The sequence below is a fragment of the Pseudophryne corroboree genome, chromosome 1, assembly GCF_028390025.1.
Source record: "Pseudophryne corroboree isolate aPseCor3 chromosome 1, aPseCor3.hap2, whole genome shotgun sequence".
NCBI classification, from domain to species: Eukaryota; Metazoa; Chordata; class Amphibia; order Anura; family Myobatrachidae; genus Pseudophryne; species Pseudophryne corroboree.
Window position 1 is genome coordinate 499,629,110 of NC_086444.1, and position 288,358 is coordinate 499,917,467.

The 288,358-nt window shown below is 46.4% G+C and overlaps 1 protein-coding gene and 1 pseudogene across 2 annotated transcripts; both read right to left on the minus strand.

Moving 5' to 3' along the window:
• Positions 1 to 46,261: 46,261 nt before the first annotated feature.
• LOC134937685 (5S ribosomal RNA) lies at positions 46,262 to 46,381 on the minus strand (annotated as a pseudogene).
• Positions 46,382 to 88,963: 42,582 nt separating this feature from the next.
• Positions 88,964 to 215,080, minus strand: OSTF1 (osteoclast stimulating factor 1). 2 transcript variants are annotated; one of them, XM_063913858.1, is made up of 10 exons: positions 214,885 to 215,077; positions 135,475 to 135,521; positions 134,910 to 134,960; positions 133,895 to 133,958; positions 125,616 to 125,669; positions 123,147 to 123,254; positions 107,899 to 107,948; positions 104,422 to 104,500; positions 92,283 to 92,381; positions 88,964 to 90,740 (listed from the first exon to the last, which is right to left on the minus strand). In XM_063913858.1, exons 1-10 carry the CDS (start codon positions 214,916 to 214,918, stop codon positions 90,682 to 90,684), a joined length of 645 nt encoding a protein of 214 aa, XP_063769928.1. In that variant the 5' UTR covers positions 214,919 to 215,077; the 3' UTR covers positions 88,964 to 90,681. The 2 variants fall into 2 exon arrangements, with proteins under 2 accessions (XP_063769928.1, XP_063769929.1); XM_063913859.1 differs by lacking the exon at positions 125,616 to 125,669 and having other exon boundaries at positions 214,885 to 215,080.
• Positions 215,081 to 288,358: the final 73,278 nt, after the last annotated feature.

Below are 288,358 nucleotides of genomic sequence, written 5' to 3' on the forward strand. Positions count from 1 at the left end.
GTTTTTTTAAGTGCCATCCTGTGTGTAACTGCAGTGCCACTCCTAGATGGGCCAGGTGTTTGTGCCGCACACTTGTGTCGCTTAGCTTGGCCATCCAGCTACCTCATTGCACCTCTTTTTCTTCTTTGCATCATGTGCTGTTTGGGGCCTATTTTTTTAAATCTGCCATCCTGTCTGCTACTGCAGTGCCACTCCTAGATGGACCAGGTGTTTGTGCCGCACACTTGTGTCGCTTAGCTTAGTCATACAGCAACCTCTGTACAACTTTTAGGCCTAAAACCAATATTGTGAGGTGTGAGGTGTTCAGAATAGACTGGAAATGAGTGGAAATGAATGTTATTGAGGTTAATAATACCGTAGGAGCAACATTACTCCCAAATTCTGTGATTTTAGCTGTTTTTGTGTTTTGTTTTCAAAAATCATCCAGATCCAAAACCAAACCCAAAACCAAAACACGAAAGGATGGTTTTGGCAATACCAAGTCAAAACCAAAACACGAAAATGGAATTAGAACCAAAACCAAAACACAAAACACGAAAGTGCCAGCCGCACATCTCTACCTTAAACTGGATTAGCTCATAGAGAAAATTAAACAATATGGTGCCTTCTTTGTGTGTTTTTAGAAGAGCTAACCACTACTTTCATTAGTTAATGTTACCTCTTGAATATACTACAGTATGTGCCTGTACTACATGACTAATAAAGAAAGTGGTTATAACGTTAGTATAAAATGGACAGAATTTTGTCTACCAAACAATGAGGGTCATTCCGAGTTGATCGCTAGCTGCATTTGCTCGCACGCAGCGATCAGGCTAAAAAACGGCAGTTCTGCGCATGCGTATGTGGCGCAATGCACATGCGCGACGTACGGGCACTACTAATTATTTAGTTTTGCACAAGGTCTAGCGATGCATTTCAGTCGCACTGGTTGCCGCAGAGTGATTGACATGAAGTGGGCGTTTCTGGGTGGCAACTGACCATTTTAAGGGAGTATTTGGGAAAACGCTGGCGTGCCAGAGAAAAATGCAGGCGTGGCTGGGCGAACGCTGGGCGGGTGTGTGACGTCAAATACGGAACTGAATAGGCTGAAGTGATCGCAAGCGCTGAGTGGGTTTTGAGCTACTCTGAAACTAGTACTACACATAAAATGTTTGCATGCGCACTGCGATACATTTGTTCGCACTTCTGCTAAGCTAAAATACACTCCCAGTGGGCGGCAGCATAGCGTTTACACAGCTCCTAAAAACTGCTAGCGAGCGATCAACTCCGAATGACCTCCAATGTACTAAGCCTTGCAACTGCCATGCCACAGGCTGTGATTGAAAAGTGACAGGAGCTGATTGGCTGGTACTTTATCTCCATTCACTTTATCTCCATCCAAGGCTTAGTACATAGACCCCAATGTGCCCCAAGTGCTGTTTAAATACCATAGTTTAGGAATAGCCGCACAGTATAAAACAGTAGTTCTTGGGTGTCCATGCTGCTCAATTAATTACATATGGCACATACTGCTATTGTTACATTATTCTGTTTGAAAGTGCTTTTAAAATGATGAATAGCCATGCTATATATTTACTGCATAAACCTCACACCTTTATCATGTTACACTCACATGAAGTGCTCTTCTTGCATGTGCAGTCAGGTTGAAAATAATTGGTTCAGGCTATTAATTAAATGTTTGCTGTAGGTGTAACATCCCTGACAGATTTGTTGTGATAGTAACCTTAATGACGCTTTATGATTAATGATCTCTATTTAGACTATAGATCTTTCCTACTTAAAGTGGTTTCTATCAGTGTTTAATTTATCGCACTATAACCTATCAGCTTCTTAACTACCCCAGACTGACTAGCATGAGTCAGACGTGTTCTGCACATTCTGAGTTTATTTAAGTAAACAAAAGAATCCCATGGGTTTTACATTCTGTATTTACTTTCTGCAATATAAATAACAGACCCTGCTAACGTTACCTTGCTCTATCTATCTATCTATCTATCTATCTATCTATCTATATATATATACACAGTGTTCTCCTTATATTCCTCCCTGTGAAATTTCCATACCGTCCAGCAGTGATATGGCTTATTGACTGTATCACAGTGCAACCAGAGCCGTATTAACAGCAGTGTGGGCCCCTGGAAACAGCAATGCACTGGGGCCCCTACCCATCCTCCAGGGAAGGGGTGCTATCAGCGGCAGCTTTGATGTCCCGCGGGCGGTAGGGGGTGTACTATCTTCCGCCCAATCCTTTACTGCACAGATGGGGTGGGAGGGAGAACACTAAACTGTAGAAGGGGGCATTGGGCTGAATGAAGGGGCCCCGGTACATGACTTCCAGGATAGTATGGGGTGTTTAATATGTAACGGAGGGGTCGATAGTGGAGTGGGCTTAATATTCATCATTTTCTGTTGAGAGAGCAGATTGCATGACTGCAGATATCTCAAGTTCCTGGAAAAAGATTTCTTAGCTTTGAATGGGATAAAAAATTAGAGCATCTCACCTGTAAGGAGGTTCTGAGGACTTGGGGATCAGAGTTCAGGAGCCAGAGCAATCCACCAACGAAAATATAAAACTACATATTAGGCTTGTGGAGCTTGAGCAGGGCCCAGCTGCTTGAAGGCTGATATCTCTGGTTCTGGGCATAATAGAGACAAGCTGCCAGTGTCCACCAAAAGTTGAGAACCCCAGCTTTTGAAATGTACCCACAGAAAAACTCTAAATCATACAGAGCCTAAGATATCTGGCTGGGAAGAGCAATTAACAGGCTTGGATGGGGACCACTGCTTTGAAGTCGGATATCTCTGGTTCCCTATGGCCGATTTTCAAAAATCTGTAACCTCTGGAAAGAGGGGACCCTCAGCTATCACCCTAGGGCCCTTATACTGCTGGGTCCTTGGGCAAGAGCCCATTGAGCCCATACAAAAAGAAGGCCCTGAATGCAACCCACTGTTCAGAGCTACCCCTGCCAGAAGGAGGATAACGGCTACCCTCAACACTTCAACCCTGCCCTATTCTGTCAGAACAGTCTCCGCCAAAAGGAGGATGCCTGCCATCCCCTCCACCTGGACCCCCAGCCCATCCTACCACTGGAGAGCAAGCCTCCCTGTTTACTGTTCCCACCAAACAGTATGGTGCCGGATGAGAGGGCGAAGGGTGCACGATAGACTGCTGCTTACCTGCTGCTGTAGGGTTTGGTCTACACCCCTCCACCAGTTCGCATGCAGCCCCACACCTCTCCCCACTGCCGCATAATGCTGCCCAGCAAGATTAAATTTCTGGGGAGAACACTCGCAGTTATAGTGTGAGTGAATTTGTGTGTGCCTCACAAGCAAGCCATTTTTTGGATGTTGCCTTCTGTATCTTACAGGTGTGTGTATTTATTATCTGCATTTTCATGGTATGTTATAGAGTATATGGGGTTGGGTACGAGATGCTGGCAGTCAGAAGACTGATAATGGCATCCCTGCATGCAGAATCCTAACACCTGCTAGGTAAGTATTCTAACCATCTTCCCTGCCCCCTACCTCCCCCCCAGCCTAACTTTAATCACACCTCCTTAGTCCCTAACACTAAGCCTCCCACAGCCTAACCCTAACCGTACTCCCTTAGAGCCTAACTCTATACATCTCCACTCCGCATAGGGACTGGTACTGAGAGTAGAGCTCCTCCTTCAACATCCTACTATTATGTTGGTCAGCCAGGATCCACACAAAATTGGTTCCTGTAGATGTTGTGCTCCCCCAGATCCCCAAGCTTTTATTGTGATTTGCAACAACAGTGATAGTCCAGATAAAAAAACTGTCTTTCTGCTTTTATGAACAGCCTACATAGCCATTGTCAGGTCTGTAGCTTTGTCTGTACCCGGTGTGGGCACTAGTGGGTCAGTGTTGGTACAGTAGAGGAAACGAGGAGGCTGGAGAAACGTCCTGCACATGTGCGCTTGATGTTTATTAACACACAGGAGTATATACAGTTACTGGAACACAAAGTTAAGCTGATGGTTTGAAAGTCAATGAGCAAAACAAAACAATGATTTGACTTGAAGTTGATAACAGTAGAAATTATATATGGATGATAAATGCAGTTGATGATAAGAATGGATGGCAATAAATGAATCCGAAGAAATTAGTTTAAAAGTCACTGATAATGAAATGATAACGATGGTAATGATAAACAGCAGAATACGGATGAAACAGATGACACAGATATGCAGCAAAACGGGACTCCAGTGGATATTTGAGAATCCAGTAATTGAGAGCACACAGTCTGTATATGAGCACACGTTCACTAAGCCAAGCAAGGCCCAAGCAGGAGCATACTTGCCTACCTGACCCTCTCCATGAGGGAGAAAATGCTCTGTTCCTGGACTTTCCCGGTAATGTATGATTGCCATCACCTGTGGTGAAACACCTTTCTTATCAATTAACTAGCTCACCACAGGTGATGGCAATCATACATTACCAGGAAAGTCCAGGAACAGAGCATTTTCTCCCTCATGGAGAGGGTCAGGTAGGCAAGTATGAGCAGGAGACAGTTCATAACACAGCAAGTTGGTTAAGTGCTGAATGCAATTGCACAATGCTGAATGCTGGTAATTTACTGCACAGGTTGAATGGATAGAGAATCACCTGGAGAAAGTCTCTTGCTGCAAGTTGTATTGTGGCTGACTGTGGAAGGAGTTCGTTACAAGCTGGATGACTGGAGACTGGAGATCAACGAAGGAATGGAAGCAGCAAAGTCACTGGAAACAGGAACCAGGAGAACTTGTTCACAGAATGTGACTCGTTGTCCAAGGCAATGAGACTTAGCCACGGACCTGAATTTATACCCCTTGCTGTGCAGTGATTGGTTACCGGGATCATGTGTGCAAACACACTGCTGGATTGGATGTTCAGGTCAGCTGAGCGCAGGTGTCATGGCAGTGTCATGCTGTACAAACGCCGGCACACAGCAGGGTACACTCTGGATGAGGTTCAGGGGAATATAGCGACAATGGACATCACGCTCGCGGACAGTGGATTCACGCAGCCGCGTCTGGAGCCGTGACCTCTGTAGGCCTGCACACCAGCGCGCTGGTAAGTGAGCTGCTGCTGAACGCCGATTCCTGACAGCCAGCTTTTGGAGATCTTCCTTTGGTACATGCAGGGCAGGCAACAGATATCTTTGGGACCAGTACAGTATGTACAGTATGCTCCGGTGCCCTCTGACTAAAATAGGCAAGGTACTGACAAGAAGAAATGCAGCGGCACTCAGAGGTTTCCAATGTCAAAAATGTGTAATTAGAAAATCACTCCATGATAGTCCAACGTTTCAGGGCTAACATGCCCCTTTGTCAAGGTGATATGTAAAGTTACTCACCTTGACAAAGGGGCATGTTAGACCCGAAACGTTGGACTATTATGGAGTGATTTTCTAATTACACATTTTGTACATTGGAAGCCTCCGAGTGCTGCTGCATTTCTTCTTGTCAGTACCTATATATATATATATATATATATATATATATATATGCGCAATGGAATTTACTGCACTATATAAGAAACTGTTGAGTAAATAAATATATATATAGATTTATTAAATGATAATAGAATTCCTTAATGTGCTCTTATTGTAAGTCTACTGTTCTATTGCTTATTTTATATCAGTTAGTTTGTTCTATATCAGTTAATTTAACACTATTTCTTTTATAGGCAGGCTTCAACACAGAGAAAGGATCCCTTGTCGACAGAGATCAACATAGAAACAGATACACAAATGATATCTCTGTGGAGCGCACTTCTCTAACGTATTAGGCAATTATTTGTCTAATGATAATACTTTTTCTGAATATATATATATATATATATATATAAAAAGAAAGGATGACTTTACACATTTAGACACCCATATTTAAAAAAACACGTTTTTATTGTTAAGACAATGTAGTTCAAAATCTCATTTGCAATAAAAATGATAATTGTTTCCTTACAAAAATAATGTTATCCCAATTTTACTTCTGCCACTAGTTACCTGCTATTGTGTGGTTTGTTTGTTTTTTTCCTTCAATAGCTCGCTTCCACCCCACCATGTGTTTTTCCTGTAATGTTAACCTCCACTGATTGCACACCTTTCCATTGTGCCCTACATGCAGGGTACATACTACGACATAAGCATCAGTTTTCCCATATATGAACTTGGCCCTTGTATGGCTCACCTCCCACAGTGTAATCTTCAAAGTGCGTCCAACATGGCTGCCCCATATGGTACACTTGTGGATGGGATGAAAAATACATGGACCTTGTGGTTTTGTTGGAACCCTACTCTAAACTGTAAGACTCTGAAATCACCCCCATTTTGTGTCATCTCTTCTAGGGGTAGACTATTCCACCCTGGGTAATCCTACGCTGAGCGCCCAAGATGGCTGCCGCACTTGGTACCTGTGAGGGTGGTATACACAACCCTTGGAAGTTATTACCCAAAATGCCTACACCAATCCTGCAGTATGCTTTCTGTGTGCTTAAGGTTTTCTTTTATGTCTGTGTGGCTTATCTATTGCTGTATTACTTAAATCCTCTGTATCATGTGTATTGTTTTTGATGTCTGTAAAGCGCCTTGAGTCCTGTTGGAGAAAGAGCGCTATATAAATAAAATTATTATTATTATTATTATTACAAAGTAATATTGATCATTAGGAATACAATTGTTTGTTCAGTTTATATATTTAAAATTAATATTAAAGATGCTTTCACCCAATGCATTTCATCTTATAGTGACTTCTTCAGGGGTGTTTCTAAACAACATTTTTTTCTCTTATTGAAAATGCTCTCAAAATTTGAGATGTTTCCTTCTTAAGAGGTTAAAGAAAGTGATCTTTTGATCAAACCAATTATTACACTAGATATAAATCTGGATTAAATTTGAAAGATTTGGGATTTAGATAAGGTAATTTCCACAGTATGACAAAATTTAGTCGGATTCCCTAATTAGGACCATCTGATTGCTAGTATCAGTGTTAGTATCTGAAAAGAGGGCTTTTAGCTGTTACCAAGCTCCTTTCAATTCTCCAGCAGCAATCCTATTTCCACAGTATGACAAAATTTAATCGGATTCACCCTAATTAAGAGCATCTAATTACTAGTATCAGTATTAGTGTCCAAAAAGAGAGCTTTTAGCTGTTATCAAGCTCCTTTCAATTCTCCAGCAGCAATCCTATATGTCTGCATACATGGGAATCCAAATGTAGAATCCGAAGCCACTCTTACCCCGGGCAGAGACTCACCTGTGCTGCACTCCCCAGTATCTAAAGTCGAACACCGCACAGCAGGAACCATGCAGCCTTCACACCCCACCAGAAGAGGCCAGTGCGCGCATGGGAATCCTGGCCAGCAGAGCTGCTGCCATGTCCCGTAACCACCTGCAAAACAGCTGGACCCGGAAGAGCGGGCGCACACTCGCACTGCACAGTCACTGTGTGTGAGATGCTCCTTTCACTCTGTGCTTTGCCCACACCACCTACAGCTCGCTGCCCTTTTTGGACAACATGGCTCACATCTCAGCCGCACCTCGGGGCCCGGTACAGGTGTCCCCTTTGACACCCCCTGTCGCCGGCCCTGGGTACATGATATGTAAAATAAGTGTGGTGCGACTGTGACAGCACTAAATGAATGACAATGTCTTGCACTGTGGCCCTTCCATCTAGTGCATGCTTGTACGATGGGTCAAGTATGGAGGAAGATGACTAATAGTGAAATAATATATCATCAGGTGACTAATGTGAAAAGTTTAATGTTGTAGAATTTCTAGGAAATAGCATTTCTTAATCTCAACAAATCCTTACATTTTGCTTTAGTTTATTTCTGAAATGAAATATATAGTGATTCACAACATGGTGCCGAAATATTCAAGTTTAATTCCAGCTATTAAATAAAATTAATGAAGCTAAAATAAAAAATTACTAGTTTTTTAATGTACCTATTTCATATGATATTCAATGGGAATTTTTTAAGATATCATATAATTTCAGTTAACAAAGTGTTTGAATCAAATAAATATGCACAGTGAAATGTATAATTAGAATAGCACTTTAATAGTGGTTGTAATTCATTTTGCCTGCCTTAAAAATAAATGTGCCAGATGAAAAGAAATCCTATTTAACCCTATCATATCTGTGGGTGATATACAAATTAGTGTCCCAAGCAAGTTTTACATTTTTGCATGTCATTTTTTTATTCCTTATTATAGCCAAGTGAATTTTAGATTGTATGTAGAGTTATTTGGGCTTACTATTTGTAACATACAGAAGCGTATATAATATACAGTATATTTATATATAATGTATGTTTGGTGTTTTTAATGGTTAAAATGTATCATTCTCCTATTTATAAGGATACCAATGTGTAGTTTACCAATTGTCATAGGATAAAGGGATGATTAGAGTTGTTATAATTATGTACTAACCAACCATGTATGGTGAAAAACCCTAGAATAGGAGTTATTATTGGGTTGGTGGTGCTCCCCAGAGTCAGTGGATATCACATGAAAAAGAAGAAGACTTTTTTTTTTTTTTTTTTTTTTTTGGGGGGGGGGGCACTCTTATGTAATATATTGTGTAATTGATATATAACTTTTAGACAAAAAAAATTACAACAACACAACGCAACATACAGTACAGGTTGAGTATCCCATATCCAGATATTCCGAAATACGGAATATTCCAATACTGAATTTTTTGAGTGAGACTGAGACAGTGAAACCTTTATTTTCTGATGTCTCAATGTACACAAACTTTGTTTAATACACAAAGTTATTAAAAATATTGTATTAAATGACCTTCAGGCTGTGTGTATAAGATGTATATGAAACATAAATGAATTGTGTGAATGTACCCAAATTTGTTTAATGAATAAAGTTATTAAAAATATTGTATAAAATGACCTTCAGGCTGTGTGTATAAGGTGTATATGTAACATAAATGCATTCTGTGCTTAGACTTGGGTCCCATCGCCATGATATATCATTATGGTATGCAATTATTCCAAAATATGGAAAAATCCGATAGCCAAAGAAATACTTCTGGTCCCAAGCATTTTAGATATGGGATACTCAACCTGTATATCACGACAAAGGTTTAAAAAAAATAGGATATCATCACCCTGATAAGAATTATGAGTAAACTGGAAACTACCAGCCAATATTCCAGATTTACAGTATGTCTCTTAGAATTCAGACTTCCGATGGGGTTAAGCAGTGTCTTGTGTACATGTATGTGTTAGAGTGCAGGCCAAATATATTTCACCTGTCACCAGTACACAAGAACTATGCAAATATGAAGTGCCCACTGCAGTTAATACAGTAACAGGTATAGTAGAGTACCTGGAGATAATACTCACTATTACTAATTTTTATATATATATATATATATATATATATATATATATAAACGTGAAAGCCCTCACTCACTCACTCACTCACTCACTGACTCATCACATAATTCTCTTACTTCCCGATATGTTAGGAAGTTGAAATTTAACAGGTATTCTTCAAGTGGGAAATAGGAAAAGTACGTAATTAGAATCTAATACACCTCCCCTAAGGGGATGAAAAGGAGGTTGACATAATGATGTCATTACAGATGCGTGGCTTGTGTTGCGGGAACGATAACGCCCAAACTTACAATCGGATCAAAATTTGGATTGCACCTCCAGTGTGTAGAATTTAATAAAGTACAAAAATGGTCCTGTCACTTTTTACTGTATCTGCTATGGGTCCTCTTCGGGTAACACCAAGAACCATGGATTAATATTTACTTACATTAAGTCGTCTCAAATTTAGCGCACTATAGATTTTCAGTGTGCTGAGGGTTACCAGGGGGAGAAAAGCACCCCCCTCTGTCTGCTGTTTGTGACCCCGCCCCTACTTTAGCACCTGACGTATAATTATCTCCAGGAACGATTGAGCAGCTACCACTGTTTGTCTGCATGTGTGAGAAGGCATTGAATGGAAGCAGCATTTGGAAGGCATGCTGGCCCTTCTAGTGCTAATGGGAGATACTAGAAGTTGCTCCCAGCTAAGCTAGCCCTCTGTCTGCATGCGTTTTTTTATGAGCCTTTATCATGAGGCCTTACTGTAGACAAATCACATGGCACTATGTGGGCACTGCTATTATGTAGCGTTAGGACTGCTGATATCGGAGAGGCCTTGGCGCGGTTCAGCAGCTAAACATGTCTTTACAAAAGCATGTGACCAATTTCTCTGAAATTCTATGATCAGATAGGATCAGGTATTGTTACAGGTGGTTTTCAGTGTGCTGGAGGGATACCAGGGGGTGAAGAAGCACCCCCCCCCCCCCTCTGTCCGCTGTTTGTTTGTGACCCCTCCCCTTTATTAGCATCTGATATATAACTATCTCCAGGAATAACTGAACAGCACTGTTTGTCAGCTCTATAGATTTACCAAATTTTTAACACTTGTTTATATTTTCATCCGTGAAAATCAGAAACTCCCATGCGACGAATGGGTAGAACAGCTAGTGATGAAATAAAAGGTAGTTTTGAAATAAACTTTCTTCTACTCGTGCGTCAGAACCAGACTCTTTCCCCTCCATTTTTTTGCTTGTAAATAGAATGTCAGTCTGAGGCAGTACCCCCATGTGATTACAAGTACTGATAGAAATAAAATAAAATATTGGGGTCCAAACAAATTGACTACAATAAGTCCTTTGTAATCGAAATCCTCCAGTCCACAGTCTCTGTATACACAGATGTCTCGCACTATGGGGTCTATTCTTGAAGCAGTGAAAACAGTGGAGAAGTTGCCCATGGCAACCAATCAGGATCTCTTTTACATTTTAGAGAATGTACTTGATAAAGACTTCCTTTAAAGCTGGTTGGTTGCTATGGGCAATTTCTCCAGTGGTCCTTTTCTCCACTCTTTTCACTGCTTCACGAATAGACCCCTTTGTACTTTAAGTTTAACACTTCCTAGCAGTGTCTGTTTTGTCAGCTCCTGAAAGTTCCAGTATGAAACACATCTTCACAGACCGTCCAGCAATGCTGCATATTATAGTGCTTTGCTTGGATTACTTTTACTTGCAATCTTTCCAAACAGAAAAAAACAGCAATGAGTGTAGTAGAAATGATGAATTAGGCCATAAAACTATCAGGCTTATGATATAAAGCTAGAAGTACTCAGCTGCAAGGAAATATATTTCCTGAAATTCCCTAAACATTGTAATGTGTAATTTAACTTTAATAACATATTGCTTTGATTTAAAAAATAAATAAATAAAAAAGACAGAAAAACCTTAAACTGCTGCACTTCGTAATGACATCCCAATTCTTTCTTTATTCAAGGAGTAGCAACTAGCAAACAGAATGTTAGGAGATAATACAGTATGCATTTAGATGCCATAGGTTAATTATCAGCAGTTTTTTCAAACTCAGAAATTCAGTACTACTGTAGGTATCAAACTAAGGGGTATATTTATTAAGCCTTGGATGGAGATACAGTAAAGTCACTGGAGATAAAGGGGGTCATTCCGAGTTGTTCGCTAGCTGCTTTCGTTCGCTGCGCAGCGATCCGGCAAAAAAAGTCACTTCTGCGCATGCGTATGCGGTGCAATGCGCATGCGCGCCGTACTATTACGACGAACTATGTAGTTTCACACAAGGTCTAGCAAAGCTTTTCAGTCGCACTGCTGGCCACAGAGTGATTGACAAGAAGTGGGCGTTTCTGGGTGTCAACTGACCGTTTTCAGGGAGGGCGAACGCAGGCGTGGCCGGGCGAACGCAGAGCGGCGTTCGTGACGCCAAAACAGGAACTGAACAGTCTGAAGTGATCGCAAGCACTGAGTTGGTCTGAAGCTACTCTGAAACTGCACAAAATTATTTTGTAGCCGCTCTGCGATCCTTTCGTTCGCACTTCTGCTAAGCTAAAATACACTCCCAGTGGGAGGCGGCATAGCGTTTGCACGGCTGCTAAAAACTGCTAGCGAGCGTACAACTCGGAATGACCACCAAAGTACCAGCCAATCGGCTCCTAACTGCCATGCCACAGGCTGTGTTTGAAAAATGACAGAAGCCGGTTGGCTGGTACTTTGGGGGTCATTCCAACCTGACCGCACGCTGCAGTTTTTCGCAGCGATCAGGTCACTACTGCGCATGCGAATGTACCGCAATGCGCAGGCGTGTCGTACGGGTACAAAGCGGATCGTTGCTGGCCAATGGATTTAACGAAGAATCCATTCGCACAGCCGATCGCAAGTAGATTGACAGGAAAAAGGCGTTTCTGGGTGTCAACTGACTGTTTTCAGGGAGTGGTTGGAAAAACGCAGGCGTGTCCAAGCGTTTGCAGGGCGGGTGCCTGACGTCAATTCTGGGACCAGACAGGCTGAAGTAATCGCAAGGGCTGAGTAAGTTCAGACCTATTCAGAAACTGCACAAAATGTTTTTGCAGAGCTTGGCTGCACAGGCGTTCGCACACTTGCAAATCGAAAATACACTCCCCTGTGGGCGGCGACTACGCATTCGTACGGCTGCACAAAAACAGCTAGCGAGCGATCAACTTGGAATGACCCCCTTTATCTCCAGTGACTTTATCTCCATCCAAGGCTTAGTAAATAGACCCCTAAGGAGGGTAGTCAACATTATAAAACTTTGCAAAGACTGAATGATAAAGCTAGGGGTGTATCTTCAAATATTCCTGCAGCGTTACTGTACATCACACATTCAGCAGAATGAGGAACTCATTAAGAGGCTACTACAGTGGTTCTTGAGCCTACATAAATTGTGAATCATATATTGATTTAAACCAATGTGTGAAGAATGCAATAAATAATGTTTAGCATCACTATGGGGTACATTTACTAAGCAGTGATAAGAACAGAGAAGTGAGCCAGTGGAGAAATTTCTCCATCAACCAATCAGCAGCTCTGTATCATTTATAATATGCAAATTATAGATGTTACTTCAGTGCTGATTGGTTGCCATGGGCAACTTCTCCACTGGCTCACTTCTCCGCTCTTATCACTGCTTAGTAAATGTACCCCTAAATCTGTACACGTTAACCCCTTTAATACCGGTCAACTTACGTAAGTATTAAATATCAACTTTCTTAAATGTTAACTATTTGCAAAATTTCTCAATGGCAATGTTTTATGTATTTATTTATTTTTTGACAGTTTATTATATAGCACAGCATATTCCGTTACGTTTTACAATTGGGGTAACAGTAATAGAACAAAACCGGGTAATAACAGACAGACCTACCGCAACTTATCTTGAGTTGATGTTGCATGTGATTTCCCTTGAACTCTCTGGCAGCTTCCCAGGAGTCCTGTACTTTACGATATTTTATTTTCACATACGATATATCGCATGCAAGCTATCAAGTGGTGACATAGATGGCATAAGATATATCTACAGCACACACATTACTCACTATTTATCCTAAGATTCTTTATCATTTAAATGCCAGTCAAGTAAGAATAAAGAAGGTTTATTCCCAGGTTATTACCGGGTCAGGTGCAGTGTGAACGGGTTACCCAGGCGATGCGACCCAGGACCCGTTCACAGCATAGGGAGAGGCGGAGCAGAGATGATCTTGTCTCGCAGGTCTCATCTCACAGGTTCACGCCCTCGATGGCATATTGCCGGGTCAGGAAGCCAGTTGAAAACAGTTGAATGCCGGGTCACACCCGGGAAGGAACTGTTTCCAATTCCCGGGTGCGACCCAGCATTTGCGATGTGAAAGCGGTATAAACATGGGTTTTAAGGGGTATATTTATTAAGCAGTGGTAACCCCATTTTTGTGGAGAAAAGCTTGCCACTGCTTCTAAGGAACCTGTTACAAAATTACTGAGATCTCCTACGGTTCCTATGATATTACCGCAGTCAGTTTAAGCTATCATTGCCTGTCATAATAGTAAACAAAAATAAAGTTTGCCTTAAGAAAACACCCAACACTCACTTTGCATTAACTTAAGGCTCAATGTTGTTTGCAATCGGGAAGTCTTCTAGATTTGTGTGTGAAGGGCAACAAACGCATGGGCTCTAGAACCAAGATAGATCCATCCCAATACTGAATAGCACTGGACTCTTACTTGGTACTGTTGGAAATATATGTGTATAGGTGTGATCGTACATTATGTACATACAAACCGAATGTCTAATCACTACAGACAGCTCAGTTGTTTGACTAGTGGAATGATTTAATGAAGATAAGCGTTGTACAGCTGTACTCATTGTGATAGACTGGTGGCCATCTTGGTAAGGGAATGAAGCCTGCCCTCTGGAACCAACACGGAGTCTGCACAGTATCGCACTCCACTATCAACAGGTACTCATAGGCAATGGGGGCTAGTGTTAAACAGCTTAACAACTGTAACTTCTGTGGGGGCACTAGAAGTGTCAACATGCATTGGTGTCCCCAAATTATAATATGCCACACAGTAGTGACCTGAATTCATAATGTACTTTATAGAAATGCCCCAACTAATATGACACACACACACTGCCAGCACACTCATTAACACATAAACACACTCTGCCAGCACACATTAACAGACACACACACATTGCCAGCACTCATTAACCCATACACACACTCTCCTTGCCAGCACTCCTTAACCCCCCCAACACACACACTAACCCTGTCAGCACTCATTAACACATACATACACACACACACACACACACATACACACACACACACAAGCCCCCCCCCCCATCCCCGACACACACAGTCACCCACTCAGTTATCATTTCTCCTCATCAGAAAGTTATAGCAGACATACCTTACCAGACTCCATACACATACCTCCCAACATTTGCTGGCTGAAGATGTGCCCAAATTTAGGCCCGTTTTTCACCACTGTGGGGACATGTCCATCGCTCTGTGAGCTGCTGGCATGCCCCCTGTCTCCCTTTCCTGGTGAAAAGATGCTGTGCCCATGCAAGTGAGAGAGGGTCTCCCAGCTGCCTTGCCCCTACCACGGGACACTGCAACCCGCTGTCACGTGGACTGCAGTCAGCTTTGTGCTACCTGGTGGTTCTTGGTGATGCTCACGCAATTACCCTTGCCTAGCAGTCTTCTAGCCTGCAATGCTAGGCTTCTCCTATAGCAGCCTCCTTTCCAGGGATAATTAGGTCCATCCTGTACTCAGATGTACCCAGGTTTTATGTATGGACAAGGTGACTATTGGAGGCTGGGCAAGAGTAAATTGCAGTACGGTGATACGTTCACTGGACACCACCTAGATACCGCTGCACTGCACACAGGTAGAGAGAAATAACCGAATGCACATCAGTCCAACAATGCACAGGGTGTTATTAGCAACAAGACTGTATACACATGCAACAATGCACAGGATGGTATTAATACTGAATAAATACAAAGACAAAAATTTGTGTGGAGTTCCACACAAAACCTGAACTCTGGGAGAGCTGGTTCCAACAAGGAAAGTGAACAAGGAAAGTGTCAAAGTCGAAAAATATTGTAATGCATATACCCTGTACTCACCCCATGCACATGCCCGCTGCGCGTGCACTCAGTCCGCCGTGCGTGCACATATCCGCAATTTGCGTAGGATCGCTCCTGCGATCATGCGCGTGGTATGGGTATTTACGGCGGAGTTTGTGAGCGCATAGAGGGTTATTAGAACATTACATATTTAACCCAAATAGTGCATTTTTGTACACATAGTTCCCCTACACCACATCAGCGAGTATCAACAGTTTAAACAGTTCCAGGACTAAGGGATTCGCCTTTGCATGATAGGAAGGGTCAGATAAAGGTTGGAAGGTGATGTCTAGTATCCAGCTGTAGGGTATTTTAAGGGTAACATTCCGGTGTTGGTTAAAGAAAGATTGCATGTTCCAGCGTATAGTTATGTGCAAAAGTAGAATATAGATATTAACTGTATTTACTGTATATTATGTATGCGGCAGGAATCCAGTGGATACCACCCACCAGAGCAGTTGGGGAAAGACATCGCCCACCTTTTCAAATCAACCTATGACCTCTCCTGTAATGAAAAAACACATCTCTGTGTCCAATGGACAATGAGATTACAGTGACCATTGTATTATGTATGTAAGTTGTGTATAAAAAGACCGTTGTTGCCTGGCCGGTCAGAAGATTCTGAACGCTTTCAACCTGACAAGCGGAGGACCGGCCGGGTTGCGCTTGCGAACATTCTCACGTATGTACATTCTCTGTAGCCATTACTCTGTTTTAGATTTATCTTGTTAGCCTGTAGTGTATGATTTGTACTGTTTTACCTTTTGAAATAATCCACGGTGGCCTTAGAACCCTGTGGTTTCAACTACAAATCGGTGTTGTGTCTTCACTTTCCTGCAAGGGTTTAAAAGCATATTTAACTGTATAAGGTTTATAAGCATTGATAAGGTGTACGCACTGCGGGTACTTTATACCGTCAGCGCTACTTAAAGGTTTAAGGTACAACATCGTTGCAGTACATTGCTGCTAAGGGTTTAAGGTGTAATCATATCATTGCATTGTAACACTAACAAGGTTTAAAGGTTATCAATTGTGTGTGCGTGCGCTGTGCGTACTCTGTACACTCAGCGCGGCGTGTGTACGCCAAGTACGTACCACGTACGGGACTCTGTACGCAAATAGCGTACAAAGTGCGTAGCACGTGTATTCAGTCTAGCGGACATAGCGGCTCCACGGTAAAAGTGTATCTAGAGGTATAGCTTTATGGTTTAAGATAATATCGACATTATCACAAGGTATCTGATTTCAGGAGTTCTCAGAGCTAACAGGTTCACCATTTAGCAGGTAACAAGAACTATCGCCAGCGTCTGAGTCCTGCACAGGAAGAGTATTTATCAGAATCCTACACCAATCCCTGCTGAGAACCTTAATTAACCATACGGTGCAGCTGCCCTGCTGCACATTCCTAAACAGACAGCTGAGTACTTTAATTACCCAACAACGGGGAATGCCATCTGCCTCTGGTATCCCCATTGCTAGGAGTCCAGTGGCTCCCAGAGCCCAGCATCAGCCTGTTGCTATGCGCTGGGCGTGGACCATGAGACCTTGTGCCCAGCGTCCACCTGTTGCTAAGCCCCGGGCGGGGGTCAGTGGGAGGCGCGGCATCCCACTCCTCCCAGCGCTAACAGTACCCCCCCTTGAAGAGGGGTTAAGAAACCCCTAGATCCAGGTTTCTGGGGATATTTCTTGAAGAATCCTTTCTTTAATTCAGGAGCATGGAGGAACTTCCCAAGTACCCAGGCTCTCTCCTTAGGACCGTAGCCTTTCCAATTAACTAAATAATGTACTTGACCCCACACAAACTTGGAGTCCAGGATTTTTTCAATAACAAACTCTTGACGTCTGTGAATCATGACTGAAGAAGGTCTCCTGAAACCTCTTACTTTAATTTTTTTAGAAACAAATGCTGGTTTGAACAAAGAACAATGGAAGGTATTATTGATTCTCAAAGATCTGGGTAATTGAAGATGGAAGTCAACAGAATTGATTTTCTGGATGATTTGAAATGGCCCAATGTAATGGGGACCCAATTTATGAGATGTCTGGCAGAGCTTGATGTTCCGGGCAGATAACCATACCATGTCTCCTACTTTGAAAGAGCAAGGTTTCCGAAATCTGTCACCAAATCTCTTAGATTGGGCTGCCGCATCCTCCAAGGCTTGATGTACTTCCCTCCAAATCCTTCTGAGGCGTAACATGGGAGTAAAAGAAGAACTAGACTGTTGTGATGGAGTAAAAGTATTACATTTAGGATGAAACCCAGAAACAGAAAAGAAAGGAGACATGGAAGTTGAAGAATGTTCAGAATTATTATATGCAAATTCTGCAAAGGGTAGGTGGTCAACCCAATCATCCTGGTATTTAGTGATGTAACATCATAGATATTGCTCCAATGATTGATTAATCTGCTCTGTCTGTCCATTGGACTGTGGATGATACCATGACGGGAGACCGATATTGATCCCCAGTTTCGCACGAAAAGACCTCCAGAAATGGGCTACAAATTGAGAGCCTCTTTCCGAGACAATGTCTTGCGGTAAGCCATGAATACAAAATATGTGTTGAATGAACAATGAAGAAAGATCCTTAGCATTAGGCAGTTTAGACAGGGAAATGAAATGAGCCATTTTACTGAAACGGTCAACTGCTACCCAGATGACCGAGCATTTGGAAGATCTTGGCAGGTCCACAATAAAATCCATAGATATATGGGTCTATGTGGCTTGGAGGGTACAGGCAGAGGAAGTAAGTACCAGAAGGAAGAACACGAGGAGACATGTTTTTGGCACAGACATGACAGGCTCTAACAAACTCCTGAATGTCTGTCTTGATAGTTGGCAAACATACTGAGCGAGAGAGAAGATGTAAAGTCTTATTAACCCCTGGATGTCCTGAGGTCTTGTTGAAATGGAACTCAGATAACACGGCTGATCTGAGTTTCTCTGGAATGAACAGGAGTCCTGAAGGAGTCTCAGATGGGGCCTGCGTCTGTGCTGACTGGACTAGAGAGGCAAGATTCATGGTGAGACCAGCAAGAATGCATCCTGGGGTTAGAATCGGCTTCAGAAACTTAGAGACTTCATGGTTAGCCAAAAAACTCTGGGATAAAGCGTCAGATTTAATGTTTTTGGAGCCAGGCCTACAGATAATAACAAAATTTAACCTAGCAGAGAATAACACCCATCTGGCTTGCCAAGAGTTCAATCTTTTAGCAGATTCAAGACAAACTAATTTTTTGTGGTCGGTGAATACGGTCACTGTATGCTTTGCCGCCTCTAACCAGTGCCTCCATTCCTCCAGAGCACATTTGACTGCTAAGAGCTCACGATTTCCTATGTCATAGTTGACTTCAGCAGGGGAAAATTTCTGAGAGAAGAAGGCACAGGGGTGGAGTTTATGACTGACTGGATCCTCTTGTGAAAGAATAGCTCCAACACCAACTTCGGAGGTATCCACTTCTACAATGAAAGGCAGATCTGGATCGGGATGCGGAGAACAGGAGCAGAGATAAATGCTTTTTTAAGGTCCACAAATACCTTAGTCGCTTGTGGTGACCAATGAGCAGGATTCACACCTTTCTTGGGGCAACAATTGAAGAAAATTAATCGATAGATCTTCTGTAATAATTCACAAAACCGAGGAAACGTTGAGTAGCTTTTAGATTAGAAGGATGACCCCGTTCCACAATTGCCTGAAGTTTCTTAGGATCCATAGAGAAACCTTTGGAGGTGATAATGTACAGTGTCCTAGGAAGGCCACTTTCTCTACCTCAAATTCACATTTCTCAAGTTTTGCATTAAGATGATTTTCCCTGAGCTTGGTGAGGACTGCTTTAATATGAGCTCGGTGTTCTTTGAGTGAAGTAGAGTAGATCAATATATCATCTAAATAGATGACCACAAATCTTCCTAGAAATTCCCGGAGTACGTTATTTATGAGATCTTGGAAGACGGCATGGGCGTTGGAGAGTCCAAAAGGCATTACTAAGTACTCGAAGAGTCCTGAGTGGGTATTAAATGCCGTTTTCCACTCGTACCCCTGCCGGATCAGGATAAGATTGCATGCTCCTCGTAAATCAATCTTGGAGAAGACTGTATCATTTCTGAGCTGATCAAACAGGACGGAGATCAGAGGCAATGGGTATGGATTCTTTATTGTTATTTTATTCAATCCCCTGTAATCTATGCATGGCTGGAATGAGCCATCCTTTTTTCCAACAAAGAAAAATCTGTCTCCCACTGGTGACTTAGAAGGCCTGATAAAGCCTTTTTCTAAACTCTCCCTGATGTATTCTTCCATAGCTTTCGACTCGGTCAAAGACAGAGCGTAGAGGCCGACCTTTATGGAGTTTAGCTCCAGTAATTAGATTGATTGCGCAATCATAAGGACGGTGAGGAGGCAAAGATTCAGCTTGCTGTTTGGAAAAAACATCCATGAAAGACATGTACTGAGTTGGCAACCCTTCAGGGACCGTAAGTGTCCGAGCGGACCGGCATAGTCAGACATTTGGCTGCACATTCCGTGCCACAGGAAACAAGATCTCCTGTACTCCAGTTGAATACTGGGATATGAGCTTTTAGCTCATATCCCAGCCCAGTAAATTGGAGTGAGTGGATAGTGTACTAAATAAAAAGACAGCTCTTAAAATTCCAACAAAAAACTGGAGGGCTGGAGTCCGGGCGCTCACCCGCCCATTTTGAAGAGGATTGCCATCTAAAGTGCAGACGGAAATTGGTGGACAAAGAGTCTCCATAAGAATTCCTCGGGCAAGAGCAAATTCCAAGTCCATAAAATTTCTGGCAGCACCAGAATCTACTAAAGCAATTACTTCAATTGGACCAGAAGGGATAGTTACCCTAATGGGTAACAATAATGAATTATTCAGGGAGATGGAACAGAAACCTGAGGAAACTCTCCCAGAATTTCTCGGGTCCACTTGTTTTCTGCCTTTTGTGGACAGGCGTTCGCCAGATGTCCCTTGGTCCTGTAATAAAGGCATAATCCCAGACTGTGACGTCTAGCCTTTTCTTGAGGTGTCAAGCGGAAAGTCCCGATTTGCATGTGTTACTCAGCATCCTCTGCAACCTCTGACACAGACCAACGAGATGAAGGTGTGAGAACCTCTTTCTCCATCATCTGATCCCGGATCCGCCTATCTACTTTGATGGCTAATTCCATAAATGTATCCAAAGTGGCCGGGATAGGATATTGGACAAGAAAATCCTTGATTTGCTCTGTTAGTCCCAACTGGAACTGACTCCGAAGTGCCGGGTCATTCCACCCACAGTCATTGGCCCATCTGCGAAATTCGGTACAATATACCTCAGCAGAATTTCTCCCTTGCTTAAGGGAACGAAAATGAGCCTCCACGGATGCTGCCCAATCTGGGTCATCATAAAGTATTCCCAGGGCTTTTAAGAAGGAATCCACAGAACGCAGACTGTGGTGATCTGCTGAAAGGCCAAAAGCCCAAGATTGTGGGTCACCTTGTAACAGGGAAATTATGATTCCTACTCGCTGGGTCTTTGAACCTGAAGAGTAAGGCCTGAGCTTGAAATACAGTTTACAACTTTCCCGGAAGTTCACAAACTGTTTACGGTCCCCAGAAAACCTAACTGGGAGGTTTAGTTTAGGCTCCCTCGGAGCAGATGATGAGACGGTTTGGGTCCTATGAGTTTCCTCCTGCATGTCCACACAAAGAGTAAGGTTCTGTAGCTGCTGGGTCAAATCCTGGATCTGGCCTGCCAGAATCTGGCCCGGATTTTGTGCTTGATCCATCCAAAAACAAACAACCCACGGAGCTACAGTTTGTGGCTGGTGATACTGTCACGTGGACTAGAGTGAGCTATGGGCTACCTGGCAGTTCTTAGTGATGCTCACTCAATTACCCTTGCCCTGCAGTCTTCTAGTCTCCTGCAATGCTAGGATTTTTCTATAGCAGCCACCTTTCCAGGGTGAGTTAGGCCTACCCCGTACTCAGATGCACCCAGGTTTTATGTATGGACAAGGTAACTATTGGAGGCTGGGCAAGAGTAAATTGCAGTTCCCGTGAGTCATTCACTGGACATCACCTAGATACCGCTGCACTACACACAGGCAAAGATAAATAACCGAATGCACGTGAGTGCAAAAATGCGCAGGTTGGATTATATATAATCTTAACACAATCAATACTGTATGTACATGCAACAATGGACAGGGTGTTATTAGTAACAAGACTGTATATACATGCAACAATGCATAGGATGGTATTAATACTGAATAAATACAAAGACAAGAATCTGTGTGGCATTCCTCACAAAACTTGAACTCTAGGAGAGCTGGTTCCAACAAGGAAAGTGAACAAGGCAAGGTATCTGATTTCAGGAGTTCTCAGAGCTGACAGGTTCTCCATGTAGCAGGAAACAAGAACTATCGCCAGCGTCTGAGTCTTGCACAGGAAGAGTATTTAACAGAATCCTACACCAATCCCTGCTGAGAACCTTAATTAACCATATGGTGCAGCTGCCGGTTGCAATAGCCGGGATGCACGCCTCCCGGTGCTTACACCCACGAGTGGGACAGCGGGTCAGTCCCAGAAAAACAGGACTGTCCCGACAAAATTGGGTCAGTTGGGAGGTATGCATTCAGCAGCAGCAAGCCAGTAGCTCCTTGTGTCGTCTGGAGGGGGGGGGGGGGGGGGGCTTCTTATGTGAATGACACAGTAGCATCTGGAGGAAAGAAGAAGACTGAAGGAGAGGGAAGGGGCGTCCACCATTATTGCTGACTCTGTCGGGGGCTGAAAGAGTTCCGGAGGCTTGCCACCTTGGTATCATAGGCCCTGGTCTATGGAAGTAGACCCTGGCGGGACTGAAAGCATACCTCCCAACATGACCCATTCCAGGAGGGACAAAATAATCTGTTCCCAGTCTTCCTATTTAATTTATTACCTCCATCACCTATGTTAAACTAGTTAATTGATAAGAAGGGAGTTTCCCTATAGATGATGGCAATCATACATTATAAAGGAAGTCAAGGAACAGAACATTTTGTCTCTCCTGGAATGGGTCATGTTTGGAGGTATGATTGAAAGAGACAACCTTCATTTTTATTTTATTTTTTTTGTTTTGAACTCAGCGTTGCCCCCCTCAGTGACTAGATCCCTTAGGCAGCTGCCTAATGGTAGAGACAGCCCTGCACCCTGGTGCGGTCCGCACCCCCTAGTGATGATTCTGGTTATGTGTGTAAATCCTTGGTGTGTGAGAGCCCCAGGGAAACCTCCCCAGCTGCCCTGTTTTTAATCTGGCTCTGCATTTTAGCTATGGTAAAAAGCATGTATTTAGTTTGACAATACTGTAATGGTGAACCATTTCATTGTTCTGTTTGAAATGTCAGAGTGACTTCTAAAAAGAAAAGAAAAATTAGATTGTAAGCTCCAGGGAGAGATATGAATGAATAAACTATAGCTATAGAGCACTGCATGACATGATGTTAATACATGAATAAAGTGTAAACATAAATGTTCCTTAACTATTTTTACCATTTGTATGTTTTAATTAGTATAGTTGCATAATGGTTATGACTATGCAGGTTCTCATTCTTCTCTTGCTAAGTAATACCACTTTCAGACAGAAAAATCTCAAAAACCCTGATTTTTCACAGGTTTGTGTTCCCGGGAAAAACCCGGGTTACAGTCCCTTACCCCCTTTCACACAGCACAAAAAACCCGGTAAATTCCCAGGTCGACTCCTTTCAGACAGAACCCGTGTCAGCCCTGCAATAGACTTGTGTGTCATAAAAAATGGACTGTTTTTATGGCCCACAGAGATGAGGTTATGAAAGTGGGTGGTGACTGATCACAGCATTGCATTAGCCATGGCTGACGAGTTACTGCTGAGTAGCCCGGAGTTCCTGGCTTATTGCTGTTTTTTGCTGTTTCACACTGCAAATGAGAGCCTGATGCAGCTGCTAGCACTGTGCTACCTGGCACAGTCTTATGCCAAGAGGAGAAGGGAGCAATTTCTGGTGGAGAGGGCTAATACTCGACGCCGGTATTTGCGCAGGAGGAGAGCCCTGATTTTGGGCAGCATTACGTCTACCCTGAGATTTACCAGCTCAACTAATCGATCGTTGTGGGCCAGGGACCGCAGGCATGGACAAGCTTTCTGGGCGACCGTGGAAGCTTATCAGCCAGAGGAGTAGATGGCACACTTTTGGATGTCGCGTGGTACCTTTTACTACCTGCTGGAACTTCTCACTCCAGCACTCCCCAGGGGAAGCACCAACTACCGCAAGACCATCGAGCCGTGCAGGAGACTGTCGATTGTGTTGTGGTGGTATGCAACCCTGGGGAAATACCGCACCATCACCTGCTTGTTCGGTGTTGGCATATTGACAGTGTGTGTGCTGGTACGGGAAGTGACCCAGGCATTGCTGGATACCCTTTACCACTGCTTCATCTCCTTACCGCAAGGTGCCCAGCTGGATGATACCATCAAAGGTTTCCAGAAACGTAAATATCCCCAGTGTGCTGGAGCCATAGATGGGACCCACATACCCATTATTGTCCCTAGAGACAACCCAGCCAATTACTACAACTGAAAAGGCTGGCACTCCATCATCCTGCAGGCTGTAGTGGACCATAAGTATTGGTAAGTAGTATGATGTTTTAATGTGATTTATATGCTGGGCCCATGATGTGTATTATTAAACACAGCTAATACATATACTATTCATCAGTTTCACAGATGTCTTCATTGGCTTGCCGAGTCGTGCTCACGACTCTCGGGTATTTGGCAACTCGGAATTGTTCCAGATTGCAGAGGAGAACCAACATGGCTGGTTGTTCCCTAGAGAGGTAAATATTTATCTTGTGATGGGTAATATTTTTGGGATATGGGTATATATGGGTAATATTACTGCAACAGTGGCAGACAGGGCATGCTGGCATGCCTAGTTCCACAATAGCTGGAGGATCACAAGTTTCGGCTAGGGCAGGCATGTCCAAACTGCGGCCCTCCAGCTGTTGAGAAACTACACATCCCAGCATGCCCTGACACAGTTTTAGCATTCTCAGACAGCAAAACTGTGTCAGGGCATGCTGGGATATATAGTGTCACAACAGCTGGAGGGCCGCAGTTTGGACATGCCTGGGCTATGGTTAGGCTGCGGAAAGGGAGGGTTAGTCGTTAGGGGAGGGGTGGGAGAGTTTAGGATACTTAGCTCCCCCATGTCAGGATTAGATTGTTGGTATTCATAATTATTCCCTGTACTTTCATGAACATTATATATGCCACCTATACTATATATTAATTTTTATTTCCCATTACAGAAATCAACATTTGTGGATGGTGTGGAGATCCCGGTGCACCTTATTGGAGATGCGGCATACCCTTTGAGGCGATGGCTCATCAAGGGCTTCACACAGCATCTCCCACTCTCTCCGGAAAACAAGTGCATTTCACCCACACTCTCAGCTCGGCCAGGATGGTGGTGGAGAACGCCTTTGGGAGACTGAAGGGGCGCTGTCGGTGTCTACTAAAGCGCAATGACATTGCCATCACCCTGGTGCCGGATGTGGTTGCTGCTTGCTGTATCTTGCACAACTTTTGCGAGATACAGAAGGAACACTTTTTACCTGAGTGGAATGTTGTGGACGCAGAACTGTGCGATACTCCTGTAGAAGCAGCAGAAGCAGCCTACGAGGGGGAGATAAGTAGTGGCAGTGCAGAGGAGATACGCAACACCATCACTGCTAACTTAAGTTATATGACACAGGACACAAGGGATATGTTGTAAAAAAAAATTGGTTTTATTTTTTGTTCTTTGAATTATTTTATTTCAGTAAAGTTCTGTACTTGTTACCTCACATGTATGAGTTTCATTATTACTTTGCAGTTTAAACTGCTAAAAAGTGCTGAATACACATAAACATCATTTTTAAAAACATTAAAGAAGAAGAAAAAAAGATTATTTGCCACTATAGGCACATAAATAGAGGGCATAATGCTTGTACATTTGGCTACACGTACACCCCTATCTGTAGAAGTGGCTGAGGTAATGGCCAGCTATGGGCCGGACACTTGACAGGCCTGTAAAGTGCTGAATACACAGGAACATTTTCAAAAAGAGTACATGAATATTTTCAAAAAGAGTAAAGACAAAGAATAAAGATTATTTGCCACTGTAGGCACATAAATAGAGGGCATAATGCTTGTACATTTGGCTAAACGTACACCCCCATCTAAATAAGTGGCTGAGGTAATGGCCAGCTATGGGCCGGACACTTGACAGGCCTGTAAAGTGCTGAATACACATGAACATTTTCAAAAAGACTAAAGACAAATAATAAAGATTATTTGCCACTGTAGGCACATAAATAGAGGGCATAATGCTTGTACATTTGGCTACACGTACACCCCTATCTGTAGAAGTGGCTGAGGTAATGGCCAGCTATGGGCTGGACACTTGGCATTATTTACAACTGTCTGTACGAAGTGCTGCCCAGTGGATGGGTGAGAGCTGTGACATCTCGATAATTATTCTCAGTGCCATGTGGAGTATTATTCACTGTGGCATCTGGATAGGTATACACAGTGCCATGGGGGTAATTCTAAGTTGATCGCAGCAGCAAGTTTGTTAGTTGTTGGGCAAAACCATGTGCACTGCAGGGGGGGCAGATAAAACGTGCAGACAGAGTTAGATTTGAGTTGGTTATATTGTTTCTATAACAAGAAACAGAAAAAAATCTGCACTTTCAAAATGCCATACAGAAATATCTAGACAAAAACCCCAATTGTAATATCTGGAAAAGTCCTATAATCTGTTGTCAGGGGTGCCACCTAAGACAACCTTGAGTAACACTTTATAAACAAAAAGAAAAATGGGGTTGTACTGCTAGGTGCACAAAAACTGAGATAAAATTTTATCTCAGTTTTTGTGCACCTAGCAGTACAACCCCATTTTTCTTTTTGTTTATAAAATATATTGTTTCTATGCAGGGTAAATACTGGCTGCTTTATTTTTACACTGCAATTTAGATTTCAGTTTGAATACACCCCAGCCAAATCTAACTCTCTTTGCACATGTTACATCTGCCCCCCCCCCCCCCCCCCCCTGCAGTGCACATGGTTTTGCCCAACTGCTAACAAATTTGCTGCTGCGATCAACTCAGAATTAGGCCCCATGTGTAGTATTATGCCCTGTGCCATCTGGACTATTATGCACTCTTTCATGTGGACTGCTATGCATTGTAACTTCAGGACTGGTCTGCTTATTGACATGTGGACTGCTACGCGCTGGGTCGTGTGATAAATCATTTGCTGTGCCATCTAGATAACTATGCACTGCGCCATAATTAGTAGTATTCACTGGGCCCTCTGGAATATTATGTGGAGTAGCAGTATGTTGATTTGATTGGTTTGTTGCCATAAACTGCATGCCTCTGCTATTATGCTGGTAGTTTGCAAAATTGCCCTCAGAATATTGAGGAGAAGTATACAATACTATATAAGGGTGTGAAGGGTGCGGATTGTATAATCTAGACACCAGACCGTTAGGAAAGGAAATTTGTGCCTCTCTGTTCTCCCTAGAAATGCGTTTATGCATACCCACAAGTTGTGTGAGAAATGTATTTTGTAACTCTTTCTCGTTGTCAAAAAAGCGTTGTAGTCGGGCATCCTCCTGTGCCTGCATTTCTGCATCGGATTCTCGCAGGTGATTGTCTAGGATTCGCGTCATAGCGCGCGTAGCTTGCTCCATCTTTGAAGATTTTTTGTTCCGTTCTGGGATGTCAAAGACTAGAAATGAAAGGAAAACAACATATTTAGAAGAGCAAATAGCAGTGATGTCAGCATATATGTGCTTGAGGCCTTCTTCCTCATGCACACTAGCATCACACTGCAACATTAAATTTTTTTCGTATTGGTCATGACAAAGATATCATGGAAGTGCGCAATTGTACAAACATGCATGCTATGCACGATGTCTCCTTTCTTCAACAACAAACAGCAACAACAACAACAACAACAACAGCAAACAACATCATTGTGGAATACGGCCCATACTATATACTGGATTTTAAATATAAGAAAAATATTAAGTGTGTGTAAAATAAAAGCAAAAAAACTAACTGTTCCTCCGCAACTTTGGCGCCTCAGTCTGCGCAGAAGTCGGTGTCCCAGCCGGAGTCACCACGCTGCTTCCACTGGTATCAACCTCGATAGTATCGGTGACTGGGTCCCCCACGGCAGCCGGCGGATCGGTGTCACTGATATCAGTGATGTCATCAAACAGCATTGGTGGCGTCAGTGGGATGGATTGGCTGCTCTCTGGGGTAGCGCTTCGTGAGGACGCACAACTGGACGATGAAATGGCAATGGGATTAACCAGTGCAGAATTGCCAAATACTTCATTGCACTGATCGTAGTAAAGCCACTCCATTCTAGCAGCACCACTTTTCCTCCTGTTGTGGTCGTGAACTTTGTTGTAGTATTTGCGCAGAGCTTTCAATTTGTTCACTACCTGCTGCTGTGTGCGCTCAATGCCCTTTGAGGTAAGTATCTTGGCAATGTTGGTGTACACTGTGGCGTCCTTCACTGTCCCAGTGATCTGCTTCCGGATCTCCTCCTCCCCTCCCAGAGAAAGCAGCTCCCTGATTTCTTCCTCCTTCCAATGCACCATGCTGTCTCCCTCCGTCTCCCCTGCAGCATAAAGATGACCTCAGACGCCAGCGCCAGTGCCACACCCGCTCAGCCAATCAGAGAGACCCTGCTGCTCAGCCAATCGCCAGTGCCCCGCCAGCTCAGCCAATTAGCACCGTCAGCCGCGACCCGTTTCTAAAATACCGGGTCGGACCCTTTCAGACAGCCGACAACCCGTGTAAGAGCCGGGAAAAACCCAGGCAAATTCCTGGGTTGAATTTCCAGGAACTCAGTCCCGTGTTGACCCTTTCAGACAGAAAAAAATCCCGGGTCGACCCTTCAGGAGCCGGGAAATTACCGGGTTCTTTTCTCTGTCTGAAAGGGGTATAAATGTGTGCAATTGCTGGTCATCAAAAAGCTTGCATTCATTCATTCATTTAATGGACCAAGGAATTAGAAAATAAGGGGACTGAACTATAGTAAAAGATTAATTTAACATTCACGACTCTGTAAGGTATTTCTATATAATGAGATCAGTGATCGGGGTCACACAAATGTTAAAAGATCTTTTTTCCTAGGTATGTGCGAGACCACATCATTATCTAATTACGTTTATACAAAGGCTACAGCAATGCAAAAGGTACTATACTCCCAAATTGAATATTGTAACTGTTGTAAGTGAATAATTAAGTAATTAAATAGATTTATCATTTCTGTTAATTAGGGAATATTACAAAGAATGTCAGGAATGTCTCCCCATGCGGAGTCTCGAAGGTCCAGCTATAGATAAGAAAACATGCAGACCTCATTAATTTCTAAAGCACTCCTGAGGTGATGTAGGACAGAATAATGCTTCTATAAATAGGGCTGCTACTTTCCCATATCCCTTTGTTTTTCTCTCTAGGTTACCTATGGCCCTATGTATTAGTGGTAATAACAAAGATTTTCTAGGAAATCCGTTATTGTCGCAACTTACTGAAATACACATTTGTACCTCCCTTTAATAAATAGGCCAGCTTGTCCTCCCAGCATATGAGAAAGGAAACCAGATCACAGCCACCTTGTGAAAATAGCAATTAATATCTGTTCAGGATCAGACTGAAAACTTAAAGTAGCCCTGAAAAATATTCTGCAAGTGGCAACTTGCTGCAATCATGGCCAGATTTTCCATAATTGGGTTTTTAAATCACCAGGAGGCTTGGTAATGTATGTGAGGCTGCACGGCAACAGTGTGGGTGTCATAGTTCAGTCTGTCACATGTCGGATTGCAGCTAAGACTTGCCAGGTCCAGTGTTCTAGGTGTTCCATTGCTGGCTCTGGTCAATCCTTCAGCTCTTCACAGAATGAAAGGCATGCAGGCTGACATCCCATATAGGCTGTGCTGGCTTCCTTCCAGTAAACTCTATTCATGTGGTCGGCTGGCTTTCCCTCTATTTTAACATCCTATTGTAAACCTTAAATTACTGTTCAGTGCCAGCCCTTCATTCAGTCTTCCAGGTGCCTGATGTCTTGGCTCCTTATGATTCCTAGTTTCCTCATCCAGACTCCATGTCCACCTCTCAGTGTTGTCCCATATTTCCATTGTACCTATGGCTCCATATTCATCTTCTGGATGGTGAGTGCCTCGATGTGTCTCATAGTGCAACCACTACACCAGACCACATGGTGCCTCGTGGTGGTACTCCCATTGTACTTGTTGCTCCATCTTCACAAGTGCCAGCTGAACCCCTAAACACAGAGTGAGTGGGACCACCAGCACCAGAAAGTACATAACTGCCCCAGGACCTACAGTATATATGCATATATTTATTTCTGTTTGTCCAAATCTCCATGGATTTGAATATCTTAAGCTTCAAAGAAAACATGTCATGCTGAAACTGATGATGATGATGCACTATATATGACTTCTATCTATGTAGAAGCCCTTTAATCCCATTTAGTAGTCAACCTGAAGAAGTCTATCCAGCATCCCCCACAAGTGTGTAACTGTTCTGCAGTTATATCATCTATTTCAAAACATGGACACAGAGAAAGTTTGTGTTATGGTAATAATGTCCATAAGAGGTTTTCAGTTCATGATTTCATGACGGATAAAAAAATAATAATATTATTTATTTATTTATTTATTAACAGTTTCTTATATAGCGCAGCAAATTCCGTTACGCTTTACAATTTAAAATAACAATAACAAACTGGGTGATAACAGTCATACATCTCTGACCTATTTATTTTGTAAATATTTATATCTCATGTATTCACAATACTGTGAAGACAGCACTTTCTAATACCAACAATTTATGTAGCCAGAAACAGTATCTACAACCCTGTTAGGAGTTCTTGGTAATGTATTCATTATTTCACATAAAGCCTGTTGTTTACAAACATTACAAGCAGTATTATCAGTTCACTAGGAACCAATAAAATAGTAATAGTGAAAGCAAAACTTTTCATGTGCTTATGAGCTGGTTGTATGTACAATGGGCAGCACGGATAGTGATGTGGTTAGCATTACTGCCTCACAGCACCAGCGGCAGAACTTGCAAGTGGTGGGCCCACATTCAAAAATATTATTTGGGCCACCCTCTTCCACCCCACCCTAAGTTCACAATATGCCACACGTTAATGGGTGACGGGGAGAGGCAGAGGGTAACAGCATAGGGCAGGAGAGTAAAAGGGTGACAACGGAAGGTAAGGAGAAGCAGAGGGTGACAGTGGAAGACGGGGAGGCAATGGGTAAAAGGGATACAAGCACAATTGTCTGAATGGTGCAGAAAACAGAGGGCATGTATCGTGGAGGGGGTATGAACACAGTGGCCTCTGCTCTGTCTGTGACAGGAGACCCCATCTCTTGTGCTTTCCTCAGTTTGGCACTTGGTCAGCAGACCAGTTACACCGGGTGTGAGCTGCCTATAATTCAAAGACAGTAGTGAATCAGAATTTTCATTTTTTTACAGCTGTCTGTTAATTAGAGGCAGTATGTGACTGTGATCATCAGCCTTGATAGGTAGCAGGACTCCTCTATCAGTCCGGCACACAATATTAGCCCTGCTTCCATGAGGTAAGGGACAGGTCCCTCCGGCACTGGGCCATTTATCCAACATTGCTCAAAACAGACTGCAGAGGAGCCAGGGGATAATGTATTGCTGGTCTGGGCAGCAGTGGGCCTCTTAGTCCTTAGGGGCCCCGGTGCAATGCATCTGCTGCACCAATGGTAGTTCTGCCCCTGACTGAGACCATGGGGCAAATTTACGAAGGTGGGAGATTTTTAGAACTGGTGATGTTGCCCATAGCAACCAATCAGATTATATCTATTATCTGCTAGAAGCAGCTAGATTAATGGTAAGTAGAATCTGATTGGTTGCCATGGGCAACATCACCAGTTCTAAAAATCTCCCATCTTAGTAAATTTACCCCCATGAGCTCAATTCCTGGCCATGGCCCATCAGTGTGTAGATTGATGTTCTTCTTGTGTTTGTGTGCATTTCCCCATGATGCTCCAGTTTTCTCCCACACTCCAAAACATATTGCTACTCTAGGTTAATAAACTTAACAAAATTAACACTTTTGTGTATGTGTCACAATGATATGAGTCATACTCAAATTCAGACACCAGACTCCTATTGCAGAGGCACTCAACAGTGCAGTAATAATGGTGAGTGAACAGTTCACATAATTGTAAGAGGAGCCAGACACTCAGGGGCTGGCTGGCAACTTTCAGCCTGGGTGACAGAGGCAAGCAAGTGACTAGGTGTTCTACAGTAGGAGTGGTTTGTTTACTGTGGGTACTGATAGCCAATGAAATACATGAAAAATTGTTATGACAAAAAGCTTAAAGCAAATACATCATCTACCATCCCCATCTAGGGATAGAGTATTCTAGTGATTGAGGTCAATGGTGCACACAGGGAGAGGTTTCCGACTACCCAGAAACCCCCTCATGGCTCAAAAATATTTTTCTCTGAAAAAAGAGACAACTTTTTTCTGCAAATCGAAGCTACCACCCATGCACAGCAGTTCCTCAGAGAGCTCTGGTCATCAGACAGTGCTCTCTATGCACAGGATAAAGGAAGATGGGCAAGGGGAAATTGCTGTGCATGTCCAGTTGCAACAGCCCCTCCCATGCCATTGCGAAGCATCCTGACGGCGGCAGGTTAAGACAGTGCTGACAGTCGCACTGTAATTGAAGTCCGAGAGGGTGGGGGCAGTCTGCAGTCGGAGTGTTTCTGTGTCTCTCTGTGTGTATGTGTATGCAAGGGGCCTAATTCAGACCTGATCGTGGGTGTCTTCAAACTGAAATCTAAATTGCAGTGTAAAGGGGGGTACACACAAAGAGATCAGTGCTTAAATTCTAAGCAATCTGACTAAATTGCTTAGAAGTTAAGCGCACGGATCTCTCCGTGTGTATTCCCTACCGCGTTGCTATCGCCCATGCTAGATTGGTATCCGTTCAGATGGTCGACAATGTTATGGTCGACATTCATTAGGTAGACCACTATTGGTCGACATTGACATGGTCGACATGGACACATGGTCGACACGTGAAAATGGTTGACACATAAAAGGTCGACACATGAAAAGGTCGACATGAGTTTTTTAACTTTTTTTTTCTTTAGGGGAACGTTTCCATACTTAATGATCCACGTGGACTACGATTGGAACGGTAATCTGTGCCGAGCGAAGCGAAGGCACCATGCCAGAAGCATGGCAAGCGAAGCGAGCCATGCGAGGGGACGCGGTGCACTAATTGGGGTTCCCGGTCACTTTACGCAAAAAACGACACCAAAAAAAGTAAAAAAACTCATGTCGACCTTTTCATGTGTCGACCTTTCATGTGTTGACCATTTTCATGTGTCGTCCATGTGTCCATGTCGACCATGTCAATGTCGACCAATAGTGGTCGACCTAATGACTGTCGACCATAACATGGTCGACCATTCATACCGGAACCGCTAGATTGGCCTGCATGCAGGCACAATCTAGCAAATCGCTCATTTCACCCACTGGTGAGTACTGGTGAGTACTCATGGGTCAAATGCAACTGTCGATGGTGCTCAATTTGTGCGTATGCATCGCAGTTATGCGACTGCATATGCAAATTTGTGAATGCAGTGGTGGCTGTCTTTTTAATTTCTGGGCGGCTCTTCACATGCAATTTTTTAACAGTAGCAGTTTTCAGACAATCGTTATTTCAGTCACAATAGCAATCCTTACTGAATTAGGCCCTGAGTCAGGAACACTACCATTTATAGCTCTCCATGCATTTCTGCCTTCTCTGTTTCATATGCGGAAAATGGCTGCAAATGCCACCATGACTAACATACTGCCACTTGTGAGTGTGTGTGTGTGTGTGTGTGTGTGTGTGTGTGTGCGCGTGTGTGTGCGCGTGCACATGCATGTTGCATACTGTATGCTCCAATGAGGCAGGTGTATGAGAGCTGTGGGCTTATGTCAAGTAATGGGGTATTTATCTCACTCAGGGCATAATTCAGCATGAGTTGTAGTTTTGTGAAAATTCTCAACACTACAAATCCTTTCTCTAACATGAGGGGGGGCTGCCCAGCACTGGGCAAGGCCGCCCTGCATGCCAGGTCCTCCCCCCGCTACAATGCTAGCGCTTCCCTAAACAGCAAAGTGCTCACATGTTTAGGGTAGCCCCTTGCCTCCGCAGCCTAGTTGCGAAGGCAGTCACCGGGCTGCCATCTTTTGGGTCGCAGCGGCTGCGTGTGACTTCACGCAGCCGCCATGGCCCGCCCCGCAAACAGTCTGGACACACTTCTGTTGTCCGGACTGTGCCCCTCAACTCCACCACGATGCCCCCAAAATGCACAGAATTGCGGAAATTGACAAATAGCGATTTCCGCACTTCAGCAATTGAAACTGAATTAGGCCCTCAATACGTTCTCACCTTCAAGCCACTAAGATGTTGCAGACGGTCCTGGAACATAGACTGGATGGCTCATTGTAAAGAGAAAGATCATTATCTTCGGCATTAGTGCCTCCGACTCCCAACAATCAGTGGTGCCGAGAGAGGGGGGGGAGGGTACAAATAACTCGGGCCCAGGTTTGATGGAGGGGCCTAGTGAAGGCCCAGTGGGGCCCCTCCTCTTTACCTGATAGCAGCAGCTGCAGCTCTTCTCCTCAGCCCAACACACACTCCTGTGTGCAGGCTCAGAGGGCGGGATGTACTAACCTCCACCGCTATGGTATCTTGCTTTTCTCTGTGCTCCCTGTGTTATCTCCGCGGCTATTGCTCTCCTCCCCGCTGCCCGGTGCTCCCCATTGCTCCCCCACCTTTGAGAAAGTCACGTGGAGCGTGACGAAACGCGTTAGGACACCTCATTGGCTTACAATTTTGACCGGTTACCCCGTCTAACAAGCACTAAGATCCACGCTATTACGAGCGGCACCGGCATTACAGTTCCTTACAGCGGCACATCTCCTCCAGCGCTGTTTCCTGCCACAGGGGTCAATCCAGTGCACTGCCGCACATATCCTCTCTGCACAGCTACGTGGTGGGCACCGCAGGACAGTTTAACCGAGGACGTTTGGTTATCACCAGCCCACAGGAGAGGTAACATTTCCTTACCACCTATATTGGACCACAGAAAACAACACGGGGTTTAAACATCTCCACTTGCGGGACTGAACTTTAATATAATACCACTAATGTGTGGATCGTTCTCTGCATATTCAAAAGTATCCACACTCAGGATACATTGTTTCTCTTCATAACCACTCTCTATGCGTGTTGCAACTGTTGCCGCTTTTTAATCACATTTGCTTGTATACTTAACCATTTAGTCATTCCAGCAGTGGATAACTGGACATTAGCCACATAGGTCTGGTTGATTGAGACCAGCTCTTTTTTATTCAGTGTCTTTCTTTTATTCATATACTGTACATGTTTATATATATTTTGTATAATAAAACATTATAAATCAATCTTTACATATACGTCAGCTCTCCTTGGGCAGGATGTACTAAGCGGAAAATGCGGTAAACTCCCTGTTTACCGCATTTTCCTGATGTACTAACCCCCGGCCGGCAGGACAGCGCCGCGGCAGGGTACGCCAGCTTTAGCTGGCCTTAGTCCATAGAAGCCTATGGGCTTCTCTCCGCGGTGCTGTGTGAGGGATCAGATCGTATCCCTTCCAGCATGCCCTGCGGCCGCCCCCGTCACCCCGCACATGCGTAGACTGACTCCTGGGGCTGAATCCCGGAAGTCAGGCTGCCGCTGCGCATCGCGGAGGACAGCTCTTATCGGAAGAGCTTTCCTCCGCAATGCTGATCGCATATGTTAGTACATATGCTATCAGCATCGTGGCGCAGGGCGGCGATGTACATTAGTACATCCCGCCCCTTATATTATAATATATTTTGTTCCCATCTCCATTGTGCAGGCGTTTTCCTTCCTTTTTTTCCATTACTCCCCCACACTGCCCGTTTATTTTTCTCCTCTTATCGTGATCCTCCTCATCACCGCAGGCAGGATCCAGGATCCGGCATCCCACAAGCCATAAACACAAAAGTCAGTGTGCACCTGCCAGGAAGATGACACAGGGGAAGCGCAGTGCTGACCAAGCGCTACGGAGAGTGCAGGACTCAGTGGCCGCAGCGGTGATGAGGTGACTTGCGGTGAGAGGAGAGAAAAAATGGGCAGCGTGGGGGAGCAACGGGTAGCGCCAGGCAGCTGGGAGGAGACCAGTAACAGCGGATATAACACAGGGAGTGCAGAGAAAAGCAAGATACTGCAGCGGGGAGGTTAGTACATCCTGCCCAGATTCAGCCTCTGATGAAATGTACATCATCAGTAGCCTTTCCAGGTCAGTAGAACACTCCAGTGACCTGTTGGCAGAGAAACACCGATGTAACTCCCCACCAGCAGTGACTGCAGAATAAGGGAATGTATTCCCCTTTAGATACACCTGCAGTGTGAACTCACAACAGGGATACCGACAGGCTAAATACAAACAGCAGAAGCGTTTCTGTTTCTTACATCTTCTTATATAGGCCCTCATTCCGAGTTGTTCGCTCGCTAGCTGCTTTTAGCAGCCGTGCAAACGCTAAGCCGCCGCCCTCTGGGAGTGTATCTAAGCATAGCAGAAGTGCGATCGAAAGGATCGCAGCGCTGCTACAAAAAAAGATTGTGCCGTTTCTGAGTAGCTCGAGACTTACTCCTAGCTAGCGATCACTTCAGACTGTTTAGTTCCTGTTTTGACGTCACAAACACGCCCTGCGTTCGGCCAGCCACGACTGCGTTTTGACTGGCACGCCCGCGTTTGTATCTGACACGCCTGCGTTTTTACACACACTACCCGAAGACGGTCAGTTACCACCCAGAAACACCCACTTCCTGTAAATCATTCTGCGGCCAACAGTGCGACTGAAAAGCGTCGCTAGACCTTGTGTAAAACTGCATCGGCTTTTGTGAAAGTACATTGCGTGTGCGCATTGAGCCGCATACGCATGCGCAGAAGTGCCGATTTTTAGCCTGATCGCTGCACTGCAAACAACAGCAGCTAGTGATCAACTCGGAATGAGGGCCACAGAGTGACACTGCTATTAGCAAATGATCTGACAGCAGAAATTGTGAACCTCTCCAGCTATGAGATCTTTTTCTTTGTCCACTATCTCTTGGTACTTACATGTTTATTATGTGTCTATTTATGGTGGTAAATGGTGTTATGAACTTATGAGTTATGACATGCCTCCACTTCATTTCTGAAGTGTGGAGAATTGTCTTACTTCTAACTTAGGACATGGTGGTACCCAGTGTGGGATCTCAGCGCTGAAGAAGCAGCAACACTCACTGGGGACACATCTCTGATCAGTGCTAGGACCGACCATCGAGACCTGGTGCCAGGGCAGATGTAGCAGCAGGTTAAGCATAGCACTGTCCGCGAGGCAATTAAATTGAAAAGGCTGTCGCCACTTCTTTTGATTGGTCACCAGTCCACAAGCTAATCTGTCGCTGCATCTGCCATGGCACTGGGACCCGATGCTCCTTCCCAGCGCCAATCAGAAATGTGTCCCCGCTTGGACAGAGGGAAGCAAAGAGTGAGAGGTGCAGTGGGTGCAATAGAGAATAGGGGAGAGAGGCGCAGAGGGTGAGAGAGGGTAATAGGCAGTGAGGAGTGCTGGGTTGAAGGAAGAAAGCAAGCAATGAGAGTAGCAGGGGGTGGATGAAGGAAGCAAACAATGGCCCTCATTCCGAGTTGTTCGCTCACTAGCTGCTTTTAGCAGCATTGCACACGCTAAGCCGCCGCCCTCTGGGAGTGTATTTTAGCATAGCAGAATTGCGAACGAAAGATTAGCAGATTTGCGAATAGAAAATTCTTAGCAGTTTCTGAGTAGCTCAGGACTTACTCTGCCACTGCGATCAGTTCAGTCAGTTTCGGTCCTGGTTTGATGTCACAAACACACCCAGCGTTCGCCCAGACACTCCCCCGTTTCTTCAGACACTCCCGCGTTTTTCCCAGAAACGTCAGCGTTTTTTCGCACACTCCCATAAAACGGCCAGTTTCCGCCCAGAAACACCCACTTCCTGTCAATCACACTACGATCATCAGAACGATGAAAAATCCTTGTTATGCCGTGAGTAAAATACCTAACTTTTGAGTAAAATCACTAAGCGCATGCGCTCTGCGAACCTTGCGCATGCGCAGTAAGCGACTAATCGCAATATAGCGAAACTCGGCAACGAGCGAACAACTCGGAATGACCCCCCAATGAGAGTTGCAGAAGGTGAAAGAAGGAAGCAGGCAGTGAGAGGTGCAGAGGGTTAGAGAGGGAAGAAGTTAGTGGGAGGTGCAGGGGGGGTGAGAGAGAAGCAGGCAGTGGGAAGTGCAGTGGGTGAAAGAGGGGATAGGGGTTAAGATGGAAGCAGGGGATAAAACGGTAGCAGGGACCGAGAGCAGTGGCGTAAGTTCGTCCCAGTTGCCCTGAGGCAAGATAAGTATTGGTTCCCCCGACCCTCATAGATAGATAAATATATGTATGTATGTATATATACAGTGTATATATATATATATATATATATATATATATACTGTGTATATATATATATATATATATATATATATATATAAAAACACATTTTTTTTGAGGCTATGAATGAGGCATGAAAACCTCCTAGTAAGAAATTTATGGTCCCAAAAAGGCTGAGCTCCTTTTACCCGTTACAGTGCCAGATTAAGGTCCACATGGGCCTGGAGCTGAAAATTATAAAAGGCCTATTTTATGCCGCCGCAGGGGATGCGAAAACGCTTAGGGAGTGTGACTAGTAATGTGGGGGGTGTGGTTGATGTGAGGGTGTGGTCTGCACAGGGGATGTGTGACTAGCGCCTACCTTGAAGAACCTCAATATCCTTCCCTTTTTCGCTTATATCAATAGTTTCTCTGACGTCCTAGTGGATGCTGGGAACTCCGAAAGGACCATGGGGAATAGCGGCTCCGCAGGATACTGGGCACAACTAAAAGAAAGCTTTTAGACTACCTGGTGTGCACTGGCTCCTCCCACTATGACCCTCCTCCAAGCCTCAGTTAGATTTCTGTGCCCGGCCGAGCTGGATGCACACTAGGGGCTCTCCTGAGCTCCTAGAAAGAAAGTTTATTTTAGGTTTTTTATTTTACAGTGAGACCTGCTGGCAACAGGCTCACTGCATCGAGGGACTAAGGGGAGAAGAAGCGAACCTACCTGCTTGCAGCTAGCTTGGGCTTCTTAGGCTACTGGACACCATTAGCTCCAGAGGGATCGACCGCATGGAACTGGCCTTGGTGTTCGTTCCCGGAGACGCGCCGCCATCCCCCTTACAGAGCCAGAAGCAAGAAGAGGTCCGGAAAATCGGCGGCAGAAGACATCAGTCTTCACCAAGGTAGCGCACAGCACTGCAGCTGTGCGCCATTGCTCCTCATACACACTTCACACTCCGGTCACTGAGGGTGCAGGGCGCTGGGGGGGGGCGCCCTGAGCAGCAATAAAAACACCTTGGCTGGCAAATATATCACAATATATAGCCCCAGAGGCTATATATGTGATAAATACCCCTGCCAGAATCCATAAAAAAGCGGGAGAAAAGTCAGCGAAAAAGGGGCGGAGCTATCTCCCTCAGCACACTGGCGCCATTTTCTCTTCACAGTGCAGCTGGAAGACAGCTCCCCAGGCTCTCCCCTGTAGTTTGCAGGCTCAAAGGGTTAAAAAGAGAGGGGGGGCACTAAATTTAGGCGCAATATTGTATATACAAGCAGCTTTTGGGAAAAATTCACTCAATATAGTGTTAATCCCTAAATTATATAGCGCTCTGGTGTGTGCTGGCATACTCTCTCTCTGTCTCCCCAAAGGGCTGTGTGGGGTCCTGTCCTCAGTCAGAGCATTCCCTGTGTGTGTGCGGTGTGTCGGTACGGCTGTGTCGACACGTTTGATGAGGAGGCTTATGTGGTGGCAGAGCAGATGCCGATAAATGTGATGTCGCCCCCTGTGGGGCCGACACCAGAGTGGATGGATAGGTGGAAGGTATAAACCGACAGTGTCAACTCCTTACATAAAAGGCTGGATGACGTAACAGCTGTGGGACAGCCGGCTTCTCAGCCCGCGCCTGCCCAGGCGTCTCAAAGGCCATCAGGGGCTCAAAAACGTCCGCTCCCTCAGATGGCAGACACAAATGTCGACACGGAGTCTGTCTCCAGTGTCGACGAGGTTGAGACATATACACAATCCACTCGGAACATCCGTTACATGATCCCGGCAATAAAAAATGTGTTACACATTTCTGACATTAACCCAAGTACCACTAAAAAAGGGTTTTATGTTTGGGGAGAAAAAGCAGGCAGTGTTTGGTTCCCCCATCAAATGAGTGAATGAAGTGTGAAAAAGCGTGGGTTCCCCCGATAAGAAACTGGTAATTTCTAAAAAGTTACTGATGGCGTACCCTTTCCCGCCAGAGGATAAGTTACGCTGAGACATATCCCCTAGGGTGGATAAGGCGCTCACACGTTTGTCAAAAAAGGTGGCACTGCCGTCTTAGGATACGGCCACTTTGAAGGTACCTGCTGATAAAAAGCAGGAGGCTATCCTGAAGTCTGTATTTACACACTCAGGTACTAGACTGAGACCTGCAGATAGTGCTGCTGCAGCGTGGTCTGTGACCCTGTCAAACAGGGATACTATTTTGCGAACATAAGAGCATATTAAAGATGTCATCTTATATATGAGGGATGCACAGAGGGATATTTTGCCGGCTGGCATCCAGAATTAATGCAATGTCCATTCTGTCAGGAGGGTATTAGAGACCCGACACTGGACAGGTGATGCTGACTTTAAAAGGCACATAGAGCCTTATAAGGGTGAGGAATTGTTTGGGGATGGTCTCTGGGACCTCGTATCCACAGCAACAGCTGGGAAGAAAATTTTTTACCTCAGGTTTCCTCACAGCCTAAGAAAGCACTGTATTATCAGGTACAGTCCTTTCGGCTTCAGAAAAGCAAGCGGGTCAAAGGCGCTTCCTTTCTGCACAGAGACGAGGGAAGAGGGAAAAAGCTGCACCAGTCAGCCAGTTCCCAGAATCAAAATTCTTCCCCCGCTTCCTCTGAGTCCACCGCATGACGCGGGGGCTCCACAGGCGTAGCCAGGTACGGTGGGGGGCCGCCTCAAAAATTTCAGCAATCAGTGGGCTCGCTCACAGGTGGATCCCTGGATCCTTCAAGTAGTATCTCAGGGGTACAAGCTGGAATTCGAGGCGTCTCCCCCCCATCGTTTCCTCAAATCTGCCTTGCCGACAACTCCCTCAGGCAGGGAGGCTGTGCTAGAGGCAATTCACAAGCTGTATTCCCAGCAGGTGATAGTCAATGTGCCCCTACTTCAACAAGGACGGGGATACTATTCCACACTGTTTGTGGTACCGAAACCGGACGGTTCGGTGAGACCCATTTTAAAATTGAAATCCTTGAACACATACATATAAAAAAATTCAAGTTCAAGATGGAATCGCTCAGGGCGGTTATTGCAAGCCTGGAGGAGGGGGATTACATGGTATCCCTGGACATCAAGGATGCTTACCTACATGTCCCCATTTACCATCCTCACCAGGAGTACCTCAGATTTGTGGTACAGGATTGCCATTACCAATTCCAAACACTGCCGTTTGGACTGTCCACGACACCGAGGGTCTTTACCAAGGTAATGGCAGAAATGATGATACTCCTTCGAAAAAAGGGAGTTTTAATTATCCCGTACTTGGACGATCTCCTTATAAAGGCGAGGTCCAAGGAACAGTTGTTGGTCGGAGTAGCACTATCTCGGGAAGTGCTACAACAGCACGGATGGATTCTATACATTCCAAAGTCTCAGCTGGTTCCTACCACACGCCTACTGTTCCTGGGGATGATTCTGGACACAGAACAGAAAAAAGTGTTTCTCCCGCAGGAGAAAGCCAAGGAGCTGTCATCTCTAGTCAGAGACCTCCTGAAACCAAAACAAGTATCGGTGCACCACTGCACACGAGTCCTGGGAAAAATGGTAGCTTCTTACGAAGCAAAATTCCATTCGGCAGGTTCCATGCAAGAACCTTTCAGTGGGACCTCTTGGACAAGTGGTCGGGATCGCATCTTCAGATGCATCGGCTGATAACCCTGTCTCCAAGGACCAGGGTATCTCTACTGTGGTGGCTGCAGAGTGCTCATCTTCAAGAGGGCCGCAGATTCGGCATACAGGACTGGGTCCTGGTAACCACGGATGCCGTCCCTACACATAAATATTCTGGAACTGAGGGCCATTTACAATGCCCTAAGTCTGGCAAGGCCTCTGCTTCAAAACCAGCCGGTACTGATCCAATCAGACAACATCACGGCAGTCGCCCATGTAAACCGACAGGGCGGCACAAGAAGCAGGATGGCGATGGCAGAAGCCACAAGGATTCTCCGATGGGCGGAAAATCACGTCTTAGCACTGTCAGCAGTGTTCATTCCGGGAGTGGACAACTGGGAAGCAGACTTCCTCAGCAGACACGACCTACACCCGGGAGAGTGGGGACTTCATCCAGAAGTCTTCCAACTGTTGGTAAACCGTTGGGAAAGGCCACAGGTGGACATGATGGCGTCCCGCCTAAACAAAAAACTAGATATTGCGCCAGGTCAAGGGACCCTCGGGCAATAGCTGTGGACGCTTTAGTGACACCGTGGGTGTACCAGTCGGTTTATGTATTCCCTCCTCTGCCTCTCCTACCAAAGGTACTGAGAATAATAAGAAAACGAGGAGTAAGAACGATACTCGTGGTTCCGGATGGGCCAAGGAGAGCTTGGTACCCAGAACTTCAAGAAATGATATCAGAGGACCCATGGCCTCTACCGCTCAGACAGGATCTGCTACAGCAGGGGCCCTGTCTGTTCCAAGACTTACCGCGGCTGCGTTTGACGGCATGGCGGTTGAATTCCGGATCCTAAAGGAAAACGGCATTCCGGAGGAAGTCATTCCTACGCTGATAAAAGCCAGGAAAGAAGTAACCGCAAACCATTATCACCGTATTTGGCGAAAATATGTTGCGTGGTGTGAGGCCAGGAAGGCCCCAACAGAGGAATTTCAGCTGGGTCGTTTTCTGCACTTCCTACAGTCAGGAGTGACTATGGGCCTAAACTTGGGTTCCATTAAGGTCCAGATTTCCGCTCTGTCGATTTTCTTCCAGAAAGAACTGGCTTCACTGCCTGGAGTTCAGACATTTGTAAAGGGAGTGCTACATATTCAGCCCCTTTTTGTGCCTCCTGTGGCACCTTGGGATCTCAACGTGGTGTTGAGTTTCCTAAAATCACATTGGTTTGAGCCACTTAAAACTGTGGATTTGAAATATCTCACGTGGAAAGCGGTCATGTTATTGGCCTTGGCTTCGGCCAGGCGTGTGTCAGAATGGGCGGCTTTGTCATGTAAAAGCCCTTATCTGATTTTCCATATGGATAGGGCAGAATTGAGGACTCGTCCCCAGTTTCTCCCTAAGGTGGTATCAGCTTTTCACTTGAACCAACCTATTGTAGTGCCTGCGGCTACTAGGGACTTGGAAGATTCCAAGTTACTGGACGTAGTCAGGGCCTTAAAAATTTATATTTCCAGGACGGCTGGAGTCAGGAAAACTGACTCGCCTTTTATCCTGTAGGCACCCAACAAAATAGGTGCTCCTGCTTCTAAGCAGACTATTGCTCGCTGAATTTGTAGCACAATTCAGCTGGGGCATTCTGCGGCTGGATTGCCGCATCCTAAATCAGTAAAAGCCCATTCCACGAGGAAAGTGGGCTCATCTTGGGCGGCTGCCCGAGGGGTCTCGGCTTTACAACTTTGCCGAGCTGCAACTTGGTCAGGGGCAAACACGTTTGCTAAATTCTACAAATTTGATACCCTGGCTGAGGAGGACCTTGAGTTCTCTCATTCCAGTGGCGCACGCAGGGGGGGTTTCCGAGCACCCAGAAACCCGCCTCACTAAAAAAAAAAAATTTTTTTTTTTTTTTTTTAGTTTTTTCGTTTTTTGTCCTGCATGACTATTATTATGCCTGCTGTCTTCCTGGTGGTACTTATAAGTACTTACAAAAAGTTTACTTTACTTTAATTATAGTACATATATATCCATGTGCATACATATATACACATGTATATACATACATATAAACACACACACATATGATATATATACATGTGTGTATATATTGGAGAAGAGTTCGGCACTCTAAGTTTGTAATGAATAACAATCTGCTCCGGTGCCGTGCCCTCTGAAGTCAGTATGTAGCGAGGAAAATGAGCTGGCACTCACTGAGACTTATAATAAAACATGCAAACTATGTAGTTTGCATGTTTTATTATAAGTCTCAGTGAGTGCCAGCTCATTTTCCTCGCTACATACATGTGTGTATATATATGTGTACTGTATATATATATGCATGTTTAATATGCTATGTATATATATATATATATATATATATATATAGAGAGAGAGAGAGAGAGAGAGAGAGAGAGAGAGAGAGAGAGAGAGAGAGAGAGAGGTGTATATACGGTATATATATGTGTGTAGATATATATATATATACATACATACATACACACAGACACTAGTTTTACGGACCCATCATATACTGGGTCACCTCAGTCCCCACCCCCGTGCTTGGCTCCTCCCAGTTCTGGAAACCCCCCCATGCAAATCCTGCGTTTGCCATTGCATTCGGTGCTGCAGAGTCATCCGCACTCTCCCGCCCGTTTGGGAGCTTTGGTATAATCCCCATGGTCCTTTCGGAGTTCCCAGCATCCACTAGGACGTCAGAGAAAATAAGATTTTACTCACCGGTAAATCTATTTCTCGTAGTCCGTAGTGGATGCTGGGCGCCCATCCCAAGTGCGGATTGTCTGCAATACTTGTGTATAGTTATTGTTAACTAAAGGGTTATTGTTATGAGCCATCTGTTGAGAGGCTCAGTTATGTTTCATACTGTTAACTGGATATGGTATCACGAGTTATACGGTGTGATTGGTGTGGCTGGTATGAGTCTTACCCGGGATTCAAAATCCTTCCTTATTGTGTCAGCTCTTCCGGGCACAGTATCCTAACTGAGGCTTGGAGGAGGGTCATAGTGGGAGGAGCCAGTGCACACCAGGTAGTCTAAAAGCTTTCTTTTAGTTGTGCCCAGTCTCCTGCGGAGCCGCTATTCCCCATGGTCCTTTCGGAGTTCCCAGCATCCACTACGGACTACGAGAAATAGATTTACCGGTGAGTAAAATCTTATTTTAATGTGAGATTCTACAAATGAACAAAGGGAAACATCTCTTGTTAACGAGACCATAATATGAATAATGGTGCTTAGTGATGACGTAAATATGAAGTCTCTCAACGAAAGAGATTACAGGTCGCTTAGTGATGTCATGAATGTGAAATCTTTCTATATGTAAAAAAAAAAAGACTACATTTTTCATAATAGCTATACTGAAAAGGTATATCAGGAATGGTGGATAGAGGGGGTGGGGTTGAAGAGAGAGTGGGGGTTCCTGGGCAGTGACTGGGGGATGGAATCAGACGCATGGAGATGCACCCTCTTATGGAGATGTTGTAGGATATGGAGATGTTATAGGAATGTCACTGAAGTGGTAGCGGAATCAGATGATTAATCGCTAATATTGGAGGCCGAAGTCTGATAGAGGTCTGCACCTGGCATGGGGCAGGTGCAGGTTTTGAAAGATGCACCAAGAGGAATTACAATGTCTAAAGAAGCTGAAAGTGAACATGTCACTGCTTCGTATTTACACGCATGGCTTTACACCAGGGAACGGCTTGTACCAATATTAGCATAAAGTCGTACACGCTACAGCAGCAAAAGATGCACACACGGACGTGCCTGAGTCCAATTTGGAAGCGCTTTGGTTTTTATTGAGGGGGGTTGGCAATACACAAAAAAGGGCCCACAAACAGTAAATAAAATACGGCAGGCAGCACACTCGGTTTGCTTCCCCCTCCCCAAACAAACAGTATTTACTATACACAAGTATTTTCTATATCCAGCCCTTACATGTACTGTGGGGTAGTAAGATCCTGAGAAAGAAATAATGGGAACTGCACAAGTCCAAATTCAAGCAGATAGTAGCCTCTGAAAAACTGAATTATTACTGAATTGCTTCTAGATATAGCAACCATATGTGTGTGGATAATCAATCCTAGTACCTATGCTTGTTGCTTTCAGTGGTGCTCCCAAGAGTCAAAATTTATCGACCAAGAAAAAAACAAAACAAAGAAGTATTGGAAAGGAGGCTCTTTTTTGGGAGCACTCTAATTCAGAGGGTGAGATTGTAACATGTTAATACTGGTAAAAGCATTTTTAATAGGTAAATCTTAAAATTAGATTTGAGGAGTATCTGAGTATGAATGAAGTAGCTTAGCGAAAATATGAAAATAGATTATAAATCGTACGTGATATCCATATCACAATCTACCAGTTGCCGGAAATTGATAACTGTGGTACTAAGAATAGATCATCATTCCACATTGCTTCTCATGTAGTATATGACCATCATTTATTCTGCAAATATCCATTATGGATCATTATAGATGCAGAGAATTAAATCATTGGTCATGTGAAAACCGAGTACCCAATGATATATGTATAAGTGACACTGTGTTGGGGAGTCAATTTGTTGCAGTACCTGGGTGTTCAGAGGTGGTCTCCCATCCTAGTACTAACCCGGCCTTTCACTGCTTAGCTTCCAAGGTCAGAAGAGATTGGGCATCTCCAGTGAGGTATGACCGCAAATATTGTGCTCACCCCTTTGAGTCACCTAGATATATATAGTGTAACCACTATATATCTACGATATTAAGGTTTGTAAATGTATATAGCACAATGGCCAACAATACATGAGATTATGTGCAACCACCTGGCTTAGTCACCATGTGACACGTCAGCCACAAGAAAAGTACACCACTGAGTAAAGGCCTATTATGTGGGAAAAATTCTTTGAAACCACACAACATCCACAATTAGGACTTGCCTTTTACTCCTAGAAAAGTCCTAGGGACGCCAGAACAGCCATATCAGTTTATACTATGTATAAGTGCCAAGTATAATTACTCTGCACAGACTGCAGATGTAGCAGTAAATTTTCAAAATAGTATATAGGCTACAATTATTCACCCCTCTGCACTATACTGGACAGATGCTAAAAAAGTGTAGCACTAGTACCTGGAACCTGTAGCAAATCCCTGCGTTGTTATGGGAGATCAGGCTTTTACTTAGTGCTTGTCAGCAGGTCACTGCTAGTATTGTAAGGAACTTACACAGTTATTTTCAAAAAATAGAACCTACTGAGCATTAAGTTCAGAGCATTTACTGGAATATTCAGTTTTTGACTGAGAATTAGATCAATTTCAGAAATGAGACTGACAAATATCCCTGTGATGTTGTAATGGCTTGCTATTGTTGGTTATAGCAAGTGTAAATTATCCCGGCATTGTATACCTCAATTGTAGCCTATATACTATTTTGAAAATTTAACACCCTGGTACTGAACACCCAGGTACTGCAACAAATTGACTCCCCAACACAGTGTCACTTATACATATATCATTGGGTACTCGGTTTTCACATGACCAATGATTTAATTCTCTGCATCTATAATGATCCATAAAGGATATTTGCAGAATAAATGATGGTCATATACTACATGAGAAGCAATGTGCAATGATGATCTATTCTTAGTACCACAGTTATCAATTTCCGGCAACTGGTAGATTGTGATATGGATATCACGTACGATTTATAATCTATTTTCATATTTTCGCTAAGCTACTTCATTCATACTCAGATACTCCTCAAATCTAATTTTAAGATTTACCTATTAAAAATGCTTTTACCAGTATTAACATGTTACAATCTCACCCTCTGAATTAGAGTGCTCCCAAAAAAGAGCCTCCTTTCCAATACTTCTTTGTTTTGGTTTTTTTCTGGGTAGTAAGATCCTGGCAGCCATCCGCTGCCATTGGCTAGAGGTGGATGCCTTTTCTCCTACTCCTTGCGCTGGTGATGCCATGGCTGTGCCGATCTCTCGCACAGATGACACCTGACGCTTCTGCAGCTGCTGACTTACCGCCAGCTACTGTGGGTGGGGGGGTGGAGACGTGGCAGAAACCTATTAGCCGTAGCGCAGAGCAGCATGCTAGTATAAGCTGAAGTGCGTCATGGGGTGATAGAGGTTGGCCGCAGTCACAGGCAGGCAGTGATTACCTGTACGTAGAGCGCAACTCCCGAGACCCACTTGTTTTATAAAATCGAGTTCTCAATCCTAATTTCAGGGTAAAATACATGCTTATACATTTCTATATGTACAGTATGAAAAGTTATTTAAAGCAATATGCACTCCTCACACAGTCTCATCAGTGGGGTGCTACCTGTAATGTCACCATATCCAATGGTGACCACATGCAGTCCGTTTTCCAAAAACAGGACACTCACCGATACACAAACGGGGGTGGTATTCATGACCGATGGTCACATGACCTCCCCCAAAATCCCGCCCCCTCACTATCCTGACGGTCGGCATGCCGACCAACAGCGTCTATTTCCACTCGTGGGTGTCCACGACACCCATAGAGTGGGAATTGAACCCGTGGCAACCGCAGGTCGCCACCGAGCCTGCAGTGTGGCGAGCGCAGCGTGGCGAGCGCAGCGAGCCCACAAGGGGCTTGCTGCACTCACCCCTCCCTGCCGGGATCCCGGCGTTGGTATACTGCCGGGATCCCGGCGTCGGTATGCTGACCTGCGGGCAGGAGACCATTGGTCAGCCATACCACACCCCACAAACGGTATAACCACTTTTTAACACCATGAAAAATCTCCAGTTATGAGAAAACAGCGGACTTTCATATTCATAACACTGAGCTGGTTGTCATTCTCAAGACACATTGGCATCCAACAGGAATATACAAGCAAAAAACACTGGTCCCAAAAAGGTGAAATAAAACACACTGGACCCCAAAGGAGGGGGGAAGGGGGGACTTAATGGCCTCAATAGGAAAACACATTGGCCCCGCACTCACTCCCACCACGGCCTGCGCTCTATCACACTGACGCACTCCCTGCCCCCCCCCCCCCCCCCGCAGCCTGCACTCTATCACACGGATACACTCCCTCCAAATGCGGCATGCGCACTATCACACTGACACACTCCCTCCCCCCTGCGCTCTATCACACTGACACACTCCCTGCCCCTGCGTTCTATCACACTGACACACTCCCTCCCAACGCGGCCCGCTCTCTATCACACTGACACACTCCCTCCCACCGCGGGCCACTCTCTATCACACTGACACACTCCCTCCCACTGCGGGCCGCTCTCTATCACACTGACACACTCCCTCCCACTGCGGGCCGCTCTCTATCACACTGACACACTCCCTCCCACCGCGGGCCGCTCTCTATCACACTGACACACTCCCTCCCACCGTGGCCTGCACGCTATCACACTGACACACTCCCTCCCACCGCGGGCCGCTCTCTATCACACTGACACACTCCCTCCCACCGCGGCCCACTCTCTGTCACACTGACACACTCCCTCCCACTGCGGGCCGCTCTCTATCACACTGACACACTCCCTCCCACCGCGGGCCGCTCTCTAATACACTGACACACTCCCTCCCACGCGGCCTGCGCGTTATCACACTGACACACTCCCTCCCACCACGGGCCGCTCTCTATCACACTGACACACTCCCTCCCACTGTGGGCCGCTCTCTATCACACTGACACACTCCCTCCCACCGCGGCCTGCTCTCTATCACACTGACACACTCCCTCCCACCGCTGGCCGCTCTCTATCACACTGACACACTCCCTCCCACCGCGGGCCGCTCTCTATCACACTGACACACTCCCTCCCACCGTGGCCCACTCTCTGTCACACTGACACACTCCCTCCCACCGCGGCCCGCTCTCTATCACACTGACACACTCCCTGCCCCTGCATTCTATCACACTGACACACTCCCTCCCACCGCGGGCCGCTCTCTATCACACTGACACACTCCCTCCCAACGCGGCCTGCGCGCTATCACACTGACACACTCCCTCCCACCGCGGGCCGCTCTCTATCACACTGACACACTCCCTCCCACCGCGGCCCACTCTCTGTCACACTGACACACTCCCTCACACCGCGGCCTGTGCGCTACCACACTGACACACTCCCTCCCACCGCGGGCCGCTCTCCATCACACTGACACACTCCCTCCCACCGCGGCCTGCGTGCTACCACACTAACACACTCCCTCCCCCCACAGACTGCGCTCTATCACACTTTCACGCTCCCTCCCCCCTGCGGCCTGTGCTCTATCACACTGACACACTCCCTGCCCCTGTGCACTATCACACTGACACACTCCCCCCCTACCGCGGCCTGCGCGCTATCACACTGACACACTCCCTCCCCCCTGCGGCCTGCGCTCTATCACACTGACACACTCACTGCCCCTGTGCACTATCACACTGACACACTCCCCCCCTACCACGGCCTGCGCGCTATCACACTGACACACTCCCTCCCCCCTGCGGCCCGCTCTCTATCACACTGACACACTCCCTCCCCCCTGCGGCCTGCACTCTATCACACTGACACACTCCCTGCCCCTGCACACTATCTCACACACTTCCCCCCTACAGTGGCCAGCACTCTATCACACTCACACACTCCCTGCCACCATGCAGTGTCACACTCACATACTTTCTCATCCTTGCTCTATATTAAACTCTACCCCCTGCAGAAGCTCACACACACTCACTCACAATCCCCTCTACTCACTCGGTCTGCAATGCAGTTACTGTCTCACTGGCTGGGCTGGGCATGGATGTACAGCAGCTTCTCTCCCTCTCAACAGCAGCAGCAACAGCCATGTTAGCTGCAGGAAGCCTGGGTCCCGTGTAGCTCCGCCCCCTGCTGAGTTCCTGTATCAGTGTATCCCCTGCCCAAGCGGCTTCCTACTGGTATGTTGAGCCGCTCGGTGAGAAATGGACCAATAGAGGTCCATCTGTACTATCTTTACATCTACACTGCGGGCAAGAGGGAGCTGTGCTTCAGACTGTCACTGGCATGCTGCTGTAGCAGGAGAAAAAAAATTCCTGGCTGCAGCAGCAAATCAGATGCTGTGGGCCTAGTTTGATCAGAGGGCCTGGAGCTGCAGCTCCACCCGCCCCATTGTTAATCCGGCCCTGCCGTTACCCACGGCTGATTGTACAACATGGGAAAATCCACTACTGTGCATGCTTATGTGACACGTTTTATTAAAAGTTCCTTTCTTCTGATCCCAATAGCGTCCTCCCTTAAGGACCTTCCGGATAGACAATTGGACTAATGTCTTAAATCTTTATATTCACTTATAGGTGCCACAGCTAGACTTGCAACGGCTATGGCCTGGGAGGCTAAAGCCATTGAAAACTGGGCAGATGCCCTTGAAAACAGTTTTTCTTCAGAAGCAACCAAAAATCAACTGTCTTTAATTGCCAACATCAGAGAAGCCGCCTATTACATTGAAGAGGCTGCTCTGGATACTGCTCTGCTGTCCTCTAAGGCTTCAGCTGCTTCTGTATCGGCACGCCGTATTGTTTGGCTTCGTTCCTGGAAGGCAGACTCTGATGCTAAGAAAGCCCTGGAAGCACTTCCATACACAGGCAAATTTCTTTTTGAGCCATAATTGGACAAGCTTGTAAATAACCTGGAAACTTCTAAAACAGCTTGCCTGCCCTCAGCCTTGTCTACATGACCTCAGACTTCTTCCTTTCAGTACTTTTGCCTACAGAGCAAGGCCAGAGGTCAGACCTTCCCTAAACAGTCTCTCCCCCTAAATTCCAAACCCATACAGGCCTGGGCTCCTAGACGCCCAACTACCAAACTAGAGGATAAACCCTCTAAAGGGTCTGACCTTCCCCTGGGGACTTCTTCAGTTCACCCATGCGTGGTGTCAAATCACAACGGACGCCCGAGTACAAGGAGTGGTCTCTAATTCATGAAATGTCCTCCCAGACAATATTTTCCTACTAGTCCACCAGCAGATCTCAGCAAGATCAAGGTGCTGAAGACGGTCATTCACTCCTTACTACAGTAAGGCATGATTATTCCTGTCCCAGCGTCCCAGCAGGGCCAATGTTTCTATTCAAAGCTCGTTTTGGTTCAGGAACCCAATGGGTCTCATAGTCTCAACCTCAATCTAAAATTACTGAATAAATACCTCAAGGTGCCCAGGTTTCGAATGGAAACTCTTCATCCATACTTTTCCACAGTCCCCATGGTGTTTGCTCAAGGCAATGATTGCTGCTCATCTTCACAGACAGAGAATAAGGATACTCCCTTACCTGGACAACCTCCTCCTTCTTGCACATTCTCCAGAGGGCCTCTGCCAGCTTCTCCAGGTGATGGCATTAGAGTCACGGTTGGCTGATCAACTGTGCCAAGTCCTCTTTCATCCTATTTCAGAGGATGCTCTATCGCGGAGCCCTGCTGGATGCTCAAGTGCACCACATCTTTCTTCCTCTGGACAAGATTGCAGCACTGCAATTGCACATCCACAACTTACTCCACAGTTGCAGAGTCTCTATCCACTCGGCAATGCCTACCCCGGGCTACATGGTATCCGCCTTCGACATGGTGGAAAACACACAATTCCACTCCAGGCCTCCCCAACACCTGATACTAGCCATGGAATGGACAACCAAATCAAGTCGAATCTCAAACAATGGTTCTACCTCAGGAGGTCCGGACATCCCTCTCCTGATGGTTGCAAACACCCAACTTGGACAAGGGTCGCCTGTTCTGGATTCCACATTGGGTTCTTCTCACCATGGATGCCAGCCTCTGCAGGTGGGAAGCTGTCATGGGCAGGGATCTTCTGATCAATGCCCTGGAACTTCGGGCAGTTTACCGGGCCCTTCAGGTGGCTCAGGACCTTCTTCACAGCTCTCCAATGCAAGTACAGTCAGACAATGCCACAGCAGTGGCTTATATAAATCATCAGGGGGGCACTCACTGTGCCACCGCAATGCAGGAAGTAGCTCAGATTCTTCCCTGGGCAGAACTCACCTTCCAGCCATCTCCGCGACCTTCATCCCGGGGACCTTTAACTGGGAAGCTGACTTCCTCAGTCGACAGGAAGTACACGCTGGAGAGTGGTCTCTACACCCAGATGTCTTTCAGTTGCTGGTGAACAAATAGGGTCTTCCTGACATGGACCTCATGGCCTCCAGACACAACCACAAGGTATCAGTGTACGGGTCCAGTAAAAGGGATCCGGACGCAACCTTCATGGACGCTCTCACAGTCCCATGGTCCTTTCGTCTGGCTTATCTCTTCTCTCCAGTATCTCTCCTTCCCAGAGTGCTACGCAAATTCAAAGAGGAGGGCAGCACAATCATCCTGGTGGCACTGGCATGGCCCAGACTCTATTGGTTCATGGATCTTCAGTGTCTTATCCATAGACACGCCTCTTCTGCTTCCTCTTCACCCGGACCTAGCTCACTTGTCTTTGACGGCGTGGCTCTTGAGTCATCCATCCTAAGCAATAAAGGGTTTTTCAGCACGGTTATTGAAACCATGGTCATTTTTAATATACAGTATTACCATATCTGGCATTCTTAACTTGATTGGTGTGGTGTGGGGGATTCAAATGTATGCCCACTTTGAGCACTGAGCTTCATAAGTTATTTGATCCTTTTTTCTTCTTGAAATTATATTACATGTACAGTATGTCTATATTTCTGTGTTTATTTTCTTATGTGTCTGACTTTTTTTACTGTAATTATGCAAAGTTATCTTCGATAGAAAATTAATCTAGATATAAGAGTGAACCTTAAAGAAATATCTTTTGCGATCCAGTCTCTGAATCAACCCCCTAGAACAGTGGTTCCCAAACTCGGTCCTCGAGGAGCACTAACAATTCACGTATTTCCAGTATCATCAAATGTCACATTTTAAAAATCAACAGGTGCCCTGGAAAACATGATCTTTAAGTGCTCCTTGAGGATCAAGTTTGGGATCCACTGTTCTAGAATTTAGTTGTATTCAATTCCAAGGTGCACCACTAAAACTGTCCTTTTTTACTGAGATACACCCAGATATTGTTGTTTAAACTTACTTTATATAAAAAAAAACTTTTCTTCTGCGTAATCAAAGTCTTCTGTTGCTGACAGTGCAAGGAAAGGTGTGGAGTCCGGTAAACCCCTGCATACAATATACGGAGGGCACAGGCTTACTGCCTGAATACTAATAGGGGCCACAGGCCTAGTACCCAATCTATTCAATTGCACAGGTGAAATGTCCACCTAACTAATGGCTATTGCTATATGTAGGGCCTAGTGCCCAATGTGCCATGGGTCTACTGCCCAGAAATCAAATGGGGGAACCACAACCCTGATGCTCGACCTAACACTGGTGCCATGCACCTAATTCCCAAGCTGATGCTGGTGCCACGGGCTTAGTGCACAGTGAACTCAATCCCAAACAACCTGGTGGCCGAGAATCTATCAAATACAGGTGGCGACCCACTGGGACCTTATCTGTTCTGGCAAACATGTTTTTCCCCTCAAAAAAATGCTTCAATCTACCCGAACTCTTCTCTTTACTTGTACAGACTGCTGTTCCATCACAAGAAATGTGTACAATTTTGTCTATAACCAATAAGGAAAGATGCAAGGCTGAACAGCAGCCTGGCTGAATAGGGTTGTCTCAGAAGGTTTTTTTTTAAAAGGGTTATGAAAATATTACAATATAGACTTACCCAGAACTTGCTTGGTGGCTGTATCTTTGCCATATATTGAAGGGCTGTGCTGGACCAATGTGACGATTGCTCTCCTTTTCTCTGCAGGTAATCTACACTCATCATTTGGAGTTTGGGTCTGCTTAGAATATACATGCTGCAGTGATATTTTTATTCTATTAGGTAATCTACACTCATCATTTGGAGTTTGGGTCTGCTTAGAATATACATGCTGCAGTGATATTTTTTATTATATTAGGTACTCTACACTCATCATTTGGAGTTTGGGTCTGCTTAGAATATACATGCTGCAGTGATATTTTTTATTATATTAGGTAATCGAACACTCATTTTTTATATCATAAGCTATATTGTATTCTAGGATGATACTTTATTTAAACTTTGAAATAGTTGGTAAACTCCTATCTCAGTGTTTGTTTTAGTTGAGTTTTATGGCATGATCTGTAACTGGGGGTGGGGTGTTAGGCCTTGATTTCAATTATCAGACACACATGGATACTTACCATTCATAAGGAAAGATGCTTATGAACAGCAGCCTAGCTGAACAGGGTTGTCTTAGAAGGGTTGTTTTAAAAGGGTTAAGAAAATATTACAATATAGACTTACCCAGGACTTAAACTGACAGAAACACCCAACCAACTTTGCAACAAAACAACCACCCTTCCGTTCATCCTCAAACAAAATCATCTGTACATTTAAGCTTATGTATATGTCTTTCCAACTATAATCCTCATGACCTCTAAGAACAAAATGCAACCAATTTTGTATAAAACCAGTTACATTGTGATTTGCATGTGACTGTACATACCTGTTTGTCATTTTGCCCTGTCATGCTCAGTTAACATCACCAGTAAATAGGCACCTGAAATTTTAACTGTAACAAGTGAAACCTTACACTCTCAGCCTAGATAACTCTGGTTTAATCTCCAACTAACTATGTACCACAAATTGATTTTCGCCATTGCTCTTCATGGAATATTCATAAAGGCCATTGCATCATTCAGACTCCCAGCAACTCACCCCTCTGTACATGTTGCCCCCTTAATTATTCACTCCCCTCTTATTAATACTCATGAGCTTTTTACTTCCCTATACTCATTGACAATAATATCTACAACCTCTCACCATAAAAAAAACTTTCACAAACCTATGATACTCACATTTATCTCTCTCTTCTGCTTCTGATAGCTGGTGACATTTCATCAAATCCAGGACCCAACCACTTGCATCACTCACATTCATCTGATTCACAGCAACATAGAAATCCAGCTAACCTCATAAACATCACATTTCTTCCATCACCCTCCAGATCACTAAAATGTGCCTTATGGAATGCACGCTCTGTTTGTAACAAATTAACATCCATCCATGACCTCTTCATATCTAACAACTTCAATCTGCTGACTATAACAGAAACCTGGCTCACACAATCAGACACAGCCTCCCCTGCAGCACTGTCACATAGTGGTCTCCACTTTACACACACGTCCAGGCCTGGTCACCATAAAGGAGGAGGATTTGGACTATTACTTTCCCAATCTTTCGCATACACTGTTCTACCACAGGTTCCATCACTCACATTTACATAATTTGAACTACGTTCCATCAGGGTTTACTCTCCTTTTTCTCTGTGTGTTGCAGCTATCTATCGCCCACCTGGGCATCCCAAACAATTTCTGGAAGATTTTTCTGACTGGCTCCCTCACTTCCTATCCTCTGACACCTCCACCATCATCATGGGCGATTTCAATATTGCTATTGATTGTCCAAAATCTGCTTCTCACGCCTCCAAACTACTCTCTCTAACCTCCTCTCTCTGCCTCTCCTAATGGACAGACTCCTCTACTCATCGGGAGGGCCAATATTCTAGTATTCACCAGACTATGCTCTGTTTCTGAACTCACTAACACTCCTTTCCCCCTCTCAGATCACAACCTTATCACCTGCATGCTCTCCTCCGTTAATTTAAACTCTGTGTTGCTGAAGTCCTCCAATCTTCCTCACACCCGCAGAAATATTAACACAATCTTCAAGAGCTTTCCACCTCACTCCAAAAACTGCTTTCACCTATTTCTGCATTCACTCTCCTGAGATGGCTGTATCACACCTGAACGAGACTCTAGAACTAGCCATAGATGAAGTGGCTCCAGCTACCCATCACACTCCACATAGGCCTAGATGCCAACCATGGCACATTAAATTAACAAGACAACTACAAAAACTCACACGTAAACTTGAACGTCAGTGGCGTAAATCTCGTATTTCAAGTGACTTCCTCACATATAAGACTGTCTACCACTCTTATAGAAATGGCCTGGACACTGCCAAACAAACAAATTTCAAAACTCTATCTCTGCTCAAGCCTCTAACCCCAAACGACTCTTTAGTACATTTAAATCACTTCTGAATCCTCCCTCACCTACCCCACCAGCCACTATCAAGGCACAACATCTTGCCTCCTACTTCAAGGAGAAGATTGATAAGATCCGAGATGAAATGGTATGCTCTTCGGCAGCCAGTGACCTGCTCAGTTCTTTACCTGAACCCTCTGGCACTCTCTCTTCATTTGATCCCTCAAATGAAGATGAAGTATCATCACTCTTCTCATCCTGCTTCTCTACTACCTCTCCTCTTGATCCTTTACCCTCACAAATAAGTAAAGCTCTGTCTCTGGTGCTCATCCCTACCTTAACTAACATCTGTAATCTCTCTCTCTCTACTGGTATTTTTCCTTCACTCTTCAAGCATGCAGTAATTACTCCCATTTTGAAAAAAAAAATTCTGATCCTAACTCTCTTTCAAACTACCGCCCTATCTCTCAGCTCCCTTGTCTCTCTAAGCTATTTGAGAGACTTGCCTACACTCGACTCACACATTTTCTTAACTCACACAATTTATTGGACCCACTTCAGTCAGGTTTCCGTTCCCAACACTCCACAGAGACAGCACTGACTAAAGTGGTTAATGATTTGGTCACCGCGAAGTCTAAAGGCCATTACTCACTACTTATTATTCCAAATCTATCTGCTGTCTGACACTGTTGACCACTCTCTTCTCATACAGACACTACAATCCCTAGGTCTTAAAGACACAGGCCTTTCTTGGTTCCTAGCCTACTTCTCTAATTGCTCCTTCAGTGTTCGCTTCTCTGAATCTACCTCCTCTTCGCTACCTCTTTCAGTTGGAGTATCACAAGGCTCAGTCTTGGGTCCTCTGCTTTTGTCTTTCTATACCTCATCTCTTGGTAAACTAATCAGCTCTTTTGGATTTCAGTATTATCTGTACACAGATGATACTCAAATCAACCTATCCTCCCCTGATTTGTCCCTATCTGTACTGGGCCGTGTCACTGAACGCCTTTCTGCCATTTCATCCTGGATGACATCTCGCCACCTCAAACTTAATATTTCAAAGACAGAGTTAATTATTTTTCCACCGGCCAATAGTAGGTACCAACCTGGTATCTATAGCGCTGTTGAAAACTCGACAATCACCCTACCCCACAAGCTCGCTGCCTAGGTGTCATCCTCGACTCTGATCTGTCCTTTGTTCCCCACATTCTATCTGTCTCAAAATCATGTTACATGCATCTAAAAGACATATCCAAAATACGACCATACCTTACACAAGACACTGCTAAAACTCTAATCCATGCTCTCATTATCTCCCGCATTGATTATTGCAATAGTCTCTTAACTGGTCTTCCCAAAATGAGACTCTCACCACTACAATCCATTCTGAATGCAGCTGCGAGGCTAATCTTCCTCGCTAGATGTTCATCGTCTGCAAATCCACTCTGTCACTCCCTCTATTGGTTACCTGTATTCTACCGTATTCAATATAAAATACTTTTACTCATACACAAGGCCATTAACCAAACTACTCCAACGTACATCACTTCGCTTATCTCAAAATATCTCCCAACCCGACCTCTTCACTCTTCACAAGATCTGCGTCTCTAATCCACACTCATTACTCGCTCCCACTCACGATTGCAGGACTTTCATCGGGCTGTACCAACTCTGTGGAATGCCCTACCACATACAATAAGACTCTCCTCTAGTCTCCAAACCTTCAAGCATTCCCTGAAAACTCATCTCTTCAGGCAAGCATATCAAATTCCAGAACCGCCAACGTAAACCTTCCTATCAAATTGCATTCACTCTGCACAGTCCACACATAGCCTCACATGTCTTCTCATCCTTCCCCTCGACCCCGGTTCATCATTGCTGTATGACCATATCATACAGCCCACCAAGAACCTTTGCAATCTGTTGGACAACTATGCAATAGATAGCACCTATTCTTGTGTATCCATGCCTATTTCCCTATAGATTGTAAACTTGTGAGCAGGGCCCTCCTACCTCTATGATTGTTTGTTATTACCCAGTTTTGTTATATCATTGTTTTTTTATATCATTGTTATTTCCAATTGTAAAGCACAACAGAATTTGCTGCGCTATATAAGAAACTGTTAATAAATAAATATGTATGATGGAAATCTGGGAGCACGTCAGCTCCCAGATGTCAGGTGCACTTTGTGCGTACAGAGCTTTCCCACTGTAGACGGATTTGTAAATGACAGAGTGTATGTTTACTTAGACTTCTGAAAGTGGAAGAGCTGCCCAAAGCAACAAATTTGATTAACGCTATCACCTATTTGGTACATTATAGAATATTATAGCTAGAATCTAATTTGTTGCTATGCACATTACCTCCTCTTGTTTTACCAGTAAATCTTCCCTTAACCTGTTTGTAGAAGACGGATGCTTTTTAAATAAAATAAAAGTAAAACACTAAAAAAAATATTGGGAAATAAGCAGTAATCATACCTATAGATCTCAGCCAGCTGCACGGCCGCGTGGGCACACCTGCCGCAATTGCGACTTAGTACGCCGGACTTCGACAAGTTGTGGTGTGTGACTGCATCACGCCAAATGAGTCACAACCAACAGAGCTACATGTGTTCTTTTTGCTGCTCCCCTCTAGTAGAACTCGGATTTGAAGGAAATCCAGGTTGCTAGTGCAGTGGGGAGGGGTGATGCAGTTTGCATCATCACAACCAGAATACAGGGATTTGTGAGATAGTAGAGCATGGGGCTTAATGAGACAATTCATCACAAACTGTGTTATCACATACCCGTCCCTTCCACTTTAATGGGGAAGTGAGCAGGATCTTATATGGTCGTCTACTCTCCTAGGAGTCAGGAAGAAATTCAGGAGTCTCATGAAGTATGGCAGTAATATGTTCCAATGGAAGGCAATCACGAGACTGCTTGTCGAAATACCGACAGACGGTGAAATGCCGTCGACGGAATACCAGTGCCAGAGGCTTTTCCTCCTCTATGGGTGTCCACGACACCCAGAGGGAGAATAGAACCTGTGGTGATAGCAGCAAGCCACTGTGCCTGCAGTGTGGCGAGCAAAGCCAGCCTGCAAAGGGCTTTCTAGCGTTTGCCCCGCTGACGGCATACTGGTGGCCTGCCCCGCTGACGGCATACTGGTGGCCGGGATCATGACAGCCGGGATCCCGGCCACCGGTAAAAATAAGAATTTACTTACCGATAATTCTATTTCTCGGAGTCCGTAGTGGATGCTGGGGTTCCTGAAAGGACCATGGGGAATAGCGGCTCCGCAGGAGACAGGGCACAAAAAAGTAAAGCTTTACTAGGTCAGGTGGTGTGCACTGGCTCCTCCCCCTATGACCCTCCTCCAGACTCCAGTTAGGTACTGTGCCCGGACGAGCATACACAATAAGGGAGGCATTTTGAATCCCGGGTAAGACTCATACCAGCCACACCAATCACACCGTACAACTTGTGATCTAAACCCAGTTAACAGTATGACAACAGAAAGGGCCTCTTAAAGATGGCTCCTTAACAATAACCCGAATTAGTTAACAATAACTATGTACAAGTATTGCAGATAATCCGCACTTGGGATGGGCGCCCAGCATCCACTACGGACTCCGAGAAATAGAATTATCGGTAAGTAAATTCTTATTTTCTCTATCGTCCTAAGTGGATGCTGGGGTTCCTGAAAGGACCATGGGGATTATACCAAAGCTCCCAAACGGGCGGGAGAGTGCGGATGACTCTGCAGCACCGAATGAGAGAACTCCAGGTCCTCCTTTGCCAGGGTATCAAATTTGTAAAATTTTACAAACGTGTTCTCCCCCGACCACGTAGCTGCTCGGCAGAGTTGTAATGCCGAGACCCCTCGGGCAGCCGCCCAAGATGAGCCCACCTTCCTTGTGGAGTGGGCTTTTACAGTTTTAGGCTGTGGCAGGCCTGCCACAGAATGTGCAAGTTGAATTGTGTTACAAATCCAACGAGCAATCGACTGCTTAGAAGCAGGTGCGCCCAACTTGTTGGGTGCATACAATATAAACAGCGAGTCAGATTTTCTGACTCCAGCCGTCCTTGCAATGTATATTTTTAAGGCTCTGACAACGTCCAACAACTTGGAGTCCTCCAAGTCGCTAGTGGCCGCAGGCACCACAATAGGTTGGTTCAGATGAAATGCTGATACCACTTTAGGGAGAAAATGCGGACGAGTCCGCAGTTCTGCCCTATCCGAATGGAAGATTAGATAAGGACTTTTATAAGATAAAGCCGCCAATTCAGATACTCTCCTGGCAGAGGCCAGGGCTAGTAACATAGTCACTTTCAATGTGAGATATTTCAAATCCACCTTTTTCAATGGTTCAAACCAATGGGATTTGAGGAAATCTAAAACTACATTTAGATCCCACGGTGCCACCGGAGGCACCACAGGAGGCTGTATATGCAGTACTCCCTTGACAAAAGTCTGGACCTCAGGGACAGAGGCCAATTCTTTTTGGAAGAATATTGACAGGGCCGAAATTTGAACCTTAATGGATCCCAATTTGAGACCCATAGATAATCCTGATTGCAGGAAATGTAGGAAACGACCCAGTTGGAATTCCTCCGTCGGAACCTTCCGATCCTCGCACCACGCTACATATTTTCGCCAAATGCGGTGATAATGTTTCACGGTGACTTCCTTCCGTGCCTTAATCAAGGTAGGAATGACTTCTTCTGGAATGCCTTTCCCTTTTAGGATCTGGCGTTCAACCGCCATGCCGTCAAACGCAGCCGCGGTAAGTCTTGAAAAAGACAGGGACCCTGCTGTAGCAGGTCCCTTCTCAGAGGTAGAGGCCACGGTTCGTCCGTGAGCATCTCTTGAAGTTCCGGATACCAAGTCCTTCTCGGCCAATCCGGAACCACTAGTATTGTTCTTACTCTTCTTTGCCGTATGATCTTCAATACCTTTGGTATGAGCGGCAGAGGAGGAAACACATACACTGACTGGTACACCCAAGGAGTTACCAGTGCGTCCACAGCTATTGCCTGTGGATCTCTTGACCTGGCGCAATATTTGTCCAGTTTCTTGTTGAGGCGAGACGCCATCATGTCTACAATTGGTCTTTCCCAACGGTCTATTAACATGTTGAAGACTTCTGGATGTAGACCCCACTCTCCCGGATGAAGATCGTGTCTGCTGAGGAAGTCTGCTTCCCAGTTGTCCACGCCCGGGATGAACACTGCTGACAGTGCTATCACGTGATTCTCCGCCCAGCGAAGAATCTTGGCAGCTTCTGCCATTGCACTCCTGCTTCTTGTGCCGCCCTGCCTGTTTACATGGGCGACCGCCGTGATGTTGTCCGACTGAATCAACACCGGCTTTCCTTGCAGGAGAAGTTCCGCCTGGCTTAGAGCATTGTAGATTGCTCTTAGTTCCAGAATGTTTATGTGAAGAGACTTTTCCAGACTCGTCCATACTCCCTGGAAGTTTCTTCCTTGTGTGACTGCTCCCCAGCCTCTCAGGCTGGCGTCCGTGGTCACCAGGATCCAATCCTGAATGCCGAATCTGCGGCCTTCTAATAGGTGAGCCTTCTGCAACCACCACAGAAGTGACACCCTTGTCTTTGGTGACAGGGTTATTCGCAGGTGCATCTGCAGATGCGACCCTGACCATTTGTCCAACAGATCCCTTTGGAATATTCTTGCATGGAATCTGCCGAATGGAATTGCTTCGTAAGAAGCCACCATTTTTCCCAGGACTCTTGTGCATTGATGTACTGACACTTTTCCTGGTTTTAGGAGGTTCCTGACCAGATCGGATAACTCCTTGGCTTTTTCCTCTGGAAGGAAAACCTTTTTCTGAACCGTGTCCAGAATCATTCCTAGGAACAGCAGACGAGTTGTCGGGATTAAATGGGATTTTGGAATATTCAGAATCCACCCGTGTTGTCTTAGCACCTCTTGAGATAGTGCTAAAGCTGTCTCCAGCTGTTCTCTGGACCTTGCCCTTATTAGGAGATCGTCCAAGTATGGGATAACTAATACGCCTTTTCTTCGAAGAAGAATCATCATCTCGGCCATTACCTTGGTAAAGACCCGAGGCGCCGTGGACAATCCGAACGGCAGCGTCTGAAACTGATAGTGACAGTTTTGAACAATGAACCTGAGGTACCCCTGGTGTGCGGGGTAAATCGGAACGTGTAGATACGCATCCTTGATGTCCAAGGATACCATAAAGTCCCCTTCTTCCAGGTTCGCTATCACTGCTCTGAGTGACTCCATCTTGAACTTGAACTTTTTTATGTAGAGGTTCAAGGACTTCAGATTTAGAATAGGCCTTACCGAGCCATCCGGCTTCGGTACCACAATAGAGTGGAATAATACCCCTTTCCTTGTTGTAATAGGGGTACTTTGACTATCACCTGCTGAGCGTACAGCTTGTGAATGGCTTCCAACACCCTCTCCCTTTCGGAAGAGACGGTTGGTAAGGCAGACTTCAGGAAACGATGAGGAGGATCCGTCTCTAATTCCAACCTGTACCCCTGAGATATTATCTGCAGGATCCAGGGGTCTACCTGCGAGTGAGCCCACTGCGCGCTGTAATTTTTGAGACGGCCCCCCACTGTCCCCGAGTCCGCTTGAGAGGCCCCAGCGTCATGCTGAGGTTTTTGCAGGAGCCGGGGAGGGCTTCTGTTCCTGGGAAGGAGCTGCCTGTTGGTGTCTCTTCCCTCTTCCTCTGCCTCGTGGCAGGTACGACAAGCCCTTTGCTCTCTTATTTTTGTAGGAGCGAAAAGGCTGCGGTTGAAAAGTCGGTGCCTTTCTCTGTTGGGGAGTGACTTGAGGTAAAAAAGTGGATTTCCCGGCAGTAGCCGTGGCCACCAAGTCTGATAGACCAACTCCAAATAACTCCTCCCCTTTATACGGCAAAACCTCCATGTGACGTTTTGAATCCGCATCGCCTGTCCACTGTCGTGTCCATAAGGCTCTTCTGGCTGAAATGGACATAGCACTCACCCGAGATGCCAGTGTGCAAATATCCCTCTGTGCATCACGCATATAGATAAATGCATCCTTTATTTGTTCTAACGACAGTAAAACATTGTCCCTATCTAGGGTATCAATATTTTCAATCAGGGATTCTGACCAAACTACTCCAGCACTGCACATCCAGGCAGTTGCTATAGCTGGTCGTAGTATAACACCTGCATGTGTGTATATATTCTTTTGAATAACTTCCATCTTTCTATCTGATGGATCCTTAAGTGCGGCCGTCTCAGGAGAGGGTAACGCCACTTGTTTGGATAAGCGTGTGAGCGCCTTGTCCACCTTAGGGGGTGTTTCCCAGCGCGCCCTAACCTCTGGCGGGAAAGGGTATAATGCCAATAACTTTTTTGAAATTATCAACTTTTTATCAGGAGCAACCCACGCTTCATCACACACGTCATTTAATTCTTCTGATTCAGGAAAAACTGTTTGTAGTTTTTTCACACCATACATAATACCCTGTTTTACGGTATCTGTAGTATCAGCTAAATGTAACGTCTCCTTCATTGCCAAAATCATATAACGTGTGGCCCTACTGGAAAATACGTTTGAATTTCTACCGTCGTCACTGGAATCAGTGCCCGTGTCTGGGTCTGTGTCGACCGACTGAGGCAAAGGGCGTTTTACAGCCCCTGACGGTGTTTGAGGCGCCTGGACAGGCATTAATTGATTGTCCGGCCGCCTCATGTCCTCAACTGACTGTTTAAGGGAAGATAAACCATCACGTAATTCCACAAATAAAGGCATCCATTCTGGTGTCGACCCCCTGGGGGGTGACATCTGCATATTTGGCAATTGCTCCGCCTCCACACCAATATCGTCCTCATACATGTCGACACCACGTACCGACACACACCGCAAACTCACAGGGAATGCTCTAATGAAGACAGGACCCACTAGCCCTTTTGGGGAGACAGAGGGAGAGTCTGCCAGCACACACCACAAAGCGCTATATATACAAGGGATATCCTTATATTAAGTGCTCCCTTATAGCTGCTTTAATATATATATATATAGCCATTAATGTGCCCCCCCTCTCTGTTTTACCCTGTTTCTGTAGTGCAGTGCAGGGGAGAGACCTGGGAGCCGTTCTGACCAGCGGAGCTGTGACAGAAAATGGCGCCGTGTGCTGAGGAGATAGGCCCCGCCCCTTTTTCGGCGGGTTCTTCTCCCGCTATTTTTCCAGTCAGGCAGGGGTTAAATATCTCCATATAGCCCCTATGGGCTATATGTGAGGTATTTTTAGCCTTGTATAAGGTTTATATTTGCCTCTCAGAGCGCCCCCCCCCAGCGCTCTGCACCCTCAGTGACTGCCCAGTGAAGTGTGCTGAGAGGAAAATGGCGCACAGCTGCAGTGCTGTGCGCTACCTTATGAAGACTGAGGAGTCTTCAGCCGCCGGTTTCCGGACCTCTTCACGCTTCAGCATCTGCAAGGGGGTCGGCGGCGCGGCTCCGGGACCGGACTCCACGGCTGGGCCTGTGTTCGATCCCTCTGGAGCTAATGGTGTCCAGTAGCCAAGCAGCAAATCCACTCTGCATGCAGGTGAGTTTACTACTTTCCCCCTAAGTCCCACGTTGCAGTGATCCTGTTGCCAGCAGGACTCACTGTAAAGAAAAAAACCTAAACTAAACTTTCTCTAAGCAGCTCTTTAGGAGAGCCACCTAGATTGCACCCTTCTCGTTCGGGCACAAAATCTAACTGGAGTCTGGAGGAGGGTCATAGGGGGAGGAGCCAGTGCACACCACCTGACCTAGTAAAGCTTTACTTTTTTGTGCCCTGTCTCCTGCGGAGCCGCTATTCCCCATGGTCCTTTCAGGAACCCCAGCATCCACTTAGGACGATAGAGAAACATATGTATTTCGTTCCAATGTATTACAACTGTATACTACTTATTTTTTTGGGAGGGTTTATACAAGATATATTGTGCAAAAATAAAATTTCAACAGTCTACCAAGTCATCAGTTTTACGAATACCCATTTCTCTCTCAAGCACTGGCCAGTATTATTATGTAAAGTTCACATGCAATTTCGTCTTGTTTGAACATCTATCAAAGCAGCAACACATAGAGGGAATGAATAACCCGGGTAACCTCTCTGTGCATGCAGCTTCTCTGATTGCTGATAACAGCCAAATGTGTTTTATTTGAGCTGCAGAGGTTGGGGACCTTTTCACCTTAACACGTACTGGCCTGAAAGGATGGAACAACTAGTCTGAGCAACTTAAGAAACTTACTTTTAGTTGAAGGAAAGTTTGCTTCGCTATTATATTCTGAAATCTGTAGGTCAGACAGGAATGTTGCAGCTGAGGTTGTATGATGTAAAACGAGATATTATATGCAGAGAAATGTAAAATCTGCAAAAATTCAATATCATTAAAAGGAAAGTATGCACACAGCGAACATCATGTAAGTAATTATTTGATCTGCAAGTGATTGTTATTTTTGTAGACCCAGGTAGGGAGGTATAGGTGCTTCTCACATGTGCACTTACCTTATTCTAAAAGCTCTCTATGTGGTATTAAAGGCAAAATTGCCCCTTTTACACTTTAAACCCAGTACTTACCAGTTATATGTATTTGTGACATGTGTAGTAGTGCAGTACAAATCACAGACGTTATATGAATGAATGCCAGACTATCTCTGGAAGAAGTGTACTATGAGATACCGGCGCTCGGGATCCCGGTGCCCAGCATACCAGCGCCGGAATGCTGGCAGCGGGGTGAACGAAAAAGAGCTCCTTGCGGAATCGCTGTGCTTGCCTCACTGCAGGCACGGTGGCACGATATGCGCACCATGCTATTTATTCTACCTCCAAGGGTGTTGTGGACACCCCAAGAGGGAGAATAGTTGTTGTATCCCGGCAGTCGGGATACCGGCGCCGGTATGCAGAGTGCCGGAATCCCGACAGCTGGGATATCGAGTGCCTCCCCTCTGGGAGACATTCTACTCCTTTATATACTTCTGTTCAACTAGATGTAAGTTATATGTATATACAGTATATATATATATATATATATATATATATATAACCCGGTTTATTGCCAGGTCGACACGGGTGGCTGTGCAGTGTGAAAGGGGCCATGGACGAATACCCGGGTCGCCTGATCCGGAAATTCAACCCGGGTTATACCTGGGTAATTACCGGGTCAGGTGCAGTGTGAACGGGTTACCTGGGTCGATGCGACCCGGTACCCATTCACTGCATAGGGAGAAGCGGTACGGAGATGATGTCATCCTCGCCCCCAGATTGCCAGGTCAGGATTGCGGTGTGTAGGGTCCAAAGCCAGGTCCCACCTGGGAAGGACCTGTTTCCAATTCCCTGGTGGGACCCAGCATTGCGATCTGAAAGCGGTACTAGAGAGGTGGTGGAACTCACCCCACCTAGCTGCACTCCCTTGTGGGTGCCATTCCATAGCACCCCCTCCCCTTCCTGACCACCTGACCAATGCCACACCCCTGGCCCCTCTCCATCTTGCCAACCTTGAAAAACATTCACAGGCACATTGCGGCCACTGCAAGAGTGAAAGAGCGCTTACTGAAGGAGTGCTATAGTTCCTCCGCTCGCTGTGTGATTTGTGGCAGGCACTGCCAGTGAAGTTTCCCACGCTGTTGCAACAATGAGCACAGGGCAGTGGTAAGCATGGACCAGTGGAACGCTTCCTCCAGGGGGCAGGGCTAATTCATTTCAAAGGAACAGAGGAAGTCATTTTATGCTATAGGAATAACTTCTGCAGTCAGAACTTGAGTCAGCAGCACACACCTTCTGTCTCCTCCCCTCACCACTAATTGGACAGTCCCACGCAGTACAGGTAAGTTGTGAAAAAAGAGGTAACCCTGATTGCTGTTGTGACATCCAGCCTGTAGCTCTGTTCCCTGGCCGCAGGTGGCACTGGTGGGAGGGTTGAGCTTATTGTAGGTCCCAATGCCACCTGCCAACCGTAAAGCATGCATCAAATTAGTATTACTCTCAGCCAGCCTGAGAGCCACTAGGTCCTGGCTGCATCCAGTTGTGAGGTTCTGCTGCCACCTGCCAGCCATACAGCCTGGATGTCCTTGTCAGGTCCGGGTGTTTTTGTGAATCCGTTAACCTGGAACCAACCTCAGGTGTAGGTGCTGGGGTATGAAGAAAACAGGGAGGACGAAGGAAGTTCCGTTTCATATATTTATTAAAGTAACAATTCGGTAAGGAGTTAAATGACTAGTTGTTAATCATCATTATACTGAAGTATTGCAGGAATGACAGAAATAATATGCAAGAGAAAACTCAGAAATAAATAAAAGAAATGTTCATGGAAACATATGCAAAAACAAGCTGAAGAATAAATGTTGAATTGTCCAAATATAAACAGGCTTTGATGCTGAACTGCAGATTGTGTTTAACTGGTTAATGCAGACATGGAGAATTAACTGTAAGAATTTGCAATGGAGTTTTAAGAGTTAACTGAGAGACTGTGAAGAATTATCCTTGTAATGACAACATAGAAAAAGTACTGAATTGGGTTACTTGCGGGTTCCGGAGATCACTGTGAAACTGTAGTAGATGGCAAGGTGATGAATGGGTTAAATGCAGAGTTGAACAAACGAACAGCTGAGGGAATTGGAATCCTCCAGACTTTGTATGATAGGCAGACAGACAGGGTAACCTCATGCAGGACACTGGGAATCCAAGTATTTCCAATAGGTGTGCAATTGACTGATAGCACAATGGAGAGCCGGTAGATCTTTGGCAGTGAAGGCTGCAAAACGGACCTCTGGGAACGGAGGCGATATCTGGACCACGGGAATCACACAGGAATGCACGGAGAGAGTTCAGAGCTAGAGCACAGCTTTGATACAACAAAGCACTGGCCCAGAGTGACATAATCCCAGCCTACTTAAAGGCAGCACAAGCACGGGATTGGCTTACACCTGCCCACAGGTGTTTTCACAAGTGCTCAGTATTAGCTATTTGGTCTCCAACATGGCCACCTCCTATACAGCAGACACACCGCAGTGCCTTAGGCCATTTGGTCCCCGCACTCACAGCTCCCAGACCCCGCATCACCTGTGCCACTGATCACGCCGTGTCCCCACACAGGCGCACAGCACCGCGAGCAACCGCACTGGCAACGGATGAACCCCAGAACCCGCAAAGGTGAGAGACCGGTTCGTGACAGTACCCCCTCTTCTACGGGTGGTCTCCGAACACCTTTGAACCTTGTCAGGATTTTTGGAGAAGTATTTCTGTACCAGTCTTGGAGCATGAACATCTTCAGAGAAAACCCAGGATCTCTCCTCCGGGCCGTAACCCTTCCAGTCGACCAGAAACTGTAAACGTCCATATCGGGAACGTGAGTCCACAATCTCTTTAACTTCAAATTCCTCATTCTGCAAAGAGTGAACTTTAGGAGATTTGGACTGGGTAGTACGGAACTTATTGAGAATCAAAGGCTTCAGTAAAGATGTATGAAAGGCGTTAGGAATTCTCAAAGACGGTGGCAGCTTGACTTTGTATGACATAGGGTTGAGTACCTTTACAATGGGAAATGGACCAATAAACCTGGGAGCAAATTTCTTAGAAGGAACTTTGAACTTGAGATTGCGCGTAGAAATCCAAACTTGGTCTCCCACTTTGTAATTCGGTACAGCTTTACGTTTTCTATCTGCAAAAGATTTATAACGAGCGGAAGTTTTGACCAAGGACTTACGTACACAACTCCAGATGCTAGATAGACGTTGAAGCTCTTGATCTGCCGCTGGGACCTCTAGGGCTGGCAATGGATGAAACTCTGGCACACGAGGATGAAAGCCGAAGTTAATATAAAAGGGCGTAGATTCTGAAGATGAATGGAAGAGATTATTATGAGCAAATTCTGCCAATGGAAGGTAGTCAACCCAGTCATCCTGTGAGGACGATATATATAGCCGGAGAAATGTTTCAAGGTCTTGGTTGACTCTCTCAGTTTGTCCATCTGTCTGAGGATGATATGCAGAAGAAAAGTTCAACTTGACATTTAAAGATGAACAAAGCGACCTCCAAAACTTGGCCACAAACTGTGTTCCCCGATCAGAAACAATTTCTCGAGGAAGGCCATGCAACTTGAAGATTTCAGAGATGAACAATCTGGCTAGTAAAGGGGCTGATGGTAACCCAGTTAATGGAATGAAATGTGCCATTTTCGAAAATCGATCCACTATCACCCAAATGGTATTTCGCCCTTTTGATGGAGGTAGATCGGTCACGAAATCCATTGAGATATGAGTCCATGGTTGTTTGGGTATGGATAGTGGATGTAACAAACCTGGTGGAGAACTTCTTGGACTCTTATGTTGGGCACATTTAGGACATGCTGCTATAAACTCTTGGACATCGGCTTTGAGACGTGGCCACCAATAAGACTGTTGAATAAACTTGAGAGTCTTTAGAACCCCAGGATGACCCATGAAGGAAGAGGAGTGAGCCCAGGTAAGCAGCTGTTTTCGAAGACTTGTGGCGACAAAGGTCTTGCCAGGCGGAGGAACTGGAGAGGTTCGAGTCATTAAAAAGGACCTAGGATTCACAATGGCTTGATTCGTGGTAGCATCATTTAATTCAGAAGAAGCAAAGGACCGGGAAAGGGCATCTGCCTTTTTGTTCTGAGACCCTGGACGATAGGTGAGTTTGAAATCAAATCGTGAGAAGAAAAGCGCCCATCGAGCTTGTCGTGGATTCAAACACTGAGCTGACTGCAGATACAGAAGATTCTTATGATCAGTATAAACTGTAATGCGATGTTGAGCTCCTTCTAGAAGGTATCTCCACTCCTCAAATGCCAACTTGATGGCAAGTAACTCTTGCTCACCGATTGCATAATTACGTTCTGCCGGGAGGAACTTACGGGAGAAATATCCGCAGGGATGGACCTTTTTATCTTCAAAGACTTGTGACAACACAGCTCCTACTGCTTCTGTAGATGCATCCACCTCTAGTAGAAAGGGACGATTCAGATCAGGCTGTCGAAGAATGGGGGCTGACACAAAGGCTTGCTTTAAATCAGAGAAGGCTTTGATTGCTTCTGAAGACCAGTTCGTAGGATTTGCTCCCTTACGAGTTAGGGCTGTGATGGGAGCAGCTAACGTAGAATAATTCTTAATGAATCTCCTATAAAAATTAGCAAAGCCGAGAAATCGCTGAATCCCCTTGAGAGTTGTAGGAGTGGACCAATCTCGGATAGCTTGTACCTTACCGGGATCCATACATAGCTCTGATCCAGAAATGATGTAACCAAGGAACGGTATGGAAGATACTTCAAAAGTGCACTTCTCTAACTTACAATAAAGTTGATTTTTCCTCAGACGTGTCAGTACCTCTTTAACTTGGTGACGGTGAGACTTTATATCCCTAGAGAATATTAGGATATCATCCAGGTACACTACTAGACACTTGTAGAGAAGATCACGAAAAAGTTCATTCACATAGCTTTGAAAAACTGCAGGTGCATTACAAAGACCGAAAGGCATTACAAGGTATTCGTAATGCCCATCCCGGGTATTAAAAGCAGTTTTCCACTCGTCCCCTTCTCGGATGCGGATTAAATTGTAGGCCCCTCGGAGATCCAGTTTTGTAAACACAGTAGCTCCTTTTACCCGGTCAAATAATTCTGGAATTAAGGGTAATGGATACTTGTTTTTCACAGTGATCTCATTGAGTCCACGGTAATCTATGCATGGTCGTAACCCACCGTCCTTCTTCTTAACGAAAAAGAATCCGGCTCCTGCAGGTGAAGAAGATGGTCTGATAAATCCTTTGGTTAGATTTTCTTGTATATAATCAGACATAGCTTGCGTCTCTGGGATGGATAGCGGATAAATTCGTCCCCTAGGAGGTGTTTTACCCGGAACCAGGACAATTGGGCAGTCCCATTCGCGATGAGGAGGTAGAGAGTCTGCTGCTTGTTTACTGAAAACATCCGCAAAGGATTGATACACCGGAGGTAGGTCGGGAAGGCTGATTGACCGGAGAGGTACAATTGAGGCTAAACAGTCCTTGGTACAAGATTTACCCCATGAAAGGACTTCCATGGTTTGCCAATTAAGTTGAGGGTTATGTTTCTGCAGCCAAGGTAAACCAAGTATCACATCTTGAGAGGCTTTGGGAATCACGTAGAAGGAGAGGTATTCGGAATGGAGCACACCAACTTTCATCTTGAGACATACGGTTCGATGAGTAATTATACCATCTGGAATTCGACTTCCATCCACTGCTGTAACGGCAACTGCTGCTTCCAGAGGCATGGTTTGAACTTTAGACCGCATGACAAAGGCTGAGGAGATGAAGTTCTCGGCTGCCCCAGAATCTAGGAGAGCTGAAACTTTCACTGTAGAACTTGGAACTTCTAATTGAATAGACAAAGTCGGCTCTTCCCCAGAACGTGATTCTAGAGTAACTCCTAGCTTAACCTCTCTTGAATAAGCTAGGAGCGAGAGTTTCCCGGTCGGAGTTTGCAGAATTTAACTAAGTGTTCAGAGGACCCACAGTACATGCAGAGGTTACCCTGTCGACGACGAAGTCGTTCCTCTTCTGTGAGGCGAGAGCGCCCAATCTGCATAGGTTCGTCTGTCGTTACCGGAGACTGTGATGAAGAATCTTGTCGAGGCCTAGGATGATAACGTGGACTGGATCGCTCTGCCCTGGATTTCTCTAAACATCGCTCCCTGTAGCGTAGGTCAAGTTTGTTACAGAGAGAAATCAATTCATCCAGTTTAGTTGGCACATCCCGGATAGTTAAATCGTCCTTGATTCTCTCAGAAAGTCCATTCCAAAACGCGGCGATCAGGGCCTCCTCATTCCAGTTTAACTCTGAAGACAACGTGCGAAACTGAACAATATATTGATTGACAGGACGTAAACCTTGACGTAGACGGAGAATCTCCAAAGATGCTGAGGTGGTCCTGCCGGGTTCGTCAAAGATTCTCCGGAAAGAAGATACAAACTCTTTGTAATTAGAGAGGATAGGATCACCTCTCTCCCATAATGGTGATGCCCACTCCAGAGCCTGACCGGAGAGGAGGGCAATAATATATGCGACCTTAGAACGAGCTGATGGGAAACTGGCGGACATCAGTTCGAACTGGATCTCGCATTGATTCAGGAATCCCCTGCAAAGTTTTGGAGTTCCGTCAAACTTACTCGGAGAGGGTAACTGCAAGCGGGACGTAGGCAGCATCACAGGAGAAGCTGTAGTGGTAACTGGGACAACCGGAGTTGGAATCTGGACTTGAGACGTTTTAATTGCTGTATGAAGAGTCTCTAAACGGTCTGCCATAGTTTGCATAAACTGCACTATTTGTGTCTGTATAGACTCCTGGTTTTCCAGACGGGAAAGGATATTTGACGTAGCACCGCCTCCTGCGAATTGGTCACTTGACGGATCCATGTGGCCAGTGCTTACTGTCAGGTCCGGGTGTTTTTGTGAATCCGTTAACCTGGAACCAACCTCAGGTGTAGGTGCTGGGGTATGAAGAAAACAGGGAGGACGAAGGAAGTTCCGTTTCATATATTTATTAAAGTAACAATTCGGTAAGTAGTTAAATGACTAGTTGTTAATCATCATTATACTGAAGTATTGCAGGAATGACAGAAATAATATGCAAGAGAAAACTCAGAAATAAATAAAAGAAATGTTCATGGAAACATATGCAAAAACAAGCTGAAGAATAAATGTTGAATTGTCCAAATATAAACAGGCTTTGATGCTGAACTGCAGATTGTGTTTAACTGGTTAATGCAGACATGGAGAATTAACTGTAAGAATTTGCAATGGAGTTTTAAGAGTTAACTGAGAGACTGTGAAGAATTATCCTTGTAATGACAACATAGAAAAAGTACTGAATTGGGTTACTTGCGGGTTCCGGAGATCACTGTGAAACTGTAGTAGATGGCAAGGTGATGAATGGGTTAAATGCAGAGTTGAACAAACGAACAGCTGAGGGAATTGGAATCCTCCAGACTTTGTATGATAGGCAGACAGACAGGGTAACCTCATGCAGGACACTGGGAATCCAAGTATTTCCAATAGGTGTGCAATTGACTGATAGCACAATGGAGAGCCGGTAGATCTTTGGCAGTGAAGGCTGCAAAACGGACCTCTGGGAACGGAGGCGATATCTGGACCACGGGACTCACACAGGAATGCACGGAGAGAGTTCAGAGCTAGAGCACAGCTTTGATACAACAAAGCACTGGCCCAGAGTGACATAATCCCAGCCTACTTAAAGGCAGCACAAGCACGGGATTGGCTTACACCTGCCCACAGGTGTTTTCACAAGTGCTCAGTATTAGCTATTTGGTCTCCAACATGGCCACCTCCTATACAGCAGACACACCGCAGTGCCTTAGGCCATTTGGTCCCCGCACTCACAGCTCCCAGACCCCGCATCACCTGTGCCACTGATCACGCCGTGTCCCCACACGGGCGCACAGCACCGCGAGCAACCGCACTGGCAACGGATGAACCCCAGAACCCGCAAAGGTGAGAGACCGGTTCGTGACAGTCCTTTAGTCACAGTACCATAGGCACCTTGTCTTTTTCAGTCAGCAGTGACTACTGCAATGCAAGTGTATTCAGATTTCCCACATCCACACGCTTCATTTGGCTTGGCCCCCTACTCCGTCTAGTGCCTGATGTCATCTAGGTCCTTCCGGGAGAGAATGGGGATCTAGTCGCTACAGTGATGGGAGGCACTCACTGTGTCACTGCCCACTTGCCACATCTATTGATGGGGAGACATGACGGTGACCATTTCTGTGCATAATCGGTGTCTATCATTGTCTCCTTTCATTCAGGCAGCATGGTACGGTGGGCTGGCAGAGGCGGAACACGTTCCATCTCCAAATACAACTGATGGAACCCACTTACACATTTGTATCAACTGGACCCATCAAATTTTATCAAATTTTTAGCATATGCACACATTCTGCATTCAAGCTCCGGAATGTGCGCATATGCTGTAAGCAGCCAAACCTCAGAAAACGCATTTTCAAAATTATGACCACAAAATCTGCTTTGCTGAATCCTGCCCATAGACTGATATGTGAAATGGTGATAAAAATCCAGTATAGGTAAAATGTGTTCTGATCCGATATTTGACAGTACTGTTAGTATATAGATATTTCAAATGCCCAGGTCACAGCCACTGCTTACACACAACTGCTCCCATCTTGAGTTCTAGTTCTCCTGTCCACACATAAAAGCACCTTATCTTGTTTTGGCTCTGGCCCAGTTGCACTGTGATGTGACTCTGCTCTTAAGTCATAGTAGCGGACAGATGATACATCACACCTGCAACCCACCAAAGCACCAGGTCATGGAGTCAACAAGTCTGCAGTGGTGGATTTAGTGGTGAGGCTGCCCCTAGGCACAACAGTAATGGCCGCCCCCTTCTAATTTTATTATTTTTATTGATTGGTTATAAGGCCTCATCTGATAATAGCCAATTTAATAGAATAATAAAAAAGAAACCACTGACTTTTTTATTTTGTATACATATTTACTATGTAGGACAGCTTACACGGGCAGTATGTACATGTCCTGCTCATTTGCACTACATTCAAAATAACATGGTACAGTACAGTGGAAATATTTGCAGTTACTGGTATGTTTTAGGCTGATAGTACCAACACAAGCATACTAGTGCCGCTCCCCAAACAAGTGCCACCCTTAGGCACGTGCCTAATGGGGAATTCGCTGCTGCAAGTCTGGGTCATGGAACGGGAGCGCCACTGATGCTGATTGGCACTCCACTTGGCTCCTCTATTACAGCCACAAGTACAGGTCAGGACATGCCAGAGCAGGAGACAACGGAGGAGACGTGCCCCCTTCAGGGCAGGTGCCTGTAGGAAACCGACTCCATTGTCTCTGCGAGTTCCGCCTCTGGTGCCAGGTCCTGCTGGATTTATTCTGTGGTGTCTTCACTTTTAAATGGAGCACGCAGGCTCTACTGTTTAAAAAATCAAAGACTATGGGGTATATTCAATATCTGTCGGATCCTTTACAACGGAAAGGATCCGATAGGTCAGTATTCAGTGCCGCGGCCGAACCCGACAGGCTTGGCCCGTTCCCGACACTGCCAATATGACTTTTTTTTAAAGTCGGATTGACATTGTCGGAAATGGGGCTAAAACCTGTTGGGTTTGGCCGCGCTTTCCGACAATACACGCGGCTCGGTGGCTGAAGCAGCCAACCCGCGTATATTCCGACAGGCTTCAGACAAGTTGGATTTCCCTACTTGCCGGAAAAAACGGGGCACTAATGAATAGGTCGGAATCCCTTCTGACCTAAATCTGTCGGAAGCTGCCATCTTTCCGACAAGACGGCAGCTTCCGATACTTATTGAATACACCCCAAGTATGGTTACATAGTCTACACTACAACATCTACCAAAGAGCATTGCAGAGGCCGCCATTCAATACAGAGAGCATCGCTGTGAATTCTATATAGTGCAGAGACCATCAGTGACCACCATATAATGTAGAGAAGAGTATTAATACACTCCACCTTAACAACAAAAAACACCCTTCTCCATAATATAAATATGCCACCTCCCCTAGATAAAATGAAAACATCCCCATACTACCTCCACTAATGCTTACCTAGAAGGATGATCTCCCTTGTCTCTGTGGAGTATGGGAACAGTGAGACAGGCTATAGATGAGAGGAAGGGGCACAGACTTGGGCAGGGATGGGTTAAAGCAGGCATGTCCAAATTGCGGCCCTCCAGCTGTTGTGAAACTACATATCCCAGCATGCCCTGACACAGTTTTGCTCAGAGAATGCTAAAGCTGTGTCAGGGCATACTGGGATGTGTAGTTTCTCAACAGCTGGAGGGCCGCAGTTTGGACATGCCTGGGTTAGAGGAATACACAGGGTAGAGGAGAGGAGGGGGACTTCAGCCATACTCACAGCAGCACAGGCACTGGTAGCTGTAACCAGAGTAGCCACCTGTAATCAAATCATCAGCAGAACCAGTGTCCCACCTGCCTTTCCCCATAGCTGTACCCCTGAGCTCATTAATCTGCCATTGAGACTTAGAGGAGCAGCTACACTAACACCGTTCAGAGATTTGCGTGGTGACTTGTGTCTTTCACTCTATCACTGAGGACCTGTGGGAGGCTCATTATATTCGCCAAGAGTTCCAAAAGCTCAATCTTTGACCTTGTCATCTTGTTTACCCATGTGTGTTCATTACCAATAACTTTGCTGCTGATTTATCCTCACAAGTTTGCTACTGCTTAATTGCATATCTTTATAATTGCTTACAGCGCCAGTTTACATTTTTAACGTCATTTGGGAATTATTTCCATTTCCTGCAGCTTACTGCTAAATATATAGTATACAGTATATTACTAAACACCATTCACACTGTGTCCTATATTTTTTTATTCAGCCTTTCCACCTCTACGCCGTCACTCTATTTAGGTGGGAAATACAATGCACACAGGTATCTGGGCTCTACTAACTTGAGTAACCTATTTCAGCATTCTTTTGGAGCGTTAAATTCATAGTTTTACCTTTCACTATCAGTCCCAGTATGCCTGCTAGTACTCTTCAAAGAAACTGTAGTGGGCTGTGATTTGCCCACATTTAATGTTCATAGTTTTTTTGCGGGCGAGTTGTAAATCCTCAGATGTATTTAATGTAAAATCAGTGGAAAATCAGCAGCATACTGTGATGTTGAAACATAAATCGCTGCAACTTGCCCTTCCAAAGGTGGGAGGAAGCAGGGGAAGGCGGTGGGTGGCTGCAGAGGCGGGGGGGGGGGGGCAAGGGAGGTAGTGGTGGCTGTAGAGGCATGTGGTGACTGGGGATGCAGTTGGTGGTTGGGGAGGCAATGGTTGGCTGAAAAGACAGAGGGTGTCAGGGGGAGGCAGTGTGTGACTGGAGAGGCAGAGGGTGGCAGTAGATTGCCATAAATAGCGGTAGCTGTAATCTATATGGTTCCATTATATTAAGCTACCATCAATATGTTCCCAGTCCCAGTAGTATAGGTTGCATTAATTAAAATAGGATTCATTGTCCAGGGGAAGGGGAGATGATGGAGTTACTAGGGTGACAAAAATTTTGGTAACTGCTCAATCCAATTGGTAATGTCATCCAGGTGCATGGAAGCGAGGGGTTATTCTGAACAAGAAACAACTGGTATCCCAAGAATGATACTGTATAAGCATTTCAAATCCTGTTGCTGATGTCATCCCGAGTGCTGGGGGATACCTGTTTTTTGTTTCTTATTCTGAGTTACTTGGGTGGCCTGGGCACTCAGTTACACATTGTAACTAAAGATAGGTTTATTTACTGCTGGAGGCCGGTATCTGGGCCCATGCCTAAACAGTGTGGCTGGTCCAGCTCAGGCTAGGAGATTTAGCACGGCAGGCAGGGTGGCTCCTCCTATTTTCTCTGCCCAGATTGTGATGTTATTCCCTGGTCTTAAGGGCAGGACCACATTGCCCTCAGCATCCAGTCTCAGTGACTCAGGAGTCAGAGAGGAAAAGCAGGGAAAGATGAGGGGACATCCCCCATGCCACTCCTCCTCCAGCCAGACCATGTCTACTTATAGCCCATGGAGCGACATATTGGCGGAGTCTGACTCATTATTAAGGAGTCAGCTGTGGGCACCTTCATAGCGTCAGGTCCCAGGGCAATGTGTTGATATGTGTATACTATTCTGTGGTGTACATAAGATGATAAATAGTCCTTTGCTGGGTGGCTTTCTTATACAGGAAGTTGAGCAGGACACAGCATACAGTGACGACCCAATCACTCTCTTCCATCTTTAAATTAATTGCAGAATGAAAGATTTGGAATCAGTTGCTCAAGATCCCAAAGGCATTCTCGACAATACACCTTGCCCGAGACAGGCGGTAATTGAAGACCTGCTTTTACTTTACGGGGGGCCCTTTGCAGGAATGGCTTCATGACAGTCTCATGAAGGGCAAAGGCCTTGTAAGCAATAAACACAAAGTTTAGGCCATTTTTCATTGCCTCTCTAGATGGCAAATGCAGGATCTTGGTGGTGAGCCATTCGTAGAACGCCGTGTATGTTAAATGAGCCATCGTCAGAAGCACGGCCATTATTCCCTACATCTACAAACAGAAACTTGTAGTTGCCATTCTACAAGTTGGAATGTGACACTTTTGCCTCCTATGTGAGCACTCCGCATAGAGGCTTGGATGCGGACCAAAAAATGTAATTTGAACGATTGACATCTGAACTTACCTTCAAAGCGCACAGCCGTCTCCTTACCTCTGAGACAAGCATAACATTTGACCCCGCTGTTCCTCACCCACATCAACTCCCCGCCAACCACCTATTATTCCACCCAGACATATTTTGCAACAACGCCCGACTACACCCCCTCCTAACAACCAGCTCCCACACACCCCTCGTACCAACCAGCTCCCCCCACCCACCTACCAACCTGCTTCACAACCAGCATCCTCCTCCTACCAACATACTCCCCCACCAACCACCTCAGACACCCCCCTCCTACCAATCTGCTCCAACACCCATTTCCTCCTACTAACCACATACGTTTTTTGCATACTATACTTTCCTGTCATGTTAGCATAGTTTTACATATTTTATATGTTTTACATTTTATACATTCATATATACATGTTCTATTTTATAAAACTTTTTATTTAAGCAGCCGTGCTGGCAGCAAAGAAACACAAAAACAACTTTTTCATTGAAGTTTAATATTAAACATAAAAAAATCAAAAATAAAACACTTTTACTATTTCACTATAAAAAAAAAAGTGTAGTGCGTGTTTTCTTACCTATAATAACGCAACTGCAGCACCTTGACAATAGTGTTGCAGGTCTCAGGGATAATCCGCCTCAAAGCTTGAGCCAAGATGCGGTCCCAAACTTTAGGACTTCAAACAACCGTCTTAGTGTCCTGCCTCCGGATATAGGGGGGTCACCAAAAACAGCATCTCCTGGAAGGTGGCGTCGTCCATTCGCAGGAAGATGTGATAATCTTCTGGATTATTCTTCCTTATCTCCTTCAGCAGGGGCATGTAGGAATGACTCAGCCTCTCCAGCAGCCAATCATTGGTTCAGCAGGACCTCGCCCTCCTCCTAAACTGGGCCCCTCCCTCTCCTCACTCCGCTTGACTACAGCATTGGATAGCAGAACTCTATAGCGACAGGGATCCATCACCACAGAATACAGGATACAACTCATGATAGTAAGCAGTATAAAGCACTTTGTAATGCCAGGCAGAACAAAGCAATGCACAGTAGCTAGCAATGTGGTGCATTCAGCAAGGGAAAAACAAAGCCTCACTAGTCATAGAGTACAGAGCTAAAATGGCACCTGCTTTATATACCTCCAAGTGAAGGCCAGCCCACTATGTAAATTTAGCTGTATTCTGTAAAAATAAGATTTTACTTACCGGTAAATCTATTTCTCGTAGTCCGTAGAGGATGCTGGGACTCCGTAAGGACCATGGGGAATAGACGGGCTCCGCAGGAGATAGGGCACTTTAAGAAAGCTTTGGACTCTGGGTGTGCACTGGCTCCTCCCTCTATGCCCCTCCTCCAGACCTCAGTTAGGGAAACTGTGCCCAGAGGAGATGGACAGTACGAGGAAGGAATTTTGTAAATCTAAGGGCGAGATCCATACCAGCCACACCAATCACACCGTATAACTTGTGATAACCTTACCCAGTTAACAGTATGAACAACAACATAGCCACAGTTCCACCGAAAAACTATAACATAACCCTTATGTAAGCAATAACTATATACAAGTCTTGCAGAAGAAGTCCGCACATGGGACGGGCGCCCAGCATCCTCTACGGACTACGAAAAATAGATTTACCGGTAAGTAAAATCTTATTTTCTCTAACGTCCTTGAGGATGCTGGGACTCCGTAAGGACCATGGGGATTATACCAAAGCTCCCAAACGGGCGGGAGAGTGCAGATGACTCTGCAGCACCGATTGAGCAAACAGGAGGTCCTCCTCAGCCAGGGTATCAAACTTATAGAACTTTACAAAGGTGTTTGTCCCCGACCAAGTAGCTGCTCGGCACAACTGTAATGCCGAGACCCCTCGGGCAGCCGCCCAAGAAGAGCCCACTTTCCTAGTGGAGTGGGCCTTAACCGATTTCGGTAACGGCAATCCTGCCGTAGAATGCGCCTGCTGAATCGTGTTACAGATCCAGCGAGCAATAGTCTGCTTTGAAGCAGGAGCGCCAACCTTGTTGGCCGCATACAGAACGAACAAAGCTTCAGTCTTCCTGATTCTAGCCGTTCTGGTCACATAAATCTTCAAAGCCCTGACTACATCCAGGGACTCGGAATCCTCCAAGTCCCGTGTAGCCACAGGCACCACAATAGGTTGGTTCACATGAAAAGATGAGACCACTTTTGGCAGAAAGTGAGGGCGAGTCCTCAACTCTGCCCTATCCACGTGAAAAACCAAGTATGGGCTTTTATGTGATAAAGCCGCCAATTCGGAAACATGTCTTGCCGAAGCTAACGCCAACAACATGACCACTTTCCACGTGAGGTATTTCAACTCCACAGTTTTGAGTGGTTCAAACCAAGGTGATTTGAGGAAACGTAACACCACGTTAAGATCCCAAGGCGCCACCGGAGGCACAAAGGGAGGCTGAATATGCAGCACTCCCTTCACAAAGGTCTGTACTTCAGGAATAGAGGCCAATTCTCTTTGAAAGAAAATGGATAAGGCCGAAATCTGGACCTTTATGGACCCTAATTTTAGGCCCAAAGTCACTCCTGTTTGAAGGAAGTGAAGTAGACGGCCCAAATGGAACTCCTCCGTAGGAGCAGCTCTGGCCTCACACCAAGAAACATTTTTCCGCCATATACGGTGATAATGTTTTAACGTCACATCTTTCCTAGCCTTGATCAGGGCAGGAATGACTTCCTCCGGAATCCCTTTTCCCGCTAGGATCCGGCGTTCAACCACAATGCCGTCAAACGCAGCCGCGGTAAGTCTTGGAACAGACAGGGCCCCTGCCGCAGCAGGTCCTGCCTTAGAGGAAGAGGCCACGGATCCCCTGCGAGCAACTCTTGCAGCTCCGGATACCAAGTCCTCCGTGGCCAATCCGGAACAATGAGTATTGTTCTGACCCTGCTTCTTCGTATTATTCTCAACACCTTGAGTATGAGAGGAAGAGGAGGAAACACATAGACCGATCTGAACACCCAAGGTGTCACCAGAGCGTCTACCGCTACCGTCCCTTGACCTGGCGCAATACTGCTTTAGCTTTTTGTTGAGACGGGATGCCATCATGTCGATTTGAGGCAGTCCCCAACGATCCGTGATCTGTGCGAAGACTTCTTGATGAAGTCCCCACTCTCCCGGATGCAGGTCGTGCCTGCTGAGGAAGTCCGCCTCCCAGTTGTCCACCCCCGGGATAAACACCGCTGACAGCGCGCTTACATGGCCTTCCGCCCAGCGAAGAATCCTGGTCGCTTCTGCCATGGCCATTCTGCTCCTTTTTCCGCCTTGGCGGTTTATATGAGCCACTGCAGTGACATTGTCTGACTGAATCAGAACCGGTTTTCTCCAAAGCAATTCTTCCGCTTGACGCAGGGTGTTGTATATGGCCCTCAACTCCAGGACGTTGATGTGGAGACAAGACTCTAGGCTTGACCAGAGACTTGGAAATTTCTTCCCAGTGTCACTGCTCCCCAGCCTCAGAGGCTTGCGTCCGTGGTCACCAGGACCCAGTCCTGAATGCCGAACCTGCGACACACTGTCCAGCAACTTCTCCCGAGATCTCGCCTTTATGAGGAGATTGTCCAAGTATGGGATAATTGTGACCCCCTGCCTGCGCAGGAGCACCATCATTTCCGCCATTACCTTGGTGAAAATTCTCGGGGCCGTGGAAAGCCCAAACGGCAACGTCTGAAATTGGTAGTGACAGTCCTGCACTGCAAATCTCAGGAATGCCTGATGCGGGGGGAATATCGGAACATGAAGGTAAGCATCCTTTATGTCCAGGGACACCATCCAATCCCCCCTCCAGGCTGGCGATGACCGCCCTGAGTGATTCCATTTTGAACTTGAACCTCTTCAAGTACAGGTTCAGAGATTTCAGGTTTAAAATGGGTCTGACCGAACCGTCCGGTTTCGGGACCACAAACAGGGTTGAGTAATATCCCTCTCCTTGCTGGAGATGAGGAACTGTGACAATCACCTGTTGAATATACAATTTTTGGATTGCTGCCAACACTAGCTCCCTCTCTGACGGGGGAAGCCGGCAGAGCCGATTTGAAAAATCGGCGAGGAGGCAAGTCTTCGAATTCCAGCCTGTATCCCTGAGAAACAATCTCTAATGCCCAGGGATCCACCTGCGAGTGAACCCAGACATGGCTGAAAAACCGAAGACGAGCCCCCACCAGATCTGCCTCCCCTCGGAAAGCCCCAGCGTCATGCGGTGGACTTTGCAGACGCAGGGGAGGACTTCTGCTCTTGGGAACTAGCTGTGTGCAGCTTTTTTCCCCTACCTTTCCCTCTGGCAACAAAGGATGATCCACGTACCTTCTTGTTTTTATTGGAACAAAAAGACTGCATTTGATAATGAGGTGCCTTTTTTGTATGCTGCGGGGGGACATAAGGTAAGAAATTTGACTTACCAGCCTTAGCCGTAGAGACAAGATCCGAGAGGCCGTCTCCAAACAACTCCACCCCTTTGTAAGGCAAGGACTCCATATGCCGCTTTGAATCGGCATCTCCCGTCCACTGTCGGGTCCACAAGAGCCGCCTAGCAGAAATAGACATAGCATTTATTCTGGAGCTTAATAAACAAATGTCTCTCTGAGCATCCCTCATATACAAGGCAGCATCTCTGATATGCTCTATGGTCATTTGAATGGCGTCCCTATCTAAAGGTGTCAATTTCCGTAGATAAGGAATCTGCCCATGCCACAACCGCACTACAAACCCAGGCCGACGCCATAGCCGGTCGAGCAATAGTACCGGAATGATTGTAAATGTGCTTTAAGGTAATTTCCTGCCTGCGATCAGCAGGTTCCTTGAGGGAAGCCGTATCCTGAGAAGGCAGGGCCACCTTTTTGGACAAACGTGTCAGCGCCTTGTCAACTTTTGGTGAAGATTCCCAGCGTATCCTATCAGTTTGTGGAAAAGGATACGCCATGAGAATCCTTTTGGGAACTTGTGGTATCCTATCCGGAGATTCCCAAGCCTTTTCGTACAAGTCACTTAATTCAAATGAGGATGGAAAAGTGACTTCAGGCTTTTTCCCTTTATACATGTGTACCCTCGTGTCAGGGACAGGGGGTTCCTCAGTAATATGCAAAACCTCTTTAATGGCAATAAACATGTACCGTATACCCTTAGCCACCTTCGGCTGTAATTTTGCATCTTCATAGTCGACACGAGTCAGTATCTGTGTCATCGATCTGGGATATGGTGCGCTTCTGAGACCCCGAAGGACCTGGCGCCCCAGGGACAGGCATGGACTGGCTACCTGACTGATCCCTAGCTTCTGCCTTGTCTAATATTTTATGCAATAGATTGACATTTGCATTCAAGACATTCAGCATATCCACCCATTCCGGTGTCGGTGTTGTCGACGGCGACCTGACATTCAAGCACTCCCCCTCCACATTAAGCGAGCCTTCCTCGTCAAACATGTCGACACACGCGTACCGACACACTTCACACACACACACACACAGGGAACCCCTTTCCTGAAGACAGTATCCCTGTCAAGGCCCTCTGGAGAGACAGAGAGAGAGTATGCCAGCACACACCCCAGCGCAATAACCCTGGAGACCAACACAAAATGTTTTTCCGCAGCAGCGCTGTATAATATGTAAACCGCCAATTATGTGCCCCCCCCCCCCTCTCTTTTAAGCACCCATTCACCGTGTGTAAGCAGGGGAGAATCCGGGGAGCTTCCTCTCAGCAGTGCTGTGGAGAGAAAATGGCGCTGGTGAGTGCTGAGGGAGAAGCCCCGCCCCCTCGGCGGGCTTCTGTCCCGCTCAAACTTAGTAAAATATGGCGGTGGCTCTTTTATATACATGTACAGAGCCCACCTGTACATGTATATAGTCTTTTTGCCATGCAGAGGTTTATATTGCTGCCCAGGGCGCCCCCCCCCCCCGCCCCCTGCACCCTTACAGTGACCGGAGTATGTGAGGTGTATGGGAGCAATGACGCACAGCTGCAGTGCTGTGCGTTACCTCAGTGAAGCTGAAAGCTTCTGCCGCCTGACGACTTCTGTCTTCTGTACTTCTAGCTCTGTGAGAACGGCGGCGCGGCTCCGGGGGAGGACGCCCAGTAAGAACCTGCGTTTACCCCCTCTGGAGCTAATGGTGTCCAGTAGCCGAGGAAGCAGAGCCTATCTTTGACAAGAAGGTCTGCTCCTCTCTCCTCAGTCCCTCGATGCAGGGAGCCTGTTGCCAGCGGTGCTCCCTGTGAAAAAGTAGTAAAAGGTAGGGGGAAAAAATAATCCAAACAAAAATGCTTCTAGGCAGAGAACTCTGGAGAGCTCTCTGCAGTGCACCCATCTTGCTCTGGGCACAGTGTAAAACTGAGGTCTGGAGGAGGGGCATAGGAGGGAGGAGCCAGTGCACACCCAGAGTCCAAAGCTTTCTTAAAGTGCCCTATCTCCTGCGGAGCCCGTCTATTCCCCATGGTCCTTACGGAGTCCCAGCATCCTCAAGGACGTTAGAGAAATATTTGTATGCTTTTTGTGAGGCATACGATGGATTATGAGACGATCCATCGTACTGGGGAGCACTATGGGTCGTAAAATCATATGCATATCGTATGTCAAAAAAAATAAACAAATCGTGTGTCTAGGAGGACTGCCAAGAAGCTCAAGGGAAATTGTGAGATAACTGACATTGAATGCTGGCCGTCCTAATGTATGGCCAGCATAAAAGATTGCCTTTTTGAAATTTTGGTCTCTAAGCATGCATCGGTAATAAGCAAAACAAGATTAGAAAATGTTATTTTCTGTAGTAAACACTCCTGTGTTACACATCAGAAGTTACATTTTTCAATTTAAAACTGCAAATAAAAAAAGGTTGAGATGACAATTGGCCTTTGTGTGGAATAGTTAATGATATCTGGGATGCATGATCAAGTAAATTGAACAAATACAGTGTTAATAGTGAAAATAGTGAATTTGGCGAAGCGCCTTAAAAGAAATAATCCTATGCAAACCAGTTTATTATATAACATTAATCACTTCTAAATTTAAAAAAAATTGCTACATTTAAAAATTTAAACCTTGAACTAACCCTAAATATTATTTAAATGATCTAAAGAACAAAAATCTTGCTTGTAATGTTTGCATTTAAAAAAAAAGTTTTGAAACTGTTAAAAACAGTTTTACAAAATTGTAGATATGGCATTTAGTAATAAAAAACTAAATATGTGGATATTTCATTTCTTTTTTCTTTTTATAGAGACATACAAGATAAAAGTAGACAAAGAACGTAACTAGTGCCATCTAGTGACAACTTCCACAATTAAATAATCTAGTTTCTGCGTTCAAAAGTAGAGTAATATCATATTTTGGTTTGATTACTTCATATTAATGTATAAGTATGATTTCTAATGTTTTATGCATAATTATAGTAATAAGAGACAACTGTATAAATTACTGGATTTTCTCATTCTAAAATGCATACAAATTGGTTACATTATAACAGAGAAAATGTAGTAATGAACTATTAAAAAGGGAAATTTGTAATGAATTAAACATGTCTTAAGATACCAAGTTACAATTTCCATTACAGACCAGAGAGAAACAGACAGCGGAGGGCACCTGACAAGGAATTATTTGTGGGAAGAGAACTCTGGAAGGCAGGAATCGGGATAGATCCAATTTTGTATAGTGTAAAATACAGAGCAAAATATACCAATATATGACTGTCTATAATGGCACAACTGTTCAAAAAATTATAAATTACTACTACATCAAGTTAAAGGGACAATGAAAAACAATTTTATTTGGGGGATGTGACAAAAAAAAAAGACAGAAAATCTTTTGCACCCCCTAAGTGTCCTGAGATTTCTGTAATTTTTTTCCCCAAAAGGCTAGTACCAAGTTCTTGTTGACTGTACAGGTTTTGTTACATTGTAGGAAAAAGGAGCATTGCCGGGAAGCTAACAAAGGCATAAAGCAATGTTGATACAGCATGAAATACCGTCTGCCAGGATGCCGGATGTCAGTTTAGCGACAGCAGCATCTCATCTGCTGGACCCTGAAAGCAAGGCTGCGAGTGCACTCGCAATGCATCGGGCTCGGTAGCAAGCTTCACTTGCCATAGGTTCTACTCACACTTGGTTTGGGTGCGTGGACCCACAAACCGAGTGGGAACACCGAGCGCTGGTATAATGGCGGCTTTCAGAACTCCGGCATTGGTATCTTAAACGCTGGGATCCTGACAGCCGGCATTTTAGCAGCATCCCGGTAATGTGGACTAATGGTTCCGTGGGGTATGGCCAAATTTGTCACAGTACACAGTATTCTTCTTAGTATATTGGACAGCTCAGTCTGTCCCCTCTCTCCTGTTCTGGGACAGGACAGTCCTTACACGGGATGCAGTCAGTTTACCTCCAATCAAAATCCCGACGTTCAAAATCCCGACACCAATTGACCGATGGTCAAAATCCCGACATGGACAAAATACCGACATTTAAAATACCGACAAGGTCAAAATACCGACATGTAAAATGCCGACAGGTCAAAATACCGACATGAGTTTTTCATGATTTTTTTTCATTGAAACCGACTTGTTCATACTTTACCATCCCAGTGGACCAGGAGGGGGAATATAATAGTGTACCGAGCGCAGCGAGGCACCGTGCCGAAGCATGGCGAGACCAGCGAGCCATGCGAGGGGACGCGGTACACTTTATATGGTGTCCATGTTGACTTATGTCGACATACACACAAAAAAAACAACAAAAACCGCATGTCGGCATTTTACATGTCGGTATTTTGACCTTGTCGGTATTTTAAATGTCGGTATTTTGTCCATGTCGGGATTTTGACCATCGGTCAATTGGTGTCGGAATTTTGAACGTCGGGATTTTGATTGGAGGTATTTCATACCGATCCCCCTTACACAATTATGTCGATTTTAAAAAGGCACCAAAAAATGTCAGCTGTGCAATAAAAGGAACATACAGAGGTGTCCATGCTGCACAAGATACACTGTTATTCAGATGAAGGCTGTGGACACGTAAAGATCTGGCACTTGATAGTGAAACACATCCCTGAGGAAGTCATTCTAGACGAAATACATTTTGTGCATGTGCAGGAGTGATCATAATTGGGATTAATTGCTTTCAAGAGCTTGCACCCTGCAAGAGGTGATATAGCAGGTGGACATCCTCTTCTAAAGTGGCATGGACTGCATGCATTGTGTGTTGAAACAAGGGTCTCGTTGTAGGTTCCTACACATAAAGGCTACATCCTTTCAGTCTTCTATCCGTTCGGAATGAGAGAAGATACTGGGAAACACAGAGGGGTCTAAACTGCTAACAGAGTTTCTATCGTGCTTATACTGTATAACATTGACAGTGTATTGACGTTGAACATATTCCGTTGCTGAAATATGGGCGCTCTTTCATAATCACATACAGGAATTCGGAACATGACATTTTGCCATGTACAAAGGTCCATACAAAGCTGAACCAGTACAACCTGGACCCACTAAATTTGATTGTCAGATTTACGCTAATCCATACTGCTAATAACTAAGTATAATAGCAGTTTCATCCAAATATTAACGTCTTGTTTAAGTGAAACAGATTGTGTCAAAATTCACAGTTTGCATGCAAGATGGCATGGAAGAGTAGCTTATGGGCCAAGGTTTTCTTCCCTGACAGGAAAAGCACGTGAAGCAGAGGACATCATTTGCATGGAAGGAAGATGGAATCAATCTCTACAACACATGATAGCAGCTAACTTTCACTCTGGCATGAGTCCAGATAGTGTTCCTCCACATACCTCAGAACTCTGTGCTCTAGTCCATTTTTGTGTTGTTAATAATAATAAAAACACACGCAAATGGCTGACACACGGGTATATGAATGTCTGTGTGTCAGCCATTTGTCAGAAACCAGAACACATTGTAATGTGGACTTTTCCCGGGAAATTATCAAACACCATGAAGGTGTTGCTCACAAACTGTGGCCCACAAAAACTAGAAGTCTGTCTCTGTACATTTAACTTTTCTTTATTTTGTCTCTGGAGACCATTGATTAAATATGTTTGGTAAAAGTACACAGTCAAGAGCCAGCTCCTGTAATCTAAAACTAATTAAATGTGGATTAAAGGGTATAATCAGAGCTACTGCTTGTGTGATAATTACATTTATATAGCAGTGGCAGGTTCATTTCAAACCATCGGACAGACACACATTCCATTAGAAACCTATCACCTTAAAACTTATCTACTCATGTCTATTTACACTGGCTGTCAGATGGAGTGAATGCAACAGCAAATTATATTGGGCTAGTCCCCTGTGAATTGCTGCTTGTCTTATCAGTACTTTTGTTCAACAGAGCTGCAAAAATCTGCCTTAATTTTATTTTTGCATCATGTTATTTGTCTTTAGACAGTAAATAGCCCCATGCATCTGCGACTGTTTCCCCCAATCCAATCCAATTTCCTGATCAAAAACGCAGGCAGCCATCGATGATAGGTGATCAGTTGGGGATTTGGGGAAATTCTGCATGTTGAAATTTTCCAATTTGCTGATCCCAATATTTTTTGGGTCGGAATTGGACACATCAGTTTACTGGCATCTGCAAAATTGACACAATCCATTGCAGATGTATGGGGGACATAACTTGTTAATATGAATCTCTCCTGCATCTGTCAGAAGTATACATGTTCTATAAAATAATTTTTAAAAACATTTATTTTATGCAAACAAAAAAAAAGTTTAAATATAACTAAGGTTTGATTATCTAACAAATAAAACATTTTAAGTAATGTTAACTTTTTTTTACCCATTTTCAAATTATTTTGATCAAATTGACAAAATTAGGTACAGTAGATATTTCCAGACAATAAAAAGAACTAAACAAAAACAAGAAAATTCAAACATAACAAAAGTTGTAAAAAATATGAAGAGAAAAAACAACAAAAAACAAAAACAAAACAAAAAGGCAAGTAGGCAGTATACATACATGACAGCAAAATAAGGCGTTTATCTGTTATTCAGTGGAGGTAAGTAACAAAAACATGGCTTCAGTTTATGTTAAACCTAATACAGAATTAAAAGGCAGATTGTGAATAATGGCCCTCATTCCGAGTTGTTCGCTCGGTATTTTTCATCGCATCGCAGTGAGAATTCTCTTAGTGCGCATGCGTAATGTTCGCACTGCGCATGCGTCAAGTAACTTTACTAAGAAGAAAGTATTTTTACTCACGGCTTTTTCATCGCTCCGGCGATCGCATTGTGATTGACAGGAAATGGGTGTTACTGGGCGGATGTACGGCGTTTTAGGGGCGTGTGGCTGGAAACGCTACCGTTTCCGGAAAAAACGCAGGCGTGTCCGGAGAAACGGTGGGAGTGCTTGGGCGAACGCTGGGTGTGTTTATGACGTCAGCCGGGACCGAAAAGCACTGAACTGATCGCACAGGCAGAGTAAGTCTGGAGCTACTCTAAAACTGCTAACTCGTTTTTGATCGCAATATTGCGCATACATCGGTCGCACATTTAAGAAGTTTAGATTCACTCCCAGTAGGCGGCGGCTTAGCGTGTGTAACTCTGCTGAAATCGCCTTGCGAACGAACAACTCGGAATGAGGGCCAATGTTTTGGAAGGTTTCTGGAACACAATCTCGTTGCAGTTAGGTCCTTTACAAATGAAGGTGCACACCGGAATGTCAAGTAGCTAAACCGTTCACATTCATTGCTACAGTGGAAAACTAATCTGAGTCTTCATCATCAAGATATTCTTCTGCATTGCTAGATGTCCGTACGATGCCTATGAAAGGAATGGAGTGAATTTACCACAGAAAAACAGAATAATTTTTTTTTCTTATGCTGAATCTATGTATTTATGGTTGAGTAATGATGTACTGACAACTTTAGTTGTATTAGCATTTAGCATTTTACAGAGTGCTCCTCCTTTAGGTTCATTATCCTCAGCAGATTAATGTAGTTATCACACACATCCCTTCATACTACATGTAACATGTGTTCTACCAGGGCAGACGCAGTGTACAGTGTACAGAATTTCTTATACACATATGCTTAAACAAATTCAGAGGCTAGGCCGTTTGCGTGACATCACTACAGCTGGGGGAATATGGGCCGGGGAAGGTCTGTACAGCTTGGGTTTTGTGAAACAAAGTAAATTGTCCAGATACAATTACTAATTTTCAGATGTTACTAGCTGTGAGTATTATCTACTGAGGAACGTTCATCATGCAAGGTATTCAAATAAACAATGGTAAAATGCATGCAGAAAGACAGACCATCGTGTAGGGGTCTTTAGTTTAGTCTAATTTTTAGTGATCACAAGTAACACCTGTTCCCTGGCAAGATTTGTGGCACCGAAAGTGTAACCTGCACAGGGAGCTATTTGATTATGTGACTAATAATAACTAACAAATAATTGCACAGGAAACTACTTTCCATGCATGGTTATTTATGAAGATTGCTGAAAAGGTGCAAATCTGCAGTAACAGCATAGAAACAAATCAGACATTGGCATTCACTGTCTAACTTCCATCAGACAGGTTACATATAATCACTTGCTTGGTTTTTCTGAGCTTTATTTATGGACTACTACTTATTAACACTGTTCAATGGGTACAAATCTTTATTGCCTGGAAACAATAGTCAAAGTCTTATTAAACAGTCCAGATATGGCTTTCTCCAGTGAGAAACCTGCAAGTGCCAATCAGGAAGCTCTGATTGATACATCTTGATACATCCTTTATTTGTTATAGCGTGCCCCAATTGGCTGGAGGGGTTCCGTATGATATCCCGGCGTTCGGGATGCCAGCAGTCACAAGACCGACCCCAGCATCCCAGAACAGAGAATCCAGACATCTGTGGGGGGTAAGTACACTAACCCCACCACCACCCTAACCCTCCTGGGATGGGGTCTAGGGCTAAATCTCAGGGGGTAAAGACTACGGCTATCCCCCCCCTCAGTGCCTAACCCTAGCCGCCAATCCCCCCCCCCCCCTTCCAGCCCTAATACCCACCCTGATACTTACCTTTAGGTTGTTGGCCGTCGGTGTCCCGGCATCGGTCTCCTACTCCTGGTGGCATTCCGGCGTCAGTGACATGACCACCGGCATCCCGACTGCCAGGATGTGGAGCTTTCAAAGAGTGTAATTGTCTTTAAAAGGACAAGTTTAAGTATAACTAAACACCCTAAAAAGGTAAGATGTAAGGAGCGATTGTCTGACTAGTGAAGTGTGCACATTTATTTTAATTAAAGACATTTCAAAGTAGACCTCCCCTTCAAATTAAACAAAAGGTATAGCAAAGACAATCAAATAAAACAAATTACCTTGTGCCTGTCTCTTCTTAAGCAGGGTTGCACACTGTGCATTTGTAGCCATATCCAAAGCTAACTTTTTCTCATTATTTCTTAAATCTGTTCTTGATCCTGGATAGTAAAACATTCAAACATTATTAAGGGCACTATGTGTTTCTATTGAACACCAGTCCAATACAATTTCAGCTACTTGAACTAAGTAACAATGTAATGAGGGCAACATGTAGTATGAAGTATTATGCCACTTTCATTTTAATTGTTGGTATAAATAAAATTACTAAACTCAAATTGTGGGATTGATCAATATACAATCAGGGGCCCAACTACTTAAACATTTTCATGTCAATTCTTGTTTTTGTTAAGCCATTTAAAATATATATATATATATATATATATATATATATATATATACACATACACACACACACACACATATACACAGTATATTTTGATCAAGAAGAATTATAACAGTAAAGGGCCCTACACACTGGTAGATCTCACTGCACGATATGTACGTTCTCATTCATTAATGAACGAGAACTCGTTCATATCGTGCAGTGTGTAGGCACCAACGATTAACGATGCGCGGCCCCGAGCTCGTAAATCGTTGGTGCCCCGTCGCTTATGCATGTAGGCCAATATGGACGAGATTGTCCATATTAGCATGCACTGCTATGGCGCCGGGGGGAGTGAAGAAACTTCACCCGTCTGCCGTTTGCAGGGCCCTTAAGAAATTGCTAAAAGATAATATTTTTGCAAAAACACCACAAAATACGCAAAAAGAGGTAAAACAAAAACTAGGTGGAGGTAAAATTAATATGGAAGGAATAAAACAATATTGCAAACAAGATTCAATGACTATAATAGATTGGAAAAGTCGGACCGAAAAACTTGGATTGCATTTAAATTACATGTGATTCAAAACATGAGAACTAAGCTTCTGGAGTAATTATGGTTTATCTTGTTTTCAGATCCCAACTTGGGGGTATATTTACTAAAATTCGTATTTTTCTGAATGACGAATGACATCGAATGTGTGAATTTGCAACTTTTTGAATTTTGTACGCCTCATTTGCTATGCTGTCGTATTCTGCATTTTCGTTTTTTCCGATGTCGATGTCATTCGTAATTTCGGCCTGTGTTTACGGGAGTGATTAGTAAAACACTGCCGAACTTAACACAATGAATCCCGGCCGGATCTGTGAGACCCGTGCAGGGCTTCATTGTGTACCTTAAAAAAGTGTTTAAAGCGTTAAAATTCACACAAAAAAATGCGTGGGGTCCCCCCTCCTAAGCATAACCAGCCTCGGGCTCTTTGAGCCGGTCCTGGTTGAAAAAATATGGGGGGGAAATTGACTGGGGATCCCCCATATTTAAACAACCAGCATCGGGCTCTGCGCCTGGTCCTGTTGCCAAAAATACAGGGGACAAAAAGCGTAGGGGTCCCCCATATTTTTAACACCAGTACCGGGCTCCACTAGTCAGAGAGATAATGCCACAGCCGGGGGACACTTTTATATAGGTCCCTGCGGCCCTGGCATTAAATCACTAACTAGTCACCCCTGGCCGGGGTATCCTGGAGTAGTGGGGACCCCTTAAATCAAGGGGTCCCCCCCTCCAGCCCCCCAATGGCCAGGGGTGAAGCCCGAGGCGGTCCCCCCAATCCAAGGGCGGCGGATGGGGGGCTGATAGCCAAGTGTAAAAATAAGAATTTACTCACCGGTAATTCTATTTCTCGTAGTCCGTAGTGGATGCTGGGACTCCGTAAGGACCATGGGGAATAGCGGCTCCGCAGGAGACTGGGCACAACTATAAAGAAAGCTTTAGACTACTGGTGTGCACTGGCTCCTCCCACTAAGACCCTCCTCCAGACTTCAGTTAGGATACTGTGCCCGGAAGAGCTGACACAATAAGGAAGGATTTTGAATCCCGGGTAAGACTCATACCAGCCACACCAATCACACCGTATAACTCGTGATACAATACCCAGTTAACAGTATGATAACAACTGAGCCTCTCAACAGATGGCTCAACAATAACCCTTTAGTTAAACAATAACTATATACAAGTATTGCAGACAATCCGCACTTGGGATGGGCGCCCAGCATCCACTACGGACTACGAGAAATAGAATTACCGGTGAGTAAATTCTTATTTTCTCTGACGTCCTAAGTGGATGCTGGGACTCCGTAAGGACCATGGGGATTATACCAAAGCTCCCAAACGGGCGGGAGAGTGCGGATGACTCTGCAGCACCGAATGGGCAAACTCTAGGTCCTCCTCAGCCAGGGTGTCAAACTTGTAGAATTTTGCAAATATGTTTGACCCGACCAAGTAGCTGCTCGGCAAAGTTGTAGAGCCGAGACCCCTCGGGCAGCCGCCCAAGAAGAGCCCACCTTCCTCGTGGAATGGGCTTTCACTGATTTAGGATGCGGCAGTCCAGCCGCCGAATGTGCAAGCTGAATCGTACTACAGATCCAGCGAGCAATAGTATGCTTTGAAGCAGGTGCACCCAACTTGTTGGGCGCATACAGGATAAATAGCGAGTCAGTCTTTCTGACTCCAGCTGTCCTGGAAACATAGACTTTCAGGGCCCTGACTACGTCCAACAACTTGGAAGCCTCCAAGTCTTTAGTAGCCGCAGGCACCACGATAAGTTGGTTCAGATGAAAAGCTGATACCACTTTAGGGAGAAACTGGGGACGAGTCCTCAAATCTGCCCTATCCATATGGAAAATCAGATAAGGGCTTTTAGTCTAGAGATGAGCGGGTTCGGTTTTACTCTGATTTACTCGGTTCTCAAAACGGCATCTTATTGGCTCACGGATGTCACGTGTTTTGGATATCCAATAAGAAAAATCCGGATAAAACCGAACTGGCGTTAATTCTGGTGTTATATCCGAACCCGCTCATCTCTAGCTTTTACATGACAAAGCCGCCAATTCTGATAAACGTCTGGCCGAAGCCAAGGCCAACAACATGACCACTTTCCACGTGAGATATTTCAAATCCACGGTTTTTAGTGGCTCAAACCAATGTGACTTTAGGAAATCCAACACCACGTTGAGATCCCAAGGTGCCACTGGAGGCACAAAAGGGGGCTGAATATGCAGCACTCCCTTAACAAAAGTCTGAACTTCAGGTAGTGAAGCCAGTTCTCTCTGGAAGAAAATCGATAGGGCCGAAATCTAAACCTTAATGGAACCCAATTTTAGGCCCATAGTCACCCCTGACTGCAGGAAGTGCAGAAATCGACCCAGCTGAAATTCCTCCGTTGGGGCCTTCCTGGCCTCACACCACGCAACATATTTTCGCCAAATGCGGTGATAATGGTTTGCGGTAACTTCTTTCCTAGCTTTAATCAGCGTAGGAATGACTTCCTCCGGAATGCCCTTTTCCTTCAGGATCCGGTGTTCAACCCCATGCCGTCAAACGCAGCCGCGGTAAGTCTTGGAACAGACAGGGCCCCTGCTGTAGCAGGTCCTGTCTGAGCGGCAGAGGCCATGGGTCCTCTGAGATCATTTCTTGAAGTTCCGGGTACCAAGCTCTTCTAGGCCAATCCGGAACAATGAGTATAGTTCTTACTCCTCTTCTCCTTATTATCCTCAGTACCTTTGGTATGAGAGGAAGAGGAGGGAACACATAAACCGACCGGTACACCCACGGTGTCACTAGAGCGTCCACAGCTATCGCCTGAGGGTCTCTCGACCTGGCACTTTTCAACGGTTTACAATCATTTGGAAGACTTCTGGATGAAGTCCCCACTCTCCCGGGTGGAGGTCGTGCCTGCTGAGGAAGTCTGCTTCCCAGTTGTCCACTCCCGGAATGAACACTGCTGACAGTGCTAACACGTGATTTTCCGCCCATCGGAGAATCCTTGTGGCTTCTGCCATCGCCGTCCTGCTTCTCGTGCCGCCCTGTCGGTTTACATGGGCGACCGCCGTGATGTTGTCTGACTGGATCAGTACCGGCTGGTTTTGAAGCAGGGGTTTTGCCTGACTTAGGGCATTGTAAATGGCCCTCAGTTCCAGAATATTTATGTGCAGGGAAGTCTCCTGACTTGACCATAGTCCTTGGAAGTTTCTTCCCTGTGTGACTGCCCCCCAGCCTCGAAGGCTGGCATCCGTGGTCACCAGGACCCAATCCTGAATGCCGAATCTGCGGCCCTCTTGAAGATGAGCACTCTGCAACCACCACAGCAGAGACACCCTGGTCCTTGGAGACAGGGTTATCAGCCGATGCATCTGAAGATGCGATCCGGACCACTTGTCCAATAGGTCCCACTGAAAAGTTCTTGCATGGAACCTGCCGAATGGAATTGCTTCGTAGGAAGCTACCATCTTTCCCAGGATCCGAGTGCAGTGATGCACCGACACCTGTTTTGGTTTTAGGAGGCCTCTGACTAGAGATGACAGCTCCTTGGCCTTCTCCTCCGGGAGAAACACTTTTTTCTGTTCTGTGTCCAGAACCATCCCCAGGAACAGTAGACGTGTCGTAGGGATCAGCTGTGACTTTGGAATATTTAGAACCCAGCCGTGCTGTTGTAGCACCTCCCAAGATAGTGCTACCCCGACCAACAACTGCTCCCTGGACCTCGCCTTTATCAGGAGATCGTCCAAGTACGGGATAATTAAAACTCCCTTCTTTCGAAGGAGTATCATCATTTCGGCCATTACCTTGGTAAAGACCCTCGGAGCCGTGGATATACCGAACGGCAACGTCTGGAATTGGTAATGACAATCCTGTACCACAAATCTGAGGTACTCCTGGTGAGGATGGTAAATGGGGACATGCAGGTAAGCATCCTTGATGTCCAGTGATACCATGTAATCCCCCTCGTCCAGGCTTGCAATAATCGCCCTCAGCGATTCCATCTTGAACTTTTTTTTATATATGTGTTCAAGGATTTCAAATTTAAAATGGGTCTCACCGAACCGTCCGGTTTCGGTACCACAAACATTGTGGAATAGTAACCCCGTCCTTGTTGAAGTAGGGGCACCTTTACTATCACCTGTTGTGAATACAGCTTGTGAATTGCCCGTAACACTGCCTCCCTGCCTGAGGGAGTGGTCGGTAAGGCAGATTTGAGGAAACGGCGGGGGGGAGACGTCTCGAATTCCAGCTTGTACCCCTGAGATACTATTTGAAAGATCCAGGGATCCACCCGTGAGCGAGCCCACTGATTGCTGAAATATTTGAGACGGGCCCCCACCATACCTGGCTCCGCCTGTGGAGCCCCAGCGTCATGCTATGGACTTAGAGGAAGCGGGGGAGGACTTTTGCTCCTGGGAACTGGCTGTATGCTGCAGCTTTTTCCCCCTACCTCTGCCTCTGGGCAGAAAGGACGCGCCCTTAACCCGCTTGCCCCTATTGGGCGGAAAGGACTGTACCTGATAATACGGTGATTTCTTTGGCTGTGAGGGAACATGGGGTAAAAATGTAGACTTCCCAGCTGTCGCTGTGGAAACGAGGTCCGAGAGACCATCCCCGAACAACTCCTCACCCTTATAAGGCAGAACTTCCATGTGCCTTTTGGAATCTGCATCTCCTGTCCACTGCCGAGTCCATAACCCTCTCCTGGCAGAAATGGACATTGCACTAATTTTGGATGCCAGCCGGCAAATATCCCTCTGTGCATCCCTCATGTATAAAAGTGCGTCTTTAATATGCTCTACGGTTAGCAATATAGTGTCCCTGTCTAGGGTATCAATATTTTCCGACAGGGAATCTGACCACGCAGCTGCAGCACTGCACATCCATGCTGACGCAATAGCTGGTCTCAGTATAACACCTGTGTGTGTATATATAGACTTCAGGATAGCCTCCTGCTTTCTATCAGCAGATTTCTTCAGGGCGGCCGTATCCGGAGACGGTAGTGCCACCTTCTTTGACAAGCGTGTGAGCGCTTTATCCACCCTAGGGGATGTTTCCCAGCGTGACCTATCCTCTGGTGGGAAAGGGTACGCCATTAGTAACCTCTTAGAAATTACCAGTTTCTTATCAGGAGAAGCCCACGCTTCTTCACACACGTCATTTAACTCCTCAGATGGAGGAAAAGCTACTGGTAGTTTTTTCTCTCCAAACATAATACCCTTTTTTGTGGTACCGGGGGTAACATCAGAAATGTGCAACACATTTTTCATTGCCTTAATCATGTAACGTGTGGCCCTATTGGAAGTTACATTAGTCTCATCGTCGTCGACACTGGAGTCAGTATCCGTGTCGACATCTGTGTCTGCCATCTGAGGTAGCGGGCGTTTTAGAGCCCCTGATGGCTTTTGAGACGCCTGGGCAGGCACAGGCTGAGAAGCCGGCTGTCCCATAGTAGGTATGTCGTCAAACCTTTTATGCAAGGAGTCGACACTGTCGCGTAATTCCTTCCACAGAACCATCCACTCAGGTGTCGACCCCGCAGGGGGTGACATCACATTTACAGGCATTTGCTCCGCCTCCACATAAGCCTCCTCATCAAACATGTCGACACAGCCGTACCGACACACCGCATACACACAGGGAATGCTCTGACAGAGGACAGGACCCCACAAAGCCCTTTGGGGAGACAGAGAGAGAGTATGCCAGCACACACCAGAGCGCTATATAATACAGGGACTAACTGAATTATATCCCCTTATAGCTGCTATATATATATATATATATATATATACTGCGCCTAAATTTAGTGCCCCCCCTCTTTTTTACCCTTCTGTAGTTGTAGACTGCAGGGGAGAGCCAGGGAGCTTCCTTCCAGCGGAGCTGTGAGGGAAAAATGGCGCCAGTGTGCTGAGGGAGTTAGCCCCGCCCCTTTTTCGGCGGACTTCTCCCGCGTTTTTGAAACTCTGGCAGGGGTATTAATTTACACCTATATAGCCTCTGGGACTATATATGGTGTATATTTGCCAGCCAAGGTGTGTAATATTGCCCTCAGGGCGCCCCCCCCCCCCAGCGCCCTGCACCCATCAGTGACCGGAGTGTGAGGTGTACATGAGGAGCAATGGCGCACAGCTGCAGTGCTGTGCGCTACCTTGGTGAAGACCGAAGTCTTCTGCCGCCGATTTTCCGGACCTCTTCATGCTTCTGGCTCTGTAAGGGGGACAGCGGCGCGTTTCCGGGAACGAACATCAAGGTCGGGTCCTGCGGTCGATCCCTCTGGAGCTAATGGTGTCCAGTAGCCTAAGAAGCTTAAACTACCACCTGTTAGGTAGGTTCGCTTCTTCTCCCCTTAGTCCCTCGCTGCAGTGAGTCTGTTGCCAGCAGATCTCACTGTAAAGTAAAAAACCTAAATATACTTTCTTTCTAGGAGCTCAGGAGAGCCCCTAGTGTGCATCCAGCTCAGCCGGGCACAAGATACTAACTGAAGTCTGGAGGAGGGTCATAGTGGGAGGAGCCAGTGCACACCAGTAGTCTAAAGCTTTCTTTATAGTTGTGCCCAGTCTCCTGCGGAGCCGCTATTCCCCATGGTCCTTACGGAGTCCCAGCATCCACTTAGGACGTCAGAGAAAAGAATAATATTGTTTTTTTCTAGCAGTACTACAAGTCCCAGCAAGCCTCCCCTGTAAGCTGGTACTTGGAGAACCACAAGTACCAGCATGCGGTGGAAAAATGGGCCCGCTGGTACCTGTAGTACTACTACAAAAAAAATACCCAACAAAAAACAGAACACACACACCGTGATAGTAAAACTTTATTACATACATGCATACCGACACACACTTACTTACCTATGTTGACACGAAGCAGTCGGTCCACTTCTCCATGTAGAATCCACGGGGTACCTGTGAATAAAATTATACTCACACAGTCCAGTGTAGCTTGTGTCCTCTTTGTAATCCACGTACTTGGCAAAAAAAACAAACCGGAAAACCTGAACCACGCACTGAAAGGGGTCCCATGTTTACACATGGGACCCCTTTCCCCGACTGCCGGGACCCCCCCTGACTCCTGTCAAAGAGGGTCCCTTCAGCCAATCAGGGAGCGTGCCACGTCTTGGCACTCTCCTGATTGGCTGTGCGCTCCTGAGCTGACAGTCAGGCAGCGCACGGCAGAGATACAATGTAGCGCATAAGCGCTCCATTGTATCCAATGGTGGGAACTTTACGGTCAGCGGTTGACCGCGAGTAACCTCAACCGCTGACCACAAAGTTCCCACCATTGGATACAATGGAGCGCCTATGCGCTACATTGTATCTCTGCTGTGCGCTGCCTGTCAGCTCAGGAGCGCACAGCCAATCAGGAGAGTGCCAAGACGTGGCGCTCCCTGATTTGCTGAAGGGACCCTCTTTGACAGGAGTCACGGGGGGTCCCGGCAGTCAGGGAAAGGGGTCCCATGTGTAAACATGGGACCCCTTTCAGTGCGTGGTTCGGGTTTTCCGGTTTGTTTTTTTGCCAAGTACGTGGATTACAAAGAGGACACAAGCTACACTGGACTGTGTGAGTATAATTTTATTCACAGGTACCCCATGGATTCTACATGGAGAAGTGGACCGACTGCTTCGTGTCAACATAGGTAAGTATGTGTGTGTCGGTATGCATGTATGTAATAAAGTTTTACTATCACGGTGTGTGTGTTCTGTTTTTTGTTGGGTATTTTTTTTGTAGTAGTACTACAGGCTACAGGTACCAGCGGGCCCATTTTTCCACCGTATGCTGGTACTTGTGGTTCTCCAAGTACCAGCTTGCAGGGGAGGCTTGCTGGGACTTGTAGTACTGCTACAAAAAACAATATTCTTCTTTTTACACTTGGCTATCAGCCCCTCATCCTCCGCCCTTGGATGGTGGGGGCGACAGCCTCGGGCTTCACCCCTGGCCATTAGGTGGCTGGAGGCGGGGGGGACCCCTTGATTTAAGGGGTCCCCACTCCTCCAGGGTACCCCGGCCAGGGGTGACTAGTTAGTGATTTAATGCCAGGGCCGCAGGGACCTATATAAAAGTGTCCCCCGGCTGTGGCATTAACTCTCTGACTAGTGGAGCCCGGTGCTGGTGTTAAAAATACGGGGGACCCCTACGCTTTTTGACCCCTGTATTTTTGGCACCAGGACCAGGCGCAGAGCCCGTTGCTGGTTGTTTAAATATGGGGAATCCTCAGTCAATTTTCCCCCCATATTTTTTCAACCAGGACCAGCTCAAAGAGCCCGAGGCTGGTTATGCTTAGGAGGGGGGACCCCACGCAAATTTGTTTTCCTGATTTTTAACCCTTTCACACCCCTTCCCACTGATAAACATGCTCGGATCTCACGGATCCGTGCATGCCTATCAGAACACGGTAAAAAAAAGCAGGTCTATTTTAAAACTGCTTTTTTTTACGATTTGTATTTTTTCACGGCAGTGTTTGTGAATTACAATTTTTAGTAAATTACAGAGTTGTATAAAATAACAGGCGCATTTGACCGATGGTGTATTCATTCGTATTTTTTTTCTTTGACTTCCAAAAAATACGAATGCCCTCATCACTGCCGAGATTTTGGTTTAGTAAATTCTTGAGATGACACTTTGAAGAAAAAACACCAAATCGGTCAAAATCGGGAGCTTAGTAAATATACCCCTTGGTGTGAAGAACAACATCAAATCCAAGCAAATAATTTCTAATTATTTTAGCATGGATCAATGTACTAACATAATGCAGGTAACATAAGGTACAGTGGGGCACATGTATTAAGCCTGAAGAGGCGATAAAGCAGTGATAAGTGGAAGGTGATAACACATCAGCCAATCAGCTCCTAACTGTTCATTTACATACTGGAGCTGATTGGCTGGTGCATTATCACCTTGCTCTTATCACTGTTTTATCACTTCTCCAGGCTTAATACATCTGCCCCACAAATCCATAGCAAGTGTCACAGACATACATATTTGCTTTTACAACAGTGACTTGCACATGACTAACAGCGAGCACGTGTTAAAAACACGGTGTAGTTAGATTGTTGATGGTCATGATGTTGATAATCTGTATGGAGACACTGAAATGCCATCGGTGTTATAGCGACACATTTCTAATGCTGCAAACCGCATTTTAAAGGAGACTGCATCATAAAGTTTAAACATGATGCTTTACCACAGGGTGTTAAAACTTATAATGCTGTCCCCTTTAAAATGTGGTTAGCAGCATTACAAGTGTGTTGCAATACCTGTGCTAGCATTTCACTGGCCCCTTTACGGTTGTCAACATCATGACTGTCAAACAAACATATGAATCCCAATTACAAACTTCCTACTACAGATTTGTTATCAACTAAAAGGCCACCAAAGAGCTGAAATTGCAAAGCACAACGTTTCAGTTTTCCCCTTCAGACAGAGTGGCATAAATGAATATGCCCCTTTGACGGAATCCACCAATCTGCACCACCTGAGAGTCCTAAGGAGGATTTACAGAAAAAAAACACATCCGTATTTTATTAAAACCCTTTTTTTCTTTCCATAAAAAGCTTTTGCACGATCACTTCTCTTCTGTGTATTTACTGCACCTTAATGCCATTGAACTAAAAAGGTAGAGTGGGCAGAGATTTGTTTTTGATCAGGTCCTGTGATTGGAGGAATCAAGATAAATAGAGCTGCCTTGTGGATTGCCTTTAACAAGTGGACTATGGGAGTAATACCCCTTTTCCACTAGCTTTAAAAACAAGGATAAATGCGCGGGGGCGCGCATTTAACCGTGTTTTTTCCTAGTGGAAAAGGGTCCCCCTGCAAATTCCCGGATCAAGTGATCCGGGAATCCTACCCGGGTAGCTTGCAGCGTTGAACACGTGTTCAATCCGGTAAGCTGTGTAGTGTGAATAGGAGCCGTGTCGATGCGACATGGCTCCCGTTCAGTGAACGGAAGGGTGGCGCTGAGAGATCATGTGATCTCCCAGCGCCGCCCCTGAAGCGTCAGCAGCAGCGTCACCAACCCGGAAATATGCCGAGTGAGTTGGTGAGCGCTGTGGGAAAGGGGGCTGTAGCACGGGTCACAGCCGTGTCAGGCTCCTGGCTGCAGATGGAAAAGGGGTATAATTCAGAGTTGATCGCAGCAGGAATTTTGTTAGCAGTTGGGTAAAACCATGTGCACTGCAGGGGGGAAGATATAACGTGTGCAGAGAAAGTTCGATTTGGGGGGTTATTTTGTTTCTGTGCAGGGTAAATATTGGCTGCTTTATTTTTATACTGCAATTTAGATTGCAGATTGAACACACCACACCCAAATCTAACTCTCTCTGCACATGTTATATCTGCCCACCCTGCAGTGCACATGGTTTTGCCCAACTGCTAACAAAGTTCCAGCTGCGATCAACTCAGAATTACCCCCTATGCTCCATGGCCTACACCAATACTTATCATGCCTGTGACCATAAAGAGAAGAATTGAGGCGTGGCCCATCATATCACTTTTGATTTGATTGATTCCTGCTAGGATAGGGAAGGGCGCTTCCACATTCTTGTGGACACCCTTAACAACAACCTATGTACTATTGTTACTGTCTACGTTCTCAACCAGAGTCAATCTAGCTTCTTCACCAGACTGGATGCTCTCCTATCTCACATAAGACAGGGCCCTGTCATTCTCTCTGGTGATTATAATGTGGTCTTGAATCCTTAGTTTCTTTTTCACTGTCCTTGTCTGACCCATATGCGATGGGAAGATATGCTTTACTTGCTTTTAGTCGCTCGTCTAACTTCTTTTTCCTGCTACTTTTCTTCACCTTTCTTCCTCCTCCCATTCTTCTACTATGCATGGCATCACTTTCTCTCTTTGGTGTTTTTTGTCCGCCATCTATTAGTCTTAGAACCTTTCCTTTCTCTGTAGTCCTGCTACCTTTGTATCCCTGTTCCTCCCCTTATCCCCTTTACCTATGTGCTTTCCCTTTTTTGGTTTCTATATAGCGTTTATAGTTGTACTTATTCTACCTATGAAAATGTTTCACCTGTGGTGCTCACCGTATTTGTTCTTTTTTTTATTTTATTATTATCTGCTTGCTCATTAAATAAAGAATTTTTTTTTTTTTAATAACAAACATGAGGGGTGGGGGTGGGGGGGAATCTAAAGCCCAAATCTCCTATTTTTCATGTCAAAATAAAAAAGGGGTCCCCATATTTAATGTGGCAAGTTTCCTAGTTTAAGAACATGGGTACTGTGTTCATTACTTTGTTGAAGAAACAAAACTGTGAGAGAAGAGGTATCTAACCTTTCAAGAGCAACAACTCGACAATGTCGGCATACCCTTTCCATGCAGCAGCATGCAGAGCAGTGTCACCAAGCTTGTTCTGAAGATGATAGGATAAAAACAGATCATTGTTTAAATACAAACAATATACATGTGTTTTAATGTCATCTGGAGAGACCCTGTAACTGGTCATCTCAGTGCTTATGTGAAGATAACATTTCATAATAACAGACCTAATTATCATGTTAAGATGTACTCTCTGATAAATGGGTCAACATTACTTTATTACGCTTATAGATAATAGTGAACACACAGGGGTATATTCAATTGAAGTCGAAAGCTGCCGTCTGTCGAAAAGACAGCAGTTTTCGACTTTTTTAGGTCGGACGGGGTTCCGACCTATTCAATATAGCCCCAAATTATTCGACAAGTCGAGGAATTCAACTTGTCGAAAAGCACGTGGATCGGCGGAATAGCTGCCGATCCACGTGCTTGCCCCCTTTTTGACCATCTCAATTAGACTTGAAAAAAAAGTTGAAGTGAGATGAGTGACCTGAGACAGGGAGAGCCGCGGGCAGACAGAGAGCAGCGTTGGAGGATGTCACAGCCGCCGCTCCCAGCAGCTCCACCCGGCTCCAGCAAGCGAGACATCGCTTGCTGGAGCCGGGTGGACACTGCCGTGAGCGGCGGCTGTTATGCGGGTACGGGGAGAGGCAGAGAGACGGGGGGGGGGGGGGGAGAACAGCGATACTGCAGTGGCTATATAGTTTTAATATATTTAAATATTTTTAAAATACTTTTTAAACTATATTAAACAAAATGTAAAGAAAAAACAATGTTACAAACAGTTTTGAAGGGAAAACCCATCAGTTAAGTGGTTTTAAAAGGTTCAATGCGGGTAATTCCAAGTTGATCGCAGCAGGATTTTTGATAGCAACTGGGCAAAACCATGGCCCTCATTCCGAGTTGTTCGCTCGCAAGGCGAATGTAGCAGAGTTACACACGCTAAGCCGCCGCCTACTGGGAGTGAATCTTAGCTTCTTAAAATTGCGACCGACGTAGGCGCAATATTGCGATTACAAACGAGTTAGCAGTTTCAGAGTAGCTCCAGACTTACTCTGCCTGTGCGATCAGTTCAGTGCTTGTCGTTCCTGGTTGACGTCATAAACACACCCAGCGTTCGCCCAGGCACTCCCACCGTTTCTCCGGCCACTCCTGCGTTTTTTCCGGAAACGGTAGCGTTTTCAGCCACACGCCCCTGAAACGCCGTGTTTCCGCCCAGTAACACCCATTTCCTGTCAATCACATTACGATCGCCGGAGCGAAGAAAAAGCCGTGAGTAAAAATACTTTCTTCATAGTAAAGTTACTTGGCGCAGTCGCAGTGCGAATATTGCGCATGCGTACTAAGCGGATTTTCACTGCGATGCGATGAAAAATACCGAGCGAACAACTCGGAATGAGGGCCCATGTGCACTGCAGGGGAGGCAGATATAACATGTGCAGAAAGAGTTAGATTTGGGTGGGTTATATTGTTTCTGTGCAGGGTAAATACTAGTGATGAGCGGATTCGGTTTTACTCGGTTCTCAAAACAGAATCTTATTGACTCACTGATGTCACGTGTTTTGGATAGCCAATAAGATTCTGTTTTGAGAACCGAGTAAAACCGAGTAAAACCGAATCCGCTCATCACTAGTAAATACTGGCTGCTTTATTTTTACACTGCAAATTAGATTGCAGATTGAACACATCCCACCCAAATCTAACTCTCTCTGCACATGTTATATCTGCCTCCCCTGCAGTGCACATGGTTTTGCCCAGTTGCTATCAAAAATCCTGCTGCGATCAACTTGGAATTACCCCCAATGTCCAAGAGAACACCTATCCTCAAATCATGCCAAATAGCCCCATTTGGCGCACCATGGACTTTGCAACATAGCCAAGCCATGTGACTTAGGGCCTGTTTCATTATGGATCGCTATTGAGGCTGATATAGCGATGTTTACAAATCTGCTATTGCTAAGATTAGCATGTGAAGAGCCGCCCTGAAAGGAAAAAGGCGACCACTGATACATTAGCAAATCTGCGGAGCTAGCGCAAAAAAAGGACACCATCGACATTTGCAGCTGACCCCAGCATACGCAAATCAATTAGAATGCAGTCACACCGGGCGCCATGTTTTTGAACGCAGCGTTCGCAGATGACGGCACATACATTCCCTGAAAACGGCCATGACACGCCTACATTTTCCCAACCACTCCCCACAAACGCCATGTTACCACCCACGAACAGTCACTTTCTGTCATTCTAAATGCTCACTCGTTACAATTAGGCTGCATACACAAGGCAATCGCATTTTGGCCTTCGCCTATGCGCAATGCGTTCGCACCTCTTGCACAATCTGCAGATAATCACTCAGTGTGTGTAATCTCCCATTTGCAAATGGTAATGAATCAGGCCCATAGCACACTAGTAGCAAATTAAATCGCTCATGCACAGGCACTGCTACCCATGGCAAAGTGTTTTAGTTGCGCCATATGGCGCAAAAGGAATGTGTATGAGGACACATTAGGAGAGTTTATTATGGTGCACAAAACAGTCATCTTCTTGGGCAAACCCAATAGTGATCCAGATTTCAGAATATATTCAGGGCACCATGCTAGTTTTGAGGCTAGTGAGCGATATTACCACATGCCAGTGTTCCCCCCAGGAATTCCCCAAAGCTGGGGGGTGGGGGGGCACTATTAGACAGCCGGACAGAGGGGGGTGCACATCAGACTAAGCTAAGCCCCATCACAGGAGGCAAGCAGCAGCCTCCCTCATGCCAATGTGTGGCTGTGGAGGGTTAGTATAGGTAAGCTGCATGCTGCTGCTGCTACTTGCAGGTGGCTGGCTGGGGCCTGCATTGCTACTGGGTGCCTCTGTGCTGCTGCTTTCTTCCTTGTCAGAACAGGCATTGAGCAACACATTGACTGAGCCAGTCTCCGCAGCATCCCCTCATGCACCAGCCAGCACCCTCACCTCGTCCTGCAGCCTCCGGGCCCTGAAGAACTAGTCCAAGTCCAGGATCACTGAGGCAGCCTGCCTCCAGTGCAGAATGGGCCAAGCCGATGGTAGAGAGAGTGGCTGGGATCCTCCCTCTATCAGAGGGAGCCCATGAAGTGAGCACCTTCACTGTCCACGGCAAGCTGGGCCGGCCCCAGGTGCTGTAAGGAATATGCCAGGTAGAGTGCCCAGCAAAAAGTCCCTAGGGAGAACACTGCATGCATAGCATTATCTACAATGCATTCGTGTTTTATCAGGATAAAATCTGAACAAGAGTAGAAAAGATTTCCCTATCGTAAAAAATGCATCAATCAATAAGTGACGGCGTTACAATTATCTGTTCCATGTGCCAATTTAACACAGTCTCATATTGCTTACAACCGCTTACCTTGGAATAACCAATTATTATAGCTACTAAATTGTTATAGCTACTGAACATATGGAAAAACTTACCTGCTGGTTGAGTTCAATATTTGGCTGTGTAAGTAAGACCTCCACAACATCTAGGAGATGAAAAGAAAAGAAAAAAAAAAAGCACTATATAAATGATAGATGTATTACTTATTTTCTTAAGTATACATACAGTATGTCCATCAGAAGACTGCAAAGATCCCTCTTTGGGAGGAAGGGGGGGGGGGGGGGGGGGGGGGGGGTGAGTGCAACGAAGCCCCTTGCCACAGGTTCTATTCCCACTCATGGACACCCACAAATGGGAATAGTCCCTGTTAGTGGGCATGCCGACTCTAGGGATTGTGAGGGGGCGGGATGTCCCGAATTTACTGTAAGAGCTGTTTTTATGTAGGCATACTAAAAAAGTTTTTTCAATGATTAGTAGGGAGAGATTATTTTATATATTTGTGGTTTAGATATTAAACATATATCATTTTAATACTGTCTTGACTATTGACTTTGCCATAATGGTGGGCATTTAAAATAAGAATTTACTTACCGATAATTCTATTTCTCATAGTCCGAGGTGGATGCTGGGGACTCCGAAAGGACCATGGGGAATAGCGGCTCCGCAGGAGACTGGGCACAAAAGTAAAAAGCTTTAGGACTACCTGGTGTGCACTGGCTCCTCCCCCTATGACCCTCCTCCAAGCCTCAGTTAGGATACTGTGCCCGGACGAGCGTACACAATAAGGAAGGATTTTGAATCCCGGGTAAGACTCATACCAGCCACACCAATCACACCGTACAACTTGTGATCTGAACCCAGTTAACAGCATGATAACAGAAGGAGCCTCTGAAAAGATGGCTCACAACAACAATAACCCGATTTTTGTAACAATAACTATGTACAAGTAATGCAGACAATCCGCACTTGGGATAGGCGCCCAGCATCCACTACGGACTATGAGAAATAGAATTATCGGTAAGTAAATTCTTATTTTCTCTAACGTCCTAGTGGATGCTGGGGACTCCGAAAGGACCATGGGGATTATACCAAAGCTCCCAAACGGGCGGGAGAGTGCGGATGACTCTGCAGCACCGAATGAGAGAACTCCAGGTCCTCCTCAGCCAGGGTATCAAATTTGTAGAATTTAGCAAACGTGTTTGCCCCTGACCAAGTAGCTGCTCGGCAAAGTTGTAAAGCCGAGACCCCTCGGGCAGCCGCCCAAGATGAGCCCACTTTCCGTGTGGAATGGGCTTTTACAGATTTTGGCTGTGGCAGGCCTGCCACAGAATGTGCAAGCTGAATTGTACTACAAATCCAACGAGCAATCGTCTGCTTAGAAGCAGGAGCACCCAGCTTGTTGGGTGCATACAGGATAAACAGGGAGTCAGATTTTCTGACTCCAGCCGTCCTGGAAACATATATTTTCAGGGCCCTGACTACGTCCAGCAACTTGGAATCCTCCAAGTCCCTAGTAGCCGCAGGCACCACAATAGGCTGGTTTAAGTGAAAAGCTGAAACCACCTTAGGGAGAAATTGAGGACGAGTCCTCAATTCTGCCCTGTCCGTATGAAAAATTAGGTAAGGGCTTTTATAGGATAAAGCCGCCCATTCTGAGACACGCCTGGCTGAAGCCAGGGCTAACAGCATTACCACTTTCCATGTGAGATATTTTAAGTCCACAGTGGTGAGTGGTTCAAACCAATGTGATTTTAGGAATCCCAAAACTACATTGAGATCCCAAGGTGCCACTGGAGGCACAAAAGGAGGCTGTATATGCAGTACTCCCTTGACAAACGTCTGAACTTCAGGAACAGAAGCCAGTTCTTTTTGGAAGAATATTGACAGGGCCGAAATTTGAACCTTAATGGACCCTAATTTGAGGCCCATAGACAGTCCTGTTTGCAGGAAATGCAGGAAACGACCCAGTTGAAATTCCTCTGTAGGGGCCTTCCTGGCCTCGCACCACGCAACATATTTACGCCAAATACGGTGATAATGTTGTATGGTTACATCCTTCCTGTCTTTGATCAGGGTAGGGATGACTTCATCCGGAATGCCTTTTTCCTTCAGGATCCGGCGTTCAACCGCCATGCCGTCAAACGCAGCCGCGGTAAGTCTTGGAACAGACATGGTCCCTGCTGGAGCAGGTCCTTTCTTAGAGGTAGAGACCACGGGTCTTCCGTGAGCATCTCTTGAATTTCCGGGTACCAAGTCCTTCTTGGCCAATCCGGAGCCACGAGTATAGTCTTTACTCCTCTCCTTCTTATGATTCTCAGTACTTTTGGTATGAGAGGAAGGGGAGGGAACACATACACTGACTGGTACACCCACGGTGTTACCAGAGCGTCCACAGCTATTGCCTGAGGGTCCCTTGACCTGGCGCAATATCTGTCCAGTTTTTTGTTGAGGCGGGACGCCATCATGTCCACCTTTGGTTTTTCCCAACGGTTCACAATCATGTGGAAGACTTCTGGGTGAAGTCCCCACTCCCCCGGGTGAAGATCGTGTCTGCTGAGGAAGTCTGCTTCCCAGTTGTCCACTCCCGGAATGAACACTGCTGACAGTGCTATCACATGATTCTCCACCCAGCGAAGAATCCTTGCCACTTCCATCATTGCCCTCCTGCTTCTTGTGCCGCCCTGTCTGTTTACGTGGGCGACTGCCGTGATGTTGTCCGACTGGATCAACACCGGCTGACCCTGAAGCAGAGGTCTTGCCTGACTTAGGGCATTGTAAATGGCCCTTAGTTCCAGGATATTTATGTGAAGTGACGTTTCCATGCTTGACCACAAGCCCTGGAAATTTCTTCCCTGTGTGACTGCTCCCCAGCCTCTCAGGCTGGCATCCGTGGTCACCAGGACCCAATCCTGAATGCCGAATCTGCGGCCCTCTAGGAGATGAGCACTCTGTAACCACCACAGGAGAGACACCCTTGTCCTTGGAGACAGGGTTATCCGCTGATGCATTTGAAGATGCGATCCGGACCATTTGTCCAGCAGATCCCACTGAAAAGTTCTTGCGTGGAATCTGCCGAATGGAATCGCTTCGTAAGAAGCCACCATCTTTCCCAGGACCCTTGTGCATTGATGTACTGACACTTGGCCTGGTCTTAGGAGGTTCCTGACTAGGTCGGATAACTCCTTGGCTTTCTCCTCCGGGAGAAACACCTTTTTCTGTACTGTGTCCAGAATCATCCCTAGGAACAGCAGACGTGTCGTCGGAATCAGCTGCGATTTTGGAATATTTAGAATCCATCCGTGCTGTCGTAGTACTACTTGAGATAGTGCTACTCCGACCTCTAACTGTTCTCTGGACCTTGCCCTTATCAGGAGATCGTCCAAGTAAGGGATAATTAAGACGCCTTTTCTTCGAAGAAGAATCATCATTTCGGCCATTACCTTGGTAAAGACCCGGGGTGCCGTGGACAATCCAAACGGCAGCGTCTGAAACTGATAGTGACAGTTCTGTACCACAAACCTGAGGTACCCTTGGTGAGAAGGGCAAATTGGGACATGGAGGTAAGCATCCTTGATGTCCAGAGACACCATATAGTCCCCTTCTTCCAGGTTCGCTATCACTGCTCTGAGTGACTCCATCTTGAACTTGAACCTTTTTATGTAAGTGTTCAAGGATTTCAGATTTAAAATGGGTCTCACCGAGCCGTCAGGCTTCGGTACCACAAACAGCGTGGAATAATACCCCTATCCCTGTTGTAGGAGGGGTACCTTGATTATCACCTGCTGGGAATACAGCTTGTGAATGGCTTCCAATACCGCCTCCCTGTCGGGGGGAGACGTTGGTAAAGCAGACTTCAGGAACCGGCGAGGGGGAGACGTCTCGAATTCCAATTTGTACCCCTGAGATACTACCTGCAGGATCCAGGGGTCCACTTGCGAGTGAGCCCACTGCGCGCTGAAATTCTTGAGACGGGCCCCCACCGTGCCTGACTCCGCTTGTAAGGCCCCAGCGTCATGCTGAGGACTTGGCAGAAGCGGGGGAGGGCTTCTGTTCGTGGGAAGAGGCTGTCTGCTGCAGTCTTTTTCCCCTTCCTCTGCCCCGGGGCAGATATGAGTGGCCTTTGCCCGCTTGCCCTTATGGGGACGAAAGGACTGAGCCTGAAAAGACGGTATCTTTTTCTGCTGCGAGGTGACTTGGGGTAAAAAGGTGGATTTTCCAGCCGTTGCCGTGGCCACCAGGTCCGATAGACCGACCCCAAATAACTCCTCCCCTTTATACGGCAATACTTCCATATGCCGTTTGGAATCCGCATCCCCTGACCACTGTCGCGTCCATAATCCTCTTCTGGCAGAAATGGACATCGCACTTACTCTTGATGCCAGAGTGCAAATATCCCTCTGTGCATCTCGCATATATAGAAATGCATCCTTTAAATGCTCTATAGTCAATAATATATTGTCCCTGTCCAGGGTATCAATATTTTCAGTCAGGGAATCCGACCAAGCCACCCCAGCACTGCACATCCAGGCTGAGGCGATTGCTGGTCGCAGTATAATACCAGTATGTGTGTATATACTTTTAAGGATATTTTCCAGCTTCCTATCAGCTGGTTCCTTAAGGGCGGCCGTATCAGGGGACGGTAACGCCACTTGTTTTGATAAGCGTGTGAGCGCCTTATCTACGCTAGGGGGTGTTTCCCAACGCGCCCTAACCTCTGGCGGGAAAGGGTATAATGCCAATAACTTTTTAGAAATTAGCAGTTTTTTATCGGGGGAAACCCACGCTTCATCACACACCTCATTTAATTCATCTGATTCGGGAAAAACTACGGGTAGTTTTTTCACACCGCACATAATACCCTTTTTTGTGGTACTTGTAGTATCAGAAATGTTCAAAACCTCCTTCATTGCCGTGATCATGTAACGTGTGGCCCTACTGGAAAATACGTTTGTTTCCTCACCGTCGACACTGGAGTCAGTGTCCGTGTCTGTGTCTGTATCGACCTGAGGTAACGGGCACTTTAGAGCCCCTGACGGTGTTTGAGACGCCTGTACAGGTATTAACTGATTTGCCGGCTGTCTCATGTCGTCAACAGTCTTTTGTAAAGTGCTGACACTATCACGTAATTCTTTCCATAAGACCATCCAGTCAGGTGTCGACTCCCTAGGGGGTGACATCACTAACACAGGCAATTGCTCCGCCTCCACACCATTTTCCTCCTCATACATGTCGACACAACGTACCGACACACAGCACACACACAGGGAATGCTCTGATAGAGGACAGGACCCCACTAGCCCTTTGGGGAGACAGAGGGAGAGTTTGCCAGCACACACCAGAGCGCTATATATATACAGGGATAACCTTATATAAGTGTTTTTCCCTAATATAGCTGCTGTATATATTTATATGCCAATTTAGTGCCCCCCCTCTCTTGTTTTACCCTGTTTCTGTAGTGCAGGACTGCAGGGGAGAGTCAGGGAGCCTTCCTCCAACGGAGCTGTGAGGAAAAAATGGCGCCAGTGTGCTGAGGAGATAGGCCCCGCCCCTTTTTCGGCGGCCTTTTTCCCGCTTTTTTATGTAAAAATAGGCAGGGGTTAAATACATCCATATAGCCCAGGAGCTATATGTGATGTTTTTTTTGCCAAAAAAGGTGTTTTTATTGCGTCTCAGGGCGCCCCCCCCCCCAGCGCCCTGCACCCTCAGTGACCGGAGTGTGAAGTGTGCTGAGAGCAATGGCGCACAGCTGCGGTGCTGTGCGCTACCTTAGTGAAGACAGGACGTCTTCTGCCGCCGATTTTCCGGACCTCTTCAGTCTTCTGGCTCTGTAAGGGGGACGGCGGCGCGGCTCCGGGACCCATCCATGGCTGGGCCTGTGATCGTCCCTCTGGAGCTAATGTCCAGTAGCCTAAGAAGCCCAATCCACTCTGCACGCAGGTGAGTTCGCTTCTTCTCCCCTTAGTCCCTCGATGCAGTGAGCCTGTTGCCAGCAGGTCTCACTGAAAATAAAAAAACCTATTTAAACTTTTACTCTAAGCAGCTCAGGAGAGCCACCTAGATTGCACCCTTCTCGTTCGGGCACAAAATCTTAACTGAGGCTTGGAGGAGGGTCATAGGGGGAGGAGCCAGTGCACACCAGGTAGTCCTAAAGCTTTTTACTTTTGTGCCCAGTCTCCTGCGGAGCCGCTATTCCCCATGGTCCTTTCGGAGTCCCCAGCATCCACTAGGACGTTAAGAGAAAATATATCATTTATTTTATTAGCGCTGGTCCGTTCTTTGTTTTGCAAAGGAGCACTTCACACACACACACACTGAATTAATCAGTGAACATCCTCATACCGCAAGAAGCAGAACTGTGGGGTCACAATTCCGGCTCCTTCGCAGTTAGGGAAATGCTCAAAGCTCTCCTAGCCCTCACATACCTGGTGCAATATGATTAAAGCTCAACTACAACTGATTTTCAGCAATGTCCAGATTCAATTGCAATTCAGCCACATTGCGGGCTTATAAATAAATGCGGATCTCTGCCTGCAATCAAAAGGTGGTTGGATGTACAGTATGCAGCTACTCTAGTCATCATTACGATCAGCGCGCATTTGCGCCAGCTCTGTCCTTGGTACAAGAGATCCATCTGAAATCAGACTGATCTCTGCGTATGCTCACCTATAAATAGCCCACAGTTACTTCTACAAACCCACAACACCTCCATGGCACACTCATCCTATGTGTGAACACCCAGTTTCTGCCAGTTCAACCACTAACACACTTCATTCAACTATAGTACAGCAACAGTTTCTAATATTAGTTAAGAGAAGAGTCTTCAGGGACAATCAGTCCGGTTGTCTTGTAAAAACAAGTATGGGCAATATTATATTCAATATGTTAAACCAGTGATCCCCAAACTGGTATCTGTGGCACCCTAGGGTGCCTCAGGGTATTTGCAGACATACCCTGGGTTGGTGGTCCAGGGCCAATTCAAATTATTTTTGGCAAACCCGGTGCTGGTGTCTGCCAATCATAAAATATGCTGACAAATAGCAAACAGAAGTAAATCTTGCCCCTCACCACCACATAACTGAACCAAAGGATGACATACTGTATAAACACAATTTACTTAATTTAAAATTTATTCTGAATTTCTCAAGAAGAAACGTTTGGCTCAGGGGTGCGGTGAAAAACTTTCTGATCCTCTAGATCAGTGGTTCTCAAACTCGGTCCTCGGGACCCCAAACGGTTGACGTTTTCCATCTCACCCAGCAGCTGCACTGTGTATCACCAACTGTCACATTTTAAAAATCTACAGGTGACCTGCAAAACATGGACCGAGTTTGAGAACCTGTGCTCTAGGATGCTGTGATTCAAAAAAGTTTAAGAACCAGTGTTAAATTAAATTAAAATGGTGGTACTAATCTATAGTTAAACTGGGTTGGTATCGGGAGACTGGCGTTGGGACCCTGGAGGTCACCATACCGGTCCTGGGAACCCAGCAGCCAGAATGCCGGCGTGGGGGGAGGGGGAAGGGAGCGCAACGGAGCCTCTTGCGCACTGGCTGCGCTCGCCATTCAGTGGGCTCTGTGGCTTGCTGCGCTCGCCACAGGTTCTATTCCCACTCTATGGGTGTCGTGGACTCCCACGAGTGGGATTAGTCCCTGTTATTCAGCATGCCAGCTGTCGGGCTGGCCAGAGATTGGGATTCTGGCGTCTGTACAGGTTGAGTATCCCATATCCAAATATTCTGAAATACGAAATATTCCGAAATACGGAATTTTTGGAGTAGGACTGAGATAGTGAAACCTTTATTTTCTGATGGCTCGCTGTACACAAAAAATAAGAATTTACTCACCGGTAATTCTATTTCTCTTAGTCCGTAGTAGATGCTGGGTACTCCGTAAGGACCATGGGGAATAGACGGGCTCCGCAGGAGACTGGGCACTCTTTAAAGAAAGATTAGGTACTATATCTGGTGTGCACTGGCTCCTCCCTCTATGCCCCTCCTCCAGACCTCAGTTAGGGAAACTGTGCCCGGAAGAGCTGACACTACAAGGAAAGGATTTGGAATCCAGGGTAAGACTCATACCAGCCACACCAATCACACCGTACAACTCGTGATAACTATACCCAGTTAACAGTATGAATAACAACTGAGCCTCCCTGAACAGATGGCTCATAACAATAACCCTTTAGTTAAGCAATAACTATATACAAGTATTGCAGACAATCCGCACTTGGGACGGGCTCCCAGCATCCACTACGGACTACGAGAAATAGAATTACCGGTGAGTAAATTCTTATTTTCTCTGACGTCCTAGTGGATGCTGGGTACTCCGTAAGGACCATGGGGATTATACCAAAGCTCCCAAACGGGCGGGAGAGTGCGGATGACTCTGCAGCACCGAATGAGCAAACTCAAGGTCCTCCTCAGCCAAGGTATCAAACTTGTAGAATTTTGCAAACGTGTTTGATCCCGACCAGGTAGCAGCTCGGCAAAGTTGTAAAGCCGAGACCCCTCGGGCAGCCGCCCAAGAAGAGCCCACCTTCCTCGTGGAATGGGCTTTTACTGATTTAGGATGCGGCAGTCCAGCCGCAGAATGTGCAAGTTGAATCGTGGAACAGATCCAGCGAGCAATAGTCTGCTTAGAAGCAGGAGCACCCAGCTTGTTGGGTGCATGCAGGATAAACAGCGAGTCAGTCTTTCTGACTCTAGCCGTCCTGGAAACATAGATTTTCAGGGCCCGGACTACGTCCAGCAACTTGGAAGCCTCCAAGTCCCGAGTGGCCGCAGGCACCACAATAGGTTGGTTCAAATGAAACGCTGATACCACCTTAGGGAGAAATTGGGGACGAGTCCTCAATTCTGCCCTGTCCATATGGAAGATCAGATAGGGGCTTTTACAGGACAAAGCCGCCAATTCTGACACCCGCCTAGCTGAAGCCAAGGCCAAAAGCATGACCACTTTCCACGTGAGATATTTCAACTCCACGGTCTGAAGTGGCTCAAACCAATGTGATTTTAGGAAATCCAACACAACGTTGAGATCCCAAGGTGCCACTGGGGGCACAAAAGGGGGCTGAATATGCAGCACTCCCTTAACAAACGTCTGAACTTCAGGCAGTGAAGCCAGTTCTTTTTGAAAGAAAATAGACAGGGCCGAAATCTGGACTTTAATGGATCCCAATTTTAGGCCCATAGTCACTCCTGACTGTAGGAAGTGCAGAAATCGACCCAGCTGAAATTCTTCTGTGGGGGCCTTCATAGCCTCACACCAAGCAACATATTTTCGCCATATGCGGTGATAATGTTTTGCTGTCACATCCTTCCTAGCTTTTATCAGCGTAGGAATGACTTCAACCGGAATGCCCTTTTCCATCAGGATCTGGCGTTCAACCGCCATGCCGTCAAACGCAGCCGCGGTAAGTCTTGGAACAGACAGGGCCCCTGCTGTAGCGGTCCTGTCTGAGAGGCAGAGGCCAAGGGTCCTCTGAGATCATTTCTTGTAGTTCCGGGTACCAAGACCTTCTTGGCCAATCCGGAACGATGAGTATAGTTCTTACTCCTCTCTTTCTTATTATCCTCAGCACCTTTGGTATGAGAGGAAGAGGAGGGAACACATAAACCGACTGGTACACCCACGGTGTCACTAGAGCGTCCACAGCTATCGCCTGAGGGTCCCTTGACCTGGCGCAATATCTTTTTAGCTTTTTGTTGAGGCGGGACGCCATCATGTCCACCTGTGGCCTTTCCCAACGATTTACAATTAGCTGGAAGACTTCTGATGAAGTCCCCACTCTCCCGGGTGGAGGTCGTGCCTGCTGAGGAAGTCTGCTTCCCAGTTGTCCACTCCCGGAATGAACACTGCTGACAGTGCTATCACGTGATTTTCCGCCCATCGGAGAATCCTTGTGGCTTCTGCCATCGCCATCCTGCTTCTTGTGCCGCCCTGTCGGTTTACATGGGCGACCGCCGTGATGTTGTCTGACTGAATCAGCATCGGCTGGTTTTGAAGCAGGGGTTTTGCCTGACTTAGGGCATTGTAAATGGCCCTTAGTTCCAGAATATTTATGTGTAGGGAAGCCTCCTGACTCGACCATTGTCCTTGGAAGTTTCTTCCCTGAGTGACTGCCCCCCAACCTCGGAGGCTTGCATCCGTGGTCACCAGGACCCAGTCCTGTATGCCGAATCTGCGGCCCTCGAGAAGATGAGCACTCTGCAGCCACCACAGCAGAGACACCCTGGCCCTCGGGGACAGGGTGATCAGCCGATGCATCTGAAGATGCGATCCGGACCACTTGTCTAACAGATCCCACTGAAAGATCCTTGCATGGAACCTGCCGAATGGAATTGCCTCGTAAGAAGCTACCATTTTTCCCAGGCCTCGCGTGCAGTGATGCACCGACACCTGTTTTGTTTTCAGGAGGTCTCTGACCAGAGATGACAACTCCTTGGCCTTCTCCTCCGGGAGAAACACCTTCTTCTGTTCTGTGTCCAGAATCATACCCAGGAACAGCAGACGCATCGTAGGAACCAGCTGCGACTTTGGAATATTCAGAATCCAGCCGTGCTGTTGTAGCACTTCCTGAGATAGTGCTACTCCGACCAACAACTGCTCCCTGGACCTCGCCTTTATAAGGAGATCGTCCAAGTACGGGATAATTATAACTCCCTTCTTTCGAAGGAGTATCATCATTTCGGCCATTACTTTGGTAAATACCCTCTGTGCCGTGGACAGACCAAACGGCAACGTCTGGAATTGGTAATGGCAGTCCTGTACCACAAAACGGAGGTACACCTGGTGAGGTGGGTAAATGGGGACATGTAGGTAAGCATCCTTGATGTCCAGTGATACCATGTAATCCCCCTCTTCCAGGCTTGCAATAACCGCCCTGAGCGATTCCATTTTGAACTTGAACTTCCTTATATAAGTGTTCAAGGATTTCAAATTTAGGATGGGTCTCACCGAACCGTCTGGTTTCGGTACCACAAACATTGTGGAATAGTAACCCCGTCCCTGTTGAAGGAGGGGAACTTTTATTATCACCTGCTGGAGGTACAGCTTGTGAATTGCCGCCAGCACTACCTCCCTGTCCTGGGGAGTAGCTGGCAAGGCTGATTTGAGGTAACGGCGAGGGGGAGACGTCTCGAATTCCAGCTTGTATCCCTGAGATACCACTTGTAGAACCCAGGGATCCACCTGTGAGCGAACCCACCGGTCGCTGAAGTTCCGGAGACGGGCCCCCACCGCACCTGGCTCCACCAGTGGAGCCCCAGCGTCATGCGGTGGATTTAGTGGAAGCAGGGGAGGATTTTTGTTCTTGGGAACTGGCTGTATGGTGCAGCTTTTTCCCTCTACCCCTGCCTCTGGGCAGAAAGGACGCGCCTTTAACCCGCTTGCCTTTCTGGGGCCGAAAGGACAGTACCTGATAATACGGTGCTTTCTTAGGCTGTGAGGGAACCTGAGGTAAAAATGTCGACTTCCCAGCTGTTGCTGTGGAAACGAGGTCCGAGAGACCATCCCCAAACAATTCCTCACCCTTGTAAGGCAAAACCTCCATGTGCCTTTTAGAATCCGCATCACCTGTCCACTGCCGAGTCCATAATACTCTCCTGGCAGAAATGGACATTGCATTAATTCTAGATGCCAGCCGGCAAATATCCCTCTGTGCATCTCTCATATGTAAGACTACGTCTTTAATATGCTCTATGGTTAGCAAAATCGTTTCCCTGTCGAGGGTATCAATATTTTCAGACAGGGTGTCGGACCAAGCTGCTGCAGCACTACACATCCAAGCTGAAGCACTTGCAGGTCTCAGTATAGTACCTGAGTGTGTATATACAGACTTCAGGATAGCCTCCTGCTTTCTATCCGCAGGCTCCTTTAAGGCGGCCGTATCCTGAGACGGCAGTGCCACCTTTTTTGACAAGCGTGTGAGCGCTTTATCCACCCTCGGGGATGTCTCCCAACGTAACCTGTCCTCTGGCGGGAAAGGGTACGCCATCAGTAACTTTTTAGAAATCACTAGTTTCTTATCGGGGGAAGCCCACGCTTCTTCACACACTTCATTCAACTCATCTGATGGGGGAAAAACCACTGGTTGCTTTTTCTCCCCAAACATAATACCCTTTTTAGTGGTACCTGGGTTAATGTCAGAAATGTGCAACACATTTTTCATTGCCGTAATCATGCAACGGATGGCCCTAGTGGAATGTACATTAGTCTCGTCCTCGTCGGCACTGGAGTCAGACTCTGTGTCGACATCTGTGTCTGCCATCTGAGGTAGCGGGCGTTTTTGAGCCCCTGATGGCCTTTGAGACGCCTGGGCAGGCACTGGCTGAGAAGCCGGCTGTCCCACAGCTGTTATGTCATCGAACCTTTTATGCAAGGAGTTGACACTGTCGTGTAAAACCTTCCACATATCCATCCACTCTGGTGTCGACCCCGCAGGGGGTGACATCACATTTATCGGCACCTGCTCCGCCTCCACATAAGCCTCCTCATCAAACATGTCGACACAGCCGTACCGACACACCACACACACACAGGGAATGCTCTGACTGAGGACAGGACCCCACAAAGTCCTTTGGGGAGACAGAGAGAGAGTATGCCAGCACACACCACAGCGCTATATAATCAGGGATTTACACTAACACAAAGTGATTTTCCCTATAGCAGCTATACAATACAGTTTTGCGCCTAAATTTAGTGCCCCCCCTCTCTTTTTTAGCCTTTGAGCCTGGAAACTGCAGGGGAGAGCCTGGGGAGCTGTCTTCCAGCGGAGCTGTGAAGAGGAAATGGCGCCAGTGTGCTGAGGGAGATAGCCCCGCCCCCTTACGGCAGACTTCTCCCGCTCTTTTTATTTATATTATGGTGGGGGATTCTTGCACATATATAGTTTATTAGACTATATTATGTGCTGTTCGCCATGTAAGGTACTCTAATTGCAGCCCAGGGCGCCCCCCCCCCCCAGCGCCCTGCACCCATCAGTGACCGGAGTATGTGGTGTGCATAGGGAGCAATGGCGCACAGCTGCAGTGCTGTGCGCTACCTTAATGAAGACCGGAGTCTTCAGCCGCCGATTTCCAGGACGTTCTTCTTGCTTCTGGCTCTGCAAGGGGGACGGCGGCGCGGCTCCGGGACTGGACGACCGAGGCTGGGCCTGTGTTCGATCCCTCTGGAGCTAATGGTGTCCAGTAGCCTAGAAGCACAAGCTAGCTGCAAGCAGGTAGGTTCGCTTCTCTCCCCTAAGTCCCTCGTAGCAGTGAGTCTGTTGCCAGCAGATCTCACTGAAAATAAAAAACCTAATAAATACTTTCTTTACTAGAAGCTCAGGAGAGCCCCTAGTGTGCAACCAGCTCGAGCCGGGCACAGATTCTAACTGAGGTCTGGAGGAGGGGCATAGAGGGAGGAGCCAGTGCACACCAGATATAGTACCTAATCTTTCTTTAAAGAGTGCCCAGTCTCCTGCGGAGCCCGTCTATTCCCCATGGTCCTTACGGAGTACCCAGCATCCACTAGGACGTCAGAGAAACTTTGTTTAATACACAAAGTTATTAAAACATATTGTATTTTATGACCTTCATGCTGTGTGTATAAGGTGTATGTGAAACATAAATGCATTCTGTGCTTAGACTTGGGTCCCATCGCCATGATATCTCATTATGGTATGCAATTATTCCAAAATACGGAAAAATTTGAGATCCAAAATACTTCTGGTCTCAAGCATTTTGGATATGGGATACTCAACCTGTATAGTGACCGGCGGGATCCTGACCGCCAATCACATGACTAAATCCCGTTAAAGTAAAGGGACTGCTTTACTTGAAGACGTTATGTGTGAAATTATGCCAACATGGCACCTTCTGAAAAAGTTCAAAACTTACATTTAGTCCACTACATAACTTATGTTAATATTCTGTAGGTGAATGTTATTTTAACATTAAACTACAAAGAGAAAGGAGGACACTGGTCTCATAAGTCTCACCCAGCTCGGCAGTGAGACACTGAGCCTATGTGACAATTTAGATCACAACACACATATACTGTGTTTTTCTCCTGCCTCCAGAATTTACCATCTTTTATACTATTTGAGACCTATACTTATACTTTTCCATCTAGATTTTCTATTGAACCCTCATTGCAAGAGTGTCTCCAGTTACACCTGTGCTGGTAATGCCAACAGGGGTCACTGGGGGTATACTCAAGCAAAAGCAGATCCAACTGCCTCATCTATTTTCTTTTCAGAAATCCACTCCATTCTCAGAGCGCTCACCCATTTGTTCAAAGATTTCTGGTATACTTTATTTTCCCTTGGTCCCATATCATTGATGCATACATGTAGGACACTTCCTCTACCATGTGTCAGCATACCGTAGGATCTTTGTTGACCTTACCAGGATTGGTGTATCTAGGGAGGGGATGCAGTCAATATACAAGTTGTCGGGATCCCGACGTTCAGGAGACCGACGCCGAAATTCCAACAGCCGGCATTTTACAGACGTCCGGATTCCAGACACCTGTCCATGCCACCAACCGAGTTGGAATAGAACCTGTGGTGATTGGAGATGGGATGCTGCTGTCGGTATAGTGACATCTGCCGGGATATCATATGTATCCCCTAGAGAGACCAACTCTATTGGTTAATTTAACCTTCCACACAAAATTATTACAAGGACTCTCAATTTGCTGGATTGTGATATCCTCCACTTACTTCACATTTTTCTGTATTATCAATACAGCCAACAACAGTGATTTGCAGCACAGTTCCCAATGCAAAACTATTGTAACCACTAAAACACTGGCTGTTACATATAAACCATTTTTAATTTGATAATTTTTCACTGTATTACAAGTGTTTATGTATTGTTACCAACTGGCCTAACAAAGTGGTGGATACTTTATTTAACACCTACCAATAAATGTTTTATTTTAATAATCTTTAATTACATGTAAGAGTGCCCAAACACCAGAGTTCTCCTTCATCTATGTAGTTTGACAATACTGCCCCTTTTGGCTCTTGGGAGCACCACCATTGTACGGCATTAACCGCAGAATAGGGTCCCATTGATTTAGGTTGGTTGTATAAATTCCAAACACTAGGACAGTGATGGGGAACCTTCAGCCCTCCAGCTGTTGTTGAACTACACATCTCAGCATGCCCTGCAACAGTTTTAGCATGGCCAAATAGCAAAACTGTAGAAAGGCATGCTGGTATGTGTAGTGCAACAACAGCTGGAGGGCCGAAGGTTCCCTATCCCTGCACTAGGATATGTATGTGATCTTATTCAATAGGTTCTGTGTGGAATCTAACCTGCTCTTTCAATATTAAAATAACTCCAATTAGAAAGTACCTTTATGTCCTCCATGGCATGCCCAGTATAAAGCAGTGCTTCCAGCTTTATCCAAACCATTGACTCCAACTCTGTTTTCTAGGCACTCTCTTAGCCAGCTTAAGTTACCTGATATGTTTAAGGAAGGAGGAGAAATGTATCCAGATATTAGGTCATTTTACAGTACGATTGTCAATAAAGTACACACAGCATGAAGATAAATATGCTCACCTTATCCTGAAATAAAATAATAATCAGAAATTGTTGACATGAAGTGCTGACAGTAAGGAAACTGGTAAGGGAACCTACAGTATAACCTTTTAACTATATTACATATTGCTTATAATACTGTACCCTTCCTCTCTCATCATCGCCTACTTTTGACTACTGCAATAGCCTGTTATCTCGCATCTCCTTCACCCAACTATTGCCACTTCGCAAAACCAAATATTGGCTTCCCGGGTCCTTCAGAAGCCAATTCGAAAGTACTCATCCTTACAGACAAAGCCCTTAACAATGTCACCACTTTACACACCTCAAATGTAATATGAAAATACACAACAACCCCACCCCCTTAGATCGTCCTCTGACCTGCACCTCACCTAGTCTCTTGTAGCCAACTTTCACTCCCACCTTCTCCTATGCCACTATTTATGGAATTTTCTATCGTGCTCCAAAATCCTCCCTCTGTCCCAATCTTCAATATGAGCCACATATGTGTTCTTGGGTCTGGTTTGTGCTCTCTTCTAATTAGATCTCTTTTTTTATGAGCCACATACGTGTTCTTAGGTCTAGTCTGTGCTCTCTTTCTAATTAGATCTTTTAATAAATGCCTATTTACCCCCATTGTCTGGTGATGTTGAGCACTGCGGAGCCTTACAAGTCTACAATAATGATTATAATAATGCAAATAAATATTTCCTATTGGTAAGCAAAGTCCACATAACATCAGGTGCGGGGGCCCGCACCCAGGGTGTGACACCTTGAGGAGGACGACACCAAATGTCAGCTCCTCCACAGTGACAGAAGCCAGGTGCTGCTGTGTGAAAGTATCCTACAGCACCCGGCTCCTGTCACAGAAGAGGAGCTGACAGTGCACGATGACTGTCTCCGGGATACTCGCGAGGCCACTCCACTATATATAAGGCCCCACCCCCTTTTGCAGCGAGCACGCTGGGAGATCAGGGGTGCGCACCGGGTGTCACCGCACTCGATGACGCTTCTGCATAACATGCAGCACAGAGGAGGAATACACAGCAGGCTTGCATGTCTGAGCTTGAGGGGGTGGGGGTGGGGGGTTAGTATATAGAACAATTGTCCAGCAGTGCTTGGTACCGGCACTCCCGGCGTTCAGCATACCGACTCGCTACACTCGTCACAGGTTCTATTTCCACACTATGGGTGTCGTGGACACCCACAAGTGGGAATAAACCCTGTGTGTCGGCATTCTGCCGGCCAGCATTGTGATCGCTTGGGATTTCGGCGTCGGCATGGTGAACTCAGGGATCCCGAGCGCCTGTCACATAACCGCATCCCCTAGGATCCACTGTTCTGGCCCTATCTATGCTACTTTGCAGGTGGGAGAATGGGACTAGGAAGATGAATAACTTTGAATAAAACCATCACTCCAGGGCTTAATTTCCTGTTGGTGATTTGGAATTTAATTACTGGTAGTTTATCTAATTAACAAGAAAGCCATTTCATAACCAGAATGCATTAAGTAATAAATATACGTTTAAGAAAACACATGAGAATGATGAGCAAAAGGTGCTCCCAGGAACGCATGTAGACCACAACGACTTCACCAGCTTCTTCCTCCTTTATTGACAGATTTGTTTGTTATAGCACATAACACTTGTTTAAAATGTTTGCTGATAGGTTATTACAGTGGGTGTCTTTTTCTTTGATTACATATATGGTTTTAACTTATTACTGAGATCAAGGGTAATAGACGGCCCTCTTAAGGGTTAGAGGGCTGTCCATGTGTCCACAAATGTGTATCAGGGTGGACAGTACTGTGTTATACCGCTTTTAGACTAAATATTGCAGGTCGCAGCCGGGAGCCTGACACGGGTGCTACCCGGCTGCGACCCGTGTCAGCCCCCTTTCCCACTGCTGTCACCAACCCGGCATATTGCTGGGTTGGTGACGTTGCCCGTGACACGACGGGGGCAGCACTTGGAGATCACATGATCTCCAAGCACTGCCTGCCAATTCACTGTGAACGGGAAGCCGGATCGATGCGACCCGGCTCCCATTTACACAGCACAGTTTGCCATGTTGAACCCGTGTTCAACCCGGCAAATAATACTCCTTTTACACCAACCAGCAACACGGGTTATGCATGCTCATGTGCAATAACCAGTGTTATATGCTGGCGGTGTAAAAGGTGTATTAGAAAGTCTGTATTACTTGAAGAGTTAATGAAATTCTAAAGTCATAGCGGAACTAAAGAAGATTGCATAGAGCATAATCCCTGATAACACTTACCCCTTTTAGCTGCCTCATGCAATGGATTGTCAATAGATTCCGCTTGCTCAGCAACTGTGAAGGAAATGTTTAAACACTGTGTTTACGGCTTATGTTAATGCCTGGTTGAATGAGCACAACATATTTACATTGAGTCACTAAATTAATATATCCACTAGGATATTTTATGCAAAGTAGCTATTCCTCGGACAATGCAGACGTTGGATGTCCGAACCTGTACAGGTACGGAAAGGTGAAGGTATGCAGAGAATAATGAACTTCATCACTCATGAAATAATGTGTAAACAACGCAATATGATGGACTTTGAACATGCAGTGATTGTTGGCGCTGGCAGAAGCAGTGCGAGCATTAGTAAAATGGCTGCACTGGTGAATTGTTTGAGGGAGGCAGTTGTTAAAGTGTCCAGCAGACAAAGAACTGTGGGCCGAATTCAGACCTGATTGCAGCAGCAAAATTGTTCTCTAATGGGCAAAACCATGTACAGTGCAGGTGGGGCAGATATAACATTTGCAGAGGGTTAGAATTAGGTGGGGTTTGTTTAAACTGAAATCTAAATTGCAGTGTAAAAATAAAGCAGCCAGTATTTACACTGCACAGAAACAAAATAACCCACCCAAATCGTAATTTCTCTGCGCATCGGCGCTGCGTCTTTTTTTTTTGCGGTGCGCGCCGTTGCCCGGCGACGGATGAGAGTGCGCTACACGCACGCCGCGCATGTGCAGTTCGAACCACAGCGAAGAACCGCTGTGTGCGAACGGGTCGGAATGACCCCCAACGTCTCCAGCAACTGCTAAATCAGCAGCTTTCACAAAACCCCCGCCTCCCCCCAAGGTTGCAACATCGTCTACTCTGACAGACGGTGACGCTGCTCCACTGCAAATAGGAGAAAATGATGCCTTAACACTTGGCACTTTGAAACTCCTTTTGACTTAATTCAAAGAAGAGGTTGCGGCAGATATCCGCACTACGCTACAAGCCTGCCAACAATCCATAGATGATCTTGGTGAACGCACTGACCACCTAGAATCAAAGATGGAAGTAGTGGTGAGTTCCCACAAGGACCGAATTGTATCACATGACACTTTGGAGGGTGAGGTAGCTCTTCTACACGAAAAACATCACTGATTTGGAGGAGAGATCGCGCAGGAACAATCTCAAACTAAGGGGTGTTCCTGAAACTGTATCTAATAGCAGTTTACATGATGTGGCTCTCGAATTATTTAGAAAATTGCTTCCATCAGCTTCTACCGCAGACTTATTAATAGATCACATACACAGATTGCCGAAAGCCCGGAATGCCCCAACTGAAGCCCCATGTGACGTTTTAATGAGGATTCACTATTTTCATATCACAGAATCCTTGCTTAAAGCTGCCAGGCCTTCGGCTCACTTGGCTGATGTCTTGGGTCCATTACAACTCTTTGGAGACTTTTCTCAGGCTACTATGATTAAAAGACGCTAATTTCAACCTGTTACAGCCATCCTCCGCAAGGAAAATAATCATCTATCGTTGGGGTTTTCAGACTAGATTACTTGTTTCTCGTGAGGGATCCACAATATCCATTGCTACAGTGGAGGACGGTTTGAGGCTCCTCGCTTGTCAGAAGGTTCGGGTGCCTCTTCCCCAAACTGCAGCCTTCAGCAGGACTGGGCGACGGTGGGGAAGTGATAATTTGCTTTTCCTATGCCTGATGTTCAGCATTCATACTGATATTTGAGTTCACTGCTCTTTACGGTGTTTACTACAGTTACATTTTTGTTTTTTGTGACCGCTATGCATACATTAACTTTTACATTGCATAACGAGGCAGTCGGTATGTTTGTTGTCTATAGTCTTAGGCGTTTACTACTGTTCTCTTGAGTTAGCTGTATGTGACTCTTAGTAGTCTCTAGAGTGAGACCGGGTTAGTTGTCTATTAGACGGGTGTGGGGAGGTTGGGTACTACCCCCTTATACCTACTAGGTGAGGCGTTTACATTTTGGCGCCTTACTATGACTCCTCATAGTCTGTTCATTTACTGTTTTTGTATGTGTTACCCCTAATGTGTCTTGTGTTTCCCTTTCCCCACGCACATCAGACATGTATCTTTTAGGTTTACTTTCTGTTCAATGTTTTGCTACAGAATCACTCTTACTCATTCAGTATGGTTAACATTGTCTCAAGTAATGCCAAGGGTTTAAACTCTCCACAAAAGCGGAAATTAGCTTTGTCCTCCTTTCATAAGTGGAAGGCACAAATTCCCCCCCCCCCCCCCCCCCCCTCCCGTGTTTTTGATGACCGTTACCCTCACTGTTATATGGCTAATGGCCTTACAAAAAAAGCAGGTGTAGCCATTCTCATATCTCTACACTGCCCCTTCATTTTGAGCTCTCAATATGTAGATCCCGAGGGGAGATTTCTGATTCTGGTCGGAAAACTTGGGGACACTGATGTTACTTTAGTTTCAGACGACGCACCTAACTCCCGACAACTATCTTTTTGCAGGAAATTCTGTACAGTTCTCCAGAAACACGCTAGGGGGTGCTGTTATGATACTGGGAGATTTCAACATGGTCTTAGACCTGCAGGTTGATGGATCCCGCTCGACTGTTTTGAAAACTGCTGTACCCCCAGAATCTGCCACTGGTTTTCGTTTGTTGCTAGGTGAATGATGCTTGGCGTGCCAAACACCCGAAAGTTAGTTATTATTTTCCATGTTCATCGCTCCTACTCCAGGATCGATTTAGTATTTACGGATAGATGGACCTTGCCGTCCATCCGTCAGATTGATATTTTGCCCATGACATGGTCTGATCATTCCCCTATATTTGTTGACTGGGACTTGAATGACCATAGAGCCACTCCAGGTCCGTGGCAGCTGTGTAACTATATTCTGTCTCAGCCAGAGTCTCAACAGGCCATTCAGCAATCCATATCCTTATATTTAAGTACTAATCTCCTTGAGGAGACAAATACTTTTACACACTGCTGTTCCCTTAAGGCAGTAGTACGTGGGTCATCCATCCAAACTGCAGCTAGACTAAAGAAAGCCTGGAAACTTAATTTTAAATTAAGCGAAAAAGAGGCAGCTCGGTTAGAAATGGTGCATAAAGCGAATCCCTCTAATAAGTCCCTTCATAAACTCCTTCTTCTGGCAAGAGAAAAGGTTAATGCTTTCTCTCTTCAAGAAGTTCAACAAAATTTATCTAGCCTTAATCAGCTTTATTATGTGTTTGGCAATAAAGCTGGTCGTCTTCTGGCCCAGAAGTTGCGAGGGCGCGTACGCACAGATCCATCAGGTATATAACTCCAAGGGTACTAAGGTATCAGACTCGTAAGATATATCAAATACATTTGCGGAGTATTATTCTCAGCTGTACAATCTCTGTGATTACCCTAATACTGCCCAAACATTAAAATCTGACATTAATGCATTTTTGAGTGGTTTGACCCTGCCTGCCCTGGATTCTGAGGCTTGCCTGTTCTCCATGGTCTCTGTCTGAAGTAGAGGCAGCAATTGATTCTATGCCAGCTGATAAAGCCCCTTGTCCAGATGACTACCCAACAAATTTTTATAAATGCTATAACTCTTGCGCCAACGCTTTTAACTCGGCGTCTGAATCCAAGGGATTCCATAAAGTAATGCGGAAGCCTAAACTGTAGTGATTCCAAAACCAGAAAAGTCCCCCACTTCGGTACAAAATTACAGACCAATAGCCCTGATAAATACAGATATTAAACTGTTCGCTAAACTAATTGCCACTCGTTTAAGTCCACTTCTTCCCTCCTTGCTGCGGACCAGGTTGGATTTATTCCGTGCAGGCAGGCCCCAGACAATACTCGTAGAGCATTTAATATCATAGAATATAGTGACTTTATAAAAGAGCTTCTTTTGGTTCTGTCATTGGATGCTGAAAAAGCATTCAACAGATTACATTGGGGTTCTCTACAATCTGAACTGACGCAGTTCAGCTTTAAAGGTCGGATTCTAGACTTTATTTTGGCTTTATATTCTGCCCCCTCCGCAAGGGCGTTTGTAAACGGGTGTCTCTCCTCGGGGTTTAATATAACCAATGGTACTAGACAGGGATGTCCCTTATGCCCCCTTATTTTTGCTTTGGCCATTGAGCCTCTGGCTGAGAGGATTAGATCTATGGATGACATTAGTGGACCCATCATAGGAAAAATTTCCCATAAAATCAGTCTTTTCACTGATGACATTCTCTTATGTTTAGTACGCCCTGAAACTTCTCTCCCCCGGCTACATAAGGTTCTTGAGATGTACACGAATGTGTCCTATTATAAACGGAACACATCCAAAACCGAGGCCCTCCCTTTAAATATTTCGGAAGCGGTTGTTAAATTACTCAAAGACAAATATAGATATACGGCTGGCAAACTAGGTATATTAAATATCGGGGGATTCATTTATATAGAGATGGTGATTTGTATGACTGTAATTATAATTTGTTGCTGGGCGCCTTTCAGAAGCTGATCAAGGAATGGATTACACATGAGATATCCTGGTTGGGGCGTGTTGCAGCTGCTAAAATGATTCTACTCCCAAAACTTATGTACCTCTTCCGTGCTATCCCTAGGTCTCTTCCCGGGTCCCTGAGCAGTAAATTTAACAGGATCTTATCTCAGTATGTCTGGAAAGGTGCAAGACCCTGGGTGGCCAGAAAGATCTTTGTACTTCCCAGAACTGTTGGAGGAGTGGCTTACCCCGATCTCGATAGTTATCATTCAGCTTGCATTCTTAATCAAGCTCGAAACTGGTTCACATTGCAGGTACCAAAATCGATACCCAAAAGTGGGTATCGATTGAGCGCTACGTTTTGAGTCCATTCAATCTTGGGGATATACTTTGGCTTCCTCCACAAGCTGTCCCTGCTTGGCCTGGTCCAGGTGCTACAATTAGAACCACTCTCTGAATCTGGCATAAGTTTGTCTCTGCAAATGAGTTTATACATTTGCCCTCATACCTGACTTAAGGCTTGACTCATGGAATACAGCAGATCTTTCGAAATTACATAGTCTTTTTCCAGGAGGTAGTCAGACTAGTTTTTCCCAAATCCAGGCGCAATCCAACGTTTCTAAAAAGGATTTTTATAAATACCTTCAACTGAGTCATTGGTTAAATACCTTGGTAGTGCGCATGTTATCTACCCTTTCTCAAAACTACTGGTTACTAGGCTGACTTCTCTCCAACATAGAGGAGGTATAACGAAGTGGTATCGACAAGGGAAGCTTTCGGCCTATGTTAAATGGGAAAAAGATTTAGCTAGAACATTTCAAGAGGATGAATGGGACTCTATATCTTACTCATGTTTTAAAATGTCCAAATGTCTGACCCATTCTGAGATGTTTTACAAATTGTGTCAAAGGGCGTACTTCACACCAGAGCTGCAACACAGTATATGGCCCTCCACTTCCCGGTATTGTTGGAGGACATGCGGTTCTGTCGGAGCTATTTATCATCTTTTTTGGGAGTGTCCAGTGCTCAGGCCGCTCTGGGCGGAGGCGTTTTCCCTTATTGAAGATGTGCTTAGAGTGACTGTACCTGCTGATCCCGTTGTAGCATTATTTCACTATTCTCCACAGCAGATCTTTAACGCTGATGACTATCTTTTAGGTCATATTTTAATATCTACTAATGCTGCAATTGCGCAATTGTGGAAATCCACTTCCGTGCCATGTATACGTCTCATTGTCAGTAAGATTCATAAACATTATTTATTTGAAACAGCCAATTTTTACATATTCTTCATCGGCCTCTTCAATACACTCTAAGTGGTACAAATGGAGTGAATATTGGGAGAGAGTGGGACAGTCCAATATACAAAGTGACCCTGTAGACTTAACTGTTTTACATTCTCCTGGAGATTGTTCGGACCCTTGATCTAATATGTCTTTGTACTAATTAATGTTATTCAGTTGTCATGCCTGATGTGCTGCCTATGCTCAGGAAAACGGCTCCGGAAACCAGGATCCAACACAGTCCCTCAGCGTCCAGTGCAGATGGTAAAACTCAAACGGGCTCACAAGTAAAGCGGGAGAGTACACGCTTAACGCGTTTCAAACTTTCATAGTCCTTCTTCAGAAGCTCCTGAATTACCAGTGTACGTGACCAATCGTTTTTATGTATCCACTGGGTGTGTGTTTGTAAACTTGGCTTTTATGGGAGCGCTTTTAGTTTGTATCTCTCCTTTTTCCTCTCAATCTATTTGTTAAGTGTAAAGGGATATACACTCTGAGATATATAATTTTTAGCTGCACCCGTGAATTAATCTGCGCATGTTTTTAAACTATTTCCTAATCTTAAATTAGTGACATTGTGAAATGGGATATAATGTGATTTATATGTTATATTTTGTTATTGTCTAAATCGATATAACTCAATGAAAATGTATTACTTTAAAAAATAAATAAATAAATAATACACGGTCGAGTCACATTAATATGACCACAAGCTAGTAAGACAGAGTAACTGCCCTACGTAGCAAGGACAGCAGCTAGACGGGCTAGGAGTGACTCAATAAGGTGCTGGTAAGTTGGCACAGGTACATTTTGATGGTGAGCTGCTTCACTGTAGCGTGCCGCTCGGCCCTCACGCACCTTTGGAGCCGACTTTCACCACTTACATCAATAGCACGTGGTGCTCTGCAGTTTCCACGTCAGTTATTCACAATGGTGCCGTTTGTCCAGTCACAATACACCTTCACCACAGCAGCACGCGAACAGTTCACAAACTGCGCTGTTTCAGAAATACTGTAACCCCTGGACTGAAAGCCCATAATCATCTCTTTTTCAACTCTGATAAATCGCCCCTTTTACCCATGACAGCAATGAGTGACATGTGTGCAGACGGCCTACTGCACACCTTATATACCCACCAAGCCAGCGCATGACACGCAATGTACTTCATGGGTTACAAGCTGCCGATGTCAAACGTAGGCGGTGGTCATAATAATGAGACTCGACCTTGTATGTGAAAACTCGCACAAAGTCCCGCACATCCAGCTTCTTGCACTCCATTATTTCCCCCCATGAACTAACTTGGGTATGTTTGGTAGTGTCACGACCATGTCACTGTAGTGGCTGCGAATTCAAACACACAATCATTCACTCTGACGGACAATCTGCACCTAGCAAAGGACTGGTGCGAACGATGGTTGCATCTAAAAGATGCACCAAGCTGCATTTAAGCATCTCAAAATGCTCAAAGTGGGCGTCACATTCAGAAGCACGCTTGTACACCAGGGAAGGGCTAGTAGCAATTTACTTAAAGTCACAGTCACAGACATGCGACAGGCTAAGGTGCAGACACAGACGCTGCTGCGTCCTGCAAGTGGCCAGCCTTAAAATTAAGATCAACTTAAAAGGTCAAAATTCTGTAGTAATCTATTAGGAATGTATTTACTTTTGCAGATGTTAAAGCATTTGTTTTACTGAAATTGGGACTATAACTTAATGTAGCATAGTTAGCTTATGTAAGCCTTACATGTAGCTGAATAAAAGAGTTTAGCTCAGATACTGCGTTTTGCCCACGAGGCAACCTATAAAACTCCGGAACATACTGACAATAATAAAACTTCTGAAATACACAGTATGTCTGCTTGAAAATAAGGGTGGATTACATTTGGATTTTCGATTTGCAAATATTTTTTAACAAAGTTATAATGACCTCTTATTTTTCTTTTTCAGTGGTTACTGGGATCACTCCAACTGTGGGGTCAATCCAATTCCCCATAAAATTTTAACTTTTTTGACTTTTTCATACTTTACTATCCACGTGGACTACAATTGGGAACTGTAACCTGTGCCGAGCGCATGCGAGGGGACACAGTGCACTAATTGGGGTTCCCCATCACTTTACGAAGAAAACGACACCGAAAAAAGTCCAAAAACTCATGTCGACCTTTTCACCTGTCGACTTAGTACATGTTGACCTAATGCCCATGTCGACCATCAGTGGTCGACCCAACGACCCATACCCGTCCCATAGGACTGCGAACAAAAGTCCAGCAGTCTGTGGTACCATAAGTTGCGGCACAGCAAACATTGCGGGAAATGGGATTGAACCCTATCTGCCTAAACTACATACTGAATAATGTCCAGTTATCAGTTGTTACAAATGACCATCACACTTCAGCATGCAAATAACTGTTACCAGCAAAATCATAACAAAAATAAATACTTACTATTCAAGTATCTTGGGCAATTATGTGTTTTAACAAACAAAGGAGTCACAGATCATTATCAGTGTGTAATATTTGTAAGATAAGAAAGCCTTACCATAATTACTTGGTACAAGTCCCGTTTTTCCTTTACAAGTACCTTTCCACCAATTGGTATCACTCTGAGAAAAGAAAAACGTTAGATTTGTTAAACAAATGGAAATCCAGTACAACTTAACCCCATACAAGGTGTCTATTGTGCCGAATACTTTTAAAACAATATATCACTTTAGGTTTGAGCATTTGATGACATGAGTAGATGTCCAAGGACAATCCCTTACAATAACATTAGCCTATCTCATATCAGGTATCCACTGGCATTCCATTTCAATTTTTCGCATTGGAATTAAAATGCATATGTTTGATATGTGTTACTAGTGTTTGGAACTCATTCATTGGGAGGGAATTCAACTGTGGGCGAAAGAGAGGAATTGTCGTTACCGCTGTGTTTAGGCACAGGACCCATTATACGAATTTTACAAAAAGTTCAAACTCTAATTAACTCTGTTTAGCAAAACAGATATTTCCTGGGGTCTAAATCAATCAATCACACAGGTCAAAAACCTGAGACAAACATATCTCCTGTTTACATACATACATATACAAGAATAAGGAATTCATAATTTGTAAAAGGGGAACTAAACTTACAGACATACATAGCGCTTCATAGAATTGTGAATGTGAAATATGTGAGGGCTATAAAAGCTAAGGATATTTCATAACGCGGCTAGCTATGATCGTGAGTTAATATTATTTTCTACAATGTACACCACAATTTTTTTTTCTGGTATCTGCAAAATACTTACATGTAAACATAGTGGTGGACAGTTGCGTGCCTAGCCATGGTAAGTGGTCTTACACTGAGAATTCACATTATGTGTTTTGTTTGTTGTTGTTTTTTTTCTTGGGGGGAGTAGCGGGTGTTCTAGCTTTTATATTAAAAAAGAAAAAACCTACTACACCGGTTTTGTGACGCTTTCACTTTTGTGACCAACGGCATTAGGGGCTATCATACAACTGGTGCTGTATTGGTACACTTACATATAGAAACTGAATACTTCAATAATACTCACCATGTCTGAAATGTAAAGAATATCCCCTTCATCAAAGTACAGTTCATCAGGCTGAAAATATTAAAGCAAAAACAGAAATATAGATTAAAAGATAATGAAAGTGACTTGAGAATCTATACAACAATTTATTTATACAGTATCTGCAAGCATGACTGATTGTTAGCAGAACAAGTAGTGTGCAATACAGAAAAGGAGACTTGTAAACCTGTTTGCTCTATGCACTCTGCTTTGTTGGTCTGTGGTCCAAAGAAGTAGCAGGCCTGTTCTTACTTTACATTGGCAAAAATACACTATTTCTATTGTTACATTGTACACTGTTCTATTGTTACATCATTATGTATGGGGCACGTGAAACTTAGGATAAATGGCAATATTCTAATATAAAATAATAAAAATGCAAACAAAAGATTGAAAAATAGATGTATAATTTTACAGTCAACTTGTTTTGCTAAGGATGTGGTATATTGCAAGGTTTGCTATATGAGTTAAGACAAAACAGTTTCCATGAAGCCTAAAGTTAAGCAAGTAATGAGAATCACTGCAAATTGGTAAAGAGGTGGGTTACCGTTCTAGGTTCAAACGTATACAGGGCCCGGAATACCTTCACTTGTCCTGAAAAAGAAAGGGGAGTGTAACATATCAAAAAAATGAATGAAATAATGCCAATAATTATGAATCTTTTTATGGTACAGGTTGAGTCTCCCTTATCCAAAATGCTTGGGACCAGAGGTATTTTGGATATGGGATTTTTCCGTATTTTGGAATAATTGCATACCATAGTGAGATATCATGGTGATGGGACCTAAATCTAAGCACAGAATGCATTTATGTTACATTTACACCTTATACAGACAGCCTGAAGGTCATTTTAGCCAATATTTTTTATAACTTTGTGCATTAAACAAAGTGTGTCTACATTCACACAATTCATTTATGTTTCATATACACCTTATACACACAGCCTGAAGGTCATTTAATACAATATTTTTAATAACTTTGTGTATTAAACAAAGTTTGTGTACATTGAGACATCAAAAAACAAAGGTTTCACTATCTCACTCTCACTCAAAAAAGTCCGTATTTCGGAATATTCCGTATTTCGGAATATATGGATATGGGATACTCAACCTGTATTCTAAAAATACAAATTCCAAGAAATAAAAAAAAAAAAATGTAGAAAGTGGATAACAAAAGGAAGTACTTATTACAAAGAGTGCACTCTCAGAAACAAATCATACAATGCAAATTTGTATTTTTACTGTAAGCTTATTTTTAGATTTAAAAGAACCTAACTAGATGCTTACATATAAACATTTAAACAGTAATATATTTAAGACTAAAAGATGTGTCAATACTACTTTTGTTTAATTGGTCTTACTCTTTTATTTCACCTTAAAATTTCAACACTGAATACTGTAGTTGCTGAGTGTTCTTCCATCAACTTTATTATGTAGTTTTAGGATTTAGCAATGTAAGGACATTCTACCAACGGTTCAGCATTTCCATTGTGCAACCATTTCCTCAAATGACCCAGCTGCAATAAAACACCACAGCTTTTGCTTGCATAATGTATTATCATCTAACAGATTGCATTTGTTTTTTCTTCAACACTCTACACGTGCAGTACTGGGCTATTACAGCAAAGTATGGGACAACTTGCAAAGGCGCAGAACCTACAACAATGCTTACAAAGATTTCTAGCAAAATAATATTACATTTACAAGGACTGTGGATTATTAGAGCTACACTAAAAAAGGTCTACAGTCAATAGGTCTATCACTAATGGTAGACATGCATTAGGTTGACAGGGTCAAAAGGTCGACAGTAGGAAAGGTTGATGGGACCAAAATGTTGACATGTAAATGGTCGACACAAAAAAGGTAGACAACTTTTTTTCTCTTTTTTTGGGGGGTGTTTTGTCACTTTTCTGCCACAAACAAGCCCGAATAGTGTACCACGTCCCCTCGCATGGCTTTGCGAGCCATGCTGCGCTCAGCACAAGTTACTATTCCCAGTCGTAGTCCACGTAGATGGTAAAGTATGAAAAAGTACAAAAAAAAAAAAAAATCAGGATTTTGGTACCTACCGATAAATCCCTTTCTCTGATTCCACAGGGGCCACTGGAGTACAGTTACAATGGGGAAATAGTAGGCAGTAATTGGGAGCTGGCACTTTAAAAATTCTAACACTGTGGCTAGCTCCTCCCCTACCATGTCCCCTCCAAGCCAGTCTACGTAAAACTGTGCCCGAGGAGAGCTGTAACAAACAAACTTGAATGTAGAGGAGATTAATACCGCCATGTAAACCAGGATAACACAAAAAACCAACTCTGGAACTTAACCTAACCAAAAAAAGGTTAAACTGTACCAAACAAACAGTCACATAGTGATCTGCAAACCGTTAAACCAGAAAGGAGGAACAGCGCTGGGTGGGCGTCCAGTGGCCCCTGTGGAATCGGAGTAAGGGATTTATCGGTAAGTACCAAAATCCTGATTTCTCCTTCATCCACTAGGGGCCACTGGAGTACAGTTACAATGGGGACGTCCCAGAGCTCCCAAAACGGGTGGGAGAGCGCTGAGAGTCCTGTAAGACCGCTCGGCCAAACTGCGATGCAGAGGCCGCAAACGTGTCAAACTTGTAGAATTTGACAAAGGTATGTCGGCCCGACCAAGTAGCCGCCCGACATAAAGTAGTGATGGAGACCCCACGGGCAGCCGCCCACGAAGGTCCCACCGAGCGCGTAGAGTGCGCCGAAATTGAAGATGGAGGTTCCCGAGAAGCCGCCAAATAAGCTTGTCTGATGGTTAGTCGAATCCATCGAGACAAAGTCTGTTTAGAAGCCGGCCAACCCCGGCGAGCAGCATCGTAGAGAACAAATAAGGAATCTGACTTCCGAATAGCTGAAGTCCTATCCACATAGATCTTGAGCGCCCTGACAACGTCCAATGATCTCGAATCCGGAGAGTCCCCCGAGAGTGCCGGAACCACAATAGGCTGATTGATGTGAAAATCAGACACCACCTTAGGTAGAAAAGACATACGAGTACGAAGCTCGGCCCTATCCGTATGAAACACCAGGTAAGGCGACCTACAAGAGAGAGCCCCGAGTTCCGACACACATCTAGCTGAAGCCAGCGCCAGGAGAAGAACCACCTTCCAAGTGAGATATTTGATCTCCACTGATTCCAGGGGCTCAAACAAAGAGGACTGCAGAAAGGAGAGGACCAGAGTGAGGTCCCATGGTGCTGTCGGAGGGCGGAAAGGAGGCTGTATTCGAAGCACCCCCTGAAAGAAAGTCTGAACTTCCGGCAGCAGGGCTAACTTTTTCTGAAAGAAAACCGAAAGAGCAGAGACCTGCACCTTTAGTGAACCCAGTCGTAAGCCTGCTGAAAAACCCGCCTGCAAAAACCGGAGAAGGCGGGCTAAGCAAAACACAGAAGGAGAACATTCTCGATGTTCACACCAGGCTACATAAGCCTTCCAATTCGGTAGTAGTGCGAAGATGTGACTGACTTTCTAGCCTGAAGCATAGTAGGTATAACCGTACGAGGAATCCCCTTCCTTTTCAAGATGGCTTTCTCAACAGCCACGCCGTCAAACATAGCCTGCGTAAGTCTGGATAAAGAAAAGGACCCTGCTGTAGAAGATCGTCTCGTAGTGGCAGGGGCCAAGGCTCGGCTACCGACAACAGGTGTAGGGTGGAGTACCAAACCCTGCGTGGCCAATCCGGAGCCACCAGGAGGACCAGAGCATCTTCTCTCTTGATGCGCTGCAGAACCCGCGGTAACAGTGGGAACGGAGGAAAAAGGTAAACGAACTGGAAATTCCAAGGAGCCGTGAGAGCATCCACGCCCGCCGCCGCCGGGTCCCTCGTCCGAGAGTAGTAAAGAGGCAACTGATGGTTCAGGCGGGACGCCATGAGGTCGATCTGTGGTTTTCCCCACCGGCGGACCAGTTGCCAAAACACCTGGGGATGTAGTGACCATTCTCCCGGGTGCATGTCCTGCCGGCTTAGATAGTCGGCTTCCCAATTGTCCACTCCCGGAATGAATATTGCTGAGAAGGACAGAGCATATCTCTCTGCCCAGAGGAGGATGTTGGTGACCTCCCTCATTGCTGCGCGGCTGCGAGTGCCACCCTGACGGTTGATGTACGCCACCGTCGTGGCGTTGTCGGACTGAACTCTGACCGCTCGACCGCGGAGTAGGTGATGTGCCTGAAGCAGAGCATTGTACACCGCCCTTAGTTCGAGAATGTTTATGGGGAGAGCGGATTCGTCTATTGACCAGCGCCCCTGAAACTGATGTTCCAGGGTCACTGCCCCCCAGCCTCTCAGACTGGCGTCCGTGGTGAGGAGAGTCCAATCCCATACCCCGAACCGCCTTCCTTCCAACAGATGCGTCGACTGGAGCCACCAGAGAAGCGACGACCGGGCCTTTGGTGATAGTGTCACCCTTTGATGAAGGAACAGATGAGATCCTGACCACTGATGTAGAAGACACAGCTGAAACAGTCGAGAATGGAAGCGACCGTACGGGAGAGCTTCGAATGCTGCTACCATTTTTCCCAGAAGGCGAATGCACAGATACACTGACACCCGACGGTGTCGAAGAACCGACCTTACCAGAGTCTGCAGAGACAGGATCTTGTCCTGAGGCAGGAAAACCTTCTGAAGGACCGTGTAGAGAATCATCCACAGAAACAAAAGCCGTTGTGAGGGGTATAAGTGAGACTTCGGGAAATTCAGGATCCACCCGTGACGAATCAGAAGGTCCTGTGTCATCCGGATATTCTGAAGCAACAGTTCTGCCGAGCTCGCTTTTATCAGTAGATCGTCCAGATAGGGAACAATCGTCACACCCTGCTTCCGAAGTAGGGCCATCATGACCGCCATGACCTTTGTGAACACTCTGGGAGCAGAAGAGAGACCGAAAGGAAGGGCCTGGAACTGGAAATGAGCGTCCCGTATTGCGAACCGGAGAAACGCCTGATGAGGAGGCCAAATGGGAACATGTAAGTATGCATCCTTGATGTCTAGGGATGCCAGAAACTCGTTTCTTTCCAACCCCGCAATAACAGACTGAAGGGACTCCATCTTGAACTTGAATACCCTCAAATACGGATTGAGATCCTTCAAGTTCAGGATTGGCCTGACTGAGCCGTCCGGCTTCGGTACAAGAAACAGGCTTGAGTAATAGCCCTGCTTCTGAAGATGAGAGGGAACAGGGATCACCACCCTTGCGGATAGAAGCTTCTGGACTGCTGCCTGTAAGGCAACTCCTCGGTTGTCAGAAACTGGCAAACCCGTGGTAAAAAAACGCTGGGGCAGTTGTTCCTGAAACACGAGCTTGTAACCGCAAGAGATTAGATCCCGGACCCAAGCGTCTGGGCAGGACTGTATCCAGACCTCCTTGAAATACCACAGATGAGCTCCCACCCTGTGATCCCCCAGGTGGGAGGGAAGCCCGTCATGCGGTGGTAGTGGCAGAGGACTTAACCTCTGACTGGGCTGAGGTTGCGGAGCCTCTACCCCTGCCGCCGCCTCTACCTCTATGGCCACGGAAGGCAGAAGCTCCACCCCTGGCCTGGCCTCGAAACCTGGAAGGGGCACGAAAGGATCGAAAAGAGGGACCCCTATATGGCCTGCGAGTAGTTGGAGCAGCAGAAGGAAGATAAGTTGACTTACCTCCGGTGGCCTGAGAGATCCAGGCATCCAGATCCTTACCAAACAGAAACTCACCCGCAAAGGGCAACGCTTCTGCCGCCCTTTTGGATTCCGTATCTGCCTGCCACTGCCGGAGCCAGAGAGCTCTGCGGGCCGCAATTGCTAAAGCGGAAATTCTAGCTCCTAGAATACCTATGTCCTTGGACGCCTCGCAAAGGTAAAGGGCTGATTCGCGGATGTGTTCCGCCAACTCTATCAATTGATCCGCTGGTAACTCGTCACGAATTCCAGAGGACAAATGCTCCGCCCAAGCTTCGATCGCCTTGTTGACCCAACAACCTACCTGCGCCGGGCGATGCAATACCCCTGCTGCAGAGTAAATATTCTTTAAGGTAGATTCCAACTTCCTATCTGACGCCTCCTTAAGCGAAGTTGCCCCCGGAACCGGTAGGACCGTCTTTTTGGACAGATGAGACACCGAAGGATCCACAATCGGAGAGGTCTCATAACGTGTCCTGCTACCTGCGGGAAAAGGGTAGGAAGACAACAGCTTTCTTGATACCTGAAATTTTGCGTCTGGATGTTTCCAGGCAGCCATTATGAGCGCATCCAGCTCCTCCGAAACTGGAAAGGTCACCGGCAGGCCTTGGTTGGTGCCAAACCTTGAAGGGCGTAAGGTGTCTTGCTCCGTCTCCTCCACCTGTAATACTGAGCGAATAGCAGTAATAAGAGCCTCTATACCCTGAGCTACTGGTTCAGAGTCTCCGTACACCTGATCCTCATCAGTATCCTGTATATCAGCATCCTGAACATCCCGCCTCATCTAATTGAGGCATATCATCGTCAAAGTCCTGCAACACAGAGGCTAGCAATCTCTTTTTAGAAGCCTGTTGAGGGGGGCTAAAGGACGGGGCTTGGGAAGGGATCACAGCCCTAGAAAGCCCTTCTACGGACTTTGCTAATGAGACTGCCCATGCAGGTTCTGGCTCCGGTACCTGGACAAGCTGTCGGAACCGGGCCGCCTCCCTGTCTTCCCGAGAGGCTTTAAGTTCCCCAGTCAGCAGGGACATCACCTCTGTGAGTTGTGTCGTCCATGTTGGGACGCTTTGGGGTTCTGAGGAGGGCTGAGCCGATGACTCCTCACCTAAAACCAGAATTTGCTTTTGTGTTGCCTTGGAGCCTTTATTGGCCATGGCAGCACCTACCCTTGAGACCCTTCCCCCACAGGGGAACAGCAATAGTAGAATGGGTGGGAGGGGGGGGAAGCCGGGAAAAAAAAGCAGCCACAGCAGCCCAATCTGTCCTGCACGATACTCTGTGCAGTGACAGGCTAACTGAAAGTTACACTAGTGCCTGCAGTGCCCCCGAGTGCCCCCCTTCCCCACTGTAACAGCTCACTGTGTCCGTGGCCGCCATCCGTCCCGCGCTGTAGACAGGAAATGCTCCGGAGCGCGCGCTACATCCGGGCGCGCAGAGCGGGATTAAGCCCCGCCCCCCTGCTCAAAGGCGCCAAGTTTAAACATGCTGTTCGCCGCTTTGCCGGATCCCCGTAGCGGCTGTGAGCCGCGCTGGCGGGGATCCGAGCAGGGAGGGAGGAGGGAGGAGGGGAGGGAGGAGGGAGGAGGGGAGGGGGGGGGTGGCGGGGGGGGGGGGGCAGCGGATTAAATAAATAAATAAAATAATAATAAAATTAATAAAAGTCTGTGAGAGGTGGGGGTGCGCTGTGTCAGACAGTTACCCCCTTACAATCCCATTCAAACCCCCCTTTGAGTAGATGGTCACCATCACTGGGGGGAAGAGGTACACACTCACCTTTCAGTGGTGGAGGGTGGCCCCGACACGCGCCGCACGCAGCGGTGTCCGGCCGCTGATACTCACCGCTGCCTTGCTGACGGAAATCTTCTGCTGGATGGAGTGGCCCCGACACGCGCCGCACGCAGCGGTGTCCGGCCATCTCAGGAGAGCTCAGCGTCTCCCTCAGCCGGGGCCCATCCCGAGCCGCACGCAGCTGCGATGGGACCCCGCCGGCAGCTCCCGCAGTGCAGACTGGCAGTGGCAGAGCTGCCAGTCTGTGAGTGTGTGAAAGAAAAAGAAAAATAATAAAGAAAAAATAAAAAATTCTTTCAGCTAAACCCAAGTGAACCAGCTCCCTTGGGCACAAATTAAAGACTGGCTTGGAGGGGACATAGTAGGGGAGGAGCTAGCCACAGTGTTAGAATTTTTAAAGTGCCAGCTCCCAATTACTGCCTACTATTTCCCCATTGTAACTGTACTCCAGTGGCCCCTAGTGGATGAAGGAGAAAAGAAAGAACTTGTGTCTACCATATGTGTGTCGACCTTTTGACCCTGTCGAATTTTTGAACTGTCTACATTTTACATGTCAACCTTTTGACCTAATGCATGTCTACGATTAGTGGTAGACCTTTTTAGTGTAGATCTATAGTCCGGACATCCTGTAAAAATAAGAATTTACTTACCGATAATTCTATTTCTCGGAGTCCGTAGTGGATGCTGGGGTTCCTGAAAGGACCACAGGGAAAAGCGGCTCCGCAGGAGACAGGGCACAAAAAGTAAAGCTTTAGGATCAGGTGGTGTGCACTGGCTCCTCCCCCTATGACCCTCCTCCAAGCCTCAGTTAGGTACTGTGCCCGGACGAGCGTACACAATAAGGAAGGATTTATGAATCCCGGGTAAGACTCATACCAGCCACACCAATCACACTGTACAACCTGTGATCTGAACCCAGTTAACAGTATGATAACAGCGGAGCCTCTGAAAAGATGGCTCACAACAATAATAACCCGATTTTTGTAACTATGTACAAGTAATGCAGATAATCCGCACTTGGGATGGGCGCCCAGCATCCACTACGGACTCCGAGAAATAGAATTATCGGTAAGTAAATTCTTATTTTCTCTATCGTCCTAGTGGATGCTGGGGTTCCTGAAAGGACCATGGGGATTATACCAAAGCTCCCAAACGGGCGGGAGAGTGCGGATGACTCTGCAGCACCGAATGAGAGAACTCCAGGTCCTCCTTAGCCAGGGTATCAAATTTGTAGGATTTTACAAACGTGTTTGCCCCTGATTAAATAGCCGCTCGGCAAAGTTGTAAAGCCGAGACCCCTCGGGCAGCCGCCCAAGATGAGCCCACCTTCCTTGTGGAATGGGCATTTACATATTTTGGCTGTGGCAGGCCTGCCACAGAATGTGCAAGCTGAATTGTATTACACATCCAACTAGCAAAAGTCTGCTTAAAAGCAAGAGCACCCAGTTTATTGGGTGCATACAGGATAACAGCAAGTCATTTCTCCTGACTTCAGCCGTCCTGGAACCTATATTTTCAGGGCCCTGACCACATCTAGCAACTTGGAGTCCTCCAAGTCCCTAGTAGGCGCAAGACACCACAATAAGCTGGTTCAGGTTAAACACTGACACCACCTTAGGGAGAGAACTGGGGACGAGTCCGCAGCTCTGCCCTGTCCGAATGGACAAACAGATATGGGCTTTTTTGAGAAAAAAACCACCAATTTGACACTCGCCTGGTCCAGGCCAGGTCCAAGAGCATGTTCACTTTTCATGTGAGATGCTTCAAATCCACAGATTTGACTGGTTTTAAACCAATGTGTTTTGAGGAATCCCAGAACTACGTTGAGATCCCACAGTGCCACTGGAGGCACAAAATGGGGTTGTATATGCAATACTCCCTTGACAAACTTCTGGACTTCAGGAACTGAAGCCAATTCTTTCTGGAAGAAAAAACGACAGGGCCGAAATTTGAACCTTAATGGACCCCAATTTGAGGCCCATAGACACTCCTGTTTGCAAGAAATGCAGGAATCGACCGAGTTGAGATTTCTTCGTGGAGCCTTCCTGGCCTCACACCACGCAACATATTTTCGCCACATGTGGTGATAATGTTGTGCGGTCACCTCCTTTCTGGCTTTGACCAGGGTAGGAATGACCTCTTCCTGAATGCCTTTTCCCTTAGGATCCGGCGTTCCACCGCCATGCCGTCAAACGCAGCTGCGGTAAGTCTTGGAACAGACAAGGTACTTGCTGAAACAAGTCCCTTCTTAGCGGCAGAGGCCATAAGTCCTCTGTGAGCATCTCTTGAAGTTCCGGGTACCAAGTCCTTCTTGGCCAATCCGGAGCCATGAGTATAGTTCTTACTCCTCTACGTCTTATAATTCTCAGTACCTTAGGTATGAAAAGCAGAGGATGGAACACATACACCGACTGGTACACCCACGGTGTTACCAGAAAAGTCCACAGCTATTGCCTGAGGGTCTCTTAACCTGGCGCAATACCTGTCCCGTTTTTTGTTCAGACGGGACGCCATCATGTCCACCTTTGGTAATTCCCAACGGTTTACAATTATGTGGAAAACTTCCCCATGAAGTTCCCACTCTGCCGGGTGGAGGACGTGCCTACTGAGGAAGTCTGCTTCCCAGTTTCCATTCCCGGAATGAAAAACTGCTGACAGTGCTATCACATGATTTTCCGCCCAGCGAAAAGTCCTTGCAGTTTTTGCCACTGCCCTCCTGCTTCTTGTGCCGCCCTGTCTATTTACGTGGGCGACTGCCGTGATGTTCTATCCCACTGGATCAATACCGGCTGACCTTGAAGCAGAGGTCTTGCTAAGCTTAGAGCATTATAAATTTACCCTTAGCTATATTTATGTGGAGAAAAATCTCCAGACTTGATCACACTCCCTGGAAATTTTTTCCTTGTGTGACTGCTCCCCAGCCTCTCGGGCTGGCCTCCGTGGTCACCAACATCCAAAACTGAATGCCGAATCTGCGGCCCTCTAGAAGATGAGCACTCTGTAACCACCACAGGAGAGACACCCTTGTCCTTGGATATAGGGTTATCCGCTGATGCATCTGAAGATGCGATCCGGACCATTTGTCCAGCAGATCCCACTGAAAAGTTCTTGCATGAAATCTGCCGACTGGAATTGCTTCGAAGGAAGTCACCATTTTTTTTACCATGGCCCTTGTGCAATGATGCACTGATTTTAGGAGGTTCCTGACTAGCTCGGATAACTCCCTGGCTTTCTCTTCCGGGAGAAACACCTTTTTCTGGACTGTGTCCAGAATCATCCCTAAGCACAGGAGACTTGTTGTCGGGATCAGCTGCGATTTTGGAATCTTTAGAATCCACCCCTGCTGTTGTAACAGTATCCGAGATAGTGCTACTCCGACCTCCAACTGTTCCCTGGACTTTGCCCTTATCAGGAGATCGTCCAAGTAAGGGATAATTAAGACGCCTTTTCTTCGAAGAAGAACCATCATTTCGGCCATTACCTTGATAAAGACCCGGGGTGCCGTAGACAATCCAAACGGCAGCGTCTGAAACTGATAGTGACAGTTTTATACCACGAACCTGAGGTACCCTTAGTGATAAGGGCAAATTTGGGACATGGAGGTAAGCATCCCTGATGTCTCGGGACACCAGATAGTCCCCTTCTTCCCGGTTCGTTATCACTGCTCTGAGTGACTCCATCTTGAGTTGAACCTTTGTAAGTGTTCAAATTTTTTTAGATTTAGAATAGGTCTCACCTAGCCTTCTGGCTTCAGTACCACAATATAGTGTGGAATAATACCCCTTTTCTTGTTGTAGGAGGGGTAATTTTAATTATCACCTGCTGGGAATACAGCTCGTGAATTTTTTCCCATACTGCCTCCTTGTCGGAGGGAGACCTTGGTAAAGCAGCCTTCAGGAGCCTGCGCAGGGGAAACGTCTCGACATTCCAAACTGTACCCCTGGAATACTACTTGTAGGATCCAGGGGTCCTATACGGTCTCAGCGTCATGCTGAGAGCTTGTCAGAAGCGGTGGAACGCTTCTGTTCCTGGGAATGGGCTGCCTGCTGCAGTCTTCTTCCCTTTCCTCTATCCCTGGGCAGATATGACTCTTATAGGGACGAAAGGACTGAAGCTGAAAAGACGGTGTCTTTTTCTGCAGAGATGTGACTTAGGGTAAAAACGGTGGATTTTCCAGCAGTTGCCGTGGCCACCAGGTCCGATGGACCGACCCCAAATAACTCCTCTTCCTTTATACGGCAATACACCTTTGTGCCGTTTGGAATCTGCATCACCTGACCACTGTCGTGTCCATAAACATCTTCTGGCAGATATGGACATCGCACTTACTCTTGATGCCAGAGTGCAAATATCCCTCTGTGCATCTCGCATATATAGAAATACATCCTTTAAATGCTCTATAGTCAATAAAATACTGTCCCTGTCATGGGTATCAATATTTTTAGTCAGGGAATCCGACCAAGCCACCCCAGCTCTGCACATCCAGGCTGAGGCGATCGCTGGTCGCAGTATAACACCAGTATGTGTGTATATACTTTTTATGATATTTTTCCAGCCTCCTGTCAGCTGGTTCCTTGAGGACGGCCCTATCTATAGACGGTACCGCCACTTGTTCTGATAAGCGTGTGAGCGCCTTATCCACCCTAAGGGGTGTTTCCCAACGCGCCCTAACTTCTGGCGGGAAAGGGTATACCGCCCATATTTTCTATCGGGGGGAACCCACGCATCATCACACACTTCATTTAATTTTTCTGATTCAGGAAAAACTACGGTAGTTTTTTCACATCCCACATAATACCCTCTTTTGTGGTACTTGTAGTATCAGAAATATGTAACACCTCCTTCATTGCCCTTAACGTGTGGCCCTAATAAGGAATACGTTTGTTTATTCACCGTCGACACTGGATTCAGTGTCCCTGTCTGTGTCTGTGTCGACCGACTAAAGTAAACGGGCGTTTTAAAACCCCTGACGGTGTTTTTGAGACGTCTGGACCGGTACTAATTGTTTGTCGGCCGTCTCATGTCGTCAACCGACCTTGGCTCGTGTTGACATTATCACGTAATTCCCTAAATAAGCCATCCATTCTGGTGTCGACTCCCTAGAGAGTGACATCACCATTACAGGCAATTGCTCCGCCTCCTCACCAACATCGTCCTCATACAGGTCGACACACACGTACCGACACACAGCACACACACAGGGAATGCTCTGATAGAGGACAGGACCCACTAGCCCTTTGGAGAGACAGAGGGAGAGTTTGCCAGCACACACCAAAAACGCTATAATTATATAGGGACAACCTTATATAAGTGTTTTCCCTTATAGCATCTTTTTTATAGATTTCTAACGCCAAATTAGTGCCCCCCCTCTCTGTTTTAACCCTGTTTCTGTAGTGCAGTGCAGGGGAGAGCCTGGGAGCCTTCCCTCCAGCCTTTCTGTGAGGGAAAATGGCGCTGTGTGCTGAGGAGATAGGCCCCGCCCCTTTTTCGGCGGCCTCGTCTCCCGCTCTTAACGGATTCTGGCAGGGGTTAAATATCTCCATATAGCCCCCGGAGGCTATATGTGAGGTATTTTTAGCCAAAAAAGGTTTTCATTTGCCTCCCAGGGCGCCCCCCTCCCAGCGCCCTGCACCCTCAGTGACTGCCGTGTGAAGTGTGCTGAGAGGAAAATGGCGCACAGCTGCAATGCTGTGCGCTACCTTAAGAAGACTGAGGAGTCTTCTGCCGCCGATTCTGGACCTCTTCTCGTTTCAGCATCTGCAAGGGGGCCGGCGGCGAGGCTCCGGTGACCATCCAGGCTGTACCTGTGATCGTCCCTCTGGAGCTAATGTCCAGTAGCCAAGAAGCCAATCCATCCTGCACGCAGGTGAGTTCACTTCTTCTCCCCTAAGTCCCTCGTTGCAGTGATCCTGTTGCTAGCAGGACTCACTGTAAAATAAAAAACCTAAGCTAAACTTTTCTAAGCAGCTCTTTAGGAGAGCCACCTAGATTGCACCCTTCTCGGCCGGGCACAAAAATCTAACTGAGGCTTGGAGGAGGGTCATAGGGGGAGGAGCCAGTGCACACCACCTGATCCTAAAGCTTTACTTTTTGTGCCCTGTCTCCTGCGGAGCCGCTTTTCCCTGTGGTCCTTTCAGGAACCCCAGCATCCACTAGGACGATAGAGAAACAAAGGGTACAGCACTTTCAGAAACAGTTTTAAAGATTAAGAGTGGTTGCCTTTAAATGTAAATAAATACTGTCTGTGTCTATTCTTGAAGACCTTTTTAAACTTTACAGCTATATTTCTTCTTAAATTAGTGACAAAAATAGAGTATTCAAACACCAATACAAGTGAATGCATAAATATGCTCAATACATGAATATATAAGTAGCAGCATATCAACTATATACATGAATAGACTAATCTGGTGATCCTGGAAGTCAGGCTTGTCCCTTATAGTGCTAGAGTGACTCTTACTATATTTAATTTACGAATAGCAGTAGACATTTTAATAGAAATCACTTAGACCTCCTTATGTGGCCTATTTATATAATACTATTCTCTATTTTTTTATTTTTTTTTCATTTATTCATAATAAGAGTATAATTGGTGAGTAAATGTGTAACATTTATTCAATTACTGTTGCTAAAAAATTACTTTGTTTCACTATAAAATAACCATTTTCAAGCACATTTTTGATGTTCTTGTAGTCCTGAATTATCTTTAAAAATATAAGGCTCCAAATGTTGTGATAGTTAGTTTAAAGCTTAGTATTATTATTTATTAATAGTAACTTATATAACAACATCATATTTTGTTGTGCTTTACAGTTGGGAACAAACAGTAATAAAACAAGACTGGGTAAGAACAGCCAAATATAGATGTATGAGGGCCCTGCTTGCAAGCTTACAATCTATAGGAAATGTATTGACACACAAGGGTAGGTGCTAACTATTGCATAATGGTCCAGATAGATTAATAGGATGTATGATCCACTCACACAGGAATGTTTGCCAAGGGTCTGAAGGATGTGACAGTGAACACAGAGAAAATATGTAAAGTTATGTGTACTGTAGGGAGGGGAGCGTAGCAGTAGATTTACCGACGGACACAATACAGACGGCCATTGACCGACAGTCAAAATACTCACATGGTCAAAATACAGACATTCATTATGCAGACAAGTTCAAATGCCGACAGTCAGAAATCCGACATTTGAAATGCCGACATGCGTTTTTAAGGAATTCTTGTCCAAAACCAGACTTGTTCATACTTTACCATCCCAGTGGACCTGGCGGGGCAATATAATAGTGTGCCCGAAGCATGGCGAGTGCAGCGAGCCAAGCGAAGGGACGCGGTACACTTAGGTCGACATGGACACAGTCTATGTTGACATTGACACAAAAAAAACAGAAAAACTCATGTCAGCATTTCAAATGTTGGTATTATATGTCTGCATTTTGAACACGTTGACATAATGAATGTCTGTATTTTGACTGTCCGGATTATGACCGTTGGTATTGTGTCAGTCGGTAAATCATGCTGAACCTAGAGAGGATGTAATTAGGTAAAAATAAGAATTTACTTACCGATAATTCTATTTCTCGTAGTCCGTAGTGGATGCTGGGAACTCCGTAAGGACCATGGGGAATAGCGGCTCCGCAGGAGACAGGGCACATCTAAAGAAAGCTTTAGGATCACCTGGTGTGCACTGGCTCCTCCCCCTATGACCCTCCTCCAAGCCTCAGTTAGGATACTGTGCCCGGACGAGCGTACACAATAAGGAAGGATTTTGAATCCCGGGTAAGACTCATACCAGCCACACCAATCACACTGTACAACTTGTGATCTGAACCCAGTTAACAGCATGATAATAGAGAAGCCTCTATAAAAGATGGCTCACTACAACAATAACCCGAATTTTTTGGTAACAATAATTATGTACCAGTATTGCAGACAATCCGCACTTGGGATGGGCGCCCAGCATCCACTACGGACTACGAGAAATAGAATTATCGGTAAGTAAATTCTTATTTTCTCTGACGTCCTAGTGGATGCTGGGAACTCCGTAAGGACCATGGGGATTATACCAAAGCTCCCAAACGGGCGGGAGAGTGCGGATGACTCTGCAGCACCGAATGAGAGAACTCCAGGTCCTCCTCAGCCAGGGTATCAAATTTGTAGAATTTTACAAACGTATTTGCTCCTGACCAAGTAACTGCTCGGCAAAGTTGTAAAGCCGAGACCCCTCGGGCAGCTGCCCAAGATGAGCCCACCTTCCTTGTGGAGTGGGCATTTTAAGATTTTTGGCTGTGGCAGGCCTGCCACAGAATGTGCAAGCTGAATTGTACTACAAATCCAACGAGCAATCGTCTGCTTAGAAGCAGGAGCACCCAGTTTGTTGGGTGCATACAGGATAAACAGCGAGTCAGATTTTCTGACTCCAGCCGTCCTGGAAAACATATATTTACAGGGCCCTGACCACGTCAAGCAACTTGGAATCCTCCAAGTCCTTAGTAGCCGCAGGTACCACAATAGGTTGCTTCATGTGAAATGCAGAAACCACCTTAGGTAGAAATTGAGGACAAGTCCTCAATTCTGCCCTGTCAGAATGAAATATTAAATAAGGGCTTTTATATGATAAAGCCGCCAATTCTGACACACGCCTGGCTGAAGCCAGGGCTAACAGCATCGTCACCTTCCATGTGAGATATTTTAAGTCCACAGTGGTGAGTGGTTCAAACCAATGTGACTTTAGGAAACTCAACACAACATTGAGATCCCAAGGTGCCACTGGAGGCACAAAAGGAGGCTGTATATGCAGTACCCCTTTTACAAATGTCTGAACTTCAGGCACTGAAGCCAGTTCCTTTTGGAAGAAAATCGACAGGGCCGAAAATTGAACCTTAATGGACCCTAATTTTAGGCCCATAGACAGTCCTGTTTGCAGGAAATGGAGGAAACGACCCAGTTGAAATTCCTCTGTAGGGGCCTTCTTGGCCTCCCACCACGCAACATATTTTCGCCAAATGCGGTGATAATGTTTTGCGGTTACGTCCTTCCTGGCCTTGACCAGGGTAGGGATGACTTCATCTGGAATGCCTTTTTCCTTCAGGATCCGGCGTTCAACCACCAAGCCGTCAAACGCAGCCGCGGTAAGTCTTGGAACAAACAAGGCCCCTGCTGGAGCAGGTCCTTTCTTAGAGGTAGAGGCCACGGTTCGTCCGTGAGCATCTCTTGAAGTTCCGGATACCAAGTTCTTCTTGGCCAATCCGGAGCCACGAGTATCGTTCTTACTCCCCTTTGCCGTATAATTCTCAGTACTTTTGGTATGAGAGGCAGAGGAGGGAACACATACACTGACTGGAACACCCACGGTGTTACCAGAGCGTCCACAGCTATTGCCTGAGGGTCTCTTGACCTGGCGCAATACCTGTCCAGTTTTTTGTTGAGGCGGGACGCCATCATATCCACCTTTGGTTTTTCCCAACGGTTCACAATCATGTGAAAGACTTCTGGATGAAGTCCCCACTCTCCCGGGTGTAGATCGTGTCTGCTGAGGAAGTCTGCTTCCCAGTTGTCCACTCCCGGAATGAACACTGCTGACAGTGCTATCACATGATCTTCCGCCCAGCGAAGAATCCTTGCAGCTTCTGCCATTGCCCCCCTGCTTCCCGTGCCGCCCTGTCTGTTTACGTGGGCGACTGACGTGATGTTGTCCGATTGGATCAATACCGCCTGACCCTGAAGCAGGGGTTTCGCTTGACTTAGGGCATTGTAAATGGCCCTTAGTTCCAGAATGTTTATATGAAGAGATGTCTCCAGGCTTGACCATAAGCCCTGGAAATTCCTTCCCTGTGTGACTGCTCCCCAGCCTCGCAGGCTGGCATCCGTGGCCACCAGGACCCAGTCCCGAATGCCGAATCTGCGGCCCTCTAGAAGATGAGCACTCTGCAACCACCACAGGAGGGATACCCTTGTCCCCGGTGACAGGGTTATCCGCTGAAGCATCTGAAGATGCGACCCGGACCATTTGTCCAGTAGGTTCCACTGGAAAGTCTTGCGTGGAATCTGCCGAATGGGATTGCTTCGTAGGAAGCCACCATTTTTACCCAGAACCCTTGTGCATTGATGCACTGAGACTTGGTTCGGTTTTAGGAGGTTCCTGACTAGCTCGGATAACTCCCTGGCTTTCTCCTCCGGGAGAAACACCTTCTTTCTGGACTGTGTCCAGGATCATCCCTAGGAACAGAAGACAAGTCGTCGGAACCAGCTGCGATTTTGGAATATTGAGAATCCAATCGTGCTGCCGCAACACTACCTGAGATAGTGCTACACCGACTTCCAAGTGTTCCCTGGATCTTACCCTTATCAGGGAATCGTCCAAGTAAGGGATAACTAAAATTTCCTTCCTTCGAAGGGATATCATTTCGGCCATTACCTTGGTAAAGACCCGGGGTGCCGTGGACCATCCCTACGGCAGCGTCCGAACTGATAGTGACAGTTCTGTACCATAACCTGAAATACTCTTGGTGAGAAGGGTAAATTTTGACATGAAGGTAAGCATCCTTGATGTCCCGAGACATCATGTAGTCCCCTTCTTCCAGGTTTGCAATCACTGCTCTGAGTGACTCAATTTTGAATTTGAACCTCTGTATGCAAGTGTTCAAAGATTTTAGATTTTAGATTTTAAAATCGGTCTCACCGAGCCGTCTGGCTTCGGTACCACAATAGTGTGGAATAATACCCCGTTCCCTGTTGCAGGAGGGGTATCTTGATTATCACCTGCTGGGAATACAGCTTGTGAATGGTTTCCAAAACTGCCTCCCTGTCAGCGGGAGACGTCGGTAAAACAGACCTTTGGAAACGGCGAGGGGGATACGTCTCGAATTCCAATTTGTACCCCTGAAATATTACCTGAAGGATCCAGGGGTCTACTTGCGAGTGAGCCCACTGCGCACTGAAATTCATTGAGAACGGGACCCCACCGTGCCTGAACTTGTAAAGCCCTAGCGTCATACTGAGGGCTTGGCAGAGGCGGAAAAGAGTTTCTGTTCCTTGGAACTGGCTGATCTCTGCAGCCATTTTCCTCTCCCTCTGTCACGAGCAGAAAAGAGGAACCCTTTTGTCCGCTTGCCAACCAGGACTGCGCCTGATAATACGGCGTCTTATTTTGAGAGGCGACCTGGGGTACATCCCCTTTTTTGTTAAGGCAATACTTCCAAATGCCGTTTGGAATCCGCATCACCTGACCACTTTACTGGTATAATTGGACAACGCACTTATACTTGATGCCAGTCGGCAAATATTCCGCTGTGCATCATGCATATATAGAAATGCATCTTTTAATTGCTCTATAGGCAATAATATACTGTCCTTATCTAGGATATCAAATTTCCAGTCAGGGAATCCGACCACGCCAACCCAGCACTGCACATCCAGGCTGAGGCGATTGCTGGTCGCAGTATAACACCAGTATGTGTGTAAATACATTTTAGGATACCCTCCTGCTTTCTATCAGCAGGATCCCTAAGGGCGGCCATCTCCAGAGAGGGTAGAGCCCTTGTTCTTACAAGCGTGTGAGCGCCTTATCCCCCCTAGGGGGTGTTTCCCAACGCACCCTAACCTCTGGCGGGAAAAGGTATACTGCCAATAACTTTTTAGAAATTATCAATTGTTATCGGGGGGAAACCCACGCATCATCACACACCTCATTTTATTTCTCAGATTCAGGAAAACTACAGGAAGTTTTTCCTCACCAAACATAATACCCCTTTTTTTGGTGGTATTTATATTATCAGAAGAGTGTAAACTTTTTCCATTGCCTCAATCATGCAATGTGTGGCCCTATTGGAAATCACGGTTGTCTCTTCACCGTCGACACAGGAGTCAGTATCCGTGTCGGCGTCTGTATCTGAGGTAACGGGCGCTTTAGAGCCCCTGTATGAGACGTCTGGACATGCACAAGCTGAGTAGCCGGCTGTCTCATGTCAACCACTGTCTTTTATACAAAGCTGACACTGTCACGCAATTTCAACAGTACATCCACTCAGGTGTCGACCCCCCAGGGGGTGACAACACTATTACAGACACTCTACTCCGTCTCCTCATCATTTTTCTCCTCATACATGTCGACACAAACGTACCGACACACCGCACACACACAGGGAATGCTCTGATAGAGGACAGGACCCCACTAGCCCTTTGGGGAGACAGAGGGAGAGTTTGCCAGCACACACCAGAGCGCTATATATATACAGGGATAACCTTATATAAGTGTTTTTCCCTTTATAGCTGCTGTATTGTTTATACTGCGCCTAATTTGTGCCCCCCTCTCTTTTTTAACCCCTTTCTGTAGTGTAGTGACTGCAGGGGAGAGCCAGGGAGCTTCCCTCCAACTGAGCTGTGAGGGAAAATGGCGCCAGTGTGCTGAGGAGATAGGCTCCGCCCCTTTCTCGGCGTCCTTATCATCCGTTTTCTTGTATGTTTTGGCAGGGGTTAAATGCATCCATATAGCCCAGGAGTTATATGTGATGCATTTATTTTAGCCATAAAAGGTTTTCTATCGATTTATTGCGTCTCAGGGCGCTGCCCCCCCCAGCGCCCTGCACCCTCAGTGACCGGAGTGTGAAGTGTGCTGAGAGCAATGGCGCACAGCTGCGGTGCTGTGCGCCTACCTTTATCTGAAGACAGGAAAGTCTTCTGCCGCCGATTTTTCCGGACCTCTTCGCTCTTCTGGCTCTGTAAGGGGGCCGGCGGCGCGGCTCCGGTGACCCATCCAGGCTGAACCTGTGATCGTCCCTCTGGAGCTAATGTCCAGTAGCCTAAGAAGCCCAATCCACTCTGCACGCAGGTGAGTTCGCTTCTTCTCCCCTTAGTCCCTCGATGCAGTGAGCCTGTTGCCAGCAGGTCTCACTGAAAATAATAAACCTAAACTAAAACTTTCACAAAGAGCTCAGGAGAGCCCCTAGTGTGCACCCTTCTCGTCGGGCACAGAAAATCTAACTGAGGCTTGGAGGAGGGTCATAGGAGGAGGAGCCAGTGCACACCAGGTGATCCTAAAGCTTTCTTTAGATGTGCCCTGTCTCCTGCGGAGCCGCTATTCCCCATGGTCCTTACGGAGTTCCCAGCATCCACTAGGACGTCAGAGAAATAGCTTATGAAGGTTCTGGGATTTCAGGGAGCTTGTTCAGAGTGGAGGTTCGGTTGGCAGATATTTTGAGATAAGAGATGTATATTGGTAAAGTTTGGCTAATAGCCTTGTGTGTAAGTAAAAGTATTTTATATTGAACATCAGGGGCCGGCCAAACTCAGGTGTTTTTTTAAAGGGGCAATCACTTACAAGGCATGGTTTTGCTTTGCGCACGGCCGCCGAACTCAGGGGCATCATTACATCCAGCCCCATATATTTATTTACACCCGTGATTTTAATACATCTTGCTGGTGCAATCATTATGTGACCAATTTAACAGTGGTATTTGCTTACTATCTGTATTAATTAATGTTTCTTTTATTATCTCTATACAATTAGATATTATCCTGGTTCATATAAACATCATTTACATTTGATATTAAAAATATGTTATTGTTGGTTTAAAAAAAGAAAAAAGAAACCATTGCAACAGCATTTGTTTAACAACTTGTCTGACATGGTCCCATCAGATGCGACCACACCAGGCAGTGTTTTATTTGACCTGGTCGCAACAGTGTTAGCAGTGGCAGGGAAGGGAAACTTCCCTCCGCTGCTGCTGTCAGAGAGACCGGTAAGTCCCTCTGCCTCCCTGCACTCTCCCCACAGTGTTGCTGTGCTGCCAATCACTGCTGATCGGTCAGCATGGCACGAAACCCCCCCACAGCGGCTGCAGACAATAGCAGCTGCTGAGGAAGTGCAAACCAACCCCCCCCCCCCCCCCCAAGCCACCTTCAGCACCCCTTCCCCTGTGTACGTGGCGGCTGTCCGGCCTCTAAAAGGTAAAATGGCGATGGTGCGATGTTCCCGACCGATGTTTGGCACACAAAAAAAAGTATTATTTTTTTTTAACTAAAATCATTTTGCATAGGGTTAAACTCATGTTCTTCACCTAATTCACTCATAAAAAAACCCCGACAATTTCTGAGCGTTTTTTTTGGGGGGGGGAAATAGTCAGTTAAGTGGTTAAAATTGGATGACCTCACTCCACAAATGTACAATTATTTATTTAAAGAGAGTTTAATACTTTTCTACTGGTTGAAACTTCTTTAGTGGGTTGGTGCTCCACCATAAGCATGATTCTGAAATTGCCTGCACTGCAAAGAAACGCTTCAAGCCATTCAACGGAGATGCCCGTCAGCCTGAGGACCTTTCTATGTCTTTATAGACATATGATTATGTTAGATACTGGTGATATTGTTGCTTTGGTTAAACACATCACTGGTTCAGAGTAATCATATTATTGCTGATTGCAACTTCATTCACTAAGGCACAGCAAAACTCTTAGGAAGACCATTTTCAACAGCCCTGGTGGAAAGAATATTAAAAGGAATTACCATTCACGTGACACCTTTCATCTGCTAAGAGAATGCAGTGTGCCTTAATGTGTATTTTTATACTTAATGATCATTATCTCCTCTAGCCCCCAAATACGCCGTCTTGGCATAATCCTTGACTCCTCCCTCTTCTTCAAACCACACATTCAGCACCTCTCACAAACTTGTCATTTTCATCTCAAAAACATTTCCAGGATCAGACCATTTCTCACCCAGGATGCCACCAAGACCATTATCCACTCACTGATTATTTCCAGACTGGATTACTGTAATCTCCTCCTAACTGGCCTCCCTGACAATTAACTCTCTCCACTCCAATCTATCCTCAATACTGCAGCACAGCTCATCTTCCGCACCAAAAGCACCACGTCCACCTCCCCTCTCCTACAAGCCCTTCACTGGCTTCCCTTCCCTTTCAGAATCCATTTCAAAACTTCTCACACTCACAAAGCACTCACCCACTCCTCTCCCATTTACATCTCTGACCTCATCTCCCTTTACCCTCCCACCTGTCCTCTTTGCTCTGCTAATGCACGCTGACTCTCCTGTCTTCTGATTACTTCCTCCCACACCTACCTCCAAGATTTTTCACGTCCTGCTCCCTTACTCTGGAATTCTCTACCTCTCCCCCTCAGACTCCCCACCTCTCTACAGAACTTCAAACGGGCTTTCAAGACCCACTTCTTTACCAAACCCAGCCAAATCTCATCCTAACCCTCTGTCCCACGCTCGGTCTACCCCATCTGTCACCCCTGTCTGTCTGCCCCTCCCCTTTAGAATGTAAGCTCTCACGAGTAGGGCCCTCTTTCCTCATGTGATTATCTTTTTCTTACTTTAATAATCCTCAACTGCCGAAATCCTGCAGTTCTCGGCCACCTTGATCCTTATCTCAGTGTCGCCTACTGATATAGTTATACTTAGTTACCCTGTACTTGTCCGATATTGTCTTCAACTGTAAGTCACTGTTTTCCTGTTTTGATTATGTGCATATGTACTCTGTAATTGGGCGCTGCAGAACCCTTGTGGCGCCATATAAAGGATAATAATAATAAATAAAAATTACATGTGTATTGGTAATCTGCACCATTGTGCCACAGAAAAAATACTGTTTACATTCAGTGGGGGCTCAATTGCAATTTTGGGATTGCTCATCCAAAATTGTCCCATACTGAGGTCAGATTATACCTACATGCTTGGGACTATTTGTTCCTAATATAGTAGGAGTTCATATTTTGTTTATATCCAGAGCTGGCAACACTAGTTCATATAACAAGACTAATAACTTTTGAAGCATGTAAAAACAATCTGTCCTTGGTTGCAACACTCACTACAGAGTTGTAAACTGACTCTGGCAGCATTACCAAAAGAAAAACTGTTCATCTGGACGTTCATGAATTGGGTTTTGATGGCCGCTGTACACAAGCCTCATATCAACATGCGCAATGCAAAACATTGTCTGGATAGGTAATAAAGCAAACCACCATTGGTCTCTGGAGGAATGCAAACACATGCTATGGAGTGACAAATCACTTTTCATCATCTGGCAGTTTGAGGGACAAAATAAGAATTTACTCACCGGTAATTCCTATTTCTCGTAGTCCGTAGTGGATGCTGGGTACTCCGTAAGGACCATGGGGAATAGACGGGCTCCGCAGGAGACTGGGCACTCTAAAAGAAAGATTAGGTACTATCTGGTGTGCACTGGCTCCTCCCTCTATGCCCCTCCTCCAGACCTCAGTTAGGGAAACTGTGCCCGGAAGAGCTGACACTACAAGGAAAGGATTTGGAATCCCGGGTAAGACTCATACCAGCCACACCAATCACACCGTACAACTTGTGATAATTATACCCAGTTAACAGTATGAACAACAAATGAGCCTCATTAACAGATGGCTCATAACAAAACCCTTTAGTTAAGCAATAACTATATACACGTATTGCAGAGAGTCCGCACTTGGGACGGGCTCCCAGCATCCACTACGGACTACGAGAAATAGAATTACCGATGAGTAAATTCTTATTTTCTCTGACGTCCTAGTGGATGCTGGGTACTCCGTAAGGACCATGGGGATTATACCAAAGCTCCCAAACGGGCGGGAGAGTGCGGATGACTCTGCAGCACCGCAGGAGCAAACTCAAGGTCCTCCTCAGCCAGGGTATCAAACTTGTAGAATTTTGCAAACGTGTTTGACCCCGACCAGGTAGCAGCTCGGCAAAGTTGTCATGCCGAGACCCCTTGGGCAGGCGCCCAAGAAGAGCCCCCTTCCTCGTGGAATGGGCTTTTACTGATTTAGGATGCGGCAGTCCAGCCGCAGAATGTGCAAGTTGAATCGCGCCACAGATCCAGCGAGCAATAGTCTGCTTAGAAGCAGGAGCACCCAGCTTGTTGGGTGCATGCAGGATAACAGCGAGTCAGTATTTTTGACTCTAGCCGTCCTGGAAACATACATTTTCAGGGCCCGGACTACATCCAGCAACTTGGAGGCCTCCAAGTCCCGAGTAGACGCAGGCACCACAAAAAGGTTGGTTCAAATGAAACGCTGATACCACCTTAGGGAGAAATTGGGGACGAATCCTCAATTCTGCCCTGTCCCTATGGAAGATCAGATAAGGGCTTTCACATGACAAAGCCGCCAATTCTGACACACGCCTAGCCGAAGCCAAGGCCAAATATATATGACCACTTTCCACGTGAGATACTTCAACTCCACGTTCTGAAGTGGCTCAAAACAATGTGATTTTAGGAAAACCAACACTACGTTGAGATCCCAAGGTGCCACTGGAGGTACAAAAGGGGGCTGAATATGCAGCACTCCCTTAACAACGTCTGAACTTGAGGCAGCGTCTTTCCTAGCCTTTAACAGCGTAGGAATCACTTCATCTGGAACGCCCTTTTCCGTTAGGATCCTGCGTTCAACCGCCAAGCCTTCAAACGCAGCTGCGGTAAGTCTTGGAACAGACAGGGCCCCTGCAGTAACAGGTCCGTCTGAGAGACAGAGGCCATGGGTCCTCCGAGATCATTTCTTGTAGTTCTGGGTACCAAGTTCTTCTTGGCCAATCCGGAACTACGAGTATAGTTCTTACTCCTCTCTTACTTACTATCCTCAGTACCTTGGGTATGAGAGGAAGAGGAGGGAACACATAAACCTTCTGGTACACCCACGGTGTCACTAGTGCGTCCACAGCTATCGCCTGAGGGTCTCTTGACCTGGCACAATACTTTTTTAGCTTTTTGTTGAGGCGGGACGCCATCATGTCCACCTGTGGCCGTTCCCAACGGTTCACAATCTGCGTGAAGACTTCTGGATGAAGTCCCCACTCTCCCGGGTGGAGGTCGTGCCTGCTGAGGAATTCTGCTTCCTAGTTTTCCACACCCGGAATGAACACTGCTGACAGTGTTAGCACGTGATACTCCGCCCATCGGAGAATCCTTGTGGCTTCTGCCAACGCCATCCTGCTTCTTGTGCCGCCTTGTCGGTTTACATGGGCGACAGCCGTGGTGTTGTCTGACTGAATCAGCACCGGCTGGTTTTGAAGCAGGGGTTCTGCTTGCCTTAAGGCATTGTAAATGGCCCTTAGGTCCAGAATATTTATGTGTAGGGAAGTCTCCTGACTCGACCATTGTCCTTGGAAATTTCTTCCCTGAGTGACTGCTCCCCAACCTCGGAGGCTTGCATCCGCGGTCACCAGGACCCAGTCCTGAATGCCGAATCTGCGGCCCTCGAGAAGATGAGCACTCTGCAGCCACCACAGCAAAGACACCCTGGCCTCGGGGACAGGGTGATCAGCTGATGCATCTGAAGATGCGATCCTCACTTGTCTAACAGGTCCCACTGAAAGTTCCTTGCATTGGACCTGCCGAAGGGAATTGCTTCGTAAGAAGCTACCACCTTTTCCAGGACTCGCGTGCAATGATGCACCGACACCTGTTTTGGTTTTAGGAGGTCTCTGACCAGAGATGACAACTCCTTGGCCTTCTCCTCCGGGAGAAACACCTTCTTCTGTTCTGTGTCCAGAAACATGCCCAATATCAGCAGACGCGTCGTAGGAACCAGCTGCGACTTTGGGATATTCAGAATCCAGCCATGCTGTTGTAGCACTTCCTGAGATAGTGCTACTCCGATCAACGACTGCTCCTTGGACCTCGCCTTTATAAGGAGATCGTCCAAGTACGGGATAATTATAACTCCCTTCTTACGAAGGAATATCATCATTTTGGCCATTACCTTGGAACACACCCTCGGTGCCGTGGACAGACCAAACGGCAACGTCTTGAATTGGTAATGGCAGTTCTGTACCACAACCTTGAGGTACTCCTGGTGAGGTGGGTAAATGGGGACATGTAGGCAAGCATCCATGATGTCCAGTGATACCATGTAATCCCCCTCTTCCAGGCTTGCAATAACCGCCCTGAGCGATTCCATTTTGAACTTGAACTTCCTTATATAAGTGTTCAAGGATTTCAAATTTAGAATGGGTCTTACCGAACCGTCTGGTTTCGGTACCACAAACATTGTGGAATAGTAACCCCGTCCCTGTTGAAGGAGGGGAACTTTTATTATCACCTGCTGGAGGTACAGCTTGTGAATTGCCGCCAGTACTACCTCCCTGTCCTGGGGAGTAGTTGGCAAGGCTGATTTGAGGTAACGGCGAGGGGGAGACGCCTCGAATTCCAGCTTGTATCCCTGCGATACCACTTGTAGAACCCAGAGATCCACCTGTGAGCGAACCCACTGGTCGCTGAAGTTCCGGAGACGCGCCCCCACCGCACCTGGCTCAGTCTGTGGAGACCCAGCGTCATGCGGTGGACTCAGTAGAAGCAGGGGAGGATTTTTGTTCCTGGGAACTGGCTGTCTGGTGCAGCTTTTTCCCTCTCCCCCTGCCTCTGGGCAGAAAGGAAGCACCTTTGATCCGTTTGCCTTTCTGAGGCCGAAAGGACTGTACCTGATAGTACGGTGCTTTCTTAGGTTGTGAGGGAGCCTGAGGTAAAAATGTCGATTTCCCAGCTGTTGCTGTGGATACGAGGTCCGAGAGACCATCCCCAAACAATTCCTCACCCTTATAAGGCAAAACCTCCATGTGCCTTTTAGAATCAGCATCACCTGTCCACTGCCGGGTCCATAATACCCTCCTGGCAGAAATGGACATTGCATTAATTCTAGATGCCAGCCGGCAAATATCCCTCTGTGCATCCCTCATATATAAGACGACGTCTTTAATATGCTCTATGGTTAGCAAAATAGTATCCCTGTCGAGGGTATCAATATTATCTGACAGGGTATTAGACCACGCTGCAGCAGCACTACACATCCATGCTGAAGCAATTGCAGGTCTCAGTATAGTACCTGAGTGTGTATATACAGACTTCAGGATAGCCTCCTGCTTTCTATCAGCAGGCTCCTTCAAGGCGGCCGTATCCTGAGACGGCAGTGCCACCTTTTTTGACAAGCGTGTGAGCGCCTTATCCACCCTAGGAGATATCTCCCAACGTGACCTATCCTCTGGCGGGAAAGGGTACGCCATCAGTAATTTTTTAGAAATTACCAGTTTCTTATCGGGGGAACCCCACGCTTCTTCACACACTTCATTCAACTCATCTGATGGGGGAAAAAAACACTGGCTGCTTTTTCTCCCCAAACATAATACCCTTTTTAGTGGTACCTGGGTTAATGTCAGAAATGTGTAACACATTTTTCATTGCCGTAATCATGCAACGGATGCCCCTTGTGGATTGTGTATATGTCTCATCCTCGTCGACCCTGGAGTCAGACTCCGTGTCGACATCTGTGTCTGCCATCTGAAGTAGCGGGCGTTTGTGAGCCCCTGATGGTCTTTGAGACGCCTGGGCAGGTACGGGCTGAGAAGCCGGCTGTCCCACGGCTGTTACGTCATCCAGCCTTTTATGTAAGGAGTTGACACTGTCGGTTAATACCTTCCACATATCCATCCACTCTGGTGTCGACCCCGCAGGGGGTGACATCACATTTATCGGCACCTGCTCCGCCTCCACATAAGCCTCCTCATCAAACATGTCGACACAGCCGTACCAACACACCGCACACACACAGGGAATGCTCTGACTGAGGACAGGACCCCACAAAGTCCTTTGGGGAGACAGAGAGAGAGTATGCCAGCACACACCACAGTGCTATATAATCAGGGATTTACACTAACACAAAGTGATTTTTCCCTATAGCTGCTTTACATGTATAGTTTGCGCCTAAATTTAGTGCCCCCCCTCTCTTTTTTACCCTTTGAGCCTGGAAACTGCAGGGGAGAGCCTGGGGAGCTGTCTTCCAGCGGAACTGTGAAGAGAAAATGGCGCCAGTGTGCTGAGGGAGATAGCCCCGCCCCCTTCACGGCGGACTTCTCCCGCTCTTATATTAATATTATGACAGGGGATTTTTGCACATATATAGTTTTTTAGACTATATTATGTGCTGTTTGCTAATGTAAGGTACTCGAATTGCAGCCCAGGGCGCCCCCCCCCCCCCCCCCCAGCGCCCTGCACCCATCAGTGACCGGAGTATGTGGTGTGCATAGGGAGCAATGGCGCACAGCTGCAGTGCTGTGCGCTACCTTAATGAAGACCGGAGTCTTCAGCCGCCGATTTCCAGGATGTTCTTCTTGCTTCTGGCTCTGCAAGGGGGACGGCGGCGCGGCTCCGGGACCGGACGACCGAGGCTGGGCCTGTGTTCGATCCCTCTGGAGCTAATGGTGTCCAGTAGCCTAGAAGCCCAAGCTAGCTGCAAGCAGGTAGGTTCGCTTCTCTCCCCTAAGTCCCTCGTAGCAGTGAGTCTGTTGCCAGCAGATCTCACTGAAAATAAAAAACCTAACAAATACTTTCTTTACTAGAAGCTCAGGAGAGCCCCTAGTGTGCAACCAGCTCGAGCCGGGCACAGATTCTAACTGAGGTCTGGAGGAGGGGCATAGAGGGAGGAGCCAGTGCACACCAGATAGTACCTAATCTTTCTTTTAGAGTGCCCAGTCTCCTGCGGAGCCCGTCTATTCCCCATGGTCCTTACGGAGTACCCAGCATCCACTAGGACGTCAGAGAAATGTGGATTTGGTGGATAAGAGGAGAAGGCCTCCATACCCAATTACACATGCCAAGCGTAAAGATAAGTAGAGGGGGGAATAATCTGGAGTTGTTTCATAGTTTGGCCTAGGCCACACAGTTCCAGTGAAGAGAAGCATTAACGCTACACTGTGCAATGATATTCCAGTAAACGGTGTGCGTCCAAATTTCTGACAACAGTGTGGGCGATTGCCGTTTCCTGTTTCTGCATAACAATACCCCTGTGCACAAAAGCTTGTAATAATGGTTTACGGAGTTTGATGTGAAAGAACATCAGTGGCCAGCAGAGAGCCCTGACCTCATCCCATTAAACACCACTCAGATGAAGTGAAACGTTATCGGCCAACATCGGTGCCTGTCCTCACAAATACTCTTGTGGTTGAACCCTCGCAGCCATATTCCAAAACAAACTTCTGCACAAGCTTACCTGTGGAAAGCTACAGAAGTTTGGAGGCTATTACATTAGCAAAAGGAAGACCAACGCCATAGTGATGCCAATGGATTCGGCAAAAGCAAATTTTTTGAGTAATGTATTGTCCACCTACTTTTGACCCTGTATGTACAGTACAGTTGAATAGTTGAGAGAGTACTACACTGTAGTTGTATCTTGTAGTACAGCTGCACCTATATTAGCAACACATGCTTACTGGTTATTCATGTTAAGTACTCTACCCATGTATAATGAAAAAAAATTATCCTGATAAGCATTTGATTTGCATCAGTTTCTACAATGGCTGCAGCTTTAGTGGTATTCTAAGGGAGTGCTTATGAAACCTCTTGCTGCTGAGGGATTTCTCACCCCTATGCCGAGACCATTTTTTAATATTTGCGCTCATCATATTCCTACACCAATATCACTTGAATTTTTTTTTTTTTTAAGCAATAGGCACACAAATTATACCTTGTTTTAAAGACGACTTTGTATTTTCAGAAAATACCTTTAGACTTTTTATTCATTCAAATTAAATTTAACCAAAATGGGCAAAAAGTTATTTTTGTCTTCTTTTTTCTCTTTTTTAAGACAAAGTGAACAAAAAGCATGCATGATTTTTTTTAAAACAATTTAAAAACAGCACAAATAAATATTTAGCAATTTGTTCTGAAATTGCCCTAATTAAATAATCTACTTGTAACTTAACACACAGAGAAGTCCGCACTTTTACGAATTTTCAATTTAAACGTTGTATAGGTACCGTACAATATTTTAAACTAGGAAAGCTCCCTGGATCATAGACTTTCTGTAATGTAGGAAACTTAAATTCTGATAACACAAATCATCAGACACTTCCATTTATCTGAAAGAGAGGACCCCTCACTTACAATTGAGGGTGTATTACTAGGTCATACGGTGAGGGAGAGAAACTTCAGGTCCCTCCCACAACCTCTTTTATTTTATTGTTTAAGTGACATCGCTGAATATGTGAATAATGACATCCCTTCACAATTGCTTGTAACTATTGCTAGCTGTCACCAGATATCTGGACCGGTAAGGGCAAGGTCATTTTTTATCTTGCTCTTCCCCATTTGTGGTGGAGGATGAGTGGGACTCTTCCTCAACAGTCTTGATGTATAACTCCACAGCGAAGAAGGGATTAAGGTCATAAGGGGCAATTCAATTGTTTTGTGCACCTGATCTCCCATCTAAAGTGACGGGAGATTGAAAGTCGCAAATCAAATGAACACCTCCGGACGGAGACCCCACTCTCCCGGGTGGAGATCGTGTCTGCTGAGGAAGTCCACTTCCCAGTTGTCTACTCCCGGAAAGAAGATTGCTGACAGCGCCAACACGTGTTTTTCTGCCCAGAGGATGATTCTGGTTACCTCTGACATTGCAGCTCTGCTCTTCGTTCCGCCTTGTCAGTTTATGTAAGCTACTCGTTACGTTGTCTGACTGTACCTGAATGGCCCGATTTCTCAGAAGATGGGCCGCTTGGAGAAGACCGTTGTATACGGCTCTTAGTTCCAGAATGTTTAACGGCAGGCCGGCTTCGAGACTTGACCACCTTCCTTGGAAGGTTTCCCCTTGAGTGACTGCGCCCCAGCCCCGGAGACTTGCATCCATGGTTAGAAGGATCCAGTCCTGAATCCCGAACCTGCGGCCCTCCAGAAGGTGAGGTAATTGCAGCCACCAGAGGAGTGAAATCCTGGCGACTGTCGTATTCTCTGGTGCATGTGTAGATGGGATCCCGACCACTTGTCCAGGAGATCCAGTTGGATGGACCGAGCGTGAAACCTCCCGTACTGCAGAGGCTCGTAAGAGGCCACCATCTTCCCCAGAAGGCGAATGCACTGATGAACCGACACCCGGGTTGGCTTCAGGACGTCCCAGACCATTGTTTGCATCACCAACGGTTTTTCCTCTGGAAGAAACACCCTCTGCACTTCCAAGTCGAGGATCATTCCCAGAAAGGACAACCTCCTGGTTGGTTCCAAATGTGATTTTGGAAGATTCAGGATCCAACCATGTTCCCTGAGAAGCTGTGTCGTGAGAGCTATGGACCGCAACAGCTTCTCCTTGGACGATGCCTTTATCAGCAGATCGTCCAGATATGGAATTATGTTCACCCGCTGTCTGTGGAGGAGAACCATAATTTCCGCCATCACCTTGGTGAATACCCTCGGTGCTGTGGAGAGGCTGAATGGCAGGGCCTGGAACTGAAAATGACAGTCCAACAGTGCGATGCGGCAGCCAAATCGGAATGTGGAGGTACGCATCCTTGATATCCAGGGATACCAGGAATTCCCCCTCCTCCAGACCCGATATCACTGCCCTTAGAGACTCCATTTTGAACTAAGGGGTTTAGTGATTTTAAGTTCAGAATGGGCCTGACCGAACCATCTGGCTTCGGTACCACGAAAAGTTTTGAATAGTAACCTTTGTTTTGCACCTGGGAAGGAACTGGTACGATAACCTGGGCCTCCATCAGCTTCTGGATGCATCCCTGTAGGGTAGCCCTGTCCGTTGGCAAAGCTGGCAAGCCTGATTTGAAGAACCGGTGAGGAGGGAGATCTTGAAATTCCAGCCGGTACCCCTGGGACACAATATCTAGTACCCAGGGATCCAGGCCGGACGACACCCAGACGTGACTGAAATGTCTGAGTCTCGCCCCCACCGGCCCTACCTCCAGGCCGCGCTGTCCACCCTCATGCTGAGGATACAAGATTTGTATACAATTGCGCTTCAACACTGGATGAAAAAAGAAATCGTATAGTCCGGTTTTTTCAGAAAAAAGCAAGTCTCTGATCTTAAATTCCAGAAAATTTTCTTCCGACAGGTTTTACATAGAGGAACAAGACAGAAAGAAATTTTTTTTTCAGTATATAGTAATTTTCTGGAAAGTCACATAGATCGTATTAGGAGACTATGGGGTGTAGAGATTCCACTCCTTTGTGTCTTAATAAGATGTTTTAGGATCACCCGAAGAGTGTGTTTTTAGTCGTAAACACAGAATGCTCACTTTTCTTGCTTACTTCGACAAATGTGTGACAACTCCTATAAAGGTATCTTTAGGATTTTCATATAAAGCCTTGCTCCCGAAAGTTCCTAATTTACTGGATTATTCTCCACCATGAGGAACGTCGGAGGAAAAAGCAAAAAGAAATCCAATGTGTAGTATTTTCCTTTAGACTTAAAAATAGGGGTACGGGGAGTATGTAAATAGATATAGGTAGACCCTTTCTCCTCTGTGTGGTTATTTCACATTAAGGGACCACCCAGATGTTTGTGTGATGAGTATACAAAAACGGGATGCTCACTTTAAAGCTTACATAAAATGAGAGCTTTGCAGACATATAAAGGTATCTTTCATAAGATGTTCAACATAATATGCTTACACGTAAGCTTACTTGAAAGTTATGTGGTATGTTCACGTAGCAGTTTCTTTCAAAAAGGCTTCCAGATTATTCTCCACCAGAAAAAAGACGTGTTTGTAGTAAACAAACGGATTTTATTAAATAAAAAATATATACATTAAAATATGAGAACAAGGTTCACCTTGCTTGGGCAGTATTGAATTTCCAAGAAAGGGTAAAAAGCATACAAAGGGCCCTAATGCTCCTACCCAATCTGCTGGGAGCCAAAAAAGACACAAAGATCACCAAGTTCTCACATAAAAGTACTTGCCACCAACGCGTTTCGACTACTCTGGTCTTCCTCAGGGTGGTGGTAGGATCCCAGAGCAGTCCATTTATCCTCTGGAAGATCCCACCCCTTTTTATTGTATATGGTGGAAAAACGAAAATAAATGTCCTAAAGAGGAGATATATTGTATCCCCCTAAGCTGCAGAGTAAGCATCAATGGCCGTTCTTTATAATGATTAGACTTTAAAAACTATAAAAGCATTAGAAAACTTAAAAAAACGTTTAAAACCCGTTAATACGGGTTACTATGGTGACCGATTGGATAGCCAATCAGGTACCATGGGCGGTGGAAGGTCTTCCTGTATATGGAACGCACGCCACGGGTGTTTTATACGGACATCGGAGGTGGGGATGACGTATTTCCTCCTACCTCTGCGTTCCATGTGCCCGTCATTCCGGAAGCGTGCGTTCCACACGGGTATCGGAGGTGGGGATGACGCACTTCCTCCCACCGCCGTGTTATGCATGCCCCGTGATCCCGGAAGCGTGCGTTTCACATGGTACGCGATCCCGGAAGTTTGCGTTCCATCCCCCAAACATAGTGAATTAATGAATACATACATGAATATAGAACTTAAAAAATATTATACATTCCGCACAATTATATAGGCAGTTAAACTTTAAATCAAGAAATCAATCAGTTAAAAATATTAATAAGCATTCGAATATTAAAACTTTAAGATGCTGATGTATGATATTGGAAAAGGGGATATTTAACACATATTCTGAATTTTCCTAAGGGGTATATTCAATCTGCAATGTTAATTGCTAGTAGTAAAAGGAAGAATGGTGTTACAAAGATAATCAACAAATGAAGGTCATAACAAATGCTGGTTTCTTACAGCACATATGACCTGATGTTTAAATGGTTGGATCAGTTGACTGAACTACAAGAACCATTTTAATTCAAAATCAAGGTTTAGGCCAGTGGGGGACAGAGTCTTCATATCGTAGATGTATTTCATTTCTGTTTTTGCTAATGCTGTACTAATATCTTTTTTCCTCCAACTGCCTTCTACCTTTTTAATGCCTATGACTGCTGTGATTGAATCCAAAGAGCATTGGTGTTCTATCCTAAAATGATTGGATAAATTATGTTTATCCAGGCCTTTCTTGATGTTGCGGGTATGTTCCCCCCATCGCTCACGAAGCTTTCTTGATGTACGTCCTACGTACTGTAATTTACAGCTACAATGGACAAGATAAATGCAATTTCTACTATTACAAGTGATGAATTCTTTAATTTGATATTTCTTGCCGCTTCCAGTTGCGACGAATTCATTTACTTTTCTAGGTGTACTGGTGTGGGATTTGCACATAATGCAATCTCCACATCTGTGGAAACCCACAGTTTTTATTCTTCCAGTTTTCTTCTCAGGAATGGCACTTTTAACTAGATGGGTTTTCAAGTTGTTCGCTCTTCTATATACAAATTGCGGTCTGTCCGGAATGATTTGTTTTAAGAGAGGATCACCTTTTAGGATGTGCCAATGTTTTTTAATGGACCTCTCTATCTCTCTGTATTGTGTGTTGAACTGAGTTATGAAAGCGATCTTTTTGGTTTGGGTATTAGGTTTTTCCTTATATTTAAGTAAAGCACCCCTTTCCATATTTCTTATTTTAGTTACTGTTTCTTCAATTTCCTCCTTCTTATAACCTTTTTCCACAAACTTGGAGGTGATTTCAGATGCTTGTTTGTCAAAGATCTTTATATCTGAACAGTTTCTTCTTATTCTTTGTATTTGGCTACATGGGATACCTTTCAACCATGTTGAATGGTGGTTGCTTGTTCTCAGGATATAGGAGTTGTTATCCGTTGGTTTGATGTAGTTTCTTGTTTTGAGGATATTGTTCTCAATGTATATACACAAATCCAGAAAATGCACTTCTTCAGTGCTAACTTCAAAGGTAAGATTTATATTGAAAGAGTTTGTATTCAAGATGTTACAGAATCTTTGTAAATTGTCTATCCCTCCTCTCCATACAAAGAAAATATCGTCTATGTAACGTTTCCATACTCTTATGTTCTTTAGGTAGAGGTTATTCTCCCAAATACATATGTCCTCCCAATATCCCATGAACATATTTGCGTATGCTGGGGCAAATTTTGTCCCCATAGCTGTCCCCTGTATTTGCTGATAGTAATGGCTTTTAAACCAAAAGAAGTTATTATTTAGGATGAAACAAATGGATTCCTTTAGGAATTCTTTTTTTGTCTCGCCTATGTTGCTGTTTCTTAGAAAATAGTCCACTGCATGGATTCCTTTATTATGATCTATAATGGAATATAACGAGCTTGCATCAGCTGTTACAAGGATATCGCCTTCCTCCCATAGGGTATCTTCTAAGATGTTGAGGGTGTTGATGGTATCCTTTAAATATGATCTGATTTTTATCACTTCTGGTTGTAAATGATGGTCCACGTATTCCGATAAGTTTGCAGTTATGGAATCTGTTCCTGCTACGATAGGTCGTCCTGGAGGATTTTCTATACTTTTGTGGATCTTGGGAAGTAGGTAAAATACAGGTAGGTTTGGATCTTTGTTGATGATAAATCCTGCTTCTTTCTCATCGATGGTATTAAGAGTTTTATATTTGGTAATTAAGGATTCCATCTCTTTCTGTATTCTTAGGCTTGGATCTCCCTTCAAAACTTTGTAGGTGGTTTTATCATTCAACTGACGTAGGGCTTCCTTTTCGTAGTCTTCTTTATTCAATATAACGATGCTTCCCCCTTTATCAGATGGTTTTATAATGATGTTTTCATTTTCTTCCAGTGACTTAATAGCATCCCTCTCTTTTTTAGTTATATTCGGGTATTTCTTCCCTTTCGGTTTGATTTTTTCTAAGTCCTCTGTCACCAGTTGGTTAAATGTTTCTACAAAATTCCCTTTCATATGGGTTGGGAAGAACGTAGATTTGGGTTTGAATACTTTTTTAATTTCCGAACTTGCTTCTCGTTCTGAAATGAAGAATCTCTTTAAAGTTAGATTTCTTGTAAACTTTTGCAGGTCGACATAAGTTTCAAATTTATTCATCTTATTGTCAGGTGCATATGTAAGACCTTTTTGTAAGACGGATAACTCCTCTTTCTTCAGGACATGATTACTCAGATTGAAGATTCTATTATCCTTGATGTTCTCCACTTGCATTGGATTTTCTTTAATGTTAGTATTGATTGTATTATTTCTTTCAACATGATTCACATCTTTTTTCCTTGTTAAACCTTTTCCCCTCTTTCCCCTTTTTCTATATTTATGTTTTCTGATTATCTCCTCGTTCTCCAACTCCCATTCCGCCCTAAAAAAGCTTCCTGTCCTAACTGTTCATATCTATTCCTAGTAGGAAAAGCTAAAGGAGGAGTACGACCTGCATTGTATTCATCCACCACAATATAATCCCTTGGTCTAGGGTTATCCTGTTTCCTTTTTATATTGTATCTATTTGTTCTTCTTGGTTGGCTGCGTCTTTCTTCATAATTGTCATATCTGACATTTTTTCTTCTTTGACCATAATTTTCATTATAGACAATGTGTTGTCTTGTTCTATCTCCGTGTTTCCATTTATTCATGTTCTCGTATGGTCTTTTTACATACGTATGCCTCCTTGCTATAGAGGGACTTCTATATATATGTTTTCTATCCCTTGGTGTGGTTCTTGTTTTCCTTTGTTTGAGATGATCTGTATTAGTCTCTCTTTCCCTACGTGGAGTAGTATCTACCTCCAGTGAGATAAAACTGGAGGAACAGCTACAATTCCTCCCCTTTGGTGTAAGGCATTCTTCATATCGATCTCTTTCTGTATCGGATGATATTCTGTCTCTAAAATACTTTCTTTGTTTTCTTTCAATAATACCCCTTTCCTTCTTTTTCACTCTATGTTCCATATTTTCTTCCATTTGTTTATACTCTTCTACTTTACTGAGTGGTTCTATTAATACTGTTAATCTTTTAATTTTTTCTTCACATTCCTCCAAGGTTTTTCTTCTTTCCCTGATGATTAATTCCATCAGTGATTGGGAACAAGTGTTTAATATGTTATTCCAAGCTTTTTTGAAATCAATGTTTTCAAAATGGTTCGATGATTCCTTATGAATTTGAAGCCCCTTTGGTATCATGTTATCTTCTATGTATCGTTCTAGTGTGGCTATCTCCCACCATTTGCTACTCTCTTTCAAAAGTGTCTTCTCTAAATCATGCATGATCTTTTCTAAACTATGATCAATGGATTCTTTGTTGATAACCTGGTCTGTTATAAACATATTTTCCAAAAGGAATTTCCTTTTGTCTCTATATCCTAACATCCTGCTGCAGTGAAGATATCTAGATAACTATACAGTACAAGAAAAAAACAAGGGTGAATACTTCCCTGCGCTGGAAATGTTGATGCTGCAAAGAAGTATACGTTCCGGAGTTATCCACCGGAAAAGACAAACAATACTAGGATACAAGATTTGTATACAATTGCGCTTCAACACTGGATGAAAAAAGAAATCGTATAGTCCGTTTTTTTCAGAAAAAAGCAAGTCTCTGATCTTAAATTCCAGAAAATTTTCTTCCGACAGGTTTTACATAGAGGAACAAGACAGAAAGAATTTTTTTTTTCAGTATATAGTAATTTTCTGGAAAGTCACATAGATCGTATTAGGAGACTATGGGGTGTAGAGATTCCACTCCTTTGTGTCTTAATAAGATGTTTTAGGATCACCCGAAGAGTGTGTTTTTAGTCGTAAACACAGAATGCTCACTTTTCTTGCTTACTTCGACAAATGTGTGACAACTCCTATAAAGGTATCTTTAGGATTTTCATATAAAGCCTTGCTCCCGAAAGTTCCTAATTTACTGGATTATTCTCCACCATGAGGAACGTCGGAGGAAAAAGCACATTGGATTTCTTTTTGCTTTTTCCTCCGACGTTCCTCATGGTGGAGAATAATCCAGTAAATTAGGAACTTTCGGGAGCAAGGCTTTATATGAAAATCCTAAAGATACCTTTATAGGAGTTGTCACACATTTGTCGAAGTAAGCAAGAAAAGTGAGCATTCTGTGTTTACGACTAAAAACACACTCTTCGGGTGATCCTAAAACATCTTATTAAGACACAAAGGAGTGGAATCTCTACACCCCATAGTCTCCTAATACGATCTATGTGACTTTCCAGAAAATTACTATATACTGAAAAAAAAAATTTCTTTCTGTCTTGTTCCTCTATGTAAAACCTGTCGGAAGAAAATTTTCTGGAATTTAAGATCAGAGACTTGCTTTTTTCTGAAAAAACCGGACTATACGATTTCTTTTTTCATCCAGTGTTGAAGCGCAATTGTATACAAATCTTGTATCCTAGTATTGTTTGTCTTTTCCGGTGGATAACTCCGGAACGTATACTTCTTTGCAGCATCAACATTTCCAGCGCAGGGAAGTATTCACCCTTGTTTTTTTCTTGTACTGTATAGTTATCTAGATATCTTCACTGCAGCAGGATGTTAGGATATAGAGACAAAAGGAAATTCCTTTTGGAAAATATGTTTATAACAGACCAGGTTATCAACAAAGAATCCATTGATCATAGTTTAGAAAAGATCATGCATGATTTAGAGAAGACACTTTTGAAAGAGAGTAGCACATGGTGGGAGATAGCCACACTAGAACGATACATAGAAGATAACATGATACCAAAGGGGCTTCAAATTCATAAGGAATCATCGAACCATTTTGAAAACATTGATTTCAAAAAAGCTTGGAATAACATATTAAACACTTGTTCCCAATCACTGATGGAATTAATCATCAGGGAAAGAAGAAAAACCTTGGAGGAATGTGAAGAAAAAATTAAAAGATTAACAGTATTAATAGAACCACTCAGTAAAGTAGAAGAGTATAAACAAATGGAAGAAAATATCGAACATAGAGTGAAAAAGAAGGAAAGGGGTATTATTGAAAGAAAACAAAGAAAGTATTTTAGAGACAGAATATCATCCGATACAGAAAGAGATCGATATGAAGAATGCCTTACACCAAAGGGGAGGAATTGTAGCTGTTCCTCCAGTTTTATCTCACTGGAGGTAGATACTACTCCACGTAGGGAAAGAGAGACTAATACAGATCATCTCAAACAAAGGAAAACAAGAACCACACCAAGGGATAGAAAACATATATATATAGAAGTCCCTCTATAGCAAGGAGGCATACGTATGTAAAAAGACCATACGAGAACATGAATAAATGGAAACACGGAGATAGAACAAGACAACACATTGTCTATAATGAAAATTATGGTCAAAGAAGAAAAAAATAAGAATTTACTTACCGATAATTCTATTTCTCGGAGTCCGTAGTGGATGCTGGGGTTCCTGAAAGGACCATGGGGAATAGCGGCTCCGCAGGAGACAGGGCACAAAAGTAAAGCTTTTACAGGTCAGGTGGTGTGTACTGGCTCCTCCCCCTATGACCCTCCTCCAGACTCCAGTTAGGTACTGTGCCCGGACGAGCGTACACAATAAGGGAGGATTTTGAATCCCGGGTAAGACTCATACCAGCCACACCAATCACACCGTACAACTTGTGATCTAAACCCAGTTAACAGTATGATAACAGAGGAGCCTCTGAAAGATGGCTTCCTAAACAATAACCCGAATTAGTTAACAATAACTATGTACAAGTATTGCAGATAATCCGCACTTGGGATGGGCGCCCAGCATCCACTACGGACTCCGAGAAATAGAATTATCGGTAAGTAAATTCTTATTTTCTCTATCGTCCTAAGTGGATGCTGGGGTTCCTGAAAGGACCATGGGGATTATACCAAAGCTCCCAAACGGGCGGGAGAGTGCGGATGACTCTGCAGCACCGAATGAGAGAACTCCAGGTCCTCCTTTGCCAGGGTATCAAATTTGTAAAAATTTACAAACGTGTTCTCCCCTGACCACGTAGCTGCTCGGCAGAGTTGTAATGCCGAGACCCCTCGGGCAGCCGCCCAAGATGAGCCCACCTTCCTTGCGGAATGGGCCTTAACAGATTTAGGCTGTGGCAGGCCTGCCACAGAATGTACAAGTTGAATTTTGTTACAAATCCAACGAGCAATCGACTGCTTAGAAGCAGGTGCACCCAACTTGTTGGGTGCATACAGTATAAACAGCGAGTCAGATTTTCTGACTCCAGCCGTCCTTTAAATGTATATTTTTAAGGCTCTGACAACGTCCAACAACTTGGAGTCCTTCAAGTCGTCTGTAGCCGCAGGCACTACAATAGGCTGGTTCAGGTGAAACGCTGATACCACCTTAGGGAGAAAATGCGGACGCGTCCGCAGCTCTGCCCTATGTCGAATGGAAAATTAAATAAGGGCTTTTATAAAACAAAGCCGCCAGTTCAGATACTCTCCCGGCCGAAGCCAGGGCCAGTAACATAGTCACTTTCCATGTGAGATATTTCAAATCCACATTCTTTAGTGGTTCAAACCAATTGGATTTGAGGAAATCTAAAACTACATTTAGATCCCACGGTGCCACCTTAGGCACCACAGGAGGCTGTATATGCAGTACTCCTTTGATAAAAATCTGGACCTCAGGGACTGAGGCCAATTCTTTTTGGAAGAATATTGATAGGGCCGAAATTTGAACCTTAATAGATCCCAATTTGAGACCCATAGACAATCCTGATTGTAGGAAATGTAGGAAAACGACCCAGTTGAAATTCCTCCATCGGAGCACTCCGCTGCTCGCACCACGCAACATATTTTCGCCAAATACGGCGATAATGCTTCGCGGTGACTTCCTTCCTTGCCTTTATCAAGGTAGGAATGACTTCTTCTGGAATGCCTTTTCCTTTTAGGATCTGGCATTCAAACGCCATGCCGTCAAACGCAGCCGCGGTAAGTCTTGAAAAAGACAAGGACCCTGCTGAAGCAGGTCCCTTCTCAGAAGTAGAGGCCACGGATCGTCCGTGACCATCTCTTGAAGTTCCGGGTACCAAGTCCTTCTTGGCCAATCCGGAGCCACTAGTCTTACTCCTCTTTGCCGTATAATCCTCAATACCTTTGGTATGAGAGGCAGAGGAGGAAACACATATACCGACTGGTACACCCAAGGTGTTACCAGCGCGTCCACAGCTATTGCCTGCGGATCTCTTGACCTGGCGCAATACCTGTCCAGTGTTTTGTTGAGGCGAGACGCCATCATGTCCACCATTGGTTTTACCCAACGGTTTAATAGCATGTGGAAAACTTCTGGATGAAGTACCCACTCTCCCGGGTGAAGGTCGTGTCTGCTGAGGAAGTCTGCTTCCCAGTTGTCCACGCCCGGGATGAATACTGCTGACAGTGCTATCACGTGATTCTCCGCCCAGCGAAGGATCCTGGCAGCTTCTGCCATTGCCCTCCTGCTTCTTGTGCCGCCCTGTCTGTTTACATGGGCGACTGCCGTGATGTTGTCCGACTGGATCAACACCGGTCTTCCTTGAAGCAGAGGTTCCGCCTGGCTTAGAGCATTGTAGATTGCTCTTAGTTCCAGAATGCTTATGTGAAGAGACTTTTTCAGGCTCGACCACACTCCCTGGAAATTTCTTCCCTGTGTGACTGCTCCCCAGCCTCTCAGGCTGGCATCCGTGGTCACCAGGATCCAATCCTGCATGCCGAATCTGCGGCCCTCCAATAGATGAGCCTCCTGCAACCACCACAGAAGGGATACCCTTGTCCTCGGCGACAGGGTTATCCGCAGGTGCATCTGAAGATGCGACCCTGACCATTTGTCCAACAGATCCCTTTGCATGGAATCTGCCGAAAGGGATTGCTTCGTAAGAAGCTACCATTTTTTCCCAGGACTCTTGTGCATTGATGTACAGACACCTTTCCTGGTTTTAGGAGGTTCCTGACCAGGTCAGATAACTCCTTGGCTTTTTCTTCGGGAAGAAAAACCTTTTTCTGAACTGTGTCCAGAATCATCCCCAGGCACAGCAGACGAGTTGTCGGCATTAATTGGGATTTTGGAATATTCAGAATCCATCCGTGCTGCTTTAGCACCTCTTGAGATAGTGCTAAACCCATCTCTAGCTGTTCTCTGGACCTTGCCCTTATTAGGAGATCGTCCAAGTATGGGATAATTAATACGCCTTTTCTTCGAAGAAGAAATATTATCTCGGCCATTACCTTTGTAAAGACCCGAGGTGCCGTGGACAAACCAAACGGCAGCGTCCGAAACTGATGGTGACAGTTTTGTACAACGAACCTGAGGTACCCCTGGTGTGAGGGGTAATTGGAACGTGGAGATACGCATCCTTGATGTCCAAGGATACCATAAAGTCCCCTTCTTCCAGGTTCGCTATCACTGCTCTGAGTGACTCCATCTTGAACTTGAACTACTTTATGTACAGGTTCAAGGACTTCAGATTTAGAATAGGCCTTACCGAGCCATCCGGCTTCGGTACCACAAAAAGAGTGGAATAATACCCCTTCCCTTGTTGTAGAAGAGGTACCTTGACTATCACCTGCTGAGAATACAGCTTGTGAATGGCTTCCAAAACCGTCTCCCTTTCTGAGGGGGACGTTGGTAAAGCAGACTTCAGGAAACGGCGAGGTGGCTCTGTCTCTAATTTCAACCTGTACCCCTGAGATATTATCTGCAGGATCCAGGGATTTACCTGCGAGTGAGCCCACTGCGCGCTGTAATTCTTGAGACGACCGCCTACCGCCCCCAAGTCCGCTTGCGAAGCCCCAGCGTCATGCTGAGGCTTTTGTAGAAGCCGGGGAGGGCTTCTGTTCCTGGGAAGGAGCTGCCTGTTGCTGTCTCTTCCCTCGTCCTCTGCCTCGTGGCAGATATGAATAGCCCTTTGCTCTCTTCTTTTTAAAGGAACGAAAGGGCTGCGGTTGAAAGGTCGGTGCCTTTTTCTGTTGGGGAGTGACTTGAGGTAGAAAGGTGGATTTCCCGGCCGTAGCCGTGGCCACCAAATCCAATAGACCGACCCCAAATAACTCCTCTACGCATCGCCTGTCCACTGTCGTGTCCATAAAGCTCTTCTGGCCGAAATGGACATAGCACTTACCCGTGATGCCAGTGTGCAGATATCTCTCTGTGCATCACGCATATAAAGAAATGCATCCTTTATTTGTTCTAACGACAGTAAAATATTGTCCCCGTCCAGGGTATCAATATTTTCGATCAGGGACTCTGACCAAACTACCCCAGCACTGCACATCCAGGCAGTCGCAATAGCTGGTCGTAGTATAACACCTGCATGTGTGTATATACCTTTTTGGATATTTTCCATCCTCCTATCTGATGGATCTTTAAGTGCGGCCGTCTCAGGAGAGGGTAACGCCACTTGTTTTGATAAGCGTGTTAGCGCTTTGTCCACCCTAGGAGGTGTTTCCCAGCGCTCCCTAACCTCTGGCGGGAAAGGGTATAAAGCCAATAACTTCTTTGAAATTAGCAGTTTTTTTATCGGGGCACCCCACGCTTCATCACACACGTCATTTAATTCTTCTGATTCGGTAAAAACTACTGGTAGTTTTTTCACACCCCACATAATACCCTGTTTAGTGGTACCTGTAGTATCAGCTAAATGTAACATCTCCTTTATTGCCAAAATCATATAACGTGTGGCCCTACTGGAAAATACGGTTGATTCGTCACCTTCACCACCGGAATCAGTGCCTGTGTCTGGGTCTGTGTCGACCGACTGAGGCAAGGGGCGTTTTACAGCCCCTGACGGTGTTTGAGGCGCCTGGACAGGCACTAATTGAGTGTCCGGCCGCCTCATGTCGGCAAACGACTGCTTAAGCGAGTTGACGCTATCCCGTAATTCCACAAATAAAGGCATCCATTCTGGTGTCGACCCCCTAGGAGGTGACATCCTCATATTTGGCAATTGCTCCGCCTCCACACCAATAACGTCCTCATACATGTCGACACACACGTACCGACACACAGCAGACACACAGGGAATGCTCTATACGAAGACAGGACCCACTAGCCCTTTGGGGAGACAGAGGGAGAGTCTGCCAGCACACACCAAAAAGCGCTATATATGACAGGGATAGCCTTATGATTAAGTGCTCCCTTATAGCTGCTTTTATATTAATATATTGCCATTTATTTTGCCCCCCCTCTCTGTTATACCCTGTTTCTGTAGTGCAGTGCAGGGGAGAGACCTGGGAGCCTTCCTGACCAGCGGAGCTGTGACAGAAAATGGCGCCGTGTGCTGAGGAGATAGGCCCCGCCCCTTTTTCGGCGGGCTCGTCTCCCGCTATTTAGTACATTTAGGCAGGGGTAAATATCTCCATATAGCCTCTGGGGCTATATGTGAGGTATTTTTAGCCTTTTTAAAGGTTTTCATTTGCCTCCCAGGGCGCCCCCCTCCCAGCGCCCTGCACCCTCAGTGACTGCCGTGTGAAGTGTGCTGAGAGGAAAATGGCGCACAGCTGCAGTGCTGTGCGCTACCTTTAGAAGACTGCAGGAGTCTTCAGCCGCCGATTCTGGACCTCTTCTTGCTTCAGCATCTGTGAGGGGGCCGGCGGCGTGGCTCCGGTGACCATCCAGGCTGTACCTGTGATCGTCCCTCTGGAGCTTCATGTCCAGTAGCCAAGAAGCCAATCCATCCTGCACGCAGGTGAGTTCACTTCTTCTCCCCTCTGTCCCTCGTTGCAGTGATCCTGTTGCCAGCAGGAATCACTGTAAAATAAAAAACCTAAGCTAAACTCTCTAAGCAGCTCTTTATGAGAGCCACCTAGAATTGCACCCTTCTCGGCCGGGCACAAAAATCTAACTGGAGTCTGGAGGAGGGTCATAGGGGGAGGAGCCAGTACACACCACCTGACCTGTAAAAGCTTTACTTTTGTGCCCTGTCTCCTGCGGAGCCGCTATTCCCCATGGTCCTTTCAGGAACCCCAGCATCCACTTAGGACGATAGAGAAATGTCAGATATGACAATTATGAAGAAAGACGCAGCCAACCAAGAAGAACAAATAGATACAATATAAAAAGGAAACAGGATAACCCTAGACCAAGGGATTATATTGTGGTGGATGAATACAATGCAGGTCGTACTCCTCCTTTAGCTTTTCCTACTAGGAATAGATATGAACAGTTAGGACAGGAAGCTTTTTTAGGGCGGAATGGGAGTTGGAGAACGAGGAGATAATCAGAAAACATAAATATAGAAAAAGGGGAAAGAGGGGAAAAGGTTTAACAAGGAAAAAAGATGTGAATCATGTTGAAAGAAATAATACAATCAATACTAACATTAAAGAAAATCCAATGCAAGTGGAGAACATCAAGGATAATAGAATCTTCAATCTGAGTAATCATGTCCTGAAGAAAGAGGAGTTATCCGTCTTACAAAAAGGTCTTACATATGCACCTGACAATAAGATGAATAAATTTGAAACTTATGTCGACCTGCAAAAGTTTACAAGAAATCTAACTTTAAAGAGATTCTTCATTTCAGAACGAGAAGCAAGTTCGGAAATTAAAAAAGTATTCAAACCCAAATCTACGTTCTTCCCAACCCATATGAAAGGGAATTTTGTAGAAACATTTAACCAACTGGTGACAGAGGACTTAGAAAAAATCAAACCGAAAGGGAAGAAATACCCGAATATAACTAAAAAAGAGAGGGATGCTATTAAGTCACTGGAAGAAAATGAAAACATCATTATAAAACCATCTGATAAAGGGGGAAGCATCGTTATATTGAATAAAGAAGACTACGAAAAGGAAGCCCTACGTCAGTTGAATGATAAAACCACCTACAAAGTTTTGAAGGGAGATCCAAGCCTAAGAATACAGAAAGAGATGGAATCCTTAATTACCAAATATAAAACTCTTAATACCATCGATGAGAAAGAAGCAGGATTTATCATCAACAAAGATCCAAACCTACCTGTATTTTACCTACTTCCCAAGATCCACAAAAGTATAGAAAATCCTCCAGGACGACCTATCGTAGCAGGAACAGATTCCATAACTGCAAACTTATCGGAATACGTGGACCATCATTTACAACCAGAAGTGATAAAAATCAGATCATATTTAAAGGATACCATCAACACCCTCAACATCTTAGAAGATACCCTATGGGAGGAAGGCGATATCCTTGTAACAGCTGATGCAAGCTCGTTATATTCCATTATAGATCATAATAAAGGAATCCATGCAGTGGACTATTTTCTAAGAAACAGCAACATAGGCGAGACAAAAAAAGAATTCCTAAAGGAATCCATTTGTTTCATCCTAAATAATAACTTCTTTTGGTTTAAAAGCCATTACTATCAGCAAATACAGGGGACAGCTATGGGGACAAAATTTGCCCCAGCATACGCAAATATGTTCATGGGATATTGGGAGGACATATGTATTTGGGAGAATAACCTCTACCTAAAGAACATAAGAGTATGGAAACGTTACATAGACGATATTTTCTTTGTATGGAGAGGAGGGATAGACAATTTACAAAGATTCTGTAACATCTTGAATACAAACTCTTTCAATATAAATCTTACCTTTGAAGTTAGCACTGAAGAAGTGCATTTTCTGGATTTGTGTATATACATTGAGAACAATATCCTCAAAACAAGAAACTACATCAAACCAACGGATAACAACTCATATATCCTGAGAACAAGCAACCACCATTCAACATGGTTGAAAGGTATCCCATGTAGCCAAATACAAAGAATAAGAAGAAACTGTTCAGATATAAAGATCTTTGACAAACAAGCATCTGAAATCACCTCCAAGTTTGTGGAAAAAGGTTATAAGAAGGAGGAAATTGAAGAAACAGTAACTAAAATAAGAAATATGGAAAGGGGTGCTTTACTTAAATATAAGGAAAAACCTAATACCCAAACCAAAAAGATCGCTTTCATAACTCAGTTCAACACACAATACAGAGAGATAGAGAGGTCCATTAAAAAACATTGGCACATCCTAAAAGGTGATCCTCTCTTAAAACAAATCATTCCGGACAGACCGCAATTTGTATATAGAAGAGCGAACAACTTGAAAACCCATCTAGTTAAAAGTGCCATTCCTGAGAAGAAAACTGGAAGACTAAAAACTGTGGGTTTCCACAGATGTGGAGATTGCATTATGTGCAAATCCCACACCAGTACACCTAGAAAAGTAAATGAATTTGTCGCAACTGGAAGCGGCAAGAAATATCAAATTAAAGAATTCATCACTTGTAATAGTAGAAATTGTATTTATCTTGTCCAATGTAGCTGTAAATTACAGTACGTAGGACGTACATCAAGAAAGCTTCGTGAGCGATGGGGGGAACATACCCGCAACATCAAGAAAGGCCTGGATAAACATAATTTATCCAATCATTTTAGGATAGAACACCAATGCTCTTTGGATTCAATCACAGCAGTCATAGGCATTAAAAAGGTAGAAGGCAGTTGGAGGAAAAAAGATATTAGTACAGCATTAGCAAAAACAGAAATGAAATACATCTACGATATGAAGACTCTGTCCCCCACTGGCCTAAACCTTGATTTTGAATTAAAATGGTTCTTGTAGTTCAGTCAACTGATCCAACCATTTAAACATCAGGTCATATGTGCTGTAAGAAACCAGCATTTGTTATGACCTTCATTTGTTGATTATCTTTGTAACACCATTCTTCCTTTTACTACTAGCAATTAACATTGCAGATTGAATATACCCCTTAGGAAAATTCAGAATATGTGTTAAATATCCCCTTTTCCAATATCATACATCAGCATCTTAAAGTTTTAATATTCGAATGCTTATTAATATTTTTAACTGATTGATTTCTTGATTTAAAGTTTAACTGCCTATATAATTGTGCGGAATGTATAATATTTTTTAAGTTCTATATTCATGTATGTATTCATTAATTCACTATGTTTGGGGGATGGAACGCAAACTTCCGGGATCGCGTACCATGTGAAACGCACGCTTCCGGGATCACGGGGCATGCATAACACGGCGGTGGGAGGAAGTGCGTCATCCCCACCTCCGATACCCGTGTGGAACGCACGCTTCCGGAATGACGGGCACATGGAACGCAGAGGTAGGAGGAAATACGTCATCCCCACCTCCGATGTCCGTATAAAACACCCGTGGCGTGCGTTCCATATACAGGAAGACCTTCCACCGCCCATGGTACCTGATTGGCTATCCAATCGGTCACCATAGTAACCCGTATTAACGGGTTTTAAACGTTTTTTTAAGTTTTCTAATGCTTTTATAGTTTTTAAAGTCTAATCATTATAAAGAACGGCCATTGATGCTTACTCTGCAGCTTAGGGGGATACAATATATCTCCTCTTTAGGACATTTATTTTCGTTTTTCCACCATATACAATAAAAAGGGGTGGGATCTTCCAGAGGATAAATGGACTGCTCTGGGATCCTACCACCACCCTGAGGAAGACCAGAGTAGTCGAAACGCGTTGGTGGCAAGTACTTTTATGTGAGAACTTGGTGATCTTTGTGTCTTTTTTGGCTCCCAGCAGATTGGGTAGGAGCATTAGGGCCCTTTGTATGCTTTTTACCCTTTCTTGGAAATTCAATACTGCCCAAGCAAGGTGAACCTTGTTCTCATATTTTAATGTATATATTTTTTATTTAATAAAATCCGTTTGTTTACTACAAACACGGCTTTTTTCTGGTGGAGAATAATCTGGAAGCCTTTTTGAAAGAAACTGCTACGTGAACATACCACATAACTTTCAAGTAAGCTTACGTGTAAGCATATTATGTTGAACATCTTATGAAAGATACCTTTATATGTCTGCAAAGCTCTCATTTTATGTAAGCTTTAAAGTGAGCATCCCGTTTTTGTATACTCATCACACAAACATCTGGGTGGTCCCTTAATGTGAAATAACCACACAGAGGAGAAAGGGTCTACCTATATCTATTTACATACTCCCCGTACCCCTATTTTTAAGTCTAAAGGAAAATACTACACATTGGATTTCTTTTTGCTTTTTCCTCCGACGTTCCTCATGGTGGAGAATAATCCAGTAAATTAGGAACTTTCGGGAGCAAGGCTTTATATGAAAATCCTAAAGATACCTTTATAGGAGTTGTCACACATTTGTCGAAGTAAGCAAGAAAAGTGAGCATTCTGTGTTTACGACTAAAAACACACTCTTCGGGTGATCCTAAAACATCTTATTAAGACACAAAGGAGTGGAATCTCTACACCCCATAGTCTCCTAATACGATCTATGTGACTTTCCAGAAAATTACTATATACTGAAAAAAAAAATTCTTTCTGTCTTGTTCCTCTATGTAAAACCTGTCGGAAGAAAATTTTCTGGAATTTAAGATCAGAGACTTGCTTTTTTCTGAAAAAACCGGACTATACGATTTCTTTTTTCATCCAGTGTTGAAGCGCAATTGTATACAAATCTTGTATCCTAGTATTGTTTGTCTTTTCCGGTGGATAACTCCGGAACGTATACTTCTTTGCAGCATCAACATTTCCAGCGCAGGGAAGTATTCACCCTTGTTTTTTTCTCACCCTCATGCTGAGGACTTTGGTGTACCAGAAGCAGGTTTCTGTTCCTGGGAACCTGCAGCAGGTAAAGAAGGTGTTGGACGGTTTGGCCTTTCTTGTTTTAGTAACACAAAAGGACTGTGATGCCGCTGAAAGGAAAAGGTTTATTTACAGCAGGTGCAGCTGAGGGAAGAAAAGGTGACTTACCCGCTGTAGCCGTGGAGATCCATGCATCCAACGCTTCCCCAAAGAGAGCCTGACCTGTGTTGGGTAGAGTCTTCCCACCTCTCCTGGATTCCGCGTCGGCAGACCACTGGCACAGCTACAGTCCTCGACGAGCTGAGAGACATGGAAGAAATTCCTGCAGCCATTGAACCCAGGTCCTTCATGGATTCCACCATAAATCCTGCAGAATTCTGAATGTTACGTATAAACAATTCTACGTCACATATATCCATAGTATCCAAATCCTCAAGTAACGTGCCTGACCACTTTACTATAGCTTTGGAAATCAATGCACAGGCAATAGTAGACCGTAGTATCGCCCCTGAAGCAGTGTATATGGATTTGAGCGTAGTATCAATTTTGCGATCAGCCGGCTCCTTTAAAGCGGTAGATCCTGGAACAGGTAAAACCACCTTTTTAGAGAGTCTGGATACAGACGCGTCCACTAAGGGTGGGTCTTCCCATTTTTTCCTATCCTCCTCAGGGAAGGGGATAGCAACCAGAACCCTTCTAGGGATCTGGAATTTTTTCTCCGGGTTTTCCCATGCTTTCTCAAATATAGCATTGAATTCTTTGGACGCAGGGAAGGTTAGCGAGGCTTTCTTATTGTCAGTGAAGTAAGCCTCCTCAACCTGCTCAGGTGTTGTATCAGCAATATTCAACACATCCCTTATAGCCTCTATCATCAACTGCACCCCTTTAGCAAGAGATGCGGCCCCCCTGAGCACATCCCCATCACCGTCTGCCGTGTCAGAGTTGGTATCCGTGTCATCTTGCATAATCTGTGCAAGAGCACGTTTATGGGAACCTCCAGAGGGGGGCCCTGAGGTAACAGAACCGGACCAAACTGCCATAGAGTTCTGTAAAACCTGAGTTGCGGATTCATTCTGTGCCACCATAGTAGAAATCTGAGAAATCATGGATTTGATAGAGGATAACCATTCAGGCTCCCTTGCTGGTATCTGTGCTAAAACTGTGCAATCCTGATTACATGGAATGGGATCATACTGAGAGGACATATCCTCTGCAGCATATGACACAGAGTCCCTGGACATAGCTTAATGGAGACCACAGACACTCCACACACACACACACACACACACACACACACACACACACAGAGTTTCACTCCCAAGAATGGCAAGAGAGACACAGAGATTGGAGCCAACCCACACACAGCACTTTCCAGGTATAGGGTGACACTAAACCAGTGCTGACTGTGTACCTTAATAGGTTACACAGTCTTTATACAGCCCCCCCCCCCCCTCCCCGCCCCCTCTCTTCTACAACCCCCTGGTACCGTGAGAGATAGCTGGAGTTGCTCTGGAGGGACTGCACATCACTGACAGCGTTTCTGCAGGCAGGAAAATGGCACTGAACGCTGCTGGGTCCGCTCTGAGGAGAAGCTCCGCCCCCTTAATGGCGATGTCTTCCCGCTCCTCATAGGATTATGCTGGCCTGAGGATTTATGCTGGCAGAGATCCCGGGACCCTGACAGGCTTGAGAGGTCAGTGTAGGGTGTAGGTGCTGGCTCAGGGCGCCATCTATGTACCGCTGAGCCCTGGAGCGCAGTTAGTACTGTGCTCCATACCCTGTTGCCGTCATCTTTACATCGGCACCCAGCTTGCTAGGGGGGCTGGTGACTAACTCGCCACCGATCTTCTGGCTCTGTAAGGGGGTGGCGGCATGCTGCCGGGGTGAGCGATCTCCTGTGGCGGGGAACATTCTATCCCCTCAGGAGCTCAGTGTCCTGTCAGCGGAGATAGTGGCTCAGACCCCGCAGGGTGGACACTACTCCCCCCCCCCCCTCCTCCCCTTAGTCCCACGAAGCAGGGAGGATGTTGCCAGCAGCCTCCCTGTAAAATAAAAAACTCAAAATAACTTTTACTAAAGAAGCTCTGTAGAGCTCCTCTAGCTGTGACCGGCTCCTCCGGGCACATTTTCTAAACTGAGTCTGGTAAGAGGGGCATAGAGGGAGGAGCCAGCCCACAATCTCAAACTCTTAAAGTGCCAGTGGCTCCTAGTGGACCAGTCTATACCCCATGGTACTAATGTGGACCTCAGCATCCTCTAGGACGTAAGAGAAATGTCCAATGAACAGCACACATACTACCCAATAACAGTTCAGTTTTAAATCTATCCCATTGATTCCAAACCATCTCACCAACCAGTTGGGGTCATTCAGACTAGAATGCAGGCACGCATCTGAACGCAGCGGTTGCATTCGGATAGTGTGCGCACGCGCACCGACCGCAGTGCACGACCCTACACCTTGCAGCCGCATTCTGCCGCAAGTTGATTGACAGTGGCGCCAACGCGGCATTTTGTGGGCTGAATGCGGTCGTTTCCAGGGTGCTGCATGATGTCACATGCAGCTGCTTCGATTGCAAAAATGGCGGCGCATCATCGGGAGGCTGCGCCACACATTGTGGGCGGCCCCCAGCATGTGAGGTGCATTGTATGGAGACACAGGACCTGATTCAGAGATGGATGCAGATTGCTGAATACGTAGCAAGATCTGCGTCCATCCCTGAATAAGGTCCTGTGTCTTCATACAATGATCAGAAGAAATGGTTCGTACAAACTGCATGTCTAAACAATTCCAAAACAACGTGAACGTCATGACATGTGCAGCCGGTTCTACATATTTTAGACAGAGTGTTGGGCCCTGGTGCAGCTTACACACCAATACCCCTTTTCCACTAGAAGTCTCGGGTCTGACTCGGGATTTGGAACACGGTTCCAAGCCAGGTCCCACCCGAGACGGACCTTTTTTCCACTACAGCGCCGACCCAGGAATATCCTGCGTCGGCGCTGTTTACACTGCACCCAGGCGCAGGGTCTTCTGGCCAGCGCTTGGAAATGACGTCATCTCCAAGCGCAGGGAAAACCAACAGATCAGGACCCTCGGGGCATGGCCTCAGTCCCGTTAGGCCACACCCCCAATGCAATGCTGCCCACCGCCACGCTGGGGGCAATACCCAGCACTCTGGAAGCTGCTGGGCTGCCACCAGCCTCCGCACACACTTTCCCAGCCAGCATTGCTGTCTGCATAGCAGGACAGACAGCAGCGCTGACAGCATGTGCTGTCCCCCCCCTTACCCATTTACACTACACCCTGACTTGGGTCATTCCCGGGTCCAACCCAGGTAGGATTCCCAGGTCACTTGACCCGGGTTTTTTCTGAGGGAGCCGTTTCCACTACCAAAAAACCCGGGTCAATGCGCACCCCCGTGCAAAAACCCGAGTTTTTTGAGCTTATGGAAAGGGGTATAAGCAATAATCGGGCCAATGATGCTGCCAGGTTTGCCTGAAAATTGTATAGCGTGTACCTATTTTAACTGCATTGTTACAGGCAGTGTGTGAAAGAGGACGATTAGAAACTGATTGGCTGGTACTTTATCTCTCTCCCCTTTGATAGGTAGAAAATCAATTCAGTTTGACGGAAGCTATTTTCTGCTATGCCCAGGTGTGCACAGTACATTTCATTAAGGTCTAGCACTAAATGTCTTTCATCCCCATTCTCACAATGTCTCACCAATCTTTCAAATATCATGTACCTCCCAATCACTCCCCATCTCATCTACAGTACAGACTCACGGAAGTGTAGAAAAATTAGATACATGTGTTACTTTTGACTTGAAGAGGAAAACGAGATGTATGCTGAGCCACTGTGACCCCTGCCTATGTTCTGCTCGTACAGAACATCAGTGAGTCACTTATGCAGTGGCAGTATCAGGGAAAATGTATATGATGTCACTCGGGGGTTAGGTATAATTACAGTTACAATGCAGACATTCATCATGTAGACAGTGGCGAAATGTCAACATGTTACAATGTCAACATATTGTTCCTGGTGACCCAATGGTGACTAACCTGTTCCCAAAGGCTGCAGCCGCTCCAGTTCAGATTTCTGATCCTCTGGCATTCCGGTAAGTATTTCTACCCTATCTCTAAACCTCCCTCTAGTAGTGCCTAAACCTAACCCCCACCCACAGCCCCAGTCTAACCCTAATGTCAACATTTTAACAATTCTGAAATAGTGGTGTCAACATTATGACTACATCAAATCACACAGGGAGGCCTCACTCCTACAAGTCCTCATCTCTCCGTCGTTTACGGTCCTGCACCTCCCCCTATTTGGAGCTAGTGGTTATAATGTACAGCTGAAATCAGATACCCGATCCACGGCGCTACATAATTGGAAACAGAAGCACAATACCCCTGGTACTGGGAGATCTGCATATAGGAACCCCACTGTAAACAGAAAGGAAGGGCAAAATGCTGACATTAGGGTGTGCCTCAGAGTGAGGGTTGGGAAAAAATATTATTATTATTTTTTTTATACAAAAACTTTTTCTTCTTTTAACTGGTGATTATTATTATTTTTTTTCCCCCATGAGTGAATTGGGTGGAGAGCATGTATTTAAACTTATCCAAAACGTTTTTGGACAAGACACAGAGTCATTCCCAGAAGCTAAATTACAGATACATGTTATCATTTATAAACCTCCATCTTAAATGGAAAATACTATATAGTTAATATAGGGTTTGGGATATTTGATCGACAGTCGCCATGCCGACACAGATGAAACATCAACATTTTCACTATGCTGACATGCTTACCTAATGGACATAATAACAGTCGACATTTCTGGTGTTAAGATTATGATTGTCAACATAGTGAATTCATACCGCTCAGACACAGTCATTCTTCATGGCCGCAATATACTGTGATCTTAGGATACTCATCATCCTCCCCATGATCTGGCTAAGTCTGTGCAGAACAGTATGCAAATGTCGCTCAGCTGTTTCTGCACATCAAAAGAATCTTTTGGCAGACAGCTAAACCTCTTTGTAATCATTTGAGCTCCATACCAGTGGTTTAGGTGGATCTAAGCAGCACATGACTGGACACGCTCTAGTCTGTGCAACTAGCTTACAGGCGAGCAGGAGAAGAAATGGGGGGTGGAAAAATAGACAGGAGAGCTGGAAAAAGGAACCTTTGACTAAAATTTAAAAAAAAAAAAAAAGGCCTGAAAAAACACTCAAGGGGGTAAATTTACTAAGGTGGGAGTTCTATTTAAAGTGGGATGTTGCCCATAGCAACTAATCCGATTCTACTTCTCATTTATCTGGCACCTTCTAGAAGATAATACCTGGAATCTGATTGGTTGTTATTGGCAACATACCATCTTAAATAGAACTCCCAACTTAGTAAATTTACCCAACACTCATGATTGAGAGGTCTATTCATGAAGCAGTGAAAAGTGTGGAGAAGTTGCCCATGGCAACCAATCAGCATTGAAGTAACATTTATAATTTGCATACTATAACATTATACAGAGTAGCTGATTGGTTGCTTTGGGCAACTTCTCCACACTTTTCACTGCTTCATGAATAGACCCCTTAATTACAAGTCCGTCCCTCACTGTGAGCAGAGCGGACATGTGTGACAAGGGCACGTGATGAAACACTTATGCCCAAGTTGTGATGTAAAAATAAGAAATGACAGGAAGTGAAGTAAGCATGTTGAAACATATTTTTTACGCTTCGGGCCAGTTCCACCCTTTACTGGTTACACTATGGATACTAAAGCAACATTTATGCAACTATTTATGCATCCTAGTATACAGCAAAATAATTTATGCTCCACAAATAATAGGTTATTAAAATAACTTTAAAAGCTGTAATAGCATTAGAATATTTTCTATACAACTCACAGGCAAGGTCAGGCACCATATACAATAAAACGTAACTTTTAATTTTCTAAGTAGTAAAAAATAAATTAGGCATGTGAATATACAAACCTAAACATGAATCATAAAAGCTGCATAAGCCAGAATGTCAGATATATGGATCATAAAGCCTCTATAAGCCAAAGTATAATACTGAAAACAACGACAATTAGGGCCAATATCACAATTACATCAATCAAGAAGGCTCCCCTAATTAATACCAATACCCACAAGCCTAGCTTATCCTAAACTTACATTTGTAATCTAAAAAAGGGTAAAATAAATCTATTTGAAAATGACAAATTTAATCCGGAGATGTGCAGTGACAGAGTATGGGGTAACACACGTGAGCCGCAGCTCCAGTCTAAAGTGACGGGAGCTATTTACTTGTTTGTGTCCCTGGCGCAAGTGCCGCTGGTGCCCTAACTTATATGTTCATGTTAAGCATAATAAAATGAATGATGCCTAAATTTGTGAGGCAACAAAACACTGAAAAGAGAACGTGACATCTCCGAATTAACATTTTACATGTCATTTGTACTATGAATGCGCATGTTTTAAACAAAAATGGAAATTTCTATTCTTGCTCCCAGCAGGAGCACAGGAAATCTGTATGCAAATGACCACACTTGGCCTCATCTGTTTTACACAGTTTTCTTTATTTTGAGGCAGAACAATCATGACGTAGGGGTAATAGTGGATCATAAAGCAGTATGGCACCACTCTGATGCAGGTCCACTCATATTGGAAGGTTCATAGAACTTTTATTGCCCTAAAAGTAACACATTCTATTTTGTTTTAATTCAAAAGCTATATATTACACACTGAATAAAAACTAAACATTATAGTTTTTCTTTTCTTTTTACGTAAATATTATAGAATGAGTACAGTATAGTAATATATTCATGTAACATTTTACTATTAGAGTGCAAAGCTAACAACTCAGTGAGGACCTTTTGTCGTAAACTGCTGCAAAGAAAAAGTCATATATGTTCCTGTGTGGGGTGGACTGGGCTTGCGGTTACGGAAACCATTGTGCACGTTGCATGCTGACAACGATGGTGATGGCGATGATTATGATACCAGCTGTAGGTCATGTCTGATTTGTCAAATACATCTAAGTCACACCATTTAATGTAAATTCTGTTAAAGTGCTGAAACGGTAATTTAAAAAATGACATTATGGCAAACACTTGTTTTACCAAAAGAAATTGTACTTACTACGCTACTCTCGGGCAGATGTGTTAAGCCTGGAGAAAGCAAAAGTGATAAGTGCAAGGTGATAACGTACCAGCCAATCAGCTCATGTCATTTTTCAAATCCATAATGATTGGCTGGTGCATTATCACCTTCCACTTACCACTGCTTTATCACTTCTCCAGGCTTAATACATCGGACCCTCTTTTTGAGAAGCATAAAGCTGCCCAATGCTTATTAGAGTGCTTTATAAAAATAAAAAAAGATTACATTCTTTGAGTCTTGTTCAATTAGAAGTTCATATGCTCCAATCAAACAGGGTACTATCTCCACTTTCCGGACGTTTACTGTAATGTGTACTGTATGCATTGTGAATTGCAAGTTTTAGCATCTTTTGTTCTCAGTCAAACCACTTCTCCTACTCAAAATAGGTAGCAATTGCAACATATTTCCTGTCCATATTTTGCAATTATCCAATAAAGCCCTAATTATCTTAGCTTACCCATAATATCTCCCGAGGGGAGCGGCCAGGATCCAGACGATTAAAATCCGGAAGTTGAGAATGCTGACGGATCCCTGAGGTAAGTATGAGGGTTAGAGTTAGGCACTAGGGGAAGAGGAATGGTTAGGGTTAGGCTGCTTTGTGTCAGGGGGTCATGGTCGGTTAGGGTTAAGATGCGAGAGGGGTTAGGCTACGGGAGGTTACAGTTAGGGGTAGGGTTAACATACTTACCTGGAAGCTGTCACTATTATAAGCATCGGGATTCCAATCGTCAGGATCCTGACCGCCAGAATTTTATACCCAACTCAAGAGCTCATCTGGAATTCTTATACCCTTTTCACATCGCAAACACGGGTCAGATCCGGGATTTGAACACGGCTCCAACCCGGGTAAGAGACGTTCACATCGCAATATTGACCTGGGTTATTCCCGTGTTGGTGTCTTTTTGCACAACACGGGTCAACCATGTAAAAACCAGTGTGATGTCATTTTAAAAGGACTTGATTGGTTCCCAGTTTTCAACAAGAAAGGGAGGGGGCTGGGGAATGCTCACAGTGCAGCAATCATGGGCGACAGAGCATGTCCCAGCACAGAGCCCGGAATTCATGATTGTGTCAGCTGTACTGCTGCTGGATTCAGGATTCACATCTCTGACTGTACCCGTTATCTGCCGACGTATTTCCTCTTCACCCCTGATCCGCAGCAACTCCCTGACTTCCTCATAACTCCAGTTTGCCAAGGCTAATGAGGTCCAAAGGAGTGCAGATTTCTTTCCAACACGTATGATCACAGTGCAGTACAGTAAACAGACCTCAGCTGACTACAAACAGCCAATCAGTACTATTGCTTCAGAGCCAGGTTGAATATCCCAGGACTGTAGCTTTTTGGAGCACAATAACCCGGGTCTGTCACGTGTTCAACCCGGGAAGAAATACCGGGTTGGACGTCCCAGGATATTCAGACTGGCGCTTTCACACCGCACCTCTACCCGGGTCGACTCGGCAGCCACCCAGTAAAAAGATGTGAAAGGGGTATTATAGAGGTGTGACTATCTCACAATAAAGTGAGGTGTGGCAAGTGACAAAGGATATGTTTCACTTTATTAGATTGTGTATTATACAATTCACGCACAGGAGAGAGAAAAACCACATCTTTAAGGGATAAACAAATGTGCTAGATATCTTTATATGTCAATCGTCGGCACACTAATGTAATAGCGTGTTCTTTAAATAATCTTCCAGCTATAGCAAAGAAAAAAAAAAAAAACATTAGTGGTAAGAGAAATACCATGTGCGGACCAATCAAACTGGAGGTGAATACTCAGAATTAGTATTCTTAACACACAATACTTCAATATACAAAGTTCAGCTTCCTTGATCAAAGAACTTCAAACCTTATTCCATAGACTAGACACAGGCAGGGGGAGGGAGGGTTAAGATTAGGATGCGGGGGAGGGAGGTTTAGGCACCACCAGGGAGGGTTCGGGTCAGGCTGCAGAGTATAGCTGTCAGGCTGCTGGTAAGGAGGGTCAGGGAGGGGCTGATACCGGGAGACCGGCGTTTAGGATCCAGGTCACCATACCGACCCCGGGATCCCGGCAAGCCAGAATCAAAGCGGGTGGTGGCGAGCGCAACAGATACCCACAAGTGCGAATAGACCCTGTTAGCATGCTGACTGTCGGGCTGACCAGAGATCGGGATTCTGGCGTCGGTATAAATTGGGAAACCCGGTGGACACGTGTCTACATTCCTTAGGGAGGTTAGGGATTAGGGATAGCATACTTATCTAGCAGGTGTCAGGATCCTTGGTGTGGGGATGCCGCTGTCAGTTTTCTGACTGCAGGCTTCCCAAGCGCCGGGATCCCAATATCATCCTGATTCAAGGACAGATTTCTTTCAATATTTTTTTTTTTTTTTTTGTGGCTTACAATAAGATTTTGCTTGAGATACCCTTTGGATTAAAAGATGATCTATGTTGGAATTCCCATTGAGCTACAGATGTTTCACTTTTTAGTGAAATAAAATATGTCTTGGATTTTCATTTGGATTACAAATTAAGAACATTTACCAATAGATTAACTGCGAGAATTTCCAATAGAATGCAAGGTGGATTGGGTTAAGAGAAAGTATATAATTTAATTAAACTTTATGCCTTATAAATGTAAGTTTGCAGTTTATTTTTTATGTAATAATTGGATAAAAATAAGGGTGTAAGGAAACCTTTAACATTATACAGGGACAACTCGGGGGGGGGGGGGGGGGGGCAGCATTTGTCATTATCTTCTATCCATAGCCAGTGGTACTGTGAAATGCCCTGGCCATTTTCAGCGCATAGCAAACATTCCTTTTACACACCTTCTACAGAGTCTCCATTCCCAAGCTTACCATTTGGACAGCGGCGTAACCAGAACTTTAAGGGCCCCATAGCAATATATGGAAAGGGCCCCTGTCCCAATGCTTCTTGAGAGACACCTCCCAATGGCAGTTATTAATCTTATGCCAAATAATAGTGCCCTAGTTCATTATCTGAACCACAGTAGTGCCCTATTTAATATTATGCCTCATATTGGTGCCCTGCCTACTTTATTTTATGAATCATCATAGTTCTCTAGTTATGCCATACAGTGCCCCATGTTCATATTATGCCACATTACAGTGCCCCCTGTTCATTCTGTGCCATATTAGAGCACCCTCCAGTTCAAATTATGCACATTACCAGTGCCTGGGATCATATTAAGCCACACTATAGTGTCTACCTTTACTATTGTGCCACGTTAAAGTGCCACGGTTCTTATTAAGTAAAACTATAATACCCTTTACATTACAATGAGTAAATCAGATTATGACAACACATTACAGTGGCCTCCATTTCACACTGTGTCACATTACAGTGGCCTCCATTTCACACTGTGTCACATTACAGTGGCCTCCATTTGACACTGTCACATTACAGTGGCCTCCATTTGACACTGTGTCACATTACAGTGGACCATATAACAGACACTTGCTTTATCCCCAAGCATTAATATGCATTTTTACTTCGTTTGCATTTTTTTCTTTTTGCCACAAAGAAAACACCATTGGGTAAGTTGATGATACGCAACACACAAACTTGGTGGTTTTGTAGAACAAATTGGCATAACAGATGTGTCCTCACACATCTTTGCTTTCTTTAGCGGCATGGCGTTCCCACAATGCATATGCAGCGCGGGACCTCGCAATGCCATGTCCCTTCCATATGATAATAATCACGGGGTGTGTGCAAACACTCCCACAATTACTGATACTTATTGCAGCTAGTCAGTCGGGTAGCGGGTGCGTAAACTCCCGCTACCCGTTTCAAGTCACGCAGCCCTGTCCACCCTTCCGTACGCAGGCAGCGGGAAAGTCCTAGTATCACTGCCTGCGATCGCTCAATGTTACTTTGTTTCAGGAGTGGGGGCGTGTGCATACACAGCGGCCACGTGCGTGTGCCCACGAAAGCTATGTTTTTGACCCGCGATGCGTTCACATAGTGGCTAAAGACACAAAGGGACACATCTGAATATACCAAATGGTCTTTAATCTTGCTGCGTGCTTGGATTAAAAAAAAAAAAATCCTCTGGCAGTATGTACAAACAGAGGGTCTGATTCAGAAGTACACAAATGCAGCTGCAAGTGCTGTTTTATCCGCAACGCAACTGCTGCCGCCCAGAAATGAAAAGAGACACCCACCGAAGCAACCGCAACTCATTTCCAATTGCGTACACATACACAGCTTATATGCAAGAACAGGAAACATCGACTGCTCGCGTAGGTCTATGGCTGCGCAGACTGGATATGGCAGTAATCATGTTATTACGCTAGAGCTCGCAGCTGACATCAGACACGCCCCCAAATCGGCCATGACACGCCTGCCTTTTTACGACCACTCCCCGCTAACACCATCAAGCGGTCACCTCTTGTCAATCACTGTGCGATGGAATCATCATTGCACACGGGAATGCAGCACCACCTTCATGCATAATGCGAACGGACCACATTGCGCAGTCCGATGATAAAAGCTCTGTTGTGTGGAACATCAACTTTGTGTACTTCTCTGAATCAGGCCCAGAGTGCAATAACCCAGTGACTACAACGGACTCTGAGTGCATCATCAGATACCTGGCAGCCGATCACACCCAACCAGAGCAACAATTAAATAGCTCTACTGGGTGCCATCTACTAGCTGCCGGAAAGAGAAACAACTGAATATCGCCCAAAGTGTCACTACTAGGGTTCCCCTGCCCTTAGCTGAAGCCTTTGGGAGTAAAGTGATGGCATGAGAGATTGAGACTTCTGACTGGTCCTCCCACTCGCACCCCACCCAGCCATTTAAAGTTGGTGAATAAAACTGCTTTACTAGTTCTGTACTAAATGCATATGTTTTTCCCAAAACTTCGGCTAGGGGGTGAAACATTTTACTAAAATATATTACATAGATGGTTAATACGGTTGTAAATCTACATCTAGGCTTACCTAAAAAAAACAAAAACAAAAAACGCACCAGCTTTGCATTCTGACACACTGCAATATAAGCTATGCAACCTAAAAGTCTCCCACTCATAACAATACCACACAAGGGAGACATTTGTTTCATTCACATAGGGGTCTATTCAATGCATGTTGGATCCTTTCCGACGGGAAAGGATCAGACAACGCAGTATTCAATTTGCAGCCAAGAGGGCAGTTACGACTATAATTGAATACACCCCATAGTGGCGGATTCCCAGACCACAACACAGAAGAGATATATTTTGAGCTATTTACATAACTCTTCAGTAGCATATACACTAATGTTGGCCATAAGCTGGCCATACATCAGAAAGGGGATATAGTTATGTGACTAGCAGTTACAGTACCGACGGCTACATCTCGCCCCCTCTAAGTCCCAACAGTCGGCATGTCGACTAGAAGGGACTAATCACCCCATGACGCCCCCACCGGCATACCACCGCCAGGATACCAAGCGGCGGTCTCGCATAACCAACCCTCAGAAAGATATCGTTCCAACCAGCCAGATAGCGGTTTAAAATTTGGCAGTGTGTGGGTAGCAAACGATTATTATTACACTTTCTTTATATCGCGCCACAGGGGATCTGCATAATCGTTTGTTTGCTCCCGAACGCCAAAAAATGGTTGTTCTTACTAATTGGGACACAGGTTTGATTGTTCCTAACTAATCGTTCAGGTGTAGGAGGAACGATAAATAGACGGACTACTTTTGTCACTGCATCTCTGACAGGAGAGCCGTTACTGCTGCTACCTCTCTGCTTACTCCAGGCTAGGGGACCACTAGCACGGTAGTGTGTGTTCTCAGCCCCCCAGTCTGGAGTAACGGCGCATGGCGGACATGTGCCTGGGCTGGGAGAAAACGTCTGCTTCTGAGTGATGTGAGCTGCTACAGCAGAGGGGGAGAGACAGCAGAAGCAGCTAGTGTACATACGCCAGGTGCCACATCTGTATTATTTTACACCCCAGAACAGTAGGCACTGGACCCCCACCTCCCCCGCAGTGCAAGCAAACAAGCAACACTGCACTAAAGACTGATAATCCCTTTCTCCCCCACACACACAAAAAAGCAGTACCCCCTTCCTCCTAATCGCTCTCTTATACCCACCTCCCCTCCTGCTGGCACCCTTACATCAGCGCCGGCTGCAGGTCCCTCCTGCCATCACTCGGGCTGCATCTCCTGGTAGCAGGAGCCGCAGGTATTGGGAGCCATGTGTACCGAAGCCCTCCTCTGTACCTCTGCCCCCTTACAGTAACACGCCAGGGAGATGGTCTGAGACAAAGCCTGCCTATGGGACCAGCTGAAGGGACTCCTGCCGCAGGTCATCTTGTTCACACTACCTCATGCCTAATTATGCCCATACACTTGTGAGATATCTGGTACAAGCCTTCGATTTTGACCGCACTGGTGCGATAATCGCAGGATTGTATGCGCATCAAATGCACCATAAAAGCACTTTCAATGCGATTTATCACACGGGGAGCTTCAAGGGAAATCGAAGCGCGATATTGCATCGCGCTCTATCGCACAAGTGTATGGGAACCATAACCTTGACCTCTTCTAGGGCGGTACCTCCACACATCCCTGCAAGGTCTGGGCACAAGGTACCCCCCCCACCCCCACCCCCACACACACTGCTCCAATCTCCAGACGCTGCAAGGACCAGGAGAGGGTAATACCGCTTTCACATCGCAAACCCTGCTTTTGAAACAGTTCTTTAAACGGTTCTTAAAACGGGTCTGAGCAGTTAAACCCCCTTCACATCGCATGTTGTAACTGGTATATTACCATTTCATTACGGCTTTGGTACCTTTCACACTGAACCCGTTTCTCCCATAGAAAACAGTGGTTGTCATTTTAAATGGACTTTTCTGGCCCACACATTATTAATAATTTGGCTAGTCGTACGATGGAACCCAGCAGCTTCAAGCATCTTTACCATGTTTTTGTAGATTACTGCATCCTTCACTGTCCCAGTGATTTGCTATATATTTCTTCATCCCCTCTCATCCTAAGCAGCTCCCTAACCTCCTCATCACTCCAATTTGCCATTTTAAACTGTATTCTGTATAAAAAAAAAAATGCTTCTTCACTCTCATGTGTTTCTCTGACGTCCTAGTGGATGCTGGGAACTCCGTAAGGACCATGGGGAATAGACGGGCTCCGCAGGAGACTGGGCACTCTAAAAGAAAGATTAGGTACTATCTGGTGTGCACTGGCTCCTCCCACTATGACCCTCCTCCAGACCTCAGTTAGATTTCTGTGCCCGGCCGAGCTGGATGCACACTAGGGGCTCTCCTGAGCTCCTAGAAAGAAAGTTTATTTTAGGTTTTTTATTTTACAGTGAGACCTGCTGGCAACAGGCTCACTGCATCGAGGGACTAAGGGGAGAAGAAGCGAACCTACCTGCTTGCAGCTAGCTTGGGCTTCTTAGGCTACTGGACACCATTAGCTCCAGAGGGATCGACCGCATGGAACTGGCCTTGGTGTTCGTTCCCAGAGCCGCGCCGCCGTCCCCCTTACAGAGCCAGAAGCAAGAAGAGGTCCGGAAAATCGGCGGCAGAAGACATCAGTCTTCACCAAGGTAGCGCACAGCACTGCAGCTGTGCGCCATTGCTCCTCATGCACACTTCACACTCCGGTCACTGAGGGTGCAGGGCGCTGGGGGGGGGGCGCCCTGAGCAGCAATAAAAACACCTTGGCTGGCAAATATATCACAATATATAGCCCCAGAGGCTATATATGTGATAAATACCACTGCCAGAATCCATAAAAAAGCGGGAGAAAAGTCTGCGAAAAAGGGGCGGAGCCATCTCCCTCAGCACACTGGCGCCATTTTCTCTTCACAGTGCAGCTGAAAGACAGCTCCCCAGGCTCTCCCCTGTAGTTTGCAGGCTCAAAGGGTTAAAAAGAGAGGGGGGACACTAAATTTAGGAGCAATATTGTATATACAAGCAGCTATTGGGAAAAATTCACTCAATATAGTGTTAATCCCTAAATTATATAGCGCTCTGGTGTGTGCTGGCATACTCTCTCTCTGTCTCCCCAAAGGGCTGTGTGGGGTCCTGTCCTCAGTCAGAGCATTCCCTGTGTGTGTGCGGTGTGTCGGTACGGCTGTGTCGACACGTTTGATGAGGAGGCTTATGTGATGGCAGAGCAGATGCCGATAAATGTGATGTCGCCCCCTGTGGGCCGACACCAGAGTGGATGGATAGGTGGAAGGTATAAACCGACAGTGTCAACTCCTTACATAAATGGCTGGATGACGTAACAGCTATGGGACAGCCGGCTTCTCAGCCTGCGCCTGCCCAGGCGTCTCAAAGGCCATCAGGGGCTCAAAAACGCCCGCTCCCTCAGATGGCAGACACAGATGTCGACACGGAGTCTGACTCCAGTGTCGACAAGGTTGAGACATATACACAATCCACTAGGAACATCCGTTACATGATCCCGGCAATAAAAAATGTGTTACACATTTCTGACATTAACCCAAGTACCACTAAAAAAAAAAAAGGGTTTTATGTTTGGGGAGAAAAAGCAGGCAGTGTTTTGTTCCCCCATCAAATGAGTGAATGAAGTGTGAAAAAGCGTGGGTTCCCCCGATAAGAAACTGGTAATTTCTAAAAAGTTACTGATGGCGTACCCTTTCCCGCCAGAGGATAAGTTACGCTGGGAGATATCCCCTAGGGTGGATAAGGCGCTCACACGTTTGTCAAAAAAGGTGGCACTGCCGTCTTAGGATACGGCCACTTTGAAGGTACCTGCTGATAAAAAGCAGGAGGCTATCCTGAAGTCTGTATTTACACACTCAGGTACTAGACTGAGACCTGCAGATAGTGCTGCTGCAGCGTGCGTGGTCTGTAACCCTGTCAAACAGGGATACTATTTTGCGAACATAAGACGTCGTCTTATATATGAGGGATGCACAGAGGGATATTTTGCCGGCTGGCATCCAGAATTAATGCAATGTCCATTCTGTCAGGAGGGTATTAGAGACCCGACACTGGACAGGTGATGCTGACTTTAAAAGGCACATAGAGCCTTATAAGGGTGAGGAATTGTTTGGGGATGGTCTCTGGGACCTCGTATCCACAGCAACAGCTGGGAAGAAAATTTTTTACCTCAGGTTTCCTCACAGCCTAAGAAAGCACTGTATTATCAGGTACAGTCCTTTCGGCTTCAGAAAAGCAAGCGGGTCAAAGGCGCTTCCTTTCTGCACAGAGACGAGGGAAGAGGGAAAAAGCTGCACCAGTCAGCCAGTTCCCAGAATCAAAATTCTTCCCCCGCTTCCTCTGAGTCCACCGCATGACGCGGGGGCTCCACAGGCGTAGCCAGGTACGGTGGGGGGCCGCCTCAAAAATTTCAGCGATCAGTGGGCTCGCTCACAGGTGGATCCCTGGATCCTTCAAGTAGTATCTCAGGGGTACAAGCTGGAATTCGAGGCGTCTCCCCCCCCCCCCCCCGCCGTTTCCTCAAATCTGCCTTGCCGACAACTCCCTCAGGCAGGGAGGCTGTGCTAGAGGCAATTAACAAGCTGTATTCCCAGCAGGTGATAGTCAAGGTGCCCCTACTTCAACAAGGATGGGGTTACTATTCCACACTGTTTGTGGTACCGAAACCGGACGGTTCGGTGAGACCCATTCTAAATTTGAAATCCTTGAACACATACATAAAAAAATTCAAGTTCAAGATGGAATCGCTCAGGGCGGTTATTGCAAGCCTGGAGGAGGGGGATTACATGGTATCCCTGGACATCAAGGATGCTTACCTACATGTCCCCATTTACCATCCTCACCAGGAGTACCTCAGATTTGTGGTACAGGATTGCCATTACCAATTCCAAACACTGCAGTTTGGACTGTCCACGGCACCGAGGGTCTTTACCAAGGTAATGGCAGAAATGATGATACTCCTTCGAAAAAAGGGAGTTTTAATTATCCCGTACTTGGACGATCTCCTTATAAAGGCGAGGTCCAAGGAGCAGTTGTTGGTCGGAGTAGCACTATCTCGGGAAGTGCTACAACAGCACGGATGGATTCTATACATTCCAAAGTCGCAGCTGGTTCCTACCACACGCCTACTGTTCCTGGGGATGGTTCTGGACACAGAACAGAAAAAAGTGTTTCTCCCGCAGGAGAAAGCCAAGGAGCTGTCATCTCTAGTCAGAGACCTCCTGAAACCAAAACAGGTATCGGTGCATCACTGCACACGAGTCCTGGGAAAAATGGTAGCTTCTTACGAAGCAAAATTCCATTCGGCAGGTTCCATGCAAGAACCTTTCAGTGGGACCTCTTGGACAAGTGGTCGGGATCGCATCTTCAGATGCATCGGCTGATAACCCTGTCTCCAAGGACCAGGGTATCTCTACTGTGGTGGCTGCAGAGTGCTCATCTTCAAGAGGGCCGCAGATTCGGCATACAGGACTGGGTCCTGGTAACCACGGATGCCAGCCTTCGAGGCTGGGGGGCAGTCACACAGGGAAGACATTTCCAAGGACTTTGGTCAAGTCAGGAGTCGTCCCTACACATAAATATTCTGAAACTGAGGGCCATTTACAATGCCCTAAGTCTGGCAAGGCCTCTGCTTCAAAACCAGCCGGTACTGATCCAATCAGACAACATCACGGCAGTCGCCCTTGTAAACCGACAGGGCGGCACAAGAAGCAGGATGGCGATGGCAGAAGCCACAAGGATTCTCCGATGGGTGGAAAATCACGTCTTAGCACTGTCAGCAGTGTTCATTCCGGGAGTGGACAACTGGGAAATAGACTTCCTCAGCAGACACGACCTACCCCCGGGAGAGTGGGGACTTCATCCAGAAGTCTTCCAACTGTTGGTAAACCGTTGGGAAAGGCCACAGGTGGACATGATGGCGTCCCGCCTAAACAAAAATCTAGATATTGCGCCAGGTCAAGGGACCCTCAGGCAATAGCTGTGGACGCTCTAGTGACACAGTGGGTGTACCAGTCGGTTTATGTATTCCCTCCTCTGCCTCTCATACCAAAGGTACTGAGAATAATAAGAAAACGAGGAGTAAGAACGATACTCGTGGTTCCGGATGGGCCAAGAAGAGCTTGGTACCCAGAACTTCAAGAAATGATATCAGAGGACCCATGGCCTCTACCTCTCAGACAGGATCTGCTACAGCAGGGGCCCTGTCTGTTCCAAGACTTACCGCGGCTGCGTTTGACGGCATGGCGGTTGAATTCCGGATCCTAAAGGAAAAGGGCATTCCGGAGGAAGTCATTCCTACGCTGATAAAAGCCAGGAAAGAAGTAACCGCAAACCATTATCACCGTATTTGGCGAAAATATGTTGCGTGGTGTGAGGCCAGGAAGGCCCCAACAGAGGAATTTCAGGTGGGTCGTTTTCTGCACTTCCTACAGTCAGGAGTGACTATGGGCCTAAACTTGGGTTCCATTAAGGTCCAGATTTCGGCTCTGTCGATTTTCTTCCAGAAAGAACTGGCTTCACTGCCTGGAGTTCAGATATTTGTAAAGGGAGTGCTACATATTCAGCCCCCTTTTGTGCCTCCTGTGGCACCTTGGGATCTCAACGTGGTGTTGAGTTTCTTAAAATCACATTGGTTTGAGCCACTTAAAACTGTGGATTTGAAATATCTCACGTGGAAAGTGGTCATGTTATTGGCCTTGGCTTCGGCCAGGCGTGTGTCAGAATTGGCGGCTTTGTCATGTAAAAGCCCTTATCTGATTTTCCATATGGATAGGGCAGAATTGAGGACTTGTCCCCAGTTTCTCCCTAAGGTGGTATCAGCTTTTCACTTGAACCAACCTATTGTAGTGCCTGCGGCTACTAGGGACTTGGAAGATTCCAAGTTACTGGACGTAGTCAGGGCCCTGAAAATCTATGTTTCCAGGACGGCTGGAGTCAGGAAAACTGACTCGCTTTTTATCCTGTAGGCACCCAGCAAAATAGGTGCTCCTGCTTCTAAGCAGACTATTGCTCGCTGAATTTGTAGCACAATTCAGCTGGAGCATTCTGCGGCTGGATTGCCGCATCCTAAATCAGTAAAAGCCCATTCCACGAGGAAAGTGGGCTCATCTTGGGCGGCTGCCCGAGGGGTCTCGGCTTTACAACTTTGCCGAGCTGCAACTTGGTCAGGGGCAAACACGTTTGCTAAATTCTACAAATTTGATACCCTGGCTGAGGAGGACTTTGAGTTCTCTCATTCGGTGCTGCAGAGTCATCTGCACTCTCCCGCCCGTTTGGGAGCTTTGGTATAATCCCCATGGTCCTTACGGAGTTCCCAGCATCCACTAGGACGTCAGAGAAAATAAGATTTTACTCACCGGTAAATCTATTTCTCGTAGTCCGTAGTGGATGCTGGGCGCCCATCCCAAGTGCGGATTGTCTGCAATACTTGTATGTAGTTATTGCCTAACTAAAGGGTTATTGTTGAGCCATCTGTTGAGAGGCTCAGTTATATTTCATACTGTTAACTGGGTATAGTATCACGAGTTATACAGTGTGATTGGTGTGGCTGGTATGAGTCTTACCCGGGATTCAAAATCCTTCCTTATTGTGTCAGCTCTTCCGGGCACAGTATCCTAACTGAGGTCTGGAGGAGGGTCATAGTGGGAGGAGCCAGTGCACACCAGATAGTACCTAATCTTTCTTTTAGAGTGCCCAGTCTCCTGCGGAGCCCGTCTATTCCCCATGGTCCTTACGGAGTTCCCAGCATCCACTACGGACTACGAGAAATAGATTTACCGGTGAGTAAAATCTTATTTTCCTCCAGTTTATTTCCTGCTTCTGCCTGGTGACATCACACATGGAGACAGCCTATCACCTTCTGTGGTTTGGAAATACCATTTCTGAGCCTTTCACATTGCACAATGAAACGGGTCTGAACCGTGTAGGACCCTGCTTTTTAACCGTTTTTAAAGTACCAGTAATCTGTAACCAGTAAATTCAATGTGGCCCTTTCACACCTCAGCTAGAACCGTTTTGGAAGGCTTAAAAAAAAACGGCATTTTACCGGGTTACAGCTGCGGTGTGAAAGGGGTATAACTGTCACAGACTTCGGCTCCCCCAGAAAGTCGGGCAGTGACACCAATAACTTGCCCTCTTTAACCAGACTGACGCACTGCTGATTGCTGTGCTGGGGGTATGGGGCTGCTAACTGCGGAACTCAGTCATTATGCTGCCCGGACCTGGGGACCACTGAACCTGGTGTGCCCAGCTGCTGGGCTCCGCAGGCAGCTATTAGTGCAGATCCAGCTTATGCAGAGTGGGGGTTATGGTCCTGGGGGAAGAGATGCATCAACAACAACCCCCAGTTTCAGCTGCTTGTTGGTGCCCCGCGATCCTTGCCCAGCAATTTGTACAGTATCAATCTAATGGCCCCCTGTACTACGGCATCAGTGTGTATCTAATAAACCCCTGTACTACGGCATCAGTGTGTAGCTAATGGACCCCTGTACTACAGCGTCAATGTGTCACAAATGGACCCCTGTAAGGTGTCAGTGTGTATCTAATGGACCCCTGCACTACGGCATCAGTGTGTATCTAATGGACCCCTGTACTACAGCGTCAGTGTGTATCTAATGGACCCCGTACTATAGCATCAGTGTGAATCTAATGAACCCCTGAATTACGGCATCAGTGTGTAGCTAATGGACCCCTGTACTACGGCGTCAGTGTGTATCTAATGGACCCCTGTACTACGGCGTCAGTGTGTATCTAATGGACCCCTGTACTACGGCGTCAGTGTGTATCTAATGAACACCTGTACTACGGCATCAGTGTGTATCTAATGAACCCCTGTACTACGGCGTCAGTGTGTATCTAATGGACCCCTGTACTACGGCGTCAGTGTGTATCTAATGGACCCCTGTACTACGGCGTCAGTGTGTATCTAATGGACCCCTGTACTACGGCGTCAGTGTGTATCTAATGAACCCCTGTACTACGGCGTCAGTGTGTATCTAATGGACCCCTGTACTACGGCATCAGTGTGTATCTAATGGACCCCTGTACTACGGCATCAGTGTGTAGCTAATGGACCCCTGTACTACGGCATCAGTGTGTATCTAATGAACCCCTGTACTACGGCGTCAGTGTGTATCTAATGGACCCCTGTACTACGGCGTCAGTGTGCATCTAATGGACCCCTGTACTATGGCATCAGTGTGTATCTAATGAACACCTGTACTACGGCATCAGTGTGTATCTAATGAACCCCTGTACTACAGCATCAGTGTGTAGCTAATGGACCCCTATACTACGGCGTCAGTGTGTATCTAATGGACCCCTGTACTACGGCATCAGTGTGTATCTAATGGACCCCTGTACTACGGCATCAGTGTGTATCTAATGAACCCCTGTACTACAGCATCAGTGTGTATCTAATGAACCCCTGTACTACGGCATCAGTGTGTAGCTAATGGACCCCTGTACTACGGCGTCAGTGTGTATCTAATGGACCCCTGTACTAGAAGCTGATTGGCTGGTACTTTTTCACTTTTCATTTTATCACTTTCAAAGCGATGATGCATCTGGCCCATAGTCCGTTTACTTCTGTGACATCACAAGCTGGAGAGAAGCAGGCCAGTCTGATAATAAAGTTTGTTACAGTAGGTGTGTGGGGCAATGTTTTATACCCCTTTTCCATTAGAGTAGCACGGGTTGCAGCCGTGCTACAGCCCCCTACAGACATCGCTAACCAACCCGGCAATTGCTGGGTTGGTGACGCTGCTAGTGACGCGGCAGGGGCGGTGCTGGGAGATCACATGATCTCCCAGCGCCGTCCTCCCATACACAGTGAACGGGAGCCGTGTCGCCTCGACACGGCACCCGTTCACACTAGACAGCTAGCCGGGTTGAACACGTGTTCAACCCGGCTAGCTACCCGGGTAATTTGCCGGGGGACTCTTTTCCACTAGGGAAAAACACGGGTAAATGCGCGCCCCCGCGCATGTACCCGTGTTTTAAAAAGCTAGTGGAAAAATAAGAATTTACTTACCGATAACTCTATTTCTCATAGTCCGTAGTGGATGCTGGGGACTCCGTCAGGACCATGGGGAATAGCGGGCTCCGCAGGAGACAGGGCACATCTAAAAAAGCTTTTAGGTCACATGGTGCGTACTGGCTCCTCCCCCTATGACCCTCCTCCAAGCCTCAGTTAGGTACTGTGCCCGGACGAGCGTACACAATAAGGAAGGATCTTGAATCCCGGGTAAGACTCATACCAGCCACACCAATCACACCGTACAACTTGTGATCTGAACCCAGTTAACAGTATGATAACAAAACGAAGTAGCCTCTGAAAAGATGGCTCACAACAACAGTGAAAACCCGATTTTGTAACAATAACTATGTACAAGCATTGCAGACAATCCGCACTTGGGATGGGCGCCCAGCATCCACTACGGACTATGAGAAATAGAATTATCGGTAAGTAAATTCTTATTTTCTCTAACGTCCTAGTGGATGCTGGGGACTCCGTCAGGACCATGGGGATTATACCAAAGCTCCCAAACGGGCGGGAGAGTGCGGATGACTCTGCAGCACCGAATGAGAAAACTCCAGGTCCTCCTCAGCCAGGGTATCAAATTTGTAGAATTTTGCAAACGTGTTTGCCCCTGACCAAGTAGCTGCTCGGCAAAGTTGTAAAGCCGAGACCCCTCGGGCAGCCGCCCAAGATGAGCCCACCTTCCTTGTGGAATGGGCATTGACAGATTTTGGCTGTGGCAGGCCTGCCACAGTATGTGCAAGCTGAATTGTACTACAAATCCAACGAGCAATAGTCTGCTTAGAAGCAGGAGCACCCAGCTTGTTGGGTGCATATAGGATAAACAGCGAGTCAGATTTTCTGACTCCAGCCGTCCTGGAAACATATATTTTCAGGGCCCTGACAACGTCTAGCAACTTGGGAGTCCTCCAAATCCTTAGTAGCCGCAGGCACCACAATAGGTTGGTTCAGGTGAAACGCTGACACCACCTTAGGGAGAAACTGGGGACGAGTCCTCAATTCTGCCCTATCCATATGGAAAATCAAATAAGGGCTTTTACAAGACAAAGCCGCCAATTCTGATACTCGCCTGGCAGAAGCCAAGGCCAATAACATAACCACCTTCCATGTGAGATATTTCAGATCCACGGTTTTTAGTGGTTCAAACCAAAGTGATTTTAAGAAAACTCAACACCACGTTGAGATCCCAAGGTGCCACAGGAGGCACAAACGGGGGCTGACTATGCAGCACTCCTTTTATAAATGTCTGAACTTCAGGTACTGAAGCTAGTTCTTTTTTGAAAGAAAATCGACAAAGCCGAGATCTGTACCTTAATGGAACCCAATTTAAGGCCCATAGTCACTCCTGCTTGCAGGAAATGCAGAAATCGACCTAGTTGAAATTCCTCTGTTGGGGCCCTTTCGGCCTCACACCATGCAACATATTTTCGCCATATGCGGTGATAATGAGTTGCTGTAACCTCTTTCCTGGCTTTAGTAAGCGTAGGAATTACTTCCTCCGGAATACCCTTTTCCTTCAGGATCCGGCATTCAACCGCCATGCCGTCAAACGCAGCCGCGGTAAGTCTTGGAACAGACAGGGCCCCTGCTGCCGCAGGTCCTGACTGAGTGGCAGAGGCCATGGGTCCTCTGATATAAATTCTTGAAGTTCTGGGTACCAAGCTCTTCTTGGCCATCCACGAGTATCGTTCTTACTCCTCGCCTTCTTATTATTCTCAGTACCTTTGGTATGAGAGGCAGAGGGGAGAACACCTAAACCGACTGGTACACCCACGGTGTTACCAGAGCGTCCATAGCTATCGCCTGAGGGTCCCTTGACCTGGAGCAATATCTTTTATAGCTTTTTGTTAAGGCGGGACGCCATCATGTCCACCTGTGGCCTTTCCCAATGGTGTACAATCCTATTGGAAGACTTCTGGAGGAAGTCCCCATTCTCCCGGGTGGAGGTCGTGTCTGTTGAGAAGATCTGCTTCCCAGTTGTCCACTCCGGGAATGAACACTGCTGACAGTGCTAACACATGATTTTCCGCCTATCGGAGAATCCTTGTGGCTTCTGCCATCGCCATCCTGCTTTTTGTGCCGCCCTGTTGATTACATGGGCGACTGCCGTGATGTTGTCTGATTGTATCAGTACCGGCTGGTTTTGAAGCAGAGGCCTTGCTGGCCTCAGGGCATTGTAAATGGCCCTCAGATCCAGAATATTTATGTGTAGGGAAATAACCTGACTTGACCAAAGTCCCTGGAAGTTTCTTCCCTATGTGACTGCCCCCCAGCCTCAAAGGCTGGAATCCATGGTCACTAGGACCTAGTCCTGTATGCCGAACCTGCGGCCCTCTTGAAGATGGGCACTCTGCAGCCACCACAGTAGAGATACCCTGGTCCTTGGAGACAGGGTTATCAGCCTATGCATCGGAAGATGCGATCCGGACCACTTGTCCAACAGGTCCCTCTGAAAAGTTCTTGTATGGAACCTGCCTAATGGGATTGCTTCGTAAGAAGCTACCATTTTTCCCAGGACTCGCGTGCAATGATGCACCGCTACCTATTTTGGTTTCAGGAGGTCTCTGACTAGAGATGACAACTCCTTGGCTTTCTCCTCCGGGAGAAACACTATTTCTGGTTTATGTCCAGAACCATCCCCAGGAACAGTAGACATGTCATAGGAACCAGCTGTGACTTTGGACTGTTTAGAATCCACCTATGCTGTTGTAGCACTTTCCAAAATAGTGCTACCCCGACTACCAACTGCTCCTTGGACCTCGCCCTTATAACGAGATTGTCCAATTACGGGATAATTACAACTCCCTTTTTTTGAAGGAGTATCATCATTTCGGCCATTACCTTGATAAAACACCCTCGGTGCCATGTACAGTCCAAACGGCAGTGTCTGGACTTGGTAATGGTAATCCTGTACCACAAATCTGAGGTACTCCTGGCGAGGATGGTAAATGGGGACATGCAGGAAAGCATCCTTGATGTCCCGGGATACCATGTAATCCCCCTCGTCCAGGCTTGCAATAACCGCCCTGAGCGATTCCATCTTGAACTTGAATTTTTTTATGTTCAAGGATTTTAAATATAAAATGGGTCACACCGAACCATGCGGTTTCGGTACCCCAACCCGTGTGGAATAGTAACCCCGTCCTTGTTGAAGTAGGGGCACCTTGAGTATTACCTGCTGGGAATACCGCTTATTAATTGCCTCTAGCACAGCCTCCCTGCTTGAGGGAGTTGTCAGCAAGGCATATTTTAGGAAACGGCTGGGGGGAGACATCTCTAATTCCAGCTTGTACCCCTGAAATACTACTTGGAAGAAACAGGGATCCACCTGTGAGCGAGCCTACTAATTGCTGAAATTTTTGAGGCGGCCCCCCACCGTACCTGGCTACACCTGTGGAGCACCCGCGTCATGGTGTGTACTCACAGGAGGCGGGGGAAGAATCTTGATTCTGGGAACAGGCTGACTGGTGCAGCTTTTTCCCTCTACCCTTGTCTCTGTACAGAAAGGAAGCGCCATTTGACCCGCTTGCTTTTCTGAAGCCGAAAGGACTGTACCTTTTTCTGTGAGGAAACCTGAGGTAAAATTATTTCTTCCCAGCAGTTGCTGTGGATACGAGGTCCCAGAGACCATCCCCAAATAATTCCTCACTCTTATAAGGCTCTCTATGCGCTTTTTAAGTCAGCATCACCTGTCCAGTGACAGGTCTCTAATACCCTCCTGTATGGACATTACATTTATTTTGGATGCCAGCCGGCAAAATATCCCTCTGTGCATCCCCCATATATAAGACAACGTCTTTAATATGTTTTTATGTTTGCCAACTATTATCCCTGTTTGACAGGGTCACCAACCACGCTGCAGCAGCACTATCTGCAGGTCTCAGTCTAGTACCTGAGTGTGTAAATACAGACTTCAGGATAGCCTCCTGTTTTTTTTATCAACAGGTACCTATTAAAGTGGCCGTATCCTAAGACGGCAGTGCCACCTTTTTTGACAAACGTGTGAGCGCCTTATCCACCCTAGGGGATATCTCCCAGCGTAACTTATCCTCCTGGCGGGAAAGGGTACGCCATCAGTAACTTTTTATAAATTAAACGGGGGAACCCACGCTTTTCACACACTTCATTTATTCATCTGATGGGGGAACAAAACACTGCCTGTTTTTTCTCCCCAAACCTAAAACCCATTTATAGAGGTTAAAGTCAGAAATGTATAACACATTTTTTATTGCCGGGATCAAGTCACGGATTGGATTGTGTATATGTCTCCACCTTGTCGACACTGGAGTCAGACTCCGTGTCGACATCTGTGTCTGCCATCTGAGAGAGCGGGCGTTTTTGAGCCCCTGATGGCCTTTGAGACGCCTGGGCAGGCGCGGGCTGCGAAGCCGGCTGTCCCACAGCTGTTACGTCATCCACCCTTTTATGTAAGGAGTTGACACTGTCGGTTAATACCTTTTACCTCTCTATCCACTCTGGTGTCGGCCCCACAGGGGGCGACATCACATATATCGGCCTCTGTTCCGTCACCATATAAGCCTCCTCATTCAACATGTCGACACAGCCGTACCGACACACCGCAGACACACAGGGAATGCTCTAAACGAGGACAGGACCCACAAAAGCCCTTTGGGGGGACAGAGTGAGAGTATGCCAGCACACACCAGAGCGCTATATACTGCAGGGACTAACTGAGTTATGTCCCCTATAGCTTTATATCTATATATATATAATGTATACTGCGCCTAAATTTAGTGCCCCCTCTCTCTTTTTTTAACCCTTGTAGACTGCAGGGGAGAGCCAGGGAGCTTCCCTCCAACGGAGCTGTGAGGGAAAATGGCGCCAGTGTGCTGAGGAGATAGGCTCCGCCCCTTTTTCGCGGCCTATTCTCCCGTTTTTTTATGGACTTCTGGCAGGGGTATTTACCTCATATATAGCCCCTGGGGCTATATATTGAGGTATTTTTGCCAGCCAAGGTGTTTTTATTGCTGCCTCAGGGCGCCCCCCCCCCCCCAGCGCCCTGCACCCTCAGTGACCGGAGTATGAAGTGTGTGAGAGGAGCAATGGCGCACAGCTGCAGTGCTGTGCGCTACCTTGGTGAAGACTGAGTCTTCATGCCGCCGATTATCCGGACCATCTTCTTGCTTCTGGCTCTGTAAGGGGGACGGCGGCGCGGCTCCGGGACCGAACATCAAGGCTGGGCCTGCGGTCGATCCCTCTGGAGCTAATGGTGTCCAGTAGCCTAAGAAGCCCAATCCGGCTGCAAGCAGGCGAGTTCGCTTCTTCTCCCCTTAGTCCCTCGCTGCAGTGAGCCTTTTGCCAGCAGGTCTCACTGAAAAGAACAAATTCTAAGACTATAACTATCTAAGAGCTCAGGAGAGCCCCTAGTGTGCATCCAACCTCGGCCGGGCACGAAATCTAACTGAGGCTTGGAGGAGGGTCATAGTGGGAGGAGCCAGTGCACACCAGGTAGTCTAAGATCTTTCTAGAGTGCCCAGCCTCCTTCGGAGCCCGCTATTCCCCATGGTCCTTACGGAGTTCCCAGCATCCACTAGGACGTTAGAGAAAGTGGGTTATTTACCAATAAAATTTAACCTCCAGTTAAATGTTAATTCTACTATCACATTCATTAAGTTTTAATAAACTTTTAGCAGTTAACCAACACATTGTCAGATGTTGCCATGGCAATATTTCAGCACGCAGCCTTGTTTGGTCAGTTAAAAACGCTACCCTTGCAGGCACATGATGTATGCATATTTCCTACTTTAAACACAATAGGTAATTTCTCTCTACACATACGGCTGAGTCACATTATTATGACACCTCCATAGGCGTGCGCAGGGGGGGTGCCTGGTGCGCACAGGCACCCCCTAATGTCCAGCAATCCGATCTCACATGCCTGATGCAGCGATCGCCGAGCAGGCTGATTACTGTCCCCTCTGCGCTGCACCCTGTCAGGACTGCATTACTGACTGGACGCCTGGGTTAATCAAGGGTGCCACTGCCACCGGCTTTCATACTCCCGCCTCCACCTAAATGTACAAAAACAGCATGATGTGACGTGATGACATCATGCTGCTCGCACGCCCACCCGTCACACGCCCACCTCTCTCCTATTCTATGCCAACGCCAGCCACTGATGAGGATCAGCATGCAGCCAGCGTTCCTCTTAGGAAGACAAATTCAATACTGGCAGATGGCCGGCAGCAGCATTGACACGTAACGCGTTTTTCCAGCAGCAGCACTAGTCTGCGACTCAGTGTCAGTGAGTGACTGCAGCTTGCAGGGCAAAGAGAGGGGGAGCCAGACCAGGCTGAGGAGCAGCAGTGTAATTGCAGTGAGTGCCATCAGGGGTGTTTGTTTGGTGCACACCACAACATCTGACAATGCATCTGCATTATTAGGATTGGTACAAGAGTGGATATTTTATATTACGTTGACCGTCAATAGATGGTGCTAGACACACCCCTCCGACGGTGCACCCCCTAATAAAATGTGCTGCGCACACCTATGGACACCTCCTACATTTGATGTCGGCAGCGCGTAGCCCATGAAGTACGTCCATGTTGTGCGCTGGCTTGGTGGGTATATAAGGTGTGCGATAGGCTAGCTGCACACATCACTCGTTGCTGTTATGGGTAAAAGGGGTGCTTTATCGGAGTTATAAAAAGAGATGATTATTGGCTTTCAGGCCAAGGGTGGCAGTATTTCTGAAACAGCGCAGTTTGTGAACTGTTCACGTGCTGCTGTGGTGAAGGTGTATTGTGACTGGACAAACGGCACCATTGTGAATAACCGACGTGGAAACTGCAGAGCAAAATGTGCCATTGATGTGAGAGGTGAACGTCGGCTATGAAAGTGCGCGAGGGTCGACCGACACGCTACTGGGGAGCACTTCACCATCAAAATGAACCTGGGGCCTGCCAGACGTGTGTCCAAAACATGAACCACTGAACCCTGCAGCGTATGGGAGTCTAATGGTAGGGGCGTAGCGAGGGCTGCCAGTAGCTACACACTGCGCCATGTCACTAAGTTCGGGGGGAGGCAGCCTTGAGGACATAAAGGGGGGAGGAAGCCATGGGAATACACAGGGGGGGTAGGCAGTCTTAGGGAGATACAGGGGGGAGGCAGTTTTGGGGAGATACAAGGGGGGGGGCAGCCACCCCTTTAATTTAACCCCACATTCACACTTGGGGGGGGGGGGGGGGGGGGCATATGCTCCAGGCGCCGTGGCTACACCTCTGCCTGATGCAAAAGGATGGTCACTGTACCTAGCTGGCGGTCATAATAATGTGACTTGCCGTGTATATAAACTTCAACTGAAGTTCTGATGATACTGTACTCCACAGTGTCTACTTTAAATTGGAGAGAAAAAAATATTGGGTTAATTTATCAATGAGTGATGAATTTCACTGTGAGTGATAAATTGCACTAGCCAATCAGCTCCTAATTGCCATATCACAGGCTGGGTTTGAAAAATGACAGGAGGTGATTGGCTGGTGCAATTTATCACTCATGTGAAATGTATCATTCATTGATGAATGAGCCTATATGTGTCTTAATGATTTGATTGGTACATTCGTTTTTAAAATCCCGTAGAATGAAGTCATGGAATATGCTTTTGGCCTTACGCAGCAGGTCAGGGGAGGTGGTCAGGGGAGGTGGCCAGAGCTGGCCTGGTCAGTGCAGAGGCAGCGGATGACTGAGGCAGTGTTATTGGTAAGGGGCTAGCAGGCGTTACCCCACGCTCGCCCAGCATGTACTCTCACCCAGGTACGCCTGCAGCAAGCATGTGTCGCACTGCCAGGAAGTGGCTCACATACCCAAACACCAAGCAGAGAACACATTAAAGTACATAATATAAGTTACGCGTTATCATCGTGTTCCCTAAGACAAGTGCTGATTATTACGTGACCCTACCTATCCCCTTACAGCCAGCAGCGGGGCACTAGCTGCCGGGTGACGGCTTCTGCACACGGTGGGAAGTATGGGCAGAGCTCGGTGCCACCACAGGCTGCGGTAGGTAGCATCACACCCATGGCGCTACGGTGACTAGTGGGCGGAGGCGTGCATGTGTGGAGTGGGCACGGACAGGCTTCTCACTTACCTGGTTTCACTGGCTTAGGCGGTGGCTTGGACATGGTGCCCACACTATTCCCCAAGCTCAGTTCGGGACAGAGGGTTAGTAGGCTGCGACTGCTCCGTGGCCCCCGTGTAGGTGAGGGTGTCAGTGCCCTGTCCTGAGAATGAGGAAGTGTAGGGACTGCAGGAGGAGGAGTCCCGGCCGGCTGTCACCACCCTGATCCACGCATGCACACACACACACACATATACAGTACACACACAGTCACACTGACACAGTAAGGACACCACCGCTGGCCGGCTCTCTGCATTGCACACAGAGCAGACCTTGCTTCTTTTTATCAGAGAGAGACTACAAGAATTCGATTTTATGTCTATGGAAATCTTTGTTTAGTTGTCAATTCATGTGTAGCCAGGGCCGGTTTCTCTAACGTCCTAGTGGATGCTGGGGACTCCGTAAGGACCATGGGGAATAGACGGGCTCCGCAGGAGACTGGGCACTCTAAAGAAAGATTCAGTACTATCTGGTGTGCACTGGCTCCTCCCTCTATGCCCCTCCTCCAGACCTCAGAATCTGTGCCCGGCCGGAGCTGGGTGCTCCTAGTGGGCTCTCCTGAGCTTGCTAGAAAAGAAAGTATTTTGTCAGGTTTTTTATTTTCAGAGAGCTTCTGCTGGCAACAGACTCTCTGCTACGTGGGACTGAGGGGAGAGAAGCAAACCTACTCACTGCAGCTAAGTTGCGCTTCTTAGGCTACTGGACACCATTAGCTCCAGAGGGATCGAACACAGGTACCTAACCTTGATCGTCCGTTCCCGGAGCCGCGCCGCCGTCCCCCTCGCAGAGCCAGAAGTACAGAAGCAGCAGAAGCAAGAAGACATCGAAATCGGCGGCAGAAGACTCCTGTCTTCACTTAAGGTAGCGCACAGCACTGCAGCTGTGCGCCATTGCTCCCGCAGCACACCCACACACTCCGGTCACTGTAGGGGGCAGGGCGCAGGGGGGGGCGCCCTGGGCAGCAATTAAGATACCTGATGGCAAAAGTATACATATATACAGTCAGGCACTGTATATATGTGCGAGCCCCCGCCATTTTTACACATGAGAAGCGGGACAGAAGCCCGCCGCTGAGGGGGCGGCGCCTTCTTCCTCAGCACACCAGCGCCATTTTCTCTTCACAGCTCCGCTGGAAGGACGCTCCCCAAGCTCTCCCCTGCAGTATACAGGTGCAATAGAGGGTAAAAAAGAGAGGGGGGGCACATAAATTTAGGCGCAGAGATATATATAAAAACAGCAGCTACTGGGTAAACACTAAGGTACAGTGTAATCCCTGGGTTATATAGCGCTGGGGTGTGTGCTGGCATACTCTCTCTCTGTCTCCCCAAAAGCCTTTGTGGGGTCCTGTCCTCAGTCAGAGCGTTCCCTGTATGTGTGCGGTGTGTCGGTACGCTTGTGTCGACATGTTTGATGAGGAAGGATACGTGGAGGCAGAACAAGTGCAAATAGATGTGGTGTCGCCCCCGACGGGGCCGACACCTGATTGAATGGATATGTGGAAGGTGTTAAATGATAATGTAAGCTCCTTACATAACAGATTGGATAAAGCTGTAGCCTTGGGACAGTCGGGGTCTCAACCCATGCCTGCTCCCACAGCGCAGAGGCCGTCAGGGTCTCAAAAGCGCCCAATATCTCAGTTAGTTGACACAGACGTCGACACGGAATCTGATTCCAGCGTCGATGACGATGATGCAAAGTTGCAGCCTAAAATGACTAAAGCCATCCGCTACATGATTGTGGCAATGAAGGATGTGTTACACATTTCTGAGGAAAATCCTGTCCCTGACAAGAGGATTTATATGTATGGGGAGAAAAAGAAAGAAGTGGCTTTTCCCCCGTCACATGAATTGAATGAATTATGTGAAAAAGCGTGGGATTCCCCTGATAGGAAGGTAGTAATTTCCAAGAGATTGCTGATGGCGTATCCTTTCCCGCCAACGGACAGGTTACGCTGGGAATCCTCCCCCAGGGTAGACAAGGCGTTGACACGCTTATCTAAGAAGGTGGCCCTGCCGTCTCAGGATACGGCCGCCCTAAAGGATCCTGTGGATAGAAAGCAGGAAGCTATCCTGAAGTCTGTTTACACACATTCTGGTACGCTGCTGAGGCCAGCAATTGCTTCGGCCTGGATGTGTAGTGCGGTAGCAGGATGGACGGATACTCTGTCTGAGGAGTTAGATACCCTGGACAGGGACTCTGTTCTAATGACCCTGGCACATATTAAGGACGCGGTCCTATATATGCGGGATGCCCAGAGGGACATTTGCCTGCTGGGCTCTAGAGTAAACGCAATGTCCATTTCTGCCAGAAGGGTCTTATGGACTCGGCAGTGGACAGGGGATACCGACTCTAAAAAAACACATGGAGGTTTTACCTTATAACGGTGAGGAATTGTTTGGGGACGGTCTCTCAGACCTAGTTTCCACAGCTACGGCTGGGAAGTCAAATTTCTTGCCTTATGTCCCGCCACAGCCTAAGAAAGCACTGTATTACCAAATGCAGTCCTTTCGTTCGCAAAAGAGCAAGAAAGTCAGAGGTGCATCCTTTCTTGCCAGAGGCAGGGGTAGAGGAAAGAGGCTGCACCACGCAGCTAGTTCCCAGGAACAAAAGTCCTCCCCGGCTTCCACTAAATCCACCGCATGACGCTGGGACTCCACAGGCGGAGTCAGGAGCCGTGGGGGCGCGTCTCCGACATTTCAGCCACCAGTGGGTTCGCTCACGGGTGGATCCTTGGGCTATACAAGTTGTGTCTCAGGGATACAAACTGGAATTCGAGGTGACGCCCCCTCATCGTTACCTAAATCGGCCTTGCCAGTTTCCCCCATGGAAAGGGAGGTAGTGCTGGCAGCAATTCACAAGTTATACCTCCAGCAGGTGGTTGTAAAGGTTCCTCTCCTTCAACAGGGAAGGGGTTACTATTCCACTATGTTCGTAGTACCGAAACCGGACGGTTCGGTCAGACCCATCTTGAATTTAAAATCCCTGAACATTTATCTGAAGAAATTCAAGTTCAAAATGGAATCGCTCAGAGCGGTCATTGCAAGCCTGGAAGAGGGGGATTTTATGGTGTCTCTGGACATCAAGGATGCTTACTTGCATGTCCCCATTTATCCACCTCATCAGGAGTACCTCAGATTTGTGGTACAGGACTGTCATTACCAATTCCAGACGTTGCCGTTTGGGCTCTCCACGGCACCGAGAATATTTACCAAGGTAATGGCGGAAATGATGGTGCTCCTGAGAAAGCAAGGAGTCACAATTATCCCATACTTGGACGATCTCCTCATAAAGGCGAGGTCCAGAGAGCAGTTGCTGATCAGCGTAGCACACTCTCAGGAAGTGTTGCAACAGCACGGCTGGATTCTGAATATCCCAAAATCGCAGCTGATTCCTACGACGCGTCTGCCCTTTCTGGGCATGATTCTGGACACAGACCAGAAGAAGGTGTTTCTCCCGCCGGAGAAGGCTCAGGAGCTCGTGACTCTAGTCAGAGACCTCTTAAAACCGAAACAGGTGTCGGTGCATCACTGCACGCGATTCCTGGGAAAGATGGTGGCATCATACGAAGCCATTCCCTTCGGCAGGTTCCATGCGAGGATCTTTCAGTGGGATCTGTTGGACAAGTGGTCCGGATCGCATCTTCAGATGCATCGGCTGATCACCCTGTCCCCCAGGGCCAGTGTGTCTCTTCTGTGGTGGCTGCAGAGTGCTCACCTTCTCGAGGGCCGCAGGTTCGGCATACAGGACTGGGTCCTGGTGACCACGGATGTGAGTCTCCGAGGATGGGGGGCAGTCACTCAGGGAAGAAACTTCCAAGGGTTGTGGTCAAGTCAGGAGGCTTGTCTGCACATAAATATCCTGGAACTAAGGGCCATATACAACGCCCTGAGTTAAGCGGAGCCTCTGCTTCGCAACCAACCGGTGCTGATTCAGTCAGACAACATCACCGCAGTGGCTCATGGAAACCGCCATAGCGGCACAAGAAGCAGAGTGGCCATGGCGGAAGCCACCAGGATTCTTTGTTGGGCGGAGAATCACGTGCAAGCACTGTCAGCAGTGTTCATTCCCGGGAGTGGACAACTGGGAAGCAGACTTCCTCAGCAGGCACGACCTCCACCCGGGAGAGTGGGGACTTCATCAAGAAGTCTTCACGCAGATTGCAAGTCGGTGGGAACTGCCACAGGTGGACATGATGGCGTCCCGCCTCAACAAAAAGCTAAAAAGGTATTGCGCCAGGTCAAGGGACCCTCAGGCGATAGCTGTGGACGCACTGGTAACACCGTAGGTGTTCCAGTCGGTCTATGTGTTTCCTCCTCTTTCTCTCATACCCAAGGTACTGAGAATCGTAAGGAAAAGAAGAGTGAAAACAATACTCATTGTTCCGGACTGGCAAAGAAGGACTTGGTACCCGGAACTGCAAGAAGTGACTATGGGCCTGAAATTAAGGTCCATAAAGGTCCAGATTTAAAAAACCTATCCATTTTCTTTCAAAAAGAACTGGCTTCACTGCCTGAGGTTCAGACGTTTGTTAAGGGAGTGCTGCATATTCAGCCCCCTTTTGTGCCACCAGTGGCACCTTGGGATCTTAACGTGGTGTTGGATTTCCTGAAATCCCACTGGTTTGAGCCACTTAAGACCGTGGAACTAAAGTATCTCACGTGGAAAGTAGTCATGCTGTTGGCTTTAGCTTCAGCTAGGCGTGTGTCAGAATTGGCGGCTTTGTCATGTAAAAGCCCCTATCTGGTTTTCCATATGGACAGGGCAGAATTGCGGACTCGTCCGCAGTTTCTGCCAAAGGTGGTGTCATCTTTGCATTTGAACCAACCTATTGTGCCTGCGGCTACTCGTGACTTGGAGGACTCCAAGTTGCTGGACGTAGTCCGGGCTTTGAAGATTTATGTAACCAAAACGGCTGGAGTCAGGAAGACAGACTCGCTGTTTATCCTGTATGCATCCAACAAGCTGGGTGCTCCTGCTTCAAAGCAAACTATTGCTCGCTGGATCTGTAACACGATTCAGCAGGCTCATTCTGCGGCGGGATTGCCGCAGCCGAAATCAGTGAAAGCCCATTCCACAAGGAAAGTGGGCACTTCTTGGGCGGCTGCGAGGGGTCTCGGCATTACAGCTTTGCCGAGCTGCTACTTGGTCGGGTTCAAACACTTTTGCAAAATTCTACAGGTTTGATACCCTGGCTGAGGAGGACCTTGTGTTTGCCCATTCGGTGCTGCAGAGTCATCCGCACTCTCCCGCCCGTTTGGGAGCTTTGGTATAATCCCCATGGTCCTTACGGAGTCCCCAGCATCCACTAGGACGTTAGAGAAAATAAGATTTTACTCAGCGGTAAATCTATTTCTCGTAGTCCGTAGTGGATGCTGGGCGCCCGTCCCTAGTGCGGACTTTCTGCAATACGTGTATATAGTTATTGCTTAATAATGGATTATGTTATGTTGGCATCCATTGTTGATACCCTGTTGTTGTTCATACTGTTGACTGGATAAGTGTATCACAAGTTATACGGTGTGATTGGTGTGGCTGGTATGAGTCTTACCCGGGATTCCAAAATCCTTTCCTTATAATTAGTGATGAGCGGGTTCGGTTTCTCCGAAACCGAACCCCCCCGAACTTCACCTTTTTCACACGGGTCCGAGGCAGGTTAGAACCTTCCCGCCTTGCTCGACTAACCCGAGCGCGCCCGAACGTCATCATCCCGCTGTCAGATTCTCGCGAGATTCGGATTCTGTATAAGCAGCCGCGCGTCGCCGCCATTTTCACTCGTGCATTGGAGATGATAGGGAGAGGACGTGGCTAGCGTCCTCTCCGTTTATTGTAGAAGTTGATTGGTTTACTTTATTTCTTATTTGTGGGGAGGATTGGGGAGCAGCTGTTAGGAGGAGTACAGTGCAGAGTTTTGCTGATAAGTGACCACCAGTTTTTATCCGTTCTCTGCCTGAAAAAAACGCTCCATACCATATCTGTGCTCAGTGTGCTGCATGATATATCTGTGCTGAGTGCTCACACTGCTTAATTGTGGGGACTGAGGAGCAGCTATAGCAGGAGTACAGTACAGAGTTTTGCTGACAGTGACCACCAGTATACGTTGTCTGCCTGAAAAACACTCCATGGGGTATATTTACTAAGCTCCCGATTTTGACCGAGATGCCGTTTTTTCTTCAAAGTGTCATGTCGGGAATTTACTAAGCAAAAATCTCGGCAGTGATGAGGGCATTCGTAATATTTTGGAAGTCCTAGGAAAAAATCACGAATCAATACACCATCGGTCAAATACGCCTGCAATTTGGTAGAAATCGTGAATTTACTAAAAAGTGCAAATCACAAACACTGCCGACAATAGCCAAACACTGCCGTGCTGAAATACAATTCGTGAAAAAGTGCTAAAAAAAACAGACCTGCTTTTTTTCCCCGTGTTTGGATAGGCATGCACGGATCCATGAGATCCGTGCATGTTTATCAATGGGAAGGGGATGGGAAAGTGTTTATTTTTTTGTATAAAAATTGCGTGGGGTCCCTCCTCCTAAGCAAAACCAGCCTCGGGCTCTTTGAGCAGGTCCTGGTTGCAAAAATATGGGGGGGAAAATGATAGAGGTTCCCCCATATTTCAACAACCAGCACCGGGCTCTGCGCCTGGTCCTGGTTCCAAAAATACGGGGGACAAAAAGCGTAGGGGTCCCCCGTATTTCTGAAACCAGCACCGGGCTCCACTAGCCAGATACATAATGCCACAGCCGGGGGACACTTTTATATAGCTCCAGGCGGCCCTGGCATTACATAACCAACTAGTCACCCCTGGCCGGGGTACCCTGGAGGAGTGGGGACCCCTTCAATCAAGGAGTCCCCCCCCTCCAGCCACCCAAGGACCAGGGGTGAAGCCCGAGGCTGTCCCCTCCATCCATGGGCTGCGGATGGGAGGCTGATAGCCGTTGTGTAAAAAAATGAATATTGTTTTTAGTAGCAGTACTACAAGTCCCAGCAAGCCTCCCCCGCAAGCTGGTACTTGGAGAACCACAAGTACCAGCATGCGGAGGAAAACCGGGCCCGCTGGTACCTGTAGTACTACTACTAAAAAAATACCCCAATAAAAACATAAGACACACACCTTGAAAGTATAACTTTAATACATACATACACACCTCCATATACACATACTTACCTTATGTTCACACGAGGGTCGGTCCTCTTCTCCATGTAGAATCCATGGTGTACCTGTGGAAAAAATTATACTCACATACTCCAGTGTCGAAGCCTCTTCTTCTTGTAATCCATTTGTAATCCAGGTACTTGTCAAAATAAAAAAACGGACACCCTACCTCGCACTGAAAGGGGCCCCATGTTTTCACATGGGACCCCTTTCCCCGAATGCCAGAAACCCCCTCTGACTTATATCTAAGAGGGTTTCTTCAGCCAATCAGGGAGCGCCACGTTGTGGCACCCTCCTGATTGGCTGTGTGCTCCTGTACTGTATGAAAGGCGGCACACGGCAGTGTTACAATGTAGCGCCTATGCGCTCCATTGTAACCAATGGTGGGAACTTTGTGTCAGCGGTGAGGTTACTTTCGGTCACCCGCTGACCACAAAGTTCCCACCATTGGTTACAATGGAGCGCATAGGCGCTACATTGTAACACTGCCGTGTGCCGCCTGTCATACAGTACAGGAGCACACAGCCGATCAGGAGGATGCCACAACGTGGCGTTCCCTGATTGGCTGATGGAACCCACTTAGACATAAGTCAGAGGGGGTTCCTGGCATTCGGGGAAAGGGGTCCCATGTGAAAACATGGGGCCCCTTTCAGTGCGAGGTCGGGTGTCCGTTTTTTTATTTTGACAAGTACCTGGATTACAAATGGATTAAAAGAAGAAGAGGCTTCTACACTGGAGTATGTGAGTATAATTTTTTCCACAGGTACACCATGGATTCTACATGGAGAAGAGGACCGACCCTCGTGTGAACATAAGGTAAGTATGTGTATATGGAGGTGTGTATGTATGTATTAAAGTTATACTTTCAAGGTGTGTGTCTTATGTTTTTATTGGGGTATTTTTTTAGTAGTAGTACTACAGGTACCAGCGGGCCCGGTTTTCCTCCGCATGCTGGTACTTGTGGTTCTCCAAGTACCAGCTTGCGGGGAGGCTTGCTGGGACTTGTAGTACTGCTACTAAAAACAATATTCATTTTTTTACACAACGGCTATCAGCCTCCCATCCGCAGCCCATGGATGGGGGGGACAGCCTCGGGCTTCACCCCTGGTCCTTGGGTGGCTGGAGGGGGGGACCCCTTGATTGAAGGGGTCCCCACTCCTCCAGGGTACCCCGGCCAGGGGTGACTAGTTGGTTATGTAATGCCAGGGCCGCCGGGAGCTATATAAAAGTGTCCCCCGGCTGTGGCATTATGTATCTGGCTAGTGGAGCCCGGTGCTGGTTTCAGTAATACGGGGGACCCCTACGCTTTTTGTCCCCCGTATTTTTGGAACCAGGACCAGGCGCAGAGCCCGGTGCTGGTTGTTGAAATATGGGGGAACCTCTATCATTTTTTTTCCCATATTTTTTCAACCAGGGCCGGCTCAAAGAGCCCGAGGCTGGTTTGGCTTAGGAGGGGGAACCCCACGCATTTTTTTTTTAAAATTTAACACTGATTTTATTTTATTTTTAAAGTGCACAATGAAGGCCAGCACGGATCTCTCAGATCCGGCCGAAATTCATTGTATTAAAGTCGGCAGTGTTTTACAAGTCACTCACGTAAAACACTGCCAAAAAAAACGAATGACATCGACATCGGAAAAACGGAAAATGCAGAATACGACAGCTTAGTAAATTATCCGTAATAAATTCAAAAAGTTGCAAATTTACACTTGCGATGTCATTCGTGATTGAACTTTGACCTCAAACCGGAAAATACGAATCTTAGTAAATTTACCCCCATATCTGTGCTCACAGTGTGCTGCTTTATTGTGGGGACTGGGGACCACTAGTATAATTAATATTATATAGGAGTAGTACAGTGCAGAGTGCACTGCTGTACCTACCTCTGTGTCGTCATTTGTCATCCATTAAGTATACTATCCATCTGCATTGTATACCTGTGGTGCAGTTTGCTGACAGTGTCCACCAGTATACTATATATAGCAGTACGGTAGGCCACTGCTGTACCTACCTCTGTGTCGTCACTCGTCATCCATTAAGTATACTATCCATCTACATTCTATACCTGTGGTGCATTTTTTTAGACTAGTTTAGCAGTTTGCTGACAGTGTCCACCAGTATACTATATATAGCAGTACGGTAGGCCACTGCTGTACCTACCTCTGTGTCGTCACTCGTCATCCATTAAGTATACTATCCATCTACATTGTATACCTGTGGTGCATTTTTTTAGACTAGTTTAGCAGTTTGCTGACAGTGTCCACCAGTATACTATATATAGCAGTACGGTAGGCCACTGCTGTCTACCTACCTCTGTGTCGTCACTCGTCATCCATTAAGTATACTATCCATCTACATTCTATACCTGTGGTGCATTTTAGACAGTTTTGCAGTTTGCTGACAGTGTCCACCAGTATACTATATATAGCAGTACGGTAGGCCACTGATGTGTACCTACCTCTGTGTCGTCACTCGTCATCCATTAAGTATACTATCCATCTACATTCTATACCTGTGGTGCATTTTAGACAGTTTTGCAGTTTGCTGACAGTGTCCACCAGTATACTATATATATACTTATAGCAGTACAGTAGGCCACTGCTGTACCTACCTCTGTGTCGTCACTCGTCATCCATTAAGTATACTGTCCATCTACATTCTATACCTGTGGTGCATTTTAGACAGTTTTGCAGTTTGCTGACAGTGTCCACCAGTATACTATATATAGCAGTACGGTAGGCCACTGCTGTGTACCTACCTCTGTGTCGTCACTCGTCATCCATTAAGTATACTATCCATCTACATTCTATACCTGTGGTGCATTTTAGACAGTTTTGCAGTTTGCTGACAGTGTCCACCAGTATACTATATATAGCAGTACGGTAGGCCACTGCTGTACCTACCTCTGTGTCGTCACTCGTCATCCATTAAGTATACTATCCATCTACATTGTATACCTGTGGTGCGTTTTTTAGACTAGTATAGCAGTTTGATGACAGTGTCCACCAGTACACTATATATAGCAGTACGGTAGGCCACTGCTGTGTACCTACCTCTGTGTCGTCACTCGTCATCCATTAAGTATACTATCCATCTGCATTCTGTACCTGTGGTGCATTTTAGACAGTTTTGCAGTTTGCTGACAGTGTCCACCAGTATACTATATATAGCAGTACGGTAGGCCACTGCTGTGTACCTACCTCTGTGTCGTCACTCGTCATCCATTAAGTATACTATCCATCTACATTCTATACCTGTGGTGCATTTTAGACAGTTTTGCAGTTTGCTGACAGTGTCCACCAGTATACTATATATATATACTTATAGCAGTACGGTAGGCCACTGCTGTACCTACCTCTGTGTCGTCACTCGTCATCCATTAAGTATACTATCCATCTACATTCTATACCTGTGGTGCATTTTAGACAGTTTTGCAGTTTGCTGACAGTGTCCACCAGTATACTATATATAGCAGTACGGTAGGCCACTGCTGTGTACCTACCTCTGTGTCGTCACTCGTCATCCATTAAGTATACTATCCATCTACATTCTATACCTGTGGTGCATTTTAGACAGTTTTGCAGTTTGCTGACAGTGTCCACCAGTATACTATATATAGCAGTACGGTAGGCCACTGCTGTACCTACCTCTGTGTCGTCACTCGTCATCCATTAAGTATACTATCCATCTACATTGTATACCTGTGGTGCATTTTTTAGACTAGTTTAGCAGTTTGCTGACAGTGTCCACCAGTATACTATATATAGCAGTACGGTAGGCCACTGCTGTGTACCTACCTCTGTGTCATCACTCGTCATCCATTAAGTATACTATCCATCTACATTCTATACCTGTGGTGCATTTTAGACAGTTTTGCAGTTTGCTGACAGTGTCCACCAGTATACTATATATATATACTTATAGCAGTACGGTAGGCCACTGCTGTACCTACCTCTGTGTCGTCACTCGTCATCCATTAAGTATACTATCCATCTACATTCTATACCTGTGGTGCATTTTAGACAATTTTGCAGTTTGCTGACAGTGTCCACCAGTATACTATATATAGCAGTACGGTAGACCACTGCTGTGTACCTACCTCTGTGTCGTCACTCGTCATCCATTAAGTATACTATCCATCTACATTCTATACCTGTGGTGCATTTTTTAGACTAGTTTAGCAGTTTGCTGACAGTGTCCACCAGTATACTATATATAGCAGTACGGTAGGCCACTGCTGTGTACCTACCTCTGTGTCATCACTCGTCATCCATTAAGTATACTATCCATCTACATTCTATACCTGTGGTGCATTTTAGACAGTTTTGCAGTTTGCTGACAGTGTCCACCAGTATACTATATATATATACTTATAGCAGTACGGTAGGCCACTGCTGTACCTACCTCTGTGTCGTCACTCGTCATCCATTAAGTATACTATCCATCTACATTCTATACCTGTGGTGCATTTTAGACAATTTTGCAGTTTGCTGACAGTGTCTGCCAGTATACTATATATAGCAGTACGGTAGGCCACTGCTGTGTACCTACCTCTGTGTCGTCACTCGTCATCCATTAAGTATACTATCCATCTACATTCTATACCTGTGGTGCATTTTAAACAGTTTTGCAGTTTGCTGACAGTGTCCACCAGTATACTATATATAGCAGTACGGTAGGCCACTGCTGTGTACCTACCTCTGTGTCGTCACTCGTCATCCATTAAGTATACTATCCATCTACATTGTATACCTGTGGTGCATTTTAGTTTTGCGCAGTAAATATAGTAGTAGGCCATTGCTATTGATACTGGCATATAATTCCACACATTAAAAAATGGAGAACAAAAATGTGGAGGTTAAAGGGAAAGATCAAGATCCACTTCCACCTCGTGCTGAAGCTGCTGCCACTAGTCATGGCCGAGACCATGAAATGCCATCAACGTCGTCTGCCAAGGCCGATGCCCAATGTCATAGTAGAGAGCATGTAAAATCCAAAACACAAAAGTTCAGTAAAATGACCCAAAAATCAAAATTAAAAGCGTCTGAGGAGAAGCGTAAACTTGCCAATATGCCATTTACGACACGGAGTGGCAAGGAACGGCTGAGGCCCTGGCCTATGTTCATGGCTAGTGGTTCAGCTTCAAATGAGGATGGAAGCACTCATCCTCTCGCTAGAAAAAAGAAAAGACTTAAGCTGGCAAAAGCACAGCAAAGAACTGTGCGTTCTTCTAAATCACAAATCCCCAAGGAGAGTCCAATTGTGTCGGTTGCGATGCCTGACCTTCCCAACACTGGACGGGAAGAGCTTGCGCCTTCCACCATTTGCACGCCCCCTGCAAGTGCTGGAAGGAGCACCCGCAGTCCAGTTCCTGATAGTCAAATTGAAGATGTCACTGTTGAAGTACACCAGGATGAGGATATGGGTGTTGCTGGCGCTGGGGAGGAAATTGACAAGGAGGATTCTGATGGTGAGGTGGTTTGTTTAAGTCAGGCACCCGGGGAGACACCTGTTGTCCGTGGGAGGAATATGGCCCTTGACATGCCTGGTCAAAATACAAAAAAAATCAGCTCTTCGGTGTGGAATTATTTCAACACAAATGCGGACAACAGGTGTCAAGCCGTGTGTTGCTTTTGTCAAGCTGTAATAAGTAGGGGTAAGGACGTTAACCACCTCGGAACATCCTCCCTTATACGTCACCTGCAGCGCATTCATCATAAGTCAGTGACAAGTTCAAAAACTTTGGGTGACAGCGGAAGCAGTCCACTGAGCACTAAATCCCTTCCTCTTGTAACCAAGCTCCTGCAAACCACACCACCAACTCCCTCAGTGTCAATTTCCTCCTTACCCAGGAAAGCCAATAGTCCTGCAGGCCATGTCACTGTCAAGTCTGACGAGTCCTCTCCTGCCTGGGATTCCTCCGATGCATCCTTGAGTGTAACGCCTACTGCTGCTGGCGCTGCTGTTGTTGCTGCTGGGAGTCGATCGTCATCCCAGAGGGGAAGTCGGAAGACCACTTGTACTACTTCCAGTAAGCAATTGACTGTCCAACAGTCCTTTGCGAGGAAGATGAAATATCACAGAAGTCATCCTGCTGCAAAGCGGATAACTGAGGCTTTGGCAGCCTGGACGGTGAGAAACGTGGTTCCGGTATCCATCGTTAATTCAGAGCCAACTAGAGACTTGATTGAGGTACTGTGTCCCCGGTACCAAATACCATCTAGGTTCCATTTCTCTAGGCAGGCGATACCGAAAATGTACACAGACCTCAGAAAAAGAGTCACCAGTGTCCTAAAAAATGCAGTTGTACCCAATGTCCACTTAACCACGGACATGTGGACAAGTGGAGCAGGGCAGACTCGGGACTATATGACTGTGACAGCCCACTGGGTAGATGTATTGCCTCCCGCAGCAAGAACAGCAGCGGCGGCACCAGTAGCAACATCTCGCAAACGCCAACTCGTTCCTAGGCAGGCTACGCTTTGTATCACCGCTTTCCAGAATAGGCACACAGCTGAAAACCTCTTACGGCAACTGAGGAAGATCATCGCAGAATGGCTTACCCCAATTGGACTCTCCTGGGGATTTGTGACATCGGACAACGCCAGCAATATTGTGCGTGCATTACATCTGGGCAAATTCCATCACATCCCATGTTTTGCACATACCTTGAATTTGGTGGTGCAGAATTATTTAAAAAACGACAGGGGCGTGCAAGAGATGCTGTCGGTGGCCCGAAGAATTGCGGGCAACTTTCGGCATTCAGGCACCGCGTACAGAAGACTGGAGCACCACCAAACATTCCTGAACCTGCCCTGCCATCATCTGAAGCAAGAGGTGGTAACGAGGTGGAATTCAACCCTCTATATGCTTCAGAGGATGGAGGAGCAGCAAAAGGCCATTCAAGCCTATACATCTGGCCACGATATAGGCAAAGGAGGTGGAATGCACCTGACTCAAGCGCAGTGGAGAATGATTTCAATGTTGTGCAAGGTTCTGCAACCCTTTGAACTTGCCACACGTGAAGTCAGTTCAGACACTGCCAGCCTGAGTCAGGTCATTCCCCTCAGGCTTTTGCAGAAGAAGCTGGAGACATTGAAGGAGGAGCTAAAACAGAGCGATTCCGCTAGGCATGTGGGACTTGTGGATGGAGCCCTTAATTCGCTTAACCAGGATTCACGGGTGGTCAATCTGTTGAAATCAGAGCACTACATTTTGGCCACCGTGCTCGATCCTAGATTTAAAACCTACGTTGTATCTCTCTTTCCGGCAGACACAAGTCTGCAGAGGTTCAAAGACCTGCTGGTGAGAAAATTGTCAAGTCAAGCGGAACGTGACCCGTCACCATCTCCTCCTTCACATTCTCCCGCAACTGGGGGTGCGAGGAAAAGGCTAAGAATTCCGAGCCCACCCGCTGGCGGTGATGCAGGGCAGTCTGGAGCAAGTGCTGACATCTGGTCCGGACTGAAGGACCTCCCAACGATTACTGACATGTCGTCTACTGTCACTGAATATGATTCTCTCACCATTGAAAGAATGGTGGAGGATTATTTGAGTGACCGCATCCAAGTAGGCACGTCAGACAGTCCGTACGTATACTGGCAGGAAAAAGAGGCAATTTGGAGGCCCTTGCACAAACTGGCTTTATTCTACCTAAGTTGCCCTCCCTCCAGTGTGTACTCCGAAAGAGTGTTTAGTGCAGCCGCTCACCTTGTCAGCAATCGGCGTACGAGGTTACTTCCAGAAAATGTGGAGAAGATGATGTTCATTAAAACGAGTTATAATCAATTCCTCCGTGGACACATCCACCAGCAACAATTGCCTCCAGAAAGTACACGGGGACCTGAGATGGTGGATTCCAGTGGGGACGAATTAATAATCTGTGAGGAGGGGGATGTACACAGTGAAAGGGGTGAGGAATCGGAGGATGATGATGAGGTGGACATCTTGCCTCTGTAGAGCCAGTTTGTGCAAGGAGAGATTGATTGCTTCTTTTTGCTGGGGGCCCAAACCAACCAGTCATTTCAGTCACAGTCGTGTGGCAGACCCTGTCACTGAAATGATGGGTTCGTTAAAGTGTGCATGTCCTGTTTATACAACATAAGGGTGGGTGGGAGGGCCCAAGGACAATTCCATCTTGCACCTCTTTTTTCTTTCATTTTTCTTTGCATCATGTGCTGTTTGGGGACAATTTTTTTGAAGGGCCATCCTGCCTGACACTGCAGTGCCACTCCTAGATGGGCCAGGTGTTTGTGTCGGCCACTTGTGTCGCTTAGCTTAGTCACACAGCGACCTTGGTGCGCCTCTTTTTTTCTTTGCATCATGTGCTGTTTGGGGACAATTTTTTGGAAGGGCCATCCTGTCTTGATTGACACTGCAGTGCCACTCCTAGATGGGCCAGGTGTTTGTGTCGGCCACTTGTGTCACTTAGCTTAGTCACACAGCCACCTTGGTGCGCCTCTTTTTTTCTTTGCATCATGTGCTGTTTGGGGGCAATTTTTTTGAAGTGCCATCCTGCCTGACACTGCAGTGCCACTCCTAGATGGGCCAGGTGTTTGTGTCGGCCACTTGTGTCGCTTATCTTAGTCACACAGGGACCTTGGTGCGCCTCTTTTTTTCTTTGCATCATGTGCTATTTGGGGACAATTTTTTTGAAGGGCCATCCTGTCTTGATTGACACTGCAGTGCCACTCCTAGATGGGCCAGGTGTTTGTGTCGGCCACTTGTGTCGCTTAGCTTAGTCACACAGCCACATTGGTGCGCCTCTTTTTTTCTTTGCATCATGTGCTGTTTGTGGACAATTTTTTTGAAGTGCCATCCTGCCTGATACTGCAGTGCCACTCCTAGATGGGCCAGGTGTTTGTGTCGGCCACTTGTGTCGCTTAGCTTAGTCACACAGCGACCTTGGTGCGCCTCTTTTTTTCTTTGCATCATGTGCTGTTTGGGGACAATTTTTTGGAAGGGCCATCCTGTCTTGATTGACACTGCAGTGCCACTCCTAGATGGGCCAGGTGTTTGTGTCGGTCGGCCACTTGTGTCGCTTAGCTTAGTCACACAGCCACCTTGGTGCGCCTCTTTTTTTCTTTGCATCATGTGCTGTTTGGGGACAATTTTTTGGAAGGGCCATCCTATCTTGATTGACACTGCAATGCCACTCCTAGATGGGCCAGGTGTTTGTGTCGGCCACTTGTGTCGCTCAGCTTAGTCACACAGCGACCTTGGTGCGCCTCTTTTTTTTCTTTGCATCATGTGCTGTTTGGGGACAATTTTTTGGAAGGGCCATCCTGTCTTGATTAACACTGCAGTGCCACTCCTAGATGGGCCAGGTGTTTGTGTCGGCCACTTGTGTCGCTTAGCTTAGTCACACAGACACCTTGGTGCGCCTCTTTTTTTCTTTGCATCATGTGCTGTTTGGGGAGTATTTTTTTGAAGGGCCATCCTGTCTGACACTGCAGTGCCACTCCTAGATGGGCCAGGTGTTTGTGTCGGCCACTTGTGTCGCTTAGCTTAGTCACACAGCCACCTTGGTGAGCCTCTTTTTTTATTTGCATCATGTGCTGTTTGGGGAGTATTTTTTTGAAGGGCCATCCTGCCTGACACTGCAGTGCCACTCCTAGATGGGCCAGGTGTTTGTTTCGGCCACTTGTGTCGCTTAGCTTAGTCACACAGCCACCTTGGTGCGCCTCTTTTTTTCTTTGCATCATGTGCTGTTTGGGGACTATTTTTTTGAAGGGCCATCCTGCCTGACACTGCAGTGCCACTCCTAGATGGGCCAGGTGTTTGTGTCGGCCACTTGTGTTGCTTAGCTTAGCCATCCAGCGACCTCGGTGCAAATTTTAGGACTAAAAATAATATTGTGAGGTGTGAGGTGTTCAGAATAGACTGGAAATGAGTGGAAATTATGGTTATTGAGGTTAATAATACTATGGGATCAAAATGACCCCCAAATTCTATGATTTAAGCTGTTTTTTAGGGTTTTTTGAAAAAAACACCCGAATCCAAAACACACCCGAATCCGACAAAAAATTTTCGGTGAGGTTTTGCCAAAACGCGTCCGAATCCAAAACACGGCCGCGGAACCGAACCCAAAACCAAAACACAAAACGCGAAAAATTTCTGATGCACATCACTACTTATAATGTCTGCTCTTCCGGGCACAGTTTCCTTAACTGAGGTCTGGAGGAGGGGCATAGAGGAAGGAGCCAGTGCACACCAGATAGTACTAAATCTTTCTTTAGAGTGCCCAGTCTCCTGTGGAGCCCGTCTATTCCCCATGGTCCTTACGGAGTCCCCAGCATCCACTACGGACTACGAGAAATAGATTTACCGGTGAGTAAAATCTTATTTTTTCTTTGCAGCAGTTTACGACAAAAGGTCCTTACTGAGTTGTTAGCTTTGCAAGCTAGAACTCTAATAGTAAAATGTTACATGAATATATTACTATACTGTACTCATTCTATAATATTTACGTAAAAAGAAAAGAAAAACTATAATGTTTAGTTTTTATTCAGTGTGTAATATATAGCTTTTGAATTAAAACAAAATAGAATGTGTTACTTTTAGGGGAATAAAAGTTCTATGAACCTTCCAATATGAGTGGACCTGCATCAGAGTGGTGCCATACTGCTTTATGATCCGCTATTACCCCTACGTCATGATTTTTCTGCCTCAAAATAAAGAAAACTGTGTAAAACAGATGAGGCCAAGTGTGGTCATTTGCATACAGATTTCCTGGGAGTCCCCAGCATCCACTAGGACGTTAGAGAAAATAAGAATTTACTCACCGGTAATTCTATTTCTCGTAGTCCGTAGTGGATGCTGGGCGCCCGTCCCAAGTGTGGACTTTCTGCAATACGTGTATATAGTTATTGCTTAACAAAGGGTTATGGTTATGTAGCATCGGTTGAGTGATGCTCAGTTGTTGTTCATACTGTTGACTGGATAAGTTTATCACAAGTTGTACAGTGTGATTGGTGTGGCTGGTATGAGTCTTACCCTGGATTCCAAAATCCTTTCCTTGTAATGTCAGCTCTTCCGGGCACAGGGGGTCATTCCGAGTTGTTCGCTCGTTATTTTTTTCTCGCAACGGAGCGATTAGTCGCTAATGCGCATGCGCAATGTCCGCAGTGCGACTGCGCCAAGTAAATTTGCTATGCAGTTAGGTATTTTACTCACGGCATTACAAGGTTTTTTCTTTGTTCTGGTGATCGTAATGTGATTGACAGGAAGTGGGTGTTTCTGGGCGGAAACTAGCCGTTTTATGGGTGTGTGCGAAAAAACGCTACCGTTTCTGGGAAAAACGCGGGAGTGGCTGGAGAAACGGAGGAGTGTCTGGCCGAACACTGGGTGTGTTTGTGACGTCAAACCAGGAACGACAAGCACTGAACTGATCGCACTGGCTGAGTAAGTCTCGAGCTACTCAGAAACTGCACAGAGAAGTCTTTTCGCAATATTGCGAATCTTTCGTTCGCAATTTTGATAAGCTAAGATTCACTCCCAGTAGGCGGCGGCTTAGCGTGTGCACAGCTGCTAAAAGCAGCTTGCGAGCGAACAACTCGGAATGACCACCACAGTTTCCTTAACTGAGGTCTGGAGGAGGGGCATAGAGGGAGGAGCCAGTGCACACCAGATAGTACTAAATCTTTCTTTAGAGTGCCCTGTCTCCTGCGGAGCCCGCTATACCCCATGGTCCTTACGGAGTCCCCAGCATCCACTACGGACTACGAGAAATAGATGTACCGGTGAGTAAAATCTTATTTCTCTAACGTCCTAAGTGGATGCTGGGGACTCCGTAAGGACCATGGGGAATAGCGGCTCCGCAGGAGACTGAGCACAAAAGTAAAGCTTTAGAACTACCTGGTGTGCACTGGCTCCTCCCCCTATGACCCTCCTCCAAGCCCCAGTTAGATTTTTGTGCCCGAACGAGAAGGGTGCACACTAGGTGGCTCTCCTGAGCTGCTTAGTGAAAAGTTTAGTTTTAGGTTTTTTATTTTCAGTGAGACCTGCTGGCAACAGGCTCACTGCATCGAGGGACTAAGGGGAGAAGAAGCGAACTCACCTGCGTGCAGAGTGGATTGGGCTTCTTAGGCTACTGGACATTAGCTCCAGAGGGACGATCACAGGCCCAGCCATGGATGGGTCCCAGAGCCGCGCTGCCGGCCCCCTTACAGAGCCAGAAGACAGAAGAGGTCCGGAAAATCGGCGGCAGAAGACGTCCTGTCTTCAACAAGGTAGCGCACAGCACTGCAGCTGTGCGCCATTGCTCTCAGCACACTTCACACCCCGGTCACTGAGGGTGCAGGGCGCTGGGGGGGGGGGGGCGCCCTGAGACGCAATAAAAACACCTTGGATGGCAAAAAATGCATCACATATAGCTCCTGGGCTATATGGATGAATTTAACCCCTGCCAGAATACATAGAAAAACGGGAGATAAAGCCGCCGATAAGGGGGCGGAGCCTATCTCCTCAGCACACTGGCGCCATTTTCCCTCACAGCTCCGTTGGAGGGAAGCTCTCTGGCTCTCCCCTGCAGTCACTACACTACAGAAAGGGTTAAAAAAGAGAGGGGGGGGCTCTAATTACGCGCAGTATTAAAGATACAGCAGCTATAAGGGGAAAAACACTTATATAAGGTTATCCCTGTATATATATAGCGCTCTGGTGTGTGCTGGCAAACTCTCCCTCTGTCTCCCCAAAGGGCTAGTGGGGTCCTGTCCTCTATCGGAGCATTCCCTGTGTGTGTGCTGTATGTCGGTACGTTTGTGTCGACATGTATGAGGAGAAAAATGATGTGGAGACGGAGCAGATTGCCTGTAATAGTGATGTCACCCCCTAGGGGGTCGACACCTGAGTGGATGAACTGTTGGAAGGAATTACGTAACAGTGTCAGCTCTGTATAAAAGACAGTGGTTGACATGAGACAGCCGGCTACTCAGCTTGTGCCTGTCCAGACGTCTCATAGGCCGTCAGGGGCTCTAAAGCGCCCGTTACCTCAGATGGCAGATATAGACGCCGACACGGATACTGACTCCAGTGTCGACGGTGAAGAGACAAATGTAACTTCCAGTAGGGCCACACGTTACATGATTGAGGCAATGAAAAATGTTTTACACATTTCTGATAATACGAGTACCACCAAAAAGGGGTATTATGTTCGGTGAGGAAAAACTACCTGTAGTTTTCCTGAATCTGAGAAATTAAATGAGGTGTGTGATGATGCGTGGTTTTCCCCCGATAACAACTGATAATTTCTAAAATGTTATTGGCATTATATCCTTTCCCGCCAGAGGTTAGGGTGCGTTGGGAAACACCCCCTAGGGTGGATAAAGCGCTCACACGCTTGTAAGAACAAGGGCTCTACCCTCTCCTGAGATGGCCGCCCTTAAGGATCCTGCTGATAGAAAGCAGGAGGGCATCCTAAAAGGTATTTACACACATACTGGTGTTATACTGCGACCAGCAATCGCCTCAGCCTGGATGTGCAGTGCTGGGTTGGCGTGGTCGGATTCCCTGACTGAAAATATTGATACCCTAGATAGGGACAGTATATTATTGCCTATAGAGCATTTAAAAGATGCATTTCTATATATGCGTGATGCACAGCGGAATATTTGCCGACTGGCATCAAGTCTAAGTGCGTTGTCCATTTCTACCAGTAGAGGGTTATGGACACGACAGTGGTCAGGTGATGCGGATTCCAAACGGCATTTGGAAGTATTGCCTTATTAAGGGGAGGAGTTATTTGGGGTCGGTCTTTCAGACCTGGTGGCCACGGCAACAGCTGGGAAATCCACGTTTGTACCCCAGGTCGCCTCTCAACATGAGAAGACGCCGTATTATCAGGCGCAGTCTTTTCATGGGCAAGCGGGCAAAAGGTGCCTCATTTCTGCCCCGTGACAGAGGGAGAGGAAAAAGGCTGCAGAAATCAGCCAGTTCCCAGGAACAGAAACCCTCTCCCGCCTCTGCCAAGCCCTCAGTATGACGCTGGGGCTTTACAAGCAGAATCAGGCACGGTGGGGTCCCATCTCAATGAATTTCAGCGCGCAGTGGGCTCACTCGCAAGTAGACCCCTGGATCCTTCAGGTGATATCTCAGGGGTACAAATTGGAATTCGAGACGTCTCCCCCTCGCCGTTTCCTAAAGTCGGCTTTACCGATGTCTCCTTCTGACAGGGAGACAGTTTTGGAAACCATTCACAAGCTGTATTCCCAGCAGGTGATAATCAAGGTACCCCTCCTGCAACAGGGAACGGGGTATTATTCCACACTGTTGTGGTACCGAAGCCGGACGGCTCGGTGAGACCGATTCTAAATCTAAAATCTTTGAACACTTACATACAGAGGTTCAAATTCAAGATTGAGTCACTCAGAGCAGTGATTGCGAACCTGGAAGAAGAGGACTACATGATGTCTCGGGACATCAAGGATGCTTACCTTCATGTCCCAATTTACCCTTCTTACCAAGGGTACCTCAGGTTTATGGTACAGAACTGTCACTATCAGTTTCAGACGCTGCCGTATGGATGGTCCTCGGCACCCCGGGTCTTTACCAAGGTAATGGCCGAAATGATGATACTCCTTCGAAGGAAGGGAATTTTAGTTATCCCTTACTTGGACGATTCCCTGATAAGGGTAAGATCCAGGGAACAGTTGGAGGTCGGTGTAGCACTATCTCAGGTAGTGTTGCGGCAGCACGATTGGATTCTCAATATTCCAAAATCGCAGCTGATTCCGACGACTCGTCTTCTGTTCTTCTGGACACAGTTCAGAAAAAGGTGTTTCTCCCGGAGGAAAAAGTCAGGGAGTTATCCGAGCTAGTCGGGAACCTCCTATAACCGAGCCAAGTCTCAGTACATCAATGAGATGGTTCTGGGAAAAATGGTGGCTTCCTATGAAGCAATCCCATGCGGCAGATTCCACGCAAGAACTTTCCAGTGGGACCTGCTGGACAAATGGTCTGGGTCGCATCTTCAGATGCATCAGCGGATAACCCTGTCACCAAGCACAAGGGTGTCTCTCCTGTGGTGGTTGCAGAGTGCTCATCTTCTAGAGGGCCGCACATTCAGGACTGGGTCCTGGTGACCACGGATGCCAGCCTGCGAGGCTGGGGAGCAGTCACACAGGGAAGGAATTTCCAGAGCTTATGGTCAAGCCTGGAGACATCACTTCACATAAATATCCTGAAGCTAAGGGCCATTTACAATGCTCTAAGCTCAGCAAGACCTCTGCTTCAAGGTCACCCGGAGTTGATCCATTCGGACAACATCACGGCAGTCACCCACGTAAACAGACAGGGTGACACAAGAAGCAGAAGGGCAATGACAGAAGCTGCAAGGATTCTTCGCTGGGCGGAAAATCATGTGATAGCACTGTCAGCAGTATTCATTCCGGGAGTGGACAACTGGGAAGCAGACTTCCTCAGCAGACACGACCTCCACCCGGGAGAGTGGGGACTTCACCCAGAAGTCTTCCACATGTTTATAAAACTCGACAAGTATTGCGCCAGGTCAAGGGACCCTCAGGCAATAGCTGTAGACGCTCTGGTAACACAGTGGGTGTACCAGTCAGTGTATGTGTTCCCTCCTCTGCCTCTTATAACCAAGGTACTGAGAATTATAAGATGGAGAGGAGTAAGCACTATATTCGTGGCTCCGGATGGGCCAAGAAGGACTTGGTAACCGGAACTTCAAGAGATGCTCACGGAGGATCCGTGGCCTCTACCTCTAAGAAGGGACCTGCTCCAGCAAGGACCCTGTCTGTTCCAAGAGTTACCGCGGCTGCGTTTAACGGCAGGGCGGTTGAACGCCGGATCCTGAAGGAAAAAGGCATTCCGGATGAAGTCATCCCTATCCTGATCAAAGCCAGGAAAGATATAACCGCAAAACATTATCACCGCATTTGGCGAAAATATGTTGCGTGGTGCGAGGCCAGTAAGGCCCCGACGGAGGAATTTTCAACTAGGTCGATTCCTACATTTCCTGCAAACAGGAGTGTCTATGGGCCTGAAATGGGGGTCCATTAAGGTTCAAATTTCGGCCCTGTCAATTTTCTTCCAAAAAGAACTAGCTTCAGTCCCTGAAGTTCAGACGTTTGTGAAAGGGGTACTGTATATACAGCCTCCTTTTGTGCCTCCAGTGGCACCTTGGGATCTAAATGTAGTTTTTGGGTTCCAAAAGTCACATTGGTTTGAACCACTTAAATATGTGGAGTTAAAATATCTCACATGGAAAGTGGTCATGCTGTTGGCCCTGGCCTGGGCCAGGTGCGTGTCAGAATTGGCGGCTTTATCCTGTAAAAGCCCTCATCTGATTTTCCATTCGGACAGGGCGGAATTGAGGACTTGTCCTCAGTTTCTCCCTAAGGTGGTTTTCAGCGTTTCACCTGAATCAACCTATTGTGGTGCCTGCGGCTACTAGGGACTTGGAGGACTCCAAGTTGCTGGGCGTTGTCGGAGCCCTGGAAATATAGGTTTCCAGGACGGCTGGAGTCAGAAAATCTGACTCGTTGTTTATTCTGTATGCACCCAACAAGCTGGGTGCTCCTGCTTCTAAGCAGACTATTGCTCGTTGGATTTGTAGTACAATTCAGCTTGCACATTCTGTGGCAGGCCTGCCGCAGCCAAAATCTGTAAAAGCCCATTCCACAAGGAAGGTGGGCTCATCTTGGGCGGCTGCCCGAGGGGTCTCGGCTTTACAACTTTGCCGAGCAGCTACTTGGTCAGGAGCAAATACGTTTGTAAAATTCTACAAATTTGATACCCTGGCTGAGGAGGACCTGGAGTTCTCTCATTTGGTGCTGCAGAGTCATCCGCACTCTCCCGCCCGTTTGGGAGCTTTGGTATAATCCCCATGGTCCTTACGGAGTCCCCAGCATCCACTTAGGACGTTAGAGAAAATAAGAATTTACTTACCGATAATTCTATTTCTCGTAGTCCGTAGTGGATGCTGGGCGCCCATCCCAAGTGCGGATTGTCTGCAATACTGGTACATAGTTATTGTTACCAAAAAATCGGGTTATTGCTGTAGTGAGCCATCTTTTCTAGAGGCTCCTCTGTTATCATGCTGTTAACTGGGTTTAGATCACAAGTTATATGGTGTGATTGGTGTGGCTGGTATGAGTCTTACCCGGGATTCAAAATCCTTCCTTATTGTGTACGCTCGTCCGGGCACAGTATCCTAACTGAGGCTTGGAGGAGGGTCATAGGGGGAGGAGCCAGTGCACACCAGGTAGTTCTAAAGCTTTACTTTTGTGCCCAGTCTCCTGCGGAGCCGCTATTCCCCATGGTCCTTACGGAGTCCCCAGCATCCACTACAGACTACGAGAAATAGAATTATCGGTAAGTAAATTCTTATTTTTTTCTTTGCAGCAGTTTACGACAAAAGTGCCTTACTGAGTTGTTAGCTTTGCAAGCTAGAACTCTAATAGTAAAATGTTACATGAATATATTACTATACTGTACTCATTCTATAATATTTACGTAAAAAGAAAAGAAAAACTATAATGTTTAGTTTTTATTCAGTGTGTAATATATAGCTTTTGAATTAAAACAAAATAGAATGTGTTACTTTTAGGGGAATAAAAGTTCTATGAACCTTCCAATATGAGTGGACCTGCATCAGAGTGGTGCCATACTGCTTTATGATCCGCTATTACCCCTACGTCATGATTTTTCTGCCTCAGAATAAAGAAAACCGTGTAAAACAGATGAGGCCAAGTGTGGTCATTTGCATACAGATTTCCTGGGAGTCCCCAGCATCCACTAGGACTTTAGAGAAAATAAGAATTTACTCACCGGTAATTCTATTTCTCGTAGTCCGTAGTGGATGCTGGGCGCCCGTCCCAAGTGCGGACTTTCTGCAATACGTGTATATAGTTATTGCTTAACAAAGGGTTATGGTTATGTAGCATCGGTTGAGTGATGCTCAGTTGTTGTTCATACTGTTGACTGGATAAGTTTATCACAAGTTGTACAGTGTGATTGGTGTGGCTGGTATGAGTCTTACCCGGGATTCCAAAATCCTTTACTTGTAATGTCAGCTCTTCCGGGCACAGTTTCCTTAACTGAGGTCTGGAGGAGGGGCATAGAGGGAGGAGCCAGTGCACACCAGATAGTACTGAATCTTTCTTTCGAGTGCCCAGTCTCCTGCGGAGCCCGTCTATTCCCCATGGTCCTTACGGAGTCCCCAGCATCCACTACGGACTACGAGAAATAGAATTACCGGTGAGTAAATTCTTATTTTTACACATACGCTGGTTACGCAGCTGAGTAAGGCGCAGCATAGAGGAGGGCGCCCTACTCAGCTGCACCAGCGATATGTGTATCACTGGCCATTCCTGATACACCATGATATGTAGCGCTTGCCCGGAGACTCACCGAGCAGGCAGTGATGTTGGCGCAGACGAGCTATGTCCGGCAGCGCACCCAACTACAGTAATGTGAAGGGGGGAAAAAAACTACTGCAAGTTTTATCAATAAAAATAGTATATTCCTAAAGCTTCCTGTATGCAACATCTGCCCACCTCAGATAATGCAGTGTCATGTAACCTGGCTGCTCATTAATGTACTGCCTTGATACAACCAATATGCCAAAAGTTCCCAAAGCATTATTTCTGAGAACGTAAGATGCATAAAAACACATACCTGATAAATAACTTTACAGAATAATTAACCAGCGGGAGTGAGTGCAACTGCAGCTTCTCCTAATGCAGTTCACTATCTGCACCCCTGACCTGTCACACTGCCTACCAACACAAAGTGCAGTAACATTGACAGGACACTGCCACAACACACTGTACCTTACCTGCCTACTTTCTGGCAGCTCTCTCTGGGAAAGAGCTGCCAGGACGGCTCAGTGGAGGGGCTGGGCTGGACAATGACGTGTGGAGGAGGCGGAACGGGGCGTGGTGGAGAAGGGGCTGAGGTGGAACGAGGGCGGGGTTATAGCGTCACATCGTCTAAATCACGCTCCCCCGCTCTGTAATGCCGCTATAACCGGCATTTTAAAGCAGGGGGCGTGACTATGATGACGCGATTCAACAAGAATCGTCATCTACTGTCTGGACCGCCCACTTTACTCTCAAAGTGGGCGGCCGGGCAGGGGGAAACTGAAAAACCGGGAGACTTGTCTGCTCTTCCGTGGAGCCGGTAGGGTCACCCGATTTTCGGGAGCCTCCCGGCCATTCCGGGAGTGTAGGCAAGTATGCACTGTACTGTTATTCAGAATAGAGCTGTCTGACAGTACAACGTACATGTCATCTGACTAGTCCCAGAAGCAGCCTCCTCTTGTCCCTCCTCCTTGTCCTACTCTGGCCGGACGGCATCCTCTTAATCACAACGATTGAGCAGCAGCACACTAAAGAGTCAGAATGACTCATTACAAAGCCACCGGCTGGCCGCGGGTCCCTTCACAGCAGACGTGCTGACATTGCAGCTCACCCCCGTGCCCAGAACAAAAAAAGTTCCTAAGTGGGCATGGCTGTATCTGTTAGTTGGGGGGGCGTTCGCACCAATCACCCCCCCCAAAATCCATCCCTGCATGGCGGACACTCCCTGAAAACGGTCAGTTGCCACCCACAAATGGCCTCTTCCTGTCAATCTCCTTGCAAACGTCCGTGCGAATGGATCCTACCCACCATCGCATCGCTGACCAGCGAAGCTCATTGTAGCTATCTGATGCGCCACCGCATTTCAGCTCAGACATATGCGCAGTTCGGATCTGAACACCCGCTGTGTGAAAACGCACAGCAGCGATCAGATCTGAATGACCCCCCAAGTTTGAGAACCTCTTGCGGGACTCCTGAGCAGCATCCTTTGCTGGGGAAGGTTCTGGAGGAACCCTCTGCTGGCTAATTTTGCGAAGTGTAGCGCATAGGCTACAACAGGATAATGCCATGTTCAGATGGCGTTAGCTATGGGGGTAAATCTCATTGTAAATCTGACAGCATTGCATTCTCCATGGAAACCCCTGTAGCTGCTTTTGGAAATGGAGGGACAGCAGCAGATTTTTAAGATACCAACTGCAGGTTTACCTCACAGGGAAATTGCCTGATAATTGAATAACTCTGGGCATTAAACTCAGAGTTTTAGTTGCTCTGTAAAGACCCCAGCTATTGAATCTGCTCCTATGTGCTCACTCTTCATTGAGTACAGGCTCACTCAGTCAAGGCCGGATTAAGCCTTGGGGAAGCCCGGAGCATTTGACAGGGGAGAATAGGGGGTGTACATTAGATTGTGCATACCTCCCAACATGACCCATTTCAGGAGGGACAAAATTCTCTCTACCTAAACATCCCTCTTAGAGGGAACGGTTTTGAAGGGAAACATCATCAGTTAAGTCAGAGGTTCCCAAACGCGGTCCTCAAGGCACCCTAACAGTCCAGGTTTTAAATGTATCCATGCTTGGCCACAGGTGACTTAATTAGCACCTCAGTCAATTTGATTTAACCATCTGTGCTGAGCCATGGATGTACCTAAATCCTGGACTGTTGGGGTGCCTTGAGGACCGCGTTTGGGACACTCTTAGTTAAGAGGGAAGTCCAGGTCGAGAGCATTTTATCCCTCCTGGAATGGGTCATGTTGGGAGGTATGAATTGTGTGTATTAAATTTAAACCAATGGTGTATATTAATAATGCCTGGGTACTGTTTATAGCTCCACCAAATTGAGAGAACTACTTTATAAGGTTTTCCTGTAGTGGAACAAATACAACTAAATCTTAAAATACACAAAGAAATATAAAATATATAATTTATCTTGCAAGAATGCAATAGCAGCAGCCTCTGTGCTACTTATACATTGGGACAGGGCTCAGGCACCCCTGGTTCACTTACAGCTCTCTCCCCCTGCTACCTTTCCTCTGGTTGAGAAGCTTCATCAATATCTCATGGAACCTGATACTGTTGTGTCTCTGACTGTACTGCCTACTGTTCTGCTCACATTCTCGCTGCCTGGGTCTGCTGCTGCACAAGAGGGAGAGCTAGTGAAGTCAGTGTGCGCTAGCTGGGGGGGGGGCTGTTGCACACATCCTACTGCAGAAGCCAGCTCCTCCTCTTTTGCTGCTGTACTGCGGAGCGTCCTGTCTTCTCTCCCCCTACTTATACGGTAGCAGTACTATACACTATACATACCCTCCAACTGTACCTTTTTAGCAGGTACAGTACCTTTTTTTATGGTCTGTACCGATTTTTGGCTCTCCAAACTTCCATTGAAAGTATAGGAAAAGGGTTGTGACAGAATTTGTACCGGTTTTTATGCACTTGAAATTTTTCGGGCTTTGGTTTTGGGTTCGGTTCCGCGGCCGTGTTTTGGGTTCGACCGCGTTTTGGCAAAACCTCACCGAATTTTTTTTGTCAGATTCGGGTGTGTTTTGGATTCGGGTGTTTTTTTCAAAAAACCCTAAAAAACAGCTTAAATCATAGAATTTGGGGGTCATTTTGATCCCAAAGTATTATTAACCTCAAAAAACATAATTTCCACTCATTTTAAGTCTATTCTGAACACCTCACACCTCACAATATTATTTTTAGTCCTAAAATTTGCATTGAGGTCGCTGGATGACTAAGCTAAGCGACCCAAGTGGCCGACACAAACACCTGGCCCATCTAGGAGTGGCACTGCAGTGTCACGCAGGATGGCCCTTCCAAAAAACACTCCCCGAACAGCACATGACGCAAAGAAAAAAAGAGGCGCAATGAGGTAGCTGTGTGAGTAAGCTAAGCGACCCTAGTGGCCGACACAAACACCTGGCCCATCTAGGAGTGGCACTGCAGTGTCACGCAGGATGGCCCTTCCAAAAAACACTCCCCAAACAGCACATGACGCAAAGAAAAAAAGAGGCGCAATGAGGTAGCTGTGTGAGTAAGCTAAGCGACCCTAGTGGCCGACACAAACACCTTGGCCATCTAGGAGTGGCACTGCAGTGTCACGCAGGATGGCCCTTCCAAAAAACACTCCCCAAACAGCACATGACGCAAAGAAAAATGAAAGAAAAAAGAGGTGCAAGATGGAATTGTCCTTGGGCCCTCCCACCCACCCTTATGTTGTATAAACAGGACATGCACACTTTAACCAACCCATCATTTCAGTGACAGGGTCTGCCACACGACTGTGACTGAAATGACGGGTTGGTTTGGACCCCCACCAAAAAAGAAGCAATTAATCTCTCCTTGCACAAACTGGCTCTACAGAGGCAAGATGTCCACCTCATCATCATCCTCCGATATATCACCGTGTACATCCCCCTCCTCACAGATTATCAATTCGTCCCCACTGGAATCCACCATCTCAGCTCCCTGTGTACTTTGTGGAGGCAATTGCTGCTGGTCAATGTCTCCACGGAGGAATTGATTATAATTTATTTTAATGAACATCATCTTCTCCACATTTTCTGGAAGTAACCTCGTACGCCGATTGCTGACAAGGTGAGAGGCGGCACTAAACACTCTTTCGGAGTACACACTTATGGGAGGGCAACTTAGGTAGAATAAAGCCAGTTTGTGCAAGGGCCTCCAAATTGCCTCTTTTTCCTGCCAGTATAAGTACGGACTGTCTGACGTGCCTACTTGGATGCGGTCACTCATATAATCCTCCACCATTCTTTCAATGGGGAGAGAATCATATGCAGTGCCAGTAGACGACATGTCCGTAATCGTTGGCAGGTCCTTCAGTCCGGACCAGATGTCAGCATCAGCAGTCGCTCCAGACTGCCCTGCATCACCGCCAGCGGGTGGGCTCGGAATTCTGAGCCTTTTCCTCGCACCCCCAGTTGCGGGAGAATGTGAAGGAGGAGATGTTGACAGGTCGCGTTCCGCTTGACTTGACAATTTTCTCACCAGCAGGTCTTTGAACCCTAGCAGACTTGTGTCTGCCGGAAAGAGAGATCCAAGGTAGGTTTTAAATCTAGGATCGAGCACGGTGGCCAAAATGTAGTGCTCTGATTTCAACAGATTGACCACCCGTGAATCCTTGTTAAGCGAATTAAGGGCTCCATCCACAAGTCCCACATGCCTAGCGGAATCGCTCTGTGTTAGCTCCTCCTTCAATGTCTCCAGCTTCTTCTGCAAAAGCCTGATGAGGGGAATGACCTGACTCAGGCTGGCAGTGTCTGAACTGACTTCACGTGTGGCAAGTTCAAAGGGCAGCAGAACCTTGCACAACGTTGAAATCATTCTCCACTGCGCTTGAGACAGGTGCATTCCACCTCCTATATCGTGCTCAATTGTATAGGCTTGAATGGCCTTTTGCTGCTCCTCCAACCTCTGAAGCATATATAGGGTTGAATTCCACCTCGTTACCACTTCTTGCTTCAGATGATGGCAGGGCAGGTTCAGGCGTTTTTGGTGGTGCTCCAGTCTTCTGTACGTGGTGCCTGTACGCCGAAAGTGTCCCGCAATTCTTCTGGCCACCGACAGCATCTCTTGCACGCCCCTCTCGTTTTTTAAATAATTCTGCACCACCAAATTCAAGGTATGTGCAAAACATGGGACGTGCTGGAATTTGCCCATATTTAATGCACACACAATATTGCTGGCGTTGTCCGATGCCACAAATCCACAGGAGAGTCCAATTGGGGTAAGCCATTCCGCGATGATCTTCCTCAGTTGCCGTAAGAGGTTTTCAGCTGTGTGCGTATTCTGGAAACCGGTGATACAAAGCGTAGCCTGCCTAGGAAAGAGTTGGCGTTTGCGAGATGCTGCTACTGGTGCCGCCGCTGCTGTTCTTGCGGCGGGAGTCCATACATCTACCCAGTGGGCTGTCACAGTCATATAGTCCTGACCCTGCCCTGCTCCACTTGTCCACATGTCCGTGGTTAAGTGGACATTGGGTACAGCTGCATTTTTTAGGACACTGGTGACTCTTTTTCTGAGGTCTGTGTACATTTTCGGTATCGCCTGCCTAGAGAAATGGAACCTAGATGGTATTTGGTACCGGGGACACAGTACCTCCAACAAGTCTCTAGTTGGCTCTGCAGTAATGATGGATACCGGAACCACGTTTCTCACCACCCAGGATGCCAAGGCCTCAGTTATCCGCTTTGCAGCAGGATGACTGCTGTGATATTTCATCTTCCTCGCAAAGGACTGTTGGACAGTCAATTGCTTGGTGGAAGTAGTAAAAGTGGTCTTCCGACTTCCCCTCTGGGATGACCATCGACTCCCAGCAGCAACAACAGCAGCGCCAGCAGCAGTAGGCGTTACACGCAAGGATGCATCGGAGGAATCCCAGGCAGGAGAGGACTCGTCAGAATTGCCAGTGACATGGCCTGCAGGACTATTGGCATTCCTGGGGAAGGAGGAAATTGACACTGAGGGAGTTGGTGGGGTGGTTTGCGTGAGCTTGGTTACAAGAGGAAGGGATTTACTGGTCAGTGGACTGCTTCCGCTGTCGCCCAAAGTTTTTGAACTTGTCACTGACTTATGATGAATGCGCTGCAGGTGACGTATAAGGGAGGATGTTCCGAGGTGGTTAACGTCCTTACCCCTACTTATTACAGCTTGACAAAGGCAACACACGGCTTGACAAATGTTGTCCGCATTTCTGTTGAAATACTTCCACACCGAAGAGCTGATTTTTTTGGTATTTTCACCAGGCATGTCAATGGCCCTATTCCTCCCACGGACAACAGGTGTCTCCCCGGGTGCCTGACTTAAACAAACCACCTCACCATCAGAATCCTCCTTGTCAATTTCCTCCCCAGCGCCAGCAACACCCATATCCTCCTCATCCTGGTGTACTTCAACACTGACATCTTCAATCTGACTATCAGGAACTGGACTGCGGGTGCTCCTTCCAGCACTTGCAGGGGGCGTGCAAATGGTGGAAGGCGCATGCTCTTCACGTCTAGTGTTGGGAAGGTCAGGCATCGCAACCGACACAATTGGACTCTCCTTGTGGATTTGGGATTTCGAAGAACGCACAGTTCTTTGCTGTGCTTTTGCCAGCTTGAGTTTTTTCATTTTTCTAGCGAGAGGCTGAGTGCTTCCATCCTCATGTGAAGCTGAACCACTAGCCATGAACATAGGCCAGGGCCTCAGCCGTTCCTTGCCACTCCGTGTGGTAAATGGCATATTGGCAAGTTTACGCTTCTCCTCCGACAATTTTATTTTAGATTTTTGAGTCCTTTTTTTACTGATATTTGGTGTTTTGGATTTTACATGCTCTGTACTATGACATTGGGCATCGGCCTTGGCAGACGACGTTGATGGAATTTCATTGTCTCGGCCATGACTAGTGGCAGCAGCTTCAGCACGAGGTGGAAGTCGATCTTGATCTTTCCCTATTTTTGGAACCTCAACATTTTTGTTCTCCATATTTTAATAGGCACAACTAAAAGGCACCTCAGGTAAACAATGGAGATGGATGGATACTAGTATACTTATGGATGGACGAGCGACTGCCGACACAGAGGTAGCTACAGCCGTGGACTACCGTACTGTGTCTGCTGCTAATATAGACTGGATGATAATGAGATAAAAATAAAATATATATATATATCACACTAGTACTGCAGCCGGACAGGTATATATATTATGTAATGACGGACCTGCTGGACACTGTCTGTCAGCACTGCAGACTCCTAAAGTAAGCTACTAGTATCAAGAAGATAGAAAAAAAAACCACGGGTAGGTGGTATACAATTATGGAAGGACGAGCGACTGCCGACACAGAGGTAGCTACAGCCGTGGACTACCGTACTGTGTCTGCTGCTAATATAGACTGGATGATAATGAGATAAAATTAAAATATATATATCACACTAGTACTGCAGCCGGACAGGTATATATATTATGTAATGACGGACCTGCTGGACACTGTCTGTCAGCACTGCAGACTCCTAAAGTAAGCTACTAGTATCAAGAAGATAGAAAAAAAAACCACGGGTAGGTGGTATACAATTATGGATGGACGAGCGACTGCCGACACAGAGGTAGCTACAGCCGTGGACTACCGTACTGTGTCTGCTGCTAATATAGACTGGATGATAATGAGATAAAATTTAAATATATATATATATCACACTAGTACTGCAGCCGGACAGGTATATATTATGTAATGACGGACCTGCTGGACACTGTCTGCAGAATGCGTTTATAAAAACACCACACGACGAGTGTTTAACTTTTTCAGGCAGACAATCACAATATACTGGTGGTCAGCAGACAATCACAATATACTGGTGGTCACTGGTCAGTCACACTGGCAGTGGCACTCTGGCAGCAAAAGTGTGCACTGTACTTAAAATATGTACTCCTGCTATAACTGCTCCCCAGTCTCCCCCACAATTAAGCTGTGTGAGCAGTGAGCACTCAGCACAGTCAGATAATGATATACAGTATTACATATGATGCAGCACACTGGGCTGAGCACAGATATGGTATGTGACTGTGTCACACTGTGTATCGTTTTTTTTTTCAGGCAGAGAACGGATTAATTAAACTGGTGGTGGTCACTGGTCACTGGTCACACTATCAGCAAGTAGTACTCCGTCCTAAGCAGACAATCACAATATACTGGTGGTCAGTGTGGTCACTGGTCAGTCACACTGGCAGTGTGGCACTCTGGCAGCAAAAGTGTGCACTGTACTTAAAATATATTATTTATGTACTCCTGCTCTAACTGCTCCCCAGTCTCCCCCACAATTAAGCTGTGTGAGCAGTGAGCACTCAGCACAGTCAGATATACAGTATTACATATGATGATGCAGCACACTGAGGCTGAGCACAGATATGGTATGTGACTGTGTCACACTGTGTATCGTTTTTTTTCAGGCAGAGAACGGATTAATTAAACTGGTGGTCAATGGTCACACAATCAGCAAGTAGTACTCCAGTCCTAATATGCTCCCCAAAATTAGTAAATACTAAATAGTGTCTCTAACTCTCTACTCTCTTCTCTATAAACGGAGAGGACGCCAGCCACGTCCTCTCCCTATCAATCTCAATGCACGTGTGAAAATGACGGCGACACGCGGCTCCTTATATAGAATCCGAGTCTCGCGATAGAATTCGAGCCTCGCGAGAATCCGACAGCGGGATGATGACGTTCGGGCGCGCTCGGGTTAGCCGAGCAAGGCGGGAAGGTTCGAACCTGCCTCGGACCCGTGTAAAAAGGCTGAAGTTCGGGGGGTTTCGGATTCCGAGGAACCGAACCCGCTCATCACTAGTTTTTATGTGTAAAATGTTGGAGGGTATGCACTATAGTGGCAGTTTGGTGAGTCTCACAGCTACAGTCGGTAGTGTGTCGAGCAGTGACTGCAGAGGGTCATCAGATCTAATTCAAGTCTAGTTAGAGAATGTGTAGCCTGTGGTTGGGCAGGAAGTGTGTTTTTGTGTCAAAGAAGTCTGCAGTTAGTGTGTATGTGTGTGGGGGGGGAGTGACAGTCTGCAGTTATTGTGTGTCTTTGTGGGGGAAGTGCAGTCTGCAGTTATTGGGGTAAATTTACTAAGCTGGGAGTTCTGTTTAAGATGGGATGTTGCCCATAGCAACCAATCAGATTTTACTTCTCATTTATCTAGCACCTTCTAGAAGATAATACATGGAAACTGATTGGTTGCTATGGGCAACATCCCATCTTAAATAGAACTCCCATTTTAGTAAATATACCCCATTGTGTGTCTTTGTGGGGGAAGTGACAGTCTACAGGTAGTGTGTGTCTGTGGGAAGTGACAGTCTGCAGTTCGTGTGTGTCTGTGTGGGGGAAGTGACAGTCTACAGTCAGGGTATGTATGTGTGGGGGAAGTGACAGTCTACAGTCAGGGTATGTATGTGTGGGGGAAGTGACAGTCTGCAGTTAGCGTGTGTCTGTGTGGGGGAAGTGACAGTCTGCAGTTAGCGTGTGTCTGTGTGGGGGAAGTGGCAGTCTGCAGTTAGCGTGTATCTGTGTGGGGGAAGTGACAGTCTGCAGTTAACGTGTGTCTCTGTGGGGGAAATGACAGTCTGCAGCTAGCCTGTGTCTGTGTGGGTGAAGTGACAGTCTGCAGTGAGTGTGTGTCTGTGTGGGGGAAGTGACAGTCTGCAGTTAGCGTGTGTCTGTGTGGGGGAAGTGACAGTATGCAGTTAACATACAGTGTGGGGGAAGTGACAATCTGCAGTTAGCCTGTGTCTGTGTACATAGGTGCCGATTTATGTTTCTCTGACGTCCTAAGTGGATGCTGGGACTCCGTAAGGACCATGGGGAATAGCGGCTCCGCAGGAGACTGGGCACAACTAAAGAAAGCTTTAGGACTACCTGGTGTGCACTGGCTCCTCCCCCTATGACCCTCCTCCAGACCTCAGTTAGAATCTTGTGCCCGGCTGAGCTGGATGCACACTAGGGGCTCTCCAGAGCTCCTAGAAAAGAAAGTATATTTTAGGTTTTTTATTTTCAGTGAGATCTGCTGGCAACAGACTCACTGCTACGAGGGACTAAGGGGAGAAGAAGCGAACCTACCTGATTGGAGCTAGTTTGGGCTTCTTAGGCTACTGGACACCATTAGCTCCAGAGGGATCGAACACAGGACCCGACCTCGATCGTTCGGTCCCGGAGCCGCGCCGCCGTCCCCCTTACAGAGCCAGAAGCATGAAGATGGTCCTGAAAATCGGCGGCAGAAGACTTCGGTCTTCAACAAGGTAGCGCACAGCACTGCAGCTGTGCGCCATTGCTCCTCATGCACACCTCACACTCCGGTCACTGATGGGTGCAGGGCGCTGGGGGGGGGGGGGGGCGCCCTGAGCAGCAATATTAACACCTTGGCTGGCAAATTAATCACAATATATAGTCCTAGAGGCTATATATGTGAAAAATACCCCTGCCAGAGATCCATAAAAAGTGGGAGAAAGTCCGCCGAAAAAGGGGCGGGGCTATCTCCCTCAGCACACTGGCGCCATTTTCTCTTCACAGTGCAGCTGGAAGACAGCTCCCCAGGCTCTCCCCTGTAGTTTTCAGGCTCAAAGGGTTAAAAAGAGAGGGGGGGGCACTAAATTTAGGCGCAAAATTGTGTATTATAGCAGCTATAAGGGAAAAATCACTGTGGGAAGTGTGAATCCCTGTATTATATAGCGCTTTGGTGTGTGCTGGCATACTCTCTCTCTGTCTCCCCAAAGGACTTTGTGGGGTCCTGTCCTCAGTCAGAGCATTCCCTGTGTGTGTGCGGTGTGTCGGTACGGTTGTGTCGACATGTTTGATGAGGAAGGTTACGTGGAAGGCGGAGCAGATGCCGATAAATGTGATGTCGCCCCCCTGTGGGGCCGACACCAGAGTGGATGGATAGGTGGAAGGTATTAACCGACAGTGTCAACTCCTTACATAAAAGGCTGGATGACGTAACAGCTGTGGGACAGCCGGCTTCTCAGCCCCCGCCTGCCCAGGCGTCTCAAAGGCCATCAGGGGCTCAAAAAACGCTCGCTACCTCAGATGGCAGACACAGATGTCTACACGGAGTCTGACTCCAGTGTCGACGAGGTTGAGACATATACACAATCCACTAGGAACATCCGTTGCATGAGCTCGGCAATGAAAAATGTATTACACATTTCTGACATTAACCCGAGTACCACAAAACAGGGGTTTTATGTTGGGGAGAAAAAGCAACCAGTGTTTTGTTCCCCCATCAGATGAGTGAATGAAGTGTGTGAAGAGGCGTGGGTTCCCCCGATAAGAAACTGGTAATTTCTAAAAGTTACTGATGGCGTACCCTTTCCCGCCAGTGGATAGGTCGCGTTGGGAGATATCCCCTAGGGTGGATAAGGCGCTCACACGTTTGTCAAAAAAGGTGGCACTGCCGTCTTAGGATACGGCCACTTTGAAGGAGCCTGCTGATAAAAAACAGGAGGCTATCCTGAAGTCTGTATATACACACTCAGGTACTATACTGAGACCTGCAATTGCCTCAGCATGGATAGTGCTGCTGCAGCGGGGTCTGTTACCCTGTCAGGACAGGGATACTATTTGGCTAACCATAGAGCATATTAAAGACGTAGTCTTATATATGAGGGATGCACAGAGGGATATTTGCCGGCTGGCATCCAGAATTAATGCAATGTCCATTCTGCCAGGAGGGTATTAGACCCGGCAGTGGAAAGGTGATGCTGACTTTAAAAGGCACATCTGCCTTATAAGGGTGAGGAATTGTTGGGGATGGTCTATGGGACCTCGTATCCACAGCATCAGCTGGGAAGAAAAACATTTTTACCTCAGGTTTCCTCACAGCCTAAGAAAGCACTGTATTATCAGGTACAGCCCTTTCGGCTTCAGAAAAGCAAGCGGGTCAAAGGCGCTTCCTTTCTGCACAGAGACAAGGGAAGAGGGAAAAAGCTGCACCAGACAGCCAGTTCCCAGGATCAAAAATCTTCCCCCGCTTCCTCTGAGTCCACCGCATGACGCAGGGGCTCCACAGGTGGAGCCAGGTGCGGTGGGGGCGCGTCTCGGGAACTTCAGCGACCAGTGGGCTCGCTCACAGATGGATCCCTGGGTTCTGCAAGTAGTATCACAGGGATACAAGCTGGAGTTCGAGGCGACTCCCCCTCGCCGTTACCTCAAATCAGCCTTGCCTGCTGCCCTCGAGGAGAGGTAGTACTGGCGGCAATTCACAAGCTGTACTTCCAGCAGGTGATAATCAAGGTACCCCTCCTTCAACAAGGCCGGGGTTACTATTCCACAATGTTTGTGGTACCGAAACCAGTCGGTTCGGTGAGACCCATTCTAAAATTGAAATCCTTGAACACTTATATACGAAGGTTCAAGTTCAAAATGGAATCGCTCAGGGCGGTTATTGCAAGCCTGGAAGAAGGGGATTACATGGTATCACTGGACATCAAGGATGCTTACCTGCATGTCCCCATTTACCCTCCTCACCAGGAGTACCTCAGGATTGTGGTACAGGACTGTCATTACCAATTCCAGACGTTGCCGTTGGTCTGTCCCCGGCACCGAGGGTATTTACCAAGGTAATGGCCGAAATGATGATACTCCTTCAAAAATAAAATACAGGTTGAGTATCCCATATCCAAATATTCCGAAATACGGAATATTCCGAAATACGGACTTTTTTGAGTGAGAGTGAGATAGTGAAATCTTTGTTTTCTGTGGCTCAATGTACTCAAACTTTGTTTAATACACAAAGTTATTAAAAATATTGTATTAAATGAACTTCAGGCTGTGTGTATAAGGTGTATATGAAACATAAATGAATTGTGTGAATGTGTACACACTTTTTTTAGTGCACAAAGTTATTAAAAATATTGGATAAAATGACCTTCAGGCTGTGTGTATAAGGTGTATATGAAACATAAATGCATTCTGTGCTTAGACATGGATCCCATCGCCATGATATCTCATTATGGTATGCAATTATTCCAAAATACGGAAAAATCCCATATCCAAAATACCTCTGGTCCCAAGCATTTTGGATAAGGGATACTCAACCTGTAAAAATAAAAAAGGGAGTTATAATTATCCCTACTTGGACGATCTCCTTATAAAGGCGAGGTCCAGGGAGCAGTTCTTGGTCGGAGTAGCACTATCTCGGGAAGTGCTACAACAGCACGGCTGGATTCTGAATATTCCAAAGTCGCAGCTGGTTCCTACGACGCGTCTACTGTTCCTGGGTATGGTTCTGGACACAGAACAGGAAAATGTGTTTCTCCCGCAGGAGAAGGCCAAGGAGTTGTCATCTCTAGTCAGAGACCTCCTAAAACAAATACAGGTGTCGGTGCATCAATGCACGCGAGTCCTGGGTAAGATGATAGCTTCTTACGAAGAAATTCCATTCGGCAGGTTCCATGCAAGGATCTTCCAGTGGGATCTGTTGGACAAGTGGTCCGGGTCGCATTTTCAGATGCATCGGCTGATAACCCTGTCTCCAAGGGCCTGGGTGTCGCTGTTGTGGTGGCTGCAGAGTGCTCATCTTCTAGAGGGCCGCAGATTCGGCATACAGGACTGGGTCCTGGTGACCACGGATGCCAGCCTTCGAGGCTGGGGGGCAGTCACACAGGGAAGAAACTTCCAAGGACTATGGTCGAGTCAGGAGACTTCCCTACACATAAATATTCTGGAACTAAGGGCCATTTACAATGCCCTAAGTTAGGCTAGACCCCTGCTTCAACACCAGCCGGTGCTGATCCAGTCAGACAACATCACGGCGGTCGCCCATGTATACCAACAGGGCGGCACAAAAAGCAGGATGGCGATGGCAGAAGCCACAAGGATTTTCCAATGGGCGGAAAATCATGTGTTAGCACTGTCAGCAGTGTTCATTTCCGGAGTGGACAACTGGGAAGCAGACTTTCTCAGCTGGCACGACTTCCACCCGGGAGAGTGGGGATTTCATCCAGAAGTCTTCCAAATGATTGTACACCATTGGGAAAGGCCACAGGTGGACATGATGGCGTCCCGCCTCAACAAAAAGCTAAAAAGATATTGCGCCAGGTCAAGGGACCCTCAGGCGATAGCTGTGGACGCTCTGGTGACACCGTGGGTGTACCAGTCGGTTTATGTGTTCCCTCCTCTTCCTCTCATACCCAAGGTACTGAGGATAATAAGAAAAAGAGGAGTAAGAACTATACTCATTGTTCCGGATTGGCCAAGAAGAGCTTGGTACCCGGAACTTCAAGAAATGATCTCAGAGGACCCATGGCCTCTGCCGCTCAGACAGGACCTGCTGCAGCAGGGGCCCTGTCTGTTCCAAGACTTACCGCGGCTGCGTTGACGGCATGGCGGTTGAACACCGGATCCTGAAGGAAAAGGGCATTCCGGAGGAAGTCATTCCTACGCTGATTAAAGCTAGGAAAGAAGTGACCGCAAACCATTATCACCGCATTTGGCGAAAATATGTTGCGTGGTGTGAGGCCAGGAAGACCCCAACGGAGGAATTTCAGCTGGGCCGTTTTCTGCACTTCCTACAGTCAGGGGTGACTATGGGCCTAAAATTGGGTTCCATTAAGGTCCAGATTTCGGCTCTATCGATTTTCTTCCAGAGAGAACTGGCTTCACTACCTGAAGTTCAGACTTTTGTTAAGGGAGTGCTGCATATTCAGCCTCCTTTTGTGCCTCCAGTGGCACCTTGGGATCTCAATGTGGTGTTGGATTTCCTAAAGTCACATTGATTTGAGCCACTTTAAACCGTGGAATTAAAATATCTCACGTGGAAAGTGGTCATGCTGTTAGCCTTGGCTTCGGCCAGGCGTGTGTCAGAATTGGCGTCTTTGTCATGTAAAAGCCCTTATCTGATTCTCCATATGGATAGGGCAGAATTGAGGACTCGTCCCCAGTTTCTCCCTAAGGTGGTATCAGCTTTTCATTTGAACCAACCTATCGTGGTGCCTGCGGCTACTAAAGACTTGGAGGCTTCCAAGTTGTTGGACGTAGTAGGGGCCCTGAGAATTTATGTTTCCAGGACAGCTAGTGTCAGGAAAACTGACTCGTTGTTTATCCTGTATGCACCCAACAAGCTGGGTGCTCCTGCTTCACAGTAGACTATTGCTCGCTGGATCTGTAGTACGATTCAGCTTGCACATTCTGCGGCTGGACTGTCGCATCCTAAATCAGTGAAAGCCCATTCCACGAGGAAGGTGGGCTCTTCTTGGGCGGCTGCCCGAGGGGTCTCGGCTCTACAACTTTGCAGAGCAGCTACTTGGTCGGGGTCAAACACATTTGCTAAATTCTACAAGTTTGACACACTGGCTGAGGAGGACCTAGAGTTTGCCCATTCGGTGCTGCAGAGTCATCCGCACTCTCCCGCCCGTTTGGGAGCTTTGGTATAATCCCCATGGTCCTTACGGAGTCCCAGCATCCACTTAGGACGTCAGAGAAAATAAGATTTTACTCACCGGTAAATCTATTTCTCGTAGTCCGTAGTGGATGCTGGGCGCCAATCCCAAGTGCGTATTGTCTGCAATACTTGTATATAGTTATTGTTTAACTAAAGGGTTATTGTTGAGCCATCTGTTGAGAGGCTCAGTTATTATTCATACTGTTAACTGAGTATAGTATCACGAGTTATACGGTGTGATTGGTGTGGCTGGTATGAGTCTTACCCGGGATTCAAAATCCTTCCTTATTGTGTCAGCTCTTCCGGGCACAGTGTCCTAACTGAGGTCTGGAGGAGGGTCATAGGGGGAGGAGCCAGTGCACACCAGGTAGTCCTAAAGCTTTCTTTAGTTGTGCCCAGTCTCCTGCGGAGCCGCTATTCCCCATGGTCCTTACGGAGTCCCAGCATCCACTACGGACTACGAGAAATAGATTTACCGGTGAGTAAAATCTTGTTTTTTGCTGGTGGGTGCTCGGCGGGAGGTGGCAGCGGGAATGAATGGGCGGCCACGCAGTGACTAATGCCCATTACACATTATGGAACACACCATAATGTCCATTACACATTATGCCATACAACGTAATGCCTATTATGCCACACACCATAATGCCTATCACATATTATGCCACACACCGTAATGCCCATTACGCAATATGCCACACACCATAAGGCCCATTATGCGTTATGCCACACAGTTATGACCCTGACACCATTTTATGCCCCACACACAATAATGCTCCTTACAAATGATACAACACAGTAAGGCTTCTAATTACTTTTAAATGACCTGCCTGTTGTCAGGGGTCTCATGCTTGTTGCCAAGCGTTTCATGCACATTGTCAGGGGTTTCATGCTCTGGGTTCCATGCTCGCAGGGGTCTCCTGGGGCCCGGGGGAGGGGGACAACATGGTAATACACATACCAGGGTTTGGGGGGGCATGGTGACACACACACACTGGGTCCTAGGGTGGATGACATGGTGACACATACTAGGGCCTGGGGACGGTGGGGTCATTGTGACACACACACACACACACACACACACACACACACACACACACACACACACACAGTGGGTCCTGGGGGAGGGGGGCATGGTGACACACACACACACACACACACACACACAGTGGGTCCTGGGGGAGGGGTGCATGGTGTCACACACACAGAATGGGTCTTGGGGGAGGGATCCTGGGGGAGGGGGGGCATGGTGTATTATGCACACACACACACATGCATACATACAGTGGGTCCTGGGGGAGGGGGGCATGGTGGCATATGCACACTCACACATGCATACATACAGTGGGTCCTGGGGGAGGGGGGCCTGGTGTCACACACACTGAGTCATGGGGGAGGGGGGGCTTGGTGATAGTTTGCCGCTAGCTGCTGCATTGAGATGCGCTGGGGGTTGCGGAGAGTTCCGTACAGTCACAGTGCAGTGTAAAAAATAAAAGCCTTAAAATGCCCGCCGCTGGGGAGACAGGCACTAGAGGTCAAATGTGACCTCAAGTGTCTGTCTGCTCCTTGGCAGTGGCCATTTTTGGTGGGGATTTTTTTACACTGCACTGTGACATACGGAACTCCACAGCCACCAGCGCGTCTCAATGCACTGCGGGGACTGCAGTGGCTAGCGGCAACTGGGGCAGCGAGGCTTGTTCCGTGGGTGCTCCTGAGTGTCCGTGGGTGCTCGGGCCCAGGCGCACCCACAGAATCGGTGCCTATGTCTGTGTGGGGGAAGTGACAGTCTGCAGTTAGCGTGTGTCTGTGTGGGGGACGTGACAGTCTGCAGTTAGCGTGTGTCTGTGTGGGAGAAGTGACAGTCTGCAGGTAGTGTGTGTCTGTGGGAAGTGACAGTCTGCAGTTCGTATGTGTCTGGGGGAAGTGACAGTATGCAGTTCGTGTGGGGGAAGTGACAGTCTGCAGATAGTGTGTTTATGTGTGGGGGAAGTGACAGTCTGCAGTTAGCGTGTGTCTGTGTGGGGGAAGTGACAGTCTACAGTCAGGGTATGTATGTGTGGGGGAAGTGACAGTCTGCAGTTAGCGTGTGTTTGTGGAGGGGAAGTGACAGTCTGCAGTTAGTACATGTGTAGGGGAAGTGACATGTTTAATTTATGTGTTGTATGAAATATGTGTTGAATATATCTTTGTGGCTTGTCTGTGTGAATACGTATGCTACCATATATCACTGTGCACGCTGCGTGTATGCAAACGCACAGCGACCCATCTGTTTGAAGTTTGTATGTGATGTGTATGTAATATTTTTGACTTCAACAGCAGTTAGCGTTTGTCTGTGTGGGGGAAGTGACAGTCTGCAGTTAGCGTGTGTCTGTGTGGGGGAAGTGACAGTCTGCAGTTAGCGTGTGTCTGTGTGGGGGAAGTGACTGTCTGCAGTTAGCGTGTGTCTGTGTGGGGGAAGTGACAGTCTGCAGTTAGCATGTGTCTGTGTGGGGGAAGTGACAGTCTGCAGTTGGCGTGTATCTGTGTGGGGGAAATGACAGTCTGCAGTTAGTGTGTGTCTGAGTGGGGGAAGTGACAGTCTGCAGTTAGCTTGTGTCTGTGTGGGTGGAGTGACAGTCTGCAGTTAGCGTGTGTCTGTGTGGGGGAAGTGACAGTCTGCAGTTGGCGTGTATCTGTGTGGGGGAAATGACAGTCTGCAGTTAGTGTGTGTCTGTGTGGGGGAAGTGACAGTCTGCAGTTAGCATGTGTCTGTGTGGGGGAAGTGACAGTCTACAGTTAGCTTGTGTCTGTGTGGGTGGAGTGACAGTCTGCAGTTCGCGTGTGCCTGTGTGGGGAAGTGACAGTCTGCATACTTGCCTACTCTCCCGGAATGGCCGGGAGGCTCCCGAAAATCGGGTGACCCTTCCGGCCCCACGGAAGAGCAGACAAGTCTCCCGGTTTTTCAGTTTCCCCCTGCCCGGCCGCCCACTTTGAGAGTAAAGTGGGCGGTCCAGACAGTAGATGAGAATCGCGTCATCATAGTCACGCCCCCTGCTGTAAAATACCGGTTATAGCGGCATTACAGAGCGGGGGGCGTGATTTAGAAGTTGTGACGCTGTAACCCCGCCCTCATTCCGCCTCTGTCCATCCTCCGCCATGCCCTGTTCCGCCTCCTCCCCGCCCCCTCCTCTCGTTATTGTCCAGCCCAGCCCCTCCTCTGAGCCGTCCTGGCAGCTCTCTCCCGGAGAGAGCTGCCATAAAGTAGGCAAGTATGGACAGTCTGCAGTTAGTGTCTGTGTGGGGGAAGTGACAGTCTGCAGTTAGTGTGTGTCTGTGTGGGGGAAGTGACAGTCTGCAGTTAGCATGTGTCTGTGTGGGGGAAGTGACAGTCTGCAGTTATCGTGTGTCTGTGTGGGGGAAGTGACAGTCTGCAGTTAGCGTGTGTCTGTGTGGGGGAAGAGACAGTCTGCAGTTAGCGTGTGTCTAGGTGGGGGAAGTGACAGTCTGCAGTTAGTGTGTGTCTGAGTGGGGGAAGTGACAGAGTGAGTAAATGAAACAGATGAATGTTTTACTAGGGTAGAAGTATGCAGTTTATTTGCTTATAATATTTATGAAATATTTCATTATATGTATTGTTTTGCATTCCTAGCAAATTCGTTGCGTGAATCATAAGTGATGGTTTTATATTGCATTTCATTTATGTTTATGACAGAGTTTTATGGAGTGTTTGTCCGGCTACAAAGAGTTAATTGAACTGCTAATTGTGTGGACTTGATCATTATCAACATAAGGCTAGGGCCACACATAGCGGCAGCGGGACCCGCTTGGCCAGGAGGGGGTTTTGTGTGCACATTGGCCCTCATTCCGAGTTGTTCGCTCGGTATTTTTCATCGCATCGCAGTGAAAATCCGCTTAGTACGCATGCGCAATGTTCGCACTGCGACTGCGCCAAGTAACTTTACTATGAAGAAAGTAATTTTACTCACGGCTTTTTCTTCGCTCCGGCGATCGTAATGTGATTGACAGGAAATGGGTGTTACTGGGCGGAAACACGGCGTTTCAGGGGCGTGTGGCTGAAAACGCTACCGTTTCCGGAAAAAACGCAGGAGTGGCCGGGGAAACGGTGGGAGTGCCTGGGCGAACGCTGGGTGTGTTTGTGACGTCAACCAGGAACGACAAGCACTGAAATGATCGCACAGGCAGAGTAAGTCTGGAGCTACTCTGAAACTGCTAAGTAGTTAGTAATCGCATTATTGCGAATACATCGGTCGCAATTTTAAGAAGCTAAGATTCACTCCCTGTAGGCGGCGGCTTAGCGTGTGTAACTCTGCTAAATTCGCCTTGCGACCGATCAACTCGGAATGAGGGCCATGGATCCTGTTCTGCAGGATGCACTGTGTGAACACATACATTGAAATGTATGTGTTCACACTGAAATCCAGACGTCCAGCCGTCCGGCCCAACCGCAGCATGCTGCGTTTGGATCTGGTGGCAGAGGGACTGCCGCACATGTGTGGGCACCTGCATAGGCGCTGAACGGGACCCGCTTGGTCGCTATGTGTGCATACCTCCCAACATGACCCTCTCCGGGAGGGACACAATGCTCTGCTTCTGGACTTTTCTCTTAATTTATGATTGCTGGCACCTGTGTTGAAGATGTTAATGGATAAGAAAGGTGTTTCAGCACAGGTGATGGCAATCATACAGTAAGAGGGAAGTCCAGGAGCAGAGCATTCTGTCCCTCCTGGATAGGGTCATGTTAGGAGGTCTGTGTGTGGCCCTACCCTAAGGTTTGTTTCCAATACACTAGAACAGTGGTTCTCAAACTCGGTCCTCAGGACCCCACACAGGTCACATTTTCCAGGTCACCCAGCAGGTGCACAGGTGTAGTCATTACTCACTTTTAAAAGATCCAGAGGTGGTTTTTATTATTTCACTTTCGATTCTGTGAGGAGACCTGGAAAACATGTACTGTGTGGGATCCTGAGGACTGAGTTTGGGAATCTGTTCATTAGAACAGTGGTTCCCACTCCCAGGACCCCAAACAGTTCACATTTTCCAGGTCATCTAGCAAGTGCACAGATGTAATTATTACTCACTGACAAGTTTTAAAAGGTCCACAGGTGGAGCTAATTTTTAGTGATGTGCACCGGACATTTTTCGGGTTTTGTGTTTTGGTTTTGGATTCGGTTCCACGGCCGTGTTTTGGATTCGGACGCGTTTTGGCAAAACCTCACCGAAAATTTTTTGTCGGATTCGGGTGTGTTTTGGATTAGGGTGTTTTTTTCAAAAAAACCTAAAAAACAGCTTAAATCATAGAATTTGAGGGTCATTTTGATCCCATAGTATTATTAACCTCAATTACCATAATTTCCACTAATTTCCAGTCTATTCTGAACACCTCACACCTCACAATATTATTTTTAGTCCTACAATTTGCACCGAGGTCGCTGGATGGCTAAGCTAAGCGACACAAGTGGCCGACACAAACACCTGGCCCATCTAGGAGTGGCACTGCAGTGTCAGGCAGGATGGCACTTCAAAAAAATTGTCCCCAAACAGCACATGATGCAAAGAAAAAAAGAGGCGCACCAAGGTCGCTGTGTGACTAAGCTAAGCAACACAAGTGGCCGACACAAACACCTGGCCCATCTAGGAGTGGCACTGCAGTGTCAGGCAGGATGGCACTTCAAAAAAATAGTCCCCAAACAGCACATGATGCAAAGAAAAAAAGAGGCGCACCAAGGTCGCTGGATGGCTAAGCTAAGCGACACAAGTGGCCGACACAAACACCTGGCCCATCTAGGAGTGGCACTGCAGTTTCAGGCAGGATGGCACTTCAAAAAAATTGTCCCCAAACAGCACATGATGCAAAGAAAAAAAGAGGCGCACCAAGGTCGCTGTGTGACTAAGCTAAGCGACACAAGTGGCCGACACAAACACCTGGCCCATCTAGGAGTGGCACTGCAGTGTCAGGCAGGATGGCACTTCAAAAAAATTGTCCCCAAACAGCACATGATGCAAAGAAAAATGAAAGAAAAAAGAGGTGCAAGATGGAATTGTCCTTGGGCCCTCCCACCCACCCTTATGTTGTATAAACAGGACATACACACTTTAATGAACCCATCATTTCAGTGACAGGGTCTGCCACACGACTGTGACTGAAATGACTGGTTGGTTTGGGCCCCCACCAAAAAAGAAGCAATCAATCTCTCCTTGCACAAACTGGCTCTACAGAGGCAAGATGTCCACCTCATCATCATCCTCCGATTCCTCACCCCTTTCACTGTGTACATCCCCCTCCTCACAGATTATTAATTAGTCCCCACTGGAATCCACCATCTCAGGTCCCCGTGTACTTTCTGGAGGCAATTGCTGCTGGTGAATGTCTCCACGGAGGAATTGATTATAATTCATTTTGATGAACATCATCTTCTCCACATTTTCTGGAAGTAACCTCGTACGCCGATTGCTGACAAGGTGAGCGGCTGCACTAAACACTCTTTCGGAGTACACACTGGAGGGAGGGCAACTTAGGTAGAATAATGCCAGTTTGTGCAAGGGCCTCCAAATTGCCTCTTTTTCCTGCCAGTATACGTGCGGACTGTCTGACGTGCCTACTTGGATGCGGTCACTCATATAATCCTCCACCATTCTTTCAATGGTGACAGAATCATATGCAGTGACAGTAGACGACATGTCAGTAATCGTTGGCAGGTCCTTCAGTCCGGACCAGATGTCAGCACTCGCTCCAGACTGCCCTGCATCACCGCCAGCGGGTGGGCTCGGAATTCTTAGCCTTTTCCTCGCACCCCAAGTTGCGGGAGAATGTGAAGGAGGAGATGTTGACGGGTCATGTTCCGCTTGACTTGACAATTTTCTCACCAGCAGGTCTTTGAACCTCTGCAGACTTGTGTCTGCCGGAAAGAGAGATACAACGTAGGTTTTAAATCTAGGATCGAGCACGGTGGCCAAAATGTAGTGCTCTGATTTCAACAGATTGACCACCTGTGAATCCTGGTTAAGCGAATTAAGGGCTCCATCCACAAGTCCCACATGCCTAGCGGAATCGCTCTGTTTTAGCTCCTCCTTCAATGTCTCCAGCTTCTTCTGCAAAAGCCTGATGAGGGGAATGACCTGACTCAGGCTGGCAGTGTCTGAACTGACTTCACGTGTGGCAAGTTCAAAGGGTTGCAGAACCTTGCACAACGTTGAAATCATTCTCCACTGCGCTTGAGTCAAGTGCATTCCCCCTCCTTTGCCTATATCGTGGGCAGATGTATAGGCGTGAATGGCCTTTTGCTGCTCCTCCATCCTCTGAAGCATATAGAGGGTTGAATTCCACCTCGTTACCACCTCTTGCTTCAGATGATGGCAGGGCAGGTTCAGGAATGTTTGGTGGTGCTCCAGTCTTCTGTACGCGGTGCCTGAATGCCGAAAGTGGCCCGCAATTCTTCGGGCCACCGACAGCATCTCTTGCACGCCCCTGTCGTTTTTTAAATAATTCTGCACCACCAAATTCAATGTATGTGCAAAACATGGGACGTGCTGGAATTTGCCCAGATGTAATGCACGCACAATATTGCTGGCATTGTCCGATGTCACAAATCCCCAGGAGAGTCCAATTGGGGTAAGCCATTCTGCGATGATCTTCCTCAGTTCCCGTAAGAGGTTGTCAGCTGTGTGCCTCTTATGGAAAGCGGTGATACAAAGCGTAGCCTGCCTATGAACGAGTTGGCGTTTGCGAGATGCTGCTACTGGTGCCGCCGCTGCTGTTCTTGCTGCGGGAGGCAATACATCTACCCAGTGGGCTGTCACAGTCATATAGTCCTGAGTCTGCCCTGCTCCACTTGTCCACATGTCCGTGGTTAAGTGGACATTGGGTACAACTGCATTTTTTAGGACACTGGTGACTCTTTTTCTGAGGTCTGTGTACATTTTCGGTATCGCCTGCCTAGAGAAATGGAACCTAGATGGTATTTGGTACCGGGGACACAGTACCTCAATCAAGTCTATAGTTGCCTCTCAATTAACGATGGATACCGGAACCACGTTTCTCACCGCCCAGGCTGCCAAGGCCTGAGTTATCTGCTTTGCAGCAGGATGACTGCTGTGATATTTAATTTCCTCGCAAAGGACTGTTGGACAGTCAATTGCTTACTGGAAGTAGTACAAGTGGTCTTCCGACTTCCCCTCTGGGATGACGATCGACTCCCAGCAGCAACAACAGCAGTGCCAGCAGCAGTAGGCGTTACACTCAAGGATGCATCGGAGGAATCCCAGGCAGGAGAGGACTCGTCAGACTTGACAGTGACATGGCCTGCAGGACTATTGGCTTTACTGGGTAAGGAGGAAATTGACACTGAGGGAGTTGGTGGTGTGGTTTGCAGGAGCTTGGTTACAAGAGGAAGGGATTTAGTGGTCAGTGGACTGCTTCCGCTGTCATCCAAAGTTTTTGAACTTGTCACTGACTTATGATGAATGCGCTGCAGGTGACGTATAAGGGAGGATGTTCCGAGGTGGTTAACGTCCTTACCCCTACTTATTACAGCTTGACAAAGGCAGCACACGGCATGACACCTGTTGTCCGCATTTGTGTTGAAATAATTCCACACCGAAGAGGTGATTTTTTTTGTATTTTGACCAGGCATGTCAATGGCCATATTCGTCCCACGGACAACAGGGTCTCCCCGGGTGCCTGACTTAAACAAACCACCTCACCATCAGAATCCTCCTTGTCAATTTCCTCCCCAGCGCCAGCAACACCCATATCCTCATCCTGGTGTACTTCAACACTGACATCTTCAATTTGACTATTAGGAACTGGACTGCGGGTGCTCCTTCCAGCACTTGCAGGGGGCGTGCAAATGGTGGAAGGCGCAAGCTCTTCCCGTCCAGTGTTGGGAAGGTCAGGCATCGCAACCGACACAATTGGACTCTCCTTGGGGATTTGTGATTTAGAAGAACGCACAGTTCTTTGCTGTGCTTTTGCCAGCTTAAGTCTTTTCATTTTTCTAGCGAGAGGATGAGTGCTTCCATCCTCATGTGAAGATGAACCACTAGCCATGAACATAGGCCAGGGCCTCAGCCGTTCCTTGCCACTCCGTGTCGTAAATGGCATATTGGCAACTTTACGCTTCTCCTCAGACGCTTTCAATTTAGATTTTTGGGTCATTTTACTGAACTTTTGTTTTTTGGATTTTACATGCTCTCTACTATGACATTGGGCATCGGCCTTGGCAGACGACGTTGATGGCATTTCATCGTCTCGGCCATGACTAGTGGCAGCAGCTTCAGCACGAGGTGGAAGTGGATCTTGATCTTTCCCTATTTTACCCTCCACATTTTTGTTCTCCATTTTTTAATGTGTGGAATTATATGCCAGTATCAATAGCAATGGCCTACTACTATATATACTGCGCACAACTAAAATGCACCACAGGTATAGAATGTAGATGGATAGTATACTTAATGACGACACAGAGGTAGGCACAGCAATGGCCTTCCGTATCGTACTGCTATATATAGTATACTGGTGGTCACTGTGTCAGCAAACTGCAAAACTAAAATGCACCACAGGTATAGAATGTAGATGGATAGTATACTTAATGACGACACAGAGGTAGGCACAGCAGTGGCCTTCCGTATCGTACTGCTATATATAGTATACTGGTGTCACTGTGTCAGCAAACTGCAAAACTAAAATGCACCACAGGTATAGAATGTAGATGGATAGTATACTTAATGACGACACAGAGGTAGGCACAGCAGTGGCCTTCCGTATCGTACTGCTATATATATAGTATACTGGTGGTCACTGTGTCAGCAAACTGCAAAACTAAAATGCACCACAGGCATAGAATGTAGATGGATAGTATACTTAATGACGACACAGAGGTAGGCACAGCAGTGGCCTTCCGTATCGTACTGCTATATATAGTATACTGGTGGTCAGCAAAACTCTGCACTGTACTCCTACTATATAATATTAATTATACTGGTGGTCCCCAGTCCCCACAATAAAGCAGCACACTGAGCACAGATATGGAGTATTTTTCAGGCAGACAACGTATACTGGTGGTCACTGTCAGCAAAACTCTGCACTGTACTCCTGCTATATAATACAGCTGCTCCCCAGTCCCCACAATTAAGCAGTGTGAGCACAGATATATTATGCAGCACACTGAGCACAGATATGGAGCGTTTTTTTCTGGCAGAGAACGGATAAAACTGGTGGTCACTGATCAGCAAAACTCTGCACTGTACTCCTCCTAACAGCTGCTCCCCAGTCCTCCCCACAATTAAGCAAATAAGCAATCAAGTTCAACAATAAACGGAGAGGACGCCAGCCACGTCCTCTCCCTATCATCTCCAATGCATGAGTGAAAATGGCGGCGACGCGCGGCTGCTTATATAGAATCCGAATCTCGCGAGAATCCGACAGCGGGATGATGACGTTCGGGTGCTCTCGGGTTAGCCGAGCAAGGCGGGAAGGTTCGAACCTGCCTCGGACCCGTGTAAAATGGGTGAAGTTCGGGGGGGTTCGGTTTCCGAGAAACCGAACCCGCTCATCACTACTAATTATTTCACTTGCTATTCTGTGATAGACCTAAAAAACATGAGCTGTTTGGCGTCCTGAGGGTTTGAGAACCTATGCACTAAAAGTTTCTACAAACCGGAAATCAAATCATATGTTGGTGTTAACATGGGAGTCAAGTGGTCTATAAATAGTATTGCCATAATATCCCTTTAATCCAGGACACCTATGAGTCAGACAGGGTCTGTGGCTGGCTAAATTCAAGCCTGCATTTCACCTGGTTTTATTCAGGGGGGCAACACCCAGGGCGAAAAATATAACCGGGCGGGTGGGGGGGGGGAAGATGTTGGAGAAGGGGGAGGTGAAGAAAAGTATTTCAATTATTCTGGAGGTGGGGGGTAAAATAATAAATACAAAAATACCCTGGTCACTGAGTATTGGGGGGAGCGGTTTTTAATAGGGGGGAACAAAAAAACAAGTTGTTGTTTTTTTGCCGCTAAGGGGCTGTGGGGGCTACTATTATTAGGAATTGAGACCAGTTTGGGGTCTACTGGCAATGGGGAGTGGGAATTTATTGGGAAGAGGGGGCCTGGACTGCACACCCTAGCTACTTCCAATGGGATGTGCTACCTAGCTGTGACTTAGTAATACAACATAGACACAAGGCATCATATCTGAGTTTTTTTCCATAAAATTGGCCAATATTATGAGCCTGCCCACCAATCGTCAAGGTAACCAACATTATAGGGGTCCGTGTCTGGGGTGCTGGGCACCCCCAATTTACCCCAGCCAAATCATTTCAGGGCACCACACAAATATGGGATAGCAGTGAAAATCAGAGTGTTAGGTGAGTGAAAGAAGCTGCTGAGTGTTAAAGAGAAGACAGCAGTGAAGTATCAGAGTGTTAAAGTGTTAAACAGGTGTTGTTAGCTAATCAATGTTAAAAGTGTCAAAAAGGAAAGATGTGTGAAAATGTTACATAAATAAAAAACAGTGATATGTGTTAAAAAAAATTTAAAATGATGATGCCCCAAAGCGGTCCAGCCAGAGTAATCCAAAGGTTCACCCAACAACTGACTTGCTATATAATTATAAAGATCTTACCTGTGGCTTTACTATACAGATTGTACAGTCAGCAAAGACCAGGTAGAATTGCACCCATTATATGCTTCAGCAAATGGAAGAAGGAAAAGAGGGGAAATGTACCTTACTCCAGCACACTGGAGAATACTCTCTGTGTTATGCAAGTTACTGAAACCATTTGAGGTAGCAACTAATGGAATGTGGATAAAGACTCATGTTCATAAAAATGAACTGCAACTTCTATGGGAAAGACCTTTGCCTCCCAATGCAGCAAAGTATAGAGACTTCTATAATAATGAATTCCAGTGTTGGCAATTTTGTATTTTTTGGCAGTAAACTTTTATTTTCATTATTAGTGGTGATGTTTTTTTCTTTAGCATTGTAAAGTATTGTTTTGATTATACTGTAGGTGCCCTTTCTTAAACCGTCTATGCCCTTAAGCACGGCTTTAGTTGATTTTGAAGTACTTCATACTAATATCACAATCATCATGTACTAGTACTTGGTTGCTGCTCCTAATCTTCTATTGACTGATCACGATCCACACCAACTCACAGTACTTATATTTATTAACGCAGCGGTACGGCACCTACTGAGCTTTATTGAACACGCAAGTTGTTCAAAAAAATTAAAACAACTTTTTTTGTTTTTTTCACAATTGACAACTCACACTGCAGACTCACAGTGCTGATACTTATCAACGTAGTCTGGCACAGCCTGGCCCAGAACACAAACACTTTTTTTTTGGGGGGGGGGGGCTTTTAATATTTATTTTTTACACACTGCTGTGAATAACTGCACTTATATAATTATAGTAATGGTGGCAGGCACCAGTGGTGTGCATCAGTAAAGGGTTAACGCTGCACTGCGGACAGTGACAAAAAAACAGCAGTGAGTTAATGCTGCCCCTCTATTAGGAGGATAATATTGTTGATATCTGCCCTGGCAGTCTAGTGGCTATGCTCTCGGACAAAAAAAAACACCAGGGGGTTATTGCTGCCCCAGTATTAAGAGGATACTATTGTTGATATTTGCCCTGGCAGTCTAGTGGCTGTACTCTCAGACAAAAAGAAAACACAAATGGGTTAATTTTGCTCCTGTATTAGGAGGATAATATTGTTGATATTTGCCGTGGCAGTCTAGTGGCTTTGCTCTCAGACCAGCGTCTACTATGAGATGGCACCTCAATCAATGCGGGGGGACTTCTAGTGAAACTGATACACATGAGAAACAACGCTGGGAAGTTAACATTTTGCCTCATTTTGGAATCCAAGCCTGGCTGGAAAACCTGAGCCAAGGCTCAGATTCCCTTGGATACCAGAAGTTTAGGTTGGCTCATTTATTGGAAAACCAATCATGCTCATCTCATATATATAATAAATGTACTGTAAATATAAAATATACACACTCCCTCATAAATTAGGTGGCTGATTCCTCCCATCTGCTGGCAACAGACTCACTGCAGCGAGGGACTAAGGGGAGAAGAAGCGAACCTACCTAACAGGTGGTAGTTTGGGCTTCTTAGGCTACTGGACACCATTAGCTCCAGAGGGATCGACCGCAGGACCCGACCTTGGTGTTCGTTCCCGGAGCCGCGCCGCCGTCCCCCTTACAGAGCCAGAAGAGGTCCGGAAAATCGTCGACAGAAGACTTCGGTCTTCACCAAGGTAGCGCACAGCACTGCAGCTGTGCACCATTGCTCCTCATGTACACCTCACACTTCGGTCACTGATGGGTGCAAGGCGCTGGGGGGGGCGCCCTGAGGGCAATAAATAACACCTTGGCTGGCAAATATACATCATATATAGTCCTAGGGGCTATATAGATGTAAAATTACCCCTGCTAGTATTACAGAAAAAGCGGGAGAAAGTCCGCCGAAAAGGGGGCGGGGCTTCTCCCTCAGCACACTGGCGCCATTTTTCCCTCACAGTTCCGCTGGAAGGAAGCTCCCTGGCTCTCCCCTGCAGTCTGAATACTACAGAGGGGTAAAAAAGAGAGGGGGGGCACTAAATTTAGGCGCAGTATAGTTATTATATATACATGAGATATATAAAAAAGCAGCTATAGGGAAAACACTCATTGATAGTGGGATCCCAGTGTTATATAGCGCTCTGGTGTGTGCTGGCATACTCTCTCTCTGTCTCCCCAAAGGGCTTTGTGGGGTCCTGTCCTCTGTCAGAGCATTCCCTGTGTGTTTGTGGTGTGTCGGTACGGCTGTGTCGACATGTTTGATGAGGAGGCTTATGTGGAGGCGGAGCAGATGCCTGTAAATGTGATGTCACCCCCTGCGGGGTCGACACCTGAGTGGATGGTGCTGTGGAAGGAGTTACGTGATAGTGTCGACTCCTTACATAAAAGGTTTGACGACATACCAAATGTGGGACAGCCGGCTTCTCAGCCTGTGTCTGCCCAGGCGTCTCAAAAGCCATCAGGGGCTCTAAAACGCCCGCTACCTCAGATGGTTGACAACGATGTCGACACGGATACTGACTCCAGTGTCGACGACGATGAGACTAATGTAACTTCCAGTAGGGCCACACGTTACATGATTGAGGCAATGAAAAATGTGTTGCACATTTCTGATGTTACCCCCGGTACCACAAAAAAGGGTATAATGTTTGGAGAGAAAAAACTACCAGTAGCTTTTCCTCCATCTGAAGAGTTAAATGAAGTGTGTGAAGAAGCGTGGGCTTCCCCTGATAAAAAGCTGGTAAGTTCTAAGAGGTTACTAATGGCGTACCCTTTCCCGCCAGAGGATAGGTCACGCTGGGAAACATCCCCTAGGGTGGATAAAGCGCTCACACGCTTGTCAAAGAAGGTGGCACTACCGTCTCCGGATACGGCCGCCCTGAAGGAATCTGCTGATAGAAAGCAGGAGGCTATCCTGAAGTCTATATATACACACACAGGTGTTATATTGAGACCGGCTATAGCTTCAGCCTGGATGTGCAGTGCTGCTGCTGTGTGGTCAGATTCCCTGTCAGAAAATATAGATACCCTAGACAGGGACACTATTTTGCTAAACGTAGAGCATATAAAAGACGCACTTTTATACATGAGGGATGCACAGAGGGATATTTGCCGGCTGGCATCCAAAATTAGTGCAATGTCCATTTCTGCCAGGAGAGGGTTATGGACTCGGCAGTGGACAGGTGATACAGATTCCAAACGACACATGGAAGTTCTGCCTTATAAGGGTGAGGAATTGTTCGGGGATGGTCTCTCGGACCTTGTTTCCACAGCAACATCTGGGAAGTCTAAATTTTTACCCCATGTTCCCTCACAACCAAAGAAAGCACCGTATTATCAGGTACAGTCCTTTCGGCCCAATAGGGGCAAGCGGGTTAAAGGCGTGTCCTTTCTGCCCAGAGGCAGAGGTAGGGGGAAAAAGCTGCAGCATACAGCCAGTTCCCAGGAGCAAAAGTCCTCCCCCGCTTCCTCTAAGTCCACAGCATGACGCTGGGGCTCCACAGGCGGAGCCAGGTACGGTGGGGGCCCGTCTCAAAAATTTCAGCAATCAGTGGGCTCGCTCACGGGTGGATCCCTGGATCCTTCAAGTAGCATCTCAGGGGTACAAACTGGAATTCGAGACGTCTCCCCCCCCGCCGTTTCCTCAAATCTGCCTTGCCAACCACTCCCTCAGGCAGGGAGGCAGTGTTACAGGCAATTCAAAAGCTGTATTCACAACAAGTGATAGTAAAGGTGCCCCTACTTCAACAAGGAAGGGGTTACTATTCCACAATGTTTGTGGTACCGAAACCGGACGGTTCGGTGAGACCCATTTTAAATTTGAAATCCTTGAACACGTATATAAAAAAATTCAAGTTCAAGATGGAATCGCTCAGGGCGGTTATTGCAAGCCTGGACGAGGGGGATTACATGGTATCGCTGGACATCAAGGATGCTTACCTACATGTCCCCATTTACCATCCTCACCAGGAGTACCTCAGATTTGTGGTACAAGATTGTCATTACCAATTCCAGACGTTGCCGTTCGGTCTCTCCACGGCTCCGAGGGTCTTTACCAAGGTAATGGCGGAAATGATGATACTCCTTCGAAGGAAGGGAGTTTTAATTATCCCGTACTTGGACGATCTCCTGATAAAGGCGAGGTCCAGAGAGCAGTTGTTGGTAGGGGTGGCACTATCTCGGGAAGTGCTACAACAGCACGGCTGGATTCTAAACATTCCAAAGTCACAGCTGGTCCCTACGACACGCCTGCTGTTCCTAGGGATGTTTCTGGACACAGAACAGAGAAAAGTGTTTCTCCTGGAGGAAAAGGCCAAGGAGCTGTCATCTCTAGTCAGAGGCCTCCTAAAACCAAAACAGGTGTCGGTGCATCACTGCACGCGGATCCTGGGAAAAATGGTAGCTTCCTCCGAAGCAATTCCATTCGGCAGGTTTCATGCAAGAACCTTTCAGTGGGACCTGTTGGACAAGTGGTCCGGATCGCATCTTCAGATGCATCGTCTGATAACCCTGTCTCCAAGGACAAGGGTGTCTCTGCTGTGGTGGCTGCAGAGTGCTCATCTTCAAGAGGGCCACAGATTCGGCATACAGGACTGGGTCCTGGTGACCACGGATGCCAGCCTTCGAGGCTGGGGAGCAGTCACACAGGGAAGAAACTTCCAAGGACTATGGTCGAGTCAGGAGACCTCCCTGCACATAAATATTCTGGAACTAAGGGCCATTTACAATGCCCTAAGTCAGGCAAAACCCCTGCTTCAAAACCAGCCGCTACTGAGCTTTATTGAACACGCAAGTTGTTCAAAAAAATTAAAACAACTTTTTTTGTTTTTTTCACAATTGACAACTCACACTGCAGACTCACAGTGCTGATACTTAGCAACGTAGTCTGGCACAGCCTGGCCCAGAACACAAACACTTTTTTTTTGGGGGGGGGCTTTTAATATTTATTTTTTACACACTGCTGTGAATAACTGCACTTATATAATTATAGTAATGGTGGCAGGCACCAGTGGTGTGCATCAGTAAAGGGTTAACGCTGCACTGCGGACAGTGACAAAAAAACAGCAGTGAGTTAATGCTGCCCCTCTATTAGGAGGATAATATTGTTGATATCTGCCCTGGCAGTCTAGTGGCTATGCTCTCGGACAAAAAAAAACACCAGGGGGTTATTGCTGCCCCAGTATTAAGAGGATACTATTGTTGATATTTGCCCTGGCAGTCTAGTGGCTGTACTCTCAGACAAAAAGAAAACACAAATGGGTTAATTTTGCTCCTGTATTAGGAGGATAATATTGTTGATATTTGCCGTGGCAGTCTAGTGGCTTTGCTCTCAGACCAGCGTCTACTATGAGATGGCACCTCAATCAATGCGGGGGGACTTCTAGTGAAACTGATACACATGAGAAACAACGCTGGGAAGTTAACATTTTGCCTCATTTTGGAATCCAAGCCTGGCTGGAAAACCTGAGCCAAGGCTCAGATTCCCTTGGATACCAGAAGTTTAGGTTGGCTCATTTATTGGAAAACCAATCATGCTCATCTCATATATATAATAAATGTACTGTAAATATAAAATATACACACTCCCTCATAAATTAGGTGGCTGATTCCTCCCATCTGCTGGCAACAGACTCACTGCAGCGAGGGACTAAGGGGAGAAGAAGCGAACCTACCTAACAGGTGGTAGTTTGGGCTTCTTAGGCTACTGGACACCATTAGCTCCAGAGGGATCGACCGCAGGACCCGACCTTGGTGTTCGTTCCCGGAGCCGCGCCGCCGTCCCCCTTACAGAGCCAGAAGAGGTCCGGAAAATCGTCGACAGAAGACTTCGGTCTTCACCAAGGTAGCGCACAGCACTGCAGCTGTGCACCATTGCTCCTCATGTACACCTCACACTTCGGTCACTGATGGGTGCAGGGCGCTGGGGGGGGGCGCCCTGAGGGCAATAAATAACACCTTGGCTGGCAAATATACATCATATATAGTCCTAGGGGCTATATAGATGTAAAATTACCCCTGCTAGTATTACAGAAAAAGCGGGAGAAAGTCCGCCGAAAAGGGGGCGGGGCTTCTCCCTCAGCACACTGGCGCCATTTTTCCCTCACAGTTCCGCTGGAAGGAAGCTCCCTGGCTCTCCCCTGCAGTCTGAATACTACAGAGGGGTAAAAAAGAGAGGGGGGGCACTAAATTTAGGCGCAGTATAGTTATTATATATACATGAGATATATAAAAAAGCAGCTATAGGGAAAACACTCATTGATAGTGGGATCCCAGTGTTATATAGCGCTCTGGTGTGTGCTGGCATACTCTCTCTCTGTCTCCCCAAAGGGCTTTGTGGGGTCCTGTCCTCTGTCAGAGCATTCCCTGTGTGTTTGTGGTGTGTCGGTACGGCTGTGTCGACATGTTTGATGAGGAGGCTTATGTGGAGGCGGAGCAGATGCCTGTAAATGTGATGTCACCCCCTGCGGGGTCGACACCTGAGTGGATGGTGCTGTGGAAGGAGTTACGTGATAGTGTCGACTCCTTACATAAAAGGTTTGACGACATACCAAATGTGGGACAGCCGGCTTCTCAGCCTGTGTCTGCCCAGGCGTCTCAAAAGCCATCAGGGGCTCTAAAACGCCCGCTACCTCAGATGGTTGACAACGATGTCGACACGGATACTGACTCCAGTGTCGACGACGATGAGACTAATGTAACTTCCAGTAGGGCCACACGTTACATGATTGAGGCAATGAAAAATGTGTTGCACATTTCTGATGTTACCCCCGGTACCACAAAAAAGGGTATAATGTTTGGAGAGAAAAAACTACCAGTAGCTTTTCCTCCATCTGAAGAGTTAAATGAAGTGTGTGAAGAAGCGTGGGCTTCCCCTGATAAAAAGCTGGTAAGTTCTAAGAGGTTACTAATGGCGTACCCTTTCCCGCCAGAGGATAGGTCACGCTGGGAAACATCCCCTAGGGTGGATAAAGCGCTCACACGCTTGTCAAAGAAGGTGGCACTACCGTCTCCGGATACGGCCGCCCTGAAGGAATCTGCTGATAGAAAGCAGGAGGCTATCCTGAAGTCTATATATACACACACAGGTGTTATATTGAGACCGGCTATAGCTTCAGCCTGGATGTGCAGTGCTGCTGCTGTGTGGTCAGATTCCCTGTCAGAAAATATAGATACCCTAGACAGGGACACTATTTTGCTAAACGTAGAGCATATAAAAGACGCACTTTTATACATGAGGGATGCACAGAGGGATATTTGCCGGCTGGCATCCAAAATTAGTGCAATGTCCATTTCTGCCAGGAGAGGGTTATGGACTCGGCAGTGGACAGGTGATACAGATTCCAAACGACACATGGAAGTTCTGCCTTATAAGGGTGAGGAATTGTTCGGGGATGGTCTCTCGGACCTTGTTTCCACAGCAACATCTGGGAAGTCTAAATTTTTACCCCATGTTCCCTCACAACCAAAGAAAGCACCGTATTATCAGGTACAGTCCTTTCGGCCCAATAGGGGCAAGCGGGTTAAAGGCGCGTCCTTTATGCCCAGAGGCAGAGGTAGGGGGAAAAAGCTGCAGCATACAGCCAGTTCCCAGGAGCAAAAGTCCTCCCCCGCTTCCTCTAAGTCCACAGCATGACGCTGGGGCTCCACAGGCGGAGCCAGGTACGGTGGGGGCCCGTCTCAAAAATTTCAGCAATCAGTGGGCTCGCTCACGGGTGGATCCCTGGATCCTTCAAGTAGCATCTCAGGGGTACAAACTGGAATTCGAGACGTCTCCCCCCCCGCCGTTTCCTCAAATCTGCCTTGCCAACCACTCCCTCAGGCAGGGAGGCAGTGTTACAGGCAATTCAAAAGCTGTATTCACAACAAGTGATAGTAAAGGTGCCCCTACTTCAACAAGGAAGGGGTTACTATTCCACAATGTTTGTGGTACCGAAACCGGACGGTTCGGTGAGACCCATTTTAAATTTGAAATCCTTGAACACGTATATAAAAAAATTCAAGTTCAAGATGGAATCGCTCAGGGCGGTTATTGCAAGCCTGGACGAGGGGGATTACATGGTATCGCTGGACATCAAGGATGCTTACCTACATGTCCCCATTTACCATCCTCACCAGGAGTACCTCAGATTTGTGGTACAAGATTGTCATTACCAATTCCAGACGTTGCCGTTCGGTCTCTCCACGGCTCCGAGGGTCTTTACCAAGGTAATGGCGGAAATGATGATACTCCTTCGAAGGAAGGGAGTTTTAATTATCCCGTACTTGGACGATCTCCTGATAAAGGCGAGGTCCAGAGAGCAGTTGTTGGTAGGGGTGGCACTATCTCGGGAAGTGCTACAACAGCACGGCTGGATTCTAAACATTCCAAAGTCACAGCTGGTCCCTACGACACGCCTGCTGTTCCTAGGGATGTTTCTGGACACAGAACAGAGAAAAGTGTTTCTCCTGGAGGAAAAGGCCAAGGAGCTGTCATCTCTAGTCAGAGGCCTCCTAAAACCAAAACAGGTGTCGGTGCATCACTGCACGCGGATCCTGGGAAAAATGGTAGCTTCCTCCGAAGCAATTCCATTCGGCAGGTTTCATGCAAGAACCTTTCAGTGGGACCTGTTGGACAAGTGGTCCGGATCGCATCTTCAGATGCATCGTCTGATAACCCTGTCTCCAAGGACAAGGGTGTCTCTGCTGTGGTGGCTGCAGAGTGCTCATCTTCAAGAGGGCCACAGATTCGGCATACAGGACTGGGTCCTGGTGACCACGGATGCCAGCCTTCGAGGCTGGGGAGCAGTCACACAGGGAAGAAACTTCCAAGGACTATGGTCGAGTCAGGAGACCTCCCTGCACATAAATATTCTGGAACTAAGGGCCATTTACAATGCCCTAAGTCAGGCAAAACCCCTGCTTCAAAACCAGCCGGTACTGATCCAGTCAGACAACATCACGGCGGTCGCCCATGTAAATCGACAGGGCGGCACGAGAAGCAGGACGGCGATGGCAGAAGCCACAAGGATTCTCCGATGGGCGGAAAATCACGTGTTAGCATTGTCAGCAGTGTTCATTCCGGGAGTGGACAACTGGGAAGCAGACTTCCTCAGCAGGCACGACCTCCACCCGGGAGAGTGGGGACTTCATCCAGAAGTCTTTCAAATGATTGTAAACCAGTGGGAAAAACCACAGGAGGACATGATGGCGTCCCGCCTAAACAAAAAGCTAGAAAAATATTGCGCCAGGTCGAGAGACCCGCAGGCGATAGCTGTGGACGCTCTGGTAACACCGTGGGTGTACCGATCGGTTTATGTGTTCCCTCCTCTTCCTCTCATACCAGAGGTACTGAGGATAATAAGGAGAAGAGGAGTAAGAACTATACTCATTGTTCCGGATTGGCCAAGAAGAGCGTGGTATCCGGAACTTCAAGAAATGATGTCAGAGGACCCATGGCCTCTACCGCTCAGACAAGACCTGCTGCAGCAGGGGCCCTGTCTGTTCCAAGACTTACCGCGGCTGCGTTTGACGGCATGGCGGTTTAACACCGGATCCTGAAGGAAAAGGGCATTCCGGAGGAAGTCATTCCTACGCTGATTAAAGCTAGGAAAGAAGTAACCGCAAACCATTATCACCGCATATGGCGAAAATATGTTGCGTGGTGTGAGGCCAGGAAGGCTCCAACGGAAGAATTTCAGCTGGGCCGATTCCTGCACTTCCTACAGTCAGGGGTGACTATGGGCCTTAAATTGGGTTCCATTAAGGTCCAGATTTCGGCTCTATCGATTTTCTTCCAGAGAGAATTGGCTTCACTACCTGAAGTTCAGACTTTTGTTAAGGGAGTGCTGCATATTCAGCCCCCTTTTGTGCCTCCAGTGGCACCTTGGGATCTCAACGTGGTGTTGGATTTCCTAAAGTCACATTGGTTTGAGCCACTGAAAACCGTGGATTTGAAATATCTCACGTGGAAAGTGGTCATGTTGTTGGCCTTGGCTTCGGCCAGGCGTGTTTCAGAGTTGGCGGCTTTGTCATGTAAAAGCCCTTATCTGATTTTCCATATGGATAGGGCAGAATTGAGGACTCGTCCCCAGTTTCTCCCCAAAGTGGTATCAGCTTTTCATCTGAACCAACCTATCGTGGTGCCTGCGGCTACAAATGACTTGGAGGCTTCCAAGTTGTTGGATGTAGTCAGGGCCCTAAAAATTTATGTTTCCAGGACAGCTGGAGTCAGGAAGACTGACTCGCTCTTTATCCTGTATGCGCCCAACAAGTTGGGTGCACCTGTTTCTAAGCAGACTATTGCTCGCTGGATCTGTAGTACGATTCAGCTTGCACATTCTGCGGCTGGACTGCCGCATCCTATATCAGTAAAAGCCCATTCCACGAGGAAAGTGGGCTCTTCTTGGGCGGCTGCCCGAGGGGTCTCGGCTCTTCAACTTTGCCGAGCTGCAACTTGGTCAGGGGCAAACACGTTTGCAAAATTCTACAAATTTGATACCCTGGCTGAGGAGGACCTTGAGTTCTCTCATTCGGTGCTGCAGAGTCATCCGCACTCTCCCGCCCGTTTGGGAGCTTTGGCATAATCCCCATGGTCCTTACGGAGTCCCCAGCATCCACTTAGGACGTTAGAGAAAATAAGAATTTACTCACCGGTAATTCTATTTCTCATAGTCTGTAGTGGATGCTGGGCGCCCATCCCAAGTGCGTATTGTCTGCAATACTTGTATATAGTTATTGCTTAACTAAAGGGTTATTGTTGAGCTATCTGTTGAGAGGCTCAGTTGTTATCATGCTGTTAACTGGGTATTGTATCACGAGTTATACGGTGTGATTGGTGTGGCTGGTATGAGTCTTACCCGGGATTCAAAATCCTTCCTAATTGTGTCAGCTCTTCCGGGGCACAGTATCCTAACTGAAGTCTGGAGGAGGGTCTTAGCATACCTCCCAACTTTCCTCTCCGGGGAAGTGGGACACTCGCGCGGCGCAGCCGCGCGCGCTCCCGAAAAGGGGGTGTGGCATACGAAAAGGGGGTGTGGCTTCGCGGGAGGACCCGCGATCGCGAGTCACGCCCCCGTTTTAGTCACTGAGGGGGCATGCCCAGCGCTCTGTGAGCCGCTGGCATGCCTCCTCTCCCTCTGTCTGCACTGAATAGACGCTGTGCGCATGCGCACAGCGTCTATTCACCGCTGCTCTGCTAAGCAGGGCAGCGGGTGACAGAGACTCCCAACTGCCCCCCCCCCCCCCCCCCCACCGCGGGACACTGCGGCCCGCGGGTGGGACAGCGGGACAGTCCCCAAAAAAACGGGACTGTCCCTCGAAAATCGGGACAGTTGGGAGGTATGGTCTTAGTGGCAGGAGCCAGTGCACACCAGTAGTCTAAAAGCTTTCTTTATAGTTGTGCCCAGTCTCCTGCGGAGCCGCTAATCCCCATGGTCCTTACGGAGTCCCCAGTATCCACTACGGACTATGAGAAATAGAATTACCGGTGAGTAAATTCTTATTTTTCTGTGCCTCAGCTCTGTATACTCTATACTATAACACAGTGATGATCTATACAGTATGATCTGCACTGTTATCACACAGCTGATTCATTAATCCTTCTATGTGACATGAGCCTGCCTGCTGCCCTACACTGGTGCAGAGGTCAAGGCACATCAGCACTGGCAGCCCACCCCTGTGCACAGCATGCAGCAGTCTCTGTGTGATGCTGCTGGCTGGGACCTCGGCACAGGGTAACCGCAGCACTTTGGCTCTGCACTGCAGTGCACTATTCATGCTGATCTCTAAGTCTTGTTAGTTAAGTGACTTAGGGGGACATGTACTAAGCAGTGATAACAGTGGAGAAGTGGCCCATGGCAACCAATCAGATACTCTGTATGGTTTTATAGTATGCAAATTATAAATGTTACGCCAATGCTGATTGGTTGCCATGGGCAACTTCTCCACTGGCTCACTTCTCCATTTTTATCACTGCTTAGTACATGTCCCCCTAAGGGGTTTATTTACTAAGCCTTCGATGGAGATAAAGTCAATAGAGATAAAGTACCAGCCAATCCGCTCCTAACTGAAATTTCACTGGTTGGGTTTGAAAAATGACAGTTAGGAGCTGATTGGCTGTTACTTTATCTCCGTCGACTTTATCTCCATCCAAGGCACAGTAAATACTGTAATGTTAGTAGTTTTGTTTGGAGCTTCTGTACAATGAAAAGCTAACAAAATGTAATCTGGGTGAAGTGCGCACAGTGTGCAACACAGCAAAGTCCTCCCTGACAAACACCTCTATTGGGTTCATATATGTGTGTGTAAAAAATCTGGCTCTGATGCAAGCCAGTGCCTCCCCAACCATTTACCTCACCGCACGTCACTGGACTGCGCCTAATAGTACAGTAAGTTAAACTGAAAAACATAGTCTTTTCTTTCATAAGAGTGCAAATGTTTAAGTATACCAAAATTTCAATAAACACATATCTGTATTGTGGCGCTCCTTTCCCAATGTCCCCAGAAAATTACATTGTGCAAACCATAACATACAATAAATCAAAAAGTGCCTATGCTCAACTTCAGTGAAAAGTAGTGGTAATAATTGGATCCATATCAGAAATAGATAAGTCTTATGCTTAGCTCAGATCTTTCTTTTACTAGTTCCAAACAAGCCCATTCAAAAATGATCTTATATTCAGCTCATAGTGTAGCACAGCGGTGGCCAACCTGCGGCTCTCGAGCCACGTGCGGCTCTTTCTTCCTCCACATGCGGCCCAGTCAGATCCCGCGGCCCACCTTCCACTGCACACTTCTGTTTCTAATGGCGCGGGCCCGTGAGCCAATGAGAGCTCACGGACCGGCAGCTAAGGCTCCTGATTGGCTGCCGGGCCACAAGCTTTGATTGGCTCACGGACCGGTGCCTAATTTGAGAAATAGTGACACTGCCACCGGAGACTGAGGGGCCTGAGAGGTGCACGCTGTGCACTCCTGCCCGCCCTCACAAACAGCAGAAGCGCGGTGAGCAGCACTTACGGGGGTGGGGTGGTGGGAAGGGTTGACTGTGGGGACGTGTATCTGGCACTGGGTGCATATCTGGCACTGTGGGGACATGTGTATCTGGCACTGGGGGGCATATCTGGCAAAATGGGGGCATGTGTATCTGGCACTGGGGGCATATCTGGCACTGTGGGGGCATGTGTATATGGCACTGGAGCCATATCTGGCACTGTGGGGACATGTGTATCTGGCACTGGGGGTATATCTGGCACTGTGGAGGCATGTGTATCTGGCACTGGGGGCATATCTGGCACTGTGGGGGCATGTGTATCTGGCACTGGGGGCATATCTGGCACTGTGGGGACATGTATATATGGCACTGTGAGGCATATATGTATCTGGCACTGTGGGTACATGTGTATCTGGCACTGGGGGCATATCTGGCACTGTGGGGGCATGTGTATCTGGCACTGGAGGCATATCTGGCACTGTGGGGACATGTGTATCTGGCACTGGGGGTATATCTGGCACTGTGGAGGCATGTGTATCTGGCACTGGGGGCATATCTGGCACTGTGGGGGCATGTGTATCTGGCACTGGGGGCATATCTGGCACTGTGGGGACATGTATATATGGCACTGGGGGCATATATGTATCTGGCACTGTGGGTACATGTGTATCTGGCACTGGGGGCATATCTGGCACTGTGGGGACATGTGTATCTGGCACTGGGGGCATATATGTATCTGGCACTGTGGGTACATGTGTATATGGCACTGGGGACATATCTGGCACTCTGGGGGCATGTGTATCTGGCACTGGGGGCATATCTGGCACTGTGGGGGCATGGGTATCTGGCACTGGGGGGCATATCTGGCACTGTGGATACATGTGTATCTGGCACTGGGGGCATATATGTATCTGGCACTGTGGGTACATGTGTATCTGGCACTGGGGGCATATCTGGCACTGTGGGGACATGTGTATCTGGCACTGTGGGTACATGTGTATCTGGCACTGGGGACATATCTGGCACTGTGGGGACATGTGTATCTGACCCTGGGGCATATCTGGCACTGTGGGGACATGTGTATCTGGCACTGGGGGCATATATGTATCTGGTACTGTGGGGACATGTGTGTCTGGCACTGGGGGCATATATGTATCTGGCACTGTGGGGCATATATGTACTTGACACTGGGGGCATATATGTATATGGCACTGTGAGGACATGTGTATCTGGCACTGGGGGCATATATGTATCTGGCACTGGGGGCATATATGTATCTGCCACTGTGGGGCATATGTGTACCTGGCACTCTGTGGCATATGTGTACCTGGCACTGTGGGGCATATGTGTACCTGGCACTCTGCGGCATATGTGTACCTGGCACTGTGAGGCATATATGTATCAGGTACTGCGGGAACATGTGTACCTGGCACTGTGGGGCATATATGTATCTGGCACTCGGGGCATATATGTGTCTGGCACTGGGGCATATATGTATCTGGCACTGAGGGGACATGTGTATCTGGCACTGGGGGCATATATGTGTCTGGTACTGTGGGGACATGTGTGTCTGGCACTGGGGTCATATATTTATCTGGCACTGTGGGGCATATATGTATCTGGCACTGGGGACATATATGTATCTGGCACTGTGGGGCATATGTGTACCTGGCACTCTGCAGCATATGTGTACCTGGCACTGTGGGGCATATGTGTACCTGGCACTCTGCGGCATATGTGCACCTGGCACTGTGAGGCATATATGTATCTGGTACTGTGGAGGCATGTGTACCTGGCACTGTGGGGAATATATGTATATGGCACTGGAGGCATATATGTATCTGGCACTGGGGGGGCATGTGTATCTTGCACTGGGGGCATATCTGGCACTGTGGGGACATGTGTATCTGGCACTGGGGGCATATATGTATCTGGCACTGTGGGGACATGTGTATCTGGCACTGGGGGCATATATGTATCTGGCACTGTGGGGACATGTATATCTGGCACTGGGGACATATCTGGCACTGTGGGGCATATATGTATCTGGCACTGGGGGCATATGTGTACCTGGCACTCTGCGGCATATGTGTACCTGGCACTGTGAGGCATATATGTATCTGCTACTGTGGGGACATGTGTACCTGGCACTGTGGGAAATATATGTATATGGCACTGGGGGGACATGTGTATCTTGCACTGGGGGCATATCTGGCACTGTGGGAACATGTGTATCTGGCACTGGGGGCATATATGTATCGCACTGTGGGGACATGTATATCTGGCACTGGGGACATATCTGGCACTGTGGTGCATATATGTATCTGGCACTGGGGGCATATATGTATCTGGTACTGTGGGGACATGTGTACCTGGCATTGGGGGCATATATGTATCTGGCACTGGGGGGACATGTGTATCTTGCACTGGGGGCATATCTGGCACTGTGGGGACATGTGTATCTGGCACTGGGGCATATATGTATCTGGCATTGTGGGGACGTATATCTGGCACTGGGGACATATCTGGCACTGTGGGGGCATGTGTATCTGGCACTGGGGCATATCTGGCACTGTAATGACGTGTATCTGGCACTGGGGGCATATATGTGTCTGGTACTGTGGGGACATGTGTGTCTGGCACTGGGAGCATATATGTATCTGGTATTGTGGGGACATGTGTACCTGGCACTGTGCGGCATATGTGTACCTGGCACTGTGCGGCATATGTGTACCTGGCACTGTGGGGCATATATGTATCTGGCACTGTGGGGCATATATGTATCTGGCACTGTGGGGCATATGTGTTCCTGGCACTGTGGTGCATATATGTATCTGGGACTGTGGGGCATATATGTATCTGGCACTGTGGGGGATATATGTAACTGGCACTGTGGGAACATGTCTATCTGGCACTGGGAGCATATATGTATCTGGCACGGGTCTGGGACTCCAGGTCAACAACAAAAAGGTCGACACACCTTAGGTCGATGCCATTTGGTCGACACACCTTAGGTCGACATGGACAAAAGGTTAACATGGACAAAAGGTCGACATGAACAAGGTCGACATGGAAAAAGGTCGACATGAGTTTTTTATGGGTTTTTTGGTGTCGTTTTCTTCGTAGAGTGACCGGGAACCCCAATTAGTGCACCGTGTCCCATCGCATGGCTCGCTTCGCTCGCCATGCTTCGGGCAAAGTGCCTCGCTTCGCTCGGCACAGATTACCGTTCCAATCGTAGTCCACGTGGATCGTTAAGTATGAAAAGGTTCCAAAAACGGAAAAAATGATGAAAAACTCATGTCGACCTTTTTCCATGACAACCTTGTTCATGTCGACATTTTGTCCATGTCGACCTAAGGTGTGTCGACAAATTGGCCTCGACCTAAGGTGTGTCCACCTTTTTGTTGTCGACCTGGAGTCTGGATACCATCTGGCACTGTGGGGCAGTGCTGTAACTAGACATTTTAGCGCTTTGTGCAAGAAACGGCATTGGCACCCCCCTTAGGTAAAATAAGGGCAGTGCACGCCACAGGCGCGCACCAAAAATTTAGGGGTTTGGCTCCATGGGGAAGGGGTGTGGCCACAAAATAATACCAATTCATATTACGGTGCACAGTAGTCTCCATTATTCAAATTACGCCGCACAGTTGTGCCATTGCATCAGGTAGAGCGCCTTTTACACATTACAGCAGACAGTCCCCCTTTTTACACATTACAGCAGACACCTTCCCCTTTTAACACATTACGGCAGACAGCGTCCCACTTTTTACACATTATGGCAGACAGCGTCCCCCTCTTTACACATTACGGAAGACAGCATCCCCTTTTTACACAGTACGGCAGACAGTGTCCCCCTTTTTACACATTACGGCAGGATAGATAGACAAACAGAATAGTTGATGCTTACCATCTCTCCGCTGGCTCAGGCAGTCAGGCTCCTCGGTGCTGGCATCACCGGAGGCAGGGGAGAAGGAGGAGGGAGGGGGACTTGGGAGCGGCAGCAGCGCAGTGTAATTGCTGGCGACGCCGCTGCAGCTGTCCCTCTCCTTCCACATTGGCTGGCCACTGACGCTGTGAATGCTGGGATGAGGTAAGCGCATCCCAGCATTCACAGCAGCGCCAGCCAGCCAATGCGGAAGGAGAGGGACAGCTGCAGCGGCGCTGCTACCAATTACATAGCGCTGCTGTGGCTCTGGAGTCCCCCTCCCTCCTCCTCCTCCCCTGTCCCCGGAGCTGCTCCTCTCCTCTCCTCCTCCGGCGCACACAGCACATCAATTTGACTCATTACAAGCCGCTGACATGGAATGCTGGCAGTTGCGCCCTCAGGGCAACTGCCCTGTGTGCCAGGTACACCTGGCACACACATAGTTACGGCTCTGCTGTGGGGGCATGTGTATCTGGCACTGGGGGCATATATGTATCTGGCACTGTGAGGCATATATGTAACTGGCACTGTGGGGACATGTGTATCTGGCACTGGGGGCATGTGTATCTGGCACTGGGGACATATATATATCTGGCACTGTGGGGGCATGTGTATCTGGCACTGGGGGCATGTGTATCTCGCACTGTGGGGGCATGTGTATCTGGCACTGGGGGCATATACTGTATGTATCTGGCACTGTGGGGGCATGTATGTATCTCGCACTGTGGAGACAAATGTGTATCTGGCACTGTGGAGGCACCCATTTTTTGGCGTTTTTATACGTAGGTGGCACTGTACTGGTGCATTATATGTATGTGGCACTGTACAACATGACTAAAAATGGGGTTATGACACAAAGTCATACTCCTACAAACGTCATACCAAAAGGTGTGCGCACAAAAATGGGGAGTGGCTTTGTGACATCTAGGCCATGCCCCTATTTTTGCGCACGTGCCTAGCGCGCGCATGATACTGGCTCTTACCCTTGACTACAGATCTTTTCTGGCTGTTTGCCTCTGACTGGTTGGCCACCCCTGGTGTAGCATATTTAAGAAGGGGATGCATTTAGCATCCCAGCTGTCATGATGCCGGCAGTCATGTGACTGACACTGGATTCCGACACCATTCAGGAGACTGACACTGGATCACTGACAGCTGATATCCTGAATGTGAGTATCGGGGTACAGGTTATGATTAGGGCCTGGGGAGGGGAGGTTAGGGTTAGGCACTAGGTGTGTTAGGGTTAGGCACTAGGGGTGGGTTAGCCCTAGCTGCCACCCCCCGAACGTTAGCTGTAGCCCAAACATCCCCAGGGATAGTGTTAGGTAGGGGACGGGGGTAGAAATACATACCCCCTCAACTGTCAGGATCTTCAATGTCGGGATACCGAGGTCAGTCATGTGACCGTCGGCATCCCGACCTTCGGGATATAGTTTGTATTCTTTAAGAAGTTTTAATACACAAAGACAAAACATTGCATACATTAATGAAGTAAAACATCTTATCTGTTGACAAGTGCGATCTTAAGATAACTGTAGACTCTCCAACCAGGCAAGGAATAGTAGCAGCATGCATAGGACCAAAAATATACATGTAAACAGCTCTTCAGCGCCTCAATTACTTCTTTAAGGGGATAATATAACCAATTAAACAGGTATATAAGTAATAAATACACAAATAAATGTACAGGTTGAGTGTCCCTTATCCAAAATTCATAGTCACAAATTTTTGCTTCACCTACTGAGATACTGACACAAATATATATATATATATATATATCCACACACCACTCGGCGGCACTCCGGACAAATAAATGAAGACTACAAAGTCATCTTGGATTAAATCGACGTTTCAGTGCTCGGCGGCACTTTTATCAAGATTATCAGACAGCATAAGAAACCATTGTGTATACACCATATATATAGCATCAGTGAAACCACACATTGCACGTCAGGTCCCACCCCACTACCAATCAATGTGGTGTCGGGCGTGGCGTGCAGGCAGCTGAATCAAGTTCACAATTACAAGAAATGCACATTATAAACATCACAGTGATCAAAAATGTATAAATCACAGAACTCACACATACATGTGAAAAAACATCTAGATAAAAAAGGTGAAAAAATGACCATATTAAAAACCAACAACAAGCACTAGACTTTTTAGAACAAGTATTTCCTCATGTAGCTATATACAAAAGTAGCTACATATCCAACAGAACGGAATGCCTGTGCTAATAAACACTCCATAGTCTAAGACAATTCCTTACCTGGAGATAGCTTATAAAGTAACATGCTGTGTGTCCATCTATACTAATGTATTAAAGATGCAACAATCTTATTATCACAAGAAACAGTGTAACCCTAGTGATTCATTTAACCCTCAAGGGGAAAGTGTACCAAGCCTTTCAATCCACTGTGTCTCCCGCTGTAAGAGCAGTTTTTTTCTATCACCTCCTCTGCTAAGGACAGGAATATGATCGATCATTCTATATTTAATTGCTGTTAAGCTATGTTTAGCAGTAGCATAGTGGCGAGCTAAAGGCTGATCACTAGTGCCTTTAAGAATTGCGGCTTTAATCGCCGATCTATGAAGTGCCATTCTCTCTTTAAATTGGCGCTCCGTTTTCCCCACATATTGTAAAGAGCAAGGGCAAGTGATCACATAAATCACATATTGGCTTGAACAGGTAAGGTGGTGTCTAATGAAAAACTTTTTTCCAGAATAGGGATGATTGAATACAGCACCTGTTTGTAAAAAGCCACACGTCGTGCAGTTCGGGCAACGAAAACAGCCATGTTTAGGGGATCCCCAAAAGGTTGTGCCCCGTACTGTATCACCTCCCATACCTGTAATATCCGTCCGAACCAGAAAGTTTTTAAGATTCTTGCCCCTGCGATAACAAGGCATTAATGAAGAATCAGACAGATTTAAATCCCTGTCAGTCTGGACAAGAGGCCAAAGTTTCTTGGCAGTTTTAGTCACAAAAGGACTTAAATGAGTATATGTGTTGGGCCACGCAAAGGGTTTAGTGGCCTTAGTTGCCTTCTTATTGCCCACTAGTAGCTTATCAATAGGTACTGCTAAAGCTTTACGTTTCATTAACTCAAGGTTCTTGGGACAATAACCTCTCTCCAAGAATTTTTTATACATTAGATCAACCTGCATCAGAGCTTCAGTTCTATTGCTGGAAATACGTAACACCCTTAAAAATTGACTATAAGGCAAAGAATCTTTTAACGCCTTAGGGTGTGCACTAGAAGCCAACAAAAGATTATTTCTGTCAGTAGATTTAGTAAATAATGACGTATCCAAAACGTCACCCTTTCTTGTGATGGTTACATCAAGATAATTGACTGTATCTCTGCTAATCTGGTAAGTAAATTTAACAGGGCTGTTAGACTGGTTATGTTCTTCCATTAAAGCCACAAATTCACATTCCAAACCCTGCCACAAAATGAGCACGTCATCTATATAGCGAAAATATGCAAATATTTTACTAGCAACTGTTTGAAACAAACATGTTTGTCTTTTCTTACAGCACTTTCACCTACCTGAAGAAGGGACCCTGCGGGGCCCGAAATGCAGCATCGTTCTGATGATTAAGTGCTTATGGTGATGTACTGATTTTCATGTCTGCTGTTTACATAAAATTATTTCACTGAAAAAGTCCTGTAGTGCCGTGCCTGTTCTGAATGTGGACTATTCAGAACCTTAGTAGATATATATATATATATACATATATACACATAATATATAATATATATGTCATTATCTTAGTAGGGGACCCAAAAATGTGTGATTATGAATTTTGGATAAGGGATACTCTACCTGTATTATAATTCTAATGGTTGTATGGTGCACTTATTCTTTTGTTTCTATGTTGTAATATTTTATTTAGAAATAACTTTCTACACTTTATTAAGTAATAAAAAAAAAACACCTGACAATTTCTAAACAGAGGGGGTCATTCCGAGTTGATCGCTCGCTAGCAGTTTTCAGCAGCCGTGCAAACGCATTGTCGCCGCCCACTGGGGAGTGTATTTTTGCTTTGCAGAAGTGCGAACGCGTGTGCAGCAGAG

Coding starts and splice junctions, on each gene's coding strand:
- OSTF1 (XM_063913858.1), bottom strand. CDS start 214,918: ATGTCCAAGCCACCGCCTAAGCCAGTGAAACCAG. Junction 133,959..134,909: donor TTCTTTACATTTCAGACATG/GTGAGTATTATT, acceptor TTCTTTTCTCAG/AGTGATACCAATTGGTGGAA. Junction 92,382..104,421: donor CGAGTTGTTGCTCTTGAAAG/GTTAGATACCTC, acceptor TTTACTATCCAG/GATCAAGAACAGATTTAAGA.